This window comes from Drosophila obscura, unplaced genomic scaffold (genome assembly GCF_018151105.1).
Source record: "Drosophila obscura isolate BZ-5 IFL unplaced genomic scaffold, ASM1815110v1 contig_84, whole genome shotgun sequence".
Taxonomy (NCBI): domain Eukaryota; kingdom Metazoa; phylum Arthropoda; class Insecta; order Diptera; family Drosophilidae; genus Drosophila; species Drosophila obscura.
Window position 1 is genome coordinate 667,858 of NW_024542877.1, and position 256,599 is coordinate 924,456.

Sequence of the window (256,599 nt, forward strand, 5' to 3'; positions counted from 1 at the left end):
AATTTCCCATCGTCTTGTTTCTGTAATAAAATACCACCGTAACCATGAATACTTGCGTCGCAATGTAATTCGGTCTCTCTACCTGGATTATATAATGCAAGAATTGGCTTTGAAGACAATCTAGAACATAGATCCTGAAATACTTTATGGCATTCGTTTGTAAACTCAAACGTAACACCTGGTCTTGTCAGGCTCTTAATTGGCTTAACTATTGTTGCAAACGCCGGAATAAACCGTCTAAAATATGAAAAGAGTCCCAAGCACTTTTCGACTTCGGAAACAGTCTTTGGAACCGGGAGGTGCTTAATTGCTACTGTATGCTCTTCATTAGGCCTTATTCCTTTTTTACTAACTCTGAACCCCAAAAAGTCTATATCTGTGGCGCAGAACTGACATTTCTTTAGTTTTAGTTCCAGTCGGAATTCCGTCAGCCTTCTTAAGACTCGTCCTAATAAAATTAAATGCTCTTCAAATGTTTTGGTGCCGATTGCAATATCATCCATATAAACCGCAATATTGCCTTCCTTAACCAACGGCTGAAGTACAAAGTCTGTGAACCGTCTAAAACAGGCGGGTGCTATTTTTAATCCGAACGGCATTTTCACGTACTCGTACTGACCATTTGGTGTCACAAATGCCGTGTACTTAACGGAATCTTTGGCAACCTTAACTTGATGAAATCCACTTTTTAAGTCTAATATACTGAAAAAACGATTGCCCTCCAGTTTCTCTAGGCAGTCATCTATGCGCGCCAATGGATAACCATCCCTTTCAATAATTTTATTCAACTGCCTAAAATCTACACATAATCTTTTTTCTCCACTTTTCTTTTTCACTAGCACGGTTGCTGAAGAGTATGGTGATGTACTGGGCCGTATGTGGCCCGCTTCTAACAGTTCATTAACTAATGTTTCTAGTATCTTACGCTCGTGGTATGAAACTCTACGCGGTGCTGATGTTATCGGAACGTCATATTTCAACTTAATTTTCAATTCAAAATTATGCTCTACTGGACGTATCTTTGCGCTATCGACGTAGTGTGTTTTAATAGTTTGCTTAACGGATTTAATTTGATCAGTGCTTAAACTTGGACTAATAGAAAAGTCTTCCTCGTTCTGAACGTTAATACTGTATATAAACATATCGGGATTTGAATAGTCGGAATCTAAAGGTTCAGAATCTGAATAGTCGGAACACACAGAAGCTGAATGATCTGAAGCTGAGGGCCTAACCTGCACTTCTACCTTATTGTTTTGATTTTCGGAAGCTTATTTGCAGAGATTACAACTTAAAATAGTCCTATCAGATTTCACCGAACTGAATATGCAGTGCAGAATTTTTTCAGAAATTTCCAAATTATATTTATTTTCCTTTAGTTCAATGTTTGGCGTTTCCATAGGTTCACAAAATTTTAATTTTAGGTTAAATCTTCTTAAAAAATCTCTTCCACATAAAATAGGATATGGAATGTAGTTATTTGGAACAACGTAACATAATATTCTGTGCGTAATACCAGAAAATGACATAAATATCCAGATCTTCCCAAATGTACATAACCGAAAACTGTTTTCTCTTAATTGAAGTGGTAATGCGGAGTGACGTATTAAACTAATTGCGCTGCCCGTATCAAAAAGAGAAGTATACTGATTATAAATCCTATCAGCGTATTTGTAGTGTCGCAAGAGATTCTTACCGTGTTTATTACTGCCACTTCGTTATCGTCTAGCTCCTTGGTAGTTTCATCCTGTCGGAATTGATCCGATAATGCCACCGCTGTATTCCCTGAAGGTGGTGGGGCCTTGCAGTTCTTGATAGAATGGCCCATGGATCCGCAACGGAAACAGGAGCCCTTCATCCTCTTGGGCTCTGTACACTCATTGGCGATGTGTCCCACGCCCGAACAATTGTAACAACGTACAGTACCTCCACTATTGGCCGGAATGCTCTTGTGTCCCAGAGTCCCGATGCGCTCCAACGTTTTTTACGCATCTCTTCGTAACGGTGTGACAGCTTCACAAGTTCGCCAATAGTTTTGGCCGGATAGAATATAGCAATGTCAGCGGAATCATCCTTTAGCCCGTCGATCACGAACTGGACGGCTTGTTCTTCGTCGATCGGAGCTCGTTGCGCGATTTCTTGCATTTGCAGCACATAAACTAGAACTGACATCTTCCCGGGCAATAAAACGTAGATTTGAGCGTGTTTATTACCTCTACCATTGAGGAAATCCTGCCGAATGTGTCCAGGAAATCTTTCTTAAAGGCAGCATACGACGTAGCCTTGTTTACTTTCAGAAACGATTCTGCGTCCGTGTCCGCCTTCATTAAGCGTCGCACGCACCTGAGCTTAAACGCATCCGTCCCCTTGCAGTTCAGCTCAAAATCTTCGATCCAAGCATGAGCGCTGTTTACTTTTCCTCTATACGGTTCCATAATCTGCATAATCTCCTTGAAGTTGGCCAATTCGTCCACACTCCCCTTGCGCAGTTCTTCCAGGGCTTGTTTCCTCTGCACTATGGGAACTTTGACCACTTTTTGTGGCAATAATTAATAACTTCCAAACGAAACAATATTTTTTGGTTTAGTTTTTTGATATGAGTTTATAATGAGAAAAATGAAGGTATTTTGCAAAAATGGGCGTGGCAACTCCTTTTTTATAAAGAAATCTCATTTTTATTTTTTTGCTCAAAAAGTAAAAAAACAAAAATTTTGGGAACATGTTGAGAACATCTTATTTTATTCAAGAGGGCGTGGCACGCCTTAAAAACAATTTAAAAAAATGAAAATTATTATTTCTGGTAGCTTTTTCACAAAAATTTTAATCAGAAGACCTGAAATATGAAAGAACACACATTTTTATTGTAAATAATATGTTTCCTTTCACATCTTTTGTTAATCCTCATGGAGTTTGTTTTTGAGCCCCATCATCCACGAGAATTCGAATTGATCTTCAGCCAGATCGTCGAAACTAATCTGCTCCAGTGGATCTCTGCCTAAACGAATGAACTCGCTTTGTAAAAGACCGAACACCTCAGTTGGAATGGGATTATTTTTGCTTTTTTATGCTCCTTTCAAGGTTAATCGATGAGATAATAGTATCTGAAGTATGGAACACGTCCGTGAAATTTTCTTTTCGGCCTCATTTTAATTCTAAAATTTTATTTCGAAACTTGGCACTCTCTTCTGCAAAATATCCCACAGGTAGAATATTGTTTTCTTTTATATCGCTTGAATTCACTAAGATTTTGTGCACTGTAGCAGTCATTGACAACCAAGGATATCGGTCAATATCACTACTCGACAAAATCGAACTTTTCTTGGTATTTTTTGTGATGCTTTTTTCAGAGGTAGCTCTTTTATTTTGCACATTACTTAAGTATCTTACATTTGGTTGCAATGAACTTTGACATTCTGAAAAGCTGATAAATGCATCTATAAAGCAGACCTGAGCACCTTGTAGCTTCAGCCTACCGTCTGGAAAATATTAAGTTTTCCAATGCAAAATTGATCGGTTTTGCTCAGTACTTTTTTCAAAATTTTGACTTTAAAAACGCAAGAAAAGTCGAAAACAAATCGTATCCTTTGCTCTTATATTTTTTGTGTGTAGATGCATCAATTAGGCGTCGATCAAAGCATTGTTCATAAAAATCGATCGAGAAATGACTCAACTAAAATTGGTTGACCAACCCTCCAAAAATCACATTTAACCGTTTCAAATGTTGCTGCAGTCCTTATGTTTTTGTCTAAAAGTAAAAATGGCATATTGATGCGCAGCCCGGCGCAGATTACCATGATATACATTACAGATACAGATATACAGATGCATTAAGTCATATGGGGTCACGAGTGGTCACTTTTTTTGTACGCCTCTTCAAAGACACATTTTTGTCACAAATTTATACTTGTTAAAAAATGAGTCATTAAACATAATTATGAGTGAAATTTTTACAGTTCAAACTCATAAACATATATTACATACCTGTCTGAATCGAACACATTGTAAAGAAATCACTTAAATTGATGAATTTATAACTTTTTAGACCTGTTTACAAGATGAAAAAAATAACTTTTTGCAGCAACATTCGCCTACCGATAGCAAACAGCTGACTTTAACAGCTGTTAATTTAACAGTGGCGCGCACTGTTAATTTTTTTTTGCGTCACATTAAAGATCAATGTTATTCGGATATATGAGGTCTACAAATATATTATTTTAACTACTTTTGAAAAATGGGTTTTGGCCAGAAAAAGTGGTCAAAGTTCCCATAGTGCTCTGGAGCAAACATATCTCTGCTTCTATCATAAGGCGTTCGGCTTCCAGCCTCTTAGCTTGTGCGTCTGGCGAAATTTCTGGAACGTTTGCTTTTATTTCCTTATTCTCGATTCTTTCATCAGGTAATTCCTCTACGCTAGCGCCATTTGCCATTGCCAGTTGCCGAAGCTGTCTGAATGTTGCAGCCTGATCAAACTCAATGTTATTTTCGATCAGCCACTCTGAAACCTCGTGTTTGTCCATATTCTGCCGAAAATACGACGCCACGCCGCAATCTAACTGTACCGACTGTTCCAGAAACAGAAAAATGTTCTGTATGTATTTGCTTAAGCTGCGACGAATAGACGCCAAAACGTACATATGTAGTGCTATCTCCCTTCTGCTACCGGATTCTTATGTGCTGAATGTATGAGTGGTGAAAAAAATGCCTTTAAATTGTAGGCACGTTTCCTTTATCCCACTTCTGAAGTTGTGATGGGGTTCTTCCGATGAAATAAGGAGCAAGCACGCGGTTATATAAATAAATGCTTTATTTAATAGCGTGTTAGTTGGCTTCTTATTCTTTAAATACAATGTTCTTAATTTTTCACTCCTCGCTGTTCCTCCAAATTCTCACAATGCCGGCCCCGATCCCGGTATCGATCGCTGGTCCGCGATAGTCTATCGATAGTTCACATTATGTTACTCGATAGCTATTTGGGGTGCTCTCGTGCCATTAGGGCTATTGTCTGGACGTTGATATGCAATGACTGCACCATCAAGTGGCCCATGCGACACCAAGCCGAAGCCTGTTACGCGCGGAACCCAGGCAGAAACGCAGCCCTCCTCCCGCCCAACCGACCGAGGGGCGCTGCCGCATGACGCGCGACGCGTGATACCGAACCGATCGCGAGCATGCAGGAAAGATAGGTGTTAGACTAAAATTCGAGGAAAATTAGAGCTAAACACAACTCAAAGAGCTAAGCATGCAAAGATAGCTAAAAAATATAACTAATTACGGGAAAGGTATGTTAGTATTAGTGATTTAAGAAGAGGAAGGGAATTAGTAGTTGATATTATGTGGTAGAGGGAATTGAAGTCCGAGCAAAGTACCCTAAATGGTTCGTGCAAGGAATAATTCGATCTACAAAGCGGAAGGAAAAGAGGAATGAAGTTTCTAGTAGATCTAATAGGAATCGTAAAGTTTATGCGGCTCAACAAGTCAGGGCTATCTACATCACCCTTGATCAGGTTGTGCATAAAAATCACACCAAGCATTTTTCTACGACTAACTAAGGTTGGAAGGTTTATTAAAAGCAATCTACGAGGATAAAGATGGCAGTCTCACACCTGCATCCCAGTTAAGGCCACGCAGAGCAAAAAGTAAAAAGTTTTTCTGGACTGATTCTATACGGTCCTGGTGTACTTTGTACTGGGGGCACCATACACAAGAGCCGTATTCTAAAATCGGACGAACAAGCGAGATATAGAGAGTCTTCGTTATATAGGGGTCGTCAAATTCCTTTGACCACCTCTTTATAAACCCAAGCACACCCATGGCCTTATTTACCATGGTAGAAAAGTGTTCAGAAAACTTCAACTTTGGGTCTAATTTAACACCAAGATCATCAACCAAGGTAATTCTCTCAAGAGAACCACCGCAGAGGCTATAAGGAGCCAATAGGGGGCTGGAGCGATGAAATGTCATTACTTTGCATTTCGAGGCATTTAGGTGTAACATATTTGCACAACACCATGATTGAAAGTTATTGAGATCGGATTGCAAGCGAGAGTGAAATGAAATGTCCTTATACTGGACACAAAGTTTAACATCATCCGCATACATGAGTACTCGAGAGTTTGTTAATACTGAAGGCAGATCATTAATAAAGAGTGTGAATAGTAGGGGGCCTAGATGGCTGCCCTGTGCACAGTGGGTGCGCCCATAGGCCAAAATTCAAAAAATCCATCTAAAAAATTTTAGTCAAAATTTAAACAGTTTTTCTCTAAATTGTCCAAATTTCTTAATGGAAAACCATTTTTTCCGGAAATCTAACTGGACTTTCTAAAAATAGAATGCATAGCGAGAAAACGTGTTCAATTTTTCAGCGCCGTTGCGTCAAGTTAACTTTTCATCAAAACAAAAGTGCTTTTAGAAGTGGTCAGGCGTTCGAAAGAGTTATCCTAATTTAATTATTTAAAATGTATTTTAAAGTTGAAGGTATTTACTTTAGTTGTTGTTCTTGTAAAATTAATCTGATTGATTAAATTTTTTTTGTGTATTTTAGATCGATTAAACCTTTTTTGTGTATTTTGTAAACGTATTTTTCATGTTTAGTTGGAGTTTTAGTTGTGATCCCACAAAATTCCACAATTCGTTTGTGTGTTACTGTGTTTGTCTGATTCTTAAGGTACAATAATCGTTAAAATTAGCTGCAGAAATTTGCAGATGTGTATATAATCGTAAATATACTGACGACGTCTGACGTTTTTCAAGGTTATGTTTTTGCGTATTTTGATTTTGCTCTATCTTCGTCTTTCGTGTTTGTTGCTTTCTTACTTACTTATTTGTAACATTCTTATTCATTCATTTCATTGGAATTTACTTTTTAGGCGTTTCTCATAAATGTGTGTTTGCACGCCTATATATTTTTAATCTATGGTGCACAGAAAATGGAACCAACGCAGAAAAATTGAAAAAAAAATATCGAAGTTGTGCAAGAGCACATTGAAAACAACGGTTACATTCCCGAGTTGAGCCAACTATCCAAACGTAGTAGTAGCATAGTAGGAAAATATCTCGAATTGCAACAAACACGGATTTAATAAACAGACTTCTTTTGTCTTCCGATCCCTTTATTACAGGACTAAGGAAATTACCATGCAAATATAATTCAAATTTAATGAATTCTGCATTAGATTTGTTAGAAGAATCGGATTAATTATTATTTCTTCCCTTTTTTTTTATTATTTAATTTTTACCACGCCCATTTCTTTTGTTATGACTCCTATTTTGTTTGCATAAAAGTATGTTGTTGTTATAATAAAACGAGAAGGAACGTGTGAGTCGCTTCTGGGGACGCGACTCTACTTATACCCGTACTCAGTCAGTATATACATTTTTGAGCTTATGATTTTTAAGAATTTTAGAAAAAAAAAAAATTTTACATTTTAAATTTTTTTGCTACATATGATATCTACATCTACATCTACAATGTATATTCTACATCTAACATGTAGATTTTACATGTTCCATTCATATTCTACATCTCCTCCGCTAGGGGTTGCTCGCGCACTGAACGCGGCAGAATGTGCGAGCGAGAAGGAAAATGAGATGCGTTGTCGACGGCGGGAGGGGGAGGGGAAGCAACTGAAAATTAATTTCTTCATTCTGGCTATAATTATGATCCGATCTGATTCAGATTCGGCAATCTGGTAGATATGGGCATTTTCTACGATACTGCGTTTTTAGTTTTATCGTATCTTTAAAACTGTGCCTGCCACAGATTTTCGTCCTTTGTGTGGGCGGAAGGGGGCGGGGCGAAATTTTGAAATACACTTGTAGCAGTGTGATATCACATGAGTCTGGAAACCAAATTTGGTTTCTCTAGCTCTTATAGTCTCTGAGATCCAGGCGCTCATCAAGACGGACGGACGGACAGACGGACAGACGGACAGACGGACGGACAGACGGACATGGCTATATAGACTCGGCTATTGATGCTGATCAAGAATATATATACTTTATGGGGTCGGAAACGTTTCCTTCTCTGCGTTGCACACATCCACTTTTACCACAAATCTAATATACCCCTTAACTCTTTTTTGAGTACGGGTATAATTACTAATATTTGAATCTGGTATATTTTTTTAAAATTGTTTTTGTTTGCAATTGTTGCTATGGAAGCTATATGATATAGTATCCCGATTTTGACTACACTCGCTCGGTTTACATAAAGTTCTTATTTGTGCAGAAATATAATATTTAATTGCATTAAAATATAAAAAAAAAAGTTTTTCATACAAACACTCGATTTCATACAAATGGTTTATATGGCAGCTATAGGATATAGTAGTCCGATCCGGCTGATTTTCATACGTCAACTTACAAAAAATAAAATAAAATTGTATGCAAACTTTCAAGCCTCTACCTTAACTTTAAGTCTTTTTGGCCGCTCTCCCATAGAACGCTGCCCACTGTGCTGTGGTACTCCAGAAGTAACCTTAACAGGTGAAGAGAAGGAGTTTTTGAAGAGGACTCTTTGAGACCTAGAACAAAGGTAGCTAGAAATCCATCTCAAAAGATTAGGCGGAAACCCTAAAAGGTCAAGTTTTTGTGCTAAAAGGGAATGGTTTACAGAATCAAATGCTTTACTAAAATTAGTGTAAATGACATCCGTCTGCAAGTTACCTTGAAAGCCTTTAATGATACTTACAACTGTGTTAATACAAATGAAACTTAAACTACTTAACAAAATATAATTGTATTAAAATGGCTTTTTTAATACGGTCATATTTAATCTTAATACAAAAGACTTTAAAATAAATATAATATATGAAATTTTTAGTTTAATATGTTTCATATTAATATTGAATATTATTGTGATTTAATTTGAAAATATTTATTTTGAAATCAAAGGTAAAAATTTTAAAAACAAATATAATATATTACATTTGTAGTTTAATATGTTTCATATTTATATTGAATACTATTATAACTTATTTTAAAAATATTCATTTTGAAATCAATGACAAAAACTTTTTATTTTCAATATTCGATATTATATGAAATTAAATATGTTTTGTATTTCGGTTAATTATTTGTTATTTTTTGGTGATTTATTTTGATTTTATTTAGCTGCTGCCGCCTTAGTGACTATTGGATAAAGTTAATGCATACATATGTATATCGTAGTATATCGTTTAAATAGATTCATACTTTAATTTAACACCAGTTGGTACGTTTTAACAACTGCATGTACATATACATACATATGTACATACACTACTGGTCAAAATAATAAGTACACGCTCATAAGCTTTCTTTCACGTCTCGTAAAACTTTTTTAAAAAACAGAAAGAAAAAATTCACTTAACTTTAAGATTACTAACCTACAGTAGAATATAAAAAAATTGAACATACGCAATTTTCGCTTCAAATGAAGGGTTTCTGATCAATTTTATCTAAAAAACATAAACAAGGGGCGGTCAAAATAATAAGTACAGCAATTCTACAAAGTTAAAAACTCAAAGAATATCAAAAATTTTTCACTACTCGACAAAATCGAACTTTTTTTTTCCTCAAGGATCCAAACCGACTTTTTCTGATAGATATGGGGATTTAAAATTTTTTAAAGAATTATGGTTTTTTTTTATGGCAGAACTTTTTTTTGCAGAATTTTTTAAATCTGGTATTTTTTTTTTAGCTTTTTTCAGAGGTAGCGATAGTTTTTTATAACTTTAGTATCTTACGTCTGGTTGTAAAGAACTTTGCTATTTTGAAAAGATAATTAAAACAGCTAGAAGTTAAGCCCAAACACTTTGTGATTACAGCTTACCGTCTGGGAAATATAAACATTGAAATGCAAAAATTATGATTTTTGTGCGGTATTTCTTACGAAATTTTGACTTTGAAAACTCAGGAAAAGTCGAAAAAAAATTATATCTTGTGTCCTCTATTTTTTTGTGTATAGGTGCGTTAATTTGGAGTCGTTTAAGGTATCGCTCATTAAAATCTATGGAGAGACTTTGGAGCTAAAATTCGTTAACCAAACCTAAAATATGGAAAAAATGAACAAAAAATACCTTTTTGAAGGCGGCGGGCCCAACTGCCAATTGGGAACAAAGGAGCGCGATCAGGTACCAAATGTACAACCCTTGTTCGTTTGCTTTGTTCCCAATTGGCAGTTGGTCAAAAGTCAAAATTTCGTAAGAAATACCGCACAAAAATCATAATTTTTGCATTTCAATGCTTTATATTTCCCAGACGGTAAGCTGTAATCACAAAGTGTTTGGGCTTAACTTCTAGCTGTTTTAATTATCTTTTCAAAATAGCAAAGTTCTTTACAACCAACGTAATACTAAAGTTATGTGAAAAAAACTATCGCTACCTCTGAAAAAAGCAAAAAAAAATACCAGATTTAAAAAATTCGCAAAAAAAGTTCTGCCATAAAAAAAAAAATTATCATCAAACCATTTCTAAGCCCCAAATCTTTAATAAAAAGTTGGTTTTGTTCCTTGAGGAAAAATCGTGTTGGTAGTGTTATTAGTAATCCTACGATATTATCTGAAATAACCACCCTTATTTTCTTTAGCTTTGGCGATTATTTTTGGCATACCAGCAATAATTTTGCGCCAAGTCTCTACTGGAATCTCATACCAAGTTTTTGGGACAAATTCTCACAATTCTTCGGAGTTTCGAAATGTATTTGTGCCAACGCGACGTTTTAAGTCTCCCCATAGGTTGTATATTGGGTTTTAGTCGGAAGATTGACTTGGATAATTCAAAACGTTTACCTTGCCCTCCGTAAACCAAGCCTTGACAAGCCTTGCGGTGTGTTTTTAGTCGTTGTCCTGTTGAAAGACCCACCTCAAGGACATGTTTTCCTTAGCATATGGTTGCATAATGTCAGTCAATATGTTTTTATACCTGAATTTGGTCATAGGATCATTTTTACGATGTATTGGCTCAACGCCATGCAAAAAAAAAAACAGCCCGAGACCATAAGGCAACCGCCTCGGTGGTTAAACACTTTTTGTTGTACTGGACGTCGAATTATTTGCCTTTGGGGCGTCGTACACATCTCCTGTAGTCATTACCAAAAATATTTGGTTTTGTTTAGTCGCTCTAAAATATATTATTTCATTTTTCAGACCCATCTGGCTCAGAGCATGCAAAATTTGTTTCGCCAAAGTTTTGCCTCATCTCAAAATTTTTTTCTCGGAGCAAGGAACCTTTTCGGGCTATACGTTCTGATTAGTCTGAATATTGATGCCTACGAGGAACGGTCTGAGATGATATTTCATTGCCAATTTGAGCGGAAATGGCTTTGAAGGACATTAACGCATAATTTTTTGCAAGACTGGCGATGCGGGTGTTCGTTGCTTGTGAAGATTTCTTCTTCCTTCTTCGATTTTCAGTGGGAAATCTTAAATTTAAGGCATTCTGATCCAAATAGACCGAGCGTCAAAGACTTTTCGCAGTTTTCCGAAGACTTTTCCCTTATTTTTTAAGATTCAAGACAATCATCACTTCTTCATCAGAACAATGCTTTTTCGGCCCATATAGTGAAATTTTTTTAACTCTCATGTACTTTAATATGAAAGAAGTCAATAAAAACCAACAATCCTTTGACCAAATCTCAATTAAATCCTTAAAAATTCATAAATACCTCCAGTGTACTTATTATTTTGACCACATTAAATATGCACAGCCAGCACAAATTTAAGCTTAGAATTAAATTAAGGGTGCTCACAACTTTCATTTTTGATTTAAATATTTGGCAAAACTGTAATCTTTAAGAATATAAACAATTGGCAGTCATAAATTCAAAAACATTCGAGATATTTCATAAAAACTCAGCACGATGCCTCTGTACTTATTATTTTGACCAGTAGTGTATATATATACATACATATGTAAATATATGTAAATTAAAATATTAGGTACATGTTTTCATATGCTTGTGTGCATTGTCTTCATTATTAAACTTGTATATATACATATACTGTATAAGTACACCCATGTATATTATACATGTAGGCGTAACTCATTTTTGTCATTCTTCATTATTTATTCTTGTTTCGGACATGTTATATTCCGAGTCATGCTCTCTCTTTCTTATTTGGTTTTTGCGGCTTGGTCTGAAAGTGGAAGGGGAAACAGAGAGAGAGATTGAGCGCATAGCAACTCAACCACGGGAAATGGATTTGTTCATTTTGGCTATAATAATGATCCAACCTGAACCAGATTCGGCATTCTGGTACATATGGGCATACTCTACAAATCTGCGTTTTTATACCCGTACTCAAAAAAGAGTTAAGGGGTATATTAGATTTGTGGTAAAAGTGGATGTGTGCAACGCAGAGAAGGAAACGTTTCCGACCCCATAAAGTATATATATTCTTGATCAGCATCAATAGCCGAGTCTATATAGCCATGTCCGTCTGTCCGTCCGTCTGTCCGACTGTCCGTCTGTCCGTCCGTCCGTCTTGATGAGCGCCTGGATCTCAGAGACTATAAGAGCTAGAGAAACCAAATTTGGTTTCCAGACTCATGTGATATCACACTGCTACAAGTGTATTTCAAAATTTCGCCCCGCCCTCTTCCGCCCACACAAAGGACGAAAATCTGTGGCAGGCACAGTTTTAAAGATACGATAAAACTAAAAACGCAGTATCGTAGAAAATAACCATATCTACCAGATTGCCGAATCTGAATCAGATCGGATCATAATTATAGCCAGAATGAAGAAATGAATTTTCTGTTGGTTCCCTCTCCTTCTCCAGCGCTGCTGACGCTACTGATTCTCTTTCTCGCTCGCACACTCTGCCGCGTTCAGTGCGCGAGCAACCCCTAGCGGAGGAGATGTAGAATATAAATGGTACATGTACAATCTACATGTTAGATGTAGAATAGACATTGTAGATGAGATGTAGATAACAAATGTAGCAAAAAAATGTAAAATGTAAAATTTTTTTTTTAATTCTAAAATTCTAAAAAATCATGCTCAAAAATGTATATACTGACTGAGTACGGGTATAAGTAGAGTCGCGTCCCCAGAAGCGACTCACACGTTCCTTCTCGTTAGTTTTATCGTATTGCGGATGCCAGAGATTTTCGTCCTTTGTGTGTGTGGAAGGGGGCGGGCTGAAATTTTGAAATGCACTTGTAACAGTGTGATATCACATGAGCCTGGAAACAAAATTTGGTTACCCTAACTCTTATAGTCTCTGAGATACAGGCGCTTATCGGGACTCATATAGGGAATATTTCGACAGAGCTGTAAAATAACGAACATACATATGTATGCATGCATGCAGTTCTAGAAGTCTCGAAAATACGTGAGCACACATACAGTCGTCGGATGCTACTGTATGAAAACAAGAGAGCGGCTGGCTCTAAAACGATCTCTCTCCCCTCTGGCCTTTCAACCAAATTTAAGAAGAGCCTGGAGCCAGGAAGCCCGAAATATTCGAATGCAAAAAAAACCAAATGGCGTTCCGCATCTTTTTCTTATTGTCTTTAGCATAACGCTGATCTGTGAGTTGTACTCTTTTTCGTTCTTTATATATATACGGACATATATACGTACATAATATGTGCTACATACATGTGCACTGGTTCACGAGTAAGACGTGCGTGCGACAGGTCTCGACACGTCGACTACTCTTAATGCAAACATTCTGCTCCGCTCCACGATACAGAAAAATATCGTGGTCACGCTCGTATTCGTACTCGCATTTTCTCTTTTTCAAATACGAATGTGCAAAGTATCAATTCCATATTGGCACGTCGCACCTCGAATACCCTATGCATTTTAAATATATATAAAATATATATTTTTATAATCTTTCCTAAAAGTAATTTATCATATGAAGGATACACGAAATACCTAGACGAAACATATGTACATATACAAAACTTCTAAAACTGTAAGAGGAAAAGTTTTTTCGAAAATTCGAGTACTCTAAAATAGGAAAGGGTATGTGTGCAAAAAAGGCAAAATGAAATAGAAATAGAAAATACTGAGATCCGTTGCCGAACGTCTGAGTAAAAGCAGAGTACAACACGCAGGTGGCGAAATTCCGTGTTAAAGAGCAGACGATGTTTTTTTGGAAGTGCCTCGTTTTTTCGGTTGTGCAAAAGAAATATACGAAAGGTAAGTAAACTGTTGCCTTAAAATATCATTAGAACTGAGAACTGTTGACTAATAAACAGCTAAACCATAAACTATGGCAATTTCGCGAACAAAATGTGCTTTTTATTATGATTTATAAATGTACATTTTTTTTGTAGTTTTCAGTGAGCAGCAGAAGAAACATTAAAAAGTGTAAAAATGGATATCGACGATGAGTTACTTAGAATCCTCTGGAAATCTTTTGATTTTGACGAAATTTTCAACCGACTGAAAGGTAAATGTGTGATATGTACAAATGCTGCTGCTAACTCGCGTTTAACTACATTTAAAAAATGTTCTCTGAAAAATCAGTCAGCAAAAAAGTACAGCAATGCAATACGCGCGCGTTTTTTTTAGTTCTCGTTTCGCTTATGCTTTGCCTCTGACCGCGACCCCTCTCTCCAGCCATCCCCCACAACTCGCGGCCGCCGCACTATGGGAAATTTGACCCCTTTTTCTGGCCAAAACCCATTTTCTGAAAGTCGGAATATTAAAACAAATTTTAGTGCAACGCATTCACAATACTTCAATCTTTAGTGTTGCATCACAGAAATCTTGATAGAGGGCGCGCCATCGAAGGAATCAGCTGATAAACACAGCTGTTTCATTTGCAAAGCACTTGCTTCTGCAATATTAGGTTTTTTTTGCTAACTAAACAATATTACTCAAATTTTTGAAATTAATTCCAATCAGTGTGGTTTTATTATGTGTTTGTGAACTTCTCATGTAGAAAAAACTCGTGTTGTCCCCTTAATAGAGCCAAAATGTAAGTAGCCTTGTAAATGCATATTTTTGATAAAGTCTCATCTTGCAAAAGGGATTTAAAGTGAGTCCAGCGGAGTCCATCAACAAGATGTATTTTATGTTGTAGAGTATTAAATTCTTGTTCAAATGAATGTAATTAAAAATAACACTTTTTACGATTTTGCGAGAAATTTTAATTTTTAGGACATAACCTCAATTTGGCAATACTCAGATTTCTTTGGCAAGTGGTACGTAGCAAGGGGAAAAGTCGCAAAGGAGGATGCTTTGTTGTTATCAGGAGTGGATTTTGCGCAGCACAGCGATATTGCAGACCGAGCGAGTACAAAATTTTGCTACCGCTTGACACAAATGTGGAAGAGTACTTATGCTAATGTAAGCCAGTTCCGCCGCAAGTATGCAGTTTGGCTGGATTCCAAAACTGTTATCAATTTTCCAGAAACCAAGAAGCCAGTAGGTCGGCCAACACTGGCTTATAATGTGAACGGGAACAGATCTCGCAGAAGGCGCGCTGCAGATCTTGCAAAATTGGAAAACGGAAATGTAAGTTTTCTTATTCATGCAGTAAGCTTGGCTGCACGAAAAAATAAGCAAGCAGATCTTTCCAGTATTCTGAAGCTGCTTTCGATATGCCCCGAAAAAGCTAAATACATGCGCAAAGCAATTATGGTACCGATCAAAACGCCAGAAGCTGTGTCCCTTGATGAGGCATTAGTTCTTCTTGAGGACCAGAATTTTACAAATAGCAATACTTTGCTATACGAGACTGTTAAAATATCAAATTGAATATAGTATATTCAATGTTATCGATATTAGTAACAAAAACATTATATTCTTAATGAATAATAATTTGTCTTTTTCTTAATATCGATATACGGTCACACTTGTATAATATCGTTCTCTTCTACTTCTGATTTCTGAGCTGTGTGGACGTATTGAGAAAGAATTATATTTTTTATATTATTGACGACAAGCGCAGTGCTAATAAAATACAAAATACGAATAAATACAAACATAAAAGGAAACCTTACATTCTGTTTAATATATGTATATACTACTGGAAGGCTGAAACCAAAGGATGCACAAGATATACACGGATTAAATATTCGACTCACGTTTTGTTTACTGCAAATTATTTCAACAGGTTATGGGCCCAGCCTACCATTTCAGATAAGTACAATATTTCATATTCTTTTTTTTTTGTTAATAACAGAATTGAAAAGGCAAAAAGAAATATTAAACCATTCGACGGGGAAAAGTACGCAATTTGGAAATTTCGCATAAGGGCATTATTGAGCGAAAACGATACCATAAAAGTGATTGATGAAGTTTGTGATGGTGCATCCGATGTATGGAAAAAGCTTGAAATATCAGCCAAGAATACAATAATTGAATATTTAAGTGATTCCTTTTTGAGTTTTGCCACAAGTGAATGTAGTGCTAAAGAAATATTTGCAAATTTAGATAAAATTTATGAGAGAAAAAGTTTAGCCAGCCAATTGTCTCTCAGAAAACAATTGCTGTCATTAAAATTAAAAGGCGAAATGGTATTAGTAAACCATTTTACAGTTTTTGATTACCTTATAACAGAGTTGATCGCATCTGGCGCAAAGCTGGACGAAATGGACAAGGTGAGCCATTTACTGCTGTCTCTACCTTCTTCTTATGATGGCGTCATTACTGCCATTGAAACATTAGCAGAAAATAATTTGACTTTAGCATTCGTTAAAAATAGACTTTTAGATCACGAAATAAAACTAAAACAGTCCTCAAAAGACACAAGTCTTAAAGTATTACATGCAGTGAATAAAGTTAATAAATTTAATAATTTTCAAAATAAAACAAATTTCCAAAAAAAAATTCAGTTTAAGTCTAAAAACAAATTTAATAAATTAAAATGTTACCATTGTGGCAAGACTGGACATATCAAAAAGGATTGCTTTAAATACAAGAAAGAAATGGAAAACAATCAAGAAAGACAAGCGCAAATGGCACAAGGCCAAAATGAACCAGTTCGCAATTCCGGGTTCGCATTCATGTTAAAGCGTCATAATAACAATAGCAATAACGAAATTTCATTTTTATTAGATTCTGGTGCATCAGATCATATAATTAATAATGAAAGTCTTTTATCAAACGTCAATTCACTTGAATCGCCAATTAATATTGCTGTAGCAAAATCAAATGAATATATTCTTGCTACAAAGATGGGAACTATAAACCTAATTACTGATACAATGACCCCAATAGCTCTACAAAATGTATTATTTTGTCCTGAAGTCACACAAAATTTAATATCTGTTAAGAAGATGCAAGATGCTGGCTTTACTGTTGTATTCCACCCAGGAGGTGTACTTGTAAGTAAAGAAGAAATTAATATTATGAATGCACATTATTTTGATAATGTTCCGTCTGTTAGGTTTACAATACCTAAGCAAGCATTTGCATCTAATAAAATAAATTATAGCTTATGGCATGAGAGGTTGGGGCATATAAGCAAAGGCAAATTTCTAGAAATAAAACATAAAAATTTATTTGAGGATTCTTATATTTTAAACAATATTCAACCCAGTGAAGAGCTATGTGAGAGTTGTATTAAAGGAAAACAAGCAAGACTCCAGTTTGAAAAATTTAAAAATAAAGATCACATAAATAGGCCACTGTTTGTTATTCATTCGGACGTGTGTGGTCCAATTTCACCAACAACAGTAGATAGAAAGAATTACTACGTTTTTTTTATTGACCAGTATACACATTACTGTGTTACGTACTTATTAACTTACAAGTCTGATGTGTTTGCTGTTTTTAAAGATTTTATTTTAAAGGCTGAGGCACATTTTAATTTGAAAGTAGTAAATTTATACATAGATTATGGGCGAGAATATTTATCAAATGAAATGCGAGAATTTTGCGTAGAAAAAGGCATCAGCTACCACTTGACAAATCCACATACACCTCAGTATAGGGGCAGACCTTCAGAAAAGTTTCTGGGGTGAAGCTGTGCTGACAGCTACCTATCTAATAAAAAGGAGCCCAAGTAATGCATTGAGAGAATGCATGAAGACACCATACGAAATGTGGCACAAAAAAATGCCGTGCTTGAAATACTTAAAGGTATTTGGTTCAACAGTATATGTCCATATTAAAATAAGGAAAAGAAAATTCGATGAAAAATCATGGAAAGGTATACTTGTTGGTTATGAATCAAATGGTTATAGAGTATGGAATGTGGAAACTGAAAAATTTGTAATAGCAAGAGATGTTATTGTTGACGAAACAAACATGTGTAAATCTAGAGCTGTTGTTGAAAATGCCATGCATCTTAATGATGAAGATGGTGAAAGTTTCAGCTTGGAAACTTTGGAAGAAAATTCTGATAAGTCAGAAGAACAGCCTAGTGGAGTGGAAGCAATATTAGAGAATTCCGATCCAGAAGTGTCTGGTGATATTTTACCAAATGAAGGTAATGATAACGTAATGTTGGACTCGCAGATAAATATTAAAAAAAGTGAAAGGTTAAAAGAGAAACCAAAAGTGTCTTATCAAGATTTAATAAATAATTGTGTAATGAATGCACAGACTTTATTATATTCAACTTCCAATAAATTTGAGGAGATAAAATATAATAAAGATAGAGAACACTGGAAGAAGCTGTTAAAGAAGAACTAAGCTCACATTTAATAAACAAAACATGGTCAATTGTTCAAAAGCCTGAAAACAAAAATATTGTGGATTGTAAATGGGTTTTTACAATTAAGCAGAATGAATTCGGTGAGCCAATAAAATATAAAGCAAGACTAGTAGCCCGAGGCTTTACGCAAGAATATTTAATTGATTATAATGAGACTTTTGCTCCTGTAGCAAGAATCACAAGTTTTAGATTAATTATGTCTTTTTCTAATCAATATGACCTTGAAGTACATCACATGGATGTAAAAACAGCATTTTTGAATGGTATTTTAAAAGCAGAGATATACATGAAAATACCTGAAGGTCTAATAGCTAAAGAAAATCAAGTCTGTAAACTACAAAAGCAATATATGGTCTCAAACAAGCTGCAAGGTGTTGGTTTGATATGTTTGAGAATGCATTAAAGGAAATAGGTTTTGTAAATTCATCTGTAGATCGTTGTATTTACCTTCTTGATAAAGGTGATATAACTACCAATATATATGTTCTTTTATACGTAGATGATTTAGTAATATCCACTAAAAGTTTAAAAACTATGAATGATTTTAAAACATATTTGATGAATCAATTTAGAATGACTGATTTAAAGGAAATAAAATTTTTTTTAGTAATCAAAGTCGATAGACATGATAGTCAAATAAGTTTAAGTCAAGTTGCATATATACAAAATATAATTTTAAAATTTAATATGGATAAATGCAATCCAGTAAACTGTCCTCTTCCAAGTAAATTAAATCATATAGCGTTAAACTCAGATGACAAGTGTGATGCTCCTTGTCGAAATTTAATAGGATGTTTAATGTATGTAATGTTATGTACAAGACCAGACTTAAGCACTTCTGTAAATCTTTTAAGTCGCTATTGTGAAAAGAATAATAGTGAACTTTGGCAATGCTTAAAAAGAGTTTTAAGGTACCTTAAAGGAACAATTGATTTGAAATTAACTTTTCAAAAAGCAGTACAAATAAATAATTATTTTATAGGCTATGTAGATTCAGACTGGGGTGGGAGTGAATTAGATAGAAGAAGCACAACTGGATACCTATTCAAAATGTTTGAATCTAACGTAATTTGTTGGAACACAAGAAAACAGAGTTCTGTAGCTGCTTCATCAACAGAAGCAGAATATATGGCTTTGTTTGAAGCTGTTCGAGAGGCTATTTGGCTAAAATCCTTGCTAGCAATTAAGTTATATGAAGACAACCAAGGTTGCATAAGTATTACCAATAACCCCTCATGTCATAAACGCTCCAAACATATAGATATAAAATATCATTTTACAAGGGAACAAGTTGAGAAGAATTTGATAAATCTTGTTTATATTCCAACAGATAAACAAATCGCAGACTTATTGACGAAGACATTGCCAGCACCACGATTCATTGAACTGAGAAATCAAATGGGTCTAATGAACTGAAGATGAAACACTTAATTGATCTCATGGAGAGACTACACAAATATTTTTTTTATTGCTTAATTTTTGAACTGATATAATTGTTTAACGTAATTTTAATTTGAAATGGTTTGATTAGGTTTTTATGGGTTTTCCCTAATCCTCGCAGCAAATGCTGGACTATATGTTAACTCCCATAATAGCCTGCATTGTTTTAACGTAAATATGTAACCAGTGATAAAGAATATAATATTTTTTGAGGAGGTGTGTTAAAATATCAAATTGAATATAGTATATTCAATGTTATCGATATTAGTAACAAAAACATATTCTTAATGAATAATAATTTGTCTTTTTCTTAATATCGATATACGGTCACACTTGTATAATATCGTTCTCTTCTACTTCTGATTTCTGAGCTGTGTGGACGTATTGAGAAAGAATTATATTTTTTATATTATTGACGACAACCGCAGTGCTAATAAAATACAAAATACGAATAAATACAAACATAAAAGGAAACCTTACATTCTGTTTAATATATGTATATACTACTGGAAGGCTGAAACCAAAGGATGCACAAGATATACACGGATTAAATATTCAACTCACGTTTTGTTTACTGCAAATTATTTCAACAGAGACCAATAAAAAAAAAGGAATGCGATATATGTCCATTATACAAGACGGTTGCTGACCAAAAAAAAATGTGCCGACCTGATGATTTTTCAGTAATTGATAAAATAGCTGAAGTAACGCTGCAGAGTCTTCTAGCTCACACAGCAACTCGGCTCGTTCATTTGCAAGTTGACATCGTCGAGAACATTATGAAAGATCAAGGTACACAGTTTTTATCGGCGGAACTGATTTTAAGCTAGGGCTTTGATGGAAGCTCTGGGCAATCCAATTACAATCAGAAATACTCGGGAGGACTATACTTTGGCTCCAATATATTTTACCTTGTTAAAGGCGTACCACGCCCACTATTGTCCAACAAATATAACCTAATACTGTCACAAAAATGGTTGTTACTTGTGGGAGTAGTACTCTAAAAAAATGACAAAACTTAAATGAGTTTTAAAAAGAAAAGGGGCGGTGCCACGCCCTCTATTTTTCTATTTATAATAGATGTTGGTTCGTTTAATCTGATGCAAAAAACAGAAGTGAAATATCTTGCTCCGTTCTTGAGTTATTAATTTTGGCCAGAAAAAGTGGTCAAATTTCCGTTACCAGCGACGAACCGAGCAGAAAATGGATGACAAAAAAGACAAGAAGTACATGCATATTTCTGGGTTGTCTCGAGTTCGACTCAGAAATATGCATGTAGTTGTGTATGTGTGTACTCGCAAAATCAAAGCAATGTGTGTACAGTGGCTCCGTCGCATAATCGGACACTTGTTGTGCTCAAAAAGTGTACAGAAATGCGATAACAATTTTTTTCTTTCACTTCTACTCTAACTTTAAAGTATTATCTATCTAAATCATAAACAAAAACTTATACTTGTAGTGGGGAAACAAGTGTCCGATTATACTATGGAGCCACTGTATGTAGTTGTTTTTGCTTTTTTGCGGTTCCTCGTCAAAGAAAAATACTCACAGCCACTGTAAGCTGAATTTGAATTTAATCCGGTTGAAATATCTTGGTATTATATAGTTTTGGCAATAGGCAGTGACTTGACTTAATGTTTGGCTGACAGTGTGAACACATGTACAATTTGGAATTAAAAACTTTTTGTATATTTTAAAAATTTTAGAAACTGGAATAACGTATCGAAGTTTAAAATATATCTCAGCTGATGATATTCGTGATGCTCTCCCCAATATTGGTTTAAGGGCTGAATTTAGAGTGAAATTATTCGCTTGGAAAAAGAAAGAGGTACACTTATTTTTTTGTTTTTATATTATATTATAATATAATATATGTACATAAGTAATTATAATTTGCTAATTTATTTTCCTTATTTGTTCTTTAGTTTAATTTTGACGACGAAACATTGTCCGCTAATTCAAAAGTTTTATCTTGGATTCAAAAAAGTTCTCCTTCGAACTAGTTTTCTGCTGGTTTAATGGTAAGTGCTTATAATTGCTTAATTATTTGTTTTATCCATATTTTTGTATTTAATTTTAATTGTTCGTTCTTTTTAATTTAATTACATTTTTTTTAATTTTTAATTTCAGATTGGAATGTAGTCGTTGAAAAATGGTCACAAACATTTGATTTGCGTCGTAAGAACTTACAGAATTTGGACACTACAGAATTTCTAAAACAATGTCCAAAATATTCAGAAAGCTAAGCTCCAGATTTGGTGAGAGTCTTACTTAGAAAAAACAATTTGTTTTTTTTTAGCTTTTTGATTTGTATTTTTATGCATAATTTGTTCTCTATTTAATTTTCTCAGGTTTCAAGTAGACTTTGACCTCTTATATCCAGAAAAGGGACTGCACTTCGAAGCCAAGCATAAATCCAGCACGATCATTGTAATGACAAAATTGATACAAATCGAATTCTAATCTACTCTTTAATATTGCAGAATTTACAACATATCCGATGCATTTATATACTCAAAGCAACTCTAAAAACTATTTAATTTATAACATGTATAAATTTTAAGATTCTCATGTACATATATGTAATAAATAATTAAACAAATATAAAACGTAAAATGGAAAATTTTTATTTTTGTGGGAAAAACATTTAGGATGTATGAAAACAAATAATAAATATAAATCATATTGAAATTAAATATGAATCATATTGATATTAAATATGAATAATATTTAAAATAAATATGAAATTTATTCAATTTTAATATGTAAAATATTTGATTCAAATATGAAATATATTTAAATTAAATATGTAAACTATTTAATTCAAATATAAACTATATTCAATTTAAATATGAACCATATTAAATTTAAATATGAACCATATTAAATTTAAATATGAAACATATTAAATTTAAAAATGAAAAATATTAAATTTAAATATGAAACATATTAAATTTAAATATGAAATATATTAAATTTAAATATCAAATATATTAAATTTAAATATTTCCATATTAATATCAAAATTTAAGTGAAAAATATTCAATTTTAATACAACCGTGCTTGGATGGAAATCAATGGCATAAATATTAAAATCTAATAGAAAATATTAAAATTTCAGGGCTTTTTTCTATCGGTGTATAAGCTACCGGACCAATGCAGCATATTCCAGGCGGAAGTCTTCGCCATACGGAAAGCGGCAGAGGCTGCTCAGTCTACGGATCGTCCACACGACGTGATCAACCTGTCTGGCCGCGGCACATGCTGTCAAACTAGGCATCACCAACAGTGGCCACTGCAGGAAATGCGAGGAATCCGGGGCAACTGAAACCCTGGAACATCTCATCTTCATCTGCCCGGCTCTCTTAAGGGCTAGGAGAATATACCTGGGCGCCCCGGTACTGGCATCACTGGAAGGTGCCTCCAAGAGGACGCCAGGGGAACTGCTAGCCTTTGCCAAAAACACCTCGATCCTTAAGGTCTTCAAAACCTCATAAATATTTTCGAAAGGTTCATACACCCCCATCCGGACAACTAAGGGCCATATTGGCCTATGCGTGGCCCCGTGAGGGCCGTCTGGGTTAACCTAACCTAACCTAACCTATGGTAAGCACACACGCTGACCACATCTTTGCGGTCAGCTTTTCTTAGAGACTAGAGCTCACACCAAACATGAACCCCTTTCTGTATTCGATGTAATTTTCGATATATCGTAAGAATCTCTATTATTGTTAACTAAATTTATTTTATGGGGGCAACACTATATTTTATTCGTGGCTCCATTCTCGACAAGCGAGCTACGATAATGCCAAAACACATCGAATTGGTCAGTCGTATCCGTGGGGCCATCCGTGCACATCCACACCCGAAACGGGAAGGAACTTGTGACGCGACGCGACTCTACTTTTATATATACATTTGTGAGCTGATGATATACATATGTAGAATTTTTTAACTACATATGTTATCTACATTATCTATATTCTACATACACAATGTAGATTCCACATCTCTGAGGGGTCGGGCGCAGAGGTTACGCGGGTAGTGGGGGAAGCAACTGAAAATTAATTTTTAATGATCTGATTTAATTCAAATTAAGCTATCTGGTATGGTCATTCTCTACGATACTGCGTTTTCAGTTTTATCGTATATTTCAAATTGTGGCTGCCACAGATTTTCGTACTTTGTGGGGCGGAAGGTGGCGGTGCGAAATTTGGAAATACACTTGTAGAAGTGTGATATCACAGCAGTCTGGATACAAAATTTGTTATGCTCTAGCTTTTATAGTCTCTGAGATCTAGGCGACAAACAAGTCAGACGGACGGACAGACAGACAGACATGCCTATATCGACTCGGCTATTGATGCTTATCAAGAATATATATATTTATGGGGTCGGGAACGTTTCCTTCTCTGCGTTACACACATCCACTTTAACCACAAATCTAATATACCCCTTAACTCTTTTTGAGTACGGGTATAAAAATGCGCCTTAGAAAGGGGGAAAGAAGCTCAAAGAGCTGAGTGCCCCGAAAAGATATTTGAGGCCTCGGACATGACTAAAAAGTATGTTGGAAATATTCCAAAAAAATATATCGTATGGTATTATTTATTTTTCATATATTTTTATAATATTATTTTGTTGTTGTTTTTTTTATAAATTTGTGTATACATTTACATTAATTTATACAGTAACCCATCGCACAATATACATATATAATATATATTTATTGTGCCCAAAAATGAACTAAAAATTAAAAAGATTTTTATAAAAAAGTTTTGTAGTCGAAGAATAAATTGAAATGGACAAAATGTTACACACATCTTTCATCTCTCTCATGGATTTGTTGCTGGAGTACGCGAGCAACGTTGCATAGAAAAGGCGGCAGCTGAAAATTTGAAAAAAAAAAACACATTAGTACTTTTGAAGATATAATTATTTACACAAACATTGTATATACACTAAAACTAAGCATTCTAAGCTTATTTAAATATTAGTTTCGGTTAGAACCAATTGGTATTTATACTTTATCGCTTTGACATACAGTTGATTCCAAAAAAATTATGTTTTGAAACAGATATTCTTCTTGAGGTACACTTGAGCTGTACTTCGAACAGTTTTTTGAAAAACTGTCCTACTCGCGGGCTGCCAAAAAATGTCCCTTCCAATCAGCTGTTATGGCGAGAGAGAAAACTCGACCATGAAAAGCGTTAACAGAGCGAGAGAAAGCTGTGAAGAGAGAAGCAAGGCGGAGCGGAATGTTAAGGACAGGTAAGGACAATGAAAACTCAGCAACATAAAGGGCATGACAAAACCACACCTCACCTTGGGTACATTGCATAAGCCTGCAGGGTATGTTAAGGAAAGGGGTCCAGCTTAGGTTGCAAGCGTTGTATTTCTGTTTACCTGTTGTCCTTACCTTATTTTGTTCTCAGCAACATTTAGACATATATGTATACGTTTTTTAACCACATGTGGCCAAGCAGCATACATAGTAAGCCCTGCAACAATTGAAGGTACATATATTTTTAAAGAGAAATAAACCCTGCTGGCCCACCCCAATGCGCTTGAAACGTGAATGAAACATTTTTTGGCCGGACAAGGAATGAATGAAAAACACTAACAAATCTTGAATTTAACGCCTCAAGAACTGTTAACTTAACAGTGGCTTCTAACATACCTTGAACAGAGGGCCCTAAGTTGCCCCGCTCTCACATTCATAGCAAAAATGAGCTCCGCCGCTCTTTTCTAGCCACATGTGGCCGAGAAACCTTTTCAAGGACCAGAAACTTTTGAAGGCGGGCGTATTTTAAATAACGGCCTTGCCGCCCCAAAACTCGTAAGCTTGAATGAAAGATGTCGGGACATGTCGCCCCAACTCGTGAACATGAATGAACGTGCCGCGGAAAAGGCAACACAGTGTCGAATTTTTTTCTGAATTCAGAAAAGTCCGTTGATAAATCCCACGAAAATATCCATATTGATATTTTTGCAACAAAAAAAAATAACCCAAAATATATAAAATAAAAAATATAAATATATATCAATATTCGATATATACCGCTACCGGACGCAGCGACGCAGGTTGGCGACAAGAGGCGCAGCGCAGCGTAACGTTAACGAAAATGGTTGTGCTTGTTGTTACGTGAGAACGAGAACGAGAACGGAACGGAACGTTTATTCCCGTTTATTTATGAATCAATTCCTTCGTTAGTCCCCCGCCCGCGAGTCGTACGACGGACCGGCCATCTCCAGCCTACCAACACCCCCCCGGACCGTTACGCACTACGGTACTACGTAAAGCGACAATACGCCGGCATTTTGTTGTCTTTTTTGTTACATTTTTTTTCCGTGTGTGTGGTGTTTCTTTTAAAACAACAACAAAAACTGCGTGTTCAACAACAACTGATAACTACTATATAAAAAAAACAAAAAACAAACAAATAAAAGCAAAAACAAAAAATGTCAACAATAATTTACAAAAACACAAATTAAATGTGTGAAATATTTCAACAATCAAAAAATGAATTTACAAAAAATAATTAGGTAAAAGATCTTGTTTAAAAGCATCAAAAAATAGGCGTACACAACGACAACAGCAACAAAAGCAAACGTAAATATTAATTACAGCCGGTTTTTGTCCTCCCTCCTCCTGCTGGCCCACCGCGTCCTTCGCTACCACCGCATTCTTTGTTGTTCTGTGTGTTACGTGTGCGTTTACGTTGACATCGTTTTTTGATGATTCTGCTTGGTTTTTATGCCATTTGGAGCATGGATTGTTTTTCTTACCAATTAGCACTCAATTTCTGTTGTATTTGTTCCAATAGGAATGATGAAAATCCAAGAAAATAGTGCAATAAAACAAATATCCCAGAGTGTGACGGTAGAAGGAGAGAGAGAGACACAAGGAGAAGTAGATTCAGCAGAGATAAGAAGAAGCAGGTTGACAAAAAGCCGCAACGGAGCAGTTGGAGATAGAGAGCGATAGAGAGTAAGCAGCACCAGAGAGCAAACCAAGCAGCAGAGAGAGAGAGGCGCTCACATAGCGTAGAACGTGCTAAATGGTTGAAAGATTGAATGTGGAAAGGGAAAGACCGACTAATACGTTAACAAACTCGTGGACAGTATTCTCTCTTGGTGACTCGACTCTCTCTCCTGGCCGCTCTCTCACTGTGTGTTTTGGGCGACAAATTCATTGATTTTTCGCACTCAAAGGGCAGGGGAGGGGAAGGCCAACCATGCTCAAAGGAAGGGAGTGCCGAAGGGGAGCGGTTGGCACTGGTGAGAGGCAGGATAAAATTATAGGCAGGGAGTGGACTGGTGGAGGGAGGGTACAGAGAGACCCTTTATAAAGGAACCAGCTGAGAGAGAGAGAGAGAGAGAGGGACGGTGATGATGAGGGAGCCAGAGAGCGGGAGAGCGAGGGCCAAAACAAAGGAAAAACCGTGTGTGCTTGCAATTCATAATTACAGTGGAACCCCCCCCACCACACACCGTGCACCAAACGAACACCCTGCTGCAATTGCAGGTTACGCTCTCCCAGTCATACTCCACCCCGCTCTCCCACATAGATCTGAAACTGGTTACCTTACCCCCTCCATCAGCAGCGAACCAGCATTCAACTAAAAACCTAACCAAAAACGGTAAAAGCAACCACCAAAAGCAGAGCAGCGGCTCTCTCGCTGCCGCCAAGAAATACAACAAACAAAAAGTTCGACTAAAAAGCAGAACAAAACAGAAAAACACTGAGAGGAAGAGGGCAAACAGATAAAAAAAACACAGAAGAGTGGGATAGAGAGGGCGAGCAAACAGATAAAACGGAGAGTAGGAACATTGGCCAGAAAACAGAGCGCAAACAGATAAAGTCAGAGAATAAGAACGTAGTGGCTGAAGGAGAGTTGTGAGGTAGAAATACACGTGCTTGAGGGTGGCGGGGGAGGGTGCACTGTGCTCCTTCTCAACGTTTCGCGATCATCAGTTTCTCTCTCTCTCTCTTGTTGTCGTTCTCTCTGAATTTCATCTTTATTTCGTATTTCGTAACAAGCATTACCAACTGGAGAGCCGCTCTCTCTCTCTCTCTCTGTCTCTGCTGACGGCGACGTCAACGGCAGCGACTGGTGGCAGTCGACCGAAATTCGAATTGGAATTTGTTGACGTGCAATTAGTAAAGTGCGCGCCAGGTTGTTAAATGGTTAGCCAATAGCGGTTAGCGGTACAAAATAAAACGTGGTAAGAGTGCGAACTAGTGGCAGCAGCGGCTAAAACGCGTATTTTCCACGTAGGAAAAACGCAAGAATTGTAGACACCTGCTAGACGGCAAATTAGATGTTCTAATTTGATTTTTCACGTCTCTGCTTGGATCTGTTCTTACGTCTCTGCTTGAATCTTTCATTACGTACTCTGATTGGATTTACTCTGCTTAGCGAAAATCCAACGAAATCGAAAATGTAATAACCAACAAAATACAAAAAAAAAACCGGCTAGTGCATAATGTGTTAATTAAAGGTGCAGCCAGTCACAGGGTCTCCAAAATTTTTGTTGTTATTAATTCCGTGGCAGACACTCAGTGCATAAGAGAAAAAGAGAGAGAGAGAGAGAGAGATAGAGTCAATGGCAAAACAAATATAAAATGAGTGCCTCCACCTGATATTAACACACCTTGGCAGCGCGAGTTACCAACATTGTGCTGCTTCTGCCAACGTTGCCGTTGCCGTAGCCGTCACTGCCCCGCGTAAACCACGTATGCCACGCCGGTTTTTTTTTCTCTTCCACTTTTTCGAGTGTCGTGTTCTTTTTTTTATATTTGTATGCATATATGTATATATATATTTTTTTTTTTGTTTTTGTTTGTTGTTCACCTACTGTTTTTGTTGGTCTCTCTCTCCCTCTTGCTGGCCTTTTTTTTATTGTGAATTGTGAATAAAAAGGAGAAGCGCTGGAGAATGTGAATTGCATTTACTACCTTCAAGCCGGCCCCCCCTTATACAGTGAACATTGCATAAGTCGATCTTCGCGAGAAACCCCCCTTCCTCCAGGAAGTACAAGTGCTTATTACAAGAAATCTCTACAGCTAAGAATGGAAGCAATAGAACAGAATTTCTCGATCTGTAGGCAAACAAAAACAAAAATTGAATCCAAAGAACATCATAGAAAAGAAATAGTTCCACAAGTTTGCAGGATGGATCGTAAAAATATCCCTTAAGGCAGTATATAAATCAGCATAAATCGATCGTTTGAGAGTTATTACTCATTCTGCTTTAGCAAAAATTTCGATTAAAAATTTAAACTTTTTCCTCTAAACCAAATAGGTTTAAATCAAAATTGGTTTACCAATAAAAAAAAAAAAAAAGCCTAAGGTGTTGTTTTTTTTAAAGGAAAATCAAGGCAAAATAAGTTTTGCGCTTTTCCCACTAGAGTAAAAATATATCACATAAATATGCTAAAAAAATATTAAGGAAAAAACAAGTGGAAACTTTGATTTTCTCTGTAGGTGTGAAAATATCTATAGAAAGTTTGTGTGTCAGCTTTTTAAACGATTTTTCTTAATGAGGAAAACTTGTTGTATGAAGTGCTCTCTATCCAAAAATACATATATGCATGTACTTCAAAGTGAATGACTTTCTTACAAGAAAAGTTCCTAGACACTTTACAACGAAATTCTAGTGAGCAATTTCCCTCAAAAGAGTTCTTAAATATTTCATACTCTTGCGATGGAAAATCCAATGAAAGAAACACTTTTTTTTTGGTCTTTTGGTCCTCACTGTGTTAATAAATTTATTAAAATTCCCATCACACAAAATCTTGGGTGTGTGTGTGTGCCGCCACGATATTTGCTTTGCTTTTAGCGTTTCTTTCAAAGGTTTTCCCAGGCTTTTCCAGAGGCCAATGGCCCTGCCTTATCGCCGGTGCGTGACGGCGAGAGAGCCCCGAGCAAAACCTTTTGCCGCAGAACTACTCTTTCATAACGAAATCGATCCACAGATGAGTCAGAGTCATGGGAATATATATGTACATAAATGTAAAAACAGTAAACTTTTGTTGCTGATCTGAAGAAAAGTTCAGGCAAAAAAGTCAGTGCGGTTCACTCAAAGATACACAGACACAGATAATGCATAAAAATGAGCCACAAAAAGAAAACAAAAATAAAATAAATACAGAAATACTCGTAAAAGCAGCAAAAATTATAAATGCACATAAATTCCCCCAGACAATTTTCCACTTTGGCCCAAGGAATGAAAACCGAATGAATAATGGGACTGCTCCTTTCCTCTCATGCCCCATCGAGCACACGTATTTCCCCCTCTGTAAAGGTATCCCCCCTGAACGTCCCTTCCTCCATTTGATCAAACGAATATTTAGAATGCTTTACTTGCGAGTTCTGATAAAAAAGAAAACCAAGAAAATGAATTTAAAATATGAATTTCATTTAATTTTCATATAGATTTTAATTTCACAAAGAAACGTACATATACGTACAGTGTGTTTCATAGTTGTAGTGACAGTCGGAGCTATGCTTTATCAAAGTTAAGAGTCAAATCGATTGGCTTATCGAATGTCTATTAATCAATTAATTTAAAAAATCGTAGCCATCGAATATTATCGATTATGGTTGGCAAATATAAAAAAACAAGAAACAAGAAATACATATATAAAATAGTTAAAAACATTTATAAGTACAAAATATAATATAACTCTGAAATAAACCCTGCACCTACCGCTCCACAGCTCTGAAACGCACTGCACTCCCTTACCCATAGATCGATCGCCAATTGATCTGAATTTCTTGCATATTTTACTCATGAAACCTTTTTCTCTTTCTCCCCTTTTTTGTATGTGTATGTCACCACCAACCACCACAAAAATATCATCAAAAAAAATCCACCAACAAAAACAAAAAATTCAAAATATAAAACCACAGGCAAAACAAGTTTGAAACAAATACGAAACTTTTTCGCTCTGTTGTGCAATTAAAAATATAAAAGTTAATAGAAATTAATGTAAAAATAATGAGAATTCGCAGAGAGAGAAGTGCTTAAAGGCTTGCGGCGGAGAGAAGTGTGTGTGGGTGTTGCTCCCCCCTCAATATGTGCCCCAAGAAGTGGCAGCAAGACAGCGACAGCGACAGCCACAACGTGCTGCAACCTGATAAATTGGAAAAGTTTTTTTGCAAAATCAAAATCACGACATAAATCAAGCCAAAAAAAAAAAAAATTTTTTAATTAATAAAGAAAAAAATTTCAACTAATTTTTTTGTTCGTCTCCCCTCCAATTGCCTGGCAATATATCGTAAATTGTTTTTGAATATATGTCCTATATATAGGTATATATACTATATATAGCATTATATGTATTATATATCTGTGCATCGTGTGTGTGTGCCGTGTATCCATTCGTGTGCATTCCATCCATTAATTTTATAACTCAATCTATGCGAAAAATAAAAATCGAAATCTAAACTTAAATAAAAAAAAAAAACAAAAAAAAAAATTAACCGCAACGCGCTGGCAATGCGTTGAAAATAATATTGAATATTAATATCAATAACTACGCCATTCAATCAAAACACGAAACGATAAATCGAATCAATTTCAATCGACAAAAATGGCGGACATCATGCGTCCGCCGTACAGCGAGATCAAGCGGCCCGACGAAATTGTCAGAATGACAACCGCCGACAATCTTAAATTCGCCGTCCTCATCGGCCTCATCGAGGTTGGGCAGGTCACCAACCGTGAGGTTGTGAATACCGTACTGCATTTGGTAAGTGCTAATTTCATTTTTGTCCATTTTCCATTTGCAATTCGATTGCTTAACAGTTTTCTTGTGTTCACCAATTCCCGAGGAGAATATCAGCGATTCTGTGAGGGTCCCCAAATAATGTGTTATTTTGTTCAAGGGAATTTGCATTAATTCATTACTAAACTTTTCCTGTTCCCTGTTACTCGTATATTTCTTTCCTTAAACTATTTCATGGGAATTCAATTCTAACCATTTTTGGGTTTCCTCCTTTCAAAAGAAATGCCCAATTAAGCAGCCGAAAAATTCTATAATTTAGTTCATTAAAGTGCAAATTCACCATTTTGCCAGGCAATAAACAGAAAGTATTTCCCATAATTATAATTGTTATGAAAATTGAGACAAACTTTTCGACAAATTTCGTGGTAGAAAATTTTTGCTTTCGTTTAAAGAAAGAAAATTTTCTTTTTAGCGGCTCTGTGCGAAAAATCTCAGCTCGGAAAAGTAATTTGCCCTTAAACATACAGCCCACATGTATCCCTCTGACAGCCCCCTCCCATTAGCAGGAAAATTAACATTTTCCAAGCAAGCCGCAAAATGCAAAGCAAACTCTCGAGAAACGCAAAAGAGGGTGGGGTGGGGGATGGCTATGGTTGGTGCGGGGGATTATTCGGGGAAGTATGCCAAAAATCTGGTCCTCTTGCCTGTGCTGTGACTGTGATTAGGATCAAAGGACGAGGACAGGACTAAGACAAAGACACACACACACAGGCACACACACACACACACACACCTTTGCAAGGCACCAAAACAGCGCACAACCAAACCAAGAAAACCCCCAGAAAATCACCTCTAACCATCCCTCGCCTTCAATGCCACCCCGAACACCCGTCGCCTTTCAATGCCACCCCATGGGGCGGATACACATACAGAGACACGTATTATTATTATTATTATTATTATAACATATTTAAATATCTTGAAGCTTAATGAAAACACGACACCGTCGCTCATCATTACGGAACCCCCCCACAACCCTCAAAAAATGTGAAGAGAGCCCTCCAAAAACATTTCCCACCCAAAAACTCCAACAAAATCTATCCACTGAGGTGCCACTTTTTGTAGGAAAATGCGGCAAATTTTCAACAAAAAAAGGAAAAGAAAAGAGGGGGAAAGTGGAAAGTGGGGAAAGGGAAAATAGGAAAAGAGCGGGAAAGGGGTAATGTAATGTAAGGGAATGAACAGATAGACAGAGCGTGTAAGAGAGAGCGAGACCGGTGGTAGGCGACAGGGGAATAAGAAATTGAAAAGAAATTGAATTGAAGTTCGTCATCCGCTCGCCCGCTCGCTCGTTGCCATCCCACCGAACCACCCAACCACTGGTTCAGGTGCTGGCTTCTGCCTGATAAGATAAGCCTTAACCGGCAGATAAATTGTAGATACAGATACAGACACAGGTACAGGTACATACACACCTCCTACACCCCGCTCTATATACACATATTTTACCCAACGATCTGGAGATAAGCGTGAAAAAATGCGTTGACGTGTTCCAATGCAGAGAGAGAAGAGAGACGCCAGCGAAAAACGACAGCGACGACTCCCCCAAAAAAATCAATACGTGTTCGATTAATGATTATGGATATGTAGGGAAAATATATTAGATATATCTAGAATATACTTAGAGTGGTTTTTGCTGAACAGAGTCAAAGTTAATGGATGGCACTCTAATTAAATGAAAGAGACATTATCTCAACGATAATACGTGAACTATAACTTACATTAAATATAATAATAATGAAATAAATAACTTTTATATACCTGCTAAGGTTCTAAAACGAATATGTAATATTTTCTGCCAAGACAAATATCGATTCATGTTCCAATAAAGTAAGACAAGTAAGTCTATCCTTCAAGTAATTCCCCAATCCCCCGAAAGTAGAACTTGATCCACATCCTTGAGAGCTCTGGAGGCCTCACCTTAACCCCCACATTAACTGGAACTCAAACTCAAAGTCGAGGCAGGGGCACGGGCACCCATTTTGCCGGACTAAACTTCCGTCCGTCCGTCCATGGGTCAGTCGACATGCTGGCTTAATCGGTCATTGGGCTTGTTAGACGGCTCAATTATGCCCCGTTTTGCCATGTGGCGCATTTTGCTCTCTCCACGTCAAGCTACTCCACTCCACTCCACTCCAATCACCCTTGCCACCTCAATGGCCTGCCTGCCACATCTACCTACTGTTAACCCTCTAGGCGGCATGGCACGGCACGGTACGGCACTCCCCCGTTGTAGTGCCATGAGCCGTCTGTTGGTGTCACGTGCAAAGAGAGTGAGAAAGAGAGATGGAGAGAGAGTGAGGTAAAAGCCTCTTAATCGATTTGCCTTCATCTCTCTGTCTGCTTCATCTGGTTCTCCTTTTTTGCTGCTGCTGCTGCTACTGCTGCCTCAACTAAACGTTTAATGCAAATCGCTTTTCTTTTGGTAGGAAAAACCCCCTCGGCCATGATCCACAAACAAGAGTATAAACCCATAACTGTATTCGTACTTTTTACTGCCTCTGACTTTACAACAGTTTTCTTGTCTCTCTCTTTTTACTTGATAGCAAGGAGGCGCCTATTTCATCTCCCTTTCTCTTCCGCCCACCCCAACTGATGATTGCCGCTGACTCGCGTCGCGCAAGCGAAAAAGTATTTCAAGAGATATTATCTAGAGATTTCTTTATGCCTTAATTAAGCAAAGGAAACTTTATTTTTTGTGTCTTCGAAATGCTGAATGAATAAATTCTGATGGAATTTCGAATATTGTGTCGTATATTTACGATTGGGCAAGTTGGGAAAGGGCACTTTTTGATTGAAACTTTTTCTCAAATGAATTAGTTTATTAAACTTTTTTAAAATTATGTTATCTATGTACTATTTTTATTACATTTTTACTTATTAAATAAATACATTTATTCACCTTTATAGGCCCTTAAGAACAATTGGATATTTTTTAGGCTCTGTAAATAATATTTGAATATGTTTTTTAGCTGGTTTGGTTTAGTAATATTTTTGTAACAACCAATCTTATGCAGAAGCTCCATTTTTTTCAGTGTAGCGTTCTTTTTTATTTACGTGCATAAATATATGTATGTATGTATTGTATGTGTGTGTTGTCAGCCCTTATAAAAATACGATGAGTATTCCAGTCTCTATAAAAATACAAAACTTTAGTACGCGCGAAAAAAGTATGGAAAGGGTGTGCAAAAAAAAGAAATGGTTATAAATATATTCAAGATAAATATTTACATGCGTTCCGTTCCACGGTCAGCAATTGTTATTGCAGTAAAAAAAGTCAGAAAGAGAGAGAGAGAGATAAAGAAAAAAAAACTGCGAAACAGAGAAGAAAGATAAAGAACGAGGAAAAACTATAGAAGAAACGAAAAAAGAAGAAAGAAAAATAACTAAATAGAAAGAGAGAGAGAGAGAGAGAGAGGTACAACAACATTTAGTTAGCCATGGGTCTTCCCTTGCTACGCCCCCTCTGCCCTATCACATGGCACTCAGATAAAGTCATTCGGTCGCGAGGAGAGCGGTAAAAAATATACCAAAGAGTAGTCGAAGGAGAATAGAGCCAAAGAGAGAGAGAGTGAGGGTGGGGAGTGGGGAGTGGGAGACGTTCCTAACTAAATAATGTACGGGAACATACTTTGCTACTTTTACTTAATTTAATTAACGGCCCATGTCATGCAACAGCAACAACAATAGGCTAGGCGCCGAAGCACAACAACAACGTTGACGTCGTCGCCCTGTCAGCTGTTCAAGTTTCTGAAAAGGGAGAAGTGGGGGAGTGGCAGAAAGGGAGTATGTAATGGGAAAAGGGGAGACAAGGCGAACAGGGAGTAATGGGAGAAACAGAACGAGAAAGATGTCGACAAAGAGGAAACAATGAAAATAGGCTTTATATTGTTGGCATCCTGATGAAGGACACGACACCACTGCTTGACGGCACACACACACACACACACACACACACACCCAGACACACTGCTTGAGGAGTGAGTGGGTGAATGAATGGCCAGGGGCGGGGTGGTGTGTGCAAGGGATTGGCATTTAGATGGCGGCCGCAAAACAACACCAAAGTCACGAGCAGCAGCAGCGCGGGGAGCGAACGAAAGTGAAATGAAGGGGAAAAACAGAAGGCAGCAGTGGGAACAGAAGGAGCACGAACCACCTTATAGAATTGAAGCCTCGACCATGAAATACCCTGTATACTGTACAGAAAGTTGTGTGGTGGGGTGGAGAGAAAGAGAGAGATTGAGAGTTACACCACACAAAATCGTTGGAAAAAAAGGTATCAAATAAGCATAGACAAGGGGAATCGCTGACGGTCCTCTCTATCTCCTCTCTCTCTCGTATCGGGCGCAAACAGCGGCAGCAGCAGCAGCAGACTCCAAACTGCAGAGGAGCGCAGAAACGTCACGTCACGGAATTTCTCAGCCACGGCCTTCTACTTTTCTTCGTCTTCGTTCATTTCTTCTTCTTCCACTCTTTCCTACCGCTAATACAAAAACAAATACTGGAGGAACGGCTGCTGCTGGGTGCTCTGCAACGCAACCCTAAAATGCAAAAAAAAATTAAACAAAAACAATAACAAAAACGACCAACCAAAATCTAAATGCAAAAACCGTCGGGCGTCGCTCTGTCCCGTTTTAATTTGCCTACGGATTTGGCATTTTTCTTATTGTTGCATTTGGATTGTCTTTGCGTTTTTGCTTTTACACTTTTGCCTGCTACTGCTGCTGGCTCTCTGCCCTAGCGCTGCTTATGCTCTGCCACTGTTACCGCTCTGCCCAGGCGCTGCTACTGCCAGGCTATTCCACTGCCGAAGCTCTGCCCTCGCGCTGCCACTGACACCGCTCTGCTACCGTTTTGAATACGCTCTGTCGCTCTCCCAAGCTAGAGAATGAAATCGAACGGTTCTTTTTTCGGCTGCTTTTTCGCGTACTTTCGCCAGCAGGCGACAGAACAGTGGGCATAGGCATACTTTTTACTGCTTAAAATCTAAGATCGAGGATCCTTTTCATCGGAACGGTGGAACCACACCGTGGATGGATTTTCCATTAAAGTTTTGCCTATAAAACTAAATTCTAAATTTAATTTTTAATACCGTAACTAAATGATGTTGTTCCACTGTGGCCACACTGACGTATTTAAGATTCACATCCCAACTAGGAAAACGTGACTCCCAACAGGCCTCTGCTGCTCTGCTGCTCTGCTGCTCTACTGCTGCTGCTGCTCTGTCGTTGTTGTGTGCGGGTGCCGGGTGCCGGGTGCGGGTGTGTGCGCTTCAGCATAACAACACAAGGGTGGGGTTTGGCCCCCTGTTTGTGTGTGTGTGTGTGTGTGTGAGTGTGTGGATGGATGGTGGGGGAGTGAGTGGATGGGACAGACGGAGAGGCACAAAACGGAGACACGACAACCGCAAGAGATTTAACGACCAATAAAGAACAACGCAATGTTATTTAAGGACGACTACGTAGAGGAGTCGAGTTGGCGACTGCTAAAGGGATTCTCGCATGCGCTGCCACCCCCACCCCGCACCACCCACACACACGGCCGCCGTTACGTGGCACGTCTAGAACGTACCGCCGTATAACGGTACAGGCAGGGCGGGGGTAACGGAAGCAGGGGGAACGGGGGCAGGGTAACGGACGGACGTACTCGTATTATGTGTAACCGGTAGCCATTTCAACGGTTCTTTGATTGCGTGGCTCGACCATTCCGTTTCAGCCATTTCTACAGTGTTTGAGGGGGGTGTGGGTGGGGTGTCCACAGAGAGTGAGGGGTGGTTGGAGAGAAGTGGGTGGAGGAGGAGGAGGCGTGACACATTTATGGGCACATTTTGTAACGCAACGTGGCAAACTGATGAAAACTTCTGTGTGGCAGCAACTGTGGAACTTCATTAACGTCATTATCCTTCCCGCTCATGTGTGTGTGTCTGTATGGGTGTTTGTGTGTGTGGCACACGATGGCATAGGCAAAGAAGGGGGGCGATGGTGATGGTGGGAGGTGCATGCCAATGCCATAATCAGATTTTTGGGTTATTTCTGAGTCCTGCAGCCAAGCATCATTCAGAGTTTTTGGGGGGCAAACACTATTTAATTCTTGTTGAGATACGTGTCGCGTGTCATGCAGCAGCGCTCTTCGGTCTCTTTTAGAAAGGAATTCCGGCGTAAATTAACATACAAAAAAACAAAAAACTTTACAACTGTTTTATCCAGTTTTATCTCGAATTCTCGATTTAAATTCACTCATCGGTTATCCCCATTTAATGCCAGGGACAATCTCTTCTTGCCACTTGCCACATGCCGCATGCCCTATATATTGTATATCAAACGTGAAACTGATCTGCTGGCTAATCAAGTTTTATCTGAAGAACTTTGATGGCTATGTATAAAGAATAAATCACGAGATGTTTCCCCATCAAATTTTAATAACATTTTCAAGAGCGGACAAACACAAAGGCAGTGGCTGGCACTGGGGCATGTGGTATGGGGGGTGGGGGCATGGATAAGCGGGCGCTGTGTGGCAAATTACGTTGACGACAAATGTCGGAAGAAGAAAAGAAACAGAAACAAAAACAAAAACCCCCAAAAGGAATGAGAAAGAAAGAAGAAAAATCAATAAAATTCAATAGAAGGCAAACAAGAGAGAGAGAGAGAGATAGAGAGAAAAAGCGCCAAACGGTTTTATGGTCGAAACGGGTCTCCATATTAGGGATACAACGGGCTTGGATACGGGGGCGGACTTAAGGAAGGAAAACGAACACACAAACAAAAATTTTATTTTGAAAAAAATGTGTGTTTTATTTTTCTTTTGTTGTCGTTTTATTTATTGTAATATTGAAATGAACCTTCGCTCCGCTCCTGGGATGGTGACCCCGACAAGCTGCTGTCGCCTCGCCTTATTTATGTATGTGGCAAAGGGAAAGGTCATGCCACATCGAAGAAGGCGTTGACAAGGCGCCATACCCGACTCCCAGCATCAGCAGCCGCAGCGTCTCCCTGACAAGGTCAATAGCTCTATGTGGACCAATTGTTTCCCCTCTTACGCTTTGTGCGTTAATCCGCCTGTCTGCGATTCCTTTTTGCCCTGCCATTTCTCAGCGTAAGGGTTGTCAAATCCCCCCCGCTACCGTAACCGTAACCGAAACCGATACAGAAACCGTCGAACGAATCATCCATCCCTCTTGGTCTTGTCCTTGTCCTTTTGCTTTTCCTTTTCCTTTCTTTTTTTTTCCCCTTTGTTGTTGTTGCTGTGGCATCAACAAACCAGCGCCGCGATGACTCCCCCTCTGGAGACGCATCCGCAGGACACTTTGGCGCAAAATAAAATTAAGGAATCCGAGAAATCCGAATCCTTCTCTTGCATGGCAGAAGCCAGCGAACGGGGAAATGAATTGTCTGCGATTATGTAATTGACGAAAGTTGCGATTGAAAAAAAAAAAACCATTCAAGCGGATCCTAGGGCTGCCGCATCCCCTCCCTTAATTGTGTAACGTGGATTGGAATTTTTTCGATTTTTTCTTTTGAGGATTCAGCACTCAATAAAGCTCTCCCCAAATGAATAAAGATTTTCAGTTTTTATCAATTGAAAGTAGTTGCAAAATTGTTAAATATATAAGAGTCTTCCTTTTTCTGATAGACTTTCTGTATAAATTTCGCCTAAGCTAACTCCTATTATTCTCAGCTATTGGTACTCGCATAAAGCTCGCTCAGAAAATATTTAATCGCTATGGAATAGCTCTTAAAATGTCACTAAACTTACCTTTCATATATTTCCAAAAATATCTTAAAATTAAAATGTAAATTTTGTAACATTTTTATGCCACATTTGAGATCTTTCTTACGGATTTGATTGCAAAGAAAATACCCAAACACCTCGTGGTAAATGTCCTTTCGCTTAAGGGATATCCTTTGTAGAGCGTAACCTTTGTCTTTCGTTGCATCACTTGAAAGTGAATGGGAGTAAAATATGTATTTGTAATTTGTAGCAATACTCTGCCCAAAAACAATAGCAAATACACTTTTCTTAGTGTTTGACAGCACTTTGATGAAGCTTAAATGCTGTGGAAAATCGATTTAGAATTTCTCTCTCTCTGTTGCAAATGAATATCGTTACCCACTTAATTGATTCTATAATACTTTCCGATGACTGCACACACACACACACACACACACAGAGAGCGAGAGAAAGAGTGGAAGGGACAAAGCCATTCAAGGACAAAATGACACAAAAAGACACACATCTACATCTACAGATACAGAAAGCCAGAGCAGTCAGGGCAGTCGGGGCAGTCAGGGGCAGTCAGGGGCTTATGTGTCGCCCCAGCAGGACCTGTCCTCTAATGGCAATTCGGTTGCGTATTTTGCTCGGTTCGCTCTCCTTCTGATGGCTTTTCAAATAAAGTGCAAACATAAATGCCAGCTGAGTGCAAATAAAAGGGAAAATCTTGCCAATTGAGTTGAACAGATTCTCCAGAGATACTCGCTGAAGGCAGGGGGGTGGGCCGTGTATGCCGTGACCCGTTGGATATTCATTTGCCCAGAATGGGTGTGGACTTAATGGTGACACGAGCCGCCAGAAAAAAACACAGATTTTTTGCTGGGTGTAAATCTTTAATGATCTTTGACCTTTTGATCTGCCAATCTGCCAATACAGATAAATAGTATTCGTTTCATTTCTTTTGTGATTTTTATTCATCTCCTTCTGATTTTCTTCATCTCTTTCGGGGGGAGTACTCTCACATTTTCTTCTATTTTTTTTTTTTATCACTTTCTGGTGCTCTCTTTCTGCGGTTCTGCAACTCCATCTCTTTCTGCTCTTCTGCAACGCTATCTTACGTACTCCCATCTCTTTCTGCTGTTCTTGCCATCTCTTTTTGCCATCTTCTCTCCATAGCTTTCCACTGCACTGCGGACATTTTCATTTTCATTCCGCTGGAAAGGCAAATCGAATCAATCATCAAATCAGTTTGGGTCTGGGGGGTTCTTGGGGTTCGTTCTTGGCAAAATGTTGTTGCATGCATAAAATGAATGGCATATATTTCACATCTCCAACCCCATAGCCTTTCTTCATGTTATATTCGCAACGAAAGTGGAAAAGATGTTGCCTTATTTACCCTCCCCCTCCCTGGTCGGACAGGGAGAGCCTGGCAGGATGGAAAGACCAATCAATATATGTTTGCACAAGGGAGCGGCAAGCAAAAACAACCCAAAAAGAAAAAGGAAGGCGTATTGCAGGCATTGTGGGGGGGGGATGTCGTGAAGTCCTGCAACAGTTGAAAGAAACAAAACAAAATGTCAGAGACATGAACATCATTTATAACCGAATGAAAGATGTGATGGAAACGATGCAATGATAATGATATGATGATGATTATGATGATGATATCTGTGGGCATTTATCTGAAAGGTGTTTAACAAAGGGAAGCCGTAAGTAAAAGAAATGCGATTAGAAGTGATGGGCATGGGAACAGCAGGTGAAGCCTGCCTTTTTCCAGCATCTGCCTGGAATTCAACAGCAACAACAATTGTCGAGCATCAGGTTCACGACGTGTTTATTGTTCTAGTACTACATATTCTCGGACATACTCTCTTGCAGCATTCGCTTGTGCAACTCGAGTCGAGCATTAGTCAGCAGTTGGTAGGCAAGGATACGGATACGTGCCCAAGGGCTGATTCAACGCTTTAACTTCTTAAGAGATGACAAATTAAATGGAAGGACTTTCACGAAGTGATTTGCAGTAAACGATAAAGTTCTGCAGTACAACGGAGAACAATATCCTTACATAATACAATATTCAGGAGATCAGAGCTTCATACGCGTAAGAGGACGTCACATTGCACAATCAGTTTTCCCAAGGACTCTTTTTGTGCGACTCATGTGTGGGCGACGCGTGTGGAGAGTCCTCCTGTGATATCATTCATAATTTATACAACTTTAATGAACAACATTAATATGCGAATTATGACAACGCAGGACAATCCCTGCAGGACATCGGTGCGCACACCCTTCCGATGGAAGGACATGCCACAAGGACAATGTCCCAACCCGCCCACATAGTTGCGGCCAAGCCACCAAAGGCTGTGTGGCAAAAAAAAAACCAACTGAAAATAAAATAAAATAAAATATAAAATGTACTGAAATGAAATGACAAAAACTCGACAACACTTTTGGGATAACATTGTAAATTTTATTATGCCCCACACACAGAGCGTGGGCAGAGGAGGATTATCCTGATGGGGGATGGGGACCGGGGACAGAGTTGAAGGTGACTCAGGGATTTGGTGCAGGGTAAAAAAAAAAAAAAAAAAACACAGAACTAATTTGTCCGGCAACGAAATCAAATATGAGTCTCCCCCCCGCTGCCAATTCCTGTATTAAGTATATAAATTAGTTCACTGGGGCTTACTCCGAGGATTACAATAGACAAATGGAGGCGCACACGCATACAGCTGCAATGTCAACAGAGAGAGAACGGGAATATTGTACGTGTAAGTGTGCTTGACAACCCGTCCCTTGGTAGACTGTCATTCAAAGGGAAATATTCCCTGAAGAGTGCGCTTCACACGATTGTCATGATGATTGTGGGAACATTTTTTTATTATATATTAACTTATTTTGTTTTAAAGGGAAGACCTCTTCAATTCTTGGACTTAATTCATATTTGCTGTGCGTTATCGATAATTATCGATTATTGATAAGCAGCTGCGCTGCGATTTTCAATAGAAAATGCGTTTGAAAAATAACCACGCGATGAATACAAGCGCTCGATAACACACGGTATCGATAACTATCGATATTTACTTTAATTTGATAATCCACTTAATAAGTGATCCTGGGTGCTCGATGGAAAAGATACATCAAGAGGTCCCACCACCACTATTCGATAAGTCAAAACGATGTGTCCCGATTGCTAAGCGCATTTCGCTTTAAAAAATGAATGGATTGACCTTTGAGCTTAGCCCATCGGATGACACACAAAAAAACTAAACTAAAACGAACTTGAACATTTAGCTATTCAAATATTATCACAATAGATGGACGGAGGACGGAACGACACACACACACAAAACAAGAACTAAACCCATTCGATGTCAAAGAGAGAAGCACTCCCTGGTCCGGAATGGGAGAATGTCCAAAATGGATTCCAGCTAAAACGAATATGTATATACATATATGCGCGAGTATACCATTTGACAATCAATACATATAACCGCTGCATGTGTCCATCCGTTAGTCAGACACAGCAACGACAGCAACAGCAATAGCGACAGCGACAGCAAATGCAACAGGACTACACAGGAGACAGGGCAACAAAGGAAAGGTGTGTTGGCCAGGTTCATTGTTGGCCATGTCCATCAGTTGTTGGCTCGCGGGGACTGGTTTTGGGATATTGGATATATGTTGTGGGGGTTTGGTGGTGTGGGGGGAGTTGGCGTGCGCCTGGCTATGTTTTGTGGCTGCAACAACAACGAGAATTGACCGCCGCAACAAAGGGCTTGGAAAAACTCAACACACTCCACCGAACGACGAGAGACTATGCCAATGCCTTTGTTAACAAATACACAAACCATAGATATTGTGGCCAGGAATTCATAAGATACTTTCCGGGCAAAGAGAAGTGTATCTATGTAGCGGAATATCTTTGCAGTTATCTGTGAAAGTCCACATACAGCTACGACCGTTTAATCTTTTTATTTTGCTGCTCTTGATGTTTTTTTTTTTTTGTGAGCTAATCTTCTTTCGCTCGCTTCAAGTAACTCATTAAATTTTTGCATTTCTCGTACATTTTGTGCCGCCTCAGGCAGAGGTGCGTAATGGGAGCTAAACTGGAAAGGATTGTCTTGCAAATGGAGTGTGAGATGTTTCGTCCTGTTTAAGCAAGCATTTTTCACATTGCTCTGCACATTGTTCCTGCAGGCAGGCCTATTTATGCTCTGAGTCCCAGTCCTTTGTCCTTTGTACATCTTAATTGACTGGCCTCTTAATTGCCTCTGCCCCCGTGATACTTGCATTTGTAGAAAGTACAAAAAAATATCTCTCTCTTTCTGGACTTTCACGCCTAAAGGAAGGAGCACCTTCATCTATCTACAACTATGAATCAATAGGCACAATATTGATTACATTTATTGATGGATATCGAATTGTCGAGGCACACTCATTGTCCAGACCTGTCCAGGCCCCCCAACTTGCTCTATTCAACTGCAGGATAGATAGAAAAGATATCGAGACACAGAGAGAGAGTGAGTGAGTGAGAGAGATCTCCTCTGGACATGAAAGTTTTGCTTGTTCTACTATTAATTACATTGAATTAAGTATATGCTGCCGTTGCTTTTGTGTTCCAAGTGTGACAAGTGCTCCAAGTTGAAACAAAAATATTTGCTCCACGGGAAAGTTCATCATCAGGAGCAGCACACTCCTGCCTCTGCCTCTGCCACATCCTACGCTCCACAGCCACTGCCACTGCCACTGCCACTGCCACTTGCAACAATGTTAATTACAAACTTTCGAGTTGGACACAAAACTAAAACAAATTACATGAGCGTCGACAGCACCGCCAACGCCAACGGGGGGCGGCGGTGGCGGGCTTAACTGACAGCAGCACAGCAGCAGCAGCTGTTCTTAGTCTCGAACACACACACACACAGAATCGCAAAAGTAAAGTTAACCTCAAAAACTTAAGGCACAAGTCGAGGCTGGCAATGCCCTCTCCATGTGCTAGATACGAGATTTCGATATCATGGGTTAAAACATAATCAATTTAGTTATAAACTTTGTGAGCGCGCGCAAACACACATAAAAAAGTTCTACATCATTGAGAACTAATGAAATTGTATAAATTGTTGCCATGGCATTGGGTGCTAAACGAGGATAGAGTGTGCAGTGTGGCTAGCATGACATCTCCTCTGCTCTTGCTGCCATGCTCTTTAGCCCCGAAAAGGTTGACACACTTAGCCTGAGATCCAATCAGATATGTATCTGTACTCTTTGTTAGAGTATATGCAAAAGGCTCACTTCTGGACACTGTTTTGACAAAATTGCATAGCAATGCAGGGTAATATTTGGCCAATCGAAAAGTTTGTGGCATATGCATGTAGATTGCTGTGCATGAACTCTGTGTGGCAGTGCTGCCGTGCTGGTGTGGGCATGGCCTGTGTGGTGTGCCCTACCGTTCGTACATGAAGTTGTTGCTGTTCCAAAATTGTGTCCAATTATGTTGGCCCGTAAGTAGCTGCTGCGTTGGTAATCATGTTTTACACGCCTCCACCAATTTCGGGTGCTGCACTGCTGCTGCTGGCTGCTGTTGCTGTTGCTGCTGCTGCTGCTTCTGCTGGCTGCTGTTGTTGCTGCTGTTGCTGCTGTTGCTGCTGCTGCTATGTGTGTAAAGGCATACACGTTTATTGGGTTCATAATATATCTAATTGATGAATTGCCTGTGCCCTGTGGGCAGTGGAGTTCTGGCTACCGATCAAGCTGTCGGGGTCACCATTATTTAAAATGAAATTTTAGATGGATGAGGCCATGAATGACGGGCGCACACAGGCTATGGCAGATTTGATTAGGAATGGAATGCATTGCATAGCTGCAATGTGCCACATAACATGATGATGGCGTTTATTGGCGAATAATTTTAGTGAACTTATCCATTAAAAAAACGTCCATGGATAACACCCGATAATGCTCTAGAAATGTATTCGATTGTGGAATAAATAAAACCAGGATATCTTTGCCATTTGTGTGACAGATTGATGGTTTCTACAGCTGTTTTTTTTTACTTTTTTTGATGTCACCTTTTCGTTGTGAAAATCTTAGGCAATGTTTACGGGTAGTTGGAAATGGAAACAGACTTTAAACATTATTTATTTGTTAGTTAAATGAATGATGTGATGTGGTGTAGATCTGTGATTTATCGATATATATCGGCAGTCAAATTAAGGCAACATTTGATCTTAGTTGATGTGTAAGTGCTGGTTACAGAATCGATTTATCATTGAACTTCCACGCCCAGTGGTTTTTTTTTTGGCATTCATCGTCAGACCTTGACCGTGTAACTTTTGCTACAGTATGGTATGAGATTTCCTACTCCCCCCCTTATATATATATATATTTTTGGCATACAGTACGTGGTATTTGTTCAGTTACTTTTTCCGCTTTGGCGCACTTAAAAAGCAATTTAGTCTAATTACATTAAGTAGTAGGAAACAGCAGCCTCGTTCTGCGTCCTGTGTCCTGTGCTTCCTAACTTGTGCGTGTGTCCATAAACCAAACGAAGAAAGTACTCAAATATGCTGCTGTACGTGTGTGTGTGTGTGTGTGTGTGGCGGGTGTTCGTGCGTGTGCCTCAGGGCGAGAGAGAGAGAGAGAGAGAAAGAGAGGACAAAATATTGCGCTTTTAGGCCCATAATTACCTGAGAAGTTTTGCCTTCTCTGCCTTCGCTGCCATTGAGGCTCACTTCTGTTTTGCCATTGTCCTTTGGTCATGCCTCTGGGCATCCTGTCTTGTCTCTCACCAGTCTCCCCACTGCCCTCTCTCTCTCTTCATTATTACGCATTATTATTACCCTGCCTCCCCTGCCATTCACATCTCTCTATCTCCTTGCACCCCGAAGGCTCATCTTCTTTTCCTTTGTTTCCCTTGCTGTTGTTTCTTCTTTTGTTTTCAGTAAATAAATCAGCGTTTTCCAAGTAACTTTCTTCTTCTAGAGAGTGGTATAACGAGTGGTGGCGGTGGGTTGGGGGGTAGAAAAGTATGAGAAAATTAGAGGCTGAGAGTAGATCTCTGAGGGGATTTGACTTTGCCTGTTGTTGTTGTGTCGCCTGTTCTCGCATTGATTGGTTAATTATAATGAGCTTAGCCAAGAAAAAAAATGGTAGAGAAAAATAAGGCCACACAGAGAGAGACAAAGACAGAGATAAAGTGAGAGATAGAGAGAGAGAGAGAGAGATGGAAAGAGGGAAAGAGAGAGGTTGTGGAATAAATGTAACAATTATAGTGATATGCCCACAAGATGCCATCAAAAAGGGAACAAGAACCGAATAAGATTTATGTGTGTGTGCAGTGGAGAGATGGACACATACAGTAACTACCAAAACTATAAGACCCCGGCATAAACTTCCATCCAAAGTTGAACTTTTATGAAATTTTATTTAGCCTTTGGAAGCACTTGCACAATATTGAAGAGGAAAACAAAATGAAAATACATACATATGTATTATATATTTTCATTAATTTTTTATAATAATAAATAATTGCCAGCCATCCTTAAATTTATTCATACTAATACCAGAAGGATTTACCGCATCTACCATCTGTCCGAATATATTGTAAATGTACAACCGAAACGCACTGTAAGCTTTGGGTTTGAGTCTGGCCGCAAAATGTAGGCAACGAGCGTCGGCTTTGGGTCGTCTCTCGGAGATTTTGATTTGATTTGGTGAAAATTGCCAACACAAAACACACACACACAAATGGAAAAACAAGAGAAAGGTCTGGCAATGGGATGGAACGGAACGAAACGAAACGAAACGGCGATGGATGTTGTCGTCGTCGTCGTCGTGGATGTCGAGAGGGTGTTCCGGGTGGGGATTGAAACGAAAACTGGCAAATAAATCAAATGAAATTTGTGTGACAATTTCTTCCACTCCGCCTCCGACTCCACAGAAAAGCAGAGCGGAAAAACAATGCATCTGTGGGTGTGGTGTCTGTGTCGCCTTCTGTATTTATTTAACGTTATTTTCTCTTGTCAAATAAACGAACACACACACACACAATGAAAGCTAATTCAATGCGTCACTACCTCTCCTTCTGTTTTTTCATTCGGTTTCCCTTCGAGGAAAATTATCCCTTAACAACCAAGAACAACGAAAGAACAGAAACAAAAACAGTGGCAGAGGCAGACGAGGAGAAGGGCAGACGGATGACCTGAAAGCAGAACAAAATGTATTACAAATTCAATTATCAAATATTTTTAAGTCGTTTTTTTGAGCTGAAACAAAAACAGCATCACAGAAACAAAACAAAAAACAAAAACAACAACGAAAAATGACACAAAAAAATAAAACCAAATGAAAAGCGAACCCAATTTTTGTGGAGCTGAGGGAATTACCCTTGAGGCAATGTAACCATAAGAGTCTTCCAAGAAAGACTCTGAGCAAACCAAAAATACTCGTATTATTTTGGTTAAATATTTGCTTTTCTTTGCTCGCTCTCTCTCTCGTCATTTACCTTGATATATGTACGAGTATTATTAATTTTCTTGGCTAGACAATGCCAACGGAGAAAATAATTCTGTAGAATTTTCTCCAGCATTTCTGTATTAAGGAAAAGCTTCTTTAATGCTGTAAATTTGTAATGCGTAGAAATGTGTGTACCATTTTCCATACAATAAAAGCTACTTTTCTGATTTTATTTTTTTGGTTGAATGTTTTGACAGATTTTTGCTTGTCTTTTTTCTTGAACGTTGCACAGGTATTTTAACCAATGATAATATACAAATTAAATGCATAGCGAGGCAGAAAAAAATGCTACAAGTTAGCTTAGAAAATCTTATAAAATATGGAACCTCATCTGAAGAATGAAAACATCCAAAAGGAAAAAAGAAGACTTAAATTAATTTCTATTGTTAAATAATTTGGATTTAAAGACTTATTTAAATACAAATAATTGTTTTAAAATTACAACAATGCGCGTTATGTCAGGACTTTTCCTTGACATGTGAGGAACTCTACGAAATCGATAATTTCCTGGAAATTCGCGTAATTTTGTGTTGAACTTTAATCCGCTATTGTTGTGAAAACGAAAGCATATTTTTTGGTGCTTAATTCTGTGAATGCTACGACCTTCTGTCGTCCTGCTGTAAGTGCCTTTCGTCATTTCCCAATTATCGATGCATCCCCCCTATTTTTTCTGTCTTTCCCTCATCTGCGATGCCCTCTTTTCTGCCTTCACTCATCTGTGATTAACCCCCTTTTCCTGCCATCATTCAGCTGCGATTTTGCCCCCCACGAAAATCCTGGGACATGGAATAAGCGACATTGAATGGGGGTCACATGCGTTTGCCTGTGGAATAGACGGATATTTCAATCTCATAATGCGAGCATCGCTGCTGAATCATAATGACTTTTGTGGTGGAGGCATGGATTGGGGGGCAGGTGGAGCATGACAAACTTTCCCTTTTCAGCTATGCCACTCCACTGCCCCGCTGGCCGCTGCTCCTTCCGTAGCCTTGCGGCTTATGCAAATCAAAGTGTTGTGCAATTTTAATGAGCCACCGCATCTCCTGGCTGCTGGTTCGCTTTCTCACTCTGGCTGCCACATCACACCATGAAATTGAGGAAAAACTTGTAAATGATGGAGGGAAAAAGTTAGTTCTCACTCGCACACACACACACACACACACAGAAAGAAGGAGAAATAGGGAGAGAGAGAGGTCACACACACACATGCAAATGAGATGCCTTGGAATATGCAGTGGAAATTATTGGGGTAAAAAATAAAACAAAGAAAAGAAAAATTCCAAGCGAAACAAAGAAAGAAAGCAACACACACACACACACACACACACACACACACACACTGCTATGGGACAAACAGAGACAGGGAGAGTTATTGTGGGAGGGGGGGATTGCCCAACGATTGGCTTACCCTCCTCCCGTTCTGCCTTTAACTATAACCTGGTGTGGTGGGGAGGTAGGAAATCCATGAGTTGGCAACAGAAAAAAAAAACTCATGCTAGGGGTCGAATCTAGTGATACCCTTTACAAAGACGCAGAAGAAAAAAAAGCGGAATAAAATCGTAAGATTATTAATACAAAAATTGTTAAAATTTCGCATTTTGGCCTTTCACTTAGGGGGGAAAAAAAATCAAGATTCTGCATTAAAATTCCCAACCAAAAATCGTTTGAAAGTGAATGATTGTATTTTTTTTTTTTTTTTGAATATTTACGATCTAAATTCATTTAAAAAATTGCAAATATATCCGTTCTATTAGGAGAAATATTTTACTGCTGGCAGAAAAAAAATAGTTCCAGCCTAGAAACAGAAAGACACATAAAATGACAAGTCATATCTCCTCTGTGTCTCCCTCTGCGTGACAAACATATCCCATGCATGATCGTACCCCTCTTCTACCACCAAAGGGTATCATGCTAAAGAAACAAAGAACTTGAAAATAAAGTTAAAAAAAGAAAACTTGAAGCGTTGGATGATTTTTGATGGCAAATCGAAGAAAAGCAACTCAACTGCGGGGGAGAAGCAGCCTTTATCCTTCCACCATCATCTGCATCATCATCATCATCATCTTCTCCTCTCCTTCTTCTTTTTTATTTTTTGACTGAAAAGTGGGCGTGTCATGTGGGAGTGTGTATGTGTGTGTGTGCGAGGATGCCACGGCAAGCGATTTGCATATAAATGATTACGGAAATAAAAAAGGAAGTTGAAAATAGACAGAACTTCTTTCAGGACAGACAGACAGGCAGGGATGTGGGGATATGAGGTGGGCTGGTGCGGTGGGGGGTGGGGGGGGGGGGCGGTCTAAAGATGAGGCTTACGAATGGGGCAGGGGCAGAAGCCCCTCTTTTCGCCTTTTAGTTGTCGCTGGGAATGTTTTTTCGGGGCTCCCCTATTCGACTGCCAAATAAGATGTCATTGCAGCAGCGCAGGGAGAGGGGTAGACACAGTACTGAAAGGGGGTGAAGATAGGGGAGGGTTAAGGGTGAGTTGTGGCAGGGCTTTTCCGGCCCCGGAGCCACCAAAAGACCCGGGGGCCAGAGTTTGGGTCCAACTTGGAATGCATTTTCGCTTACATTTTTGCAACATTTCTGCTAAAATATTTGTTGCAATGCAGCCAAAACGTTTTCCAAGAGGACAAACCGAAGAGAACAGAGCCAACAGATGGTGGGAAAAGAGAGGGGGTGACAGGGAAAAGAGAGAGCTAAGAAGGCTAAAAAGAGCTGAAGAGAGCTCTTTGGCTTAGTTGGCCCGCTGCCTGCTGTCCTGTCCCATAGTCCCTCAGTCCCGCTGTCCCGCATAAGTATGCTGTGAAAATGCTTTGGGATCAGCATGAAAAATGTCCCAACCCGCACGCGCCCCCGCCCACCGAGAGCCCACATCATTTTCAATGAAGGGAATTTAAATTTTTGTTGGTCAAAAGAAAATTACTGCAAAAGAAAAATGGTTAAATTACAAGAAGAGAAAGGAAACTTTAACTTAAAGCTTGCGGCCGGCATATCTCTGGGATTGAAGATGAGGGTTCTCTTGAAAATGTTCTCTCTTTGGTTTGTTCCTAAAAATATATATATTTTTTTCCGTATATTAAATCAGATTTAACGGAGAATATTTTTTAGATAGTTTATTTGCAAATATTAAAGATATTTCCTGTCAAAAGAAGCCAAGAACAATGTCTGCTCTCTGTCTCTTTCCTCTCTTTGCCTCTAGCCTTTTAGATTGTATGGGAATTTTCTTAGATAAGCTCCCAAGAGCAGCTCTAGATATCTTATGCAAACGAAAAACGAAGAAAACTTTTTCATTGACCGAAGCCCAAAAGGTGAAGCCAAATATAAATTCGCTTTCGCTTTGATTTGCTTACCTTTTCCCCAACTAATCCTGCAGCTTCTACTGCTGCCTCTCCTTCTCCTGCTCCTGTTGCTGTTGCTTCTGGTACCTGATTTTCCTTCTATTGAGCGAAACAAAAGCGTAACAAAATAGAAGTAGAAGCGCAACAACAATGGGGAGATGGAGATGGAAATGAAGAAAGCAAAACAATGACACGAAATGACATTGATGAATGATGCCAACGAGAATGATAGATTGATGGATTGATAGATGCCGCCACGTGCTCTCTTTCTCGCTTTCAGTTCCATTCGCCATGCTTCTGTTATGGTTCCCCTTTCTCTGGGCCCCCCCCCCGTTGAATTGATAATGAGAGCAGCTTTTCATCAGTAAAGCTGCGTCTTGGCTTAATTAATTTCCCACTTCTCCTCCTCCCCTCACCCACTAATTAAACTTTTCTTTTACTTCAGGAGGTGGAGGAGGAGCTCTTTCGCTCTCTAACTATTTTCTATAGGTAGAAAAACTTTCAAAAACTTTAACTAATTTTAAATGTGGCCTAGGAATGACGAAGGTGACGATTGACTAACTGACGTATTGCTGGGAAAAACAGAAGCAAAAACAGCAGCAGCAGCAACAACAACCAACAGCAGCCACTATTGTGAGCTTGGGGCATAGGGAAAACTTTTAATTACCAAGCAACAAGGCGGCAATGAGGCACGAGTCCACTCCCAGGACCTGCCACAGCCAGAGTCTTTCAATTACACTGGCTAACCATGCCCGTGGGCGTCCAGCAGGAGCAGCAGTAGCAGCAGTAGCAGAAGACCAAGCCACAAGCCCAGACGGAGAAGCACAACCGAACCAGGAGCAGGGACCAAGGACCAGCGCCAGGACTCTGGACCAAAGCCCGAGTTGTTTTCAATGTGGCCAAAAACTTATTGTGCCCACGTTCCCCCATCTTTCAGTTCCGTGGTCTCACTCCCTCTTTCTCTTGCGCCCTAAAACCAGCAAAAGGTAAAGCACACAAAAAAAAGAAAAAGAAACAAAAAAAAGTAAGGGGAAAATAAAAAAAAGAAAAGACCAGAAAGAGGCGAGAAAAACAAAGTTTATTTGAGTTGAGTTCTGGTAAAGGCACCATCAATGGGTTAAGACTTTTGGTTATCCTGGAAATTGGTTAGCCTGGAATCCTGTATGATGGAAAAATGCCCAACAGAATTTGGGAAGATTATTGAAACTGTTATTAAATTTAATATCAAAATTAAATCATAGCAAAAATTATATAAAATCCCTAGAAGTGCGGAGAAGATCTGAAGCAGAGGCAGCATAAGCCCTAGTCCTGTATACCCCTGGCTACCCTTTGAGAGTACTTTGCCCCAAGGCAAGATGTTGCCAGAGTGGCAGATAGAGAGGAAAATTGGTGGCAGGTAGGGGATTTTGGTGGATGGATGGCTGGTTGGGCGGACTACTGGCTGGGGCGGTCTGTCGGCCAAAGACCAAAGTTATTTGCGAAGCCAAGGCTGGTTCAAGGCAGCATGAATTCGAAATGAAGCGAACGAACCACCTTTCAGAGCTAACACACCCTCCTATGGTACACCCTTCACTTCGCAGACTTTTTCGTCCACACCCACCACACCTAGGACTTTTCCTCCTACTTCTGCCTTGCCTTAGAGTCTTCCACCGTTTTCCACGACTTTTCTTTGGGGCTATGCAACATTTTTATTTGCGCTAAATTAGGCAGTGGCCAAAAAAGAGGAAAGGAAAAATATGCAATGCAGAAAAAAGAAATGAGATGAAATGCAGATGAAAGAAAAGAGATGGAACGTGGAAGGCACAACGAGATGAAACATATTTAAACAAAAAAAAAACACAATTATATTTGCGACTCCAAAATGAGCATTAAATTGCTTCATCATGTACACGACATGCATCTTGTTATTGAATTTTTGGGCACTCTTCTCTTTAGAACTTTTCGCTTGTACATATTTCGAAGAATAAATCTGTGAGCAATGCTTAAGAAAGAGACAGTAACAGAGAGAGAGAGAGAGAGAGAAAGAGAGTCTGTTGCCACACGTTGAATGGCATTTGCCGCATCTCAAAATTCAATATCCACTACTACGTGAGTGCAAAGACAGCGAGGAAGATGATGGCTCGCAAGAGTTAAGAGCGGTCCAGCCTCCAGCAAGAAGGTTCTCGCTGAATCATAAGCTCCACTGGCCAACCCACTACACCCACACATATGGTGCATGGGGGAGGGGCGGCGCTGGAGCTGAAGCTGCTGCAGGGACACAAACACTCGAGCGTGGAGCGGGGAGAGAGCAGGCACCAGAGAAATGCGGCAACTGTTCCAAAAGTTTCCCGGCCGAAAAGTCGAGACAGCAAATTGGAAAATTTTATGCCATAGTTTCCGCTGCTCCTACCCCTTCCTGCCCCCTGCCTGCACTCCCTTGTTGCTGATGCCCCCATCCAGCCACTCTTTCCCGTTCGGTTTTTCTTTTTTTTGTGTTATATATTTTTTATTTGTTGCCGCTCATAAAACAGACAACGTGATGGGAACGCTTCGGTTCGCTTCGCTACGGTTTTGGGTCAGTCCCGGACTGTGGGTCTGTGGTGGCCAGAGGTTTATGTGATTTCGTGGGCTAAGCAAGAGCGAGACAGGGCTAGGAGGGATGTGAACTAGGCGATAGTGAAAGAGAGAGAGAGAGAGACAGAGAGATGGTATGGCCTCAAGCCATGGATGGAATTCTGAATCTCCTCTGATCAGATTATCCATAGCATACTTTCCCGCGCTGCTCCCAGCTCGATGCACTATGGTCCCATGCCCGCCACCCAATCCCCCGCCACGGCCCCCTCCCCTGCTTTACGCCCGCGTGAAATGGCATGTTTAACATAAACTTACCCAATATGGGACTAGAACCACCAAAAAACAATAGTCCCCTCCTTAACATGTATAAAAGAAAACCCACCCAACAAAACAGAAACCAAAACAACATGGTTGTTGGCGAAACAAGTGAACCCAGAGGCTATACTCACCCAAAACCCAAACTTCACCCACGACACCCTGAAACGCGTTTTCCACCCAAAAAGAGGACAAACAAGAAAAAGTACCCCCAAAAAAAAAATTAAACAACAAAAACAAACCCCACACAATCAACCCCCCAAACACCCCCCACAACCCAAAGCTAATATAAATAACAAAAATACCGGCTGGAAAAAAACTTAACAAAATGTTTTGGTACAATTTACAAAAACAAATATGCTAAACAATTTTAAAATCGAGGTCTTGCCGTTTCCAAGAAAAACCAACCAAACAAAACCTTGCCCACCTACACAAACACGGTACTTTGGACCCCCTGTCCCGGGCGTTGGCTCGCCCTTGTAACAACCTAAACGAACAAAATATCTCCCCAACCCGCTTCCGCGGGGGGCCGAGCCCAAGGGACGCAGTAGCTTTCTGAGAGCGTGTTAAATGCAGTACACTGTGGCTCGACGTTCACGCGTGAATAGTCAGCTACACAAAAAAAAACAACAACAACAACATCTGTGTCCATTCGCTTAGGGGAAATTCTTAGTATTCGTTCCACTCCCAGATCGAGCAAATATTCAAAGGGAATATTTTTCGAAACATATTTTTACAATTTTACATGCACTTTCTCTCACTTCAATATTTATAGATTTCGAATCAATAGATACCCAAAGTAACGCCCGTATTTTTCCCCACTTTTCTGTGTGTGTTTGCTTTGGCACTTTTACTTGCCCTCCGACATTCCGTTAACATTTCGACCCTTGGAAGTTTTTCTTTCTCTCTCGTGTTTTTTTTTTTTGTTCTTTCTTTTGGTGGGGGGGGAATGGGGGTGGGGGCCAAAAGTTTGGCTTGATTTGAGGCTGGCTGGATTATGGATTATTTATTCATTCATAAATTATTTAAAATGCCTTCAATCCGCCCACAAAAAAAGGTTTCGGATGGAAACTTTGCTGCCACCCCCCACACGCATTTCGGGCAGGGCAGGACAGGGAGCTGAAACGGATACCTTACTGACAAACAAAAAAAATAAAGAAAAAAAAAACCTGTTGCTAAAATATTTAAACTGTCGCACAAAGGTGCGAGTCAGAGTCGCAGTCCTGTGTGTGTATGTGTGTGTGTGTGCGTGCGTGTGTCGTCTCTTAAATATTCAAGGGGAATATTTTCTCCCTAGTCGTCCCTTTTGCTGCATGGCTGGGGTTTTATATTTATGACTCGGTGTGTAGTCCCCAAGCCATCAGCCTCAGCCAGAAGTCATTAGGAGGCACAACTCCTCCGTGTCTATTTACCTGAACTTTGTCTAGCTTTCGTCCTGCTCGTTGCTAGTTGCTCGTTGCTCGTGGGGGTCTTGTGCTGTATACAAGCACTTTGATGTCCTTCGTCCGGGGCTAGTTTTTAAATAATAAATTGCTTTTTGAAGCTTGTGCCCCCAAAACTATTGCCTTTATCCGCACCAAGCATCCAAGCCAACCCAACAGCTCCTACCGCCTGCCAGCCTATAAAATTTCATTAAGAATTTAAATCAAGTTTGACCTCTGCCCTCTGGACAACACCAGATGCAAAGGTGTAAAGTTTTGTGTGCTTTTTATATGGTTCGGATTTGGGTTGGTTTGAGCCATGCTTTTCGGTTACGCCACTTGATATTCAAATGTTTTCATTTAGTCGGGCGTAGAATTTTCCTTCCCCTATTTTTGTTGGTTGCTTTTTGGGCGGCAATCCGCACAAAGTCAAGCAGCCTGTAGTTCATCATGGGCGGAAGTTTTGGGGCATCAAATGAGAGCGGCGAAGTAATTTTAGTTGCCATCAAAATGGGGTAATACTCGCACTCTATTTAAATATTAATTTTTAAAACTAAATAATGTAACGGGTACATAAAGAGAATTTTTGATGGGTGATTTTTAAACGATAATTGTGCCATTAATTAAAAATCATGGCGGGGTGCATAGTAATCATAATCCTTTAGAGTCTTTCGGAATATTTTATTCACTGCCAGTAGATCATTTGTACATAATTTAAGAGCTTGTTAAACTCCGCCAGAAATTTTGGGGGAAAATATTATTTTTAATTAAAATTTTTTGGTACACGAGGAGACGTAAAAAGTAAACTGTGCACAAAATACACGCATTTCAGTGGTTTAACAATGTTCAAATACATAAAAAAAAAATTTACTAAAATTTACCTGGCATAGCAAACGGACAAAGGGAAAGCCAAGGTACAGTCATGGCACAGCCTAGAGCTGCGATAACTAAATTATCGATAAGGAACAGCACAACTCTGCCTGTGCCTTTGCCTTTGCCTGTGGGCTAAACCCGAATGCCATTTACCAATTTACCTACGTTTGGCTAATTGAGTGACGGCATCTGGCTTTGTTTCAACTTTAGTAATTCAACTTTTCCCGCTGTGTGTGGCTGTGTGTGTGGGTGTTTATTGTTTTGCAACTCATTCGAAAACGAGGTACCAGGAAAACCAAGGGAAAAGTTGTAGCATTCAGTAATTGAAAATATGCTTCGCATAGAAGGCGATTCAATTCACTTGGCTCACAATTCATTTCGTTACCGGTTCCGGTTTCCGACTGTACGATATGCATTCGCAGTCGCAGCCCCATTCGCATTTGCAATCCCAAAAAACCCATTCCCATTCCCAATTTCTATTCTGATGCCCATTCCGATGCGATGCGAACTTTCCAGCATCTCATTTTGACCCAACCGCCCCTGCTACTCCTCCTGCTCCCTGCGCCACGAGAGAGAGGAAGAGAGAGAGAGCATGGCAATCGGTTTTACAGTGGGGTTTATATTGAACATTCCAAAAGGCATGAGATGAGTATTGGATTCTGGAGTGGTGGCAATGTCCAGAGGCAAGCAATAAGTGTTGTAAACCAACTGCATAGAGTACGGAAATTCTCCGGTATATCCCTTTCTATTTTGGTTGGTTAGGGGGGGGGAGGGTCTCTCCTTTCGTTGCAGGCAAGCAATTTCGTTGCCAACTGCCTACTGCTGCTCCTCCCACGCATATGACAAAAGTTATGGGAGCTTGAAGAGGCTTTATGAGGAGTTCCTGGAGCTTGGTCAAAAACAAAACTTTGATTTGCACTCAAATGCATCCATCCAGCCCCCGCCCAAGCCACTGTAGCGGTGCTTTTCCTAACCACAAATGTGGGGGATGGGGCATGGGGCATGGAGCACTCACTGTTTGTCAAGTTCTGCTGCTGCTGCTGCACATGGAGCCATGAAGCCATGAGAGAAGGAGGAGAGCTGTTCTATTTGCGCTTTGTGGTTAGTTAGCTATGCGTACAGTGCTTCCCAAACCTTGTTGCGGAAGGAAGTGTGCGGGAAGGAGAGCGAGCAGAGAGTGAAAGAGAGAGAGAGGAATGGGTGGAGGTACTATACGGTCCTGGGTCCATGGGTCCTCCATTTTTAGATCGCCAGAGTATACACAATGCACAAAACTTTATGAAAAATCCAAAGCAATGCAGGAAGCGATGCTGAAAAAAAACACACAAACACACACATGCACAAACACACACAAAATAAAAGACAAGGACGGAAGCCAGGACTGGATTCAAAAGAGACAGGGAGGCCAAGAGAGTTAGAGAAAGGAGAGAGAGAGAGAGAAGAACATTCTCGTTAAATATTTCAAATTTTTGTAGTTTTTTGGTAAAGGAGTCCTCTGTGTGTGTCTCTTTTTTTTTGTTTGTGTGTGTGTGTGCTGCTTGAACCAACAATTTGTAGGGGATTTCGTTCCGGGATTAAGTGTTGGCCAGAAAGTTTCCAATTTTATTTGTATTCTTTGGGATTTTTTTTTTTTTTTTTTGTTGTTGTTGGTCGTTGTGGAAACTGCATTATGTGCTCGATTAAGGGAGAAAATCTGTGAAAATTCGATGGAAAATATTTAAAATTTTGTTGCCTTTGCGGCAGCTATAAAGATTACACAGATAGAAAGACACCAAAGAGGATGATAAAAGAAAAAGTGTGGCAAACGGAAAAGTTCTGAGCGGGCGGATGAGCTTCAATCGAAGGAATTGCAGAGCAAAATCCATTGGCTTCTAGAAATACAAAGGAAAACACTTTGTGGCAGGATTTTGTGATTTTTTAAATCAATCTGAAATGTGAAAATATGCAAGAAAATTTTGTAAATCTACACCCAAAATGGCTTCACCTAGGTGAGTGTATTTAATTCGGTGTGTGAGAGTACGTAATAAGCTGTTTGAGTGTATGTAATAATATTTGTGTGTGCCCATGGATCTTTATATAATAGCAGGATTATTTTCTGCTAATCCCAAAATACATATTATTTTGTATCTTAACATTGAATACTCAAAGTAATAATTCACCGAGTGTCACATAAAATATATGTATACCAATTTTACAGCAGTAAAAGTTTAAATTTTATGTTTAAAAATCAGCTAAGGAAGAAACTACTGACAAATGAAGTTGCCAGAGTTGTTTACAAGTCCAATTAGAGAGAATAATTTTGGCGCGGCTCCGCGGTTGGATTTCATTGCATCGCGATGCATCGTAAGCGTGGGTTTTTCTATGCGTGGCACGTTTAAACAAAAGGCTATTTTTGCAATATATCTATAAATACAATTGCGTAGGCGCCAGATTCTTTGTGCTGCCATACCAAATTTATGTTTAATTGTTCTTTGTTTAATCATTAGAACAGAAATTTTCTATCGAAAATACAATAAATAGAAGCTGCAGGAGAGTGCAAATAGGCTTTAAAAAAAAGTAAACGAAACTGCAAATGAAATTCATTTTAGGGAATTCCAATTTTAAGAGATCAGAAACATGAAAATGGTTGTCGTTTTACATGGAATGATTGAGTTTTTAGTTTTTTTTGTATCAAGAATATTGGAATATTTCCGATCTGAAAGCCCAAACACACAAATTTAAAACATTTGGTAATAATTTTTCTATGCAAAATCCATATCTTTTTGAAACCAGAACCATTAATAGGGAACATGTACAGAAAAACTTGAATTGAAAAGAGCAAGCCATCCCCCCTCCTTTTTGGGGAATTTCATTTTTGTATCCACATGTGGCAACCACAGCCACCGCATCCCAGCCTGTAAATCCTGTATCCATTTGGAGTAACTGGATTTCATTTACACACCCTAACCACTCCGTAATTAGCTAAATCAGAGAAGCCAAACAGAAGCTCAAGTGAATGAAACCTAATTAAAAATGAGACAAAGGCAAAGGTAGAGACTTCTGCCAAAAATACCTCACATTAAAAAGTGGCCAAAATTAAATTTTCTTTCTTTACTTTTTCGTCTCTTTGCAGGTAAGTTCAACGAAACGAAGACCCAAAAGGAATGTCCCGTTGAGACATTACCAACTCCAGCCCCAGCCGCAGCCCCAGCTCCAATTTGGCCAAAAGGCCTTGACATGCCGCCTGCATCGGTCCCAGGGGCGGTCGGTGCGGGTGTGCGCTTTGGGGACCTTATCAGCGGACTGAATGATTGAAGGGGCTGCTCAACCGATGTGAGCCAAGTGTGCAAAGTGTGCTGCACGCGGGGGTGTGCAAGGCAAATGAGAATCAATAAAAAATACACACACACACACACACGGCATCCCCCAGGTGTACCTACTGCGCACTATGGGAAACCACCGGCCAAATTAATAACACGGCCGCCGGTAAACCAACATGAAATAGGCGTGGCCCGCCCCAACCAACCAAAACACAACAGTAACACCGGCGAATAGGTATATATGGACAATAGTGGGCGTGGCACGCCGAAGGGAAAAGAGAGAAAGAATAACGGATCCACAGCCCGATGAAAGACAAAAAGCGAACACCCCCAAACCGCCCCACGATTGCACAACATAAAAGGGCCCACCCCCCGACCCGGTTGTGGCCAATAGGCAAACCAGACCCCCCCCGCTAAACGCCCAAACACTGAGAAACGGCAGAGGCAAGCCCAACCGCGTAGGACAACCACCGCGCACGGAAAACCCCCCCCAACCACAACAATGATACCCGCGAATAAAAGAGACCGTGGCATGCCCGGGACAGACCGCAAACAACGCGAAAGGACGAAGCAGCTGGCATGAAAGGCAATAAAAACGAGAACAAGCGCCACGAACCAGTGGTTGGAACAGGGATCGGAAAATGCTCGCCGAGCCCGGTACTCGGGACGCCAAACCCCAGGGACAACAAACAAAGGTGCCCAAAAGGCCGGACCACCGCAAACCCCACACCCACCCCGCCCCCACGACCACGCAAAAAAAAGCAAGAAAAACCCAACAAAAAACCTGAACAGAAAACCACACAAAAACCGGACGACCGCTGGACCACAAACCCGCAGCACAAAAACAGGCACAAGGCCATAAGGGCACCGAGTCACATGGAAGCACAAACCAAATAAAAACCACACTGATAGAATCATTTGAAAAATTTGAGTAATATTGTTTGGTTTTTGTTTGGCCACTGAAGTTAGCAAAAAACCGGCGCGCGACCTTGTCGCTGTCCCGGGGCCCCCTGTGGCCTGTTGGTTGTGCGCGGGGGGGCCGAAAGGGCGGGCGATTGTACAAGTGTGCAGGTGGTGTGAGAGCGTATGTAGGTTAGCCCCAAAAAGTATGCTACAAAACTGGTTAGGTTTCTTTTGGTTTTGTATACCCTTTGGCATTGTTTGACGGTATGTATGACTACGAGTAACAGCAGAGCCAGACCGGAATGCAGCGAAGGGAGCAAATTTCATTCTCGATCAGCATCAACTAATCTCTTGGTGAGAGATAACTCAACCATGAAGCTGATGTCTCGCCAAACAGTTCTTCTCTCTTGAAGCTAAAACTTTATTATTATATATTATTATTATTATTTATTATTATTATTTATTATTATTATTTATTATTTATTATTATTATTTATTATATTATTATTATTTATTTTATTTATTTATTATTTTATTATGTATTATTATTACAATCGATAAAATATCATTCCCGATAACTCTGCAAAATTTAGCTCGACATCCAAGGGTATTTAATGGTTCGGTCATCAAAACTGCACCTTCTTTTAAATTCCTTCTCTCTTTTTTTTTTGTTAAGCAACTGACTGGCACGGACGGACGACTACGTCCCCGGCAATCAGTGAGAGAGAATTTTGAGTGCCAACGTGTTAAACAATACAGTCAGTGGTGCAGTGAGGTGGATGGGTGTGTGCCAGATGCCCAGCTAGGTGCCTGCCTGCCCGCCTGCCTGCTGTGGCAGAAGGGAAGAGAAAGTGTAACAAAATGAAATTTGCAACAAAAGCAAAAAAAAAAACACAAAAAAAGAAAAGAAAATCAGAAAAAGGTAACACGGCACACAGAAAGAGAAAAAAGAGAGTGTGGGAAAAGGTGGCAGGAATACAACAAAAATAAAAAAGTGAAATTAGTCATTTGTAGCAAGCAGTAGCTACGGCTGTTGCACATTCTCATCGCATGCAATTTGAGCATGTGACTGGGGGGCAGGAACACAAGGCTTTAACCCTTTCCCCCCCAGGTCCACACTCTGAAGCATTGTGTTTGCCATTGAACACGCACATTGAATGGCTGTAACACGGCCCCTGTTACTCTCTGCCTCTGTGTGTACGTCTGTGCTTAGAGTGTGTTACAGTGTGTGTGTGTGCATGTGTGAGAGGCCATTGTTCCGATACACTAACATACACAAAAAGATACGACACTCAGACACCTCGACATGATGTTCAAATGGGCTCACGGGCAATATTCTTGTTGTAATTGTTGCAATTGAGCGTAGTTTCGGGAACAAAAGATAGATAGACAGAGAGACAGAGGGAGCGACACACACACACACATACATGTAAATTCCATTATATACATGCAACCCAACCAAAAAGAAAAGAGCCCCCCCCCCACCAAGCATACAATGTGTCACGCCAGGACCAACCATTCGTGTCTCGTTTCACTAATGCTTTTTTGGGGGCTTTGGGTTTTTGTGTGACGCCAGTAAAACGACACATACAAATGGGTGGAAACTATGTCTTTGTGGCTCTACATTACTCTCTCACACTTTCTATTCAACACTTGATAACGATAATTGTTTGGAAAATGTTCAAGGAATACCAACGTAAGGAAGTGACAAAAACAACTCAAAGATTTTGAATAAAAAGTAAATCTTTAGTGTTCCAGAGAGTACAACCGAATGGTTAACAACTATATTCCATATTTAGATCATGAACAAATAGACCGATAACAGGCAATAGCAGTCGATACATTATATGTTAAAGAAGAGTTCTCATCATAAAAATGATTCTCATTGATTTCAAATTGGATTAAAAAATTAGAGCTTTGAATAAATATTTCCCAATCGATTTCTGTTTGTCATTCCCAATCGTTGATTATTTATCGATAGCTACAAAACATAATCGATAATAATTCTGTTCAACCATTGATAAGTATCGATTTTGTATCGATAACTAAGTGTTTTAGTCCATGAAAACTACTAGAGAGCCTTTTATTCCAATCCATTTCTCTCTTAGGCAAAGCTTCAAGCTCCATTTTCCTTGAGATGTTGCCCTGGCTGCCACCTCAGATTGCATATATTCGACATAGATACAGATGGCCTAGAGACATTGGCAAGGGGCAAGTGGGACAAGTAAGGCGAAGGAGCGGGGATAGGGTTGATCTGGCGTGGAAGATAAAGCGAAAGCGCAAGAAAAAATGTGTGCTGAATGCGGTTGTGGATAACCTACAAGCAAACCATAATTTACACGCCAATATCATGTCGTTTCAACTTCTCTACGTGGGGGGGTTCATGATGGTATGCGTGTGTGTGTGTGGGTGGGAAATACTTGCCCACAGATACTCAGCAACACACAAACGCATAAAAATGGGGTCAATAACAGGTAGATTATCAAATAACTATTACACATTGCGTGCTGTACGAGACATGAAGCTGCTGTACGACGACGATGCCGATGACGCTGACGACATGGCTGAGGAGGCATGAGAGGCTGCATTGAGAACATATTGCCACATACACACACATATATACACATGCACACATCCAGTGCCAACCATCAAGACTTTGTGGCACATGCTCAAGACTTCATGAGTTGGCTTTGGCGGCCTCATATCCCACTTGCTTTGAGGATTTAGGCAAGTGGCCAGGCCGGCTTATGTGGTAAGCAATCAACGCCTTCGCGACGAGCTGACAAACAGATAGTCCTCCTTGAGCCTAACCACAGAGCCCACACCCCGCCTCCCCCAACAGTCGTTCCCCTTTCTCTTTGTCAGCCATGCGTGAAGGTCAATTTATCGTCTAATGATGTTGAACAATGACAAGGGATACTCCCGCATACTCATACTCGTACTCGTAGATGGTACGCCGCTAAAAACTCTTCAAAGCAAGGTCACAGGCAGAGAAGTGAAGAGATAGAGACAGAGGGATAGAGAGAGGGGATGGGTGGTTGAACATTTAGTTTGATTCATTTGAAAGGCATTCATTACGTTCAACCAATCAATAAAGCTGTCGGCTTATTGAGAATGTCAAAGAATTCCAATGAAAACCATTCGCATGGAAACGTCGCTGTGAATGGCAACGATTCAGCGTAAAATGTATCGTGCCACAGAAAAGACTTAATCCTTAAATGTTTGGTGACTTTTTCTAGTGGATTCAGCTATTAAAAAAACCAAAAATCGAATTGAAAATCCAATGAGAAATCTATAAAGTATTTTAGCGGATTTTAGCTGCATGTATGCACGCGTGATGCGGCAGTGCCCATCGTTTGAATGTAAAAAGCTTCGACTAGAAACCAGAATTTTGGTGCATAAATTTAAAATCTATATTAAATAATTGTCATAGTTAAAGCGCTTCCATCACGTGGAATCGAAGAGGGGAAACCCTTTGGGAATGGCAGAAGTGGTTCTTAGTGCTGATGGGCTATTAGAAAACGCTCGCTGCAAATGGAATTATGCATATGAATCCATTGAATACTGTGTGATACATATCACTGCACCTCAATCGGGCATGCAGTGCACCACCCAATCCCAAATGCAGCCAAATCCCCCAGCTGCAGCTTCAGCTTCGGGCGCAGCCATAACCAAGTAAACAACATCCTGCCAGTTACGCAGTTGATATTCGTTTAAGGCAGTCAGAGCAGCAGGAGAGCCTGCAACGACTTTCGCGCACAAGGATTTTGGCTTTTGCAAACTCCCCACCTGACGATGGGATGATGGCAGTTGCCGGAGTTTTTCGGAGCTGCCAAAAACAAATACACCAAAAACTGACAGAACAAACAGAGCGACAGAGTCAACGAAAGAAAGCAAAGAAAAAATCTATGGGTAAAGGAAAAGCGGAAAAAAGAAGAAAAAAAAAATTGAAAACAGAGAGAGGGAGTGGGAGAGACTTATTGCTCGGCAAAGCGTAAAATGTTTACGAGCGAGTGACGATGGCGACTCAAGTGGAGCAGCAGCAGGAGCCAGAAGTAGGAGGCACCCGTAGAGGGACTTGTGTCATTCCTGACAAATCTTAGTGCCCCCCTCCTTCTCTCTATTCTCTGTCTCACTCTCTCTCTCACTCGCGCTCTATCCTTGAGCCGTGTGCACAATTGTAAAGAAAATGTTATTAAGGATTTTCTATTATATAACAAAAAGGCATACTAGGCGCACTTGTCCTGCTCCTATTTGCTCTCTCTCTCTCTCTCTCTCTCTCTCTCTGTCCCTCTTTCTCTATTTCTATTTGTGTTTGTGTGTGTGTGCGACGCGTATTAAGCACTTGACATACACACGTTTTTCGGCCTGCAACCATCCGTCATCATGTGCCTCTCCTGCCTCATCATTATGTAGGGTCTTATATACCCTAACCGGAAAGGTGGGATTAACCAGGGCAAGGTGATCTGTGTGGGAGATCTTAGGACTCAGAAAAGAGAAAAATACAAATACACGGAGCAGCTGAATAGAAAAATATACAAAGAAATAGATTTGGCAAAACTAAAATTAAATTTAAAAAAAATTAAAATTAAAAAAATTTAAATTTAAAACATTAAAATTAAAAAAATTTAAAACATTAAAATTTAAATTTAAAAAATTTTATATTTAGTTTCACATTAAGCCACAGCAGCTTCTGCATTTAGAATGGATTTCATGCCGCAAGAACGTCTCACAGATCTGCTGGGACTCAAACCCTATGGAATTCATAAGCCATAAAGGCTTGATAAACCTCTTCTCTAGTCTTTGTGTTAGAGTATAGCTGAAACGTTTTGGCTGTGATTGCTCTCTCTCCCTCTGTAGGCATTAGACGGGTTTTCATCTACTTAGTTTTCAATGCCCTACTACTTCTCTCTCTCTCTCTGTGTGTGTGTGTCCTGGCCAGCGTAAGTCGGAACGTAGACAAGTCGATGATGGTTCCTACTGCGAGTGTGTGTGTGTCTGCTCAAGGTTCCAGCTGCAAAACATTAGTCAAAACCCCGACCCAAAATGAGCGACCAAAAGTGGCGCAGTCAAGCAAAAAGGCTCTCGCTGCAACGAGTGAATGAGCGAGCGAGTGAGCGAGTGAATGAGCGAATGGTAATGCGAATCCAAATGAATGGCAAGCACGGACAGCACGGACAGCATGGCCAGGCTGAACTGCCTGCTGCCTGATGGGTGTAAAGCTGCTTGGAGATCCTCATATATGTATGTACATAGTACATAGCTGATGACTGGTGCCGTCGGACCTATAGCACTTGAATGCAATCCTTGCCCTCCTTCGAGACGCCTTTCTTTAACGCTTCGCTTCGCTCTGTGACTCTTCCATGCAGAGCCCCTAAGGAATGTCACAGCATGTCTGCACAGTGGCACAACTGCCAGATGCTTGGCAAGTGCTAAAATAAAGTCAAAATATATAACAGATTTATCAACTCATCTACAAAAATATTAACTAATGAATTTGTTGCTATTTCAATTGCCATGGAGATGTTTTATCTATTGAAGTATTTTTGTATTCATCGTTTGGCTTAATACTTGCCATACTCTACTCTGATTTGATCTGTCGATATTTATATTCCCATCGATCTTTCGTTCGATTTGCTCCTAAAGCAATCTTAACTTCGTTTTTACACTGCCTTCGGTGCCACTGTGGATGTCGTCTGGAGCTCTGGAGGCGACTGCCGTTCCCTCCGGAGTTCTGTTCGGTTATAAACATGTTTTCCCTTCGTTCTATTTTTTTTTTTTATGATATTTTTTTTCTCTGTTTTCTTGTGCGTAGTTTTATTATTATTTTTTTTTTTTTCTATTTTTCTTATTTTTTTTATTACATCTTGCAATGTTGTACTTTGGCTTTAACAATGTCAGCCATTTTGTTCCTTTGTGACGCGTTCATCGCCGGAACAGCTTGGCAACAGGGGAGCGGGCATCGGGCAGAATGCAGTCAACATGAATGCCCTGAGAGGATGCCCCCACCCAAGGGGAACAGCGGGAAGCGGAAAGCAGGCATGGCCAAGGGATAGGTGTTTGGATCCACCCACCCACACCCCCTTCAATTTATCTTGTGTTCCACTCGGCGTACGCACTCGTTAATTGAATATTTATCTTTGGAGGAGCTGCTATGGGCTATGCCAGCAGCCATCCACCATCCATCCATCCATACAGCTTCAATCCCCCCCAACCCAATCGCACGCCCAATCCCACGCCCAATCTCAATTGCAATCTCAGCCATCATTCTAGTGCCTGCATCTTCCACTTATTCTGCTTCTGCTTTTCCACTCTAAAAACCCATTCTTCGTTGAGGGTCTCCTTCGTTTCGTTTCGCTTCGCTTCGTTTCGGGTGCAAAACTTGTCTCTCACTGGCATCGCCACGCCGCGCCGCGTGTCCTTGTAATTGCAACTAGAGCAGCGCCTCACAGCGCCTTATGTCATCCTACGAGTATGTGTGTGTGTCTGCTTCTCCCCATTCTACTCCTCTGACATTGGTTATGCATTGTTGCATGCAACCATACCCATATCCATATCCTTACTGCTGCTGCTGCATATGCAATGCATCTAAATTGCTTTCGAGTTTTCCTTGTTTGTTTGTTTGTTTGTTGTTTGTGGCAAGAGAGTCATTGCTGCTGCCGCTTTGGCTTTGAGATTTACAGCTTTGTTGGTTTGCCTGCCGCCTCAATTCATCTCATCTCATCTATTCCCGCCTCCCCCCATGCACCATGCACCCATCCATGGTCCTGCCTGCCTGCTCGCCTCTCCACCATTCAATTTCTTTTCCACATTAGAGCCCAGGAACCTCTTGGGTCGTGTGCATCCTTGCTTTGACATTTTAAATGTTATTTAATGGTCTCCGACCTTCTTTCACGGGCTCCACGCTGCCAGTCGTGTGGCACCTCCTGCTGCACCACCATAAATTCATTATTATTATTTTCCTTTCTATACCTTCACCCACAATGAAAAAGGCTCCACCAGGTCGAAGCAGAAGAAGCAGTAGGAGCAGCAGCAGCAGCAACAGCAGCAGTTTGCACTTGATTTATATTGGCACTTTGTGCGGAATTTATGGTCGATGGAGAGGATGGCTAGAAAGTGACCGGGCGGTGATGGTCAAGCACAAGCACTTTCCTCCTCCTCCTACCAAGCACTTTTGCGTATCTTTATAGACCATGTTCTATGGCTAAATATTTCATCGATATGTTGATTAAATATGGAGAAACTTCCCCCCGAAAATGGGAGGGCAATTCTATTCAATTTCAGTGCTTTATAAATTATTAATTATAATATAATTATTTTGAAATTAAATGGAATTCAAGCTAAGTGTTGGTAAATATTAAATATTTCATAGCCATTTTTTTTCGGGGTATTTATCATCATTAATGTATGGGAGAAGGAGAATGGGAGAATACCCTTGTCAAACGATTTGAAAATTATATTTACTTTTGGACCATTTTGCAGCTTTTTTTTTCCAAGCAATTAAATTGCATTTATTCAAGCGATTCAACCTTTAAAAAATTGCACATAAACATAAAAAAACATAGAGAAATATTTGTGTAAAAAATATGTAGCAAAATGTTAAACTCGCTTTTACATTTAAATGTTTGCAATAAAAAATAAAAGTACATGCCCATTGAATAGGTGTGTCCAGTGGTCGGGCTCGGGGTTTGGCCAACCAATTAATATATTTCCACGAATCCATGCAAGTTCTTTGGCAAGGATTTGTGTGTCTATTAAAATTGTAATTAAAAAGATAAAAAGCCTCGCAAAAAAAAAAAAACAGAAGTCGGAATTTAATTGGAATTGAACCCTCGACTTGCACTCTCTCTCTCTCTCATGCTCGCATGTTTAAGCTTCATCATCATTAAAGTTGAACCAGCAGCAGATGCTGCTGCCCCATCACACTAACACTTTAACCTGCCGTCATTTAGTCACACACACACACCCACCCACCCCATCTCTCTCCCGGTCTCCATCTTGAACCCCTCATTTAGTCACCGCAGTTTAGTTCTTTTGCATTTAATTTGCGGTGTTAATGCGCTTTACTTTTTGCTATCGTCAGGTGAACACTCGCACCGTTTCTCTTTCCCCTTCCCTTTCCCTTTCCATTTCCATTTTTTTTCCCTCTGTTCCTTTCTGTAGTTATCACAACTCTAATCTGTGACACGAGACTGTGGCAACCCTGACACTCCCCTGGTGCTTATAACAGCTGTTAAGCTGCTGCTGCTGCCACCGTCGCCCCCGCATGCAGCGTGTCTCTCGCCTTTTCTGTTGGTAAATCAGCAAACAAAAAGCAAAAAAACAGAAAAAAAAAACAGGGAGAACAAAGTAAATAATTTAAAAAAAGTTGTACAAATTAGCGAGGGGGTCCTTTGGCGTTGTACGTCCCTTCCGCTCGCTTTGACTGTGATAAAATGTTGTTTATTAACCGTTTCTCCCAGCCCATTGTTTCGCCCATTTACAGAGTATGTGACGGGCAGGGGTGTTTTTTTTTTCAGGCAGGGTAATTATCAGAAAATTGCATTTCAAGGGTGGCATGTATGAAGTTAACCAACTTTCAGGGTTCCTTAAAATAGAGTTGAACACTTTGCCAGCCATTAATGCGAAATGCTTCGTTTAATGAGTTCAATAAAAAATTATATCAAATATTTAAATATTATATCAAATCATTGACAGCACCATTAAGTGGCGTAAGTGACCCAACAGAGAGCCACTGCCTTCAAGAAACCATAATTCCTACTTGGAAAAATGTCTAAGGAGTATCCTTTGACCATTTGTGAAATTAAATCTATTTTTGATGCCAAGACAAATAAAAGCTTACAAATAAATGCTCCTCTGCGCGAGTGTACGTATGAATAAAGTACGATTATTATATAATATGTAAGTATGTACGAATATGCAGCAAAGGGATTCCAAACAACAAGGGGACAGAAAATAAAACCACGAAAATTTCAAAAATATGTTTTTGTACTTTGGGGCCCACGTGCCCACACACACACACTTGATGGCAGGACCAGCAGCCGTCAAAGGTTCACCAACTCTACAAAGGTGAATCTACACATCCGCTTGCCCTTGCGGCATGTCCTGCCACTTCCCTGCAATCACCCCCTCCCCCGTTTCCTGTCAGTTTATCTAACACGCACTCCAGGGCCAAAGAGAGAACAAGGACCAGAGCGAGAAAGAAAGAGAGGGCGAGAGAGTGACAGCGAAACAAATGTGCGAAGAGGAAGAGGAAGAACGGTACCCAACGAAAGGGAAAACTCTCTGAAAAAAACAAAGCAAAAGCAAAATACAATTTCCAAAGGTGTCGAAACTCCGAGTAGAAGATATAAAATAAAAGAAACATCCGTTCATTTATGGGAAATTTGTACAGCGAATGTGCTGCAAAATGTACTGGCAGCACCCAGTAAAACATCTCTACGAAATAACCCCAATACCCTTTGCTCAAAAAAAACTCCTGGGCAAGATTATGTGGAAATGGGAAAAACGAATGGTGGAACAATTGGTGGGGAAAAGGGTGGAAAAAACACGAAATGAATCCAAAAAAAAAAATACGTAAATTAACAAAACCTGACGCCAATCATGAGTGTGTGTGCTGGCATTGGCACTTGGAGCACGAGCCGGAGCCAGAGCCAGAGCCCCCGCCTTGATGTGGGGTTAATGGGGAGGGTAAATGGATAAAGAGTGACTGTGGCAAGGGGTTTCTGATTTTGGAGTCTGTAGAACAAACTGGAAGCGAAAACCATCTCTCACGAGCATCGAAATACACTTTCGCAGCAGGCGGCAACAACTGAAGACTTTTTGGGGGAATGGCAAAAAAATGAAAGACATTTGGATGTATCTATGAATAGACAGAGACGGATGGTTGGATAGATTTTGATAGATGGCTGGACACGTATGGGTCTAAAAAGATGTCTGCAAGTAAGGTAGATGCAAGGATAAACAGATATTTGAGTGCGAGGATGACTAGGAACGAAAATAGGTATATATTTAAACTATAAATTTATAAAAAATAATCACGCAAAAATAAACATTAAATAAAAAGGTTTAATATTAGCAACAGATATTTTGTATTATCTCAAGAATAAAATGACTTAAAAATAAGGAATCTCTAGCAGTGCTAGGGAATAAATAAATAAAGGTACGTAAAATAAAATAAACAGAAAAACAAAGGTGAATTGTTATGATAGAAGTTAACACAAGAAAGGCTACAAGAGCGGCAATGATACATAGCAGAATCATTTAGATAAATAGATAAATATAATGATGGCTAAATGGATAAAAAATAGTTGAAGTAAACGATTGAGATAAACAGCAAAAGATACATATATAGATCCAGCAGATACATAAACTCAATGATAGATTGCTAATATTTGTATATTTTTGCGTGAGAGTATCTGCCACTTCGACGCATGTGGTTGCTGTATTCTGTGGCCTCTTTTGTCGGTATGCCATCTAGACAGCTCTCCATGAGACAGCAGAAAGGCCTAACTCCTGCGGCTTGAATGCGTGTTTGAGCCTCGTCTCGGTTCTGGTTTCGGCTCTGTGCCGTCCATCCGTGTGTGGTGTTTGAGTTTGGGTGGAAATTAGTTTAGGGCAGCGAGGCGCATTTTTCAGATTAATAAACTTGCGTGTGCGTGTGTGCTCTCGAGCACGAGTGCGAGTGCCAGTAAGAGTGCGAGGAAGGGCAATGTTTGTGCCCGTGTCTGTGTTTGTGTGTGTGTGTGTGTGTGTGTGTGTGTGTGTGCTTTGGGGAAAAGTGTGTGTTAATTTCAAGTTGACTCCTCGTCTCACTCGTTTAATTGGCTGACTGGCTGACACGCACACACACACCTATCACACCCATCACACCCATCGCAAACTAAACGGAAATTCCTCTCCAACACCCCCCGAAAATAACTCGCACAACATGAAGCAGAAGGATAGAGTAAAGCCTCAAGTGAAATGAGGTTCCATGCTTATGAATTAATGACGCAACAGTGGGCAACAAAAAATGGCAGACATTAACACAACGAATACACACAGAGGTAGAGCAAAGAAAATAAATGAAGGAAGTGATAGCAAAAGGTGAGAGAATGAAGAAGAGGACAGACGGATGGTTCATTGAACTTCCCTCATTCAATGCTCAATGGGAGAAGGGGGAACCCCTAAACAAATTTCAATTAATTAATTCATTTCATATTCATCTTCATCTTCATTAGCCCAATGAATTGTGGCCATGTCATTCAATTATTGATGATCAGATATGTGCGAATATATCTAAACATATTTAGAGAACATTTTCACACTGAGAAACAGTGGAAAAGTTTGCTTAAGTGGAATAGTTCTGCTCTCTCTCTTTGGATTTGAATTAGTTCAGGAATGAAACAAAAATAGATTATATTTAAAGCTATCTATATGCATATGTAACTTATTTATTTTTTTTTATTAATTTTTACCCACCCATCTCTGTATATATTTTGTATTATTTTTTCTCTCAAGCTTCATGCAAAAAATACAGGTGTGTGAGCTATCTTCATCAAATGTTATACCTCTCGAGTTTTATGTCTTTATTGTTTGGAATTTTCTATGCGTTTTTTCCTGAAAATTCCTTCTAAAGAACTGCCACAAACTGCGTTTAATGAAGAAATTTCCAAGAGATTGACAAACAGAAGACCCATAAAAACCTCATATATTCCCCATACTGATATCGGCCATAATTCATGGGGAAATCTTCAAATGATACGAGTATTTTCCATCCATTTCCCCCTGCAATATGAATGTTTCATCCCCATATAATATTTATGAGGGGCGGCACTTAATTAATGTAAAGCAAATATCGTTAACAGGAGTGTGTGTCCTGGTTCTGGTGCTGGTACTCATTTTTCCAGAGCATAAATTGAAGGAAAAACGTACAAAATATTTCCACTGATGATGGTTAAAAGTCAAAAGGCGATAATTTCATTTACAACTGTCGCACCCAACCTACGTACAATATATTGTAGACAGTGGCACAAGAAAATGCGACGCGTAGCCATAAAAATGAAACTGAAAATGAAGGAAAATTGCCACAAGAGGGGAGTTGGTGCCTGGGTGCGGGTGAGTGGTGTGGTGGTGCGGTGTTTCCTCGCGTAAGGGCATTTGTCAACATAACGCTTGCAATTTTTGTAGGTTCTTTTTTAAACCATTTTCCCTTTGCTTAGAGAGTAGCAAAGGGTATGTCGGGAAGCCTCACACAATTGCTTTGAGTAAACCCATAATACATAAATACCAGGGATGAATCCTTTGAAATCCTTTTTCTAGATATTCGGAGATAAAGAATTATCAGAAGTTCCCCCTGATTATCAAGTAAAAGATTAAAATTAGCTGGCAAGGAAAAGCAGACACAGAAATGTTTGAAACTGTTTTATTAATATTATTATTTTTTTTTTTATATATTAAACGCAGATCCTGGGGTATCTTTTGGTCTCTAAACTACCCCAGAGAACTATGAGAGTATCCAAAATGCCTCAGCCTTGGGTATCTTTTAGTCTCTAAATTTCCAGCGCTCACCTTTTATTTCTTTCTTTTTATTCTACGTTTGCTTTTTTATAGTTCTTGATTTTATTTACTATTTGCTGGGGCTGGTGCTCTCGATGAGGCCACCCCATGGGATTTGCGGGTGAAGTCAGTCTGATGCCAGGACATGCTTATCCTTTGGCGCCTTGGCTGCTGATGCTGCCTGCCTGCCTGCCTGTAATCGTTCCGGTCGAAAGAGCTGGAGAACGCGCAAAGCGTAAACTACAAATTGTTTTGTAGCTGCCTCAAATGTTTCTTGTACTTTTTTGTTGGAGAAACAGCAATTGGCTTCATTTTTATTGGCATTTATGGGGGCGGCAGGCGGCCGGCAGCAGGTGTGTGTCCCCACACACACACAGCCACACACGTAGCACATGCCACATCGTCTCATGTTGAAGTCGATTGGGGCCACTACGTTACGCTCTTTTTATTTTTATTTTCATTTTCATTTTATATATTATATATATAGAGAGGTGGAGAGGTTGGTTGGTTTCCTTTTTATTCACTTCCATTCCGCCTTCCATTTTGTTCGACCTCTTGCGACGGCTGTTCCACCTTTTCACATCTCTCCTCTCCACTCCACTCCACTCCACTCCTCGGGTCTTTCGACACGTGGAACGTGTGTTTGCTCACGTAATTCCCTAATTAAATACTTAAATTGTAATTGCTTTCGAACGTTTCGCGTGGCACCAGGAGAAGCAGCCGGCCTTCCTGGCTTTCTCCATCATTAAAACACTCAGAAAGGACTCACAGCACACAAACAACACAACACAACACACACACACAAGGCAATGCACACAGCTCATTGGAAAGAAATAAAGTCCTTTTGTTGGTTTTGGAATCTTTCGTTCTCGTTCTTACTCTCGTACGAGAGTATCCACCACAACCTCAATTCGTTGCACTTGAATAATTCATCAGCGGGAATCCATATCGGAATCGAATTGAATCGAATCTAAACCCCAGCATTGATCGATTCAAAATAAATTAAATGCTACTCTGACATCAATTAAATTGGAAAAATTCGTATTTATTTATTTTTTTGCACAATTATAATGATTTTTAATTTAGTTAAAACCATTTAAAACCACTAAAAAAAACAAAGAAAAATAGTGTTTAAAAATAGAACCATGCCATCAAAAAATAAACTCGTTGAAATAGCAAAGTTTGAGTAACATACAAAATTTGGATATGCATATGTAATACATATTATGTATGTATCTTCAGTGAGAAAACATTGCATGGAATCTATAATTAAAAACCCATTAATGGCCAGACAAATCTCATTTAAATCCACTAATAGTTTTGGCTATCGGCGCTGCAAATGACGCGTGAAAATTATAATAATTATTTAATATAATATATAATAACATAATATATTAATATAATAATAATAATATATTAAATAATATATAATAATATATTATATAAAATAATATATATTATATAATATATAATATAATATTTAATATTTAATTTAATGAATCAAAAAAAAAATGAAATACATTTTTTGGGTATAAATTGCCAATTGGAAGTATGAGGATATTGAGTAGATTAACCAGGTTACAGCTTAACTTTTGTCTCATGAAAAGTACATTCGAAAAGATTATTCCAAAAATGATGTATGTATAATTGAGCCAAGAATCAATAGCTCCTCGAGCCACAAGTCAAATAATCACTAAAGCATCAGAATTGGAGCCCCACTTGGTGCTGGGAAAGCAAATCAAGGACCTGGACTTAACTGTAAGGGGGCAACATCACATCATTGCTGCACGTTAAGTCGTATAAGTAAACGCTTTAATTTTAATTGTTCCTCCCACCACTATTCCTCAGCATAGATACAAGACACACTCTGGGGTAGCAGCAGCAGCAGCAGCAGCAGCAGCAGCAGCAGCAGCAGCAAAAGCAGCAGCAGCAGAAGAAGCAGCAGTGACCGGCTCCTTGGACTTGGCCACGTTTTTATGTACTTTTAAGTGCGCAATTAAAGGTCAATTGCCGGTTTGGTCCTAGGACGGCAGAGCACGTCGGAGACGGTGCAAGAGCTGCTGTATCCCATAAAAAGAAAAAAAAAACGGTGTCCGTGCGAATTGCAGAGCACAAAAGATACAACTCAAAATTACAAGTGAAACATTTCGAATATGAAGAATCTGATTGAATACAAGGCCGGTCTGATGGTACTCCGTGACCGTATGGTTGAGCCGGATAGTCGCAAGGGTCTGCTCTATTTGCGTCGCATCGGCCAGGAGATGCACATTTGCTGGAAGGATCGCCAAACGGGCCAAGTCGAAATGGACATTGTGGCAGTGCCGGGTATACCCAGATTCCGGCGCGTCATCCAGTGCAACACGGGTCGTGTATTTGTGCTGAGATTCGCGAACGACAAGCAGCGCCACTTCTTCTGGATGCAGGAGGCGTATCCCGAGCGCGACAATGATTTCTGTCAGCGTTTCAACGAGCTGATTAAGGCCTCCAAAGAACCGGAGATGCCAAAGATCGGGGTTGCAGCCCCTGCCACTGCCACGGTCCCTGAGCGTCCTCGCGACGGTGGCGGTAGTGATGTCCCTGCCACTCCTACCCCTACTCCTACCCCTGGCAGGGCAGGCGCTCTGGCGGCAAATGCCTTTGGGTTCTTCCTGAAAATGGGCCACAGTCTGATTAGCTTGGCCAAGAATGCGCTGGCACCCGAGTGTGCGATGCCGCCGCCTTTTCAGGATCCCAATCCAAGACAGCCCAAGAGTCTGGCCCCCATAATTCGCCTCCAAATGAGCGATGCCGTTGAATCGATGAGCTATACACCGACAAGCCTGCAGCGACTGATCGAACGCCTGCCGATGGACCCGGACCGCGAGCACATCGAGCTGCATGCCTCGAGTGTGCCCGACACAGTGACCGACACCCTAAAGATGGGCCTGGTGGCCGAACATGTGCGTTCGTCGCACTTCTACGAGGCCCTCATGGTGTTTCAATATGCTTTTCAGCGGTGTCAGATCGTTGGCAGCCTGCGAGAATTTTCGCTTGGGCCGGAGGCCCTGGAGGCGGCACAAGATGGCGACTTTGAGGGATTCCTGTACATCCTGAATCGGCCAGGCGCATTTATAAATTAACAGTAGTATATATACCATTTGAGAAGAAAAACTGCAGATAAAGGCTGGTCATAAATAAGTCGGAGCCAAACCAAACCAAAAAAAAATAAAATTTAAAATGTACAAAATGCAATAACTGCTTGACTCCACTTCGGTCTTTTCCTCTCGCTGGGCCTGCTGGGCGTCCTGGTCGTTCTTCTCGAGTTACGAAGATAAATGAGATGCCATAAGTTAGACGACAACTTGCACAAGGACAAGAAGGAGCAGTAGATATAACCCGGCAGCAGCACCAGCAGCAGCAGACACAAAATGCAAGTTCTTTCTAAAACGAAACAAAACTAAAAAGAACAAAAAAAAAACACACACACTAAAAATTCATATAAAATACTTGTACACAAATACTACAACAACTGAAGGCAGGGATGGGGCGGAAAAGCGGGTAGAAATACATATATGTATAAAAGAAAAGCATATAAAAAATAGTTTTAAACTACAAAGTTTTTTTGTTTTCTTTGTTTGGTGGAGTCCAGGGATTGGACACAGCTTAAGAAGAGTTTTCCCTCTGCCACAGCAGGGAGAGGGAGAGTTTTCCTTTAGCCTCATTTGTATGGCTCCACCGGTCTCATCTTCTACGAGTATTTCCCAGGTCATGACAACTTTTGCCGCCAGTTGTTTTAATGAATCTAAGTGAGCGGAAACTGAAAAGCGTTGGAAGGATCAGCAAAACGAAGCAGCGCCGCTGCAGCGACGGCAGCGACGGCTTTTCCCAGATAAACCGCTTCGAAAATGCCAGCCAAACAAAAACAAAAAAAAAACAAAATACACAATACACAAAACAAAAGAAACACCACTAGAGAAGCGAAAAAAAAATGTGCGCAAAAAAGGTTTTGCAATGGCAGGGTGGTGTGGGGGGTTGGGAATCATTCTGTGAATCATTGTATATTATCTCTTGGCGATTCTCTCAGTTTTGGTGTGGCTTAATTTTTTTTAGTTTAGTTTCGAACTTAAATATAAATACTGCAGGAAGAAAAAATGTTCAATAAAAAAATTATAAAAATTAATAGCGGATGTGCAGGCACGTGTGCCTATTTTTTTATACATTTTATTTGTAAGGATGTGAAATTTTTCACATATATTAATATAGCACAAGAGCTTTTTTTATTTATGTATTTTTATTTAAAAATAAAAAAAGCTATAACTTATAACTCAAATTAAGCCCTATAATTATATTTGCCAATTATAATTGGCTCTAAATGGGTGGTTGAGCCGCCAGGTTGTGATAATTTTGATTGTGACTGTACTTTGTTTCTCGCATTTGTTTGGATAATTTTAACATTTTTTTTTAATTCTATATCTCTGTGCTTCATGCTTAAACAAAAAACCGTATCTTTTTCTCTCCATTTTCATCGTATAAACTTAATGGCAAATGGGCACACAAAAGAGAGGACGAAAGAATGGCTATAAAAATTACTTAAAACCAAACCAACAAGCAGCTTAAATATGCCGCTTATTGGTATAAACCCCTCCCCACACACACACACACACACACAAGATACACATATAAAAACACACACATAAAAGTTAAGCCAGAGAGACAAAGAAAGACAGCTAACGAGCGTTAAAGAGTAAGAGAGAGAGAGAGAGAGAGAGAGAGTGGAGGAGCCAGTGCACTGTGGGGAAAATTCCAATTTTGGGTATTAATTAATAACTTTTAAACTAAGCAAGTTTTCGATGCGGTTTTTGATTTAGTATGTACACCCCTAGAAACATTTTTGGAAAAGTAGGCGTGTTACCCCCACAAATTTAAAAAAAAATAATTTTTTTTATAATATTAAAAATTGGAATATTTTATTAATATTTATTGACTATAATACCCTTATACATAAAAATAAAGTTTTACTTTGGAAAAACTTAATTTTGATGAAATTAGGAGCTAAAGAAACAATAGTTAATATTAATAGACATTTTTTAGTTTTTCTAATTAATCTTGGAAACCTCAAAAGTTTGATATGGGCCTTAAATTTCACATAATAAGAGGATTTAAAAATCGATGGGAAGGGAAAGGCCTTTATGCTGCGCTGAATCAACAAAAGACATTGCCTGAGTTTTGATAGAGCTGCTGCTTGTTTTTTAGCTCCTACCCCTAACAAGTAAGCCAACTTTGGATGACCAATTTGTCGATTATTGTTCCTATTCGAGTCGCTTTTGTATAATTTTGTTGGCCATTAACCAGTTTTAATGATTTTTCAAAATATTTTTTGTTCCGCATGCATTTTTTCCATTTGGCATTCTAGTTTCGGCACACAATTTGACTTTTACCTTAAATATAGCACATGTTTAAAACATGATTGTTTTATAACCTATCAAAAAAAAATCCAGAATCGCATTCTTGATTGCATTGCCCGCGCCATACTTCAAACAGCTGCGCGTTGAAAACCGAAGTCCGCTGCAAAAAATTAATTTGCGCAGATAGTGCGCAAAAGTGGCATTTAGACAAACTGCCTTAAACAAAATTATTAGCTACGACATACAATAGACGTACACTGTCAACCCTAACTTTTTATATGTCTCCACGAACTTGAAATATATTTCCAAAAAATGGCTTGAGAACGTTTCCACTGCAAAAATAATAGAACACGCACAACAACAAAGTATAAGTACAACCATTACATAGTTAAAACCCGTGTGATTGCTACCTAAATTTACAAAAAGAATGTTTCGCGTTTGAATAGTGGCATTTGAAAATAGGCTGCAAAAATATTGCAATCTTAAACAAGTGCTCTACAGCAACAGCTGACTTTAACAGCTGTTAGACTTAACAGTGCTATGTTATATAACATTTTTGGTATTGGACTTTAAAGTTTGAAGTTTTCTAATATGTTACAAAAAAAAAAAACCAATTTTAATACTTTGAGAAAATGACTAAAGTGGGAATTCCCCATAGTGCAGTGGCAGTGCCATTCCTGCCACTGTGATGCGTGTTGCATACTAATTTCAAAAATTTGCCATTACATTTGTACTTCTGGCACTTCCTCGCATTTTCTCGCACTTCTGCCTGCTGACACCCTTCTGCCACCTCTCTCTCTCTCACTCTCTCACTGGTTCTGCTTCTTAGCCGGATGTTGGTTTGCTGCCATCTTGGATTACACACACACACAAACACAGATATCCATAGATAGAGAGATGTTCCCTAGTTTACCTCCAGGTTTGCGCTTGATTATCAAAACAGCTGAAGTAGGAGGCGCCCCATCCAAGCGAGGGATGGGGGGGTTAACTGCAGGAGAGAGGTTTGGGGTAATTCACACACAAAATTGTTGGAATATTTGCCGTATAGTCAAAGGTTAGACCAAAGCATCTCAACTACACATGCAACACACCCACACTTGCAGCACACACAAACACTGACACACACACACACACACACACACACACACAGACAGAAGAAAACAGCATTTTTTGCTCAAAGAGAAATTCCATTCCATTACGTAGAGGCGAGGGAGAGGCGAGACAGAGAGATGAAAATGTAAATAAAAGTTAGATATTTATACATTTGCCCTTGCAACAGAGCCAGAGCCAGAGCCAGAGACAGAGATAGAGATAGAGAGCGAGGGAGCGAAAGACACAGGGTATGCTACTGCATACTCGCACTTACATGAGTGCTCCTCCTCATTTGGTTAGGCACCCATGTCACACTTTAAACACCTTCGACTTTTCCTTATGCCCTGAATTGAACCTAAAATATTCCTGATTTTTAGATTCGTCCCGGATTACCTCTCATTCATTTCATTAGCAGCCTTCAACTTTGGTTCCAGTAGCTGCCACTTCCACCTGTTTGGAAGTATCCCACATTTCCTCTTTCGTCTTAAGCTTTTCCGCAGTGCTATTCCGTATGCTTTCGTCCATCATTCGGACCTACTGCTCTAAATTTTGGCATGGATTCTTTAATTGCAGGACACCGCCTTCTCCTCCACTCTGACTGCAGTTCTAGTGGCATTCCTCCTGGCCCACTCAAGGCCTAAATCCATACGACTGTCCTCTGCGTTGTTCATAAAAACTACAGGGTATCCCATAGCTTCTAGCTGCCTTGCACTTCTGGCCATTGCTACTTTAAATAAATATTTATTTAAAGTGCTGTCTATTTGTCGGTAAAACTGACCTCCTGTTATGCCTTTAATTGGGCAAGTGTTTGAGCTGTAATCAAACTATGAATTTATTTCTCAATTTAATTAAATCTCAAGTGGAATTTTCACTGCATTTTGGAAGCAGCAGCAGAAGAGGTTTTAAGGCTCTCAAGCTCAAGAGGGACAGACGGCTGCGCTTCAGTGGAGCTTCTAATGAGGATTTCCGGGTATACGCCCTCGAGACGCAAGTCAAAAGTTTTCATCGAGCCTTGAGCACGTGTCATAACTGTCAATGTCAAGTGGCTTAAGGCATTAAATATACCAAATGGATAGATATATACATATATACGTATCTATTGTACATATACTATATATACGCATACGTATCTTAGAATTTGAAGTGCTCTGCGACAAACGGAAGTCACACAGACTCCAACAGAGGCACAGAGAGAGAGAGAGAGAGAGAGAGACTGTAGAGAGACTGTGACATTGAGCAAACATTGTCGCATTAAGGAAACGCACTAGCCTCAAGCATATCCTGACCAGAAGCGACATCCCCCCATGCACCCATACATACACTCAGAGAAAAATGACAGAACAATGAAGTGAAACTAAATAGAATTCAAATTAGTTTTAAACTAAAACATAAAATTAGTATTTTAAATTTGAACGAAATATATTTATTTCAAATATTTTATCAAATATATTCAAATTAAAATTTAAAATACCTTGTACCAATTTTGACAATCTTAAATATTTAAGAAATATTAAATTTGATCGAAATTATTTACTCTGAATATAAAAATATTCAATTTAGATATGAAATATATTATTTATTTTAAATATTAAATAAAATATATAAAAATAAAATTTTATAATACCTTTTACCAATTTTAACACTCGTAAATATTTAAATCTACGTGTAAATATTCGATTGTCAGTGCGTGTTTTTTTCTCTGGGTGTACCTATAGTTGAAAGAGAGTCAAACATTTCCGCTGTGCTCTCGTTTTCTCTCTTGCTCAGGAGACGCCACAAAAATACGAGTATGGGGCAATGGGAATAAAAATGACGCCACAAGGGGGGCCAGGAACTGTTGCCAAAAAGGCCAGCGACAGCTTGGCTGGGTACCGTGTACCCTCTCTGTGCTCTCTCCTCATCACCAATCAGTGGCCTAGTTCGCATTGAAGCCGCAGTCCACGAGCGACAATAACTCATGAAATGCGGCAAGCGGAGAACAGAGTAGGACCCCAAATAAAAATCAAATAATAGCGTAAAAGCTCACATCGATAAACGACAAAAAAAAAAAAACAAACCCCAAACCAAAGTATGGAAACGAAGCGAATAATACCCTGGCCAAGGGAGATATATGTATGGCCATATCGATTTAACAGTTCTATGGACACCCATTGGACTTTGCAAATTCGAGAAATTGCTGCAAATAGAGAGACAGAGACAGAGAGAAACCACAATAAAATGTCACCCGGGAAAGCGTCCGAGCCCGAGTGCGAGTGCGAGACCGAGCCCGCCCGAAAAAGTTAACCCACTTGCAGGCCGCAATGAATAAATTTTCGCACTGAAAAATGGGGGGGAACACAACTTTCTGTCGTATAAAAAAAAACCACATAAAATAACGCAAAATGCCAGACGAAATTGTTGGAAAATCGGAAAACCAAACAAGATGCAAAGATGGAAAGAGAGCAAAGACAGCGGAGAGGAACGAATAGTGTTCAAATAATGAAATTGCATTAATTGATTTTGGTTGCCGCGAAGGCGAAAGTTGTCGCGACTGTCAGAGAAAATCAGAGCAACAAGAGAGAGAGAGAGAGGGAAAGAAGAGAAGCAAACATGAGTTAATGTTTCAGAGAAAAAGAAAGACAGAGAGACTGGCAGGGATTTTTCGGCGACCATTAACCCAGGGAACATTGGATTGGATTCAAATGGAAATTATTCATTCCCTATACATACCTTTATATGTAGGAATATTACTATGTATTTTTATATATTTATTCCTATGCCGTAGCACATTCTTAGTATTGCTAAGCAATTGAATTTATTATTTTTTTTTTTTTAAGTTTTCTTTCTTTCTTTATTCTGGAACCACTCACTTTCCATGTTGACCCCATATGCCGTTAAGGGGTTAAGTACCGGCACTGCCACTCGATGCGCCCATGGGATGAACCGGACCAAAATGCATTTAACAAATTAAAATCGCAAAAAACCCCGAACGAGCATTCCACGAAATGACGATAAAGCCTGGGGTTTTGCACCGGAATGGTAATGGCAGGAGCAGCAGATCTGAGCGCACGGAGCCACGAGGCACGTATGTGCGAGTGGTGATGCGAGTAGGGGTGCGAGTGGTGATGCGAGTGGGGGTGCGAGTGGGGGTGCGAGTGGGGGTGGTGGTGCTGGCCATGTCCAATAATGATGTCGTTGCAGCTGCAGCTGCTGGTTGGGTTGGATGGCTGGTCTGGCCAGTGCAATGGAAGCCGGAACTGACACGCAGAAAAGGATATGCAACATTCACTAATAAATTTCATATTTATGTACAACACGGAATGCAGCAGAGGAGAGAGCGACAGAGAGAGAGAGGGAGAGCTGGAGAGTAGCTGGAGATGGGCAAATATCCTGCGAAATATAAACGTAAAACTGTGCGGGGACTCTTTGGTGTGTGTGTGCGGTTCGCAGTGCAAACATTGATGGAGAGACAGAGAGAGAGAGAAAGAGAACACGCGGAGTGCCGCATGCATGAACGGTTGGGTGGTGGTGGGGTGGCCTGACAATCACAGCAGGACATAAAAGGATGCGTTGCAATAAAAGCGAACCAGCAACAAAACCAAAACAGGAAGACAGCGCTGTCTTTTTGGGTGTCTGAAACATTTGATACCCTGGGGCCCGAGGCCTCAAAATCGTTAGAATCCACCAAAAGAGAGATCACTCCAGGAAGGCTTTTTTTCTGGGGGGTCGCAGCGACATTAGGATATACCGTCGGAAAGGCTTCCTTCTGCGTCAAAAAAAAAAAAAAAAAAGGGAAGGAATTACTGTGTCAACAGTCAGAAGGGAAGGGTGATCCCTGCAAAAGGAAGTCCGAGTAAAACTAAACGACACAGAGCTCTGAACCTGAGCGAGTGTCACGCCCTTGATTAACCATTTGCTCTGCTCCTGCTCCTGCTGCTGTCCCAAACCGAAACCCGATTCCTATGCTGAATGATGGCTAACCAGTGGCGATATGGCTGCCGTTCTCGCTCTCGTTCTGCTCTGGTGGCCAAAGAGCTAGCTGGCAGGGTGGCTAGCCCGCAGAGCAGGAAGCAGGAAGACCAAAAAGGAAACACAGACAACCCGTAACTCGAAACCAGAAAACCAAATCAATTCAAAATCAATTTAATTCATTTGTGCCTCAAACGTAATTCGCACAACAATCGCAAATCAATTGCTAGTGTGGTCTTTGCTCCCACCCAGCCCCCAGCATCCACAGTGGATTCTGCTAGCTGCTGCTGCCAGTGTTGGCCAGCGGTCAGGGGTCGGGATCGGGATCGGGGTCGGGCTCAGTGCTGACCAATTTGCATAATATTAAATTATTAGCAACTGTTCTGAATCGGTCTAAAACTCCATAAATATTTATATAATTATTCATTTATTCATTGCATTTTTTGTTCCACTGCATAATTATACAGCGGACGTGAAAAAAAATATAATTAAACAGAATAACTTCATAAATATTTAATGGTAATAAAAGCACTCGAATTGTTCGGCATTTATTTGCTGCGAGAAGAGAGGAGAAGAGTGCAGTGCTTTCATTATCTAACACCTTTTCTCCTGGTAGCGAAGTTTTTTTTAATTGTTTGTTTTGGTTTTGCGTTGTTTTACTTGTGGAATATTTAAAGCAGTCTTTTTTTTGCTGTTGTTGTTGTTGTATTATTTGGTTGGAATTAATGAAATGTGAAAATCTGTAATTGGCGTTAGAGCATATAATAAAACGTTTCACTACAATTCATTTTGGCAGGACAAAACGATGACAAGCTGGCAATTACTATAAATTACTGCAAGCACAACTCTGGAAATTAATAAATATATTTTCAGCGTATCAACGCGTAATGCGGCAGCGTGCCTCTGCTGTTGTTGATGGCCTGGCATGTCATGGCACGTCCACAAACTCATTATTTGATTGCTGATATGCTTCACATCTGAATATTTCGCAGAAATAATTAAATATGTAAAATAATATGGTACTATAATGACTATCACATGTCATTACATTATAGGTATCAATCACATTTTGCCATGCTTAAATATTACTACTTTTCTATAGCATCAGAAATAGAATTCAAATTTTAAAGCTGATTTAACATTGCATAGCAATAACAGCTTCTTAGCAGATTTTAGTAAATTAATAAATATCTATTAATAAATATTCTTGTAAAATATTATATTTTATGGAATTAATGCCCTTGGGTTGAGCCAATTAAAATGTAACAAACTTGCATGCATGTGAAACCATTTACGAGCGTGTTTTTCTACTTTTTAATCCATGCATCTCTGAAAGTAGTTCTCTGATTAAATGTTGTGCTCTCCGGCATCTGCTTCAGAAACTGCTGCATACAAATCGTAAAGTATTTATTGATGATGTGTCTGGTTGGATGGATGTCCCCATGCTTGTGTGTGTGTGGACTCACCTGGGGATTTTCACTCCTTCCACTTAATAACCAGCTGTGTGTGTGTGTGTGGCTATATATTATTCAATTATTAATTGATGTTGTAAGAGGCAAAACCAAACAGACATCTTTGGTTTGTGTTTGCTTTGTGCATCTCATCTCAGCTCAGCTCATCGTTTCGTTGGACTAGTATTTGCGTTTGCCCCCATTTGGCCTTTGGTTCGTCTCGTCCTGTGTGGGTTCTGGCGTGTGTGTGTGTTTGCCAAAACCGAATTCAGGCTTGAGCACTTGACATTTCACGCTTGCCTAGTTGTCACTAGGAGCCAGTCCTAGACCCCAAAAACCACTCCTCCTCCTCGCCATACTGCCACTGCCACTCTGCCACGCTGCCACGCTGCCACACTGCCTTCTCGCTGTAAGCTGATGATGTGCTATTTATTTTCCTAGGTCCAGGCAGTGTCCCTTTGCTCCCGTCCTCGTACTGTTGCTGCGTTGATTAAACATTTGTGTTATGGAATATATATATACACGGGCATAGGGTACATGTATGCATACATATGTATGTATCTATCTAGATATACATGTGTCCTGTGTCTGTGGTATCCATCTACTTTATATGCATACAGCGCTTTTGATTGCCATGTTTACCGGCTCGGCTGCATTGCTGCTGCAGCATCCTTTTGGCTCTTGCAGTTTTGATCCTTTAATAGAATATTTAATTTTAATTACAAACATTTGATTTCCCACTTCAGTCATCGTCATCATCGTCATCGTAGGAGTCCTTCTTGCTGCCCCTTTTAAAAATGCATGACTGCAATGGAACCCAATTGAATGGGAATGCGTGCATGTGGTATGGTGTGGTGTGGTGTGTTGTGGTGTGGTGTACCGGAAAGCATAAGCCATCCAAAACGAGAATGAGGTGGAGAATGAGGTTGAGGCTCTAGGGAGCTGACAAAGAGAGACCCCGGAACAAGTCCTAGAGTTAACTCCTGGGCTTTTGTCAATGCCAACTACAGCGACGCGCCACCACCGCCTTGACTTCTCCTTCTTTCAATGCACATTTGTTGCTGCCACTCGCCTTTTGCATAGGATGAGAGAGAGAGAGAGAGGGAGAGAGAGAGTGAGTGCCACATGCAATGACCTCCAGTCTCTCCAGGCTGGCAAAGAACCTATTCAAGTGCACAGTTCACAAGCTGACAATCTTGGGGATTTCATGAAATTTAAGATGCCAAACCGAGAGATCTTGTGAACTGAAACTGTTCCCAGCAGCTCCACCATTGAGCTTTAAACTTGAACTTTATTTACTTCTCAGTTTCTTGTGATATATTTTCCGGTAAAATAGATTAGAAACTTTACGTTGAAAGCTAAGAAATCGTTAGACAAGACTAAAAGTTAAATTTGTATTTAAATTTATTATTAAATTATGATTTTTGAATACATTTCCACTGCTATGTCATGCCCAACCGAGGGGAGCTGCTGCATGACACTCCAAATATATTAATAATTGTAATTTAAGTTAAAAAAAAGAATACATGCTAGTAGAGGCTAACGAATACTCCTACTATAAAGTCTGTTAACGACGGCTGAGGTTAGGCCTCTTCTCCTTTGATGCCTGAGGCCACACTCCCTTGTCTACCATTCCTCCAAAATCTAAAAAAAATGTTCTTTATATTTGTATGCCCAGCAACTAATCGAAAATTCTCTTCTTTTCTTTACAGGTGAGTGTTATCCGAAAACAAATATTCAATTTGCACGTAAGTCTTCAGAAAGTAGCAAACGAATGTGAGCTTGTAGGTTGGCTGATCCATCATCAGGGCGCGTCCTGTGCCGCGCCTTTTGCCTCAATTCCACGGCCGTTGAACATAATCCCAGAGATTCGTGGCGAGCGCGTTCCATTTGTCAATGTGCAGCACGTACTCAATCTTCTGGCTTGTCAAACTTGCCAATGTTGCAACCAAAATTGTTTGATGTACGTCTTTGTCCTGTCCATGCCGTGGGCTGGCGGACTGGGCGGGGGATGGGCGTGGGCATGTAAGTCATGTTTGCCTTGAACGTTAAGGGACTGCATTCATGTGTAAGCATCTTTTTTCGTGTGGAAGTTTATGGCCGAGGCAGTTGATGCATGCCTCATGGCATTCCCTGTCAAGTACAGTTGCTGCCAGTAGACTTAGTTGTGTGGTGGTGTGGGTGGGGGATAGCTATAAACTCAAATCGAAATGAAGTACCTAAATTTAGCTGCTTAATATTATTTGATGTACAGTTGTAGCTTGGGTACATTGTACAGTTGCCACAAAATATAGTGGGTGCAGCTATCCAACACTATCCAAAGCAGTACAGTTGCCGCTTATCATTGTAGGAGTACAGTTTCCCAACACTGAAGTAAAGTACAGTTTTTGCCAGCAGTCGTTTGATTATTCTTGAATTTTATTGAAAGTACAGAATAGGTACAGTTGCCTCCCCACACACAAGCAAGTACAGTTTACCCTAGCTGGAAATAGTCAAAGTAGTAGTTTCAATAAAGATTTTTATCCTCCTTTCGTTCATTTAGACACGCAGCGCGACAGCTTCTGCAGCTGTGATAAATGGTATGCTGAAGCTACTCTAAAATTCTGTTCGTGGTTCCACTTTTATGACTGATGGCGCTGGCCGTGCAATTTTGTGTCTGTCATAACTGTCTGTTGCACTGTCGTATCTGTCTGTCAATGAGTTTACTATGTCTGTATTAAGAGGGGGGGAGGGCTGGGCTGTGTGTGTGTGTGTGTGTGTGCAGAGGGCAAATAAATAGTTTCATGTGACATAAATATGTTGAGATGATTCTATTAGCTAAGCAAACAGACACACACAGACACACACGATGGCAAGGATCGATGGGTCCTGGGTCCTTATGCACGTAGATTGCACAAGCGGTCTAAAAATATCAATATATTTTTCATTCCCATATCCACACGAGAGTGGGTCCTCACATACATGGCAAAATTACAAAAACAAACTAAACAAGTTGCCAATAATGTTTGTTGTTGTGTGTGCAGAAAGGACAAAGGATAAAGGGAGGTACATATCGGCGACTGACTGACTGACTAAAGGAAGAACGGAACGAACAGAACCGCCTCGCCTCCCCACCCCAAACTCGGTCAGCTGTCCGAGCCTTGACGGCCATTTGAGCGATGCGATGTGCTATCCAATGTGATGTGCTGTGCTGTGGTGCTTCCCCACTCCTGCTCCTGCTCCTGGTACTGCTCTCTTCACAGTTGAGTAGTTCGCTTCACTCGTAATAATGCAAATACACAATAAATAACCAACGTGCACAGTGCATTGAGGAACTTCGAATACTGAACCGTCCCTACTGCCGCTGCCCCTGCCCCTGCCACCTTTGGGACTTGACTCAATTTACACCCAAAGAACTCTTCTGAAACAAACGTTCTGTGTGTTGTACTCTGTCGGCCTGTGGCCTCTCTCTGTGGGTTGTGTGCCTTCAGCAATGCCAATTATTTTCAGGCTCTTAGTCATAATTTACCAAGTGAACGCCTGCACATGACGATGTAGTAGAAGGTTGCATTCCGTTTAGCCTATAATATAGATACGTACATATATATACATATATGTATATGGTATAAGTAAATGTGAGTCGCAACATGTGCTTGGGTTTCCCATATCCTTGAACGGATAATTGGCTTTGAACAGAATTCAATTATTTTTGCCTTGTCCTTTCGCTTGAACCGAATTCATTGTTAATGAAGGTAGGGCAAAACTCTCTAGGGCAAACTCTTGGCTAGTCTGTGTTGCCAATTACTGGCATTTTCTTGGTATTTGTAATCAATAGCTATTGGGGTTTTTTTTCGGCCCTAAAAATAGTCTATATATTATATTACATATGTATACTATGTATTATATATGTAATATTTTTCCATTGATTTATAAACTTTGTGCATACTTTTCCTTGTACTTATTTTAGTTTATTTTTTTTTATTGATTTCCATTTGCACAAATTTTTAATTTGAACGAAATTAAATTTTCCCAAAACGAATTTCGAGTATAATCGAGATTGGCTTATTGTGTGCACGCCTGCCTGCCTTTGTTTGTCCTTGTTCCGGAAACAATATACATTGCCATAGCCCTGCCAAAGGATGTTGGGACTGGCAGCAGCTCCCCACGAACAGAACGTGCAAGATACTCGGAACCGATGATGGGCCAGCCTTGAGGTGCACAAAAACCCAATCGCTGAAACCCAACCTCAAACAGAAAGCCAGCCAGCCAGCCAGCCACCCACCTGCCGAAAGAACCTTTATCCCCCCCCATACACCCATCCATCACCATACTCATCCGGTGGGTGGGGTTGGGTTGGGTTTGTATGTAAATTTTAACTTGAGGCCGCCGTGGTGGTTATTGATTTTATTTTTGTATTTTTTGCTGAGTTGTTGTTGTTGTTGTTGTTGTTTGGCTTTCGCTTGGCCTGCTCTGAAACATTATAATTATTTATAATAAAATCAGCCCTAAACGTAAAAACAATGCAAAACAAAAACGACACAACAAAAAATCAAAGTTTTCTCAAGAAAATTCACTGTGTCCCTGCCTCTTGGCTCTCGTGCCTCGTGTCCTGTCCTGTGCTGTGCTGTGCTGTCCGATGGTTTGTCGTATGGGTTTTATTAATTATGTTAAAGCAGACGACACTGCAGACTGCTGCCATGGAGCTCATTAAGGCATCACGAAGGACGAGAGGTTGCGTTGGTGGGTGGGCGGGTCGGTCGCCTGTTCAATTTCAATAGCTTCAAGGGAAGGGACACTCAGGCACAGTGGTGTGAAAAACAAAACGGAAATTTAAATGCCAGAGATTGATTTGTTTTTTGGGGATTTTGAATTTGCACATTCTCGAGCATTCCCCTTTGCACTTTTCGCTTGTGCGTCTGAGTTGCTGAAGAACAAATCTGAGAGCAATGGCATAAATTGCGAGCAGCATAGACCTTTACCCACTGTGCACTGTGGGGGGATTTTGGGTGAAGCAAAATAGGGAAAGAATCGCTCCCTTTCTGGAGACGGGAGATGGTAGAGGGAAGAGAAGAGTGTGTGGTATCACAGTTTGCTCCAATTTCAAAGCATTACGCTTATGAGAATTTATGTTATGTGGCAGGACACACACTCACGCATATAAATATGTCTATATGTATGTGTGTATGTGGTGGTGTTTGCGGACAGGACCTGCTGGCGCCCTGCTGTGCGGGCGTTCTGATGTCCTTTTGGCTGGCTGTTCTTCCCCGTGTCTGTCTCTGTCTCTCTTAATTCTGATTCCGGTTATGGTTCGAGGTTCAGGTTCAGGTTCTTGCCAGGGAGACCTGCAATTAGTTGAAGCATGATAAAAATGTTGTATGCTGGCAGCAGTGCCGCCGACGCCGTCGCCGCTGCCGCCACTGCCACAGCATCGTTGTCGTTTGTCCTTGCGGGCAGTTTCCTTCCTGTTCGTGCCCCTGCCTGTGGCGTGTAATATTCATTGCTTGTGCAGTTTTGCCAACTCATTTGGCGCGATTTACCTACAGAAAAACACACACAGACACACACACACACACGAATACACGCATACATGCTATGCTGCTCCCTTCGTATTACCGTAAAAGAGCCCATCTATTTGCAGCTTTGACTCTGAACTTTTCCCTGCCACACCCCACCACTAGCACCCCTACCACCCCTTCTCTTGTCATCCTAATGAAGCTCCAACCCTGCATCGAAACTTTTTGCTCCTCTCTTTTCTTTTCTTTTATTTTATTTTTTGTTATTACCACGGAGTGGTTTTGTGGGTGGAAGATGGCGAAAGTAATATTGGGGAGCAGGGAAAGTTACAGAGAAAGTATCATGTTGCAATCAATTAATTATGTCATTTCCTAACAACAAAACAACAGTACTGCCAGCACAGTGGCAACAGACATTGTTGGGGATGGGGAAAAGGGTCCCTTCCATTCGCTGCCAGAATCGCTCCCTCTCTCTCTCTCTCTCTCTGTCTCTATCTCTCTTTTGTTAGTTATTTGCCCATTTCGATTCGCAGCTCGCAGTTTTTTCATCTGCATTGCCAACATTTTTGTATGTTTGTTTCATGTTACGAGTTGGCATTCTTTCAAAAAAAATTGCAGTTTTTCCATAGTGAATTTTAAATTTTTTTTAGAATTTTTTTTTTGTGTGAAATCAGATAATGATATTGTTCCGAATCGAAAAATGAAATGAAATGTTATTTTTTCTACAAATTCTAGAGACTCTTCAGCAGCAACAACAAGTTGTCACTGCCCACTGGCAGCTGCATGGCTTCATGGCACCACAGTGTCTGCTGCTATTAACAAATTTCCCAAACATTTTATGAAGACATTTTTCCACTCCCACCAAAACGTACAAAGAGCCAAAAAGTAGGTGCATGTGCCATGGCTCGTAATAATCTCCCAGCTATTATGGTTTCTGGGTGGCAAAAAAAAAAGAAAAAAAACAGAGAGAAGTTCGCTTTGGAGCTAGTGATGGCATTCTGCCTAAACCACTAAAAATTTATGCAAAACACACAAGAGAGAAAAAAAAGAATGAAACAAAAAGGGCGGCGGGGAGCGCAAAAATTGCTGAAAATCTTGCATAAATTGCGCGGCGCACAAAAGTATGCAATAAAAATCACAACAAACATGTGTGTGTGTGTGTGTGTGTTGGTATCTGGGTGTGTATTTTCAACCCTCATACCCATATCCTTGCTACTCCATTATTTTGCCACCCCCGCCAACCGTTTTCTTTTACTTTATGTTTTTTGGCAGCGCTTAAACCTTTAATATTATGCAACACTGGCAGCCGATTGCTCATGCCACGCCCCCGTCGCTCCCTCGCTCCCTCGCTCCATGGCCCATTTGGGCGTCACGCTTCGACGAAGCTGCAAAGCTTTTAATTAAAGCATTTGCATTTTTTATCAGTCGACCAAGAACGTCCACACGCCCACACGCCCACGCCCTGGAACACCTGTGCGGTTGTTTGGCCACAAGCGTGCCGCAAGTTATGCAACACAGGCACACACCAAAAAAAAAAAAAGTAATGAAGAAAAGTAAAGTAAAAGCGAAATAACCTTCCCACACATTCCTCCTACACATGGCAGCCACACGAAGCGAGCGGTAGGGCCAGCAGCGTGCTGAAAGTTTCTGTTTCTTTTTCTACCATTTTTGGCGCGCTTTTGTATCTTAATTGATTTCAATATGTGCGAGTATCGCTGTGTGTGCATAAGTGTGCTAATTTGATGATTTGAATAGTGTCCCACGCAGCCTCTGGCCCAGCCCGCGCTTGGCTCCTTTTTTGCAATTTGCCACTGTGCGTAATTCTGTGTGCATTTAAATGAAAAGTGCACACACAAGTACACAGGAAATGGTAATTTTATGTGTGTGGACAACTGTGAGAGAGGTACAGTCCCTTCAGTCCCTACCACTCAGATTGTAAATAATTAATGAAGCAAAGTCCCGAAAGTTTAGTTTTGTTTTTAACCGTACGATGCTGCAAAGTGCTCTGTGATATGCTCCCGATTTTATTAACATGAATTTGGAAGCGAAGTTTTTCATGGAATAAAAATATAAAAAAGTCTTCCATGCAATGGGCATTACATTTTTGAATCGAGGCAAACATTTCTCCACTTGCAGCTACTATTTTATTCAATGGTACGCGAGTACTCTGCGCTTTCTTCGAGATATTCCCTCGCTCATTTTCACCTCTCTTCTTTCGTGCGTTCTCCTAATTGCTGATTAATTTGTGGCTCTGTTGCTATCCTTTGGGGGGGTGGGGAAATGTTTGACAATTGTCTACAAATCATTTGTGTCCGAAAGTGGCTTTAAGATGGGAAGCAAAGCCTACAGCAATACTGCCGCAGCGCTACGAGCTAATGCCCAATTGCTGCTGCAACATATGCAGGACATGTTAGGCATATTGTTGACATAAATGCCGATTTTGTGGGGTGGCGGGAGAGACGATCCAACTTGACCCCGACCTCACAACACCAGCACCGGGATGACTGATTGACTCAGGTTCAGGTGCAGGGGCATTGACGCTAACTAAACATGTTGTTGCAACTTGTGGCACACAGATAGATGTAGGCTGTCTGTCCGCACTGTTGTCTGGTGTGTCTGTTTCAACTTAATTGCAATTGTCCGGGCCCCTGGCAGCCTTTCGGTTTTAGGGTTTCGTTGCGCCAGTGTTTATGCATATGATATGCAAATATTGTGGTATCACTGTGCACACACACACACATACAGGCAGACAGACGCAGACAGACTCAGGCACACACACACACTTAGAGAGTGAGATCTGGGGGGAAAATTGCCTTGCATCTGTTTGTTCTTTTACTTGTAGCTCGTAATTTTTGCTGCCACTTTTGCAGCAGGCGTTTGGCTTGGGCTCGGGAGGTACCTTTGGCTGCCAAGCAGTGATGACAGAATTTGAAAAACAACACCAAAAAAATGGCTAAAAACAAAATTGTGGTTTGGGGGCTTTAAAATTAAATTAAATTTAATTTAAATAACTCTAAATTCAACTTAATTAAAAAAAAAGTTTAACAAAAATGAGTCAAATAAATAAATCTAAAAAAAATTAATTTATAAATATTTAATGGGCGCCCATAAATTTGATTAAAATATTTGATTAATATATATTTGAATATATTTTGATTATTTTTAAAAAGATCTGTGCACAGATCTCATTTAAAGGAACAAAGTTCTAATGACAATTGGCATATTGAACTAGTCCGGATTCCTTTTATATAGAGACAATGTACATTTATACCTTTTTATTTCTCTTTGAAAAAAAAAGGAAAAAAAATGCTAAATATTGCCCAGCGTTAAATAAGCTAGACGAACAGCACTGTTGCAGTAGTTGCTGGCGGGGTACAGCAGAGAGAAGGAGCGAAAGAGAGAACAACAGCAATTTACACAACACATTTGCTTAATTTATATTTATAACTTTAACACAGAGCAAACGAGAGAGACTGAGATAAGAAGCAGAAGGACAAGGCACAGGAGAGACTTTTGTTAGTTTTTTTTTTTTTGTATTTGTATTTGCATAATCGCGCACACACAGAGGGAGAGAGATAGAGAGAGAGAGAGAGAGAGCGAAAGAGTAAGAGAGATTGATGGAGCGAAGAGGAAAAGAGATGAAGATGAAGAGACCTTGCAGCATTTCCCCTTCAAAAGCCTGCCTTTTGTTTGACTTTAAGTTTAACTTTGACATTTACTTTAACATTAAGTTTATAGATGAACCTCAGGGCTAAAAGGGATAGAGAGAGCGGTAGAGATGTAGATAATAGCAGAGAAAAGCTAGGTGAAAGAGATGGTGGAAAGAAATAAGACCAGCATCGCACCAGCATTTTTGTTGCCTCTGTTTGACTTTAAGATTTCCTTTTAAAGCTGGCTAAACTTAACCTCTAGAGGGAGGAAATGTAAAAGAGAAAAAGAAAAACAGCCAAAGGGCGGAAAAAAGGGTAAAAAGAAAGTCCCAACGTGGCATAGGAGGAGAAAAGGATATACCGGTAGAGAAAGCTATAGACAAATTGCTTGCATTGTAATGTGCAAAATGCCCTTTAACATGCAATTTAATGTTAACTTTAAAGCTGACTAGACGCCGAACCTCAAGAGCACAGCATTCCGTCACCCCAAAAGCCCCAAGGCCCAGGCACCACCAGCCTCAGCTTCAGCCTCTGCCTCTGCCTCATGGCTTCCATTCTATCCATTAGTCATTCAGTTGGTGGCTGGGCTGGCTGCTCCAAGAGGAGTGTGGCATGGGGCATGATGAGGGGCAGCAGCAGACCTAAAGGGTTGCCTCGTCTGCCACTTGAGACGCGCTCAGAGCGGCACAGCGTCCGGCAGCGGCAGCGGCAGTGGAAGTGGAAACGGCGGCAAATCGCAATTGGTGGCAGGGTCGGCCTGCATTGTTTACGTACCTTTTGCAACCAACAAAACAGGGTAGCAAATGTGTGCTATGTGTGGCAGCCATGAGAATATAAAACAAAGTTACTCACACAACAGAAAGGGAAAATGTGAAAGATAATCGGATTCTTTTTTCAGGATTCCTCTCCACTAAATGATTTCTCTTAGCCAACATTTAAAGGGTACTCTCTCTGGCGACTCTTAAACTGACAATGTCCGCCATTTTGTGCAATTTTATTGCAAACTTTTTTCCCACTTCATCCGTCTTTTTCTCTGCCTCTCTCGCTTTGTATTTATTCCACTCCACTCCACTCGCCTCTTGCCAATCCAATTTTTTCCATTAGAGTGCAAAAAAATATTGCCTACTTTTTGGGGCCATCTCCCATCTAATGATCCCGAAAAGGGGTTGGGAGTGGGTGTATGGGTGCCCAAAGACGGACAAGGACGATGATGAAAGAGAAATTTTCCAGCCATACAAAATGTAATTACAGCTGAAAATGCAATACAACAAAAGGCTCCTCCACCCCCCCGAACAACAACAACCAACCAACATTTTCTCAGGAGCCAGGAGCAGGAGTTGCCGCAACTTTTCACAATTTTAACTTCAGTTGCAGCCGCCGCAAAAGGCAAAAGCAACAACAACAAGAGCTGCAGCAGCAGCAAATAAAATGGGGGAGAAAATCAAATTTATTTTTTGTGTTTTTTCCCATTTTTCTGTGTGCAGTTTTTTTTTTTAATATTTGTTTTTCCGGCTTTTTTCTGGTTTTTTTTTCCTGTTTTTTTTTTTGAGGCTGCCATTGTTGTTGCCGGTCGGAAATAAACCACAAAGCGCAGTCATTGCCTGCATCATCCTCAATCGTTCACCCCCGTGACCGCACGCCCCTCTTGGGTGCACCTTTAGTTTATCGTTTTTCATTTTTGTAGTGGACTTTTGGATTTATGCGCACACTTGAATCTGCATTTGGCCGCAGACCAAAAAGGCCAAAGAGTGGGGAGTGCTCCTGTCCAGGACCAACACACAATGGTAACAAAAAAGCGGCCGCAACAAAGCGAAGGCTTCGTCACAATTCAGATTGGGAACGGGTGCGGGGTGGCAGGTTTTTCCTGCCCAACTGTTGGACAACAGTTGAGTGGAACCTTCCCTTATGATTCATGGTGGGTGGGCGGTGGGGGATGGGGGGAAACCTCAAAAACATTTACGGTAATTTATTGAAACACATAACTTCCGGCCACACACACACACACACACACTCATGTGTGCTGCATGTTGCATGTTGCTACCTACTGCAATGCTACGTTGTCAAATGCTGCCACATGTGCGCGTTGTGGGGGTGTGTTTGGGGCTGCACCGCAAAGAGCCATAATTGAATTCTATGGCCCATCCGGACACTAAACAGAAGAGAAAAGAAAAGCAGCAGCAACGGGGGGGATTGCCGGCAAAAAACCGATGGGAAAATTTAATCACATTTCATTAACTAAATATTATTAAAGCTTGTGCATGGCCAGGAGCCACAAAAAAAAGTAAGAGCATATCGACTGGAACTTTTATTAATTATTGCCCCCCCTTGGCACTTTGTAATTTTCTTGGATTTTAACTTTTTAACTTTGCTAACCGATTGCAGAGTCTGATTGCAATGGAATTATTATTATAGACAGTATGAAGGAAATTCCGCTTATCTCTCTCTCCCTCTCTCTCACATAAAGAGAGAACATTAGAGCCTCTCTCTAATCGGTTTTGTTTCACACTTAATTGCTAGCTGCTTACATATGTAATTCTATTCTGGAATTTAATTCTAAAAAATATTTTAAACCATGAATTCTGATTCCCAATAAAAAATTAAGTCTCTCCTTGTTCCTCTCGCAGCATTATATATTTTGAAAATATTTATATTCAAGCTGCTTTGCCTACGCTACGCTTTCCCACAAAACGGCTTCTAATTAGTTTGCGCTTTCTATCTTTAATTGGCAGCCACTTATCGGCCACAAAGCAAACCCTCATTAATCTGTTGCGCGTTCTCCCAAAGACTACTTTATTTTAGTTCGTAGGAAATATCGTATCTGCATTTATTTAAGGTCAATGTCAATGTACATCTGATGTTTAGGCTGTGGCTCCTATCCTCGCCCCCCTGGCGCTCTGGCCAGTGTTTCGTTTTGTTCTGTTCAATTCTGTTTCTGTTGTCACTGTCAATTTGTGCTTCTAATTTTCAGGCTGATTTCTATTTGTGAGAAAATCCCTCTCTCCTCCCATTTTATCTCACTGTGTGTGACTCTGTCTGTCTGTCTCTGCTGTGGACTTCTGCGAATGACATAAATATTTGATGGTGGTGCCCAGGGGCCATCGTACGACTACATTTGGATGTGGGGGGATAATGTGTAATGTGTCTGTATTTGTATTTGTGTCCTCTGTCTCTGTCACTGGCCCTCTCTCTCTGTCTCTGTCTCTGTCACTCTCCCTTTCAGCATTCTAATTTGATTGTCTGTTTTTGTTTGTGTTGGTTTTTTTTTTCGTTCGTTCCTCTGTCGATTTGCGTCACACACAAAATGCAAATGACAAACGAATCCTGGCTGTATTTTCGTTCCTGTTGTTGTTGCCAACTAATTAGCCAGTAAAATTGGTGAGGGTCGTCAAAAAACACCACTAGACTTTGCCCACCCCCGCACTTCTACTTTTCCATCTCAATCCATTTCCATTTGCCTTTCCATTTCCAATTTCTTTGACTTCTTTTTTTTTGGTTTCTTATTCATTTTTCATTTTCATTTTCCATTTACATTTTCATTACCAATTTCAATTTCAATTTCGCGTGATTTAATTAAATGTCAAGCTGAATCTTTTTATATTTCTTGCTCTCTTATTTGTTTTTTTTCGGCATGACAATTTTTGGTTGCCCCCAAGCACGTGGCATGTGGCATGCCTCCCCATTTCAACCACTCACCCAATGATTTGCTTGGATTTTGGCTTTGGCTTTGGCTTTCGGTTGGATTTGTATTTCTGGCCACAATCCGCTAATGCTTCTAATTGCATTTTGATGCTCTTTCTCGTGAGGGTGTCATGATTTTCTGCACTCTTCTGCTCTTCTGCCTGGCAGTTCTGCCTGAAAATCGAAGAAATAAATAGCTTTGAGCGTATCTAAAGCGTCGGCACACAAAGGACATCGTTTTTAGTTCCCTTTTGGACTTTGGGGGCCATAATGGTGTAGGTGTTGCCAACCACGGAATGTAAGCGACAGTGTGGTGTGTGTCTCTGTGTGTGTGTGGCATGCAGCAGCATTCCGCTATGCACGCCTTGAGGTGGTTTGCTGGGCCGGGCAGAAGTTGCACAAGCGTAAAAGCGCATTAATTTCCACCGCTAGGCCTTCCGCTCTCCATCTCCATCTCCATCTCTCGCTTTCGCTTTCCTGTTACCCATTGCCTCTGCCAGCCGACAAATGTGGCCAAAAGGCTTTTCTAATTATTTCTTACTGTCGCCTAGCAGTAGCAGACAATTGACACTTTTTGTCGCCTGTCTGGCGTTTTGGGTTTTTGAGGGGAATTTCCACAGGCTGGACCCCGTCCCAGTCTCGTGTGTGTTTGTGGGGTGTGCATTATTTCTAATTAGTAAAGTTTGTCTGTCAACCGAGTAGCGACGGAGGGAGAGGGATGGGGGCTGGGAGGCTGGGTAAATCCGGATGCTGGATGCCTGTTAGAGACGGCAATGGGAAAACTTCTTTGACTTTTGTCGAAACCCAAACGGGCAAATCAAATTCAAGTAGCGCCAAAATGCCAAATAAAAACGACAAAGCTCAAGAGTCGTCGTCCCGTCCTCCCATCAAAAAAAGGGACATAGAGGGAGCGGGGCAGGTTGGAAAATTCTCTGATTTCAACTCTCTTGAAGCGCAATTGAAAAAGAGACCGAGAGACAGGACACTGACTGAGAGTGAGAGCAAAAGCTCGTGACAAAACATTTTCCATGCACAATGGGGCCAAAGTTAATGAGCAATCTCCTTAAGCTCGTGCCTGTGTGTGTGTGGGTGTGTGCCTGTGTGTCTGTGTAGGTGTGTGCCTGTTCGTGTTAGCCCTTTGCCAAATGGCTAACAAACACAAAGGCAAATGTCAAAGCCCATAACTCAAACTCAAACACAAACACAAACAGAAACACAACGGGTGGGGGTGGGGAGCTTATGATTTGTCGCCAAGTTTTACTCTCGTTTATTCCGTTTTTAACCCCCTGCTGCCTTTCTCCTTGCCTTTGCCTTCTCCATACCCTTGTATTCTCTTTTTCTCTCTTTTAATTTTTTTATTTCTATAATTTTGCTTATTTTCCATTATTATTTCTAACCATGATTTACCCTTTGACATTCTTCACCTTTTGGTTATTATTTTTATTTTTTTTATTGTTTTTATTCGAACTTCACTTACAGCTGTTTGATTAGTTTTTAATTAGTGATAAATATATATATTTTCTACCTAATTTTAAACCGGGTTTACCTCTACCTCTCTTCTTGCTTAATCATTTATTTGCCATTTCTTTCTTGAACATCTTTCGGCATTGAAATCTGTAACCCTATTGGATTTCTTATTCACGCAGATACAATTGAAAATAAATATCGACACAGATTAGTCATGCATAAATAATGCATTAATTCATGGATAAATGAAGCAGCAAGAGGCAGGCATCCATTATCCATCTTTCAATGTGTGATAAATCTCGCACTTTTCCGCACTTTCACAATTGTTCATCATCAGCGTATCGTTTACTCTACCACAAAGAAAGTACAATATACGAAATGCCTAACCAGGTGAATAATATTTCGCATTGAAATTGACGTGTAATTGGACTTGGCAATTAGCATTCAACTATTTGGCAGGGAATATTCATTGAACATCATTAACCGAATACTACTCGACCATGCTGATGCGAGAAATATGTATGCTCCCCCAGAGCTCCAATCAAATGGGATATGGGATACGATTCAGCTGCAAATTGGATCAAAAAAATTAGCTGCCAACATCTGTTCAGACAGAAGTAGCTCACAGAACCTGGTTGGACGGCAAAGCTGAGGTTGTAGTTCGCTGTCGACATTCATTCTTCATGAAGTTTTTCCTGCAAATTTGGGCTGTCGAACTTTTTCCATATTAAAATTTATAAATGGTTCAACCTTACCTATCTGCCAATTCGATGCATTTCCATTTCGAGTCATAAATATTTTCAGGCTTTACATATTTTTTTTTATATATGGATAATTTTTATGGAACCCCCCGACTGTCTCTCTCGTTCTCTCTCTCTGTCACTGTGTGTGTGTTTCCCTCTGTGTGGAGCACACGTTTAAACAGACAATAAAAATTGTACAAGCCACGAAGGACATGCCATTTACATATGTGTATTGGAATATATATATATGTATATATGTACATATGTATGTACGAGTGCACACACCCCGTTGGGAAGTACATGTATTATTTATAGGCTTTTCTATCCTATATGCATAGATATACACAGATAGATATGGTTGGCGTTTTTCCGCCAGCCATTTGCAAATCCAATTAGCTTAGATTAAACACATAAAATGCAACAACAATATAATATTCTGTACTCCGTTGTAGGGGGCGCAGGATCCCTTAGGGGGCGGCTGTGCTGTGCTGTGGTGTGGTGTGGTATTCCGTTGGTCATTGTGGAGCGGGTAGCAGTTCTCCAGCGACTCGCGACAGAGACAATAAATCTTGCATACAATTTATTGACAATGCTTTGGGGCGACGAGCAAACAATGTCCTTCCGGTCTCTAGCAGGAGGATGGAACGGAGGTAGGGTGGTAGGGGGGCAGGATGGCTGCAACACAAAAGGATGCAACTCTGTGGCGGCACCGGAAGGCAGCGGTGTCATGGAGAGATGAGCTGGGAAAGCGGTTGTATTTTATTTTATTTTGTTTGCTATTATTAACAATTAACGCAACGGAGAAAACCGGCCATTGATTTATAGGGTAATCACAGCATTTAATATACGTACGTATATTTAAGCGCTTTTCACTCAGATTTTATGTTCAGGCTACATTCAAAATTTTAAAGTATTTTTAAAATATTTCCAACACTCCAACAAACATTAAAGCTAGCAAAAGTATTGCAATGCTTTCAGCAAAATGTGTTTTTTCTATGGAGAAAAGAAAGGTGATCTATAAAATGTGGCTGATCCTCAAACCAGGCTGCAACATTTTTGGAGGTGCCACTGGGGATATTGTGCAATCAGACTAAAAAAAAAAAAAGAATGATCCTTTAGGGAATTCTATATTTATTTTACATTACATTTTACATGTATTTTACATGTACTTTAAATTGCATTTTACATGCATTTTAATAAAATTTGTAAACTAAAAATTTTTTCCATAAAAGCTATATTTTTACATATATTACGCTGGCGCTTGTCCTGTAAGCTTTTGCCATACAAGCTTGCATCCTTAAAGCTTCCGAGTGTCCTGTGAGCTTATGCCATACGCTTTTTCCATAAGCTTTTTATGGAAAAAGCACCATCCAGCGGAATATTTGGAAAGCTAAGGAAAATTACCAAAAAAAAAAAAGGGAAGATAGAAACTTAAGGCTAAAAGAGATGGAGCGAGTGAAGGAGAGTGCGAAAAGAAAGTTGTGCAGGCAGAAATGATCTAAATGAATGTCTCTCCCGCAAGGCAGAAAAACGCCAACGGAATTTTAATTGGAACACGAAACATGATTCAATTTTGAGACTCTGCCTCAGACGAAAATGCCCATCCCCCCGCCTAAGGGTTGTCTGCTGAAAAGTTAAAGTTTGTTTTTGGCCAATAAATTCCGGCACTAACTATTGAAATTGTTTGTTGCAAAATTCTCTGCGAAACTATTTATATTTGTTTTCTAGAGTTTTTGGAGTTTGTTTGTTGGAAGCTTTTGTATCATTTGCGAGTGTCTTTGGGAGTTGTACGTATGTATGTCTGGCTATTTGTTGCAAATTTAGTTCTGGCTGCCGTTGCTGCTGCTGCTGACAAGCCATAAATAAAATTCTTGGTTTGTTTTAAATTTGTTGCAGTTGTTTCTGGCTGCTGTTTTTGCTGTTTTTGGCCAGGGCCAAAACGCTTCTGTTTTTGTCAGTTTTATGCTGCTGTACTGACTGTTGTTGTGGCTATTTCCTGGCCCCAGACAACTGACATACAAAATTTAACACTGCGGCGACACTGTTGTTGCAGCTGTTTGTTGCAACTACTACTATTCTTGTTCTTGTTACTGTTTCTGCTGCTCTTGCTGCTGCTGCAGTGTTATGGTCCACAACCCAGAATGTGGGTCACTGCGGTAATGTTCTGTCGAGGTTTTTAGCACCCACCCCCCCAGTCCACTCGAGTGCCTGTTGTTGATTTTTTGGCTTTAGCTTTGGCTTTTGCTTTGGGGCCAAAAAAATCTTAAGCACTTGGCCTCCTAATTCCTCAATTGCTGCGATTGCCACTGCAATTATGTTTGAAGATTTCTCATCGATGCAGCAGCAACAGCAACAGCAGCAGCAGCAACAAAACGATGCACACACACAAATTGAAGCATACTTTTCAGCGTTGCTCTGCGCTTTATCGCTCTCCCAGAAACAACACACACACACACACAGGCACACAGACATGGCATGGCAGAACGTGGAAGTGGGAGAGAGGTTGGCAGTGGAGTTTTATGGAGTTTAGGACGTTGGGCACAAAAACTTTGTGCATATATGTATGTGTGTATGTACATTTATCAAATTGTTGCTGCATTTGGAGCGCAAATAAGTGGTTTATGATGAACATCCCAAGCGCCAGCCCGTACCCTGCCCTGTGTACACTGGGCCACACCCCACGTTTAGGTCTTCCCTGATGCTGACGCTGATGCTGTTGCTCCTGTCACTGCCAGCCATTGGCTTTACCATCAGAGAGGGTATCATCGGGCATCCTAGGACAGAAAATCTACTCAAAAGTAGAGCCACTCTCAGCAAGTATTCTATCATAAAATAAGGTGCCTCTTTTGCCTAAAAGTTTTTTTTTTTTTTTTTGATTTTTTGAATATTATTTTATTTTTCTAACTTTTTATATATTTGAAAATAATATTAAAATTAAATAAACGAAGTGCCAGCGTCGAGGTCTTCTGCTCTCTTTTGCATACAATCCAATTTATGCCAGATGAAGTCTCATGTAAAGCCTTTCGCTTATGCTAAAATTTGTACAGCAATTGTTTGCTAGCTGCAAGGGTATAAAAGGCTTAGACTTTCGCTTAAATTTCTGCTGCTGCTGCCACTGCTGTGTCTATCCCGGATGTTGCTACTTTTGCCTGCTGCATCCTACTGCTGCTTCATTTTGCATTTTTACGAGCATTTGCAATGTCCGTGTTGTTGCTAGTGTCGATGTTGCTGTTGTTGCTGTTGCTGCTGTGGCAGTTGTTGGGCGAGTGGCGCTATAAATTGTTTATACGGTTCACTTGGCTTTGGGGCCATTTGGGATCACAACGCACACACATACACACACACAGTGTGAGCGTTTGACAGTGTGTGTGTGAGGAAAACAAATTTTCATTGGACGTGCTTGAAAATCTATTAAGCGTTGATAATTCAGCGCTTTCTGGCTTTTTTGGACGCATAAATGGCCTGGAGAGGGAGGGTCATAGGGTCCGAAAAATAAATGGACAACACAAAGATACAAGTGGCTCACTGTGTGGTGTGTGTGTGTGTGTGCATGTGCGTGTTTGTTCATGTGTGATTATTTAATTGAAAATGAGACAAAAAACAACAAACGGCGGAGTAGGGGACGGAAACACACATTAAGCTGATTTAAGACCACTAAAAAAAATTCAATTAAACACAATTATCAAACGGAAAACACATATACCAATATAAATATATGTAAATATGTACTACTATATGTATATTTAATAAGGCAACAAAGCGATTTTGAAAAACCAAAATAAATATAAAGCAAGAAGAATATTTGTGCATAAAAATAAATGGAATATTTATACGTAAATACGTACGCTGGCCAGAGAGAATGTCGAACCGAAAGCGAAAAAAAAAATCTTGCATCGATATTTCTGTTTTACTTTCGAATTACGTTTCGAAGTGCGAGCCGTCAGTATTCGGCACATTTATTTGTAACAAAATATACTACGAAAGTCTACGATGTACGAGTATCTACTACTCAGTGAATTTGACTGAATTTATGTGCTCAAAGGGGCTGAGTCTTTGCGCTCCACTGCTGCCAAATTCCAAAAGCCCCTCCATCCATCTCAGTTCTAGAGAGTATCAAAGGCTTCGGCATGTACATATCTCCTCTATATTCTTGTTTTACATGGAATTTCGTTCTCTCTCTCTCTCTCTCTTAATCGTTTGCTTAATTGCATTGGAAGTCGGGCGTAAAGAAATTTGAATTATCGACAACAAAAGAATGACAAAGAATGAGCTATAATGTGAAACAAGCACACACACACACAATCACAGACACAATTCATACAATGCAAAAATTGCAAACAAATGTCCGCAATAAATTCAATTAAATTTCCCATAAGAGTTGATAATCAAATTTCCATTGCTGCGCCACAATTGGAAATTAACCAGATGAATGAAAAATATTGTGAAATTAATAACAAAATGAAATCACACACACACACACACAATCACAAAAATCGTTTCGATTGTTTCGATATTGTCACATTAAATTCAATTATAACTAAAATATTCCAATAATCTGCTGATTGCTTGAATTTTATACAAAATTTTAAATTTACTTACCACTACTACTACACTGTGGATTGGACTGTACCTAAAAAAAATGCCAGACTTTATTTTGATTGGATAATCAGGCTGGTTTTTGTGCCACATATTCATTCTTAATGCAGAAGCCACAAGACGTGGCATTTGGCACAGAGTGATGCAAGACGACGACCCATTCATGTTCGACCTCGAAGTAGCCATTTTGTTTTGTATTTGTGCTGTGGCTGGCTGCTGCTTTTGTGTTTCATCTGCCTTCTGCTGCGGGGTTTTGATGATGCCGCCGCCACTGATTGTCCCCGCCACGACATTTCTTGCTGTGTGACAATTGTTTTTTACCCCAGGAACAGCAGCAGAAGCAACAGCAGCAAAAGAGGAACAACAACTAAAATCAACTACAATGACAAGAAGAACACGAAGCAAAGGCTAACAAAAGGCTAAGAGTCGAATAATCAATGCTCTTTTGCATACCAAATAAAAAAACATAATATAAATTTTTATCTAACATTAAAAAATAAACATAAAACAAAAAGAAATATTAAAAATATAATTAACAAATTTATATGCCAGTACGTCATTGTATGTGCTTATGTGTATGTGTATGAATGTGTGGGTGTATGTAATTAGCTGTGTGGCCATCTTTTCTGTGATGCCGAAACAGCTCATCGAAAGGGTATACACAATACAGAGAATTCTCGTCGCTTCTTTGGTCTTCTCTGCGCTTCTCTGTTGAATGGTAGTTTACAGCACCGCGAGGCACAAAAATGCTTAACCATGCCACATGAAATATGGCTGAGCTTGAGGTTGTACTGTGGTGGGGGTGTGTGCTGTGTGCTATGTGGTGTGGTGTGGTATGGTAGGGATTTGCTTGCAGGCAAGGACTCACGGCGACTTGAATTATAAGACGTTGTCCTTCTGCCTTTAGTCTTTGTGTCGTCTTTTTTATATATATATATATCTGTGTGTGTGGGTAGTAGGTGGGGATGAGCCCCTACTACTACTACTACTACAGCTACTGCTACTGCTGCTGCTGCTCTTTTATGCTTTTTGCCATATAATTTATATACGCTCAAATATAAATAACAATGAAAAGTGCCATGGCACGGCAGCAGCAGCGGCAGCAGGACGGAAAGCAAGAGAATGCGTCGCATTCTGGCTCTTTGTTTTTCCTCGTTCTCATTTTATTTTTAGCGGTTTGTTTGCTTTCGTCAGATGGATCCTCCACCGCCGCACTTTCACCCACTCTCGCACTCGGCTTGAACTAATTAGAAGCCCAAACCAGAGACAACATAAGACACATAAGACACATTTTTCACATGAAATTCTTTAAGCAAAGCAAGCTCAAACGCCATGGAAAACTTAAAATTGAAGGCTACGAAGCGACAGGACAGGACAGGACATCACTTGACAGAGCCAAACCGCACAGATTAGAAGATACTTCTGCACCCGACTATCTCCTGCCTCTCTATCTGTTGGCAATCATTGCCCCGAATCAACGCTGCTCTGCCATGGGATGGGGATTTTTGCACTCACTGAAAATTGAAGATAAAAATACTTGAAAACTAAATGAACGGAGAGGAAGAGGCAGAGGCACCCAAGATGGTCGAGTGAATAAAAAAAAAATAAAAACTACAAGGAAGAAGTTTTCTATGTGCAGTCGCTTAGGGGTAGGGGTAGGGGTAGGGGTAGGAGTATGGTGGGGCCATCATATTGTCTATCAGTTGTGGCCAAGAGAGAGTCTTGGGAGTCAAGTGTTTGGTCTCTAATAAGTTAACTGGTCTGTAAATTGTCTGGGCTCGTCGGTGTCCTCGTCCTCGTTATCCAAGTTGCCTCATGCTTGGTCTGGTGGTTGCCTTGGTTATCCTTCGGGGCCATATTTATTAAGTTATGGTCAACAGCCACAGCCACAACTCTTATAACATGTATATGAATTATTTTTGTCCGACTGGCAGTCGGATTAACCTACAGATTAAATTACAGCTACACCAGAGCTATTGCTCCATATTCAATTTTATCTATCTACTGGTTTCGTAGATATATTAAATACTGACAGTTTTGGTTCACTTCCCCACCCCAGAACTTGCTCCGAATAGCCTCAATTTTTCCACACCCTTCCAAGCCACCCAAGAAATACACTCAATACACCCCCGCCCTCACTCATTCAATTTGTTCGCGTTCTAATTAGCTTTACTACTTTTGTTCCTTGATGGAAAAAGAACTACACAAAAGATTTCCAATAAAGTCTCTTTAAATACGCATTGCAGATAGATTTTGAATAGATCTTTTATAATTAAATATTTAAAGGGAGCGGGAGTGGGAGAGTGTCGTATCCCTTTCTTCCTACGACTGGGACACAGAGTATGATGGTATCCTTAATGGACGCTGGGAACACGCCCCGCACTCAAACATCGAGTGTACAGCTCTCCACTGGGCTCTCAATATATAAAAAGTTGCTGCTGCAGTTGTGTGCCGTATGTACACGGCAGTCGCTACAAATTCTATAACTGAATTGAATGTTCGAGCGTTGCACTCGAGCGTGGGGCGTAATCAATTAATTAACTACAAAATCGCAGTCGACGTTAATGAATTTGTGGCCGGCATGGCCACTAATATAGAGGGGGAGAGGTGGAAAAAAAAATACATACATAAATCAGAATAAAAAATTTAAAAAAAAACAAAACAAAACAAAACAAAAAAATAGTCGAAACAGAAACAGAAGCAGCCGCAACATCGGTAATACCAAAATCAATTGAGTTGGATTACGAGTACTATTTGCATTTTGCAATTGAGTTCCGACCGGAAGGATTTCGATGTGGTTGTGGATTGGAGGGGGGCTGTCCTGATTGAGTGGGTTAATTAGGGATGGCAGAGCGGATGGTTGGATTAATGGAAATGTTGAAATATGCGCGAGCAAAAGCATTACTCATTCAAATGAAAAATCATACAAAGTTTGGCATAGAAATGGTGTATAAAACTACATGAAACAAAAACATTTGCTGGAATTGATGGGCAAAAAGGAGAATAATGAAAATCCATCATGATTAAATGAAGGAAATATGATAAATATTTGATGCTGGAAATAATTGTAAATAAATATATGGCAAAATAGTTAAAGGGGTGAAGCTTTTGAAATAGACTAAACTTTCAGATTAAACGGAGGAAGAGATTTCCAGCAATTTTTTCATTCCAATTTTTTATTCGCTAACAAAATAAAAAAAGAGAGAAAGAAAGATGGAAAATATTATTCTTCTCAGGAATTTTTCGAGCACCGAAAAATAACCAGAAATGTGTCTATATACGTTTGTCTGCGCGTATCTGTGGGGCCCCCCCCCCCCGCGCCCCCCCCGCCGCCGCCCCCTCCCTGGCGCGCCCAACCTGAACCCGTCGTGAAAATAAAAAACATTTGTAAACCTAACCCAAAAGGATAATTTTTTTTAAAATAGGGGGCCCAACAGTGATGTTTTATTAGACACGACCGCATTCGCTGACATCCTTAATTCACATGGACACACACCTGAGTTGGCAGCTCGTTCAAGTTCCTGGAATGTCCTGTCCTGTTCTGTCCTGTTCGCTCATTTAGTGTCAATTGCAAATGAGATTCTCGAGTGCCACAAAAATGTTGCAAGCGTTTGCAATGCGTGTGCATGTGCATGTGCATGTCATTCATGCTCTATTAAGTTGTAATGAGATTAGGTAATTGATTGAAGAGTGACACCCCGGTATGGTGGGGGGGCTATCCGAGCAAACTTTGTTGGCCCCATGCGAAAAGCCAAACACTTGGCACTACTTTTGATTGACAAAAGCCACAGCAGGATGTCCCCACAAGGCAGCAACAGCAACAGCAGCAGCAAGCAGCACGAGGCAGTGCACAGGATAACCTCTCTCTTGAAAGTTGCAAATTGATTGAGTGGCATGCAGCGCGATGTCCACACATGTCGCGGCGAGGCTGCAAATAAACAGATTTTTCAGTGCAAAGCTCACATTGAAATTCAAATTGCGAGTTTCAGTTTTAGTTTCAGATTTTCCTTTAAGGCTTTTCGCCTCCCCATTTGCTCCCATTTGCTAGCAATGCAGCGACACGGCTATTCGTTAATTTGCGCAGCTCAGTTTTGCATGCTAATGGCGCGAAGGCTGCGGGATTTGTTGGGGCATGCTATGGGTGCGCGCCGCCCACTGCTGTTTTTCCGTGTTGCAAATGCACGAAAATCTCTTTTCAGCTTTCGCTTTTTTTTCAGCCACAAAATGGCAAAACCAAAGCCAACAAAAGTTAGCGATAAAAAAAAAAAAGAGAAAGAGTTGATGGAACGAATGCAATTGGACAGGTGAAACGTAACGGGGCATTCACGATGAATGGCAGATGGGGGAGTCCACTCCAAACAAGTGCGAAAAACAAACGTATGTATGTGCTGTTTTTTTTTGGGGAAATTTAGTGAGAAGAAAATAAATAATCTAAAACGAAATAAATGTTAAAAAATAAGCAGCAGCAGAATTTTAATTCTGATTTCGCTGTGCCTTCATGGTCCATCGCGAAGACAGTATTGGACGTGAGATTCCGCTAAGCTTTGAGTAAAATTTCCTGCTGGTAAAATAGTTGTAGAACAAACTCGAGAAATCATGGATCGTAGCATGCGGCGGATACGATTATTTTGGACACATAATTAAAATAAATCCAGAAATTTTCAGTCTTTTTGGATCGTTCGTTCGGCCAGTACACAAGTAAAAATGTCTCGGTAATTTCGGAAAAGTTTACACAAAAAACAAAAACCAATTAAAAAAAAAAAAAACTGTAGCGCCGAGGTTGCGCGCAGCAAGACACTGAAGATAACGCTTTTGGGACACTGAACACCGGGACGTAGACGGAGCTTCTCTTCGATGTGCGTAGTGTCCTTCCTGACAGCCATGTGGCTGTAGCTGTGCTGTTGTGACGGTTCTTCGTGTTTGGGCCAAGATTAGGTGCATTATTTGTATGTATTGTGTTGAGGTGTGCGTGCGTGTGAGTGTCTTAACAACAATTTGTTTGATTCAGCAGCTGGTGGTCCGTTCTGGGCCTTCACGGTCATGCTGCATCGAGATGAAGAAGGCTACTACTCTACCACTACAAGTAAACGATCGATGGGACAACGCAGGCAACAAATTGCCGGTAGTTGGTTCCCAATATTGGATACAGCAGCAGTTACAATGCTGTTGTACCTTTTGCGGAGCACATCTGCTGAAACACACCCCCCACCCACCTATGTGGGACGTAAGTCAACTGCTTGATTGCTTCTTGAGGTCTTAAAGCGTGCCTGGTTTTATGGGCTTATATATACGGGAATTATTTGCGTATATGTACATAATTATTAGAAGTATTTTGCTCCAACACACACGACTACAAGAGAGGAAAGAATTAATATGTATATTTTTTTGTATTATATATATATCTTGTAACTGAAATGTCATGCGTTGATATTAATTATATATTTTGTGTTATAAATTTTATGGTGCTGTGTAATTTTCATGCCATTTTTGCTGCTTGGATTCTGATTTTCTTTGCTGCAAATACCCCAAAAAGTAATGGCAACCTGCCATTAATTTCCATATTCTCCCACTCCCACTTGCTCTCTCTCTCTCTCTCTCTCACTCTCTTTTTTACCTCTCCAGCTGTTTGTGGCAGCCACAAAAATCCCTGACAGTCAACTGTAAACATTTTGTTGGTACTTTTTTGGTTGTCCGGTACAACGTCGCACATTTTCCTGTCATATCCTTCACCCAATTTGGGGCCTGCTGTCTGTCTGCTGTGTGTCCGGATCGCAATGCAAACTAGATTATGGTCAACTAAGTGTGTGCCACTGCCACTGCTACCTTTCCGCACGACCAGTACCTACAGTACATACATACACTCGCCCGTATCTATCCTGCCCTTTTTTTGGGGTTGTTGTTGTTGTTTTTTTGTGGTCAACATTGTTTCAGCTTCTGTGGCTTTTCTGTGCCAAAGTCAAAAAATGTTCCAGTTGCAATTAAAACCGCAAAAAAAGCCCCCCCCCAAAAAAAGGTTAACGAGAAAAAAAAGCGAAACAATATGAAGGTAAAAAGTGCAAAAGGTGGACTTTTTTTTATTTGTGGAAGTGTCCGAATTAATATATAAAATGTGTATTTTTAACGATCTAAACTTTGATGTGATCGGGAAGAAAAGAGGGAATACTTTTTGGTATTATGTGGATGGGCTTATGGGTAATTTGTGCAGCAAAAACATATGTATTTGGTGGCCTGTGTCTTGCGATATCTTTTCAACTCTCTCTGGCTCTCTGTCGTACTCTTTTCTCTCTCCTTCTCTCTTTCTGTCTAGGCTCCCTCTTTCTGTTTATCTCTCTCCCTTCATTCCCCTAAGCCATTCGCTCTCTCTCTCTCTTTTGGGGTTTCCACTTCTTTTTGTTGTCTGATTTTGTGTGTGTTTGTTGTCTTTATGGTCTAATTATCTCTATTTATTTATGCTACTGCCAAGCAATTTTCGTTTGCTCTTCCGCTATATCTTTCTCCCGCTCGCCTTCTTTTTTTCCTGTTCCTTCTCTTTGTTTCCCTCTGTTATTTTTTTGTTTGTTTGGTTTTACTGTTGCTGCCCCCCAATCTCTTTTCTTTTCTTTTTTTTCTGTTCTATTTTGTTTTTTTGTGTTTTGGTTTTTCTCTGTGTGTTCTTTTGGTAGTTTCTTTGTTTCATTTTTGATAGCTTTTACTTTTGTAAAAATCGTACACACACACACAGATGCACACACTCACACACACAAAGACAAAAGTGCAAGAGAGAGAAGGAGATTACCTTTGCTTTTAAGGCCCCAGACATTTTGTTGGCCATTATGTTATTACAGCTGCCTCTCTGGCCATTTCTCTTCTTTAACTCTGCAAAGCACCCTCCCCTCTTTGGGGGCTACACCCCCGCTCTTACCATGTGACTGGTGGAAATGGATTTGGACCGTAAAAATGCAGATAATGGTCGGTCCAAAGACTCAAGTGGGGTGCAGTTTTTAAGCCAGACCCTCGCTCTCTCCCTCACTCGTTTTTCAGTCTTTTATCTTTACGCCTTATATGTATCTTGTGTGTGTGTGTGTGTGTGTGTTTTCGTACAATTAAGAAAACAACTTTCAAAGGAGGCAAACGGCCATGGGGCAACGGGGCGTATACGTAATCTGGCAAATGTGTTTGGCTTTTAACTGAAACTCTTCCCTCCACTCCATAGCACTTTCAGGCTTATCCTCTCTTGTTATGCCTGCATTTTACACTCTCTTTCGCCATGATTTCTTCCTTCTTTACCCACTCTCGTTGCCCCACTCTCTCCACACTCTCCCTCTCCCACCACTCATTTTGAGTGTGTGTTTTTTTTTGTTGCTTCTGCTTTAATGAGTAGTTGAAGCTTTTGAAGAGCAGCAAATTTACAGTCAATTAAATGTGGACCCCACAGGAGCTAACTGCCATAACCCAGCACCCGCCCCCACCCCACAGCCACCAATCACCGATAGAGAGCAAAGCAGAGAAAGTGGAGAAGAGACCAAATTATGCCTAATGAGCTGGAGCCTCTCCCTATCCCCCCGCCGCGAATCAAGGAAGCAACAGGAGGGAAAACCCAGGGTCCCAGTGGTGGTCAAGTGGAAGAAGGAGATTGAAGGACTGTTGCCACGAAAGAGAGAGAGAGAGAGCAAATGCCCCTCCAGTCACGAATACATAATTACAATCGAAAATGCTTTTCATTAATTTCAAGTGCTCTTCAGGCCAGCAACAACTGGCCAGAAAAAATAAAAGTATATATCATAAGATGAAGGATGAGCGAAGCCTTTGATACACTTTCAGATACGAGAGATTAAACAAATAAGCAAAATAAATTATAGAATTAGAATTGGAAGAAGAACAGTTTTCATGAAAACAAACAGATCAAGAATATTATAATTATTAAAAATTAAAATTAACTATAAAACATTTGGAAATAATATTAAATTATTACATATTATTTTCGCTACTTGGCTTCTGATCTTCTATATTTTTTATATGATTCTCTCTGATCCATATACATATTTATATATTTGTACTGTTGGGACTCTCTTTCAATGCCATCCCGATAACATTTACTTCTTGTTTTTGCCAAAATCTACAGAAAATCCGTTTACCCTTCTGATAGGGTCTTAACAAAATTTGTTAAAATAATCTCGTGTAATATTAATTTGAAATACTGCTGCTGTGCCTCCCGTCTGAGTTTCTCTCTCCCGCTGTTTTTGCTTTTCTTTATTGGGTCAAAGTTGGAGATGAAGCACTCGCCCCTTACCGGAGAGTGAGAGAGAGAGCAAGGGGATTGCTGAAGACACAGATCTAAAAAAAAAAGAGGAAAAATATGAGAGGAAGCAGGTGGCACAGGTGGGGCTGGGGCAGCTGTTGGCATTCCCCCAAAATGGGGTTAAGAGCAGGGCATTAGTTAAATGGTTTAAGAATTTCTCCAGAATTTACTGAGTGAGGTATAAATAGCTAGAGCAGAGGAGGGAGGAGCAGCCGAGAATTTTGGGAAAGAGAAACGTAAATTTGCTTTAGATTTGCATCCCCAGGTTACAAGTTGCAGGTTTTCCCTGTTGCAAGTTCCGCCCCAGATTAAGCGAAATGCTTTCAGAAGATAAATCCCAACTTATGGAACTACCAGCCACCACCAACCAACCTGGAGCACAAAATGGGGAAATTAGGGGACTAAAGATTAACATTAGCAGAGTAATATTCCGGGTAATAAATTATGTTTTATATTGTATATTGTTTCCCTTCCGGAAATACATATATCGCGTATTTAATGATTATACAAAAAACGCTTGCGATTCAATGCCAACAAAATGTTTATTTAATATGTTTTATAACCAGTGCTGAAGCGCCGCTTTTCTGGAGTTTTTCTGGTTCCCTGGCAACAAAATCTCTGTCCGAAGTCTCGGTCCTAATCTAAGAAGCCTTTCAATTTGTTTGCAACTTTCAAGTTATCACAAGGCCAATTATAATCCGAGGAAGAGGAGGAGCCGAAGAAGAAGTTGGCGCATCATCCAGTGGGAGCATCTCTGGCTCATAATTCGCCCCCAAAAGTCCACGAAGATATAGGTACAGGGGCCCGGGCCCACTCAAATGTATTGCTGCCCGAAAAGGGAAAAGTTTCTAATTGTTTTTTAAGTTTCTCCTGCGGGCAAATTAAGCCGCAGAAATATGCAACTAACCTGCAAAAAACCAGCAACAAAATCTTCAAAGTTTAAAGACAGCAAGGAGCAGGCTGTGGAGGAGGGGGAGGAGTGAATGGCAGTGGATGTCCAGGGAGGGGAAATGTTAGCCAGTTAGCAATTTAGCAATAAACTTTTATTTAATCGATTTTAACACTTGACTGGCAATCGGTGGACTGGCCTGGCCTGGCCGGGTCGAAGTCGAAGTTGAAGTTGAAGATACTTGTACATCCTCCCTTTCCTCTATCTCTCTCTCTCTCTCTCTCTCTCTCTGTCTGTCTGTCTGTGTCTCTCTCAGGTTGCCAAAAGGATTTGTCTGTTGGGCTGGGTCCGTGCCAAAAGGAATTCCAATTCCAGTCACAAACAACTTTTCGCTCGCCAGCATCTCTTCTCTGTTGGTCGAACCGAACTGAACCGAAGCGAAGCGAAACCCTCCTTGTGGCATGCGACATAATGAATTTTTACAGTTAGTTGGCTCGTGATTCATTTTCTTGAAGGCCATCCACATCCACATCAAAAGGAGCAAAAGTTTCGTCCTGCTCATAGTTTATTCCACTTTGCTTCAGCAATTAGAGCATTCGAGAGGCATGTGGCAAAGGGTGGCGTGGGGTGGGTGGTGGGGTCTTGGCCCTGGGCTTTAAGCAGGTGTGTGCCCCATACATTTTGCCATATTTTGTTGCAGTGAGTATCACTGTTGTCTGGCTAGACAACAGAGAAAATCCCCCCCAATAATTTGGTTTATTGAGACATCATCAATCTAACTTTAGTCCAGTTCCGTTTTGTGTCTGCTTCTGGGGCTCATTTTTTTTATTCTTCTGGAACAAAAAGTTACCAAATTTCTGTGGCATAACCAAGTAGTGGCATATACTTGATTGTGGGGGATATTATTGGGTTAGTATTGAAGTGAAATGTGGAAATTTGTGAAGGAAGAACACAAGTTTCCATGTTGAATTGATCTTTCTTTTTTTGCTTTCTCATATTTACACTTTCGCTGGCGGTAAAATAATTTAAATATATTAAGCTTGTATAGCTTTAATCCTGGGTTGGGCAGGGAGCAGTCTAAATGTAATTTTTTTTTTTTTTAGCAATTCTTAGGCATTCTCTGTAGCAGAATTCGCTTGTGCGTGTCGAGCCTCAACAGTAGGCAACAGTTGGCTGCTTTAATGGTTGAATTGTTGGGGCATATTGAGATTTGATAGCCCTTCATAAATACTTTTTCTGGATACTTAAAACGAGCTTAAAATCCCGAAAGATAAAGCCCCCAACGATTTTTTTCTCTTTCCCTCTTTTGCATCGAGGGAGTTTTTATCTTTGCAAATGTTTTCTATTGCCATAAGCAGATCAACAGATAAAGATGCTAGAGCTTTAGTCCACCTTAAGTCCTGCCTTAACACTTAACTCGATGGATTACTGCCATATCTCCGCTATCCCCTCAAGCAATTTGTTCCACACCAAATACAAGAAATACAGAATATATGCAACAGAATTTTGCACTTTACTCATATCAAAGGGGTTTCCTTTCCCCCTTTTTTTCCCCACTTCCTTTTTGTTGTTGTTGTTGTTTGAATGTGGGAATTGTCTAAAAGAAATACACACTCGTACATAAACATATAAAATAAAAAATAAAAACGAAAACTTTTCTTTACTTGACTAACGTTCTCCTTTCTCTCTCCCTCTCCCTCTCGTTCTTTTTCTTTGGTTTCTTTTTCAGGTGAGTAAACGCAATTTTCCTTGGGGTTGACACACGAATGGAGCGAGAATGATGGCCTGAAAAGGTAGGTGCCTGGGTGCCTGGGTGCGACGGAAGGGAACGGAAGGACACACTGATGTGTAAAAGTGAAATCCCCTTTGATGTTACTCTTCCGCCGCATTATCCGTGCTCTTCATGCGGTTTAACCTGCCCCACCATCACCCGAAAGTGAGTGAAATCTATTAATATATGTACTGGTACGGGTGGTAGTATACGTGGTGCCTCTCAGGTAGGGTCTGAGGGATCTTTAAGGTGCACTCCTCACGCCTCGTGCAGCGGAAGTTGCACGGATATATATGGCCATATATATATGTATGTGGCCCAAACAGGAAACGGATATCCAGAGCAGGAGCAAGAGCAACAGCAGGAGGTGGAGCAGATGTAGGCGTAGAAATCTGATTGGTTCTGTGTGTGGGGAGCAGCTGCATGGTCAAAATCCTGCTAATTGCTTCATTAAATGTTTGCCTAATTTCGTTCGAATTAGCTTGGATCCCACTCCCATTCCCACCACCTCTGAAGTGGGCTTGTGTGTGGGAGGCTTAATGACCGACACTCCAATGCTGCCATGCCACATGCCACATGCCACAGACATACCATGGCCATTATATGAACTCAATCACCCTTTTCCTTACGTTTTGCTGCCTACTTCGACTTTTAACGGTTGTTTGCAGTGCGTGCTTTTTTGGGGGGTGGTGTAAAGCTCTGCCTAGATGGCGCCGCTTGGCAAAAACTCACCACAAAGAGAGCCCAGAGAGCGCGAGGGATGCGTGTGTGGTGCGTTTACAATTTAAGAGAGCGCCCATAATATTTGTTGTTTGTTATTAAGTGTTTTTTTTTTTTTATTATTTTTTATCTGAAAATAAAGAAAGTTGATACATGCGCGATCTTGCAGAGGTCTTAGCAAGTGTATTTTAATGCAATTATTGTAGAGAAATGCTGTTGAAATCCGTCCAAAGTGCCGCTAAATGTAGAAGTATTTTTTTTCTACAGTATTCGTACTTTTAGTGCGTACGGTCGTTCTCTCACACAATGGATAGAATACTTCTATAACCCTCTACCTCTTCGTCATATTTTTGTCTGTCGCCTCGGAAAACATTCTTCCAATGCACTAATTAAAGGTGCAATAAATAATAAATAATTAATAAAAAATCATCCAATAGCCTCTCTCACTCTTGCTCTTGCTCTTTTATTTGTTCCATATTTCCGCTCCCCCAGCTATTAATCACTTCACATAATCTTCTCCTACGCCTTAGGCGCTCCTAAGCCGCCACTTAGTGCATGATCGTGCATGTTCACTTTATTTAAACAGCCTCTCTCCTTCGCTCTCTCTCTCTCTCTGCTACTATTGAAAGCTTTTCACCACCAAAGAGCGCAGCGGGTGGCAGTGTGGGAAGCCAAAGAGCGAAGGAGCAATGCTTCGGCAAAAGAAGCAGCAGCACAGCAGCAGCAGCAAAAAAGAAGTGGAACAGAAAAAGCAGCAACAAAAACTACAGGCAGGCAGGCAGCAGCAGCAAAGTTACGCGCCAACCAGCCTCCCAGACTTCGTTCTAGTTCGGCTCTCGGTCGGCTTTCGGCTTTCGGTCGGCAGCGGCAGCAGCAGCAGCAGCCAGCCAGCATAGCAGGGCAAAGATATCTTCTTTAACGGGATAAATCTCGCTGCTGCTGATGGGCGCCGCAGTCTGTTTCCAAAACGGGCGTCTAACGGTCGTCGTGCGCGGCAAAACGGTAACACGGGGCTCCCTACTCAACATTTACAGTTACAACAGACAGCCCGCCGCAGCAGCCGCGGCAGTAACGCAAAAGAGAGACAGAAGCCGAAAGAAAGAGCAAAGTGAAGAGCAAGCGGCAAATGCAAATGCAAACAAGAAGAACGGCAGGCAGATGCAGAAGATTAGAATGAAGTTGAAGTTGAATGTGAATGTGAAGAATAGCAAGAGCATCAGCAAAACGAAGCGAAGGAAGTTTTGGGTAGAGGCGAAGGAACAAGAATAACAAAAGGCAAAGTCGAAGAACGTAAATGAGCAACAATAAAATAAACAATAATACGAACACATAAAGCAAAAAGAATGCCCACGAAGTAAAGATAAGAATAAAGTGCACAAAACAAACCAAACAATTAGCAGAAAGAAAACAAGAAGAGACCGATAAAAGCAAACGCACAAAAGAAATGCCGCATCCGTTAACGCGCGCCTAAAAAAAAAAACAACACGTGTGTTACAAAAAAAAAAAAATACTCCAACTAAAAAAAATAGAGCGTTTTTTTCGTTGCATTCAAAAATTGTTTTTTTTTCTCATATTTTTTTTTACTGTTCAATGTTAAATGTGACCAAAGAAGTGCTGCAAATAATTCTACTAATAAAAAATCGAAAATAAATTTTAAGAAAAATAAAACTAAATCTTAAGAAACGGTAATAGGGTGTGTGTGTGTGTGTGCGTGTTTATTTGTTTGCTTGTGATGTACGTGTGTGTGTGTTTTGTTGAAACAAAACAACAATAAAAAATATACAACAAATAAATGATAGAAGGAAACACAAGGGACACAAAAAAAACACCGAAATCTGGCAAATAAAAAGAAACACACACAAAAAGAGGGAAAAACAAAAAACGAGAGAGAGAAACGAGAAATGAAATGAGCAAGAAGAACTAGTGAATGGGAAGGGGAATGGCACATAAAGAAATGGGTGGCCGTAGCGGTAGAGGGAAGCTATAGAAATTGCTAAAAAAAAACAACAGCAACAAAACATAATATGTATAAATTTGGTGTGTGTGTGTGTATGTGTGTGATAGCATCATCCACATCATTATCAATGATTATTAATTTGCCCATACATATTCCCATAATGGAAGCCCATTCTTTATATGTGCCAGAAATTGAACTCCTTTTTTTTCCACCTACCATTTCTCTCAGGAATTTTGTGTTGGACTTTTTTTTATTTCCGCTCTGTTTTCCGAAAAATTTGGAAATAGTTCCTTAGCAATAATTACATATAGTCAAACGGGTAGAGTAGAAGATCCTTTGCTGAACTTTTCGTTCAACTTGAACCCCTTTAGGGCATAACTATTCTTGCAATATGTCACTCTGCTTACCAGCTTTAATTTTAGTTGGATAAATAAATTGATAATTATCAACTATAATTATAATTCGATATACACTAATATTCTATGGCATTTCGATTGATTCTATATTTTCAACTCATTTGAAATATTAAGAGTTTCCAAGAACTTCTTGGCCAGAAGCAATAAATTGAAATTGGAACTATTTTTTTGTCCACAAAATTGGAATTTTATCAATCGAATGAAGTTCAATCTTAAAATAGATTTATGCACATGCATAATTAAATCTGTTAACAATTGAAAAGAAAGCGAGGAGAGCTCAACCTATTCTTTTGTCTCCCTTTTTGATATTCAGATTTTGATTGATTCCTGCACTACTGCAGATTGCAGAATTTACACCAAGACATAGAGAGAGAGGGAGAGAGGCAGAGAGACACTGGCCTGAGATTAGTATTCGTATTGTTCTCCGTATTGAAGGGGAGCTGCCCATAATTTAATCACTATTTCAATGGAAAGATCATCATCATGTTGCTCATGCCGTCCTCTGTTTATTACAAAGCGAGTGCGAGTATATCTGGTCCAATTTGTTATACAATTTCTTGGAATCCCCCAGTTAACAGAGACTATGTTTTGACTAATTGTGCATATGATTTTGGGGCTGTTGTTGTTTGCCACATCTCTTGTGTGGCATCAATAGACTCCCACCCCCCTGGAATCCGTTTGCTGGGAAATGCAAATGCATCTAATTTAATAAAGCACACACACACAGAGCATGGCACTGCACGGACTGCACTCTGGCTTTCACGGGCAGCATTTTTGACCTCAAGACACTCACAAATACACTCACTAAAACACACAAATACAAATTTAAACAGCACTTGGTGGAAATGGAAATGGCATTGTTTTCAATATCCAATGTTGAAGTTGCCAATTTTATGATTAACTCAAAATGCTTGACCCTGCCAATGCTGAAGCTAAACGCTGAGGCCACAAAGTGAAATTCGGCTGGGAAATTACAGTGCCTTTAAGTAGGTTATGGTCAATATATTGTAGCTATACAACAGATACGAAATGATTTAATTTTAAAGTGAATATTTATGGCCGGTTCCACAGAGTTTCTCTGTCCATGTTTTTGATTTTTATTTCAATTGATTTTGGTTGAATAAAAACAGGAAATATGCACAAGCCATAGCCACAGCAGACCCTCAAAGAAAGTTCTTTAGCCATGTGATAATTTTTGAAGAATATTAAAGATGTAGCTTCAAGGCATTTAGTTTTCTGCCCCTTTTTGATAGGTTTTTTCTTAAAGATTGTGTCGAGATTGTAATGAAGAAATGTTTTACCCATTAGTAAATGTATTTCTGATTATATTTTCCCAATGATTGTTGGCATCTATCGCTTATATGTGTATACATTTGAAAATCTCTACAAATGTTACGTATCTTAAAAATACTTACTTATCCCCAAGAAAATCTGGCAACTGTTTGGATATGGTTTATTTTTTTCTGCCAGTTTCAATTGCAATTGCATTGATTTGTGGCCGTGTAAAAGTGCTTCAATCACGGCACGGGTCGATCTCTTTGCCAGGTCGTCGCAGCAGCTTTTCTTTGGCAGCAGTTTTTTCTTTTTTATACGAGCATTTCCCTTTGTGTTGATGTATGGGGCGGAGCAGAAGTGTAAATAAAGGAAAAGTCGTGCCCGTTGTACAAGCACTCAAAAGTGGCTGTTGGCTGGTGGCTGCCACATACGCACCTTCAGAGACGGTCGCTGCCTCTCACCACCTGCAGTTTGTCCACGTTTGTGTGTGTGTGTGGCACGTTTCTGTTGGGCTCCATTTTGGGTTTCCTTTTTCTTTGGCCCTTTACTTGATTTACTCTGCTCTCTCTCTCTATCCTGTTCCACTTCCATGTGCTATGTCATCGATGTTTGCACGTTTCGCTTTATTTATTTGGAAATCTTTTCTTATTCCGTCTCTCGTGTCTCCCTCTCTCTCTGTCTCCTTTTTTGATTTTTATGCGCTCACAAAGTGTATTTGCTTAAAAATCAATTACGTCATCATTGTAAAATGCCAATTGAAGGATATATGTATGTGTGTATGTATGTATGTATAACGATGGCAACTCTGGCAACTGTCAGGCTTCCCTGACTCTCGTTCTTCACTCCTTCACATTTGTTTGCTACACTCCCGTCACGCCATTGGGTCCTTCCACTTGTGTCAATACTTATCCCCCCAGAACGAAATTACGGCCCCTCTATCTGGCTTTACCTGCCCACTCACCTGCGGGTGCACATCTGTTTCTGTCACATGTCTCGCCCGAAACAACCATAGCGGAGAGGCATTGGGGCAGCATCATTGTTTGCACCATATTTTATTTATATTTTGTCAATTTTTGTGCAACTTTTGCCCATCCGCACCGCTTAACCTTTGCGTGTGCGCTTGTGTGTGTGTGTCAGAGGGTGGGACAAGGACCAAAAGGTCCTTCATCTTCAATGGCAAATGTAATAACGCAGCAGATTTGACAGCAGCTTCTACGCTCCTTTGGGCCATTTCATTTTGTGGCAAACATTTTTCAATGGCCGTCAAATAATGCAGCAGCAGCAACAGCAGCCCCTGACACTGAAATGTGTCTCTGTGTGTGTGTGTGTGTGGATTGAAGGGAAAACGTGATAAAATTGGGATCGGAGCAAATTCCATTCAATTATTGGTGGCTTTGTGTTTGTGAACATATTACATATGTAAATGGTTCTCCAACGCCCTTGGGTTATAAATGGGTTTTAATTCGAATTTATTTTTGTGTGTTATTTTCTATTAATATGACAAATGAGCGATAATTGGTCGATTAATATGTTTGTGCATTGTTTACACAACGCCTGGCAGGGAAATTCTCATCAGCGAATCGAAAGAAAACGAAAAGAATTACCAGATTCGGATTCAGATTTGGATTATTATGGCATAAGGAGGGATGCGGATGGGGTAACCCCCATTGAAATACTCGACAGACGATTATCGTTTGTGCCACCATCACTGCCACGGGCACAGCCAAATGGTGGACAAAAGAAAGGCCAAATGAATTGGCTGTGGATGTCTCATGCTGACGAGTCCTGGGGGGCGTTTCGCTCATCGGCAATATTGAACGGGAACGCATGAAACCGGCAAAACACACACATTTAAGCCTTAACCATTGGAGTGCTTGGAGGCCAGCAGCTGTCGCCCCACCCCCTTCCCAAACCATCTGCCTGTCTGTCTGTCTGTCTGTGTGTGTTGGCCATTCAATTCAAACAGATTTCCCGATGAAAACGATGTAAAAAAAAAAGAAGAGAAGAACTGTAATTCAGTTAAGTGTTCTTTTGAGCGTATGGGTGGCCGCATGCTGCATGCTGCATGTGTGCTCTGTGCCCACATGAAATTTCATATTTTTAATGACCAACGGGTGAAAGAATGAATGGAATATGGAAAGGAAAGGAAAGGAAAGGAAAGAAAGAAATTGCGCAAAAGTGCGGGGGGTTGGTGGTAAGGCAAGCGATGCAAGAAACTCAAAAGCAAACATCACTGGGATCTGCTGCAGGACCTGCCACTGCTGCTGGTGCTCTTGCAGCAAGGATGGCAGAGGATGGGAAATAAAATAAAATCCATATATGCATATTTTGCATTTATTAAAAAGACAGAGAGAGAGGCGAAATGGGGGTGGGAACGTATGGAATTTGAATTCAAAGGATATGGATATATTGTATGAAAAATAAAGGAAAATATGCAACATGCAACATGCAGCACATTCCATTGCCCGTCTTAAAGTGTTCTCTCTCTCTCTCTTTTTGATTAATTTTTTATTATTCCGAGAGACAGAGAGAGAGAGAGAGAGAGCGGAGAGAGCGAGTGAGCTCGAGCTCTTGCCGCAAAATCACAGCGTGGCAGAATCCGCCGCGGGCTGCACTTGCAATTGAACTGAACTCTTCATGTGCCTCCTGCTCCTCATGGTGCTCCTGCTGCTTCTTCTGTAGAGATGTTCTTAATGGTTCAGTTGTTTGGTTAGCAAATTGAACGAAAACAAACTTGAAAAGTTCTTAGCAGCCAGCCGCATGCCGCAGCCCGATGATAGCATGGGAATGCAGCTGCAAGTTTCCCCTTCCATTTCCCCATTAAAATCTGCCAACTTAAAGTTCTTTTGCAGCGATTCGTTTTTTTTTTTTTTTTTAATTTTCCATAATTTGTGTGGAAATTCAGAGGCAGATATCGATTCCATTCGATTCATAATCCCATCTCAACGACAGACTTTAACGGAGCAAATCGAATGCCAGGCCCTGGAATGCAATGCCCTGCCAATGCTGAGGCTGGGAGGGGCATTTGTGAATAATTCAATTCAATGAATTTGACACTGCCACTGCCTACTGCCCCCCACACTGCCACTGCCACTGCCACTGCCCACCCTGTGCCCCCCACACTGCAAGGGGCAGTGGCATTCAATTGAATACCAAAACAGATGAACAGATGATAGATATATTCATGACCCCGACTCCTCTGCCCCCCGGGGACCTACGATGACCGCAGAGTGCGTGGCATAATGATCATGTTTCCGTTGGTTTCTGTGGTCCACTCGTGAATGTAAATTACAGAAATTGCAATTGCAATTGCAGGACACACCAGGAGTCTGGAGTCTAGCCCAGTGCCCCAACTCGCCAATTCAATTTATTCTGTTTCATTGAGTTTGTTGTAATTGTTTCAAAATTGTCAGAATTGCTGCTGCTGCTGCTGCTGCTGTTGGTACTGGCTGTGCGGCATGTGGCAAGGGCAAGGTTGTTGCTGCACGGAGGGCGGGAAGCATTTAAAAATTGATGTTGCAACAGAAGCAAACGTAGATGCAGATGCAGAGACAGAGGCACAGTAAAAAAGAGGTTAACATGACCTGCCCTCGGCCTAAGGTCCGTGTCCGTGTGCCCCCCTTGCCTCGTGTGCTGTGGCCTGGCCCCCCATAACAATAACGAACGACGCAACACTTATGTTGGTTTACTTTTTGTTGCTGCCACCACCACCAGCACCACCTCACCCCTTGCAGCACACTCTGCTGGATGGCTGCCGCACAATGAAGTGGAAGTGGATGTGGATGTGGCAGTGGCAGTATCCAGCACCAGCACCAGCAATAGCCGTAAAGAAAGTACTGCCACTGCCACTGCTGCCACATTCCACATTCCACATGCTACTACATGCTACATGCTGCATGCTGCATGACAGTTGCTGTTGAAATATAACCTTCACTTGGAGCAGCCCATCTGCAGCAGCAGCAGCCGGTCAAAGCCTTAAAGTTGTTTGGTTTTGTTGTTGTTTATTCTTTTTTTTTATTATTATTATTTTTTTTTTTTAAGGCCAAACTCAGTGCAAAAAGCCAGGGAAATACTCGGGGATATCGTGCAGATATCGTGTGATGAAGGAAAGACGTGACAGAAAGCACTGGGAATTATGTCTGAAAATTGCATAAAGATATGAAAACGCAGCAAAGTATTGAGTTGCAGTTAAGCGCTCTTAAGAGCTCTTAAGCGTTCTTCAGTGCTCTTTCAGCTATAGTTTAAATCCACCGTTTGAGCTGTAAATATGTACACTTACCACATATGCAGTTTTTTTTTCAGTTTTGGCTGCATTTTAAGATACTGTTTTATCGGAATAGTCGGAAAATCAGTCATAAAAAAAAAACTTTCTGCATTCGGGAATGAAATTAATGGCAACTTCCTGCTTCTAGCTATCCCTCTTCTTCAGCGACCATAATCAGAGTTGCATTGTGTGTAGATGAACAGAGAGGGAGAGAGAGAGCGCAAATTACAGCAAAAGAATGCAGCAAATATAGAGAGAAAGAGAGTGATAGCGGTGAAGGTGGGGGAAAGTTCTGCCGCTTAAACGGCGAAAAAAATATAGCTTTTACTTTTTTTTTTTTTTTTTTTAATGGCTTTCAATGATTAAATTGTTGATACCAATTTTAAGCTGCCCACCCCCCCGCACTCTCTTTTTCTCTACCTCCCTCCTTTGTGTGCCGCTCGTTAGCATCTTGTTGTTGTTTTTGACCAAGTTTCCACAGAGAGGAAAACAGCCAGGGACGAAGCCTGCCAGCTGGGTTGGTTGCGAGGGGTGGTGGGTGGCGAATTCCATGTAAACTTTAACGTGGGCATAACAATGTGCCCTTAACTTGGCCCAGACACTGCTGGCTGCTGCTGCTGCAGTTCTTTCCTACGCTCTCTCGTCTCCTCGCTCCTCTCTTCTGTCTGCTTTCTCCACACTCTCCTTCTGTCTCTCTGTCAATTTCAATGTGCAATTACTTGGAATTTGTTTGAAGTTTCCAAAGCAGCAGCAGCAAAAAGTTTTTTCATTCCTTCAGGGTCTCCTTTTCCTTTTCCTCCACCTCCTCGTCCTCTTCCTCCTTCGTGGCACATACACACACACGCATTAAAAATTTAATTACCATTCCATGGACATCCCACAAATCGAAATGAGAAATTTATTCAAGCAAAAAAATACACTTCGAATCCTTAAGCATTCCATCCATCCACTGCGAAAGTGGATTCGATCTAACGAATGTTGATGCGCGAAAAAAGCCACAGGCCTGGAGGGGCATTTTCGCCCATTTAACTTATGGTTTCATTAATTATTAGAATATTGAATCCATAGATTAATATTCATCTAAAATTGATCGCATAAATCATCCAAAATTTCGTAGCCGCTTCTGACATTCGCAAAAAATGCAGCCTTCCTTTTTTTCTGTTAATAAAACAAGACTTTACTTTAGATATTTACGGATAAGAAATCCCTCCAAATTTAATTTGGCTATAGTTAAGTTTTTCCTTTTTTTTTGTTATGTTTTTAAAGTGTCTTGTGAGCGTTTATTCTGATTCAATGTCTTAAACAACGCCCCCGACCCCCCTGGCCATCTTTTGATGTATTGTGTGTTGGCTAAATCCGTTTCGCGTCCTATGCATGGCGCGTCTGTGAGCCGTAAGTCGCCGCTTCTGGTGTCCATTTCGAATCCTGAAACGAGGGACTTAGCCACGGCCGATGCCATGGCGAATAACTAGAGGACACGTTGTGAATTTTGATGGGGAGCAAAAAAAGGCTGAGGAGGGGGAATAGGATATAGAGCAGGAGTTGGTCTCTGTTTTGCCCTTTTCCGCATCATTGCCTCCTCCTCCTCCTCCTTGGGCACCGCACCAGAATGAGGTGGCAAGAAAAAAAAAAGGGGTGTGCGTGGCGGATGCGGTGCGGATCCAGAGGGTTTGGCTAACATGAAAAGCGCTCGGTTTTTCCACCCTTTTATTACTGTTTTATTTTATGATTATTATGACTTTTGATGTCAGTCAAATGGCTGTAAATATCAATCGAGGTCAGAGGTTAAAAATCTGTTGTAAACACACACAACACACACAGACACTAAACTGTTTGCTTCGTTGCAGTTTCCAATTGCCATGTTCACTTCGATTTCGATTTAGTTTTTATGACGTCAGTTTATCAAAAATATCGACAGTGAAGCAACTCGAAACTATTTCAATTCCCCAATGCATACGGATACGGATATGTGTGTGTGTGTGTGTGTGTGTGTGTGTGTGCAACAAACAATAAATAAATCTATCTGCCACACGGCCAGCCAGCCAGCCAGCCATCAGTAGGGCAGTGGCAGGGACAGGAGCAGGCGCTATCCTCTCTCCATTCAGACAATAATCGTAATAATAATGACAGCAACACCGATGTACCAATCGATGCGCAAGAAGCCAAGGCAATGGCTGTAAACAATCTGCGGAAAATGATGCAGGGGAAGGAGTAGTAGCGGGAGTAGCAGGAGGAGCAGAAAAGCCAATCAATGGAGAGAGACGAGCCGAGCGACAGAGAGAGAAACGGAACGAAAAATAGTATACAATTTTCAATGCATGAGCAAACTCCCAAACAACTTCGCATTTTTTTTCCCATGAATAACGAATGAGCTGCCATTCTCTGAATGTTTTTACTGTTATTTCTGCCTCGGCCGGAGTTGCCTGACTCTTTGCTGCTTATCGATTATTAATCGATAGTTGAAACCCAAGGATTAGTCTGCTTTAAAAGGCGACTAACTCGGGAGAAACTATTTAGGCAATAGTTAGGCAATAATGGTGAGATTTCGATACTAAATTGAATGCCACATTTGGCATAAAGTTATCCATTCTATATATTTCTGGTTGAAAGAGTGACCTTGGCAGCCTTTTGCTGTCTCTCCTGCTTCCTTTTGCCTGCAACTTCCTCCTGCCCGTTTGGCAATTTTCTTCTCTGATTTCTCTGTTGGCTTTAAGAGTTTCCTACCCCTCTTTCTCTCTCTCTCTGTCTCTGTCTTTTGTTGTGGCCATTTCCTTGGGGTTTAGTTTTATGTTTGTTTTATGAATATCCTTCATTTTATTTCTTAAACAAACACACAACTGAAAATGCCACACACACGCACACACACACAAACTCTTGATAGAAGAATCACGCAAAACGCACGCAAAAATAGAAAAAAAATTAAAAAAAAAAAACCAAAAATGAATCAAAAGCCAACACAGCTTCCTCTTGCCAGAGAGATCTGCTCTGTATATATAGTAAATAGTATTTGTTGTATATGTATGTATATCGCTATGTACCTCACTGTATTTATGTGTATGTGTCTCTCAATGTATGTGCGCTTGTGCCTGTAACTGTACCAATCTTCGATTTCGTTTCGTTTCTATTTCAAACACACGCACACGCTATAAAAAAAAACTAAAAAAAATATATATATAAAAAGTTGCTTTAAAAATTAAAAAAAAAATTAATGGGTTCGATGAAAGGAAAAAAGCCTTTACGTTTAATTATATTTAATTATATGCAAATTAAATGAAAAATACGCACAACAAAAAACAAAACGAAAACCAAATGAAAACAAAACGACAAGAAACAAATTTGAAATTAATTTGCATTGAATAACAAAGGAGCCAAAGGGCCGCCGCTCTTCACACAGTTTCAGTTTCAATTTCGATTTCAGTCAAGGATAAAACAACAAACAAACAACAACAACAACAATAACAAAAAGTAAAAGCAAAAGGAATGCAAACAAAAGAGAAAGAGAGAAAGAGCAAAGGGGCAAATGTAAAGCAACAAATGAATGGAAATGAAGTGCCAAAGTGTTAAAAGCAACCAAATTCAATTTAAGAACGAAATCTAAACAGAAAGAGATAAAAAAAAGAAACAAAGAGAAAGAGAGTGACTCCCAAAACGGTAATCGTTTCGCGCGATTTTGCGGTGTTTCGTTCTCCTTTGGTGCGTGTTTCGTTGCGTACCGTTCCGTTCCGTTTCCGTGTTTCGTTCCGTTTCCGTGTCTCGTTTTTGGCACTTTTCTCTGTATATATATATATAATTTTTTTTTCCGCTGTCGGTCTCTCTCCAAATGGGTTTCAATTCCTGATGATGGAGACATTTCTTGTCCTGGGCCTGTGTTTTATCCTGTACGAAGCATTGGATTTCTTTCAAGGCTGCATCCACAGCAACACCCCAACGCCGAGCGACCAGATCGAGGCCTATCGCCGCGAACTCGACGAACAGCGCCAGCAGCAGCAGCAGGAACAGTTCCTAGCGGGTCTAACGCCCCTGCTGGGCGCCCAATTTGCTGCCGCCGCCGCTGCCGCTGCAGCAGCCTCCTCAGGCTCCCAGTCGACGCTGGGCAGCACCACAGCCACGCCCACAGCCTCAACGGCGAGTGTCATTAGCGATTCGTACGACCAGGACACACACTCCCATTCACAGGAGGCCTCACAACAGCAGCAACAGCACTCACTGAGCACACCAGGACTCTTTCGTCCGGCTGCATTGGGCTACTACGATCCGGAGGATCCTCTGCATGCCACATCGTCGCTGCCACGCGACTTTTACTATCTGCAGCAGCAGCAGCTGAAGAACAAGGCCAGCGCCAAGTCGCTGCTCTCGAAGTTCTCGTCGACGAACTCGGACAATCGCATCTACCCCGAGGCCGGAGCCAGCACGGGGCATAGTCTGCTCGGCGGCGGAGTGATCACCCATCAGCCACTGCCGGTGGTGCCACCCACTGAGGCATCATCCACGAGCCTCTTCGACTGCCAACCACCGACTGGGGCACCGCACCAGCTGCAGGCGCCCTCCCCATTGCTCCTGGAGCTGAAGCGGGCGATCATCAGCCATCAGTCGCACGCACACACCGTGTTGGACGAGGACGACGAGGAGCTGATCAGCAGCGACAACGGCTGTCCGCAGTGCGAGGAAGAAGAGCAGCAGCAGCATCAGCAGGAGCTGTACGACAACGAAGAAGAGGACGACGACGACGAGGAGGAGGAGGACGACGATCTCTCCTACAACAGCAACAGTCCACCATCGTCAAAGCGCGGCCCGACCACGACGACGGTGCACAGCAGTGAGCCGAATATCAGCGCATTGCTGCCACGCATTCATCACATAGCCATAGACGACATTGGCACAGCGACGGGAGCGTCGGCCTCAACCAACGGACACTCGGACTCCATTTCTGGGTGCGGTCTGGCGGCCACATCACATGCCGATTTTCGGGAGATCGAGTGTGAGCGTCTGCGACGCAAGTGCGTGAGCGTAAAGCGCATCTATAGCATATCGGAGAAATTCTAAATCAAAAAATCAAAACAAAAAAACATACTCGAAATTCGATATTCGATAACAACTGTCTCATTTAACATCCTGTACAAAGCAGTCGATAAAAAAAAAACTCAGCAAAAACTCACCATTGCACCACCCGCACGCACCACCGCCAAAAAAAAAAAAAATCATCGCTCAAAAAAGAATCGCAAAATCAAAAATCAACAAAATCAAAACCAACCAATCATCAATCAAAAATCTCAAAACTCAATTTGAACAAAACAAAAAAAAAAAAAACCAAAAGCCAAATGCAACCAAAATCACAACAAAATTGCCCACAAAAGCAAAACATCCCACACCACAAGGTTAGCAAAAAAAAAAAAAAAATCAAAATAAGAAAAGAAAATCCATCGAAAATCCACCACAAAATCTGGATATCCAAGGATCCATGCCATACAATCAGCACGAAAGACGAACAAAAAATCAGAGAGAAAAATCCAACCAATAATTCAAAGAAAAAAAATATATATATATACATTTAAATCATTGTTGCCCCCACAAAAGAATTTGCACATCTTGAAGAATTTTCTTTTGTTTTTTTTTCCAGTCAGTTTCTTGTTTTTGTAGCCTGCAGCACACACACACTGCCATTTGCCTGCCACAAGATGCAGCCAGCCAAGCACCATCACCAGTCCAGCATACGGGAGCAGCCTGTCACTCACCCACCTTTCAATTCAATCACTCAATCACCAATCAATCACTGGTTCGTTCCAACGCTCTCTCTCTCTCGCTCTCGCGCTCACTCTCAATCGCAAGGCATCGCATCGCACACTTTTCACCTGAGTTTTCCAACACAAAAAAAAGAGCACCTTTTGGAAGCGCACCCACCAACCACCCATACACTTTTTATCTTGAAATCTTTAGCCCCTCTTCATGAGAGAAGGATATCATAATATTACGTTCCATTTCCCAGGGATCTTTCCTCTTTATATTTGTCAGCTTCGGTGCCGAACAAAAATCCAAAAAACCAATTAAGAGTTTTCCCGACTTTGTTTAATTTTTTTTTTTTACTTTTATTGCTCCATTAATGTACCACTTTATTTTTGTACTCTTTATTTATTATAAGTATTCCATACGCGATATGCAAGAGATGTCATCGGTTTTTGTTATGGAAACATTTGGACATTCCCAGATGCAATATCTGATCTATTGTTAGTGGATATCTTTTCAGCACAGCTCAACCATCATTCTCTCGCGCTCTCTCTCTCTCTCTCCGATTCTATTCCTTAAACATCCACAATTCAGTTGAATACTTCCACCACAAATTTACATTCTTCGCACCCGTCACCAGATGAAGCCTTTTGTATCTCTAATAATTCCCAAAAAAAAAAAACTTTTTGCAGCAAAGTTGACCAAAAGCCAAAAGCAATCATACTCCTTGTCTGATGTCCAAAGAACAGTGGTAAGAGGTCCTAGAAAAACCTAGAGACAGAGAGAGAGAGAGAGAGCGATGATATTCAAATAGATTTTTGCATACGAATATTTTCAAGCGGAGCAGCAGGGGCAGCAGCAGAAGGGGAGCCAAAGTTGTGGCAAATGTTTTGTACACACACACACTTTTTGAGGGGGGGTGGAGAGGCTCAGATTTATGCGTGTGTTTATCCATTGAACCCACGAGGGAGGAACCCCACAAATACTATCTCTATTTTTCTCTCTATTTTGCATTCCGGCCACAGCTTAAATTTTCCTGCCATCAACTTTTTTGTACTTTTGTTTAGATATTTTCGTTGGTTAACTTTTTTGCCTCTGTTGAATTTACTCAGGGAATTCTTTTGGTGTGGGTGGGTGGGGTGGGTCCGAGGGACCCCAGGAACAACAAATATGCTAACTAGTTACTGGCTATTGCTTATGTTGTTGTGCTGTGCTGCTGGCTTTAAACCTCTGCTCTGCACTCGAGTGTTATGCAAAGTAAATTGTACATAATTGTCAGGACCTAGGACTAGGACTAGGGCACACAGCAGACAGCAGGAGTGAGAAAGAGAGACACAGGACACACACACACACACACCACACATATGCAAATGGCAGTGGCAGGAGCAGAAGCAGGAGCCCAGGACAATGACTAATTTTGCCATCATTGTTGGTGGCGTAGCACAGAGGAAGAAAAAAGAGGGAGAAAGGACGTGGCATTACTATCATATCTAACAAATTGTCGCAGCAGCCACGATGACTCCTCCTTTTTGTACATATATCCTTTCAATTATTCTGTATGGCAGTATATATTCGATGTTACGAATTTTGCTTCGATTTCATTTCTTGTGACCATTCCCATAGATACGCAAAAACTCAAAGTAACATGTAACATAGATACATACATGTATGTATGTATGTAGGTACCAGTCGTCCGTGTATCTGTTTGTGTGTGTGTGTGTGTGTGTGTGTGTGTGTCTATCCTTGGCCCGCATTTTTACTTTGCTGCTTCGTACCATCCCTCTGGTGATTCCTCTTTTGTGTCCAGTCAGAGAAAGAGAGAAAGATAGAGAGAGAAAGAGACAGAGACAGCAGCAGCAGCAGCAGCAGCATTCACTGTTCAACGGTTTTGTTGTAATCTTTTGGTCTTTTCTTCATCATCGTTTAGCTTGATGTGGTTTTTCCCTTCAACTTAATCAGTTTTACTATTGTTTGTTTTCCCTCTGTTCTCTGTTCTTTTCTCTGTTCTCTGCCACACACACGCACACATGAATGTATCCCCCATTTCCAACCCCCCCACCCTTCTGTCCCTCGGTTTCCCTGTCTGTCTGGCTGGCTGGCTGTCAAAATGCGAATACGGATGCCGGATCCTTTGGCCATTCATTTCTTTGTTGCTTCTCTCGTCGAATGAAAAGCCCCAGAAAAGTATGCTACGATTTTGGTTGCAATTATAATGAGCAGAGGTGGAAAGAGAGAGGGCGAGCGAGAGAGAGATAGAGCATAGATGGATCCATGTCCATCCGTTCCCCAAGGACATGGCATTCAAGGGTAATATTCCTTTTGCATCATTAGGCCACCGCCCCCACCCTCCGCCCACGTTGTCATGCCTTCAACATTCAGTCATGGGTTAAGAGCTTAAACCACTCAACCCATCAATAGCAGCAGCAACATTTTCTGTGTGCCAAAAATTGTTGACCAAAAATCAGAATCGACACATGCGAAATTTATTTCACATGAAAGGGAGATAAATAAAATAAAAAAAATTTTTTTTCCCCCCCCCCCCCCACAAACTCCCAACCCATTCCTTTTCGTAATAATAGGCGTGCCCCCCCTTAAACCATTTCTCAACACTAACAAAAAACCATTTGCCTAGTATAATTATGACAATATGGCGGCCCTTACAAGGAATGTTTAAGGAGATAAATAAGCCATCACTTGTAGCCTAGAACATAAAACAATACCTACACCCCCTAAAAACCCCCCACAATATTGTATTGCTAATCATTGAAGGGCCACCCACTCCGATCCCATTGTACTAATAGAAAACCCTAACCTCCCCCCCTAAACGTCACCAAATTCACTAAGAATTGACGAAGGATCAAGCTCACGCATTCGGCAACGAACGAAATTTATTTCGGTTCAGCCCTTCCGAATACCATAAACAAATTCATGTACCCTTATAAAATTGATGACCTTGGGTCATTGGCACCAAGGGTATTTATCAAGTCGATAACAAAAACTTGTAAATTGGCGCTGGCATGAAAGGCATATCAAACGTATGTAATTGCAATACCATCAACCAGTGATGTTGGAAAACATGATGAAATGCTCCTACAGTGTTACTATCGTTGGTACTCACTCCAACTCGGTTCAACGGGCCCGCCCCCCCTACCCACCCACCCCTTCCCCCTCCCCACACTGACAAAAAAATCTAGTTTGCAAGGTTATGTCTAAAAATGAATCCAAAGTAAAAAGTGTTATTTTTAATTACATTCATTTGAACAAGGATTTAATACTCAACATAAAATACATCTTGTTCATGGACTCTTTTGGACTCACTTTAAATCCCTTTGCTTAGTTTATCAAAAACATTACAAGGCTACTTACATTTTGGCTCTTTGGTTTTCTCAAAATGACAAAATCACAAACCATAATAAAACCACACTGATTGGATCTTCAAAGTTGTTTGGTTTGGCCACTAAAGTTAGCAAAAAAAACCTAATTTGCAGAGCAGCTTCAGCTATCCTGTGTGGCCTCTAACAAGATTCTGTGTGCAACCTAAAGTTGAATATGTGATGCGTGCACTAAAATTTGTTTATCCACTTCAAAGGTTTGGCCAGAAAAGGGGTCTAATTTCCCATAGTGCACTGTGCCACCAAACACATATTAGACACAGACTTTGGCTGCAAGTACAACGACTTATGGGCAGGGTGCTGTATAATTCAACTCAATTAATCTCCACCGACTTTGAGTTTACACAAAAATAAAAAACACTCTGATGGGTGGAGAGAGGAGAGTTTTCTATCTTCTTGGGATGGAGATGGGAGTGTGGTTTGGGGGTTATTCTCAGAATTATACTCCCACTTCCCTCCAATTTTTCTCCTAGATTTATCCCAAGACAAGTTACTCCAGCCAGATGCACAAGCGAAATGCGCCAAAGAGATTGCTCGTGAATACGAATAGAACGAAAACCCACATACATATCGTGTGCATGATACTCGACTTGAGTTTCTCTGCTCAGTTTCTTGCTGGGTTGTTTTTGCTTTCGGATCACTCGTAGGGCGTAATCTCTCCTGCTGTGTCCCTTTACTTATGGGTAATTTGTGCAGCGAAAAAGGGCCGTGTTTGTGCTCTCTAACCACATAATACCCGACTGTCTTATGTGCTAAGCAAATCCCAATTATAGAACTACTCCCAGTACTTGCCAGTTTCGAATGTTTGTTTTTGCAGCAACAAAGTTTCCTATTAGTTGCAAGTTGCAACGATAAATCCCTCTTTGGAATTTATTTTATCAGCAGTAATTTGTGCTTTCGTTTTGTGGATTTAATGAGCGGCCTTCCCTCTGCCTCTGCCTCTCTGTGTGTCTGTGGTAACTTGTTGAGTTCTGCTACTGTCACTGCCGCTGACATTATATACAGTAGATGGATTCCCTCCCTCCCCTGTTCGTTTTGCCACAAAAAGTTCCATAACCGCAGAGTATGCTTCAAGTTTTAATTCGTGGCATTCTCTTACATACATATACATATACGTATACACGTCTGTGTGTGTGTGTGTGTTTTTGTTTTTGTGTGTGTTTAGTGCCATTTGTCATCTTCTGAAGTGTGCGTGTGTGCATGTGTATGGAGAGGACTTTTGTGTGTGTGTATAAATGAGTGTAATGTGTGTGTGGTGTGGTGTGTGTGGGGCAGAGCTTAACTCATCTCTGCCCCCAGCTTCTTGTGTGCCGCATTTGCCACACGACCCTTCAGCGTATTGAGGGCTTTCCCTGGCAGACATCCACGCTTGGTCAGATCATCCAGCTTCACGGCAATCACCGTATCGATCTCTGTCTGGCGTTGAATCTCCGCGGCGCGTGCCTTCTCGAACTCAAGCCGTTCGGCGGCAAGCTCACGGCGACGGGCCTTTTCGCGCTCCTCCATCTGACAGGCGACGCCCGAGCGGAGATTCTCCCGCTTCACCTTGTCCGCCGCGGCCTCAGCCTTGCTCAGCTCCTCCTCCTCGGCACGGTACTGCAGCATTAACTTGTTGTCGCGCTCCCGCTGGGCGTAGTAGCAGGCCTTCATCTGGCTGAGGCGGTCCAGCTGCTCGAGATTGCCCTTACGCAGTTCGTCGGCGATGCGGCGCTCCTTTTCGGCGGCCAGGCGCTCCGTTTCGCGATACTTGCGCTCGAGTCGCTCGTGCTCGGCAATGAAGCGCATCTCGTCCTGATTGTCCTTGGCATCGAGAATCTTCTGCTGTACGACAAACAGAGCGTCACGCTGCCGCTTCACCTCGGCCTTGTGGGCCTTCATCTCGGCACGCTCCTCCCGCAGCTTGGCCTCCTTCTGCAGCAGATAGTCGTAGGCGCGCTGCTCGTCGCTCTGGTCCTGCTGGCACATCATGCGCACAAACTCACGATGCATCTTGGAGTACTTGTCCAGCTCCTCGCGATAGTTCAGCTTACCCTTGGAGATGGTCTGGACATGATGGGCCTCCGCCTTCTTGTATTCGTCGACAGCCACACGCATCTCGCGTGCCTCCTGCTTCTGCCGGTCCTGGGCCACGTAGCGCATCTTCTCACGGTCGAGGATCTGCTGGCGGACATCCGCACCAAACTGGCGGCGCTTGTCCTCGTCGGCCGCGTCCTTCTGCTCGACGGTGCCCCACTTGCTGTTGTTAAACTCGAGATTCTTGCGCGCCTGATGGGCGTCATATTCGGCCTGGATACGGTCTAGCAGGCGACGCTCCTGTATCTGGGCCGTCCACATGGCACTGCATTTGGCCTCGGAAATGGCCTTGGTCGCCTCCCGCACCCGTTCGTCCATCTCGTATTTGGCGTTCAGCGAATGATGCAACACCTTGAGGCGCTTCGCCTCCGCCCGCTGCTCCTCGTCAACGTCGGCCGCCTCCACATCCTGCTGCCGCTGGCGCTCGCGCTCCTTCTCGCGCCGCTGCTCGTCAATGGCGTGAAAATAGTTGCGGATCCGTTCGGTCTCTTCAGTGTGTTCGCGCTGCTCTTCCTGTTTCTGGGCCTGCTCCGCCCGCTTCTCATCGGCGCTCTTTGGCCGGCCCGAACGCATCCGCTCCAGCTCTGTGGGCGTGAGCTCGGCAAAGCCCTTCGACTCCCACGACTGGCCCTGCACATGGAAGAAGGTGGCCTTGCCGGACTCGGCACGCTTCTCGCTGGGCGTCGGCTTGTTGCCGCCGATGCGGCGTGCCATGGCGGCCAAGGCACCTGGGACACGTCCCGGTGGACGTGTGCCCGGCGGCAGCATGCGCTTGCCATGCACGTCCTTGGGCTTCACCGGCCTGTCCTTGCGCACGCCACAAGGGACTTCCTCCTGCTTCAACATGCCAGCAGCTGCATTCTCGTAATAAACCAACTTTCCGGAACGATCAAAGCAATCTGGCGATAGCAGAGTCCGCGATGGCCGCGGCTCGCACGGCATTCTCTCCTTTGGCATCTTTCGAGCGAGGGATTTTTCTCTCCGTGCAAATGTTTCTACAGTCTGTCTATGAGGGGTTATGGGTGTGGGTTGTTGGGGGAGATTGTGAGAGCACTACGAAATCTCTGACAGAACGATATAGGCCTGCTCTGGCCCCTAAAAACAAGTGGAGGAGTGGAGAGTCCTGCATTTACTTCCGCCTGCTTTGAGTCGACATTTTTGGAGGCGTTGATGCTTGCCCCCAGCCACAGCCATTTGCCCATTCTTCTGTATTCAGTCAGTGGTCCATGCAGTAGCCCCCACCACTTGCTGCACGCTGCTTTGGTTTCTCTCTATGCCGCTGCAGCAGCAGCAGCAGCTGCAGGTGGCATGAAAATTTAATTACACGCCTCGCTGAGATGCTGCTGCTACTGCTGCGGTCGGTCCTGCCACTGCCACAAGAAAAATTCTGGGATAAACGACGGGGAAATTGTTGAAAAATTTCATTACAAATTGAGTTGTGGCTTAGGTTAACTTTTCACAGGGCCTGGGATGGGGGCAGGGGCAGGGTATTTTGCAAGGAATGTGTTGCAAGTAAAGGAATTCATAAATCAAGAATTTACACTTTTCCGTCACATGCGATTTTCCAGCGTATGATTTTCCATTGAAAATAGAAGAAATTTCATAAATAGAGACTAGAATTGTCGGTGCTAATCCAATGAATTTTTGTTTTCCATTTCAATTCCATAATTCCGTAACCTCAAACGGATAAAGTGGGTTGGAAAGTCATTCACCAGAGCGAAAATAATATTTCTTTAATATAATATTATTCACTTGAAGTGTAAGAAAAAAATATAAAGAGACCTGACCGGAAGAATATCTATGCCTTGGTTAATTTGTGGACTTCCATTACCCATGCCACACTGTTCCGCTCACTGTTCCCCACTCTAATCAATTCCATTCCACTCTATTCCGCTCCTTTTATTTAATTCCATTTCACTCCATTCCAATTTTCCTTTAAATATGAATTATTTCGACCACATGCATTACGTATACGCCTCATGGTCGTCTGGTAGGTTTTGGGTCTTTTTTGGTCTGGTCCGCTTGGTCTTTTATTTTTCTGAACAACGCACAAAAAACTTTTGCACATTTCAATGGCAATAAAAGTGATTTAATAAGGCACGAAAGCAAACGAAACGAAAGGCGAACAACGAAGCAAGCCCAGAAATGAAAGAGAAAAGAGAGAAAAAAAAAGATGCGAAATCCAGAGTGAAATCAATTTGATTTGTCGCCACAGACGATTGTTGTTGGTGGGCGGGCGGCGGGTATGACAGAGGGAGAGGATGAGAGAGAGGCTGGGCCACGCCCAGTGCGTGTGATTAAGTGCGCGTTTAATGTGCACGCCATGGCCATAAAACAAATTGTATGCAATGCCAACAAAACCCAAACGAAAAGCTTCGACATTTACACACAGACACAGGCATAGACACACACACACACAGAGACGTAGACGGCGACCTAGACGGAGGTGGAGTAGAGTACCCTGAGGACCCCACTCAATCCTTCAGCTAAAACTTTTGTTGCTGCTGCTGCTCGGCTGTTCGCCTGCTCGCCTGCGTCTGTGGGCTTTGAAATGTAAATACAGCTCATTATTTCCAATGCCCTGCCATTCATTTGCAAAGTTTGCAGCCGGCTTACAGACTCCCCCTGCCACCCACTCGTGGCAGCAGAACACTGGGCTGCAGCTGCAATAGTTAACTGCTGCAGATAAAGATTTACCCTCAAATTAATTGAACAGATTTTGGGACCTTTATCGATAGATTCAATGAAGAATTTTAACCTTCTACTAAGAAGGAATTGAAAAAGATTTTAAAAGCATTTTTTAGCACATTAATCGATAGATTCATTGAAGAATTTTAACTGCAAAGAAGGAATTGGAATAGATTTTAAAACCCTTTGGGTTGAGTTGCATTAATCCAAAAATGCACAAGTTCCAATCTAACCGAAGCCTAAGAATCGATTTGTTAATTAGTTATCGATAACAAAACTCTTTAGGTAATTATTTGCGAGAATTCCCTTCGAATTTACTCAATTTTCTCTAGTTTCCGGCCCAGTGTGTGTGTTTGTGTGTGGGGCAAAAACTGAGAGAAGTCTGTCACTGGGGGTGGGGAGTGAGTGGTAATGGGGTAGTGGTTCTTGGGTCACCTTTAATTAACTGTAATGCCAGCTGGTGGCAGTGGCAGTGTGGCCAACGTGTGTGTAATGGTCTCTCCTTGCCACAGGCTGAGCGTGTGTGTGTGTGTGTCCTGCCCCGTCGCTCCAAGGGTTTATTATTTTCACTTAATTTTTGCTTGAATTCACCCTTGATTTTTTTGTGGTTTTTTTTTTTTGCTCTGTTTTTGTTTGTTTGCTGATATATGTTTTTTTTCTGCTGTTGCCCTGAACTTTGGTCTTTTGCTTTTCTTGTCTATTCAATTTACGTGCCACAGATGGGGTGGGGGCAGAGGCGAATCAAATGGCGAATCATCACAGCTAGGCAGAAAAAAAAAATATAACAGAAGAGAAGAAGAAAACAGAACCCAAAAGAATGGATTCTCTTGTTTGTGAGGGGCCAACGGATGGCAACAAAATGCCGCTCAAATTGACTTGGCCCGGTCCCAAAAGCTCGTGGGCAGGCAGGCAGAGGATGACTCGACGTAGTACACCCACACACACACACACACACACACACACACAGAGAGACAGGTGATGCTAAAAAGGATCTCTGGATCGTACGTCCTTCCTTGGCGGTGGAGGCAAAAGTCAGAGGCAACTTCCTGTCCTGGTCCTCGGCTGGTCCCGGGCTGGTCCTGGCCCTTGCCCTGGCGACAAAGGCATGTTTCGCCTGCTGCACAATGGCAAATAATTCATAACTTGGCTCAAAAGTTTGATTTAGCTGCAGTTAATACACTGTGTGTGTGTGTATGCCACCCGCCCACACCCAAAGGACACCCCCCCACACCACCACAGGAAATTCTCGACAGTCAGTCCTTTCCCCACAAACAAAACTCTTGGCATATTTCTGCTTCTCATCCTGTTGGCCATACGTCGGTTTGCATAAATTTTGCCACACCACACTCCCATGACTCGTCTCCTCTGTAGCAGTAGCAGTAGGCAGAAAGGACGCACGCTCCTCTGCCCCGGCTCCTGTTGACAGCAGCGTTTCTCCTTTTCTCTGTGTACGTCTCTCTCTCTCTCTCTCTCGCTGTCTCTGTCGCTCTCTGTCTCTGTGGGGCAACAGCAGCAGATAAATTACGCTTGAAGCACCAGGGCCAATGGAAGCGGAAGAGCCAACGGATGATGGCAGCCAAAGCTAAAGCGAAAGCCAAAGCCAGAGACAGAGATACAGCAAGAGCGAGCCCACAGGCCAAGGACTGACTGTATGCTTATTTTTCTTCAACTGTAACTGCTGCCAGAACCGTAAAAGATGAGCTACAGAGAGATGCGGGCATGGGGGCATTGGGGCATGGGGCAATGGGGGCACACATGAGGCCTGCCTTTGGGCGACAGGCGACAAAAGTTTACCATACCAGCACATCCTCTTGCTACTTGAATTTATGCAGAGTTAAGCTTTAAATTTTGATATTTCATGTGTTATCGGCTAAGTATCGATAATATAAATCGATAAATGGGAATTTCGCAGTTTAATCGAAGTGAAGCCGCTCGGACATTTTGATAAAGTTTTACAAAGAAAAAAATAGAAGAAATTATTTATTATTTCGATATTTCTTTAATTTTAAATGAAGAAGTCTACGAATTTATTTCCAAAAGTACAACTTGACAATTCTGTGGCCTGTGGAATGCCAGAACACCAGAATACGAGAATGCGAGAATGCCTGAAAGCCACAGGACTTTGTCAGCTTCTGACTGTCGCTTCCGTGCGTCTTCCTTGCCCTTGGCATTTGCCTCGCTGTTTCTCAATGTCTTGGGCGGAGGCTCTTAAAATGCTTGATGCTGGATGATGGCTGGAGCTGCTCTGCTATAGTCTGCTATAAATTTTTAACAACCATTTAACTTGAATTTTATTAGTCCCCAGCCAGCGGTCAGCACAGCACGGAATGATGGAGCGACATGGTCTCTGTCATGTTTGCTTCTGTTGCTTCTGTTGTTGCTGCTTCTGCTGCTATTTCTGCCTCGTATATTTCTGAACCAACAATGTGGCAAATGCCGATGCCGCACACTATGACATTTTGCATTTTGCAGTTCATCTTTGGGACATTCTTGTGTCATTTTTATGGGGTCTATGCCGTTGCCTACTTCTTAGTTATTGATAGTGTGTCCTCCCATGCTGCCACTCGGTGCTGCTCATAAATTATACAATGGCCTGGCTGTAACAGTGACTGTACAGACTAACAGCAGGGATAACAGTCACTGACACAGTCACAGGCAGCCCCACAGTCTGGCTGCTCCTGCTTCTCCCAGTTGTGCACCCGATGTCGGCCGATAATCATCTCTGGCAAATCAACAAAAATTAATTCAATCCAATTCAATTCAAGCCTTGTGTTTTTTTTTAATTTTTGTTTTCGTTTAACTTTTCATTTTTCTTTTATTTGTTTTGGCAAATTCTTTTGCGAGTTTTTTCCCTGCTCGAATTTCAGTCGAGTGTGTTGGCTTTTTTGTATCGTTTGCCTGCCGCTTTTTGGTAAAAACGAAACCGAAAAAAAAACCCAAAAATTCTTTCAGTTGAATAAAATGTGTGCTGCAAGAGGAGATAATCGAAGAAGAGCCACCATTAAAAGAAACCAAAACAAAAACAACAATACAATAAAAGTGAAAAACTAAACGAAAAACTCAACCTCCCAACAACTAAAAAGCAAAGAAAAAACGGCCCCCAACAAAATCGTAAACTCAAAACAGCAAATCAAAGAAAAGAAATCAAAACCACACGAAGCCAATCGAAACAAAACAAAACAATCACGAAACCTTAAACCGATATATTGATATCGATAAGCCGATAGAGAACACAACCCACAAAAAATATGGACTCCTTGGAGCGGCTGATGCGTGCCGCCCCGCTGCCACGGATGCTGACGAGCGGCGTGGTGGCCACCGCGGCAGCAGCTGCCGCCACAGCCGCCGCCGCTGCCAGCGGGGGCAAGGGCAGCGCTGGCATCGAGCAGCGTGCCCTGGTGCATGCCTCACTGGCGGCGGCCACAGTGGGACGGAAGGGCCGCCACCTGACGGGCACCTTCTGCCTCACCGGCGACACCATGGAGGGCATTATACAGTGTTTGGTATTTCTCAAAGCATTCTCGGTAAGTCGGGAAACGAGTGAGGGTTCAACAACAACAACAACAAAAAAAAGCTACACACAAAAAGAGAAGAAAGAGAGAGGAATAGAGATAGAGAGAGTGTGGGAGAGAGTAGACTGTTTGCTCCATCATCATCCCATGTCGCATTCCCATTTCCATTCCCATTTCCATTCCCATTTCCATCATCATCGCCCTCTGCAAAATTCAATTTAGTTTTCTGTTTGCGCTCGACTAAGTTTCCAACAATTTTCCATTCCTTTTTTTTTTTTTTTTTTTTTTTTTGATTTTACTTGGGTTTGGGTTTTTGGCCATCAAAATGTGCAATAGGCTGTAAATAGGCAAATACATTTTCCACACACACAGATACAGAGAGACGGGGGGAGTGTGTGTAAAGCTGATTTTGGGATTTTATAACTACATTTTGTGCGGGGAGAGAGAGAGAGACCTTTGACCCACTTTATGGCACAGTAAACCGACCATAAGCCATTCCACAGAGACACACACAGCAGCAGCAGCAACAACCCAGCATCTGTGCATAAAGATTGTCACATATTTTCCAAACTCACACACACACACACAACTTACATACTTTCCAACGCATTTTCCTAACCCAACGTTTCCTTTTTTTTTTCATCTCTTTGCAGGTGAGTTTCGAGCTGTTGAAGAGCAAAGTACTCAGCATCAACAGATTTATGAATCAAAATCATAATCATAAAGGTCAAAGGTGCAGCCAGCAGATATCCAGGTATCCAGGTATCCAGATAGGCCTCAAGGGGACAGTGGGCGGCTATGATTTATCCCAATGGAAGTGTATATAGATTTTGTTGTTGCTTATGCACGGCGAGTGGCATGATTCAATTATGCCTCCTTGCATGGCCCCCCGCTGAGCGACAGGGTACAATCAGCGATTACGCTGATTTTATTATATTTGACTCACTTTACTCGCCGGTTAAAGGAATTACCCACGCAAACGATGCAAAATCGATTAAAGCGAAAAGTTTGTTGGGCTGTTTTAAGTGTGTGGTTTTTAGTTCATGGAAAACATTTCAATCGATAAAAATTTGTGTATTAATTGGATTATATTTACATGGGGCGTTCAATGGATTCGTTCAATCGATGCTCGTTTCTTTTATTAAAAAAAATATTTATTTATTTAAATTAATTAAATTAGTAAATTGAATGAGCCGTCGAGTTTTGGGACTTTTATCGAATCCTCAGAGAATGGTTCGCAAATGAATCATCAATGAAATGTTTGTGAGGCACCAGGGGACATGGGCTCTGCAGCGAATAAATAAATAAATAAAAATAAAGCGAATATCGCAATGTCTGTACATACAGAAACATTCGATTAGCCTGCAAGTAAGCGTACTCAAAGGCAAAGCCAATTCATTCAATATGCCATCAAAGCGAACCGCCCGACAAAGGCAAAAAGGCACATTAAAGGGGATATTTTCTATTGAATTGGAGGACAGTACCGTAGCGTATACGTATGCGTATGCGTAATATTAAACAAATTAGTCGATTGCTTTTTTCCTGCCTTCCTGCCCGCCGCCCATGCCGCTGACCAATTGAATTCATCTTGCGGTCGGGGTTCCAATTAGCTGGCCACTCGTATGTCCAGTCCAAATAATTCAATTTCCTGTAGGATGGATCATGGTTTGGTTTTTTTTTTTTTTGTATTTCCCACCTTTAATATGTTTTATCTGGGACTTAATTTATGGACGGAGTCGTATCCTATCCGTATTCCAGGCTCAGTTGCATGTAAATTACGTTTCTTAGTGCCCCACCCCGGGGGGTGTGTCGCTAGTGTCTTGTGGTTTAATTGAGAGTCCTGGCCCGTATCCGGGTCCTTTTGGCTATAAATGCACTTAACACCCAATCGGTTCCACCAATATCTTCTCTCCAGAGACGGAGATAGATAGATAGATAGACAGACAGACAGACAGTCAGTGGGGGGTAGGCAGGGATGGAGATGTAGACCGACATCCAGCATCGAGCGACTGCCTGCGGCAATTACAGGCCCATTAAAACTGACACATTGCGATTGCTTCTCCCACGTTTCTTTTTCCTTTTTTTTTTTTTTTTTCGTTGCCAGACTAACAAACAAAAAGAGTGGAAAAGAAGCGAGAACAAGTGAGATGGAAAGAAGTTAAGGAAGCGGGGGCAAAAAAAAAAAGGCAAAAATACACAGGACACACCCAGGGGCGGGCGACACTGTCTGTGCTGTCGCTTCTCACAATCAGCCATAAACAAAGTACAGAGGGTACAGGCAGGCAGGCAGGCGGGCAGACAGGCAGGCAGGCAGGCTGGAGATCAATCTGTATTCGACGGCCACATACCCATTAAAGCGGACGCGCACCTGTAAGCCATGGCTGCTGGAGGGGCATGCCCCATTTGAGGCATTGATGAAAGCGACGGCGTAAGCGACTTTTTACGCATCGTTAATTTGGCCCTGCGGCCTCCACTCATTCTCTCAGTCTGCGATTCATTCAGCCTGTCACTTAGTCAGTCAGTCAGTCGGTCGGTCGGTCGGTCGGTCTTTCATTCAATCAGCCTTTGGCGGGGCTGTGGGGGGGTCTGCTCTGCCTATCGCTATAATGATGTTGCTGGAGAATCTTTCCCCGTAGCTCTGTGCCTTTGACATCAACACCATCCACCAAATGCGGCCGTGAGTCGTGATTTACTTTCCCCACCCAAACCCCAAACCCCAAATTGAACCCCACCCCCCCTGTTTCCCCTTTACTTAACCACTCAGCTGTCATCCGCTTATATACGGGCCTCGGCTCTCGGCTCTCGCTGTCGGCTCTGGGCAGTGGGTTCTGTTTGTGTGTGCGTGTGTAAATTTAAATGTTGCACAAATATGAAAAGCAATTTACATAATATCCTGCCAAGTGTAAAATGATTGTCAATTCTGTCTGCCACTGAAGCAGAGCAAACGATGGAGCCAAGTGAATGGAACGAAATGGAATGGAATGGGAATTAAAGTGGGCATGGAAGTGGGAGTTGGGAGTGGCAATGGCCAAGGGGAATGGCAGAAACGGAACCGCATTAACCGCCGTGGAAATTGTGGGTGTGGTGTGGGTTGGCCTTAAATCGATTCGATTTGGTTTTGCCCCCCTCGATTTTTCTTCTTTGCAATTATCAATGCCACAGATAAAAAGGAGGAAATAATATTTCCCACTGATTGCAGTTGTGTCGGTGGAGAGAAAATGGCCATCGATAGTGTGATTATCGATTGCAATCGATGAGTAATTGATGGCATGGGCCGAAAGCAGAAACTATGAGAGAACTACTAAATAATGATTGAACAAGGAAATGTTGTTCTTTATTTAATATAAAACAAAATGGTTTTTGGATGAAAATATACAAAATTTTCGATTGATTTTGTACGAAGAAATAGAAGAAAAAAACTCAAGACTAAGATATCGATAATTCTCGATAATAATAACTCTAGAAAAATTGAAATTTAATTTTTTTTGCTCCAGTTAATAATACTAAGTATCAGTTTCAGTATTTTCTGCAGCAATATTAAAGCTATTTATCGATAATTATTGATGATCTATTATAATCGATCCATATCGATATGTGTATCAAAAAAATAGCTAAAATTTTAAAATATCTCTGATAGTTTGAACTTGATTAGTTGATAAATATTTTCATATTGAAATTGATCGATTTCAATTGATAGTTTTAATTGTTTTTTTTTTTCTTTTCATATTAAAAAACCCCCTGTGGATCGAAATGCAATTTTGTTTCAGCCCCAAAGTTATTTTTGAACTTTAATCGATTTGTTACCACACCTCCTCTTCTGCCCCCACCCCTTCGTCAGCCCCAGGCCACGCGTTTGTGTGATGGTGGGTGGGTGGTGGGTTGGGTGTTGCGCATCAACAATATTTGAAATTGATGATGTCGGCGCACATTTTGAGGTTCAATATCCCGCATAATGACGACAAATTGCGCAATATGTGAACCAGAGAGAGAGAGGAGTGGAACGGCATGGAATGCTGCTGCGCGTGTGATTGTGGGGTGGGTGGGTGTTGATTTCTTAAGTGTCCTTTGCGTGTCGCTGCCTTTGCGGTCAAACATGATTGATGAACGCTAATTAATGTGGCTGGCGTCTTCTGGCAGCCCTCGTCCCGGCTTGCCCCCCCGCAGTCCTTTCGATTTGCTCACAATTCGTGTAATTAATTCCCATCTCAAGTGCGTTTATAATTATGATGCACACTGTGTTCGCGACAGCTTTTAACCACCAACAGCCGCTCAACGGCTCTACCGCTGAGCAGCTCAGCAGCTCAACAGCCCAACCCGCTGTAGCGGCAAAGTTTTCCCTTTGCCAACCACTCGAGGGCGCCATCAGCCACAACAACAATATTGTGCACATCTTTTGTACCACTCACTGTGTCTGCCACTCGAGGCAGCGCCAGCACAGTGAGTGGCGAGAGCTAGCCATAGAACCAACCAGACTGAATACTCTTTCCGGGGTTCCTTTCACTTGGGCGTAACTTCCACAGTCGGACAACAGAGAGTGGGACTCGTGTGGCTGCCTTAATGGTGGATTCAAGTGGCTGTCACAGGCTCAAGATACAGTGGGACTTGTATCTGGTGACGCTGTTCTTTCAAGGGAACACTCCACGTGTCTGTGAAGCCAGCAACGACGGCTCTGAGTAGTCCAAAGATATATACATATATATTATATATTCCCCACAAATAAATGCTCTGCAACTGCCAAGTATCAAGTCTTTTGCTTGAGCATTGAGCATTACACTCGTAATAAAATATATGATATAAAATATATATGATGAATATGTAACTCTCAAATATCTGAAATCGATTGTTTACCAAATATTTAGGGGGCTTTCTTTTTGCATTTTGTGTATCAATTATCAAAAATGTTAAGCTTTGCTTATTTGCTGAAGCTTTTTGGCCAATTGGCCAAACCATTGCCGCGCCTTTTTGGCCAAGCGATCCTAGGGATTCCTCTCTCGCTTCCTCGCTGCTGGCTTTCGTTGTGCAGGTGAGACGCGAACGTGATGCTTCAATCTATGCAAATTTTCGTACACTTTTGCAGGAAACATGCACAAACACGTCGTGCAGTCGAGCAGCTGCATGCCAGCACCACCGATGGATGCCACACATGCCCCTAGCCCTATCCCCAGCCCAAGCCCCAGCCTTAGCCGTAGTCCCAGCACCAGCCATAGCCCCAGCCCCAGCCCCAGCCCCAGCCCCAGCCCCAGCCCTAGCCCCAGCCCCAGCCCTTGCCCCTGCTCTTAGTCAAACAGAATCGTTGAGGTGGGTTTTTTTTTGTGCCACTCGTGATGTTTTGTTGATGTTGTTGTTGTTGTTTACTTTTGGAGGCAAGGCCCTTCAAGCAATTGCTTATTATGCAGCCGTTTGTCTGTGTGTGTGTGTGTGTGTGTGTGTGTCGGTGTCTGGCTGCTGCATTTCACAAAACTTAACAGTTTATTAAGCGCAAACTAAACTCAAATACAAATACAAGTACAGATGCACACACACACACACACACACACAGAGACATGGATATGGCACACAGTTAGTTAGTCGCTCTGTTTGTTTGTATATTCTGTGTGCTGAGATTAGATTTATTACACGATGACACGGACATGAGAGACTCGACTCGGTCAACACTCGTGTCTGTCTGTCTGTCTGTCTTCTGTGCTTTCTCTTCTCTCTCTTCTCTCTCTCACTCTTCTACTTTCCTTTTGCCATTTTTTTTTTGTGCATGTCACTTTGCGGTCAGCTTTCAGTTTTCATTTCAATTATGAAGCAACATCAGCCCTGCCATTGCCACTGCTGCTGCTGTTGCACACACAAGTGGCTGTCCAGATGTGGATTTGCATTTGAATTTGTAATTTGTACGCCAAGTAAAAGCCGCAGAATACTAAACAGCTGAGCGATGCCACAGAGTGAGTTGCACTCTGTAAGAGTAGCATCATCATCCATTGGCTTGGCATGGATTTCCATGATTTTTGAGTAGTAGTCTGCCACTGCGTGACTGTACTTTGAATGCACTTGAATGCACACACACACACACACACACACACACACAACATCTGCCCACTACCAAGAATATATTCCTTAAGGCCACTCGGCCATCACTCGCTGAATCCTGCTAAAATAGTTGACATAACCGATTCAATTCACGCTGCCACAAAATACCTTACATTTTGGCATTTCAAATTCATTGTCTGAGAGAGCGAAAATAACAGAGAGAAAGATGGAAATGTTTTGCTAGTTTACTCTATCTGAAGAGACAGAGAGAGCGAGAGCGAGAGCGAGGAATAAGTGGTAGAGCCACAGGGAAAGAGAGACAGGTGGAAAGAGTCCTGTTCTCCTTCGTTATTTTGCTCTATCATCCATCTAAATGGGATATCTCGCGGACCCTCTAGTTACTACTCTCTCTCTCTCTCTCTCTCTCTTAGGCTACCCATCTCTCTCTCCTTTGTTGTGGTGTTATATTGTTGTTGCACGTACATGTCGTAGACTTTGTCTTTTGGATAAAACTTCACTAAAAAATGAGCATGGCATGGCGTTGAGCATTTAAACTAGCTACAAAAATACCAGCCATACCATGCCACATAAAATCCCCCATGTCTCTCTACCCCCTCTGCCTCTACGTGAGTGGCATGCAGAACGTGGACACGTGTGTGCTTGCTGCTCCTGCTGCTGCTGCTCCTGCTGCTCCTGCTGTTGTTGGTGTTGGCATGTATATGTGGTTGCCAAGACAAAATGCGGCTAATGTCCTTTTCTTTTTTCCGCCCCTCCTCACCATCCATGCCGTATCTCCTGTCGCTCGTTTTTCTCTCACTTTTCGCTCGCTTTTATTTTCTATTTATTTATATTTTATTTTTATATTTTTTTTGGTACGGTTTAGATTTACAATAGCAGCGTATTATATGTGCTTTGTGTGGATACGAGTATTATGGCAGCGTGCATGTAGGTACGAATGAGTGTGCCCACCTATAGCTGCCATCCACTCGTAAGACAGTGGCGAGCGATTGCTATATGTCTGTCCAACAGAAGGATCCCTGCACATTGCACAGTGAAATTAAAGACTTTGGATGTCTTATCTGGAATAAGAACTGGAGATGTGCTGCCTTAGAACTTTAGTGTGTGGCTATGCGAGGATCTTTTTAACAAAGAAAATGGTTCAGTTGGGTAACTTTCAATGAATGCTGCCAGTTGATGCTCAGCTCAGAGAGATAACAAAATTAACTGCCCAATAATTAGTAAATTAATTCAAGAACATTTGCAAATAGTCTAGCGTCTGGGGGGTTTGTGAATCCAAAGGCTCTGCTCATTCTGCCGCTGCTCTGCTTTTGTACCCTGTAAGTGGTTGCAGCAAAGATAGAGGGCTGGAGGCTACAGCCTCTATAAAGAAACTTATTTTGGAGCTGTCGACAAGAACGTGGTGCTGCCATCCAGTGCATACCAATTGCCTATTACAACTGCTCGCAGGACTAATTGGCAGACATTCCTGCTGCTCCTTTGCCATTGCAGTGGCAAGGTTTTTGGTTTCGGGGCTTGTCGGCAATTAGCAAAAGTTTCGCTTACAATTTGTGTGAGTTTATGTGTGTGTGTTTTCCTTACATTTTGCAGAAAATTGCGATTGAAAATTTTGTGGTAGTGGGGCCGAAAATGGGGATTAGCTTTCGAGGAATGCTTCTTTGTTTGACTTTGGCAGGGCATCCATTGGTATTATTTATTTTTTTGTTCTTTTCTTACTCTCTGCCCAGGAATTGCTCGCTTGCCTAAAAATGGAACTTCATCACAATAAGAAATGGGAATGGGGAAATGGCAAATGTGTGGCAAGAAAGAACAACTAAAGTAAATTATGGCACATACTTTTTGACATTTATGTTGTGTACCAAAGAGTGACAGCAGCAGCAGAGAGAGAGAGAGTGAGAATGGGAGATGGAGCAAGAGAGTGAGGAATTGAGCGAGTTGGGCAAAACTTATGCCAATTCATTAATTAGTCTGCCACTTGCCATGGCTCCGCAAAAATGGCAGCGACAGCTTGACAAACTCCTTCAGCCTTCAGCTGTCCCTCTTCTCTTGCCTCTTGCCACACATTTTATGCCACATGGTTTTGCTCTCCCTGTCTGCCACAAAGTGTGTAACTTGATATGAACTTCTACTTAATAAAAGACTCTTCATGTATGTTTGTTGCCCTGCCCCAGCGCACTGGATATGACTGACTCCTTCCTTGTTGCTGTTTTGTTGTGGCTCCATCTCCTCTGCTCTGCTCTCCCTCTCCTCTCGTCTGCCTTTCCTTCGCATACTTCTACTTCTACTGCTTCTATTATTTGCTTATATATTTCTGTTGTTGCTTGCTTCTTTTTCTTTTGGCATATTCTATATTCAATACGCGTGACCAGCATCCAGCGTCTTTTGGCCCACAGGACACTGTTTGCTGTTGCTGTTGTTGTTGCTTGTGCCTCGTCGCCTCGTTTCCGGTTTATTTGATTAGTATGTGGATGTGTGTGTGTGTGTGTGTGTGCACGGGCGATAAAGTTCCAGCAGCTGCAAATATGGCAAACAATTTCACAAAGTGGCCAAAAATGCCAAAAGTTTTTCCTACCGCCACACCACCGCCCCACCGCCCGACCAACGTCTGACCAAATCGTCTTATTAGCTAAACTCTGCCTTTTTGTGCAGTCACCCACAGTCCCACCCTCACCCCCTCTCTCGCTGACTCTCCTTCTTTCTTTCCCACATTTGGCTGGCACCTAATTAGTTGGACTTGTCCGTGTCGGAATCCTGGTTAAGGCAAAAAAAAAAAAAAAAAATGAATTGAAGCCAAATTCCCATTTGAAGCCATTCAATTAGTGTGGAATTTCTAGTGAAATTCAACGAGAGAATTCTCCAGAGAACCTTTTTTCTTTCGCTTTAATGGGCGACGGAGAACGCTTTTTTGATGGGAAACTGATAATATTCCTCTGAGAAGATTGCTCCCACACACACACACACACACCGACTTTCCATTGACTTCAGGGAAGCCTTTCTGTATGCCAAAGTGACCTTATCGCAGCAACACCATCTCCGTCTTCATCCATGGGGCATGCCTCAAAGGAAGGGTGTAGGTATAGGTGTAGTGTAGCTCGCAATCCGCTCTTATCTGTTGCAACATATCGCAGTCGTGTCCTCCTCAAGGATGCCTCCATGTCTTTTATTTTTTTTCTTTATTTTTTTTGCGTCTTCCTTTAGGATATTTTCTTCCTTTGGCTTTTCATTAAAAAGTCTACGCCTATCAGACCGTGTAGATCTTTTAACTACGAATAGTCCCAGTCGCTCTCTCTCGAAGGGTTGGGGTGGGCTGGTGTGGCTACCTTTTGTTACCTTTTGTCTAGAGCGCGGAGAGACAGAGAGCAAAAATTGTCGAGTTGTGCAGAAAATTTTATTGCTGAAAGGTGCTAAAATGAAAAGTGCTGATGCCAAATGCTGATGATGCCACGATGTGAAAGATAAAGAGATGCTGCAAAGGAGTGTAAAGTGTTGCAAAAAAAAAAAAAGAAGAAACAGAAGAAATGGGGAAGGACTAAGGGTCTAAGGATCTAAGGTGATGGCGGAAGCCAAAGCCAAACAGTTGGCAGGCCCTGCAAACTGCCACCAGCCCCTTCTAGGGCTCTTTCTTAGCACCATTTTCTTTAATTATTTAAATTAAAAATTGCCACAACTTTGTGTGTTTGTGTGTGTGTGTGTGGTTGTGACATGAAGTGTTGACTGGAGCCGCCACTTGGCACAGTTTTGAATCTCTCCCCACCCCCCAGACAGCCCAGCCAACCCAGCCACCCCCAGCCACCTTCACCACAGCGAAACGGGCGCCTTTAATTAAGCAAAGTGGCAGTGGCAGGACCGACCCACTGCCACACCGACACATCGCCTCATCCGCCACCCCTCGCTCTGTGGGTTTTTGGCTTCCCTTCGGGAAAGCTTCGTTTCCTTCTGGCTTTCTTTTCTTTTTGCTAATTTTGTCTAATTTTTGCGCAAAAAAAAAAAGAGAAGAAGAATACTCGTAGGAGGGCGGAACAAACTGTAGAATGTTGACTGTTTGCAGGAAGAAGAAGGTGTTGTCAGGCCGTTGGCTTTTCCACAAATAGGAAATACAGAGGAAGGGGAAGATAGTGAGAGAGAGAGAGGGAGAGAGAGGGAGAGCGAGAGAGAGTTGGTGCATCCGGGAAAATATTTCTTCCATTTCTTTTGTCTTTACCTGTGCCAAAACGAAGTGGCAGCCACCGCCCACTGCATGGCTCCGCCACTCTGCAGCAGCAAGAAGGAAGTTGCAAAGTGCTCGCCACACTTTGGCAGAGTGGTGCGCAACGATACTATTCCGCTTTGCTCTTTGTCCGTGTTTGTTTGTGCAACAAAACGTGGCAACATTTTTCGAGAGTGTAGCAAAGAAACACACACAAAAAAAAAAAAAAAAAAAAACAAAAAACGAATGGGAGCAGAAGAAAAACGCAGTGAAAAATGAATGAGATGAGTGGGATGACGACCGACCCGGTGGATGGTAGCAAGTGCAGCTGCCTTTGCAGAATGCCAAAGATACAGCATTGCCAGAAGCACAGCCAAAAAAACAGCAAAAGAAACATTGCCAAAGTCAAGTTAGAGCATGGACATGGACTTTAGCTATCGAGAGGCTCTCTGGCTCATCAAATGTCCTGTGAAACTGTTGTGGACAAACGGAACGGAAGCACTTCAACGCATTGCCAGAGGACAGTATATAGTTGAAGGCATTGGCCACACCTGAACACAGAACAGAAGAAGCATTGCCAGAGGCACATACCACACACACATACAAAAGTGCACACTGCTGGCAGCATTGCCAGCATCAAACAATGGATGCCTGCAGAGAGCAGAGAGCAGGAGCAGGAGCAGGACCATACCCTTAAGCCGTTCATCAATAATCCTTCAACATGGCCGAATGCCAGATTAATATCCCGTCATCTAATTTGTTGCAATCCAATCACAGCCATTGCTCTTCTGTGGACAATATCCTGATGAATTGCGGTCGCAATTGGTGTGGCAACAATACCTCAGGGCAGACAAATGCATCCACTGCCGAAGGGCCAAAAGCCACTGGCTGTGGCTGAAGCCTTTTTCCCTGATTTTCCCTGATTTTTTCCCTGATTTTTTCCCTGATTTTCCATTACTTTTATTATTTCTTAATTTTTCATTTTGTTGTTTCTTCTTTGCCTTTGCTTGCGAGTAATGTGTGTATGTCTCTCTCGCACTCTCTGGCACTCTTTGGCACTCTCTTTGGCTGTGTTGCCTTTTTGTGGAGATTGAAAAGCGCAGTCAAGCAGCCGCCCTTATTCACCCGTAGCGCCCCCTTGCACATTTCCCAAATTGAACTCTGCGGCTAGCGGCGGCCATGGAATGGGTAATGGGGCATGGGGGTGGTGGTGAAAATGAACAGGTCTTACCGGCAAGAGCATGGTTTTTTTGTTGTTGTTGTATTCCTGACACCCATTATTATCCCAGACAGCAATCAAGACAAGTGCAGGAGCTGCTCTCCAGCTAAATTCCATTCTCGCAACGTGGAGGGAATGCGCCCGACACTCTTTTCAACCCACAAAAAGGTGGTTGGGTTTATTTTTTTTATTTTCTTTGCTTTTTTTTATATTTATTTTTTTTTTCAAATCATATTTTACGCTCAATTATTGACGTTTAAAGTCGAGGATGTCGCAGACAATGACAAACTAATGGTTGCCCTGGGAGGTGGAAGACCTTGTCTGCTGGCTGGTGGCTGGGGGCTGCTAGGCTGCTAGGCGGAAGAGCAGTCAAGTCAATGTCAAAGGACGAACGAAGACTGTCATTTGGCACTTAATAACTCTCAGCGCTGTTCCCTTCCGTTGCTCTTCCTGCTTCCCTTTTTTTTTTTGCCTTGGCTCAAATGACAATTTGTAAGGCTTTCAATGAGAAAAGGCGGCCTATAAAATACCAAGTATCTACGGGCACGTGATGATGATGATGGTGATGATGATGATGATGATGCCTCCTCCCAGAGGCATTACAGAAATGGCAACGGTTGCCAGGGCATGGGCCATGGGGGAAGATGCTCTGGAAGGTGATTTTGCCCTATGCCTGTGCTCTGCCTCGTAATCAATCACTCAATCAATCAGCAAATAATATGCAATGCAATTTCTCGCCCCGCAAAATGTTTGCCAGTCACAAAACTTCCGCCAACGCGTCGTCGTTTGGGGTGTGGGAAATCTGTGTGAAGTCGTTTATTGTGGGGGGGTTGTTGATTGGGTGTCCAATCAAGTAAGAGGAAATAATTGTAAGCCTCGCAACTCAAATAAATCCAAGCCAAAGCAGCCAAAATGTAGGCCAATGTGGATGGGGATATTCAGATGATTCGGAAGCACTTTTCTGAATTTATTTTTGCCCATCATTCCAGCCGAAACGACCAAGTAGCGCTGCTGCATGACGCGCCCTACGTTTAGCACAATAATTACTTGAAATTTTGTGATTGAAACAAGACGAAAATTCAGAGAAAAATCAACATGACAGTGTTGTACAGTAGGAGTCTGGCAACTGCATAAACTAAGCTAGAAATTTATAAAAAATATAGAAAATAAAGAACGAAAAGAAGGGGCAAGCTTAAGCCGCTGATTGTCTGTAAAATGTAATAATATTTGTGTACATATCTGTATAATTAATATAATATAATATAATAATATAGTATATGTTAATTGTATTAGCAAGTTTTATATAATTTCTATCGAACTGCCATCAATAATCAAAACCCTCTGGAAGAGTTTAATTAAAAAAAAAACAAACTATAAATCATTGGCAAAAGTATTTCTGATTTGTTTAATTTTCGAATGTGACTTTCCATTTGGTTTCTAATTTCTAATTTAAGTTGGATTTTCCAATTTCCTTTTTCTCTTCTTCTTATTTTTTTTTTATTTTTGTATTTTTTTGTCTGTTTTTCTGTGAGATAAATTTTGCAATGACTGAGCAGCTTTTGTGTGGCACCGAAACTTTCGATGATTAACTTTTTCGATTAACTCGAAAACTCACACAGATGCATACACACACACACACACACACATACAGTTATACATGCAGTGAAAAGTGTGCATTGGAAAAATAGAAAAAACAAACACCAGAAGCAGGGGAAAGGCAAGAACAGGAAGGGTAGGAAAGGGACGGGACGAAAGCCAAAAACTGAAAACTTTTTCCTGGCGATAAACAATTTTCAGGCATTTTCCATATACAGCCCCATCCTTCTCTCACTCTCTCTCTCTCTCTCTTTCTGTGTCTGTGTGTGTATGTGTGTGTATGTGTGTGGATTTTTATGGCATAAATTTATTTTAATGTCTATGCTTAACAATTTTCCCGTGGCGGCCCAGCCCAGCCCCCTTTTGCACCGCTTCGACTATGTACTCAATCAGCCTCTGCCTAGCCAAAAGTTTCATAGCCTGCCCGCTCCCAACCCCTAGCAGCTCCACGCCACGCAAAGCAGCTCTCACGCTCATTTCTTTGCCTTGTGCCGGCGTAGAACTTTTGCATATTGATAAGGATAGCCGAGCAAAGCTTCAGAGCTCTGAGATAAAATAGATTAAAGACAGGAGAGCAACAAAAAATGTCGAATTTCGTGTGGGTGGGAGTGGGAGTGGGAGAGGGAGAGGGAGGTATGCTGGAAACCTGAATACAGGAGTGGATGGGTGGTGGGGGGGGGGGACTGTGGAGAAGGGGAATCTATACATGGTCGCTCGTTCTTTGTTTATTGTTTTTTCTCTGTTTGTTGTTGCCTTGCCATCGCCTTTCCTTTTTGTGCCCAAAAGCATCTCTGATTGATGTCTGTCAGTAATGTGTGTGTGGGGCAGGGAATCCTTTCATCAATCTGAGGCAACAAAACAAGACACGACACAGAAAGAGAGAGACAGAGAGAGAGTGGGGAGGGGCAGGCAGAAGAGCAATAATTATAGGCGAATATTTAAGCCAAGGGCAATTGTTCGTGATGATAAATGATGATGGGGGTGTAGGAGGAGTAGTTTCCCCTCCTTATCTCTATTTCTCACTCTGTGAGAACCAAGTGCTAGCCCTGGCCCCCAGCCTAATGAGGCCATCAGGCAATAGCCCAAGCCGCAATGCCAATGCCAGCTTTAAAATATTCAAATAGAACAATCAAAAGTAATCTCCCAAGTTCCTTTTGGCTTCCTTTGCGCCAAAGGAAGCCCCCAAAGAGGTGCCAAAAAAAAAAAACACACACAACAGAAACAAAAGTAAAACAATAAAAACTTGAGCAAGAAAATTTCCCCAACGAGCAATTCTTTTTTGTTTTTTTTCTTCTTCTTTTGGCCAAGAAAAAGTAAAACAGAAATTGAGTAAAACAAACACACGAACACACACATACTTATGAGGACGCCAAGAAACGAAACCCAAAACCAAAACCGAAACTAAAAAGTAACCAAAAAAAAACACGAAGAAAAATGCAGAACAGAACAGAAACTGTGGCAACAATTTTTACGTATGATAAGAAGGAGCAGAAGGCCATGGCATGGGTAGGGGCAGGGGTTGGGCAGGGTCTCGTGGATGAGGCAACGGCAGCCTCTGTGTACTTTTCAAAACTGTTTTAAAAGCTTAACCACGAGAAAACTGCGAATATTCCCTAATGACAGAGGCGGCAAGGCAGGCAACGGCAGCTCCATAGCTCCATAGCTCCAAAGCTCCATGCCATCGTTGCATGGTGTCGGGAAGAGTGGGAGAGCTGAAAGCCAGAAAATTCGGCACAAAGTCGAGGGCGGCGGGAATCACGGGTAAATGTGCCTGGGCTGTGGGAAGGGTTTTTTTTTTTTTTTTTGGCTTTCCCCTTAAGAATATTCCCTTCGTTTTTGTTATGGAAAGGGGAGCTGGGCTCTCTCCCTCCCTCTCTCTTGAGTGATGATAAAGGCCTCGTTTGGGGGTCTGGGGTCTGGGCGGAACGGGCATTAGTCTGTGGCAAGAATACCCTTTCACCATTCACTCAATTGCTGTGAATCCTCGCACCAGAGATAGGCATAGGCCGGTAATCAGAGTTCTTTGGGGACACGCAAATGGCAGTTGGTAAGAGGAAACAAATGTCGAAATGTGCAGAGAATGCAGGTTATATCTGGATAAGATCAGGAAAGAGGATACAACTCATCAGTTAATGCTGGAGTCACAGGATTTTGAGTATTGCATTTCAACTGAATTTAATTATAGTTAAAAAATGCAAAATATGCTTTAAAAATATATCAAAGATATAGAAAAATAATTAAACGAATGAATGAAAAGAAAACAATTAGAAGACAACGACCAAAGGGACGTGTGAAAAGTCGAAAACAAAAGAAGAATTACATTTTTCTCTCTATCTGTTCTAACACTCCCCAGCACTATCCCATTTCTCCACCCACTCATTCGTGCCATCCGCTTTGCACTCACCCACCCCCCCGTGCCTCTCGGGGGACCCATAAAACGCTGCCACTTGAGGAACTTTTAGTGCGTCTCAATGCGCATTTTAAATAAAATAGAAATTCAATTTACTTTAAATAAGCGCTAAGGAGTGGCAGCCAGGCAGCCACGAAGGCAGGCAGGTGCTGTGGTGTGGTGTGGTGGGGTGCGGTGCGGATAACAAGGTGACAAGGCGACACGTCAATGCCAGACTTTTTCACAGCACAAATGAAACGTAGAAACTCTGAGGCAGCAGCAGCAGCAAAAAAAAAAAAAAATAAAAGCGAGAAAAAAGCGAAGCGGCAGCCAAAGAAATATAAAAGAAAAACTTTTTCAAAATGAACTTAAAATTGACTAAATGTTCTAGAAAAAAAAAAGGTGCGAAGCAGCATCAGCAGCAGAAGCAGCTCCCAGGGGGAAATGTAGGAGGATTTTCAGCGGATCAGAACAAGCGACGAATATAATTAAGCGGCGTTTAAAATGCTTGTACTAAGGCCCCTTCCTCCTTCGCATGGCATGGCATGGTGGGGAATGCCTGCCCTAATTGGGGGGCAGTGAGAGAACCAACGTCACGGCAAAACTTTCCCCAAAGTTTAATTTAAATATGAATGAACATTTTCCCCTTATAGTACATTGCCTTTCGTTGAATTCTGATTATTATTATCCGGCCTTTGGGGTATGCATAATCGGAATTCGTTAGTTCTCCCGCTAGCCCCTGGATATTATAATATGATTTTTGAATTGGTTCGCAGCAGAGTTCCATAACTCTGATAAGCAGCTGCTTTTCCCTAATTCCGACTGAAATAATTACACGATGCCCTGAATTTGTAATGGTTCCTCGGCAGATAAAAGGTTTTTGAAGTTGCTAGATACCGAACAACAACAGCTTATCGTATGGCAGTTATTTTGATCTTTTCAAATCGGAAAACAGCCAGAAATTTAAATGGGCATTTTGAAATGTTTGAAAATTGATTTAAAACTCCGTTGAATCATTTCAGTGGAGTTTTCACTAAAATCAATGCTGCCAGATATTTTTTAAGCTTATTTTGAGGGCTGAAAAGGCTGCCCTGAAATGTGGCAGCCCATCGTGCTGCTGTTTCTGCTGCTGGTGCACAAGGAGTCCTCCCACGTTAAGGGGCATTATAAATTGCTACCTAATCCGAGAGGCTTAGACATCCTTTGCTTGTTTTCATTGCCATCGGATGATGCAGGGGGTGAGAAGTTTTCGTCGGCTTTGATTTTGCGCACCCCCTGCCCTGCCCAGCACAACAGCAGAGATTGTTGGCCATATTGTTGCCAGTTTGGCAGCTTTTCCAGCTGCCAATGATTTTTGTTGCCAGGTGATAAGGCAAATCGTATTGCCGTTGGCCGTGGCCGTAAGCCACAGAAAGGGATCAGGCGGCGACCAGGCGACCAGAGGGTGCAGATGTAGCAGGAGCAGGTTGAAACCCGTGCCACATAATTATAAGCAAGCTCAAGTGCACTCAAACAACACAAAGTAGTGGAACACTGACAAACAGAGAGAGAGAGAGAGAGAAAGAGAGAGCGAGAGAGAGCGACGCCTCCATTGAAATCCAGGCGCCAAGCTGGCGGACGCCGTGGCCCCATGACAAAAGGGAAAACTTACGCAAAAACAAAAAAAGAAAAAGAAAAGCGAGAAAAACAAACAAAAATAGACATAAATACAGTTGGAGATTTTTCTATGAGCCAAAAAAAGAGAGACACTTGTAACACTTGTGTGTGAGAGGGGGATGGACAGTTTCCGCCGCTCTTCCTCTCTCCCTTTATCGCCCATTTCGCTCTAATCAATTTATTGAATTTATTTTGCTGATTTTATTAAAGCGCGCAAAAAGCATTCGCCAGAAAAGTAGAAACGAAAAAATAAAACCATTTTTCGACAGGCAAAATATCTATTGACAGCCAATCGTGGGGGCGTGGCCATGAAAATGTCCTTTAGGATGGGGCTGGGTCGGCAGGGGGGGGTATGGTGTGGTGGCAAGTAGATTTCGTTGGCGCCTGGTATAATTAAGTTAGAACCTTTTTTTTTTATTTATTTATTTTTTGCCGCCATCTCAGTCGCCTTCGTTGCCGCCGCCGCCGCTTTGTGACGTGACTCAGGCTCAACCACCCATGCCACCAGCCACAAGCCACCAGGCAGCCATCCCACTCGCTGCTGCTCTTGACTGTCGATTGTTATTGTTGCCGTTTGCTGAAAGGGCGCTCTGATTGCTCTCTGCCACAAGGATGTGTCTAGGACACGCTCAAGCAGTTAACACACTCCGTCTGTACTTAGGCTAAGCCCACGAAAAACTAAACAGAATGAGTACCAGAGAGTGAAAGAGAGAGAGAGAGAGAGAGTGTGGGAGTGGGATTGGAATTGGAGCAGGCTGAAAAGAGATGGTGGGGCTTTAGCCAAAACCAGCCTTGATGCAAGCAAATGGTTTGCTAAATGATAATCCCTTCTCCCATCCACACTCCACCATCCACCATTTCTAGCATCCCTGGGGGCTGTAACCAAAGACTTTGGTGTCAAAATGTTGCCTCAGAGAGGGAAATGAAAGTGGTGGCGAAAATGCTTTCCATAAATAGAGCCATGAAAGTATGATGATTATCCATCAAGTAGATTTTACGTTGAGAACAGAAGAAAAACCAATCAACTTTGTATTGAAATATATATATTTTTGTTTTCATGTGTATTGTCACTTGGAACGTTTGGAATGAAACGTTTTACTTTGTCTATAGCTTTTGTGTTTTTTTTTATTAAACTAAAGAACAAGAGAAAAACAAATGAACTGAAAGTTAATATTATTAAAATTCTGGTATGGGCACATGGGCTTCGTTGGCCCTGGGAACAAAGGGAATGAAACGTTGTACAGATGGCAACATATTCCTATCGGTTCAGTGTTCAACCATTCTTACGTTCCATAACCGAAAGCCCTCTCCAAACCCAACCCTCGACCCGCCCAAAATTTGGTTGAGTGGAAAATGTAATTCATACACGGCGAGTGGAGTGGGCGAGGACTCACCCACCCCACTGTTGCCTGGAACACACATTATTTTCAATTGAAAACTTTAGCAATTACAAATCTGCTGCTGCTGCTGTACATTCAACTTTTTGTTTGTTATACTATTCAGCCGAGAGGGGCGGAGATGGAGATACAAATAAAAAAATATGAAAACATGATTATATTAAAATTGTTTAAATTGATATTTTGCTGTGGCACTAATTGTTGAAAACGCTTGCATCAACACTTTACCAGCATATCTACAAACATAAACACTTTTTTCTCATGTATGTGCTTTTTTTAAAATTCTTTTCTCTGGTTTTTTTTGTTTTTTGTTTCAGTTGGTCGGCGGTGAATTCGATATGGAATTGAATTTTGTGATACAGGATGCGCAGAATATCAAACATATGCTGGAGCTCTTGGATCATTGTCCGCCCAATTTGCAGGTGAGTGTCCCCTTTCCCCCCTTTTGTGCCATTTTCCAGTTTGAGTTCCGGATGAAATTTTATTTTATTTAAAAAATACTTTTATCACTTTTCCCCTGTGTGTGTGTGCGAGTGTGTGTGTGTGTGATGTGTCTGTGCGTGTTCGTTTATTTTCGGGTGACTTTTTTAATAGAATTTAATTCAATTCGCGCTGCGGCATCAAAGAAAATTAACAGCCGGCAGCAGAAGGAGCCAGCAGAAGGCAGCCGAGCTGTGGGAGGGGTGGGGGGGAGGTGTTGCTGCCAAAATTGCGCGTAATGAAAACGCAACATCAACATGAAATGGCTTTCAACTGCTGCTGCTGCTGCTCCTCCTACTCCTGCTGCTGCTGCTCCTCCTCCTTCTCCTGCTGCTGCTGCTCCGACAGCGTGTGCTTTTGCCTGGTTGCTGGCTTTTGATACCCTTACGTTGCTGTTGCTGCAATTGGAGCAACGCTGGATCCTGCTACAGGGTGTCCAAAGATGTTGTGGGGAGTATCTATACCTGACGTAGTCGAGTTGTCCTCGTTTTGATGCCGTTGTGCCATCAAATTATTAGCATGAATGCTGGCAAAAAGGATCCGCTAACTTTTCAACTATATACATACGTCTCTCTGTGTCGTGTGTGTGTCTGTGTGTTTGTGTGTGTTGACAGGAAGTGTTCTCCTTCTGTGTTCAGTCGCTCTGCTGCCAGGCAGTGAGTCGCTGAGTGGAGTGTCATCCCAGGAGCAGACATCGGATGTTGAGTGGAGTAACCGTGTCACAACGACAACAAATCGCAACAAAGTTGTTGCTTAATGAGTTTTCATTTCATTAGTTCTTTGACCCCAAAAAATACGCAACCCAACCCCCCAGCACGCGCAACTCGGTTGGTTTTTTTCCATGGAAAACTACTCAAAAAGTTATGCTAGAATAAATGCCAGTGCAAGACAAAAGGCTGTGCTGCTGCTCTCCAGGAAACTGAGAAAAAAAAAAGAAGAACACAAACTAACATGAAAGTTGCTAGCCAGAGTTTTCCCCCCACCCTATATGTTTTTCCAAGGAAAAGTAGGATGTTTACCCTTTTTTTTATACCATTACCGAAATGCAGAGAGCCTTTTTGCAGAGCAGAAGCCATCACTTGAAGCCATTTTGCGCGCCCATTATTTCTGCTACAAAAATGTTACAGAAATTTCTGTTTGTAAATCAAGCAAAAAAAAAAAGGTTTGAGAATTTCATACATATTTAAATTCTGCGAATAATATCAATTCAATTGTTGCGCACTTTCCATTTGATTCGTTTGAATTTTCCACGCATTTTCCGCGGCCTCAAAACTCTTGATGGGGTGGTGTCCGGGATGGTTCAGCAGTTGCTTGAAATCTGATTGCGTGGGTGGTTGGCATCAGCTAAAGTGTGTGTGGCTGTGACGCCATTCGCTCGCTTTCTACTGCCTGTTGTTGCCACACACCTGCTTGAGCCTGCCGCCTTTGCTTATTTCCACCCTTCTTCGTTCACTCCTTTTCTCCTTTACTCTGCCTTATGCCTAACTACTCTTTAATGATATGCAAGTGCGTGTGCTGCTGCTGCTGCTGCCGCTGCTGTGGGATGCGTGATTGTGCGCCTCAATTGCTTGTTTTATGCTCTCTAGAGGGTATTCAGATTCCCTTTATTCCAGGCGGAAGCAGAAAGCTAAAGAATAATATATAAAACATAATAATTCAATTTCTTGTGCGAATATCTGCTTCAGCCTAAAAGTTCTTAGCAGATCAAACCAATTAAAATTAATATCGTACTTTTGTAGCTTCTATGTTCCATCTTAGAGGGTATTTCTCTAGCCTGAACTTTTCCCTTCCCTTTTATCGAAATATCTGTGCGTGTTTGCGGTTGAATGCTGACAAAATTTATTTGGCTTTTTAAATTAATGAAAATTGTCAGTGACAAATTTTTCCCCTGCCAACCATCTCTCTGCCACGCAGTCCCTGTCCCCGTTCCTGTCTTTTCGTGAGCATGTGTCGTCCCCTGGATGGTATGGCTGTTGGCATATGTAAAACAAGCATCAAATATGCATCATTTGTGGGTAGGCGGAGGCGGAAGCAAGACTGAAGGCTGTTGTACTGTTGTGCTGCTATGGCTGCTGCTTTCAAAGATCTCTTTAGTTCATTTGGCATGCGTGGCAGGTGCGAAGCCGCCCCCCGCTCCCCGTTCCCTGTCACGAATTTACAACAATTTTATGGCCAGAAAGGAGAACACCAATACCAACCCCAACCCAACCCCAGCCCCCCCTCCGCACGCATTGAGTAAACATTTTGCATAGAAACGGAGGAGTAACGAGAGCCGCAGAGGGTAGACTTAAATGATTTATGTGTAACTACAGCGCTGGTTGCCTATTGCACAGTGGCAACGTTTTATGGCTGCCCCCATTTTACAGCCCCTGCCCAGCGCCGCACTCTCTCTCTCTCTCTCACTCTCCACTGACAATCCTTAGTAGGAGTAGCTAGCAGTGGTAGCCGTCACTCAATTGATTCGGCACGTAACCGGCAGCACTTGGGTGGTGGGTGGGGGCAAGTGCAAATAACTGTTTTAGCCGCTGGTCCATGTCCCGCAGGTGGTCCCGCACTCCTTTCATGGCCATAACATTTTATACTTGACAATAAATCGCAACGCTCTTTGGTCCGTTGGCTCATGCCACCAGTGGCCCTTGCACTTGCCACTGCCACCTTCGTTGCGGGGGCTGGTGGATGGAGGGGATGGTAAATCAAAGCTTCTTTTGAAAATTAAGGCCGTAATGCGGCCTACCATGCCCATGCCCATGCCCATGCCAGGACCCCTCATTCCGAGACGCCTGCCCCTCACCCGTTAACCGCATATTTGTCGTGGCTCGTCGCCCTGTGGCCCCCATGCCCCAATGCCCCAATGCTTCATGCTTCGTGTATGCTCAATAAAATTTTACAGCCTTTGCCGCCAGCTCAGCAATTTGCGTAACTCTTGCCACAGTCGTGTCCCCGCAGCAGGCAGGAGGCGCAGGCTGATGAACAAGGGGTTAAGGGGGGCGAGGGAATCAACACCTTTCACCTTTCGTCGAATTGGTTTCACGTTTTTTTTTCTTCTGTTTTTTTTTGTTTGCCTTGCCTTGCCTTTCCTTTTCTTTTCCTTTTTGTAGCTTTTTGTTTGTCCTTTCCGGAGGACCCGTACGCCTTTCGTTTCTTTGCTTTCTTTTGGGGGGGGGGGGGATGGGGGCGAAGCATCGCACCTGGCGGCAGCTGCTGTAAATAACATTGTTAGGGCTGCAAACATTTGCAGAACAGAAAAACCCCATCGATGACCAGGATCTGGCTGGCAGTGGGAGGTACAGGCACAGGCACAGGGACAGGGACTGGGACTGGCCCTCGGACTGCCACTGTGACGGGGACTGTACACACTGTTGGGCAAATATCTGTCGAATGGGGAAATGCGGGGAAACCCTATTAGACAGAGTTGTAGGGGAATTTTCTCAATGCGTTGAAAATAAAACGCTTTTAAGCCAGGAAGAAGTCATTGCAAAAACATTTGCAATTTCTCTGGCAAGTATCTGGAAAAGTTGTGTATCTTATCTCCATTCGAACAGAGTCCTGTCCCTGTTCCGTGTTCCTGTTCGTGTTCTGCCATCTCCTTTAGATGGTGGCAAAGCTGCACGGCGGATTAACTTGTGATTATGTTGCCCCAGTGACAGACAGTAGCAACTCTAATGCCAGTTGGCAGCCAGCAGCCAGCTACCAGCTACCAGCTCCTGCTTAGTGGCAAAAAAAACTTTCCAGCGGCTTAGCTGCTTCCCTTTTTCAAAGTCTAGACTCTAGACCATCCGCGTAATTATCTGGAGTGCCGAGTAGACAAGTGTGTCGTGTTGTGCTGTGCTGTGTCGGTGTGTCTGTTGGTAAATCATCAACTTCGTACCGAAACCAATGCCAAAGTCGAGCAAAGATATGCAGATATCCTTTCAGCCTCCAAGCGACTCGTCGTGGGTAGGGGGTGGCATGCAGAAGCAAAACAACATGCCATAAAATAGAAAGCAGCCAAAGGCTATAGCTATGGCTATACATAAAATTTATTCATGAATCGAATTTGTATTCCTCGCATATATTTTATAAGTTTTTTTCCCCTTCCCCCCCATTTCTATTCTCTGCGGCTGTGCGGCTCCTTCGTTATCCAGCTATACTCGATGTGTCCTTCTATACTGTATAATTTTTAGTGTGACCATAAAATGAGAAAAACAACAAATATGTGTACTTATATTGGCTATTGATTGTCGTTGCATTTCGTTTGCCATCTATGAGTGTTGCTTTGGTCACACTGTTTAGTATTTAAAAAACTGCTATTTTATTTGGTATTTTCTTAACTTTTTTTAGTTTGGTATTCTCATTAAATTGATTGAAAACACACACAACTTAAACCAGGCAAATGTTTCATGAAATAAAAGAAAGTTCTTGCCGAAATATCTTTCCTTGGGTTTTATCTGAATTTCTGCTCTATTAGCCCCCTAGCAGCAGCATCTGTTCTAGCTATTCTGATCATTCTGGTCACACTGTCACAGCTTCTATTCTCCATTCTCCACCAGCCCCCATGTCCAATGGACATGTCCGACAAAGAGGAAAATTAAAATGCAAGCCGCCAGAATGCTGAATGGCAACTGCATGGAGCCCCAGGAAAGTCAAGGCTTTGTCGCTGGACCAGCCAGCGGGGAAAAAGCCACTGCTGCAGCAGCAGAAGGAATCGAACTTGGCATTAAATATGAATTGTGATTGGCCCCAGTCAATGGGCAACCCGACCGTTCGATGGAAAAGCGAATTGAAATGCACACAAGAATAACAAAAGTTTTTTACGTTGGGGGACACATCGACATGAGCATGGTGGAAGGGTTCTATGGGTGGGGAAGGGGGTTTGGTTCGAAAGGAAGGAAGGAAGGACACACTTTGAAATGGGTTCAACATTAGCCAGGAGACCATGGACCTGCCATTTGTATTGGCAACGTTGCCTTTTGTGTGTGTGGTGTTTTTTGGCCTTTTGATGCCGCCTTTTATTACATTTGTGTTCCCCTCTCTCTCTCTCTCTCTCTCTCTCTCTCTGTCTCCCTCTTTTCTCTACTCTTCTCTTCGCTTCTATATATTTGTGTGTGTGTTGCCTTTTTGAATTCTTTTCTTGGTGGAAAGTTTTTTTCTTGGTATTGGCAGCACTCGTCACGTAGGGGACAACGACAACGGCGACAGTCAAACACATTGAAATGACCCGAACCTGACCCACGATAGCTGACTAAACCCCCACCCACCCCATTCTTGGTCTATGGATCCTGCCTTTTCGCACACGAGGCCACCCATTGAGTTTAAAGTATTGTCTGCCATGTGCAAAAGGTCATTTAATTTCGTTTTGATTTGTTTTTTTGGCTGCGCGACTGCCACACTGCCACTGCCACATTGTGTGTTGCCCCGTCATTAAAGTGTAAATGTATTTTTAAGTAGACGCCTCCGAAAAGCGGAAAGCCTAAGCTTCCAGCCACCCAGGCACCAAGGCATTGACGCTCCAAAGGGACAAAATAGAATTACCCCGAAAAAAGGCGGCAAAGCGGCGAGGCGGCGAGGCGAGCCTGAAAAGCCAAAAAGCCGCACAAGTTTCAATATAATTTTGTTGTGTGTGTTTCTTCTGCGAAATTCTCTCTTTCCCTCGGAGTTAATAGCATTTTAAGTACAGCACATGACGACCCAGTGGGGTGGGGTTGGCTCTGCCGCGTGAAATGTTCCATGCCAAAAGCAAAGCAGACAATCGTAGAAAAGGCAATCCAAGATCTTTTTAAATAGCCAAATCAAATCGCAAATCGAACTTGAAAGTTAATTTCAATTGAAATTAAAAGGACATTATTATATTGAAAGAGAAGGGCAGGGGAATGACTGGCTGCAGAGACGAATGGATAGTGGAAAATGGGAGATACTTTGACCTTGAATTTGGGGAAGATTTTCTTAATGAAAAATCCCTGCTCAAATGCCAATTAAATTGCATTTGCCTGGGAAATCTGCGATCTCAAGCACCGACCTACCGACCGACCGCATAACGATGGAAATTTGTTCTCTATAAATCTGTGTGTTTTATTTTTATTTTCTTACATTTTTGGTGCCTGTTTTCATTGCTGCTTTTCTTCCATCTGTTTTTATTCGTGTCATGAAAAATGTATAAACTTTTGAACTGCTTTAAGGACGACATGCCAGGCCTCACGCACCACAGCATATGGGCGTGGCTGATCGGTGGTTGGGCAGGGGAGGGGCGGTGCGGCAGGATTCGGTGGTTGCTTTGTGCAAAAACTGTTTTGAATCCCCTCGTACGTTTTTCGAGCTGCTTTGCATTTTTCGTGGCTTGCGGGGGGGGGGCTTAGAGGAGGCTCCAACGTCACTGCCACTGCCATGGCTCCACAAAAGTGTTTCTCGATAGGGGTAGGAGGATGGGGATGGGGAGTAGCCACCGGCCTAATGCCACACACATGAGTGTTGTCATTCAATTTTGACACACGGTGCGTGGGCCGCGCATCACTTGAGGGCACGGCCGCCCAGACTTCCCCTCAAGTTAGATTTTGGATTTGAAATTTTCCATTTTCTACCCCCAGAAATTCATCCAGATAACCCACTCCCACTCCTCCTCCCCCATTTGATGGACAGCTGTGTCTCTCTCTCTCTCTCGATCTTTCTCTCATCAATATGCAAAAAGGCAACTTGTGGACGCAGAGCAAAGGCAGAGCAAAAAGGGGTCTCGCCAGCGGCCTCGGTCAAGGGAGAGGGGCAGCATGGCCGTTTGGGAGTGTGGGGGTGTGGCCTCTTCCGTTCATCCGCCCACTTCCGGTTGCCAGTCGTGCGTCAAAAGCAATGCAAACTTTTTGCGGCCAAAAAAAGGAATCAAAATAAAAAAAAAAAAGCAAAAAAAAAATCAAACTGAAAGAGTGAAATGGGAAAAGAATGAAAGGAAAATTATTATGGAAATGTCAACGTGAAAGTTTTGCACAAATGCACGAGAGGATTCCGTCCGCTTAGCGCCTCCCCCCTCGCTCTTTACAGGATGAGACCAAATCCGCTGCCCCAAAATTCCACACCAAATCCTGGAATCTCTGAGTCGCATATGCTACACAGGACACACACAAACATACATACATAAAAAACACAATTGAATTTCATGTTTGACATGCTCCATCCCCGCCCCAAACAATCCCTCAGTGCGGGGCACTAGCCACCTAGACGAAGGAAAAAGAGTTTTTCCCTTTGTTTTGCGGCAGCGCGATTTATGCGGGAAATTTTAATGCGATTTCCATTGGCTTCGCAGCAGAATCGGATTTCGGGAATTCGAGCTGTGAGGAAAGCCTTGGAGCCAGTGGGTTGGAGATGGGATGGCAACAGTGTGGTGTGGGTGTGGCTGAGAGCGATATTTGCATAAGAATTAATTAGAAAACCGCACGCGCGACTGGAAACGCCCATGCGGCAGGCGATTTAAAGCGCGCGACGCACGCGAAAGCAGTCAAATGCGAATCCTTTAACACAACAGACGACTGACTCTCCAGCAGCTTTTTTTTATTTTTTTTTTAATTTTGTTGAGTATGTCCTTCAGTGGGGCAAAGCCAAAGGATGGAGAGCAAAAGCGACAGAGAGAGAGAGAGAGCGAGAGAGACGGACGGCTGTGTTGACTCTGGCGACACCTTTTCTCCTTTGTGCATAATTCAATTTGCGGCACTTGACAGCATCAAAAGGTTGACATAATTCGCTTTTTACCCGCCCCAACCCTCTGCCATGGCTCTTCCACCCCTTTGCTTTTTTATTCTTTTCATTTTTGGTGCTGTTGGGGCGTCAAGCGTCAGTGATTGTGCGCGCGACTTTAAGCGCCTCGCTGCCAGCAAGCAGAGCGTTTTTAACAGCTCGCTTTCAATTTGTGACACCTTAATGGGCAACTGAACACGGACAACGGACAGCGGACAACCAGCCAAAGGGTAAAGGGTAAAGGGACAACCCGGAGTCCCAGAGACCCGTCGTAGTCTGCACCCGGAATCGGTTTCGGTCGATTCTTAATTATAAGTACAGTTAATATTATACTTCTCTTTCTCCGCCCCTTTAAGACTTCATCCCTTTTGCCTTTGACCTGTACCCTCTCACTTTCTGTTTAATGTAATTCAACGATGAGAAACTGAAAATTGCTCTCAATTAACTTGTTAGTGGGTTTTTGCCCCCCCCCCAGCACAAAAAAAAAACCCCTCCCAAGAAAGGGAGAAAGGAAAAAAGGAACAAAAAGAGAAAAGGTTGAATCCATTAGGTGACTTCTTCATCTCTTGAGAGTCTCTGGCCAAAAACTGTCAGGCGGCAAAAACTTTTCAACCCACGCTCGAAAAGGGACAATTTTTGATGAAAAAAAAATAACAGCAGAAACTATTAGAGACTGACCACACAACAGATACCACACCAGACCACACAACTGAACAGAAGTGAGAGCATAACAAAGAAGTTTTTGGATGCCTTTAAGCGGACACTATTCAATTTCAAACCAAGGTATTGCAACAGGATTGCATCCATTTTTATTTTAAATTTTTAGCTCTTTAATTCCCTTTTGGGCTATCCTTCGCCTCATACCGCTGCCTACTCGGCTGCGTCAGTACATTAATGCCTTGGGCCAGCCGAAAAATACAGACTCGGAGAAAATATTCCCCTGCAAGCCCAAGACATGCAATTTGTTATTGAATTGTATTTTGGTGCATTCAGTGGCAACACGAAAAACCCCGCCATAGAACAGCTTTTTGCTAATTGCTTAGTCATTATTTTATTGGATAAAACGAACATTAACAGCCATCGACCAAAGCGCAAACGATCCCAGCAGCCCCTGGATCAGTGATGGCCATGCAGCTCACTTTGAAGGGCTTGCCGCAGGCGCGGCCCAGCTCCTTCATGGTGCCGGCAAAGACCAGCGCCTCCACCTTCTTCGACTTGGCCTTCTTCTCGATGTCGGCCTTCATTCCGACGTTGGTGTCGCCGGCGATGATCACCAGCTTGGCCGTCTCCTTGCGCATAGCCTTGAAGGTCTCCTTGAAGCCCACAAAGTACTTCGCGGACAGGATTACATCTGCCAGACGTGCGTTGAAAATATCCATCTTGATTGTAGTTTTCTAGTTGTCGACTGCCCAGGGGGGAACCAATTTTAGTTTATGCCCGAGATTGTCGTTGGATTGATGGATTGTTGCACTTTTACGAACCTTTTTCCTTTGACTAAATATATAAATTCGCTCCGGTTTTCCTTGCTACGATCTGAACACTGCAGTGACTTCTGCTAGAATAAATTACTGGCAAAGAATTATTCAATGAATAAAGCATAAGGAAATATGAACGCTTGCTTGGACTGAGATTTTTTCCCGTTAGTTCGAAAAAAAGTGTGGGCATTATACGGCTTCTTTTTTGCGAGCTGAATGTATGGTAATGTATTGCGGCAATGGAAACTACATTTGCGAATGAATATATTAAAGTCAGCTTGATCTAGCACTCAGATCAATGAAAGTTTGCACCGCCTAAAAGTGTCATATATGTGTGACCAAGGGTGTATATGCTGTTCTACGGTTACACTGTTTTGTGTGTTGTTTAATAACAAAATCTGTTAAATATTAAAATTTTGTATGAAAGCATTCAAGAATGTTTTATTTCTAGTGCTAATCGGTATTAATAATTTGAAATTCATCCCATTGCGCATTGCAAAAATCTTTAAAGAATATCCAAATACCCTTTGCCAGAGAGAGAGAGGAGAGAGAAATACAATATCAAGAGACTGAGAGAGGGAGAGAGATACAGATAGAGAGGCGTGCGGGTAAAAACAAATAATTAAACTCGAACTTTTTCTGCCCACCCAAACAGACAGACAGACAGACAGAGAGAGAGACAGACAGAAAGACAGACAATACAAATATTAACAAAGGGAAAATGCACAAAATTTATTTTACTTGTCATTAAAAGAATGCCACGCCCACACCGCAGGAGAAGGATCAGGAGCAGCAGCAGAAGCAGCAACCCTTTTTTGTAGGAATAAAATTAATTAAATAAATTAGAAGTTTGCCCAAAAATAAATTGAAATAGAATGCTTTGACAGTGCAGGCAGTACCAGTCAGCAGTCAGAGCAGTCAGCAGTCAGGGCAGTCAAGCAGCCGCGTTCCAAACGGTGTAATTAACTTGAAAGACGACGAAGAACCAGAGAATCCCCATACCCTCTCTTCAGACGAACAGACGAACAGAAGGCAGTGCCAATGCCAGTCGCATTCACAAAGCGGAAGCGGATGGAGTGGTTGGATGGTGGAGATGAGGAGCAGCAGCAGCAGGAGCAGGACGAGTGGGAGGTGACAGGTCATGGCTTGGCATCGGTCACAAGTGATTGCCCTTTGTCAGAAGGCACTTGAGTGGCGGCGGCAGGCAGCAGCGTTGTCGTTGTCATTGCAACGTTGGTAAGGGAACACCACAAAAGCGGAAGAAGCGAATGACAAGCAGCACGACATCCATTAAAGCAAAAGGCAATCTATTTGTATGCGGCCGAAACACAGGCGACAAAAGTGTCACCACACAGCAAATGCTTGAAGGGGCTGGCCCCTGCCATTCTCCCTTTACGACTCGACTTTGAATAGTTCCACAGCTGACAGTCGCTTGTTTCGAATGTTTCTGAAATATCTATAATTATTCCCCTAATTGCCAGAGTTACCCGCCTCAGACATTGACATTTTAGTCGCCCGTCTCTTCGCTTAGATGACTCAACCAGTGAGTCTGCAATCTCCGCCAGCCGTTTGTGTCATTTGGCCATCACTGGCATCTGCTTCAGCTTCAGCTTCAGCTTCAGCTCCAGCTCCAGATGCTGCCAGTGCACTTTGTGTCAATGTTATGCACATCAGCCGGGTGCAGCCGGGTGCAGACGGTGGAGCCGGTGCAGCCGTGGCAAAGAGATGGCACACCATCAATGGCAGTCAGTCGTCAGTCAGTGTCTTTGCCATCCGACATTCCCTCACAGTCTCTCTGTGTCAGAGTCAGTCCTGCTCTCTGGGCATACGCTACTTAGCCCACAAAATTGCCAACTTTGGCATTTTCCGTGTGCGTGGCTCTGGCTCTGTCTCTGACTCTGCACCCCAATCCCAAATCCTGATGTTCTGCTGTTCTGCTGCTCTGCTCCTGGGGCAGGCAAACCTTCGTTTGCAACCAGTTGTTTGCATTGCAGCGGCAGATGCTGTCAATAATAAATTTCCGCTTGAGCCGCAGCAGATTGGGTGCGCTGTGCTCCGCGCTGCATGCCGTGGGGGGGGGGAGACGAAACGAAACGAAGCGAACCCAGTTGGCTCCACTGGCGGCACGTAGCCAAGGCAGATGAGATGCGATGCGATTGGGTGGCAGGAAGGAAGCACATAAGCGCATTGCGCCCGAGACAAGATGTAGGAGGAGGAGGAGAGTGGAGAGAGGAGAATCTGAGAGAGGAAGTACAAGTAGATTGCAGCACGGCACTAAAAAGATGACATAAAGATAGAGACGGGCGGGTGTTGAAATTGAATAGGGGTAACGAAGCAGGGAGGGGGCTACATCTGGGTGGGGGGGGCTATGGGTAGTGGTGCAGGCATGCAAACGATGCGATGCGATGCGCTGTCGCCAGATAAAGTATACGACCGATTGCCCGTTTCTGCTAGACGAAGCTCTGCGAAAAGGAAGAGTCGAGTCGAAGGCGTTCAACGACACTAGCATAGGATGCAAATGGAAAATGTCTTGCCAAGAGCCAACAGAAAGCGCATAGAAAAGAGACAGAAGAGCGACAGAGTGTAGACAGAGGGAAGACAGAGACAGAGACACAAGGAGAACTCAGCAGGCGACACGTTGATAAATTTATTGAAATTCTATTGAAACGAAACGATTTGACTGCGGCTCCCAAGAACCAGGGACCAGGCACCAGGCACCATGGACCAGTAAAAAGACACACAAATCGCTGATAAAGTGGAAAATGAGCGAAAAACAAAAGGAAACAAACAAACAAACAGAAAAAAAGGAAGAAAAACTCGTCGTAAATTGCAAATAAATTGCAGCTTTTCGAAAGGAAAAGCCATCACATGCTCTCCATCGACTCCAACCAACATCGCCTGCCCTCCGCTCCGCTCCTTTCGACGGGCAATTAAACTTTGGCCATTGCATAAATTTTGATCTGGTTCCGTTCTGTTTCATTTATGGGTATATATATGTATGTATATATTATGTACATATATGTATATATATTGGCCATGTACATGAGTACTTATATATATCAAATCTCGGGGAAACTTTGCGCTTAATTTTTAATTTTCTCTTATTTGGCCTTTGACCTGGCCAAGCCATCGCTGGACAAGCGATGCTCAATTTAACCTGGGGGCCCCCGCGGCACACGCTTCACTGGGCACCTCAAAGGAGGCAACAACAACAAACAAAACAAAAAAAGAAGGACTCTCGCCCCCACTGTTTCTTGGCGCATACTTAAGGGGAAACCCAAAGGAGAAGAGGCAAAGAGGAGAGGAAACACACAAAAAAAAAAGAAGAAAAATAAAAAAGATAACAGAGTAACAGGAGACTGAGAAAAGGCCAAATTTAATTTGTGTTCAGTGGCTGTGGCATCTTTTGGTGCTGCTTCTGCTCCCCCTACTTCTCCGGCTCCAGCGTCTTACGTCCTACGTCCTGCATCCTGCATCCTGCATCCCCTTGGTTGCTGGCTTCATCTCTGTTGTGCCATGAAGAAATTGCTACCCAATTACGTAATAAAATCTGACTGAAGTTTCTACTCTTATTATTTAATTTTTGCTTTATCTGCCGCCCTGCCCCCTGCCCTGCCCCCTGCCACACCCTGCCACACCCTGTCTGAAGCGGCACACAAATTGTTCAAGGGGATTTGCCGGGCGAATAAAAGTTGAGCAAATGGCGGAAGGACAACGACGATGACGCTTGGCGCTTATTAAGAAATAATGCTGTAAAAACAAAACGCTATGGCGTCAAATCAACTTTGTTTTCTTGCCATCAGCAGCACTCAATGGAATAAAATGAAAAAAGGAAATGCTCGCAAATATATAACACACACACACACACACTGAAAAGAAGACGAACGCAAAGGCCAGTCGAGACACAGCTCTGGATATTATTCATCAGGCTATCCGCGGGGCAATACTCGTAGGACAATTACAAAGCGCAAAGCGCAAACAGTTTCGTCTTAACAAAAGTCTGCGTGAAATTAAAGCTTAAAGAAAAAAAAACAACTGTCAAAACAGCTGTCAAAATAATTGTCATGTCATTTTATTTGATTTGATTGATTATTTGGTTGAAGAAACACTTAACAGCCATCGACCAAAGCGCAAATGATCCCAGCAGCCTCTGGATCAGTGATGGCCATGCAGCTCACTTTGAAGGACTTGCCGCAGGCGCGTCCCAGCTCTTTCATGGTGCCGGCAAAGACCAGCGCCTCAATCTTCTTCGACTTGGCCTTCTTCTCGATGTCGGCCTTCATTGCGACGTTAGTGTCGCCGGCGATGATCACCAGCTTGGCCGTCTCCTTGCGCATGGCCTTGAAGGTCTCCTTGAAGCCCACAAAGTACTTCTCGGACAGGATCACATCTGCCAGACGTGCGTTGAAAATATCCATCTTGATTGTAGTTTTCTACTTGTCGGCTGCCCAGGGGGGGGGAACCAATTTTAGTTTATGCCCAAGATTATTGTTGGACTGTTGCACTTTTACGAACCTTTTTCGTTTCACTAAATATAGAAATTTTCTCCGGTTTTTCTTGCTACGATCTGAACACTGCAGTAACTTCTGCTAGAATAAATTACTGGCAGTGTCTGAAGCATTATCAAATATCAACGCCTGCTTGGACTAACATTTTTTTCCCGATTATATTGTGAAAATAAGTTTTGGGTAACATTCAGAGTGGTTTTTTAGTGTTGGCTAACAAGTATTTAGTGTGAGCGTTGACCAAGTACCACTGCAGTCACTTATTGGGCCCTGATCAACTGGCACGCCCATTGCTAGTATTTGATTAAATTTGAATAAATCATCTGCTCGTGCAGGAAATCTTCCGTCTGACTGTTAAGCAAACAAAAAGAGACAAGTAAATGAATTGTGGCCGGGGAAATGCTGGAAACGTATAAAAAGCCAAGGCAAGGCACACGAAGAAGAGGCAGGCAGGCGGTGGGGAGAGCAAGGCCAGGGGCATTGTGTCGAGCCTAATAAGTGGCCTGTGGTGCAGCTTATGAAGGATGTGGTAGAAATCTTCGAGTCCTTGCCTCACCCACACACACCCAATACATATACATATACATGTATGTATATGTGTGTGTTTTTTTCCGGGTGTTTTGTAATTTAAGGTTATTTTATATGCCTAAAAGCCAGTGGCGCTCTCCCACCCACAGAAGCACAGGTGTGTTTATGTTGTTCCGCCCCTTCATGAGTGAATTTCTTGTTGGCAATTTATGAATCGACGAATTAAATTATGCGTGCAGTACATACATTAGAAAAACAAAAAGAAAAAACAGAAACAGGCGAAGGCGAAGGCGACAGGAAGCGCAGAAACAAAATGGAGCGTAAAACGAGTCGAGCCATAGATAAAAAAAAGAAAAAGACTAACGGTAGGCGTTAGGACAGGGATTGTGAAATTAAAGAAGGTCGGAGCTAAACTGAACAGAACAGAACAGAGCCGTATGATTGGGGATACAATGGATGATCGAATCTTTCAAATATTTGCAGTTTTATTTGAGGTCCCACACGGGTCCATAAAGTATTTCTCCACTTAGCTGATGAACGTATCTAAAATGTATCATTAGCCCTCAATTTGCGGCATTCTCCGAACTCCTTTCCAGACATTTTCCCATGGCCATTTTATTTCTCATTACACCAAAAAGGGAAGAGCAAACGCAAATAAAATACAATAATACAAAACGCAGAAACGAAAACTTCAATTGTGTGGACGACGCTTTGGATACACTTTTCAAATGATAAAAGTGCATTTTTATTACAGATATTTAGGGGTTCTATTTGGCCAAATATCAGATAATAATAAATAATAATAATAAATAATAATGATAAATAATAATAATAAATGATAATAATAAATAATAATAATAAATAATAATAATAAATAATAATAGTAAATAATTTCATTCTGTTTTAGCAGCTATTTTGCCATACTCTCAATACTTAGATTTGCAAGTGCTTTCTTTTCCTTTCCATTCGTTTTCTGTGTGCCAAAGTTTTTATTTAATTGGCATATACCCTTCAATGGCAGTGTACTCATCCATAAGCATTCAAAATGATATTCGCCGGCTTGCTTGCTTCCTGCAATGGCCAATCAATGTGCAAATCTTCTCTTCGTCTCTCTCGCTTGCTGTCTCTATATATATATTTGTGTCTTCTGTTGTGTCTGTGTGTGGCAAAGGGCAATAATCATAAAAAACCGTCAAACGTTTTGTTTTTTGTTATTTTGTTCTTGAGAATTGAGGCAATAATGCCAAAACGAAAGAACCCAGCACTCACAGAGAGAAGGAGGAGGACTGATGAAATGAAGGCAGCAGACTCTGTCTTTGGCTTGCGATTATTTTGCCATTACTTTCCATTATTTTACTTTATTTCAATGACTGTTTACATAAGGACACACACAAAAAAGAAACACAGAGTCGCACTCATACACATACACACACACACACATACAGCATGAAGAGAACGACGCAGAGCAGATAAGTGTTGCATACTTTTGAGCGCTTGAGCTCCTTATTTCGGTCTTTTCGTTGCTTTCTTTTGTTTGCTCGTGTGTGTATGTGAGTATTTATCCATGTATGGGTGCATCTGTGTGTTCCACTTCACTTTGGTTATTGAGCAGCAGCAGCAGCATCGTCTCAACCACAGAAGGAATAACTTTTGATACTTTGATTTCATAATACATTTTCGGTTTTATTTTTCTCTCTCTTCGTAAGAAAAAAGTACAATAAAAAATCCTGTAAATGTAACGGTAACTGTAACTGTATGTGTATCTGTATCTGTATCTTTCAATTGCAGGCGGAAATCTGGAGTGTTTTCATAGCGATTCTGCGTAAGAGCGTCCGCAATCTGCAGGCCTGCACAGATGTTGGCCTCATCGAGCATGTACTCGTCCGTCTGCAGCGCTCCGAAACGGTTGTGGCAGGTGAGTGATGCACACACACACACACACACACACACACACACACATGCTCACATGCTCACATATCACATACACATCCAGGAGAAGTCTTTTGAAGAGTTTTGCTGATGGTTTAACAATGGGCGATAGAGAGAGCTTTCCTGCTTATTTTCCACTCATATTTCAGGTGCACTTTAAATCAGGTTTGGATACAGATGAAAGGGCTCTTCTTTGGGCTTTTCTTGTCCTCTATTCAGAGGGTATTATGTGCCAGATACATTATCGAGGGGGGTCCAGGAGTCTGCTTTGACCCCCGATTTGCTCTGCTGTTTGTCTTTGGATGCTTGGATCTGGCTTGTGGAATTGCTTCTCGATTAATTTCACGCTTGTCAGCAGCACTGACACGCCCAGTCCACAAAGGCAGGCTCTAACACAGCTACCCCCGACCAACCACAGCACATGGAGAACACACAGTGGTGCACAGTGGTGGGTGGGTGGCTCTGGCTCTGGCTGTGGCTGTGTGTGGGCACCCCGGGAGAGATACGAGATGCGATAAGAGAAGCAGCAGTATGGGGGCTAAAACAAGCAGCTCGGCAAATTTGCTGTTCATTAGCGAGCCACGGATATCTCATACTCCTTACAGACCCCCACCACACCACACCACACCCTCAAACCCACCCACCCACTCGCACCATTCTAACAATCTTGGCCTCCCCTACCCATACTGCCCCACCTCCTGCCTTTCTGCCATGAGCATGTGCGGGCCTTTGGCTTTGATTTTGATTTTATTAAGTCAATGACACATCTGCGGTCTCCCAGCCAAAGACAGGCCACGCCACGCCACGCCACGCCACGCCACGCCACGCCATGCTGCCATCCAACCAACCAACCAACCCGCTCCATCGCTCTCTCTCTCTCTCTTTCTCGCTCTCGCTCTGTGGCCCCAAGCCCCTGGTTCATGCCGCATTTAACGAACTGTAACTGCTGTCAATTTGCAGTCGCTGACTTTTGAGCTTCATGTGCGGAGCAGACACGCAAGACAGACGGACAGACAGTCAGACGGAGTTCGAGTTGGGGGATGCCACAAACAAAGACATAATTTCATACATATGAGATGTCTGTCTATCTCTATCTCTATCTCCCTCTCTCTCTCTCTCTCTCTCTCTCTCTCTCTCTCTTTCGCTGCCACGCCCTCACCTGACAAATGCCAAAACGTGACACTTGCCAAGAAATTAGATAAGTTAAAAGTTCGTTCGTTCGTTGGTTCGTTCGTTGGTTCGTTCGTCTCTGTCTCGGTCTCGGCTGAAAGTTCAACTTGGAGCTAAACTTTTACAAGTGTGGTTTTCCAGCCACGATATGCGGGGGGTAGCGACAGAGAAGGAAGCGCTGAAAAAGGAGCGTAGAAAAAAGTGAAAAACCGAAACGACTCCACTGCCAAAACCAGACAGAAATAAGTTCTGTCCTAGAGCTGCTAATCATTCAAAACCCACTGATCAATATGGCAGATATGGCAGATATGCATTAAATGGTTCAAAAAGTCCCGAATTTTTCCCAAAGTTTCCAATCAATTTTTAGACCCAATTTTTAGTTTCCAGGGGCATTTAATTAAAAATAAATTCTAATTTAATTTTGGTATAAAATAAAAACTATTTTTAGAAGCATCAATGCAGCATTCTAAAATGAGTCACAGTAATTTTCTTGGCTCTCTGGTTTTTCTTGGTTTTCTGCAATTATACTGCAAACAGCAAATCAGCCCTATCACCCTTAAAAAGAGCTAATTAAATGTTTTAAAATTCGGCTTAATTTAGATTACTTTTTAACGTTAGCTAACTGCTGGTCGCTTCCGTTCGACATCAAGGAAATGCCCCCATATGGCAATCTGATGTGCCAATCTAATATCAGTGCAAACCACAAGACTTGTAAATATTTTGCTGGCTATTACTTACCTATCCTCGTATACTCCCCATTCAAAGGGAATCCGTAAACATAGTGAAAAGAGATTTTGTTGCACTAAGCGCTCTGTTGCCTCATAGTTGACAATGTTCTCACCCATTTATGGCTGCTTGGATGCTGCTCCCCAATGATGACAATGATGATGGGGGGAATGGGGGAATGGGGGTAGCAGTAAAAACTTTGGCATGCCAAAAGAAAATGTAATTAAATGCTGATGAAGCGGTGCTGCTGATGCTGATGCTGCTGCTGCCAGACACTGCTGGAACCTCCGCTGGGGAGCAACTGGGAGACATTGTCGTCTTGGGAATGTCGCCTAGGGGCCCACGGCGGCATGTAGCCAAGAAGGAGCTTCATGGGAGGGTGGGGTGGTGTGGGGTGTGGAGTTGTTCGGGTCCAGTCATAAGCCCAAAGGTACTACCTCCCTACAGCCCCATGGCTGTCTGTGGCTTCATGTTACTCAATTTCTTAATTTACGCAACCCGAAACGTGTTGATGGAGTGTGGGTGGGTGGTTGGGTGTGTCTGGGTGGAGCATCTTCTTGGAGGCTGAACCACGGGGGCAGGGGCAGGGGCCATGGAGGCCAGGGCAACAGTCCAAGCATTAAAACGGCCCGAGCGTCCCATTTCAATTAGTGTGCATTACAAATGAAGTTTGGGAATAGCGCAGCAGAGGCAGAGGCAGTGGCAGCGGCAGTGGCAGTGGCAACGGCAGTGCCAGATGAAGCCAGGCCCCGAGGGCGTGTTGCAAAGTTGGAGAAGCACTCGGGGAAGAGAATTGTGATGGGGCTTGGGTTGGGGATGAGTGGAAATGAAGCTCTGTAGGTGAACCACCGTAGAAGTGTGGGGCAGGAGAGGCGCTGGGGCAATCAGTTTGAACTCTGGAATTAATAACTATTTGGCCAAGCTTTTGGCCAAAGTTGATTGAAAATGCAGCAGGCGCAGGGGCGGGAGAAGCAGAGCAAAACTTTGCCATCATCATCCACATCATCATCATCCACGTTGTGGCTTAGTGAAGACGTTGAAAGATGATGGTGCCATTTCTTCTGTTCATAAATAATGTTACAGCAAACAGGAAGGGCAGGGAGGGGAAAGTTAAACCGCTGAAGCATTCCAAAGCATAAATAAAATTAAAGTTTTCTATCTATCGATTGTATGCGTGTAGTAAAGATCCTGCTCAAGCTGTTGCTCCACCTGACACTGCCAGGGATCAGCGGCAGCACTGCCCTGTCAGCCCCTAAGAGCATGTGCTTGTCGCTTGCCTGAGTGTAAGTGCGGCAACTGACACGGCAACTGACACGACACCTGAGCTACAGCCTCGCGCACTCGCGGCACTGAAAGAAAATCTCGACTGGAAGTGCATAGAGAATTGTAGGGAAATGCACAGAGACACCCTATCCTATAGGGAGGATATACCTCTGTACTCTGGCCCAGCGGAGAGAGATTTATACAGCATTCCCTGCCTGGCTGGCCATATCCATATCCATTAGGCGTTTCCCGTCAGCAGTAAAGAGCCGCCACAATGGCCAGCACCCGCACCCCGCACCTGCGCACACATAAACACATACAAAATGTCACCTAACATAACATTAATGCTCTTCTTCTGCTCCTCCTCTTGGTGGCTATCTCTTCACTGCAGATCTGCTCATCGAGATGCTGGGCGTTTTGGCCAGCTATAGCATAACGGTCAAGGAGCTGAAGCTGCTCTTTGGCACGATGAAGGCAACGAATGGCAAGTGGCCGCGGCACTCGGCCAAATTGTTGAATGTCCTGCGCCAAATGCCGCATCGCAACGGGCCCGATGTGTTCTTTAGCTTTCCGGGCCGCAAGGGATCGGTGAGTAAAAAAACAAAACAACTACAACACTGAATAAAAATCAAAGAAAAAGAAAACATTTGATTATATAGCTATGTATTTATTACATTGAATACATTTTTATTTGATATTATTCGTTGGTGTCCGCCAAGAGGCGGAGAACGTCCTGCGAGACCTTCGCATCGGTAATGACCATTGTGCCCACATTGAAGTACTTGCCAATGGCATTGCCCAGATCAAAATTGGTGCCACTGAAGCACATCAGCTGGGTCTGTGTCTCAGTGGCGTATTTCTCGACCTGCGACTTCATATCGTTGGGTATGTTGCTGGCCAGGATCACCAGCTTGGCCTTGCCCCCGCGCAATGCCTTCAGCGACTGCTTGTAGCCCACGATGTACTTGCCATCCTCCAAAGCCACCTCCAGACAGGCAGACAAGTAATTCATTCTGGTCGACACTGTAACCCCAAAAAACAATTTACGATTAGGCGCACACCGTTTACTCCAACTGGCAGCTGGCAAACCTTCTTTGTTTTCCACGCGAAAGTAAAATATTAATTGTAGAACGCAGCACAAAATTTAAGTTTCACTTTAGTCGTTCAGAAAAATACTGAGAGTTGCCAGTTCTTGACAAGTGACACCAAAGCGACAGTGCTGTACAGTGCTTGTACTGTGTTGAGAAATGTTCAAGTGTTGGCAAATGTGTGCCTGGTTGTTTTGTGTCAAAGTAGAATATTGAGAAATGTTTATGGAATGCAGCTGGAGCCGCACAGGCTCAACACGATACACATGACGTCGAATGATGTCTCCAGGGCACACAGGGCGGGGGCTTTTATTTTATTGCTTGGCACTTAAAACGAATTCGAAATGTGTATACGTTTTTTCCCATTGTATTCCATTCCGTTTGCCCCTCTAACAGACAGCTAATGGGTGAGTGTCCAGGGACAGGGACCGGGCACTGGGACACTCTATCGATGTGTCCATCTCCCCATAAACACATAAAAAATTCCATAAAGTGAATTGGAAGTCAAATGCGAACGAAACATCGGTGGAGCGCAGCGACGGAGCAATACCAATCGCAATTGTCGCACAAAATGTCCAATAAACAGGGCAGGAACCATCCGTGCTTGTGCCTGTGTCTGTGCCTGCTCCTATCATCATCCACCCATCCCAAGCCACCCACCCACCCACACACCACACCACACCACACCACAGCACACATGCTGGTGGTTCCTGGTCCCCTGGATTTTTCCCCCCACTGTCCACTTCATTGCTTTTCGGACGAGAACTTTTCAAGCATTTGGGGGGTGGGGTTTTTTTTTTCTTTTTAATTTTTGGCTTATCCTGAAAGCCCCCCCAACACCCCAGCACACTGTGCAGTGTGTGTGGCCTGGCACCCACTTAACCACCGATCAGCGATCCACACGGCCATGGCACCGGACGACTAATGCCGTTGATGATGGCACGCTGATTGCAATGCAATGGCAGGCAGTGACATCGAGGCCAGAGATTCGATTCGAATAATGAGATTTTGCACAGAGACCAAACCCACACTGCTCTGCCCCCTTGGGGGTGGCATATCCGGTGCTCTGTTTCCGCTGTATGAAAGAGAGGAGAAAGAGGGCGAAAAGTTGGGCACTGCAACCGCAGCACAGCTCTAACAATGTCACGTCCGCCTGGCACTAACTCATTTAGGGCATCGAGAAAGGAAAAACCAAAGAGAGACAGAGCCACAGACAGAGCCAGAGACAGAGTCCAAATGTCGATCCATAGAGTCGTGATAGGTGACCTTTGCATTCAGTTGATTGCCATAACAGAGAAGAAATACTTGACTGGCATTTGAAGGGCAATTAATGAAAACTATTGGTATTAATCCAATGCCATTTGCATACTATATATTGAGAGCCAAAAGTCAAGTGCCACACAAGAAACAACAAGAGACGAGTAGATTGCAGTTCATTGGCAATCATTTAAGAGCTGAATTCCAGTCCGTAAATACTTGCTGGCTGGCTGGCTGGCTGGCTGACTGGCCAATTTATGAGCTCCGTTTGGTAAGGAAATGCCACACACAGTCTGGCGTTTTCTCTGCATTGTCTGTCCGATAAACCACAGAATTCATTTCCTTATAATTTTCAATTCGGCTGCCATTTCTCCTTTGAATTTTGTAGCCACAGGACTCAAAGGGAAGTCTGAGTGTGGGTGGTGTGTGTATCTGTGTGGAATGCCACAAGTACTACACCCAAGTCAAAGCCCATTCAAAAATGTACAGCAAACTTTGATTTATGTCTTCAGAGCAGAACGGAAATTGCCATTGGCCTCAGAACTCTGAATTCTGAACTCAATTTTGAAACTCAATACCAAACTAGAGTCTCTCTCTCTCTGGCTTATTTGACTTATTGCTGAATGTTGGACAAGAAATGCAGTTCATAATTGGTATTTAACTGACTGTACAGCAACAGCAGCAGCAATCGATGCTAATCTGAAACATATCTCATATTTGATTTGAGCATTTTCTTGTTTATTTGCAGGCCATGGTCCTGCCACCGCTGGCCAAATGGCCGTATGAGAATGGATTTACCTTTACCACATGGTTTCGCCTGGATCCCATCAACTCGGTGAACATTGAGCGCGAGAAGCCCTACCTTTATTGGTATGTCATTGCCATCTGCCAAATTTGTTTCCCTTTTTTAATTTATTTGTTTCTTTGTGCGCAGCTTCAAGACCTCTAAGGGCGTGGGCTACACGGCGCACTTTGTGGGCAATTGTCTGGTGCTCACGTCCATGAAGGTGAAGGGCAAGGGCTTTCAGCATTGTGTCAAATATGAATTCCAGCCGCGAAAGGTACGAAAATGAACCTCTCTCTCCCACTCCCCTCCAAAGAACTCTATTTAATATATTTATTTGTACTTATTTTTTAGTGGTATATGATTGCCATTGTGTATATATACAATCGTTGGACGAAAAGCGAAATCAAGTGCCTCGTTAATGGACAGCTGGCCTCTTCGACCGAAATGGCCTGGTTTGTTTCCACAAACGATGTGAGTATTATTCTATCCATCATCATATCCATTTTTTGTAGCCTGCTTAAACCTTTCAAATTTTTGCATCTTTTTATGCATTGGCAGCCTTTTGACAAGTGCTACATTGGCGCCACACCGGAGCTGGATGAGGAGCGTGTCTTTTGTGGGCAAATGTCGGCTATTTATCTGTTCAGCGAGGCGCTGACCACACAACAGATCTGTGCCATGCATCGCCTGGGGCCGGGATATAAGGTATGTGCTCCTGTCCACCCCCCCCCCTCAATGAAACGCCTCCCCCCTGCACCACTGCACCCTCTGGAGCACCGCCCAACCACTTTGCTTTTGCGCAGCAAGCAAATGTCCTTGTCCCTTGTCCATGTCCTTGTCCATGTACAGAAAATAATGTAATTTGATTTCAATTCTGTTTTTTTTTTCTTTTTGCTCTACTCTTTCTCTCTTTGTCTCTCTCTCTCTGTCTCTCTTTTTGCCGCACACTCGCTAACCTTTGCACCAATCACCAAACGATAATCGGCAATCTAATATCGACTATCGACCAATAAACAGTCGCAATTCCGCTTCGATAACGAATGCTATCTGAATCTGCCGGACAATCACAAGCGGGTGAGTCACTTTCAACTGTTGCCAGCCACATCGCTGATGGTGGCAGGGGGACTGGGCGTCGGCGGCGGTAGTGGGAGCGGCGGCAGTGGAGCGGGCGGCAGTGGCAGTGTCACCGATGCCGCTGCGGCAGCAGCCAGTGGCCAACAGCAGCTGCAGCTGCAATTCCAGACTCTGGCCGCCGAGCAGGAGGCTCGGGCCATTGACTGGGCAGACGAGCGGCTCGATCTGAATGCCGCGTTCGTCAAGATTCGGGCTGTGCTTACCGCACGCAATGCCGTGACCCTGGCCGCGCTACCAGGCGCAGGAGCAGCAGCAGCAGTAGAGCAGGAGCCACAGCTGCAACAGGCCACTGCTTCCGGCGTTGGAGGAGGAGCAGCAGCAACAGCCAACGAAGGCGGCAGCAACAGCCACGTGGGTGATCCACAGCAGCAGCAGCTGGGCCAAAGCCCAATCCCAATCCCGGGCGGCACTGCGGACGATCCGCTCGGCCATTTGCCCACTGGAAATGCTTCTTTTGGTATTTATATTCACTTATGATTTGCCCTTTGTGTCGCATCAGTTTTGCTTAATTCTTTTCTGATTTCCATTTCCAATTTGTTTCATTTTGTCGGGGATAACTGTGTTATGCTGTGCTGTGTGCAGACCAACTGCGTCGCATGTCAAGCAGCGTGAGCAGCCTCAACTCCGGCCTGACAGCGGGCGGGGCCGACACCGAGGAGATCAACCAGCTGAAAGCTGTAAGCGAACTTTACCATTTCTTTATTATTTCTTATTATTTTTGCTGTTTAATTTCCTTTTCGTTTAAGTTCTTTAAGTTTTGTTTGCTGTCCCCCCCAATACAAGTTTTTCCGATACACCTCCAAGTACAGTCAGAGCAATTAGGAGGATATAGGCAGGCACAACTGGTTGGGTGGGTGGGTTGAGGTGGGTCGTAGCAATCAAATCGCTACGAAAGTTTTTGTTTCAGTTTCAGTTTGAAGCGTTTTACGTTTTACCGCCACGCAAGATGAAGAGGAACATTTTCATTTTGTGTTAACGGCTTTTTAAAGTTTCCTTCAAGAGGGGGCAAAGGTCTGTGTGTGTGTGTGTGTGGGGGGGTTTTATGGCTTCAACAATGCCTCGAAATGGAAGTAAATGTAGCGTATACTTTGGGCAGGTGCACGAACCACCCCACCACATACCCCGCGTAGACAAACGAAACCCCTAGACAAAGCCAAATGTAAGGCTCCCTCGCCCCCTCTCACTCTCTGTTTCTCTTCACTCCTTGTATGCGAGTAGAGTAGATTGTTTGGGAAATCTTTTGGGCGCGCATGTTCCATATTCCGTGGCACACAGAGCCAGAGCTTCTCACACATTTCTATGCTATGCCATGTTCCACATTCAGAGCCCAGCCCCAAAACAGAATCCGAAACAAGTCGTTCTGTGCCGTGCCGTAGCCGTAGCCATTAACCGCCCATCCACCTGCCTGAGCAGAGCGGGGCATTATGCCATTTGCTTCCCATTCACGTGGTGGTGCGGGGCGGGGTATGGGAGTACTTTAGTTATTTTGAATGTTGATTTAATGGAATGGGAGAACACACACAAACACACACATACGAGTACACAAATTGCGCTTTTAACGGGGAGTAACATGTACCCATATACACCATAGTTGGGGGGGAGTGGGAAAGTAAAGCTGAACAACATAGGAGGCATACGAGAGAGAGCGAGCGAATATTCAATCTTTGAATAATAATATGAAATGGGGCATCCAATTCAGATCAGATATTTTTTAAGAGTTTTTTTATTTGTTTTATTTGCTTGAATTTTCGCTTTTGCTTGGTTCATTTCTGTTTTTCGTTTTGCAAAAGAAGTATTTTTAGCAGCAAATTATGCAGCCAGCAAATCCAGCAAACAGCCAGCAATATAATAACTATAATTACATACATACAGCCCCGAACATATATACATATATATTAATAAATATAAATAATATTAATAATGCTAAACACGAGCACCAGCTTACACCACCTGCGCACACCACCAACCGACCACCACACCACCGACTATGGCCTATGGGCGGCCATCAAGAAAAACAAGAAAAAGAAGAAGAAGGCCATAATGCACCAGCAAGAGCAAAGCAAAGCAAAGCAAAAAAAAGGAAAATCAAAGAAAAGAAAAAACTCACCGAAAGCAAGTGGTGTAAAATGCATCGATGCGTGTTGTAAATAAATATATACATATTAAGTATATAAGGATTCCTATATACTCCCCTCCCATATATACAGTACAGTGCCGTCCATTTGTATATGTTGTTGTTAGTTGTTCAAGCCAAATCTAAAGCTAAAGACAAAGCCCAAGCTAATCACACTGCCACACTACCACACCAGATCTTCAGGGGAAGAGCTGTGGCTGCTGGTGCTGGGGTCCGTGTCCTAGTCCTAGTCCTAGTGCTCGAACTGCTCCACTCAATGACTTTTGTTGAAGGCCATTCTAATCCCTCCATATCTACCATTTCTATCCCCCCTGCCGCACAGGTGCTGTATGATGGCAAACTATCGAATGCCATTGTCTTCATGTACAATCCAGTGGCCACCGATGGCCAGCTCTGTTTGCAGTCATCCCCCAAGGGAAATGTATCATATTTTGTTCACACGCCGCATGCGCTGATGCTGCAGGTAAGTGCCACACCGTGACCAAACTGGGCGGGGTGGGAGTTCCGTCCTCCGAAAACATAAATTCCATGCAGAACATTTTACGACACGAGCGCATGCCTTGGCATTTGTTATTAGCCTTGGGTCTTGGTTCTTGGTTCTTGCTTCTTGGATTTGCCCTTTAAGAAGGGGCTTTCCTTCCTAGTTCAGAGTCCGGCGGTGTCCACAGAGGAAACGGCAGTCCGTTAGGCGGACACAAAATTATTCAATAAATTTTGTAGTAATTTCCTGCACAAACAAACACGAATAATAAGGGTCAGGGCAGGGCAGGGCAGGCCAGGGTAGGGCCAATCGATGAACTAAGAACGTGTCCCCGACCCAAGCCCTGGGGTGGACGACAGCTTAGGCGATTACCAGGGGGACCAGACTAACCATATTTACCGGGTGACAAGTGGGCAGGGGGAACGGGGGCAAGTGGAGCCCAAAGACGGATGATTAAATTGATATTTGCCTTTGCAGGATGTTAAGGCGGTGGTCACGCACTCGATACACTGCACCCTAAACTCGATTGGCGGCATCCAGGTGCTGTTCCCGCTGTTCTCGCAGCTGGACATGGCCCACGAGGGCATTGGGGACATCAAGCGTGATCCCTCCCTTTGGTAAGTAATCGAAACGAAGCACACCCCAACAGCTCGGCATGAAATCATGCAATCCACACGACTCGATTACAGTTCGAAGCTGCTGGGTTTCATCTGCGAACTGGTGGAGACATCGCAGACGGTGCAGCAGCATATGATCCAGAACCGAGGCTTCCTGGTCATCTCGTTCATGCTGCAGCGCTCCTCCCGCGAGCATCTGACGCTGGAGGTGCTTGGCTCGTTCCTCAATCTGACCAAATATCTGGTCACGTGCCTTTCGGCCAACAGCGATCTGCTGCTCAAACAGGTAAAAGCACCCGCGCCCGCGCCAATCAGCCACCAACCCACCATCTCTCATGAATTTCCCTATGCCATTTGTATTTACGTATAATTTTACATAATTTTTGCCTGCGTATGTTAGATATTAAGAAGGGAAACAATCACAGCCTGAACGAACGCGCTCTATCAACCATGAATGGACCACGCTGCGTATGCGCAATGCGTCTGCCAGAGCATGCTTACAGATACAGATACTGATAATGATACTGAATTTTGTCGTTGAATGTCGTTTAATGTCGTTTGAGGATTACCAACCTATGTCTTTAATGTACTATAATTTTAATATGTATGTATATCCACTCCTAAGTTCGATCTAAGCTGAGGGCGGGATGGGGTTAGCATGTGAAAAGCCTCCACCCCACCTGCAAAACACCGAATGATATTTGATTGATGATTGCGCATTTGAATTGAAAATTTCGTTAAATGTTTTTCCATACACACAACCCAAAACCAGCGCAAACCAGCCCAAACCAGCCCGTAAACCTAACCTATATCCATGCCCATGCCCATTCCGAATCCATTCGATTGTTAACGGTGGCATGCTAACTCAATGAATACCACTCAAATGATATGCCAATTCTGCTTTCTATGATATAAATTATATATTTATATGCCTACTATACATTACATATATGTATACTTATCTCTATCTATCGCACTCACTGTGTTTTTTTTATTTTTTTATTTGCCTTTTGTTGATGATGATGATAATGATGATGGTTATTGATGGTATATTGATGATATAATGATGATGATGATGGCGCACACAGTTGAACACAGGCCTGCGTAATCCTTTCAAAAAAGTAAACACAACCGTAAACAAATGCTCACATTTCTCGTTTATAAGTAACTGCACTTGAGAATCTCTTAAGCAAATATACCACCACCGTACCCACTCTCTATAGACTCTACTATACACACACACACACACCCACCCAAACCCTTCACATATACTACTTAAATATATTTATATGTTTAATGTTTGCTTTGCGCCTTTGCCTGTCTGCGTATTGGATAGGTTGATGGGGTGGGGAAACCTGCTTGAGTGGAGAGGCTAATCCGCAATCCCTTCAGTTCTTCTGTTTTTCTGTTGGTTATGCTACGACTTAACCCGGTTTCTACCAAGACACAGACACAGGCAACTCTTTGACTTGTGTATCCACTCTGCTTGGAGGTAGAAGAAGAAGGGATATCCGTATGGCTTCTTTAACTTCCAATTCAAAGTGGAATAAGCATAAAGTCGGTATTTTATGCTTTAAATTGATGTTTACAGTACATTTTACATTTTTATTTCCAACGAATTTTTATTAGTTTTAGTTTTCCAACACTGTTCAGTATTTACCAACAACACTGTTTAATTTATATCCGCTTTAACGCCCTCCAACACTGCTTTGCATGACTGTTGCATGCTTTTATCGCGCACTGTTTGGGCATGTTGAGTGTTGAGTGTTTGCTCTCACTCTAACTTGAATTGGCTACAAAATTGTTTCATTTGTTTCGTTCCAATTTCGATTGTGATTTGTGTTCCATTCCATGGCGTTCTGCTTGCACTTGCTTGCATAATCGCTTCGCTTTCAGATTAACCAAAATTGAATACTTTTCTTAGCCAAAAAACAGCAATCAGACCACAAATCAAATGCTAGAAGATCAAAAAAAAAATTAATAAAAATAAATAGAAGAAATAATAAAAATGAACGTGCAACATTAATATGAATAAACTACAATTTAAATGTCTTCTTCTACTTTTGTCTGCTCTCTCTCTCTCTCTCACTTTCACACTCTCTCTTTCTCTCTCTCTCTCTCTCTTTCTCCCTGCGCTGTTTTTCACGCTCTCCGCCACCGCCTACACAAACCCACAAACACACACAATCACGATCGCTTACTCATGCCAACCCGTTTCCATAACCCCCTTTTCCACTTCTTTTGTGGTGTAATCGTTTATCGATAACCAAACATTCGATGCGCATCATCAACACACACACACACACACACATACACAATTTCAATTGCAACAACTACAACTGATCTATATAAACTACAACATCAACATGAACAACAACCAGTTCTACCAGGTGAAGCTCAACTCTCGATTTCTGTCTACAAGAATTGCCTTTTGATAACTATATCGAATGTTTCTGTTTACCGTTTCTGTTAACTGTTCACTGTTTCTTTTTCCGTTTCGGTTCCACTGTTCATTGCGTTTCGTTTCGTTTCCGTTTCCGTTTCATTTTGTACGTGTACTGCGTGTCTGTTGTTAACGTAATTTTCTGTACATCATTTGTATACTCCACACACTTCACCATCATCTATCTCATCCGGGCTGAGAGTATCTGTCGCTCCTCCCATTGATACGCATTTGTGTCCATGTGTGTATTATATGTATAGCCAACCCATTTCATTCGATTACATATACATAGTTACTTTCATTCCTCGCCTCTCACCCGCTCACCCACTCAATGTCGAATCACTGAGCCACAAGATAAACCACATAATCTTATCAACTGTGAGGATAACCTCAGGTTTCAGCCGCAACCTCAGACTCTCAACTCCCCACCCATCTGTAGGTGCAGCTTATAAACCGTGCCCTGCCCTACCCTACCCTACCCAACCCCACCTTACCATATCCCCATCAGTGTCCCTTAGTCAATTTGTTGGATGTGTCATTTGGATAATTGAGAGAAGAGTTGTGTTCAAAGCACCGCATCGCACCATCCTAATTGATCCCCTCGTAGAATATATATCTGTCCATCGTATCGACCCGCTGCCGCTCTTTCACTCCCACTGACAATCCCTTTACCTCACAAAATGAATAATCCAACAAACAAACAACACACAAAAAAAAGGGAAAAACTTTACTGAATATACTCGAATATACATACATTTGTATGTATGTATATATGTATATTGTCCGTTCCACCTTTCGAGTTGAAAATAAAAATTTTACATTCGGTGCAGAGCTTTTTAATTGGGAAACTTCTGTTGCTGCCGCTGCTGCTGTCCGTAACGTACACGTGAGTGGGTTGACAGGAGTAAGAGTTGGGGGCTGTGGGCTGGATTTTATGCAAGGGCCCTGATGTTGCATTGTTGTCTTAGCCATGGCAACAGCTGGAGCTGAAAGCTGTAGCTGTAGCTGGGACGAACATTGTTTTTGACAATCCAACAAGTTGAAGCGAGAGCTTAACAAGTTTTGTTTTCCGCTGAAGCTCCGGCCCGAAACTGATAAATGAAATGAAAGGGTAAAAGTTGCCTTTATTGTATAGATTAACACCAGATATTCGACTCACTTTAATGCGATTTATTGAGTGAACTTTTGTGCAAAATATGCTGAGCTGCTTAAACAGACATTCGGTAGCAGAAACTTCTTTGCCTTAATGTATAATAATCGATTTATTATCGACTGAGCTGCTTGTGATGGAATGTGGGAATGCGGGTAGGCCTCTATGGAGCCATTCATGTTCATCAGTTCATTGTCATATTGTAGCAGAACCAACTCCAACTCTCTCTTTATGAATACCCCCCGCCTCAATATATCGATATATCGATTATTAATAAACGATTTTAGCCTTAAATTAGCTCTACATTAGCCATACTATTAGCCTTAGCTTTAGCTTAGTTTTAACCCCAAAATCTTTGAATTATAACTTGAACTTTAATCCTAACCTAAAAAAACATATTTTTAACCACTGGAATGCCAATTGTTTCGTTTCGTTTCATTTCGTTCCGTTGCGTTCCATTCCGTTCGGTTGCGTTGGACTTGATTTCTGGTCCAATTTTCGTTTTATGTTCGTTCGTTGATTGCCCCCCGTGTTTGCTGCATGTTGTCCATCCTACTACTACTACTACTCCCCCTAAAAAAAAAAAACACCAAAATATCAATATACCCCCAATCAACAACAACAACAACAACAACAACTCAACAACAACTATGACTACAACAACGACAAAAAAATAAATATATTAAAAAAACCAAAACCGAAACTCATGTTAACCGTATGTATACCAATAAAAAAAAAATAAAAATTCAATCTTCTAATCTCTAAACGCACCCATAAACTATCTTATATAATCCACCACTACTTTAACCTATCCTTTGTGTGTCTTTTGTGTACATAAATTCTCATACCTACTATTCGTATCTTGTATCTCTCGTAAAACTCGCATTTCTTCCTTTCTGAGCAAAAAAAAAAAAAAAATACACTCTGTAATTTATGTACAATGAGAACTAACTACTCAAACGTTGAGCCATTCGATGCGAGGACAGCATAAGTTACTTGACTAATTTGCCGCAGTTGTTCTGTTTCTCGTTTCTCACGTGGCAGCTGCTCGACCACGTGCTGTTCAATCCAGCGCTGTGGATCTACACGCCGGCGAATGTGCAGGCCCGTCTGTACTCCTACCTGGCCACCGAGTTCCTCAGCGATACTCAGATCTACAGCAATGTGCGACGCGTGAGCACCGTACTGCAGACAGTGCACACCCTCAAGTACTACTACTGGGTGGTGAATCCACGTGCCAAGAGCGGCATCATACCCAAGGGTTTAGGTGAGTTTTTCGATTAGCCAGACATAGAGAGAGAGAGCGAGGATCTTAACAGAGGATTTTGTATGCCCTTAATATTTTTAGATGGACCGCGTCCCGCGCAGAAGGATATACTGGCCATACGCGCCTACATCCTGCTGTTCCTCAAGCAACTGATAATGATCGGCAATGGCGTCAAGGAGGATGAACTGCAGAGCATACTCAACTATTTGACCACCATGCATGAGGTGAGTTCACGCAGCCACAGACACCCAATGCTGGGAGTTATATTTACTTTTTGTTTTGTTTATTTTATTTGCTTAGGATGAGAACCTGCACGATGTGCTGCAGATGCTCATCTCATTGATGTCGGAGCATCCCAGCTCCATGGTACCTGCCTTCGATGTGAAGCACGGCGTGCGCAGCATCTTCAAGCTGCTGGCGGCCGAAAGTCAATTGATTCGCCTGCAGGCCCTCAAGCTGCTCGGCTTCTTCCTCTCGCGCAGCACACACAAGTAAGTGGGTGGCAACATATCAGATATATTGTGGTGTTGGGGTGGGGTGGGGAGTTGGGGGTGTCGATACAGTTATCGTTGAAGTGTCTCACACAATTACTACTATGTTAAATACTATGTACCGATTTCTGTATCGAGCAATCGTGTTTCTGCCTTATCCCTTATCCTAAGCGTAAACTCTTCCTCCCTGGCTAGGCGCAAGTACGATGTGATGTCGCCCCACAATCTCTATACGCTGCTGGCCGAACGGCTGCTGCTCTACGAGGAGTCACTGTCGCTGCCCACCTACAATGTCCTCTACGAGATCATGACGGAGCATATATCGCAGCAGATACTGTACACGCGCCACCCCGAGCCAGAGAGCCACTATCGCCTGGAGAATCCAAGTAAGAACACAGCCACAATATTGCCCCCCAATCAGTATACCCTGACCAACCAAATTCGAAATCCAGTGATACTCAAGGTGGTGGCCACGCTGATACGTCAGTCCAAGCAGACCGAGTCGCTGATCGATGTGAAGAAGCTCTTTCTGCAGGACATGACGCTGCTGTGCAACAGCAATCGCGAGAATCGTCGCACGGTTCTGCAGATGTCCGTGTGGCAGGAGTGGCTCATCGCGATGGCCTACATCCATCCGAAGAACAGCGAGGAGCAGAAGATCAGCGACATGGTATACTCGCTCTTCCGCATGCTCCTGCACCATGCGATCAAGCACGAGTATGGCGGCTGGCGCGTCTGGGTGGACACTTTGGCCATCGTCCACTCGAAGGTCTCCTACGAGGAGTTCAAGCTGCAGTTCGCCCAGATGTACGAGCACTATGAGCGCCAGCGCACGGACAACATCACGGATCCCGCTCTGCGCCAGGCCCGGCCCATCAGCACGATCAGCGGCTGGGAGCGCGAGGAGCTGCAGCAGCAGCAGAACGGAGTGGCAGGCGGAGCTGCTACAGCTGCCATTCAGGGCCAGGCCCAGGTGCCGGCTGTCAAGGGAGCCGTGTCTATTGCCTCGCTCGAGGATGTGGCCGCCGCCGTCGAGGAGGAGGACGAGATGGAGGAGGAGACCGTCGAGGAGCTGGAGAGCTTTGAGCTGCCTGTCGATGGCGAAGCAGAAGCCCAGGAGCCCGCAGATCACGATCCCTCCCTCCGTCCCGGCAGCGCTGATGGAGCTGAGGCTCCAACGGCGGATCAGGAGCTGACAGCAGTGCCCTCCCAGCACCAAGTCGGTCATTGCCAATATTTCCGATGTGTACAACGAGCAAATCAAAACGGACGAAGCGCTCCAGGCCACGGCCACGGCCACGTCCACTCTGGCGACGGCGCCCACCTGCAATGGCAGCCTCGAGTCGGAACAGGATGCGGACCAGCTGCAGGTGCAGGTGCAGGTCCAGGAGCTGGATAAGCCACAGTCAGAGCTGGAGTCCACGGCCACGCCTGCAAAGGGTGGCCAGGCTGCGCTCAGGGAAGCCCTGCAGCTGGGCGATGACATGGATGTGGAGGAGCTGGAGCTGGCCACGGCCAAGGATGCCCTCGATGTGGAGCAGCATGTGGCGCATGTGCTGCAGACGTCGGAGGCGGCGCTCAACGACTGCAAGCTGGTCATGGACGATGTCCTGCAGGAGGCCTCCTCAGTGCTGAAAGATGAGGAAATTGAGCTGGCCGTCAATGAGGTGGTTCAGGGTGTTCTCAACAACGAGAAGAAGTCCCAGGAGCAGCAGCAGCAGCAGCAGAAGCAGCAGGAGCAGCAGCAGCAGGAGCAACCGCAGGATAATGTCAGTCTGCTGAATAGCAAGAATCTGCTCAACAACAATTACAACAACAACAACAATCCCAGTCTCAGTCCCAGCGAAGAGGTGACCACCAGAGCCGCAGCGGATGGAGAGGCGGATGGGGAGGCAGAGACGGAGACGGAAGTCAATGCCAACGAGATCAGCACAGCCACAGCCACAGGCACAGGCACTCCGCTCCAGACGAGCGAGAGTCCAGCGGATGCAGCAGATAAAGCGAAAGCGGAAACGGAAACGGGAACTGCGACAAAAACGGAAGTGGCAGCCAGTCCGAGCCCCACACTAGAAGTAACCAATCAAAAGACTGAAGAAGCAGCCAACAAGCTGAACAATAACGAGAAAGTCGAGCAGCCCGAGAGCAGCCAGGAGAGCATCTCCACGCCCGAGATCAGCCTCAGTCCGGACCAGTCCACACCAGAGCCGGAAATCGAGGAGAATCTCCTGCTGCTGCAGCTGGCTGAACCCGAGGTGGAGTCTGAGCCTGAGCGGCAGGCACAGACCACAGCGGACGTGCCAAGTGAGGATCCGGTGGAGCTGGCAGTGCGCGATATTGTGGAGCAGCTGATCGAGAAGGTGATCGACGCCACAGAAGCAGCGGAGACAGACGCTCCAGCCAAAACCAAAACCAAAACCGAGACGGAGACCAACAACAACGAGCTGCCCGGCGCCAAGGAAGCGGCAGCGGCAGCGGCAGCGGAAACGCTGGCCATAGCCGCCGTGCCTGAGGAGGAGAACCCCAACCCCAAGCGGAGGATTCAGCCGAAAGTGTGGCAGCCGCAGCCGAAGAGATTGTCCACGAGGTGGTCGAAGCTGCGCTCTTCCTGGCCCAGGAAACTAAGCAGGCAGTCGAAGAAGAACCAGAAAAGACACCCGAAACGGAAGCTGAAACAGAAGCGGAAACGGAAACGAAGGAACATGTGACGGCCATTGTCAGTGAGGTGCTGGACACGCTGGTCGAGGAGACCGTGCGGGCGGTGGGCGAGACCGTCGTCAGCGTCAACAAGGTGGAGGCCTCGGAGCAGACGACCCAAACCTCGCCGGCACCGCCGGAGGAGCAGCCCGAGGAGCAGCAGCCGCCAGCTACAGTGGCACCCACACCCAAGCGGGTCAAGCCCATGGAGGTGGACTCGACCACACAGACAACGCCAAAGAATGAGGCTGGTGTCGGAGCCAACGCTTCGCTGTTGGCCCAGGACGAAGTGCAGCTGCATGAGGAGGAATCCCAGACGGGAGAACCAGTGGAGGACTGTGAGGAGCCGTCGTCGGGCATCGAAGGAAATGCGCAGCTCGAATCCAGTCACTATGGTAAGTGGGAGTAAAATCCTGAACCCTTGAATCTGACCCTTCAATTCTTCCCCCTCATAACACAGCGAATCCAGCCAGTGGAGAGGCAAAGCAGCAGCAGCAGCAATCGCAGCAGCAGCCACGCTCCAAGTCCGGCTCGACGCGTCCCATGTTCAGTCCGGGACCGACGCGTCCGCCCTTCCGCATACCGGAATTCAAGTGGTCGTACATCCACCAGCGGCTGCTCAGCGACGTGCTCTTCTCGCTGGAAACGGACATTCAGGTGTGGCGCAGCCACTCCACCAAGAGTGTCCTCGACTTTGTCAACTCCAGTGAGAATGCCATCTTCGTGGTGAACACGGTGCATCTGATCTCCCAGCTGGCCGACAATCTGATCATCGCCTGCGGTGGCCTGTTGCCGCTGTTAGCCAGTGCCACATCCCCGAATGTAAGTGTAGAAAACTCAACCAAACCAAAACCCTTTCCACGAATTGATGCCAACGAATTGATTGCAGTCGGAACTGGATGTGCTGGAGCCGACACAGGGCATGCCCCTGGAGGTGGCCGTGTCCTTCTTGCAGCGTCTGGTGAACATGGCCGATGTCCTGATCTTTGCCACCTCGCTTAACTTTGGCGAACTGGAGGCCGAGAAGAACATGTCCAGCGGCGGTATACTGCGCCAGTGTCTGCGCCTCGTCTGCACCTGTGCCGTGCGCAACTGCCTCGAGTGCAAGGAGCGCACCCGCTATAATGTGGGTGCCCTCGCACGGGATGTGCCCGGTGCGGCGCATCTGCAGGCCCTCATTCGCGGCGCCCAGGCATCGCCAAAGGTGAGTACTGCACACACGCTCCCAGTCATTCCAGCTAAAGCGAGAGACAACTAATCCATAGAACATTGTGGAGTCAATCACCGGTCAATTATCGCCCGTCAAGGATCCCGAGAAGCTGTTGCAAGACATGGACGTGAATCGCTTGAGGGCTGTCATCTATCGTGATGTGGTAAGTGGCGAGCAGCACACAGCCCCCATGAATTTCGTTGGTTTGTTATTTCTGTTTTTGCAGGAGGAGACAAAGCAAGCCCAGTTCCTTTCCCTGGCCATTGTCTACTTCATCTCCGTGCTGATGGTGTCCAAGTACCGTGACATTCTGGAGCCACCAGCAGAGCCACAGATCCAGCGCCAGTCGCCGGTGCTGCAGCGCACCTCTGGAGGCGGTAAGTCACCCAGAACTCTGACCCACACACAAATAGGGCAATATAAGATATTCCATAGCCAATAAGGATATATACCATATACTACCATATACAACATATATATATATGTATATGCCATAGGTAGGGGCTCCGCTCCGCCTGCCCGTGTGGACAAGTGTGGGGCCCTCAACTGAAACTGTTTTCGTTTCCGTCTCATTTCATGTTCGTTTCGTTTCGGTTCGTACCACTTGTGTTCTTCGGTTGCGTCTGTCGATCGTTTCCTATTTCTTTTGCGTTCGTTTCTGATTTTGTTTTTCCGTTGATTTTGCTGCACCAAAAACTTCACTCGTTTATGGTTTCTACTTTCGATAATTGTACAAAAAAAAAAAAAAAAAAAAAAAAACCATCTATAATCGAATCTATTATATCTATTTATCTGGCTCTGTTTTGATTCGGCCGTTACTTTTGTTTTTTGTTCTTTTTTCGTTTTGTTCCATTTCCGAGCATTTCATTGCGGCTTGTTTCGCTTTGGTTTCTGTGCGTTTCCTTCTATTTTTGGTTTTGGGTTTTTGTGAACAGCTAAACGAAAGTTTATTCTGGTAGATGCCACATGACCTATGAAAATATGTTAGCCACCCACCTACCACTCCTTCTAAAGCACCTAAAGACCACACCGCACCGCACCGCACATTGTTCCCCACGCTTCCCCCAGGCACCCAGCAGCAGCATTCCATATACCGAGAGAGTACATGTATCCCACCCCACCCCCTCCATGACCATGTCCATGATGTGCGTGTGTGTGTGTGTGTGTGTAATCCTCCCAAAACAATATACCCCGCAAAATCCACAATCAACCCACATCCTATACATCCCACTTAGGCGCACTCTGCACCAACAATTCCTTATACCAGCCACCCCTGTTTTTAGCCTATACATACCTACTATAAATATATATATACGTACATACATATATATATATAATCACCTAGTCGTTAAGTAACACATCCGTTGATTAGCCAGAACCCTGCCAACCAAAAACTACACCCTGAAAAAAAAAAAAAAAAAAAGATAACTCATGTCTGTTCATTGTTCGAGATACTATTCGGTTTTATGTTTCCTTTTCTTTGTTCCGTTTTCCGATGATTTCATTTCACGCTGCTTTTTCGGATTTATTGTACCAAAAAAAAAAATAATTGTAACACAAAAATGGAATAACAACAACAAAAATTATATATATATAAAAACCAAAAACAAATAAAACAAAAAATATCGCCTGGCCTCGCCCCCAACAAAAACACTTAAATCCGCATCCCTGCCCGCCATTCCCTCAATGTGTGTGTGTAAATAAACAACAACGATATAATCACGATTACCATAACGATAACGATAGAAGCGGCCAGTGCGCGTCCTCTGTTCCCCCAATGGTCGCACCATGTCTACCCGCAATTCCTGCCCGAATCGCATCAGAATCATGTAGCTGCCGCCTCCTCCATGCAACACCAGCAGCAACAGCAGCAGCAACAGCAACAACAGCAACACTACTACCACCAGCAGCAGCAACAGCAGCAACAGACATCCCATAACCATAGCCACCATCATACGAGTATGACGGCTGCCTACTACCAGCAGCAACAGCAGCAGGCAGCAGCAACACAACAGCAACAGCAACAACAGCAGCAGCAGCACCAACAGCAGCAACAGCTTGGTGGCAACATCTCACCCACACCCTTGGCCACGCACTCGAGCAGCTCGTCAGCAAGCTCGACGGCCACCTCGCAGCCGGCGTCAAGCTCCTCGCTCTCCTCGCTGGCCTCTCAAAGCCATCAGCAGACGCACCGGCAGCTCCACAAGCAGCAGCAGCAACATTACCATCCCCACCAGCAACAGTCCCATTATGGACTGATCAATGGTCACCAGCAGCAGCAGCAGCAGCAATTGAATGGGAAGCTTTATGGGGAGAATGGATCCACAGCTGGCTATCATCCGCATACCCATCCCCATCCACATCCGCATTCGCATGCTTACGGCATGCGCAACGGAGAGACTGTCACACAGCAGAATGGATTGGCGGAGTACCAGATGCCTGGAGGAGCTGCAGCTGCAGCTGGAGGAGGTCTGGTGAATGGCCATGCCACGGGTGGTGGCAACAACAATAATGCCAACATGATGAACAACATGCGCAATCTGAGAAACGGTCACAGTGCTGCTGCCACACCATCTGCTGTTGGAGCTGTGGCTGGGGCTGGGGCAGCATCTGGAGCTGGAGGCGGCATGAGTAACATGAACATGAATATGGGCATGGGCATGGGAATGGGAATGGGCATGGGCATGGGAGGAGATGGTGGTGTTGGCGTAGGCATAGGCGGAGGCGTGGCGTACAAGACAAACGCCATGAACAATAATTATCGCTACAATGGACAACGCACCGCATCCGTTTCCGGCTCTGGAACAGGTATCGCTCGCTCGAGTGTTTTGTAGATTAGTTTGTAATGTCACGCTATCTCGACTCTCTCTCTTTCTATCTATCTATCTCTCTGTCTCTCTTTATTTATCTATGTATCTCCAACCTGTATCTGTATCTTGTATTTGTAACTCTATCATTAAACTATCTACCCAGCCTCCCCCTCCCCATTATTTAGTATTTAGATTGTAGCGAATATATATTTGATTTCAATTTCTGTTCCATTCCGTTCCGTTCCCTTCCTTTCCTCACTTACCTTTGTACCGTACCTTCTGCCTTATCGTTTCCTTATCGATATGGTTTTTGTGTGTTGTGTTTAGCCACGTATTCCTTTGGTTCCGTAATTCGTAGTCCGTAGTCCGTATCTACTATTATTTACTCGTAGTTATTCTGTCTGTATATCAATCTTTATTCTGCCAGTTCTTTTTTACGAGTATATATGTATATATGTGTGTGTGTGTGTGCGATTGTTGGGTGTGTGTGCACCGCAGCAGAAAGATAATTTTCATTTCCATTTATGGAGTGTTTTTCGTGTTTTTAGTTATTTCTGTCGCTCGTTCTTTCCCGCTGTACCGGAGACTCCTGCTAGAGCTCATTCCAGAGATTCTGTGTGTGCCCCCCCAAAGCCCCTTAAATATTGAATTATTTCCGGGGCTTCCCCAACTCACACACCCCCGCCCGGAACTGATTTAGCCATCGATGGCCGCTTTTATTATTAACATTATTATTACTCGTAGGCATTTTCAAGTGCATAATCCAGGGGGCATACCCCCTGAATGGATGGGTAGGGGCACCGGGAGGCTCACATTTAAATCCCACAATTCCACCCTGACTCTTCCGGCTTAATCAGAATGTGTTTCCTGCCCCGCCAGCTTGCTCCTTTTGGCTTCTTGCTTGCAGCGTTTTCTTGGTTTCTCGCATTTTTTCGGTTTTTGCGGGACTTTTCAGTTTGTGCCCCAGCTTTTCCGTTTTGCGGTTTTTTCTGCTTCACAAATGCACCACCATACATACATACATTTATTTTTTTGGTTTTTATTGAAATTCGGACATGTTTGTGCTGGGAGATGGAAGTCCAGTCCTTCTACTCCTCGTTTTGGTATTTATCGTTTGTCTAAAAAACTATTTACAGCTTTTATTTGTGTGTGTGTGTGTGTGTGTGATGGGTTTTGGGAAATGCGTGGAGAGGAAAAAGGAGAAAAACTTCTTCTAATTGAAGGCAAAGAGTGTTGGTGTGTGTGTGTCATGTAATGCTCTGCTGTGGCAGCTTCGTGTGGCATAGGAAATGGGCAAAGGGTTAAGGGATACGGAAAAGGGGGGGATACGTTATCCAAATTTGCTTTTAAAAACTGCAATCTATCTTTGTAACACCCTTAAATACACACACACACACACACACGCAGACAATGTTGCAGCCACACACATTTTGGACCAACATCAGACTAAAAGTTTTTACCATTCTCTTTCTCTCTCTCTCACTCTCTTGCTATCTTTCTATCTATCTTTTTGCTTCTCTCTGTCTGGCCTTCTTTCTACTCAGCTGGCTCGTCATTTTCATGCTGTCAGCCGACATTTTATTTCATTTATCTTCATTTGCAACACACACACATAGACTCGGTGTGGGGGCCGACTCAGAGGCCATCAGGGGCCGCCCTGAAAATGTATCGCACTCTCCCACACCCAAAATCCCCTATCGTTCGACCCCATCATCATCGTCATCACTGGCAATGAAACAGAATTCGTTAATTTTACATTTTATGAAAATGAATTACATGAAAATTATACAATTTTCCCATTCATCGCGCGACCGTGTGTGTTAGTGTGTGTGTGTGTTTGTGTGTCAGGGCGCATAAAACATTTCGCAGACAGGCCATAAAACGGTATTCGGCACGCCTGCATATTAAAAATTGCCATTGGACATGGTCCGAACTACGCGAATGGAAAAGGGACTCCGCCCCTCCGCAGCACAAAAACAGAGCAACAAAAAATATGTTGGAGTTGCGACGAATAAGGGAATACCCTGCAGCGTTGAATCAGAAAAAGATTATTGCTCCTCGATAGAATTTCAAACAGCAGATAAAAACAAGTGAAGATGGAGTAAATAATTTGTATATATAATATTAGTAGCTGTTGGATAAGTTATCCAACAACAGTAGCATGCCAGCAATCGAACATTAATTGATCCAGCGCTCAATCAAGATTAAGAGGGGTTCGGTTCGGTTCGGAATAGATGCCGCTCCCTGGACATCTGTTAATCATTCGGTTAATCCCATTCGGGGATCATTCTAGGGTAGCAACAACAGCAGCAGCAGCAGCAACAGCATTCCCATTACGTTTTTAATGGCAGCGACAAAAATGTAAATTAGTGGCGCCAAAAAACAAGAAAAACGAGGGAAAAAAAACAGCAGCAACAACAACCACAACAAGAACAGAATGGGGAAAAAACTTTTGGGATAATTTATAAAAAGCAGAAAAAGAGAGCGAGGGAAAAATAAAAAAAAATGAAAAGCGACGACAAAAAAATAAAATGCGAAATTGCGAAGGAAAACAGTTTGTACAACTGTTGGAACCGATAACACGCTCCGAGTTTCTCTTCAAAAGTAATTTGTGGCCAGCACCCGCCCTGTCTCTCTCCCACTCTCTCTCTCTCTGTATATGTATGTGGGCGTGGCGGTGCATGAAAATAATTGCAAAATTAAACGAACGAAAAAAAAGTAGCGGCAGCAGGAGCCGGAGGTGGAATAATGGAGGAGCCAGCACATAATGGATAGAGTGGCCAGCGAGTGCACAAAAGTGTAGCATACTTAATGGGGGAGGGGGGAGTGATGGAAGTGAGAGAAGAGGGCAGGCCGACAGGAGCACGTGTTACATGGCCACCATTCGCATGTCAGGGACCATCATAAATTTCAATTAAGCCGGGCTCAGATCAGGCCAGAGCCAACTGTTAAACAAGGTTAATTTGTAGATAAAACCCAGACAGCACAGCCAGCAGTCAGCAGGCAGCAGCCAGCAGTCCGTAGATGGCAGAAGCCAGAGATTAGGGAAAACATTCGCCAACCCCCCGCACCAGGCCACTCTCAGGAAAATTATGAAAGGAGGGAGCACTTTTCGTGGCTAATTCATGCAAATGCTCCTTACAAATACTCCTTCTCCTTTGCTCTCCTCTCCACTGCTTTGCTCTGTTCTGCTCTGCTCTACCCTCTGTGTGTGTGTGTGTGTGTGTGTGTGTGTGTGTGTATTGTGAGTGTCTGCAGAGTGTCTGCCTCTTGAGTTCTTCTTGTGTTCTGCTTCTTTTTTTTTGTTTGTGTGTGTTTTATTGTTTGGTTAATTTTCCAACCGTACACGTTTTCCATTCGAGTTGAGTTTTTGAGTTTCCATTTCCGTTTCAGTTTTGTCTACAGCTTCGTGCTACAGTAAATTCTACAGATTTCTACTTTAGTAACTGATTGTAAACGAATTGAATTGAATCGAAACACACACGAGAAACAGTCGACATAAACGCTTTTTAAACCATTCTGTGGCATGCAACTAATCGTTCTACTCTCTCTCTCTCTCTCTCTTTTTTCTCTCTCTTTCTGTATTCGTGGTGCTCTGTCGTTTGGGCCATCTCTAGGTGGACGCCAGATCCAGGACAGCGACTACGAAATTATTGTCGTGGATGAGAACAATCCGTCGGTGCTGGCGGATAATGATTCGCATTCGAGTGGACCGCCATCGATTAAGGTGAGTTTTTGAGAACATACATGAGTGAATGAATGTTTGTGTGAGTGTGCCGCAAAAAAGAAGGAGATCTGTCGCATGACTGGGCTTGATGCATGCCACATGTGTGTGTGTGTGTGTGTGTGTGTGAGTGACAGAATCTGCTATATGCGGCAGTGGATGAGTGACTAGAGTTAATGCATCGCTTAGATTATATTTATAAGAAATCAAATATCCAAATACTAAACTTCATTTGCATGTGCAACAAATCGCAAAAAAAAAAAACGAAACCAAAATTTCAAAAATACAAAAAAAAAAAAAAAATTGAAAATCGAAAATGTACCAGGCCAACAACCAGACAACAACAACAACTAAAACAACAACAGCCCATAATATTAACAACAACAACAACAACACTAAGACAACAACAACAACAACAAAAAGTACAACCATTCCGACAGCAGCAGCCGCTGCAACAACAACAACAACAACAACAATTAAAATTCAACAACAACCATTGTCACCACCAAAGCCAACGGTGCCACAGAAATTACCAAAGGTAACAATGAACCACCAACAAAAAACAAAGCAAACAGTCACAAGAAGTACAGCCACAGCCACAGCCACAGTCCACAGCCACAAAACAACTGCAGCAAAACATAGCTTTTGACCGTCTGTAAAACCACCCAAAAAAAACCACTCAACCACCCAACACGCACCATGTTCACCACTCACCCACTCACTTATCACGTACTGCCACATGCCACAGCCCACAAAACATTGAAGCACTGTTACTGTTACTGTTACTGAGATTCGACATTGAAATCTTTCATAATTATACACAATAAATTCGCATGTTTTTGTTCATTTCGTTACGTTTTGGTTTCGTTTCATTTCATTTGATTGAGTGCTTTAATTAGTGCCGCACACACTCACTCACCTCTGGCCTCAATCAGACATATGTACATATGTCTGTATATTCGTGCCCGTAGTCAAATAAATATCAAAACGCGTATATTTTTTTTTATTTGCATACAAATTAATTTAAATTGATGGCTTCAATTGGAAAATTTAACCATGCTGCAAGTGCATATGTTTACTGCTGGCATAAGTAAATTCCGTACTTCGATTTGTAGTGAATATTTCCTGTTTGCAGTGTGCAGACTGTTGCACTTGCCATTGATTTGCTGTGAGCGTGGAAACTCTCAAACGCAAAGAGTTTTAACTTACATCCGAATTAAAGCACAAATCCCTGTGGAAACCCCATTCTCTGCCGCTTTCCATTTAAACTTTTATGAACCTTTTCGAGCTAGCTTTTCCCAATAATAATTATAGCTTTGTGCGTTTGGTTTTTGATTTCTCCTCTGATTTAATTTCATTGGAAACTCATTTTCGTTGGTGGATTTACTTCTTCACGAGTTTGCAATTAAATTCAATTCACTTTTCATTTTGCCATCAACGAATCAAATCATTGAATGAACCGCACCCACACACACCCACACACACACACACAGAACGCACTCGAGTAGAGTAGCATCTCCACCCACGCACCAGTCACAGCCCTCCCTCCACCCGCCACGCCTGCCTCTTTGCTTTTGGGCAAAGGGTGCGGCTGCGTGTCCTGTGTCCAGAGGGCGGTGTATCCCTTAGCCTCCTGTTTGTCTGTTTGTTTGTTTGTTTGTCTATGTAAATGTCCTGTGTGTGCCTGTAACTGTAAACGTATATTTATGTATGTCTGTCTGTATGTGTGTTTGTGTGTATGTATGTATGTCCCGTGCAATTAGTATTACATGACTGTAATACACACACTTGTCTATGTGTCTGTCTGCCTGTTTGTCTGTGTGTGTCTGTGTGTAACACGCACTTCTTGGCTTTTACGTATCACATTTTTCGGTAGCCATTGCTTAATGAACTAATACTCACGCATAATTTATTCCCCCTCCGCACACACGCACACAGCTAATCATCTATCTATGTGGGTGTGCGTGTGTAGTACTAAGTGCAATGCTTTCCCTCTGTCTCTCCATCTCTGCATCGCTCCTTTTCGCTCTCAGTCTCCACTCCACTCCAATCCAATCCAATCCATTCCATTCCACTCAATGGATGCGTGCATATATCACAGTTGACAGGAAGAGATAAGAGCTTGTGTAGGGACTTGGTTTGGATTTGGTCTGCGGATTGGGTCCACTGGATTGTGTATGAGTTTCGAATTTAATTTGGGTTTCTGTGTGCGTGTGTGTGTGTGTGTGTGTGTAGCACATAAGGACACACTGTTACGGACACGAACACGAACACGGGTACACTTTTGAGGGAAAACAAAGACGACGACGACGACGACGACGATTGATTTCGTGTTGATGACATGCTGCAGCACGCACTACTCACTGCCACATTGCCACTCTGCCTCTGCCTCTGACACACGCAACAGCTGACGCAACACGGATATGGGTGTACCGGACCTATCCACATTTCCACATTCAATCGGGCAATAGGGCTGGACAGGCGAGGCATACCCACCTACCCACCTACCTAGCTGGGGGGGGGGTGTGGGGCGCACATGCGTGTGCAGCGCGTGCCGCTGACATTCTGTTGTATTTGACAGTTGACATTTGTCAAACGCTTAAACAAAATTTGTCACATGCCCTCGCCAACCCATTCGTGTGCCATTCCATTCGGGCATTCCGCCGACGCCTAATGCCATTCGGATGAGCCGAATTTCGAGGTAATGGCTCGGGTATCTTCGGTGGTGCGGCAGGGGCTTACGGGCCAAATCTGGACTACTTTTATGCAAATCAGTTTGACAAACTGTCACCGCCATGCCCGACAACGAGTGGCAGGCAGGCAGCAGGCAGGCAGCAGGCAGGCGGGCAGCAGTAGGGAGGAGTAGGGAGGAGTATGTATGAGGATGTGTCGGAATATTGGGGGATGAGTGAGTCGATGACAAATGCATGTGTTGACAAAACGGACGAACGCCTGGACACGAACCATGATTTGCGGGGTAAGCAAAGGAAAGGAAAGGGATGGAAGGGAATGGAGGCTTGCTCGAGAATTTTGATTTATGGTCCAGTGTGCATAATTAATGTGCAAATGATAGGCATACATCAAAACCACCCACGCACAAAGCTTTTAATGTATTCAAACCCACACACACACAAACAGAGAGCGAGAGTGGAAGGAGAAAGTCAGAGGGAAAGCAAAGAATAACCACATCAAGGGTTGCCCAGTCTGGATTGCTCTTCTGCACAAACCCACTAGCCCCCGAACACCCCAAACACCACCCACCCACCCAGCCAGCCAGTCCGTAAATTTATGCATACTTTGATTACCTACTTATTTATCATCTATTCCCCCCACCAACCACCACCACCACCACCACACACACAGAGTGTCGACTCGGACGTGGGCTCCCTGAACATGAACTCAACCGAGAACGAAGTTCCCGAGGTGGAGTCCTCCAGCGAGATCCTGATCGATGACCACCACAAGCCCAGCCACTCGAACGACGAGAGCTGGACGGATGTGAATCTGAACGAGGATGCCGCCGTGCAGGCGGCCAGCGCTGGCATGGTGGTGGGACTCGTCGACGGTGGGGACAAGCACGAACCCTCCGCGGCCAACCATCCACATGGCTCGCATGGACAGCAGGGAGGCGGCGGCGGCGGCGGCACAGGAGCAGGAGGACCTCAGCAGCAGCAGCAGCAACATGGATCGATGGGTCATGGGATCATGGGGGGAGAACGGGGCGACAAGCCCGACTCGGAGATATCTGTGGTGCGTGTGCCCGATGGCTATGGCAGTGGCACGACGGGGTCTGGCTCCGGGGCGCCCGTGGGACCCGGTCAGGGCGTCGGCGGCGGCCAACGGCCGCGGCCCGAGGAGCTGCCAATGAAGGCGCCGGCACTCGTGGCCCAGCTGCCGCTGACGACGCCCTCCCGGGAGGCGAGTCTCACCCAGAAGCTGGAGATCGCACTGGGACCGGTGTGTCCGCTGCTGCGCGAAATAATGGTGGACTTTGCCCCGTTCCTCTCGAAGACGCTGGTCGGCTCGCACGGCCAGGAGCTGCTGATGGAGGGCAAGGGGCTGACCACGTTCAAGAACTCGCACTCGGTGGTGGAGCTGGTGATGCTCCTCTGCTCGCAGGAGTGGCAGAACAGTCTGCAGAAGCATGCCGGCCTCGCCTTCATCGAGCTGATCAACGAGGGCCGCCTCCTCTCGCACGCCATGAAGGATCACATTGTGCGCGTGGCCAACGAGGCGGAGTTCATCCTCAATCGGATGCGGGCCGACGATGTCCTGAAGCACGCCGACTTCGAGTCGCAGTGCGCCCAGACGCTGCTGGAGCGGCGCGAGGAGGAGCGCATGTGCGACCACCTCATCACCGCCGCCCGTCGCCGCGACAATGTCATCGCCAGCCGCCTCCTGGAGAAGGTGCGCAACATCATGTGCAACCGCCACGGCGCCTGGGGCGATGTCAGTGGTGTCGGCGTAGGCATAGGCGGGGGTACAGTTGCTCTGCAGAAGGGTACCTACTGGAAGCTGGATGCCTGGGAGGATGATGCCCGTCGGCGCAAGCGGATGGTGCAGAATCCACGCGGCTCCTCCCACCCGCAGGCCACGCTGAAGGCGGCCCTCGAGAACGGTGGTCCAGAGGACGCCATCCTGCAGACGCGTGACGAATTCCATACCCAGATCGCCGTCTCGCGGGCCCATCCCTCGTCGCAGCACAATGGGGAGCTGCTGGACGATGCCGAGCTGCTGATTGAGGACCGGGAACTGGATCTGGATCTCACGGGACCGGTGAATATCAGCACGAAGGCGCGCCTGATTGCCCCCGGACTGGTGGCACCCGGCACCGTGTCCATCACCAGCACGGAGATGTTCTTCGAGGTGGACGAGGAGCATCCGGAGTTCCAGAAGATCGATGGCGAGGTGCTCAAGTACTGCGACCATCTGCACGGCAAGTGGTACTTCTCGGAGGTGCGTGCCATCTTCTCGCGCCGCTACCTGCTGCAGAATGTCGCCCTGGAGATATTCCTCGCCAGCCGCACCTCCATCCTGTTCGCCTTTCCCGACCAGCACACCGTCAAGAAGGTGATCAAGGCGCTGCCGCGTGTGGGCGTTGGCATCAAGTACGGCATACCGCAGACGCGTCGCGCCTCGATGATGTCGCCCCGGCAGCTGATGCGCAACTCGAACATGACCCAGAAGTGGCAGCGGCGCGAGATATCCAACTTTGAGTATCTGATGTTCCTCAACACGATCGCGGGGCGGACGTACAACGACCTCAATCAGTATCCCATATTCCCCTGGGTGCTGACCAACTACGAGTCGAAGGATCTGGACCTCAGCCTGCCATCCAACTACAGGGATCTGTCGAAGCCGATTGGGGCACTGAATCCGTCGCGTCGCGCCTACTTCGAGGAGCGGTACGAGAGCTGGGACAGCGACACCATTCCGCCCTTCCACTACGGCACCCACTACTCGACGGCGGCCTTCACCCTCAACTGGCTGGTGCGCGTGGAGCCCTTCACGACCATGTTCCTGGCGCTGCAGGGCGGCAAGTTCGACTATCCGGACAGGCTGTTCTCGTCGGTGTCGCTGTCGTGGAAGAACTGCCAGCGGGACACGTCCGATGTGAAGGAGCTGATACCCGAATGGTATTTCCTGCCGGAGATGTTCTACAATGCCTCCGGCTACAGGCTGGGCCACCGCGAGGACGGTGCCCTGGTGGACGACATCGAACTGCCGCCGTGGGCCAAGAGTCCCGAGGAGTTTGTGCGCATCAATCGCATGGCCCTGGAGTCGGAGTTTGTCTCCTGCCAGCTGCACCAGTGGATCGATCTGATATTCGGCTACAAGCAGCGCGGACCGGAGGCCATACGGGCCACCAATGTCTTCTACTATCTGACGTACGAGGGCAGCGTTGATCTTGACGGCGTACTCGATCCGGTGATGCGCGAGGCGGTCGAGAATCAGATCCGCAACTTTGGCCAGACGCCCAGCCAGCTGCTAATGGAGCCCCATCCGCCGCGCAGCTCTGCCATGCATCTGTCCCCGATGATGTTCAGCGCCATGCCCGAAGATCTGTGCCAAATGCTCAAGTTCTACCAGAACTCGCCCGTCATTCACATCTCGGCCAACACGTATCCACAGCTGTCGCTGCCCTCCGTCGTCACGGTGACCGCCGGCCATCAGTTTGCGGTCAATCGCTGGAACTGCAACTACACCGCATCCGTCCAGAGTCCCAGCTATGCTGAGTCGCCCCAGTCGCCCGGTTCCAATCAGCCGCTGACCATCGATCCGGTTTTGGGTAAGTAAAACCCTCCAGCCCCCATCCAGCCTGGGAACTCTATCCATCAACCCCCCCCTATCCTGTCTGTAGCTGTCCATGGAGCCAACAACAATAGCAATGCGGTGAGCCGCCGCCATTTGGGCGACAACTTCAGCCAAATGCTTAAGATCCGCTCCAACTGCTTTGTGACCACGGTGGACAGCCGCTTCCTGATTGCCTGCGGCTTCTGGGACAACAGTTTCCGCGTCTTTGCCACCGAAACGGGTAAGTCGAGATCCCATGCGAGATCCCATTCCTTCCCCAGCCCTAGCAGAGCCTTTGCAACTGTGCCACTCACCCTCCTCCCTCTTGTCTGTAGCCAAAATCGTGCAGATCGTGTTCGGACACTTTGGGGTGGTCACCTGCATGGCCCGCTCCGAGTGCAACATCACATCCGACTGCTACATTGCCTCGGGATCGGCGGACTGTACGGTGCTGCTGTGGCACTGGAATGCCCGCACCCAGAGCATTGTGGGCGAGGGCGATGTGCCCACACCGCGGGCCACACTCACGGGTCACGAGCAGGCCGTCACCTCGGTGGTGATTAGCGCCGAGCTGGGCCTAGTCGTCTCCGGTTCATCCAGTGAGTATTACAGTGAGCAGTCCGGCCCACAGGGCAATGTCATAATTTACCTTTTTCTTCTTGCCCTCTTTTACCTTTGTGCAGATGGTCCCGTGCTCATACACACGACGTTCGGGGATCTGCTGCGTTCGCTGGATCCGCCATCGGAGTTCCATTCGCCGGAGCTGATCACCATGTCCCGGGAGGGCTTCATTGTGATCAACTACGACAAGGGCAATGTGGCCGCCTACACCATCAATGGCAAGAAGCTGCGCCATGAGACGCACAACGACAATCTGCAGGTAAAATATTTTTATCTTTTTATTTATCTATCTATATATTTATCTCTTTTAGCTTCTAGATATTTGTATCTATATCTTTTACTGATAACATTTCGCTCTCTCTCCGTTTTCAGTGCATGCTGCTGTCGCGCGATGGCGAATACCTGATGACAGCCGGCGATCGTGGCATCGTGGAGGTGTGGCGCACCTTTAACCTAGCACCACTCTATGCCTTCCCCGCATGCAATGCGGGCATCCGATCCCTGGCCTTGACACACGATCAAAAGTAAGTACAAATCCCAAGCAAATATACCCACAGACTAGCGTAGCGATAAGGCCCCTTAAATTCCATTACTTAACTCGCTTTTTGTGCACCCTTTCTCCGCTTTTGTTTGCATCTCTTACTTTGCACATTTAGATACCTGCTGGCTGGACTCTCCACGGGCTCGATCATTGTATTCCACATCGACTTCAATCGCTGGCACCACGAGTACCAGCAGCGCTACTAATAATCCCAAGCAGCCACTGACATTCCAGCCCCTGGCGAACACACGACGATCCCCGCTAAGGAGAAATAAACTGAAAGCAGGAGGGAGAAGAAGAGGAAGGCAGCAGCGTACGTTCGAGGAATGGGCGTGAGATGATCGTTGTTTTTTTTTTCTATAGACCTTTACAAACTTTAGGCTAGTAAGCAACACTATGGTTTTTTTTTGTCTAGTAATAATTGTGCGTTGGTGTGTTGGTCAAAAACAAAAAGAAAATTATAAAAACAAACAAAAAATAACAACCAAAAAAAACAGAACAGAAAAGAAAACATTTTTTTTTACTAGAATTACGAATTGTATGTTAAGTTATGGCAATGGAAATGGCGACAGAGAAAAGAGAGGAGGAAACAGAGAGAAGCAAAAAAAAAAAAAACGTGAAAGTAGAAAGCACAGAAAGGAAAGAAGAAACGTAGAAGATGGAAAAGGCGGCTTAAGTAAGTAGTTGAAATAAGACAAATGAAGTTAGTGTTTATAAAACGCAATAAGCAGTTAATAAATATAACAAAAAATTTACAACTAAATTCCCACAGCTAATTCCCACATGCATTACTATAATAACAATTGTAGCAAAAGTTCTCAAAAGCAAAAGTAAATCGATAACAAACCTAAAAAACGCAATTAGATGGAAGCAGCCGAAGCAAGCGAAAGCAGAAGCGGGAGAAAATATAATGAAACTAAAGCGGCCAAAAGTAGGAATGAGGGAAGCGAGGAGCAAAGAGCAAGGAAATAAAGCCAATTTTTAATTATAGCGTTAGTTCTCTGAGCCACACACACACCCAGATAGACACACACACACACACACACACACACACAAATACACACAGATAGACACACAGCAATCTACAAGCAGCAAGTTTGGGCGATAAATAAGAAAAGAAACGAAAGAAGTGCAGGGAAGAGCCATTGCCATTGATGATGAAGGAGAATAGAAACAGAGAGAGAGATATATAATAAAGTGCGGCATTTTAATACACACAGTCACACACTGACACACGTATAGGTATTTGTAGCTAAACTAAAACTAATTCTTAGCTCCGCAAAACTAAATCTAAAACCCCTAAATTATCACAGCACTGCTAAAACGAGCCACACATAAATATACATACACATGAATATGAATAAATATATACATACATTTATCCAAACGAATGGCAGACATTTTGTTCTGGTTCTTCTACCTACAAACCAAATATCACGCATACGCCATGCAGCACCACGCCGCTCGCTTGTCTTAAAATAAAGAGGACTAAAGGGGGAAAAACCAGAAGGAAAGTTCGATTGATTAGTAACTATAAGAGCAGGGCAAAATTTTATCTAATTCTACTTGATTCCACTTCTTTTTTTTTAGATACAAGTAAAAGAGAGAAAAGAGAGAGAAACATGTTTTATAGCGTCCAAAAAATTTGCTTAGCTCCCTCCCACATACTCACAATTGGCTTCCTTGAAAACAACCCGCCCCCTAACCCACCCCCATGTACGTCCAGAACGAAGTGTTTTTTTTTATATATTGTTGGTAGACTATTAACCATATATTTGTGTTTGTATTTTTGTGAGACTCTCTGGGTCCTGGTCGTTCATTGACTCTTGTTTGCTTTGGCCATTGATTTTCGAAACCAAAACAAAAACAAAAAGCAAAAAAAAAAACCAAACCACAATCCATCCACGGCGCACCACTTTGGCACTTACCGATTAGATTTGTATATACATATACCTACATATAATTATCGAAAAAACGAATGATAATGGAAAAGATTACTACGAGTATAATAATGATAATACTTCAAGTATGCAAATGAATAGAGATTAGTGGAAAATGAAAGACGTTCGGTTGTAAAAGCGCAAAAGCGAAATTGAATCAAGTCCAGCTATAAAACCCTCCCTCCCCATATACATACACACATACATACTCGTATGCTATATGCAAATAATATTAATGTTTGTTTATGTCTGATTTCGATCCGTCTAAAGGAAGTTGTGCACTGTAAGTGAAGGGCTCAAATTTGCTTCGATAATAATGAATATAATAGAGGTGAAGGAGAGAGCATGATAGCCATTTTTCTAGTAATTTATTATCTATTTCCCTGAGTGTATCTGTGTGTGTGTGTTTGTATGATTGATTGTGTGGGTGTGTGCTTGTGTGTGTGTGAGCTGAGAATTTAAATTAATTTTTTGCGTTAAAAAAAATCAAACAATTCAAAAATGCTGTCCACAAATGGAATATTTTAATCCTTGAATATGGCAAGCTCAGAGTCCGACATACGATACGAAAACACGATATCGAATTCGCTTTCGTTTCGTTTCGCTCCGTTCGTTCACTTGATATGTGTGTATGTGTGTACATACGCGTATTTAAGGAGCCAACAATTTATGCAAATACCAGATGAAAGGACTACAATGATATACATTAAATCGTAATCCAAGTAAAAGGCAAACCGATTGTTGCTTTGTTCTTTTTTTGACATTTCCAATTTCGTTGTTGGTTTCATTGAATAAAATATTGAGCTGGAAAATTACAACTATTAGTAATTTAAATGTTGTACATAAACCCACAAAGAACCTAGCCTAAAGGTATGTATTTTTAAACGAGATTCAGCAGCAGCGACTATGCAGGCAGGCCAAAAGAGAACAGAGGGAGTGGGACACTGGGGCAGATGCCAGATGCCAGAGGAGTATGAATTCAAATCAAATTAAACGAAAGGAAAATAAATGAATAAAAGCGAAAAATGTATGGGGGGAATATACTGAACACTGATAGCTAACAGCAACGCTGAGCAGTAACTACCATTTTTTTTTTTTGTGATACGCATCCTTGTGCGTACACACACATACATATATATATATATGGATATGTACTTAAATGTATCTGTTATCTGATATGATATGAGAGCTACACTCTAAGCTATTAACAGATGCGATAACAGATGACAGACAGACGAAAGTATATTAACTGCGGAAGCCAACAATTTTTAATTATGCACTTTTTATAGAACTTAGCGATGAGAGAGATATGGTCGAGCGACCATTTCGAGCACGGGGGCAAAATCGAGCATCAATATGAGAGTAAAGAATAATTGATAACGGATTATGGATAACGGCTAACGGATAATGGATAACGATACGAGGTAGTCGTATTAAACCTAAACATTAAATATACATAAATTACATAATGTTTTTATTAACGAACAAACAACAAATGGCTGACAATTTTAAATTTATACAAAATGCAAAAAGGCAAAAACTTCAAATGAGAGATGAGAAAAAAAACCCCAAAGCCTAATTAAAATGAAAAAAAAAAAACAAAAAATACTTACAACAGAAACATATTTAAGAATTAACGATCATGCACGGGCAAGGATTATTTCATATAATTATTTACACATAACGAAGCAAGGATAGGATGGGATGGAATGGAATAGAACGGGAAATATTGAAAGGCATTTTAACAAATTAGTCAATAAATTAATGAAAATCGCAGAAAAAAACAAAGCAAAACAAAAAACTTAAAGAATAACGGTTAAAGCTAACACACAAACACACACACACACATGCAGAGGGAGTATCTTATCGCAATACATACACAGACCTACTACATACATACATACATATATATATATACATCGTATATATATATATTTTGTCAACATTGTTAAATAGCAGACTAACACAAAAAAAAATGCAAATGAAATGAAAGCCAAAATCGAGGACAGAAATTACAATTTAATTAATATTCAGCGACAAATAAAAAACAAAAAAAAAAAGCAAACCAAAATAAGAACTACACAAAAGGAAAATGCTATGAAAATAAAATAAATGTTCAATAATATTGCTAAACGAAACAATTTATATATATATATTTAATGATAAATCTAAATAAAAGTATTTTTTTTTTTGCAAAAAATTGCGTGGCATTATTAAATGCTAGAAAAAAAAAAGAAAAGAGAGAAAGTGCACATTAATTAAGGATTGAGAAGAAATTGAGCTTCAGCGAGCGAAAGTGACTGGGAATAGAGAGGATAGAAGGGATAGAAAGAGAAACGAATGATGAGCGATGGGCAAAAACAATTTATGCATATTAAAATTAAATTTACAAATACGCTACAATTCTAACAAGATAAGTTTACACCCACACACAGACACACACACAACACGCCAGAAGAAAAACTAAAATTATAAAATTAAAGAATAAAAGAAAAAGCAACTAAAATTTCACGAACGGAAATTTCAGTCGCGAGAAAATTTCAAATTAAATTTAAGCTACAACAAATCTAACAAGAAGCGAAAGTGAGCAAGCATTAAAATGAGTAACTTAACAGAACAAAAACAACAAATTATTATGTTCAATAAAAACAGCAACAAAACAAAAGAGTAAAAAATACAAAATACAAAATAAAAACAAATGAAATCTTACAAAAACAATTTTTCGCATTTTGCGAATCTTTTCATTTCGCGTAGAGAAACCATTTGAATGGGCCCAGCCCAGTATTTCGCTATAGGAGCAGTCAGCACTGCTGCTGCACTGGCAAATCAATTCATCTTGGCTAAATCCTCTTTTTCATCTGTGACCTGATTCCACGGTGCCATCGCACACCCCTTCCTCCGGGCCGAACCCTTCGGCAAACTGCTTTTCTGCTGGCTTGCAATAATTTCATTTTCCCAACAATTGAACAGGCAAAAAGGGAAGCAAAGCCTCCACTGCTAAAAAAAAAAAAACAAAAAGAGGAAAACATGCGGGGCCCACGGAGCGTCAGAAACGGGAAGTGGGGGAAAAATACAGGGCCATTGGTGCTGGGGATGGCGAAAAAGATAGACAGTCATCACAATTCCATGGGCTACACGATGCCATTTCCAGCGACGATTCCTGGAATATGGGCACTAAACGACGAAAATAGTGTCGGTAGAAAACGTATCGTGCCATAGGAGCTACCTATAGAAATGACGGCTCCTCCTCGTTCGCGTTCGTGTTCGCTCGGTGCCACGCTCCAATTGCGTTTTCAGTTGCCGTAGCGGTGGGTGGATGAAAAGATAGAGCGAAAAGGAATGGGGGAATGTGGATGGTGGATGGTGGATGGTGGGGATCGTGGGGGAAAGATGAGATAAAAGGAAAACAGCCGAAGAAAAGGTGAGTGCAAGCGGTAAGGATGACGACGACGATGGCGACGACACCGAGGACAACTTTTGAGGCAGCTGTCTAAACACGGAAAATGCATCAAATTGCAACAGGAGCAACGGCAGAGCCAACAGCAACAGCAGCGGCAGCGGCAGTGGCAAATCATCAAAAGTCATATCTCTTTCATATTATGGCAGCCGCCCCTTTTGCAGACACCACTTCACGGCTTGCCCCGCCCCGCCCACTTTGCTTTCTGGAGCGTGTAATATCCGTTTCCTGCATTTCCGGTTGCAGGCTAACGCCACGAATGCAAAGGACGAGCGCAGAGCAAAGTTGCCTGAAAATTGCTAGCGGAAATGCTGCAAAATTAACGAGCAACGCGGTTAGGGGAGGTGCTGAGGTGTGGAGTGTGTAGCATAGCATGCTGGCATGGCGGGCATGGATCCAGGTGGCAGTCAACAGGCAGACGCTACGAGTACCATTTACTATTTGCCAAGAACCACGACCAGGACCAGGACCCAAGCCAAAAGTTAATGCAAACAATTTTTTGCGCTTCAAAGCAGCATCCATTTTTTTTTTTTTGTGCTATTTTTGTTGTTGTATCCCATCTTTTAGCATTTCTCTAACGGGCTCCGGTCTGTGCAAAATGCAAATTCTCACGCGGAGCCAGAGCCTGAGCTGGTGACGAAGTCAGAGTGAGTCCAGCTGGGAGGCAAAAGCAGCAGCGGCTGCAAATTAGACGCATCGCTTAACCAGCAATGACATAAAGCAGCCAAGTGGCAACACAAGCGCTAACAACGTCCTGGAGTCATCATCATCATCAGCATCGTCGGCGTCGTCGTTCCAAGTCGTCATCATCCTAACTCAAATCAACACAAAATACGAGCATCAAGCAAATACAAGTCACGGGAACCGACCAACACATTTGATACCCTTGCAAAGTGATCTTTCCAATACGATGAAGCTATTGAATCTTCCCCGTAGCATGCAGGCGGGTCAAGAATATCCCCATTTACACTTTACACCTTGCAGAGAGTAGCAAAATGAGATGGCAAAAGAAAACTGCGCTTGGACAGGACTGGATGGATACACTGTAAGGTGGGGGGGAAAGGTGCCAGAGATAGTTAAAGAGATGGCTAGAGCTGAAGGGGTAGGGGAGAGAGCAAGGGAGAGATAAATAGAAATAGAAAGAGAATGGTGTCCCTGTCCGTTGAGGGCAAATAAAGCATATGAAATTAATGAGCTCGTCACGTTTTGCGTATGGCCAACTGGTTCGGGGTCACCTTAATTATGGCCACAATTAACAGTGTCACCAGTCTCCTGCTCCCTCAAAGGGCGTGCCACACACAGCGACAGCTAGAGAGAGAGAGAGAGAGACAAGTCTGCAAGGGAGAGAGACAGAGAGGGAACGATGGTGTGGTGCCACACATTTCATTTGGCAGGCCCGGCGACCATATCTCTCAGTGCTATGTTCTGTGGCTCCGACTGTGGCTCTGTGTGGAATCTCATTACAAATTCAAATGCTTTGCATGAGCGCTGTCCCTCCTTGCCTCCGTTGCCCCTACTTCGTGCACACCTGCCACCTGCCTGCCACCGTGCAACATGACCATCTCTCTCACACTCACACTCTCTGCGCTGGCCACCACTTGACGCTGTCCGCATGGCAAATGTTTCAGACCACGTTGTCACTCAATTATGTGCCAGGTGCGCAAAGCGTAGCATACTTTTCAGCACCCATCGCATCGCATCGCATCACCGCCCACCCACCAGTCGCCACTATGGAACCAGCGACTACATTTTCTGGCCAAATATTTACATATTTACCATTGATCTTTAATGTTACGCAAACAATCGTTTAACAGTGTGCACCACTGTTAAGTTGTCAGCTCTGTTTAACAGAGCCAAGGAAATTGGTTGGCTACTCAGTTGGCTGCCTGCCTAAGCGCTTTCCAGTGCACACAAAAATGATTGTGATTGGTTCCATAGTGCAGCCAGGTCACACACACAGACAGACAGCCTCGCACAGGCACTGCCCCAAAGCTTTGCAGCGAGAGGGTGGGAGGCAGAGCGGTAGAGCCACGAGTGAGAGACAGCTGTGGTGCAGCTGACCAGGTGACATAAATAGGAAAGGATTTCCGTGTGTGTACCAAACACTTCAGCCAGGAGACAGACAGCAGACAGCAGGCAGCAGGCAGACTTTACAGAATATGGAATACCCTGTGCGAGACGATTTCTTCTATATCGATAGGCAGAAAAAATTCACGAAAATGGAACAAGAAATTACCCAACACTGCCTAGAGCCAGTATGACTTGTCCTTATTCATAAATCAAGTAGAGATTGACATTTAATTTCTAAATGGAGAATTTTTAATTTAAAAATTCCAATTGTGCCGACAATCGCATCGAATAAGGAGAAAGAAAATGAATAGAACGGACGCGACAAAGCGCGAACAAAAAGGCCTAAAGTAAGTTAGCAAGTAAATTGGTGAAATTGATGAAAATTGTTTTCGATTTCGTTGATAGCAAAGTAAGGCCGGGCCTATTACCACCAAAAACATCGACCAACAAGGAAATAGCAAAGAAAACGATTGGCAATAAAAAGAAATGTATGTAGCGTGAACTGAAAGTGAGCAGAAATGTTGAGCTGCAATTTTGGTGTTTCCCATTTTCAGTCGAGTGCATCAATTCGGTGCGCCTGAATATTCGCATGACCGTCAAGGTGAACTGCTCGGAGGTGTTCTGCAGCCACAGACGCATGATGCGATCCATTCGCGAGCATAGGGCCAAGGTGGTCATTGTCGCCACCAAGGTGTCGTCGAAGAAAAAAGCTGAGATTGATCATTATGCCAAGATAGCCAAAATTCCAGTCGTTTGCTACGCTGGCCCCTGGATCGAGTGCACCAACGGATGGGGCAAAGTTTTCCACCTGCCCATCGTGGCCCTGATCACGCCCAAAGATGCGGGCATCATCCGTTCGCTGGCAGAGAAGTTGGTGGCTGGCATTGCTTTGTTTTTGGATGGGCGATACTTGGAAAAATAATTCAAATACCCACACAAAAATGTGTACAATAAATATATGTAATTACAGGCTGTCATAAATATTACGCTATGTGTTTAGACCTAAGGGAATTCGAAGAAGAAATTCCGATTTTTCAGCTACCCTGCAAAGCTTGTGGGGCAGTAGCAAAAAGGGAAAAAGCAGCATCATTCTTCAGCCCAGTCGACTCGAAAAGGTAATTATCGTATAGCTGCTGTAACTGCCATCGTGTGTGCTCCAGTCTACGCCTCTGCCTCTGCTCTGCTCTGCTCTGCTCTCCTTTCGTTTCCTGTGGCTGCTGCAGTTTGACGAACTTTATCACCCGATAAATAATGCAATTTGTAATTAAGTCAGTCAACCAGTTAGTCGATGTGGCCAGTGCCAGTGGCAGTGCCAGGTAGCGACAGGGATTGGGATATGTTGCAGCCATCCTGTCTGTGTCTCTGTGGCGTGTAATTAGAAATCGTTGCCAAACAACACCTAAAGCCAAGATATATACTCGTAGCAGTGTAAAAAAAAAAAGTACCACAAATAAGTATCTGCATATGTTATCCCACGTTCTGCTAATTGAAAACATTTAAAGGATGACGAGCGCCGTGGAGGTGTGGGAGTGCGTGGAATGTTGTGGCGTGGCGTGGCGTGGCTGGTGGGTGCATGGCACTGATGGAATGTTTGATTAACGAAACATTTAGCATGTTAATTAAGGTAAATGGGGTTGGCCGCAAGAGGCAAAGTGGCATAGCAAGCAACGCAGAACGCAGCATGCTGATGATATTAGCACATAGCTAAACGCACTCCAACAACCGCATGGCTTACACCCACATCCACACCCACAGCTTACACGCACACATGCAAGGGTGCAGTCTACATACATATGTATGTATGTATGTGTGTATTTTTATGCGCAGTAATTGTAGAGTATCAGCGGGTATATTGTACTCCTGGAGATGTATGGAAGAAGGAATACAAAAAAGAGGAGAAACGAACAGGTAATCCCCCATTAAAACTATTTTCCGCCAGCAAGCAACAAGCAACAACAAAAAGCCAGGTATCTGTGGGTTCATATGACACTGTAGCGGCGGCATTCGTTTTTGGGGAAACTGTCAACGCCCCGCAAATTGTCATTGTCCTGCAGGGACTTTTGCTCGATTCCCATTGTTGTTGGTGCCGCCACTCTCCCACCCGCACACTCATTTGTTGCAGCTTACGCAGCTTAATGCACCAACCAGAACAGACCAGAACACACACACACACACACTGCAGTCAGCCCCCCCTGCTCTGTTCGGCCATTCATTTGCATGGAAGATGCATGGAGAGCGGAGCACAAACTGCCGCTCCGACTATTACGCAACATGTAAGCGTATTTGCGCAAAATTAATTCTTTATCTCTCCCCTCCCCCCTCACTCTCTGTCACCATCTTTTGTTGCTTTTGTGCTGTCACCCCACAGCCCACCGCCTACAGCCCACCGCTTCAGCATGGGAAAACAAAGGAGCACAAAAAACGAAGACTGTTACTTCACAAAAACCAAAAGCACCCAAAGGGGTATCCAAAGCGACGAAGTTTCGGATACCCTTGTTACGGATGCAGCCAAAAAAGATACAATAATGCGAAGGACAGAAGTACGGAAGGAATATGCCAGGCTAAACGTATATATATAGAAAAGTTCTGCAGAAGAAGCGACTGATGTTGGTTGTGAATAAAATGCTTTGGTCTCTGCGAGGGTATACAAATTTCCATTAGAGTTTGGCTAGCTTGGGCAAGTGTAGCAGGCAGGCAGGAATTTCCAAATGGAAATGGGATTGCAAAGAGGAAGCGCTAAAGCGAAACATCTGTTGGCAGTGAAGAAAAAGCGAAAAACCATCGAGCAAGTGGAACTGTTTTGCAAGAGATTTATCAGTGGGTTTTCGGATCCCTAGCGGTCGTTGCTAAATGCGCGAGAGCCCAAGGGAAGCTGCCATAATCGAAATGATATTTGCCACGAGTGAGTACGAGTGCTGGTAGTATTTTGACCAATTAAATACTTAAAATTGATGCAGTTACAATCTTGCAGAGAGCCATCAAATGGTTAATGAGACCAAAACAGTGCACAGAGGTGGGAGCCAGTGAAGAGGGGCTGCCAGAGGGGAGTGAGCAATGCGGATGTGGAAGGGAAATGCCACTTTGCGGTCAACAGGAACAGCACGACACGTCAGGCCAGTCCAGGCCAGTCCAGGCCAGGCCACGCCCTTCCATTCACTGCACTGCCCACCTGTCCCTTGACACATGCTCTTCCGCTCGCTCCCTTGGACCCTCACTCTCTCTCACTCACTCTCTCTCTCTCTGTCTCTCAGTGTTATACTGTTGTTTTCTCTTTCAGTCTGTGTCCATTTTCCCAGTGGGTGCGATACACGTTTCATTCAATTTATTTGCCATTTCCCATTTCAATTCGTTTCGGGCCGCCAATTACCCAGCATGGACCCTGGTCATGGGCATGGCCTCTACCTTTCCACTGTCCACTGTCCACTTGCCTCTACCCACTCTCTGCATCATCATCTTGCAGGCCGTCGTCCATTGTGACCATCCGGGGCATCCTTTCACTGCCAGTGTGTGTGTAGCCCAGCTTGAAGCCTTTTCACGCAGCGACGTTGCAAAAACAATGCTGTGGAATAGCTACAAGAGAAAAGCGAGCGTAATGGAGAGAGAGAGAGAGAGAGAGAGAAGAGAGAAAACCAACAGCAGCAGAGGGTAGGACAGTGGATTGGAGGGATGCGGCGGCTGCTGGCTGCTGGCAGTGCCACATCATCATTAGCATATTGACATGTGGCCAAATTTGGTCACGTTCCATTTCATTTCAATTCATTTCGACATCTCGAACGGAGCTCAAATCAATTTCCCTTCTCTATTGAGTCGAGCCCTCCTCCCTGTCATCTTTCTCTTTGTCTCTCGGTCCCTCTTCATTTCTCTGTGGGTGCCACATAATGCAGATAAGTCAAGAACCACACTTGGCTCAAAGCAAGCTGAATTGGTAGCGAGCCAGGGGGAAGCACAGACAGGCGACTGGCCAGGGGAGTGACAAGGAGGATGAAATGCAGCCACCGAACTACGAGAGAGACTAATTGGTGTTGGTGCCTGCCACACACACACAGCGAGAAACGACTGTGGAGCTAATGGATTACTCCTTTGGTTATCTATTTTCGAGCAATATGAAAGTTAATGCCAAATTAATTGCAATTTTTGGGAGCAATCGAATGATTTGCACAGATAAATCGCTGGCTTCCCCAGCAGCAGCAGTGCCAGAAGTCTTTTGCGGCTTGTTTTTCCCCAAAAGGAATTTTCAATTAGAAATTTTCAATTAGATATTTTCCGATTAGAAAATTCATTTCATTTTGACATTTTTCTAAAATGGCAGAGTAATTTTTTTTTTGTAATTTAAATATTCCCAATGTATGGGCGAGAGATGGAGTTCGGTTGTGCCCACCCCACATCCCGCCAAAGCCATCTTCTGTTTGAAAGTTTGCCATCAGTTAGCGCGAATTCCTGCTGCAGCGGCAGCGGCAGCGGCAGCTTCCGTTCGATCTTCGTTGGACGGAATTTTGCCTCAAATATTTTCTCTGTTTTTGCACTATCTCTGTTCACATTGAGCTGCCAGGAATGGCAACAGCAGCAATTGCAAAAGAAGCAAAAGAATGAAAAGCAGGGTAAGCAGCAGGAATCGCAGGCAACCAGCAACATCACAAACAGGAAGCATCAGCACTCAACGGATTCGATGGGGACTCTCCCAGGGAGATAGATACTCGCAGCAGATAGGAGAACTATTTGCCGAGGATAGGGCGTGGGATGTGGCATAGGGGATTGGCTGAGCCCTGAGTCTAATGCCAGCTAAGAAGTCGGCCAGTGCCTTTGACAGGCTTTTGCCTGCCACACCCTGCTGCTGCTGCTGCTGCTGCTGCTCCTTCTCCTACTCGCCGCTGCCCCTCGATAAGGAAAAGTTGAGGGGGAGGGGAGAGGAGAAATTGTGTAGCATCTGCCCCCGACCGTCTTCGATAAGTTTTGCTCTGGCTCGCAATGAGCTCAGCTCTTCTATTTTCTTATATTTTTCATTTTGATTGTCTCGAGCAGCAACTTTTCTTACGCTCCATTATAAAATGCGAGTGAAGTGGAAAAGAGGAGGAGTTCAGGGTGAGATAGGGATTGGGGATTGGGGGTTCGGGTTTCGGGGTTTTCGGGGTTTAGGGTGTTCGGTGCTTAGGGGCTTAGGGGGGAAAGCAGCTTTTGGCACGAAATAATATTTGCATAATAGCAAACAGAACAAACTGCAGGTCTCCGGTTCTGGTGCTGCTGCTGCTGCTGCTGGTGCTGTTGGTTCTGGTCTCTGGTGCCGTTCCTGGTACTTGGCCAAAAGATGACAAATGACATTAAGGAGGCTTAGCGCTTGCGTTTTTCCCGCTTTATCAACTACCCCAGAGAGAGAGAGACAGATGGAGAGTGAGTGAGAGAGTGAGAGAGCAAGAGATGGGGGCATTACCCCTCATCACCATCATCATCGCATTTGGAATTTGACTTTCAAAACGAATGCAGTCAGTCTCCAGTACCAGGCCACCACGTTCCATCCCATCCCATCCCAACCCATCCCATCCCAACCCATCCGAACCCAACGTAGAGCTCCAGCTCTCTGTTCCTCCAGGCAACGCACACTTGTGCATCCGGCGACCTCGTCCTTTGCCACCGAAGGAGACTCTCAGCCTGGTGCTGAGTTCTCCTCCTCCTCTTGCTCCTCCTCCTTCCCTATACAGACTGCAATTATTTTTTGCGCAATGGCACGGTGCAAAGTGGAACAGGGAACGGTGAGAGGGGAACGCAAAACGACGAATGTCGCTGGAACGTGGAACGTGCAGCGCTCTTTGATCCTCTATGGCCATATATTTGCTAACGACAATGACAACGACGATGTCTACCAAAGATTCAGGTGTACATACAAACGTACATATATATATGTATATATATGTATATATATGTATATATATATGTATACTATATCTTTATATAAATAGATATATTTCCCTCTCCCTCTATGGGTGGTGTGTGTGTGTGTGTTCTGTTGCTGCTGCTGCTGCTGGTAGTATTTGTTTTATGGCCACGCCCGCCACTTGGGCCAAGTGCAACTGCAGCCAACTTTTTGCACGCCGCTCAGGCAACACTTGAAACTTCTCAATGGCACTCGGTGTGGCCATCACCTAACCCTCACCCTCACCCTCACCCTAGCCCATTGCGACCCATTTCCCTACCTACCTCCACCCCCTCCCTCCCATTTCTATCTATATTTTGAGCCCCACACCGCAGTAAAATCGGAGTAAGAGTCATTCCTAATGCTGCGACTTGCGCTGGCTCCTCCGCTTTCTGCGGTTGTCTGCGGGGCACCGGCAGTTGCATATTTTTAGTGCTAAGCACGTCGATGGCTGCCAAATTAGAGACCAAAACGGTGGTTAGTCGCTGTGGAGGCTTCAATGCCAATGCCATTCGATTCCACACTCCAGAGTTGACAATTGCCAGGCGAATCGCCGCAGTTTACTCAGCCAAAGCCCGCGACGGAAAAGTGCAAAATGTGAAAGGTGCGTGCACATTTACTCCAGCATATTTTGATGGCACTTTAAAGTACATTTTTGGGCATATTTTTCAGGGATATTTTTACTCATTTTGAGTGGCATTTTGCTGCCTCAAATGCCCCTATCATACGGTTGCCACAAGTACCATTTTTTCCAAACAAAAATACTTCCCTTTGATTCGCTGGCAAAATATATTCCATAAATGCATTTAAAGTTACTTTTTGTTGGACAAGTTCTCCGCTTCGCAGCCCCCCGAGTCCATTGGGCGTGGGTGGATTGGGCTGAGTGGGTAAAGAATTTTCAATTCGCATTCTGTGAAATTCGAATCGTCTTCGACCGTTGGCCATTTGGGATGCTCGTTATCAAAATGTCAGCCAGTTTTATTGCTGTTCCTGTTGCTGCTGCTGCTGCTGCTGTCATTGTCAACGCTCCACGCTGAATGCCATGAAAGATTGCGTTGCATCTTCGGCACGTCTGCTGCTGCCCCCTCTACCGCTGGCCGTGTCCTCTGTCCCTGCTGGCCTGCAACCTGTCCAGGTTTTCAGATGCAATTTCGCAATTTTTCCCCAGACTACTGCGACTCTGGCTGGCTGGCTGGCTGGCTGGCTGCTAGTTAAAGACGGAGTCGAAGAAATATGGCAGCAAAATTGCAGCAAAATTGCAGCAAAAGCTGCAACAACAACAACAAAAAGGAAAAAGGAAAAATGAAATCCAAGCGTACTGAAAAGGAAAACAAAATCAAAAAGCACTCACATATTTTCCAATTTGGTGCGAAGGAAAACGACGATGACGGCATCTTCTCCACTCCTCCGACTTTCAACTGTTGTTGCTCAGCTCCTTTTGCTGGCTCTGCTGCTGCTGCTGCTTCTGTTGCTCCTTCTCCTATCGCTGATGTGCATGCAATTGGCAAACCGAATGTCACATGGCCACACGGGTCCACTCGGGTCCACACGGGTCCACATTGCGTCCACGGGTTGAAGTTGAAGCAGCAGGGTGATGCAGCAAGTTGCCATTTTTCATCTGGCATTGCTGTACGGTCCAGTACGGTTTGGTCTGTTGTTGCATGGTCATTACCAGGCCACCCACACACACACACACACACACACTCAGAGCAATGCCAAGGATCAGAGGACAGTCGCCCATTCATCATCGTTTGGCCAGCAAAAGCAGCAGCAGCAAAAGCAGCAGCAAAAAGTGTACCACAACATTTAGAAATACTCGCAATATGGCAAGCCACGAAGTTGGAATCCCCTTCTCAGCCAGCCAGCCAGCCAGCCAGTCAGCCAGCCAAACAGTCAACAAATCAATCAACTTGTCCAAGAACTATACACCAGTTTCAGATGGAACGACATGGATACGTGGGGTATGCTGAATACCCGCGGAGAGGTCGAGAGACAGCTGCCGTACATTCGTACTGCACTTTCGTGGGGCTAAGGCCTGAGGCTGTCAGCAGCAGCAGAGGCAGAGGCTGCCACGGAGCCCAATTCATCTTTTGGGCAAGCAACAAATGGGCAACGCAGAGAAGAATACGCTGCTCCACTCGTACCCATGAGAACTTCTCACAAGTTAAGCAGAGTTGGAGCCGGCCTCACTTAAATAACAGCCCCAACTTTAAGTGAAATGTGAGAGCAGTGGGGGGGGGGGGGGCGGCATGGCTGACAGCACTCCAGCGACAAGACTAGCAGTCCAGAAGTATCCAGTAGCCAGTAGCAAAAAACCTACTCCGTCTCCGACTGCTGTTTATCCGCCTCCCACCAGCGACAATCATGTGTCCCATGTCCGGTCCCATGGCAGCCTTGTCCATCATGTAAATTCGTATGCATCATCAGCAGCAGCAGCAGCATCTGCCATCAATCCGCACACCCCGCATGGACCCACGCTGGGTGCGGCCTTCGCTTCAAGGCCGCTGGCATTACGGTAATTGCAGGGATTTGTCACAGCCCCCGAAACAACAGCAGCAGCAGCAGCAGCAAAAAAACATACACAGCTTAAAACATGAAATAATAAAAGTGCCTTAATAAAGAAAAATAGAGACACTCGTGGAGCGAAAGGGGTGGTGCGGTGGTGTGGTGTGGCAGGGCAGGCCGCTGTCCACAGGCTGCTTGGGGCTCAAATGCAAATATTTGTTTAATCAATTCTATATGCGGATGCAACCACAACACCCATGCACAGCGTACAGTACGCCCCATAGCTTTAAGACACACAAAAAGCAGTGCTCCAGCTGGTGTTTATGTCGCAGGCAAAAACCTAGTCAACACGATTTTTCCTCAGGACAAACGACTTTTTCTAAAGTTGGGGCTTATGGTTTGTGTAAGCGTCCACAAAAAGCATTTTTTTGTGTGTGTTAATTTGGCGTCGTTTAGTATCGCCTAAATTCGTTAACCAAACCTAAAATATGAAATGCAAACGGCCCCCCATGGGAGAACCGTCGGTACCATGTACACCCGTCGTTTGGTCCTGGCGTTGGCCAACTACCAAAGCATACAAAAAAAATAGGGCAAGTATAATTTTTTTCGCTGTTTTAAAGTAAATTGTAACACCCTCCCAACTAATTAATCCAAATGAGTAAGAAAAAATCGAACAAAAACCATATTTTAAAATTAACCCTATTCAGAAAAAGTCGGTTGGATCCTTGGGAAAAAAAAGTTCTTGTCGGAGTGTAATTAATTGGGCTGCATTAAATGGCTCATTATTTGTTGGGAGTATTTCATCAAATGTAATTAAAATGAGGTTTATTTTCGCTGGGACACTCGACACTGAACACAGGAATGGGCTACATATATGTAGGTATTTAGATATCTGTAAGTATATCGAATGCTGTGATCATAAATGATTAGCAGGCAGGCAACAGCAGGTGATTCATCAATCAAACCAATCGAACAGTGTTCCATAATTATACCTTTGTGTAGGTATACCCTCGTGTATCGATCCAAACGAGAGAGGAACTGTAGCTAATATTTATTGCTGGTATGGCGTCGTTGGCTTTACTCTACTTACAATCGCGAAACGCACTGCATACCGCTTCCCGCAGAGCTGCAGCATAACATGCAAATACATATGTACATAATCCTACACACACACACGAGTGCAGTCGAGTACACACCCATATATTGATATACGATATGCACGTGACTGTGTGTGTGTGTTTACGGTGTGTGTGTTTGTGTTGTGTGTGTGTGTGTGTAGACGCATAAGGACGCTTATACAGGTTATGTGCATATCAATGTTCGCCTCAATGCCTGCGGCCAATTTGCATCTGTGTGGAAGGAGTGGGAGCTACAGTCAGTCAGCAAGGCTGGTTCTTATTCAAGGGGAAGGGGAAGAGGAAGGGGGGCGGGCATTTGGATTTTTTCGGGGGATTTTAGCCTCTCTCTTTGCCGCTGCTCTATTTGTGGCAGCAGCAGCAGCAGCGAGCATTCTGCGGTGCAATTGTGAAATGCCAGCAAATTGGATTTGCCGTAGCGGAAAAGAGCAAAATGGCAAGGAAGCGAAAAGAAAGGGAAAACTACACGATGGTTTGAGCAACAACAAAATCCACACCCACACCCATACACATATATATTTATATTTATATTTAATTTGCATTTGTTGATATGTAACGGCAGGGACTCCAAGTAATTCCATTGCATTTATTTCCTCTAATTGCATCAAAGTATTCGACAATAAATGCAAAATATCAATGGATGGGGAAATTCAAGCCAAGCCAAAACGAACTGCTCGAAATAATTGCCATCGAAATGTGCGTAAATCATTTCCGAACTAAGAGAAAATATTCTGGATATTTGTGCACAATTGAATCGAATTCCATGGGGGGAACTCCCTGCCTGCCATTCGTTTACCCAAGTTGACTTATCCACTTAGTGGAATCATTGCCTGCCAGAGATTTAATCCCAGATACTCCCCGATACATTGTCAACTATGCTCAATGCTTTTTCTTCTTTTATTTTTGGCCACAACTCAATGCGCTTATAAATTGAAATATTGCAATAAATCTGGCTGGCATTCTGCTCCGAAATAGGACTCCTGTCTCTCCCCCTCCCCTCCCCCTCCCCCCTTCACTGTCTGCGATTAATTTGCAATGCGAACTTCATCAGGCAATCGGATTTGTTTTCACAATGCATCAGGCATCAGGCCCGACCCACTCCCATGCTGGCCAGCACACGCCCACATTTTCACCTATTCTGCGCAAATTAAGCTATCGCACGTCAAGGATATTGTATGGCCGAAAGGAGCTGCAGCAGCTGCTGTAGAGTAGAGGTGGGTGTGAAGTTGAGAGTAGGGGCTATAATTACGGACAGGTACACAAGGCAGCTGGTAGAGGCGTCGTGTCCCTGTTCCTGCCCATCATTCTGTTGCAAATATCAAAAAATATCATCCAGTGTGTCTCACAGATTTGAGAGATATCTCCCTGGAGATTGCTATGGCTGATCCGCTTTGATGCAGGCTCTTCGTATGCAAGTCAGTTCAGCCTGGGTTCTGACTGCCTTGCACTCGCCCACAGGACTCTCTCTCTCTGCCTCTGCCTCTGTGGAGGGTTTATTAGCTAATTGCAGCAGGACTGCAGGAAAATTCTCCAACAGATGGCAAAGGTAGAAATCAATCAACGAATGAAGCGACTTAATCGCATTAAATGCAAAATAATTCCTTCAATGCATCCCTGAAGTGTATTCGATTGTTCGGCTTTGGTTTGTTGGTGTGTACATGGGTTTTGTTTTTTTGGTTTAGCTAACAAAGCATATTGCATCCACATACATTCCTGCACAGCGAGCGTATGGCTCCAGTTCCTTTATGGCCATCACCAAGCCAACCCCCTGTCAGGCTTAAATTATGCGACAACAACAGTTGCAATTGCAGCGAACGATAACAGGCGGCAGCAGCAAAAGCAACAGCAACAGCAACATTGAAGCGGATTGTAGGTGTCAATGCCCAACGGGCGGACAATGGCAACGGCAACGGCAACAGGAGCTGCAGCAGCAGCAGCAGCAGCAGCAGGAACTGGAGGTGGAGCAGGGATCAGCAGCAGGCAACTGGTTGTCAGCGACACCAGGATGACGGCCCCTGAAGCAACTCCAGCAGACAGACCATCCGGAACCCAATATTGGAATGGGTTTGCAATCCGATTTCACTGAGAGAAATCCAAAGGCTGAGCACCAATTTGCAGTTAAAAATTGAAGCCAAGCAGCTTCAAGAATCTCAGCAGGGGCATTCCTCAGTCCATCTGAGATTAATCAGCGAATTTCAGAGCCATAAATATGCATAAATAAATGAATAGGGAGGGAGGGAGGTAGGGAGGGACTATCATATCCTAAATGTATTTTCACAATTGAAACATTTTCTCTGCGTGCTGTGTGCTGGATTCGATTGTGGCATGGAGGGGAATGGAGTTGTCGATTTAGGCCATGCCCCGCACTGCTCCAAGCGCCATGATCCATTCTCCATGCTCTATTCTCCATTCTCTATGCTGGTGTACCGACGAGGCTCCACCGCCACCCTTACCCATGCCACGAGTAGAGTTTATTTTTTTCCAATGCTGGCTTGCCTGGCTGGCTGGCTGGCTGGCTGACTGGCTGGCTGGCTGGCTCCCTGTTGCTGTTGAACAAAATGTCAGCTTCTGCGAATTTTGCAATTTGAAAGCCACACAAATCACAACAGCAATAACGACAGCAACAACGAAAACAACAACAAAAGCAACGCACACAAAAAGGATGAAATAAGGAAAGAAAGGAGCGGGATGCCCAGACCCCTTGCAGGCTTCATTTCCCTAATCAATTCATTGGCGAGCTATACGATAGAGTTGTCCGATTTTGTTCAAATTGGATTGGGATTGTGTGGAATTACATGCTGTACACAGTGCAGTGCTGAATCGATGAAGGAGTTGTCTGGTTTGACTGGAAATGCGCGCATATTTATGCCCCATACGAGCAACGATGGTTGCCACTCAAAAGTTTAGATCCCAGCAAGCCATTAGCGAAGCAAGCCATTAGGGCACTACGACGAGACAGCTGGATTCTCCAAGTTGATTTTGTGTGTGTGTTGCATCACCCCAGCAAACCCCTGAATGGGCAGCATGCAAATGTTTCAGTTTTTTTTTTGGTACCTTGCTCCGCTGGACATCCCGCTGGAAAAAAAGCAAAGCAAAGGCACAGGAACAGGAAGCTGGTTGAGTGCTGGAATATTGTGTGCTGGAGCCAGTCAGGGTGGGGTGGGATAACTGGACAGATCGCCTGGCCGCGACTGTCCCCCCAGTCGAAGTTGGATTCAGAGACGTGAAATATTTTGCTTCTCTCCTGCTGCCACTCCATTGGCAGACCCTTCAAACTGCTAGCAGCAAGTGAAGGCATTCCTTCTTAATGGAGCTCCTGCCTGCTCTGCCTTAAAGTTCCCGCTCTATTGAAGAAGATTTCTTTTTGCAAGCAAACCTCCCTCAATGGTTGGTTGGTTGCCTTCTCATCTGCTGCTGCTCCCAGCTCATCTGCACCAATTAAATATTGTATTTATCTTAATAACCTTTTTGTGCAATAAACTCCTTCTGCTCTCCCCCTTTTCCACTCTCTCTGCCAGTAGGTTCTGCTCTTTATGGCCATGGCCAGTGTTTATGACGCCAAGCGGAGCCTTGCAACGCATTTGCTACCCTTTAAAGCGAAAAACTATACAAAATTCGTGGCATATCGCGACCCCGTGCGAGTATATGCTACGGCTGGCAACTGGGAACTGTGGACCGTATCTTAAGCCTGGGCTGGACTGGGCTGGGCCCATCCCCTTGGCAAAGCCCTTTGCCTTGACTTGCCATCCCTCCCTTTTCCCTCCTGCCTTATCCTTCTCATGACGCTGCTCCTCGATTGTTTTGCCGGGTTTTGTCTGTCCCTCATTAGCGCATAGCATAGCTGTTGCTGCTCCTTGCCCCATCCCCCATCCGCACGCCAATCCTCTCCTAATCGTCACCGTCAGTTGTTTTCCTACACAGCTTTTCCTTGCTTTTCCTTGCTTTTGCCTAGCTTTTCCTGTATTTTTTTCTTTGCTCGCCGCACTTTGCAATTTGATTAATTCTCATGCTTCCTGGATGCTTGATGCCTGATGCCCCGGGTCAGGGCATTAAGCTCATCTCCAGTCTCCCAGTCTGCCAGTCTCCCAGTCTGCCAGCGACCCATTCTCGTGCCTCCTGCAGTGGCAATTAAACGGGGTGTTGCTGTTGGGCTGCCGTTGCCCCCGCCCTACCCAGAACTCTTAGCACTCCCTCCCCCAGGCAAATGGTTGCCATATCTCCGCCCAGCTATCCCATAGCTATCTTGTTGTGTAATCGATATCTGAAAGCTTCCCATTTGCGCCGCTACTTGAGCTGTCATCAAAAGCTGCTCAATTTTTGATTTCGATTTTGATTTTGGTTATTGTACGTCCGTTCCCCTCTTTGCCATCCCCTCCCCACACCCCAGACCCCACACCCATATACATTCCCCCCATGGCAGAGTTTTGATTGCGCTCTCTCTCCATGGAGAGCGACAACATTTCCCCTTTGCGCGTTTATCAATTTCCTTCATCGGCAGTGGCAGTGGCAGAGGCAGGACTCAGGGGAACTGAGGAGGCTGCAGGCAGCTTCGATGGCAACTAGCAATGGGACCCCATCAACGGCACTTGAAGACTCCACTTGAGTGTGTGTGTGTGTGTGTGTGTGTGCGGGATTTGGGGTCTTGGGTAGGACCGTTACCATCCATATTTCCCTTCTATATTTTGTTTGTCCTTCGCTCCATTGCCATTTCTTTCCTGGCTCTCCTTTGCTCTCCTTGTCGTCTTGTTTCAATATCTGGGAACAGCAGTTCCCTTTAACCATTTCCCATTGGCATTTCCAATCCTTAGCCTCTGCCTCTGCCCATGCCTGTGCCCGTGCCTCTGCCATTCCGCAGGCCCCTTTGCGGTGGCCACTATTAGCCCATGCTTTAGCAGAGATCGATCCTGTGGGAGCTCTTAAAATGGTTTGCATGTTTCACCCATTCCCCCATCCGCCCATCACCATCCCATCTCCCTTCCCATCGCCCATCCCCTGCCATGTCTGTGGCTCTGTCCTCCTGCTGCGGGCTCATTTTGTGTGTGTGTGTGTGTGTGTGTGTGTGTGTGTGTGTGTAAGACGCTTTATGCTTTATCCACTTGAACTCTTTCAGTTTTTTATCTATTAAATCATGATTGGCTACAATTTACACAAGTGGGCGACGTCCTCTTCCTCAGCCTTAGCCTTCGCCTTAGCCTTCGCCTCAGCCTCATCCCGCAGCTGCCTGCGCTGCTTAAAGAGCTCCACTTGAAGTTGCAACTCCAGCTCAAGTTGGCCCCCCCCCTCCGCCAGCCTTACCCTGACCCTTACTATGACATTCTTGGGCCCCACAATCGCCCTCGGCCATGTGCTTCAAATTGGATGGATTCTGGAGTTGGGGCTTAGTTTGCCTGAAGTTTTGTCATATCATGGGAGCATCGACCAAAAAAAAAAAGAAAAGGTAATTCAATTTTGCAATTGATTTGTATAAGCAGAGACTAAGGAAACCCGATACCCGATACCTGATACCCTCTACCTCTTCATAAGAGAGAAATAAATGCAGCCAGGATTCATTGCTGGACATATTATAATTATAATTATGATAATTATTAAGGCAGGGAAATACCAGTACAGTAATCGAATCCTCTGGCAGCTACAAGTAGCACCACACCCGAACGAACGCCTGGCACTTGACCCTGCTGCTGCGTTCCTTATTTTCCAGCGAGAGTCCTACAATATATCCCAGTGCAAACACATAAACAGCAACTAGAACTACTTGTATGCCGATGAATTATTATTCTGACATTCGTCTGGTCAGGTGCTCCCAAAAGTAAATCTGTGTGCAGAAACATTTGCAAGGATTAAATATAGGAACGCGTAAGTTGGGCGGAAAGAAACGAGGGGAAACGACATGTACATATATCCACATTTCCAAAGATGATAATCTATTGTTATGAAACTGCAGATACGAATAGGAGTACGAATAAAGCATTGCTATATATTGTACGAGTATGCATTTAAAGCCAAAGTAAACTACCTTCCCAGATGAACTACTCCCCCTAGTCCTCCCAGTCAGGCTTCCCTTGCAGCACACACACGCAGAAATAGAGAGACACACACAGAGATAGAGGAAGAGACACCCATAAACCAGTCATCAGATCGGAGCAAAGCTGCCAAAGGGTCGACTGCGAGCCCCATAAAGTGCCCATATACGAGTATACCCGTAGCTCCTTGTTGCCCCGCACAGTTTTCCTTCTGCTGCTGCTGCTGCTCTCTTTTTGGCGCATTTTATTACATATTCGGTTTCAGTCATGCGTTGTCCCCATCGTCGTCTTGCGTTATTCATTTTTTGGCATCGACTTCAACGGCAACGACAACGACAACGACAACCGGTCTGGGGCTCATTGAAATGCCAGTGCAAGGGGTTCCATTTGGTTGCTTTGATTGGTTTCGAGCATGTAGTTACCAAAAATTCCAGTGCCAGCGGTTGTTGTGGCCCCCTGCCTGGCTAGAGCCTCCCACTAGCCTTCGTTACTGCCTGCCTGCCTGTCCGCCTGCCTGTCCGCCTGCCTGCCCGCCTGTCTGCCCGCCTGCCTGCCTGCCTGCCGCTTCCTGTGGCGCCGCTCTCTCGTGAAAATTGCAGCTGTTGGCAATTCCCATCATCATGACACACACACACACACACACAGTGATGGCTGAGACTGTCTGTCAATATTAAAGTGCCATTAGGGGGAGACACATCTCTGAGCTATTCATTCGTCTTGAGCAAACATGAAGCAAATCTGTCACCCAAAAACTCCAATGAAGTCTTGGCTCTATTACGACTGAGACCCGCCGTCAATTATCGCCCACTGGATCTAATGGGATGCCCAAGGAATTAATGCAGCCATTGATCTGTGTGGCAAGTGGCATGTGACACCCTGTTTTTTAGTTTTACGTACATATCTGACAAAGGGAAGACCGAACTGAAGAGTGCGAGTCCTGGTGCGGAAAGTGGCTCAAGTGCTCTAGTGCTGCAGCTCGAATGTTGCCATAAATATTGAAGCGCCACAGAACGCTGCACACTCTACATATAACTAGATACACAAATACATATGCTACATAAATATATATATACCATGTAGGTAGGTACCATGCTTTGGCCTTTGCTTTTCTGCTATTTGTTTCTCGGAAAAGGCATTTTAGATGGAAATTTTCTCACGTGTATTCTGGAAAATACAGAAAGAAAGTGGCACATAACACAAAGCAATGTTCTATGCTGAGCCAAAGACATGTTGCCTGTGTTAACTCCGCTGTTTTCAATTGAAGGCTTTGCAGCAATGTTAGCCCCCGCTGCAAATTTATTTCTTAGCGCAACTCATTGCAAAGGCATGCCATTAAATCGCTTCTTGGCGGTTTCAATTTCAAAAAGCAACCACAATATACATACTCATATATGTATATACTCGTACTCGTATGTAATTCCAATTGAAAGGCTACCTGGCCAGAGCTGAGAGCGAGTTTCAGCTCATTTCAGGTGGCAAGACCAAGCAGCTTCAAATTGAAAGTTCCATCAAAATTAGATGTAGTTCAGGGCGCCAGGATGTGCATACACATGTATATATGCACATAAACTATATAATATTTATAAGGATATGTACGCGAATGTGTAGGTATGTTCGGATGCATGTTTGTGAGGTCTCGGTGAAATTATATTGCAAATCGCATCTTGCGCTGTAAAATTTATTAAAGCGGAAATTATTCATTGCACGATCGAATGAGTTTTATGATTGCCACGACCACGGCCATGCAGCAGGACCCAGCCAGGACACACACACACACACACACACACACACACATGACATTAATATTTGATTGATATTCATACGGAGAGTATAAATTTAGCTGCTGTGTCGTAATTAGCTTTTACTCGGACCATAAACAGCAAAGGAAAATCCAGGCAAAGACAAGAAAAAGACGCTGCCATGGCTGGCCGAAGCTTTGGATACACTTAACAGATTGCTGCTGCATTTGCAGACGGCTGTCAATATATGCGAACATATGGATTCGATTAAAGAAGTGAAGTAATTTTGCGCATTACTCATACGCCGCGTGTGGCTGGCTGGCTGGCTGGCGCGACAAAATGGCAAATGCAATTTGATTTTGATTTCATTTATTTTATGCATATCAAAAGGAACAATTTGTCAGAGCTCCGCGGGATGCAACAACAGGGAAAGGGGTTGGGGGAGGGCAACCTCTGCACAGTGTTCCAATGAAAATGGGAAACCGTACAGAAATGAATAAGTTGCGGGGGTGTGTGGTGGGGGGTGTAAAGGGTGGTTTACCAGAAGGATGAAGCTTGAGGGTTGATTTTAATCGCCTTTCAGTTGTCAGTTTCCGTTTGCGGCGATTTTAATTAATAAAAATTGACATTTTGCCCCCGAGATCCGAGAATTGAAATTGCAAAATAAAAATAAATACAACAGAAAAGACGATAAAATAATATTAATAATAATAATAAAATGCAATGGAAAATGATGCAGAGACGACAGAGAGTGAGAGAGAGTGTGTGTGTGTGTGGGGTGTGGGGTGTGTGTGTGTGCGAGGGAGAAGCAAGTGAGTGTCGGCTGTCGGCTGTCGCCTTGTCGCTGCCTATAAATATTTAATATTTAGTGGCTTTCATTGTTCAGTGAATGAATGCCTTTCGCTGCTGTGTGCTGTGCTGCTCTGCTGTTCAATACCCCGCGCTATAATAATGCCAAATGACACTAGAGTGACAGCAGCGGGAAATGGAATGAAATGGTATGGAATGGAATGAAATGGAATGGAATGAAACGTGAAGACATAGAATTGTGGTTGACATTATTAATACACGGATTTAACCATGCCCATATCTATCTCTCTGTCTCTCTCTCTCTATCTATGTCTCTCTCTCTATCTCTCTCTCTTTAGTCGAATCTACGATCCTGCGGTCGTCAGTTTCAATTAGACTGAACACACATCAGCCACATCACCCACATCCGCACATTCTCGTATGCAGACGAACATTTTCTATCTCTACATACATATTTATATGTTATATATGTATGTATGTATGCCCTCGACTAACCCGCGCAGCAAGTGGGTAACCAGAGTTGTTCGATTGCAGATGGCAACAACAACTGAAAACTGAAAACTGTCCAACGGAAAATCAGTTTAATGAAGTTTATTGAGAGGGAAAAGCATTCCACATGTGGATTTTTGCCACTTTTTGCTAAGAGACGTGGAGTGGGAGAATGGGAGAGGGAGAGGTGGGGACAGAGCGGGCAAATTGTTAATTTTAATTCGATTCACTCTGTTCCGTCCATTATTGATTTTCGGTTTGGTGCGTGGGCAGTGCGGGAGGTATAACCTCCGATTTTGCCCCATATTCGTGTGGGACATGGAATTAAGCCGGTTGGGTTAAGGGATTACATTGCGCTGCATAATTTATATTCGTACATTTACATATAATTATCGATTCGCACCACAATCGACGCTGATCTCAGCTTACAGTATTTTTAATAAAGGGATTCCAATAAGCGAGTGAAGCAGAGGAATGGCACAACGGGGCAGGTCTGTTTGAAGGAAAGTCTTTCTCCATGGACAGAATATAATCCCAATCCCAACAACTTCAGGGCATGGCAAGTCACTAGTAAGCTACTCGTATAATTATTAGATAATCGAGACCTCTACTCTACCCGTAAATATCCTCCAATCCGATTGTTTTAAATTCTAGTTGTACCTTTTTTAATGGCTGCGTTTCTCATCCTCATAACACCCCCCGTGAACTCGTGAACCCCACTGCACATATTTATCAGCGATGAGCTCCAGGCCCCATCCTTTACGATGTCGCCACGGCCCCAGCCCCGACCCCCCAACAAAGTGAAATAAATGAGGCAAATTGACTGCTCACTGGCCAGGGGGCCACTGCCACACCCATCAGCAAGTGCAGACCCCTCCCCATTTGGCAAGGGGGGGCAGCAGTGTCAATATTAATGCAAAAGTTTAAGTGTTCCAAATGACGTTGATAATGTGGCCATAAGGGAGCGCAGGGTTGTGGCACGGCTATGAGGCAATTGTCCTTGTTGTTGCAGCTTCCGCTGGGATGGTAGCTGGTAGCTGGTGGCTGGTGCTGGTTCTGTTTCCGGTTCTGGGGGAGAGCAAGCTTAATATGTAATTTATAATTTTGATTGTGCTGCCAGCGTTGACATCGAAGTCAGCGTCGCTGCTGCTGCTGCTGCCAGCAGTGCACTTAATCCGTACAGAAAAATAGAAGTGCCACAGTGGTGTCCAACGAAAGGTGCAGAAAACTTCACTAAATTAAGCTACTTTTACTAGAAGAAACCTTTACTTACTCTCTGAAGGATAGAATTATTATTCATTGAAAGCTCCGCTCGAGAGAGTAGATCGTGAGAGCGAGTGCGAGCGAGTGCGAGCCTGCTCCCAGAGAGTGCTAACAGTGCGCTGTAAACGGAAGCAGCGACACCGCTGTTAACGGAGATCGGTAGGCGCGAGCGGTAACAGACTGCTAACCTGGAGTGCTAACAGCGCTCTTGCTCTGTTACAGCTGCTGCCCTGAACAGATGCGATGCTATTGATATGCAGGGTGGGGGGATCTGTGGAAATTCTAATGGTATTTTCATCGAAGTAGACCACTGTGTCTCCTCCTTTCTCTTCCTCTTTCTCCTTATCACCGCCCCTTTTGAAGTGTTTGCATTAGCCAGAGATAAAGAGTGTGCGGAAAAGTGTGGTGTGGTGTGATGTGAAGGGGGGGACGCCTCCTCCTGCGTGGTGCGTCAGAAATTAATGGAGCGTAATTTATGAAAATTATACAATTGCCAGACTGGCCACGCCCCCACGCCACACACACACACACACATACACGCAGCTGCAGTAGAGCCATGATGGGGAGAGGGGTGGCAGGGGGTAACTCAACAAAAATTTCATCAAGCCGAAGCAGCAGCAACAGAAGGATGTGGCAGGATGAGAATGCGGCAGGGGGATGGGGCAGGGCAGCGCAGGAGTCGTGAAACAGAAGCTGGCATCTTCTTCTGCTTACTTTGCCGAAAACTTTATATGAACAAAGTTTAAGCCAAGTTTGTGGAGGGGTCCAGAGAGGAGTGTGGGAGAAAGCAACCGGAGGTGCAGGAGTAGCTGAAAAGGAGGGGAGGGGGCGTACACCAGGTGCTGGGGCGGAGAGGGTGCAAAACATTTTATTAACAGACATCGTCTATGAAAAGCTTAAAAAACAAAAATTAATTTAAATTACATATTTGCCCACAAAACAATGGCAGGGCAGTATGCAAAGCAACGAGAGAAGGAGAAAGAATAGAGCTACAGAGTGCGAGAGAGAGAGAGACAGGGGATAGAGAGATATTCTAGCGGATGGTGGGTGGGGGGTGGGGAGTGGGTGGTTGCATAGCATAGCATGTTTTTGGATGCCACTGCTGTTGTTTGGCAAAGAAGGAAAAACCTCAAATTACACACAAATTTACGATGTTATGCTTAATTCTCTTTCGCTCTCTCTCTCCCTTTCTCTCACTCTCTTTTTGCTTGCTGCCAGCATAGTCTTGCTTTCTCACACTTTCTTTCTAACAAAATTACAGCAACAACAACAACAACAAAAACAAAAACAAAAAATGGTGACAAACAAAGTCAAATTTTTAATAAAATTGCAAAGTTGCACGAAATTTGAATGCATTACAAAAGTTTGGATAGTTGGAGAAAGAGATGGAACGAATATGCATATAGCGAAAGAGAAGGAATATAAAATAAAGATAAAGTGAGCAAAGAGAACGGCAGAGCCTTAGCGTATGGAGAACACAGAAAAGGGAAGATGAATGATCAGTAACAAAACTCGAATACACTCGCAGTCCCATCAGCTTTAATCGTTGAAGAGAGAGCTTCAATAATCCCCTGTTATCGATCATTCCGCCCCGCCATCCACATGCATCCTGCTCGGCCATCTGCACTGCCTAAGCTGAAATGCCTCAATCGCAGAGTGCTGTGGCCTGCTGCTGCTACTGCTGCTGCTGGTGGTGGTGGCAGCGGGTGAAACAAAAACAAAAGCCAAAAAAAAAAAAAAAGAGCGGAAACACGGAAATGTTTTACATGCACGCGCATAACGAGCGTACACCCAGAGGTGGTTGGGTGGTTGGGTGGTTTGGAGCTGTGGAACTTTTCCGGGGGTTCGCTCTGGTCTGGTCTGTTCTGGTCTGGTCTGGGATGATGGAGCAGAATGGTTGGAGCAGGCAGCAGCAGCAGCAAGATGAACACGCTTTAGCACCAAAAGTCAGCTTCTCACCGCCCTCCCCCACTCTACATCGCTTTCTCCCTCGTGCTCCCCTAATGCCGGCGTGGAGGTGGCACAGCCGAAACGCCGCTCCAAAGTATGCAATGGAAAACATCATTTACGCACCTATTAGCTCCCATATCTCTGTGTGAGTGTGAGTGCCCCCACCTCTCCCTATACGCATGTGCGTGTGTGTGTGTGCGTGTGTTTGTAAGTCTCCTAATTAGAGATTACGCAAACACACACACACACACACACACACACACACACACACACAGGCAGTGGCAGCTCTTGTTCCACTCTTCTCCCTCCGGTACAGTCACGTTTGCTTTTCCAGTTTTTTTTTTTCTTTTTTTTTTTAACAAATTTTGGCAAGCGCCACAGCAACCGCACAGAACAGCACACAGGGAAACACGAACAATACCAAAATACACAACTTTATGACTATTATTTACCCAAACCTAAGCCCACGGCGGCTGATGGCAAGGGGGACAGGTGGACAGGAGCAGGAGAAGCAGCTCCCAATGGGCACTCCCCCCGCTAGCCTGTGTGTCAGTTAATTAGCTCATAAAATATGCAGAATGGCGAACAATTCGCACCTTTAGACGGCAAAGTGTTTCAAAGGGCTGAAAGCCAAAATGGTTGTTGGCAACGGGGTGGAGGAGGCGAGAGTGTCTGCTGCTGGAAGCGGGTGAAAATGGGTGTTACCAAATGAAATAATTGAGTGCCAAAGCAGCAACAAAGAATCTTCGCCAATTGGTAGCCAACGAACGGGTCAATGCCCTAACCGAAACACCCAAATTTCCATTAAATAAAGTTTAACCGAAAGATACAAAAGTTGTGTCACTCAATTTAAATGCAAAAGTAGAAAAAATATTACAGCTTTATTTACTCTTTAACTGCAGCTGTGGATTGGAGAGCTGCAATCAGTAAATCTACCAAGGAACCAAGGCTAAAAAGATTCTGCATCATACTAAGGATTCTCCTGAGATTTCTGTCAAGTCGTTTCCGAATCTAAATAAGACCAGGAACCTACATCGAATTTGCTGAGTTTGCCAAAATACTTGAAAGTATCAGTCCTCCCCAAAAAAACTGATCTACAGAAGAACCCAATCGACAGGCAGCTTCTGCTTGAAATTTCACTTTTCCTGGAAGGTTTTCTCTCATCCTCCAACAAACGGTTTGCCCAAATCGATATGAGAAATTGCCCTATCAGGAAGACGAAAAGACAAAAGTCGACACGGTCTTGAAAGTCTTCCTGGCGGTTGTATGCTGGAGAGGGGCTTCCATTGTTGTTGGCTGCTTGCGTTCGTGCTGCTGTTGCTGTTGCTGCTGGTCATGTATGGCTTGAGCGTGGAGCGTTTGTGAAGTTTATGAACTCTGTAATTACACACTTTATTAATTTATGCGCTGCGGGGCGAAGAACGCGCAAACTTTCAGCGATGAAATGTTGTGTGCCAGAGCAGTGGTAGGTATAGCTAGCAAGTGCCAGAGAAAGATAGAGAGACAGAGACAGAGCAGGGCAAATGCAAAGGCAAAGGACAACGTGTTAATGCTTTATGAGCCAGCGCATGGGATACGTATACCGTATATACCCCAAAAACGATGACAAACTTCGGCTACGAAACACACAACCCTACCCCGGAGCAGCAGTCAGCCAAATTAGGCAACATTTTTTGCTAGTTGCGCTCTATTCTCTCGCCGTTCCCTGGCCAACCTTTCCACTTAATTTTGGCTCATTTCTCTTAACAAAAATTAAAAAAATAGCAACCAAAAATGTTGCCCCTCCTCAACAACAACAAAAAAACCTCCCAAAAATAGAAAAAGGAAAATAGAAACAGAAACACAAAACGAAAACGAAAGAGAAGGCAAAAGGGGAATAGGGAAAATGGTTTGGCTTTGAATTTTGAATGGGAATGTTTTGAAATTTTAATTTGAAAACGTGACTGACCAATTTAGGAGGGGATGGATGGCAGAAACACAGAATGGTGGTGGCGTTAGTACTTTTCCTCCTCTCTATGGCTGTAGCTGTGGCTGTGGCAGGGGGAAAGGTAATCGATCTTAAGTGGCGGCAATTGGAATCAGAAAAGTTCTACATTTTAAAGCTTAAGTTAAAACATTCTTTCAGCGAGTCCTAAATCATTATAGCACCTGGGCAAAGGCTTGTCGGGCTGTCGGGACATAATTCTCTGCCATCCATGGTACCCATGGGCTGGGCGACAACCCTACGACAGCGCAGAGTGGCCAGAGTTGCCTGAGCACGTGCCAAGCTGCCAAAATGGATGCGGACATGACTCTCTGCAAGAGACAGCTGAGGGCTGAGGAAGCATTTCCCTTTCGTTACCCAAGGCAAATGTCCGTCCACAGAGAGAGAGAGAGATAGATAGATACATATCCATGTTTTTACAGGCATTTACATGCTGTGTGTTCGTGTGTGTCTGTGCATAATCCCAGCTCGGGAAAGGAAAATTCCCCAGCACACAGACCGACACCTAAAAACGAATATTACGCATACGCAGCGTGTGCATCGCTATTTTGCCCATTTGTCCATCACACTCTGTCTCCCCATCGTCTTTTTTAGCAGCTTTGCACTTTAATTAAATTGTAAATATTTTATTCGGGATTTGTATGTCCATCATTGCCACTGCCACTGCCACATGCAGTGCAGTGCTGCTGCAAATGCTGCCCCAAAAATATGAAAATATGAAAACCGAATCAATTTCAATTTAAATATTTTGCATCGCAATTCTGTTGCCCTTTTTCGTGCTCGAGTGCCCTCACAAATAAGGTTTAATTATATTACGGCAATTGGAAAAACAAATCAGTTATTTTTAATGCATTTATTAAGCTTAGTTCGTTGTTGTTTTTGTTGATGATTCGCATAGATGGGTTTGTTTTATGATTGCTACATAGTAAATCCAAGGAATTTGCTATGCTATGCCATGCAATGCCAACAAACCACAAACAAATATTATTTACTGTGAACTCTAAACCATCTGGCATTATGCTGTGGCGGCGCAATATGCCGCATCAAGAGGTGCCACTTCAAGTGCTTATTAATTTCGGTTGAAGATTCAATGCAGTCACTTGTAGGGCATTTATTTTACTTAGTTAAATTCTACATATGTAGAACATTTATTCCACTCAATTTAATCACTCGACGGGCTTATGACATTATGGACTTAAAGTATTTTAGTTTACGCAATAACTGATAAATAAATAAAATATAATATAATATAACAAATAGGATATATGATAATAATAATAATATAACAAAGAGTATGTGGTAGGATAACCCCTATCAGCCCCTCTCTATAAGTTAACCCACTGCCAATACGGCAGCACTATCGCATATGAATAACCCCTAAATATAAGGTCACACTAGAAAAGACGGGATATACGGCCTCCAGAAAAGACGCTCGGTCATCGAAAAGAGGCATTAAGAAAAGTAAGACGTGTGCGGCGTAATAAAGAGATACAAAAGTGCATACCCTGTTTTACTCTCACAATCTCAGAAGTGGGCCTTACTACAATGTGCGACTTCGAACCAAATCAATTCTCGTCAGCGCAACTAAAAAGGTGGCTGGCTGGACTGGGCTACCAACTCAAGGCTCCAAAGCCGAACTGATCGCACGCGTAAGCGCAATTTCACCAAACGCACGCGGCGACCCACCAGAAGGTTCGATCGACCAAGTGGAACATCAACAGGCGGCAGGCAAAGCACCAGTTTTAGCGTCGTCGGTCGAGGAAGAGGCAACACCATCAACTCGAGGCATGCAGGAGAAAAATATTCCAAGCATGGGACAGTGGAGCACGGTGGAAGCAGAGTACGCCGCTCTGATGAAATTGCGCGAGACATTGAAGAAGGAAAAAACATGCTGCGGCAAATCCATGACGAAATAAACAAGATCGTTCACGTCGGCCAATCCAATGACGTCATCGATGAAGACAACGACTCAGTTAACAGCGACAACGATAACAGTGCTACAGTTAACAGCCCCGAAGTTAACAACACCGTTTGCGCTAACAGCACCAATGTTAATAGCGGCCCTGACAGCAGTAATATAAAAGACGACAATTCAGACGGTGTTGCAAAACGTCAAGACACAAATGTAAACAACATATGCGAATCTCCGACAGCATCGCTTACGTTAGCAAAGGAAGTGACTATGGAATACGACGGGCACAGTGCGCCAAAAACTGGGTCATACAGGTGAAGACATTGCCCAAATCTACAAACTGGACAATATTACTAAACGAATGCTGCTGATTGCCAAGCTCAAAGGAAACGCTCAGCGCTGGCTCCATGCAGATTCCTCGCGCATCTTGGAATCAGCTGATCACCTGTTCGAGCAATTGATCGTGGCATTCGGGGCAACCGTCACCAAAGGAGAACTCAGAGACCGGTTCCATAAGCGCCAATGGCTTTATGGAGAAAATTTTGCCACATACTACGAAGAAAAATGATGCTGGCCAGGAACATCAACATAGACATAGAAGAATTGAAAGAGAAGTAATCGAGGGGATTCCGTCCCGGGCTTGCGAGTCAGGCTCGCATTCAGTGCTTCTCCGATCCGAAGCAGATTTTGCGTGCTTTTTCGGAGATTCGCCTTCCGGAGCGTATCAGCATGCCACATCATCACAAGGCCCGGCAATTCTTCGGCGACCAAGGACCTACGTTGCGCCAACTGCAACTCGCGAGGTCATTTCGCCAAGGACTGTCTCAAACCAAAAAGGGAGCCTGGATCCTGCTACGCCTGTGGGGTATTTGGACATCTGGTCGGACAATGCCCGGAGAGGAAGAGCGTAACATACAATAATTATGTAAGATATGTAAGTTTCTTTTGCAACAATATCGTAACACCATTAATTTCAGCGTGCCTCATAGACTCTGGCAGTCCCATATCGTTCATCAAGAAAAGCTTAATCTCTAGAGAAATTCGTTTGGAACCAGTTTTGGAATTATATTTTGGGCTTAATAAAAGCCAATTGAAAACACTTGGAAAAATTTTATGTTATGTTTTGAAGGAAGAATAAAATGCTATTTTTATTTGAACGTAGTGTCGAACGAGTCTATGAGTCATGGTGTGGTTCTTGGCAGAAATTTTATGAATGCATGCGACTTAAACTTGGACTTAAGACTTTAAAAATGGTTACGTTAGACGCTTTGAATTGGAAGCCAATGATCATTTAAGTGAAAATCCAGCAATTCCGATTGAAAATGATAAAATGCAAATCAAAACGGTTGGAAAACATACTAGTATAATAAGTAGTACAAAGAGTAGAGAAAATTCAGATAAAATAGTTATAGATGAGGTAATCAAAATAGATAATGGTAATGAAATTGTTAGTGATACCGTTAGTGAGGAAGTTAGTGAAATTGTTAGTGATACCGTTAGTGAGGAAGTTAGTGCAATTGTTAGTGATACCGATAGTGAGGAAGTTAGTGCAATTGTTAGTGAAACCGTTAGAGAAGGAGTTAGTGAAATTGTAAGTGATACTATTAGTAAAGAGGTAAACGAAATTGTTAGTAAAACCGTTAGTAACGTTGTTAGAGAAACAGGGTAACTAATGAAATGTTTGTGAAGAGTTTAGCGATTCTTCCAGACCAAAAAATTCTAAAAAGAAACAGTCAATTCGATAAATAACGATGCGATGGTTATGAATGATATCCTTAACAGCAAAGCTGATGACACATACAATGATATTATTGTTCCAGACATCTTTAATATCAATTATATGGAAGATGAAAAAGTTGATTACATCTGCGGGAGAACATAAGTCATAGGCTTAAGTGTCAACTAAGGAAATAATCGAAGACTATTACGTAAAGACGGTAAAACCAAAAGAACCTTTAGTCAAATGCGAGATAAAATAACTAGAGAATCAAAACCTTTTAGTTGTGCTCCAAGGCGCCTATCATATACCGAGAAAGATAAACTGCAAACATTGTTAGATGATATTTAAGAAAAGGGAATACGACCCAGCGAGTCTGAATACGCGTCACCCATCGTACTAGTCAAAAAGAAACGGGGGATTTAAGGTTGTGTATAGACTTTAGAAAACTCACAAGACCTTGATTAGGACAACTATCCATACCCTCATCGATGATCTGCTGGACAAATTAGCCAACAAAAGAGTCTTTACGAAATTGATCTAAAAATGGTTATTTCCATGTATTCGTTAATGAGGAATCGATTAGATATACATCGTTCGTGACACCTTTAGGACAATTCGAGTTCCTTAGAATGCACAGGGCTGAAACGGATCAGCCGTGTTTCAGAGGTTTGTTAATAAAATATTCGATGATTTAATTAGGATGACAAAGTTATTATATATGGACGACATCATGGTAGCCAGCAAAGATACGCAGGAACACTTAGAAACGCTAAAAGAAGTCTTTATTAGGTTGGCTCAAAACAAATTAGAATTGCGTATAGACAAATGTGAGTTTTTACAATCTAATATCAAATATCTGGGGTTCACAATCAACGGACAAGGTATAAGGGCAGATGAAAAAGGATTAGAAGCAATCAAAAACTTTCCAATCCCGAATAAGATACAGGTGGTACAAAGTTTTCTTGGCTTATGCTCCTATTTCAGGAGATTTATAAAAGATTTCTCAATTGTTGCCAAACCTCTTTACGATCTTCGGAGAAAAGATACAGAGTTTAAATTTGGTGAAGACGAATTAAATTGCTTTTCATCGCTTAAGGAAATGCTAATGCAAGCACCCATTTTAGCACTTTATAATCATAAAGACGAGATAGAATTGATTGTGATGCAAGCGCTCTTGGTTTCGGGCAGTGCTACTTCAGAAGAAGACGACGGAAACTGCATCCAATCTTTTATTTTTCTAAGCGTACAACTGCAGCGAATCAAAATATCACAGCTTTGAGCTGGAGACATGGCAATTATTTACGCACTACGCAGGTTTCGCATATATTTATATGGAAAACGTTTCAAGATCGTTACTGACTGTAATTCACTAACGCTAACGCTCAACAAAATTGAGCTCAACCCGCGTATTGTAGATGGGCTTTAGAGCTAAAGTTATGATTATGAGCTGAGCCATAGAGAAGGCAGCAGGATGCAGCACGTAGATGCGCTAAGAGATGCACAAGCATTCTCATTGTAGAAACAAACACGTTTGAAGACAACTTAGTTATTTGCCAAGCCAAGGACCAAATAGTTAGAAATATCAAACAACAGTTAGAAGAAAATGAACACAAGTTTTTTGAAATGAGAAATGGGGTAGTTTACAGGAAAAGCAATGACGGAAGATTGTTATTCTATGTTCCAACCGAAATGGAAGATCACGTGTTATACAAATATCATAACGAATTAGGACATATAGGCAGAGACAAAATGATGAATATAATAGGCAAAAGCTATTGGTTTCCAAACGTAAAAGAAAAATGCTCCGGTCATATTGAAAATTGTTTGAAATGCGTAGCGTTTTCGCCTAAAACAGGAAAAGAAGGATTTTTACACTCCATTCCAAAGGAAATAAGCCATTTGAACTAATACACATCGATCACTACGGTCCTGTTATTCAGGAAGATCAAAAAAGCACATCTTAGTAGTAATTGATGCTTTCACAAAGTTTGTGCGTTTATATGCAACAAAAACAACGAATACACGGGAGGTCATCGCTTCGTTAAAAGACTATTTTAGAGCACACAAACCCAAATGCATAATTTCAGATAGAGGAAGTTGTTTCACATCAAACGAGTTCGATGAGTTCTGACAGAGACAGGATATTAAACACACTAAAATCGCAACAGGATCGCCACAAGCGAATGGTCAGGTGGAAAGAGTCAACAGAAGCATTGGACCAATGATAGCGAAATTAGTGGAGCCAGAAAAGGGTTACATTGGATGTAGTGATAGACAAAGTAGAATATGCATTAAATAACACGCAGCATCGAAGCACAAAACAAGTTCCGTGTAAACTATTATTCGGCTAGAACAGAGAGGAAAAATAGTAGACGAATTAAAAGAAAAACTAGAACAGTTGAATGATGTACAAGAAAGCAAAGATTTAACAGAACTAAGAGAGGAAGCGGCGAAAAATATAGAAATAGCCCAAGCATACAACAAAAAGCAACATGACAAGGGCCTAAAGAAACCGAAAGAATATAAAGAAGGAGACTATGTGATGGTAAAAAATTTTGATTGCACAGGAGCATCTAAAAAATTAATTCCAAAAACAAAGGTCCTTACGTAATCGAAAAAGTATTAAGAAATGACAGGTTTTGTTAAAAGACGTAGAAGGTTTTCAAGTATCCCGTAACCCGTATCAAGGTGTTTGGGTATTAAAACATAAAACACTGGTAGGCAACAAAAATAAATGTTAATATATAAGTAAAACTGTAATATACGAAGTACAAGAAAAAACTGTAAACTATCGTAAAACTCCCGTATATCTAAGTGAATCAGGTGATCCAACAGTCAGGATGGCCGAGTTGTGGTAGGATAACCCCTATCAGCCCCTCTCTATAAGATTAACCCACTGCCAATACGGCAGCACATCGCATATGAATAACCCCTAAATATAAGGTCACACTAGAGAAAAAGACGGGATATACGGCCTCCAGAAAAGACGCTCGGTCATCAAAAGAGGCATTAAGAAAAGTAAGACGTGTGCGGCGTAATAAAGAGATACAAAAGTGCATACCCCTGTTTTACTCTCACAAGTAGCACTAGAAATTTTGGGGGAGATCTTAGCTTTAATTCCAAAAGAGAGAGCCAAACAGAGCCTCTGGATCAGCGTTGGTGTTCGCTTCCTGGTCCTTCTCGTAAGCCTGACGCTTGCCCTCATCGGTTAGCAGCTGATATGCCTCGGCTGCCTCAATGAACTGAAGCTGCTGCTGCTTCCTTTGCTCGTCAGTGGCACTCAAATGCCGGTCCGGATGGTGGAGTTTTGCCTTCTTGTGGAATGCCTTCCTTACCACATCGTTGGCTGCATTGCGCTCCACGCCAAGTTTCTTGTAGCAGTCCAGTCCAGTGGCACGCTGCGCGATTGTTGTAGTAGGCCGCCGAGTCCGGGCACAGATCGATGCCTGCGAGTAGGAGTTTAGAGCCGTTTCGTAGTCTTCGGCATTGTAGTGCCTGTTGGCCAGACTCGTGCATAGTTCGGCCAGGATTTTTGCATGCTTGTGCTCATCCATCGTACATAAATTTGGAGATTAATAAGATTGTTTTGATTTGAACTAAACTGCTTTTATTCCCTTTGCTTACTGTGTGCATGGGATCGTAGGAGCAAAAGAATGAGAAATCATCGATGCTCTGCCGCTCTTCTTCTTCGATCTCTCCCCTTTGAGGGGTAATTGAGTCAGCTTGGAGCGTCCGTCCTGCGGTACCGAAACTCCTCCTGAATGACAGTCAATTGCTGTCGATGTCGATGTCAGTGCAAACAGAAATTTAAATGCGTCAGCAAATGGCGGACAAGAAAAAGTCAAGCAGCCAAGCAGTCAAGCAGTGAAGCAGGGGCGGTCCTTGGTCCTTGGTGAGAGAAGGGGTACCAGTCAGCAGAATCAGAAGATTTCCCAGTAATAAGTCAATGGAAGGGAAAGTGCGAAAGAGAGCAAGCAATAGCGACACGCACAGACATGTCAGGCGGCGGCAGCAGCAGCAGCAGCAACAACAATTTGTTGTCAAACAACAAAAGTGACAAAATAAATTAAATTGACTTGCCTTTTGTCTATCGCCGTCTCTGTCTGTCTCTTTCACTGCCCCGCGCGCCATCTCTTTCCCACTGAGAGTGTGCGTGAGTGTCTCTAAGTGTGCGAGTGCGTGTGCGTGTGCCTGCGATGGCAGCGGGTTGACATTTACCCCAGCTATTTTTCAATATTTCTTTTTCCCCCTTTTGATACGCTGCGTGATCGTGGATCTCGTTCCCTGGCTGGAGACATGAGTGCCAGAATCGAATCTGTTCATCATGCTGTTCCCTTTGGACGAGTATAATGAGACATAATTATGTGGGAATTAATTTTATTTAATTACTTTTAAACTCCAAGCTTATTGGCTTATTATTTGAGTATTTCGTGGCGCCTCCCTGGATTTTCCTGAAGCCGAAAGAATATGATAATCGAAACAAATTTAAATTTAGTTTCTGTGCTCAAGTGATGCAAGCACACATGCATACATATGTATGTACATATGTATGTATGTACTTAACGTAACTTTAGGATGTAAGCATATCCATGTCCATACGTATTTTTTTTGTATACCTTCATTGAATCAATGCATCTGCAAGGGTATCTAAAACCTCTGCTTGCGCGACTTTCCCTTCCTATCATGTGCTATTTTTATGTTCCTGCTGCCTTTTGTTGTGTGCCGCCCCACCATACCATACGCAGAAAAACTTGCCACAGCATCAACAACACCAACAACAACAACAGCAACGACGACGACGTCACAATGAAAAGAGACAATTGAGCGTGCGAGGGCAAAGCGATAGATAGAGAGATTGAATGCTTGTTGGCTGGAGGAGGGAGGGTACAGTAGAGTAGATGATGAAGACATCAACATAGTCAAACGTCGGGACATGGGAGCACAGCCGTCACGTACTCGTACTCGGAGCTGGGAGCTGTCAGTGGCACGGCCAGTGCACGGACAGAGTTCACTCCACTTGGAGCTCCAACTCATTTGAGCCTTGGCCCGGCCCGGCTGGCTGCAAAAGCTGAAAACTAAATTAAAAAGAGAGCACCCGCAGCAGCAACAGAAGAAGTTTCAGCAGAGAAGATAAGAGAAAGGGACACAGAAGGAACACGTCACTTGGCTTGACTTCACTTCACTTCACTCAAACGCAGACTCCGCCAAAGAAAGCGGAAGGTGATTTGGATCAGCTGTTCTACAAAACAAATGAAACTGCATCGACGATAAGTTTGCTTTGCATTAATCGTTGATGAAATCCCTTAATCTCTTTTTTTTAAATTGATTTTTTGTTTGTCTGCATTTTCAATACTCCTACGATTATTTGTTTGCTGCTCATTTATTTACAATTTGTGCCCTAAAGATGTAATCTTTGCCTTCATTGCTCTTTTTATATATGTATGTATATGCATTTAGTCAATTTATAAACAGCTTTAAGACTAAAGCTGTACAGCTGTACAAATAATCTTGGCCAAAATTGTTTTGCTTTAGCAAGTAAATTAATCCAAAGGAAATCCAAATCACTTTCAGAAATACGAGTATGTAGGCATTTTTCTTCATGCACATGCATAAGGGGAATGCTGTTTACACGACGGGCATTCTACCGACATTTCTCAGGTATGGGGCAATAGTTCTCTGAATGGTTATCGACAGCTAGCAACTGTCGTGTGGCAACCAGCTGAGACGTAATTTCTTTTCTTTGCAGCTGCCTTCTGCTTCCGCTGCTGCTTCTGCTTCTGGCAGCAAAATAACTAACAATCCAACAAGCAAATTGATTGCGAATTAGGAAAACATTTCTACCTGCAATGCACTTGCACATTTGCACACTTGCAGCTAAATATTTAACGTCAAAATAGGATTAAATAAATGCAAAGAGTTTCAAAAAGTTACCGCCCGACAGGAGCAGAAGAACAAAAATCTGCCCCAAATAATTGTTATGCCTGCCATGGTTTATGCAGCACAAGGTGGAGGCAGGCCAAGCCAATCGCAATTACAATTCAGACTTCAGAGAAGGAGTGCCAACCTTTCTTGAATATACCTTGATTCGGTTGAAACTTTCTTCAATTGTGTTCGCTTTGCCCGCTTCTCTCTCTCTCTCTCTCTCTGTGTCTCTCGCTCGGAGTGCGTGTTTGTGTATTTGTGGCTGGCTTTCCGTTACTTTACTTTGACTTCCTGCAGCAGCAACAGCAACAGCAGCAGAGGCAACAAACGTTGCTACGCTCTGCTTGATTTGCATGAAAAGTACTGCAGACATCTCATCTCTTCTCTACTTACACCATCACACATCAGTTGCTGCTCCTACTCCCTTCGCCTTAGCTGCCAGCTAAACAAAGGCGCTGCTGTGTGAAGTCCCTTGTATACCCTTCCACAGGGAAACCATCAATAAAGACACCATCAAAGGAATAGTTAAAAAAAAAGAACTCTGCCTCAATCGATGGTAAATTCGGATAGGATTGAATACATGCAGATCTCTAGTTCGTAATGAAATTTCAATGGAAAACTTGCCAGAGTGCCAGAGTAACGATGCAAGCCGCAAGGGTATTTAAGTCTGCGGCACCCTAAAAGCTACTTAGTTTTGCTTTCGTGTCACAGCCTGATGCCTAGACACACAGCGCGACAGAAAGAGAAAGCAAGAGGGACAAAAAACCAAGAGGGACAAAACAACAGCGGGACAGAGAGAGTGTGAGAGAGTGAGAGTGTCGTTCCATTCAAGTTGTTACTTTGCGCGTCTTTGCTGCTGACAACTGACATCGAGTGGCTGTATACGAGAGAGAGTACGAGGAGTACGAGTGAGTATGGCTGGTTGTTGGCTGTGTGTTTGTTGCTTTTGCTTTTGCCTTTGCTTACTGTTCTTATGTTCTTCTGCTTCGTGCCTTTCATGTTGTTGTTCTTGTTGTTGTCGTTGTTATTTCTGTGCTTATTGTCACATCACAAAAGCTGACGCGCCATCATTATCTAAGGGCTCCCGATGCTAACTCTGATACTGTTTCTGCTGATTGCGGCATCTCAGTTTCAGTTCTTCTCCTGCACACGTTTGTGTTCTACTGTTTTGGAAAGTACAGCAAACATATTGACAGTCACTTCTGGACAGACACCTTCCACTGTGCCTGCCACCACCTGCAACCATTTGAGGCATCAACGAAAACAAGATTTCCATTTTCCAGCTGATTAACAAACAAAAACAATGAAGCAACAGCCCAAGACAACAGTGAACGCTCGCAAAAACAGACTAGAACTAGAATTCTGCTAAATGGAACTAAATCAAGCATCAATTCGAATTTTTCCCAAATTTCTTATACGCTAATTTATAGATTTTTTTTCTCTTTTTCGCCTATATAACTATTGCAAAAAAATTCAGCTCTAAAAGGTGTCCCCATAACCCTAAAATACACCCACACACATCCCTTTTGTGGAAGCAGCCAAACCATCCGAGTGTTCACTGTGTAAAAAGAGAGTGAGTGAGGGAGAGAGAGTGCGGGAGTGAGAGTGAAGTGGAGTGCAACTTTTCAGCTGACGCTTCATTTTCGAAACTTAATTTGCACCTAATGCAGCGTGGCCCCTGCCCTGCCTGCTGCCTGCTGCGGATGCTGCTGCTGTACTTCATTATAATCTGAAGAACTGAATACTTCCTCGCTGGCCCCTCAATTTACCCTGCCAGCGAGTCGTGTGACTGTCTGACCACCAATTGAGTAAGCAACGCACTTTCGTATTTCGTATCTTCACTTGGGCTTGCTGCAGTTCTTTGTATCCTTGTGTCTGGGAATGCACTCATCCTGCAACGAGGGTATTTTAGGCTTCGTCTCCTGTGTTGTGTTTTTGGCTCTGTCTTGTGTTGTGCTTGCTGCAAAACTTCAAGCTGAACGCCTCATTGCGATTGTCACTGCCAGAGATTTCTCTCCTGCAGCAAATGCATATCTGTGCGTCCCTGTCTCTGTCAATAGCAACTAAGTAAATTGCTCAGTGTGTTGCTGCTTGCTGCCTGCTGCTTGCTGCTGCACATTTATTTGTTCAGTTGTGCTCTGCTATGCTCTGCTGTGCTCTGTTCTGTTCTGTGTCAGTTTCGGTTACGTAAGTAAATTAATTAATTTTCAATTGCTTTAAATAAACAAACAGCTTTCTAAAAGCAAACAACTTTGAGCAGCAGCAGCAGCAACATCAAACATAATGAACAACCTCGAGTACATTGGACTAGGGAGTTTGGGGCTGTTGCTGAGGCTGGGACTGGGCTGGTGCTGGTGCTGGTACTGGGGGGCTTTTAGCTGGTGTTGTTGCTGTTGTGCTTGGGGTATGTGGCAGATTGGTCAGGCCGAGATTACGCCAGCGATAACGATTGCAATTACGCTGGCAACGTCGCAACACTTGGGCAAACAGCATGAGCATTGTTGCCACGTTGCCGCACTTCAGGCGCGACGCAGCGCGGCGCGGCGCGGCACGGCTCGGCTTGGCTCTTTACGGCGTTGCGCTTAATTGAAAAGCCAGCCAGGACATCCCCGAAGCGCGCTCCCTGGGATACCCTGGCAGCGTAATGCATCGATTGCACAACTTCGGCATCAGCCCAAAACAAACTCATTCGCGGCAACTTTTACATCTAAAACTAAATGCAACTGCAGCCCATAATTTGCTGATCAATGAGCGGTTTTCGCCCATTGCCCATTGCGTTTCCTTCGAGCAGTGCACATCCCGCAGCATCCAGTTCGGTTCGTTGCTGGAGATGAGCATTTTATTGAGCGTGAAACATTGCCATTTAGTTATCAATTAATCCACTGAAACTGAAACAATTTAATTGCATTATTCCCACTTATTGCAGCTCCTTCTTTTCCTCTTCTTTTCCCTCCACAACGGATGCCAAAGAGTCTCAAATTAAGTTCGTGATTAACGAGGGACGAGCCACCTGCCCAATTGGATCTTTGGTTACGAAATAAGCTCAGAAAAAGATATGCTATATGCATATAGATGGAACCTGAAAGAATTGCCGCTGACTGCTGACTTCACAGCGTTGCAAGGTTCTGGGTTAAAATAATAATTGCTCCGCCCTGTGCCCTGTGCCATGGAGCATCAGTAATCTGCTTAAATCTGGCATTGAAGACTTTACGTTACGGCTTAATCTACTTATCATTCCCGCTCCCTGCCCCGTGTGCCATGCCACCCTTAATCGACTGCTGCAACTTAATCTCTGTTGTGGCATGCCACCGTCCGCAGTCCGTTGAGTACAGTAAGCACTCGACGCACGGGAGGAGCACACTCGAACAAGCAGAAAAGTTTTCATAGGAAAATATGTATGATGATGCCACTTGTTCCATCTTGTTTGGCTGTTCTTTTTTCTGTGCGAGAACTTTAGAGTGCCGTCGAGAGGATATCAGCCGGCAGCGCTGCCAACCCATTTATGGGGCCACGCAATTTGCTCCGATTGGCAGGCCCTCCGCAGAGGGGAGGAGGGGGCCAGGGTTCAAAAATAATCCACGCCAGGAATCATTCCCCGAATGCTTCTGGATGCGATGCTCTGCCCACCCAAGAGAAAATTCTATTTAATTAGCAAATAAAGCGTAAAACGTTCTGCTCTTAGTGCCAAAAGCTCTGCCACCCCCAAGCCCCAAGGCAGAGCTTTCCACCACGGCCACTGCGCAGACGCGCTCTTAGTTCGCCTCCCCCGAGTCTCTTCGGATGCTGGGGCGCTGTTTCGTCTGCTGCCGCTGCTGCTGCTGCCCGCAGATGGATGCCACAACAGATGCATGCGGCAAAAGGCAAGTCAAGTTGCGTTCGCATTTAAATGGCGGCGACGGTGGCTCCTTCGCCCTTTGTTGCAATTGTCTTAGCCGCAAAGCTGACGCTGATGCTGGTGCTGTGGCAGTGGCAGCAGCACTACGGGCAGAGACTGGCTGTATGAAGAGGTTGCAAGTGGGTCACTGGGGCAGCACCACCAGCAGCAGCAGGGGGGCGGAACGGCAACATCAACCAAAAAACAGAAAACAAGAATCAACACGCTGAGAATTGCACTGAAGACTTCCTGCCGTGCGGACGTCATCATTATGGGATCCCTCCCCCATAGCCCCATGACCCCATAACAAGGCGAGCGCAGGCGTGACCCTTCGTCGCATCAAACAAAAAGGGAGGAGGAAGAGCTTGGCTGGGATAAAAGGGATAGTAAAAGGATCTGCAAGCTCTCTACGAAGCTAGCTTTCAGCTTTCTCTTCCCCCACCATGAATGTCCAACCCAAAAAAGAGCTCCCAGCTCATAACACAATTTGTGGCGCCGCTTGGGATCTCCGCTGGCTTAAGCGGAACCCAGACCAGACCAGCCCAGACCAGACCAGACCTACTTCAAAGTCCAAGCGTTGCTCCAATTTTCGCACTCACTGTGCCCCGGCCGCGTGACCCGTGCCCCCTGCCCCGTGCTCACCCTTCATCGCCAGACAAGGACATCAACTGTTTCGCTGTGGCTGTCGGCTGTCGCGGCCAGTGCTGCCCAAAGAACAAAAACAACACAAACAACAAAAGCAACAAATGCAACAAATTTCAAAAAGTTTCGTCTGCAGTTTTTCAGTTTTGCTGCTGTTTTATTTTGCATTTTGTTATTCTGCCATGCCATTTTTTGTTCAACCTTTCAGAGAGTATTAGGAGTTCTATCAAAAGAGAAGGGAATCAGCGGCATTAATGGCTTCTGCCTCACAGGGCAGGGGGTGGATGGTATCATTTGGGAGGAAATTGCAGCAATTATCGAAGAGGTGCAAGAGGCTCAGCCTCTCCCTCTAGTATTGGCAATGAATGAAAAACCGATTTTATATATCACTCAGCCAGATACATATATAGCCAATGCTGAGAGAGTAGCAAATGCTTCGGCTCGGAATTAATTTGAATTTCTTGTTGTTTTTGTTTGCGGAGCGACAAACTTTGTTTTGTTATT

At 43.0% G+C, this 256,599-nt stretch overlaps 8 protein-coding genes and 1 long non-coding RNA gene across 12 annotated transcripts; 5 read left to right on the forward strand and 4 right to left on the reverse strand.

Annotated features, from left to right (window-relative positions):
• The first annotated feature begins 14,116 nt into the window (after positions 1-14,116).
• On the forward strand, positions 14,117-22,649 carry LOC111069038. 3 transcript variants are annotated; one of them, XR_005968434.1, is made up of 6 exons: positions 14,117-14,131; positions 14,269-14,384; positions 21,749-21,870; positions 21,968-22,063; positions 22,173-22,300; positions 22,394-22,649. It is a non-coding gene; the product is annotated as an uncharacterized LOC111069038 (long non-coding RNA). The 3 variants fall into 3 exon arrangements; XR_005968433.1 differs by lacking the exons at positions 14,117-14,131; positions 14,269-14,384 and adding an exon at positions 20,360-20,834 and having other exon boundaries at positions 22,394-22,472; positions 22,526-22,646; XR_005968432.1 differs by lacking the exons at positions 14,117-14,131; positions 14,269-14,384 and adding an exon at positions 20,362-20,834 and having other exon boundaries at positions 22,394-22,647.
• Positions 22,650-31,172: 8,523 nt separating this feature from the next.
• Positions 31,173-211,039, forward strand: LOC111068985 (neurobeachin). The gene is made up of 34 exons (XM_041595842.1): positions 31,173-31,802; positions 160,561-160,665; positions 176,715-176,841; positions 180,406-180,602; positions 183,108-183,229; positions 183,294-183,420; positions 183,498-183,617; positions 183,705-183,851; positions 184,164-184,737; positions 184,863-184,957; positions 186,737-186,877; positions 187,373-187,512; positions 187,585-187,798; positions 192,120-192,372; positions 192,454-192,596; positions 192,673-192,863; positions 193,059-193,249; positions 193,316-193,974; positions 194,063-194,810; positions 194,865-195,352; positions 195,400-195,952; positions 196,018-196,379; positions 196,447-196,761; positions 196,823-196,930; positions 196,994-197,144; positions 198,514-199,575; positions 203,195-203,304; positions 203,627-203,839; positions 206,665-209,590; positions 209,663-209,836; positions 209,931-210,194; positions 210,279-210,475; positions 210,589-210,740; positions 210,873-211,039. The coding sequence occupies exons 1-34, from the start codon at positions 31,644-31,646 to the stop codon at positions 210,961-210,963; spliced, it is 11,619 nt and encodes a 3,872-aa protein (XP_041451776.1). The 5' UTR covers positions 31,173-31,643; the 3' UTR covers positions 210,964-211,039.
• On the forward strand, positions 75,212-76,582 carry LOC111068989 (proteasomal ubiquitin receptor ADRM1 homolog). Its single transcript, XM_022358862.2, has one exon. It carries the CDS (start codon positions 75,461-75,463, stop codon positions 76,424-76,426), a length of 966 nt encoding a protein of 321 aa, XP_022214554.2. The 5' UTR covers positions 75,212-75,460; the 3' UTR covers positions 76,427-76,582.
• On the forward strand, positions 127,850-141,320 carry LOC111068988. 2 transcript variants are annotated; one of them, XM_041595841.1, is made up of 2 exons: positions 128,158-129,375; positions 141,205-141,320. In XM_041595841.1, the coding sequence occupies exons 1-2, from the start codon at positions 128,216-128,218 to the stop codon at positions 141,206-141,208; spliced, it is 1,164 nt and encodes a 387-aa protein (XP_041451775.1). In that variant the 5' UTR covers positions 128,158-128,215; the 3' UTR covers positions 141,209-141,320. The 2 variants fall into 2 exon arrangements, with proteins under 2 accessions (XP_022214552.1, XP_041451775.1); XM_022358860.2 differs by lacking the exon at positions 141,205-141,320 and having other exon boundaries at positions 127,850-129,561.
• LOC111068987 (trichohyalin) lies at positions 134,548-136,634 on the reverse strand. The gene has a single exon (XM_022358859.2). It carries the CDS (start codon positions 136,519-136,521, stop codon positions 134,770-134,772), a length of 1,752 nt encoding a protein of 583 aa, XP_022214551.1. The 5' UTR covers positions 136,522-136,634; the 3' UTR covers positions 134,548-134,769.
• On the reverse strand, positions 169,461-170,008 carry LOC111068992 (60S ribosomal protein L30-like). The gene is made up of 2 exons (XM_022358865.2): positions 169,900-170,008; positions 169,461-169,823 (listed from the first exon to the last, which is right to left on the reverse strand). The coding sequence occupies exon 2, from the start codon at positions 169,795-169,797 to the stop codon at positions 169,489-169,491; it is 309 nt and encodes a 102-aa protein (XP_022214557.2). The 5' UTR covers positions 169,798-169,823; positions 169,900-170,008; the 3' UTR covers positions 169,461-169,488.
• On the reverse strand, positions 173,950-174,517 carry LOC111068991 (60S ribosomal protein L30-like). The gene is made up of 2 exons (XM_022358864.2): positions 174,409-174,517; positions 173,950-174,337 (listed from the first exon to the last, which is right to left on the reverse strand). The coding sequence occupies exon 2, from the start codon at positions 174,309-174,311 to the stop codon at positions 174,003-174,005; it is 309 nt and encodes a 102-aa protein (XP_022214556.1). The 5' UTR covers positions 174,312-174,337; positions 174,409-174,517; the 3' UTR covers positions 173,950-174,002.
• On the reverse strand, positions 180,684-181,216 carry LOC111068990 (60S ribosomal protein L30-like). The gene is made up of 2 exons (XM_022358863.2): positions 181,104-181,216; positions 180,684-181,037 (listed from the first exon to the last, which is right to left on the reverse strand). The coding sequence occupies exon 2, from the start codon at positions 181,024-181,026 to the stop codon at positions 180,712-180,714; it is 315 nt and encodes a 104-aa protein (XP_022214555.2). The 5' UTR covers positions 181,027-181,037; positions 181,104-181,216; the 3' UTR covers positions 180,684-180,711.
• Positions 211,040-218,432: 7,393 nt separating the features above from the next.
• Positions 218,433-219,205, forward strand: LOC111069026 (60S ribosomal protein L30-like). Its single transcript, XM_022358905.2, has 3 exons — positions 218,433-218,571; positions 218,630-218,712; positions 218,779-219,205. Exons 1-3 carry the CDS (start codon positions 218,528-218,530, stop codon positions 219,144-219,146), a joined length of 495 nt encoding a protein of 164 aa, XP_022214597.2. The 5' UTR covers positions 218,433-218,527; the 3' UTR covers positions 219,147-219,205.
• The last annotated feature ends 37,394 nt before the right edge of the window (positions 219,206-256,599 follow it).

Excerpts from the sequence above, each read along its gene's own strand:
- LOC111068985 (XM_041595842.1), top strand. The coding sequence starts at position 31,644 with ATGGCGGACATCATGCGTCCGCCGTACAGCGAGATCAAGCGGCCCGAC. Across the intron at positions 203,305-203,626 it reads GTGGACCGCCATCGATTAAG|GCCAACAACCAGACAACAAC; the intron begins GTGAGTTTTTGA and ends AAAATGTACCAG. Across the intron at positions 210,476-210,588 it reads CGCACAACGACAATCTGCAG|TGCATGCTGCTGTCGCGCGA; the intron begins GTAAAATATTTT and ends CTCCGTTTTCAG.
- LOC111068989 (XM_022358862.2), top strand. The coding sequence starts at position 75,461 with ATGAAGAATCTGATTGAATACAAGGCCGGTCTGATGGTACTCCGTGAC.
- LOC111068988 (XM_022358860.2), top strand. The coding sequence starts at position 128,216 with ATGATGGAGACATTTCTTGTCCTGGGCCTGTGTTTTATCCTGTACGAA.
- LOC111068987 (XM_022358859.2), bottom strand. The coding sequence starts at position 136,521 with ATGCCAAAGGAGAGAATGCCGTGCGAGCCGCGGCCATCGCGGACTCTG.
- LOC111068992 (XM_022358865.2), bottom strand. The coding sequence starts at position 169,797 with ATGGATATTTTCAACGCACGTCTGGCAGATGTAATCCTGTCCGCGAAG.
- LOC111068991 (XM_022358864.2), bottom strand. The coding sequence starts at position 174,311 with ATGGATATTTTCAACGCACGTCTGGCAGATGTGATCCTGTCCGAGAAG.
- LOC111068990 (XM_022358863.2), bottom strand. The coding sequence starts at position 181,026 with ATGAATTACTTGTCTGCCTGTCTGGAGGTGGCTTTGGAGGATGGCAAG.
- LOC111069026 (XM_022358905.2), top strand. The coding sequence starts at position 218,528 with ATGAATAGAACGGACGCGACAAAGCGCGAACAAAAAGGCCTAAA. Across the intron at positions 218,572-218,629 it reads CGCGAACAAAAAGGCCTAAA|CAAAGTAAGGCCGGGCCTAT; the intron begins GTAAGTTAGCAA and ends TTTCGTTGATAG. Across the intron at positions 218,713-218,778 it reads GATTGGCAATAAAAAGAAAT|TCGAGTGCATCAATTCGGTG; the intron begins GTATGTAGCGTG and ends TCCCATTTTCAG.